A 254504-nucleotide genomic window follows, 5' to 3' on the forward strand; every position below is an offset into this window, starting at 1 on the left:
CACAAAGACACAAGAAAGGGGATTTGTTTTTCGTGATAACTCATTCTAAAAGAAGGAACACTTATTAAAAAGATCTGCCATCTCACCTCCCCCCTGAGGGTGGGTTCTTCTCCATCAGATGGCAGACTTCACTAATTAACTACTAGGCCAAACCCATCTCAAGTCTTAGTCTAATCTTATCAGTTTTTTTTAAGAAGCCAGGTTGAAGGCTTCTTGACCCCTACTGTCCTCTTATTGCTGCCCCTCTCCTTTCCTTCCCTTCTGACAGGTGGGCTAAGGTGAAATTCTTTTCTTCTTATCTAAACTAAGGGCGGGGAGGAGTAAGGAATTCAGACTGTCGTTTGGAACCTCCTTACTCAAAAAAAAACTTGAATAAGACATTGAATGGGCCCTTCTATAGATAAGCATCAATTCTAATAATTCTAATAAGGATTTTTTTTTTTATCCAGATGTTAAAAGGCATGCTCGCTAAACTTTCCTGAACACAATTATTTAGAAGGTTTTAAAATGATAGACATCTCCTTTTTCCTTAAAGCAAATTAACCCTTAAATGCTGGGATTCATTAACTAAGTTGGTGCCAAATGTCCTCATTCTCAAATATTGCACAGAATTCCTAGACATTGCAAAGTTCCTTAATCAAAAAGTGTTATAATGGGAGGACACTTAATATCTATAAATTACATACTCAATTAATTAGCCTTATCACAATAATAAGGTTTACCAGGACTTGAAAAAGCTTTTTTTTTTTCATAAGAATTCCTCTACACAGAAAACCACACAAGATTGATAAGAATTCATGACTAGATGGTTTCAAAAGTTCTTGTTCCAGTTAACAACCTCATCTTAACTAACTACGATTCTCAATCTAACAACATCCAGATTATAAGAGAATTATTCTCTAACAGCACAGGTAATGCGATGTTAACCAATTTGTATATAATAACAAACTTAGAAATAAGTACACCGCAAGCAATTATCATGTATCTAAAACTTGAAACAGATTCCAATTAATTACCAATCTAGTGATCATAACTGAGTTGGATAAGCAAATCAAATCTGATTCATAACCACTAGTGGTAACATTTTAATTTCTAAGGCCCAATACTCTCTGCATTGTAAAAGATTACCACATTTTTTAATATTGCTGATACATCTGTTTGTCACATTACACAATTTAGAAATGTACCAGAGCCCTAAACATAATTATGCATTTTAAAACTTGAAACAACCCTTTTATCAATTTAGGTGATCACATTTCTAAATCTCCTTGCACGGAGAATCTTTCATATCATTATTTGAAACTATAACTTTAAATCACCAGATATATTCTCATAATAGAAAACTTTTTCACGCAAAAAGTCTGTTCTCATGGTTAAATATCAGTATTATTAATTATTTACTTGTTATAACCACATATAACAGTTCCAAATTTTATCACATCCCTTTAAAAACCCAATTCACATATATCAAAATCAGATTAAAATTCCTATAATATCATTTCTTACCACACAATGGTCTTCTCAAATTTCACAATCTAAGAGAATTTTGGGAACACAATGCAAGTTTAGAAATACAGAAACAATAATTTTCAGATGACGTCTATTGCATTTCCAGATACACATATAAAAATTATTCAGCTTATTACTTTTGGTATTATATATTAATGTATTAATATATAATACATGTATCACATATACTAATACATTAACATCCCAAATTCACTTTATTTAGCTGTATATTCTTCAGCACCACTACCTCTGGTCCAGGTATAGGAACTTTTGCCTGGCCATGAATGAATTTATGAAAGAAAGAGAAACTTAATTTTGTTCCAAGCTTCATCTTATACAAAAATGCCTAAAAGGATTTTTTCGGACTCCCAAGGAAGATAAGAGCAGGAAAAAATCCCTTTTAGTTTTCTAAAGGGGCTCCTCCCTAGGTAGAGCCTGGCAGCCCCTTGAGGGCAAGGAGCCTACCCTTCCAAGCACTAACTAACCAGCCCTGTTTCTTTACAAGTTTCCTTTAGCTTCAGCTCTGATAACCTTTCAATGTGGAGGGTGGGGGAAGGGTGAGGCCAGGAGCAGCACATGGCAGCCAAGAGGAGCACATGGACTCCTGACTAGACAGGTAATCTCAAGCTGCTATTCTACAACCCTCCTAAATTCCTTATACAGGTTTTCTATCTCTCTCTTTCATAAATTTACCTTTTAAACTTTACCACAAGGACGGGCTACAAAGGTACTCAGGGGCACAGGACTGACTGTGAGTCTGTGACTTTCTATCCCTCTCCTCATTGCCCGGTGGGGAGGGCGATTTAAGTTTTTCCCTACAGTTCTCCTGCATTCTCTACTAATCTGATCCGGGAGAAGAGGAGTTTGATTTAACTGCTCTAACTTTTACTGCAGCCCTAGTGAAAAGATCTCAATGATTGTAATTCAGGTAAACTTCACCCCTTGCTCACTCCCAAAAACCTCTTTTGTACTTGAATCTAAGGGAATCCGGGACTAAGACAAATGCGAGAGTCCCGCTGAAGACTATAACTGAGGTTTTAGCCAGAAGGCATTCATTGGGAGGAGATGTTTCCAGCAAGAGTGAGCTCCTGGAATGGATTTACAATTTCAGGAGTTCTTTCTTCCCAAATTCAACTAACCAATTTCCAAACTTTTTAACAATTTAAAACCCAGAATTTGCCAAATTTTAGCCCATTCGCCGTGGTTCCACGCTGGCCAAACGGGAGCCACAAGGAAGGGAGTCTGTTTCCCTAGTGGCAGCCTGATATCTCTGGCTGCCTAAGTTTCAGATTTTTTTAACAAAACATAGACATTTCACAATTGACACAGACACGCTAACAGAGACGAACTCAAAACACAACAAAGTTCACGGTGTGGATCGAACTGAAGGCTAAGCAGGCCCCCTCAGAGGAAAGATTTCCTCCTCAAAGATACGACCCCCAATCTCTCTCACACCTCCAACACAAAACAGAGACAAACAGCATGGGCTAATTGGAGGCTAAACAGGTCCCCTCAGAGGAAAGAAGATAAACCAGGTTTCCTCTTCAAGGAAAACACCCCCAATCTTCCCATACCCAAACAGACCCGGTAGCATGGGTTAACTGAGGCTAAGCAGGTCCCCTCAGAGGGAAGAAAATAAACCAGGTTCCCTCTTCAAGGAAAACACCCCAATCTTCCCACACCCAACACAAAACATATAACCAATGGCATGAGTTAACTGGGGCTAAGCAGGTCCCCTCAGAGGGAAGAAAATAAACCAGGTTCCCTCTTCAAGGAAAACACCCCAATCTTCCCACACCCAACACAAAACATATAACCAATGGCATGAGTTAACTGGGGCTAAGCAGGTCCCCTCAGAGGAAAGAAAATAAACCAGGTTCCCTCTTCAAGGAAAACACCCCAATCTTCCCACACCCCAATAGGAAGGGTGGCGTCCCAGCTTCCTAGCTCTGTACCACAGCCTCGTCAGGGTTTAGCATGGTATCAGAGACCCAAATGGCTAGCCCCAAACCAGAAACCAAACCAGAAAAACCTTACCTCTAGAGGTCTACAAAACCAGAATTCTCCGTAGGCCGAAAAGGGACAGGTCAGCAAAGAGTCCATTCTCCGAGACCATCACTCCACATCAGAGTCCTAGGAAAAGAAATCCCCAGGAGCCGGCCCTCTGAAGTGAGAGAAGGTGGATCGGGGGCAGAGACTCCCTGTTGAGGTCCGGAATTCTGTGTGTGTCTCCAGGGCGGTAACACGAAATACCGCCACATCTCGCTGGGGCCTCCAAAATGTTGTACCAGAAGCGAGCGAGACACACCACAGAGTATAAGTTTTAAGTGGAGAATTTATTAGCCGGCGGCCATCGGGGTACGGCACCACAAATCAATGGCCAATGTGTTGGGGTGATGGCTTGGCTTATATAGGATATGGGGGTACAGAGTAGGGGGGAAGAGGAACAAAGGTCCTGGCTGATCAAAAGATTCAGTCAGGTTATCGTACTAGTGGGATAATCTCATTTACATTCCTTGGTGGAGTCACAGAGTCCCAGGGATATCTCCCAGGAAGGGTCTATCAAGTTATCTCTCAGTGGGATGGTCCTATCTATTGACATTCCAGGAAGGAACCAAGGAGTCTCAGGGATATCTGCTAGACAGGATCTGCCAGGTTATCTCTCAGTGGGATGGTCCTATCTATTGACATTTCAGGAAGGAGCCATGGAGTCCCAGGGGGGTTTGCTAAATACCAAAGATATCTGAATCCATTCTTTCTGGGGGGGCTTGTCAGTAGCTAGGGGTTACTCAGGGGTTCCTAATTTTCCTTGTATTACAGTAGGTGATTTCAAAGAGACATGGAAATTTTTCTTCCAATTCTTTTGTATGAACTGATGCAGAGTGAAGTGAGGAGAACCAGAAGAATAATTTATACTAAAACATCAACATCATAAAAATAATTTTTAAGACTTATAAACCAATGAAGAATGAAATGAGAAGAGCCAGAAGAATAATTCATACAATAAGAACAACATTGTAAAAACAATCAACTTTAAAAGCTAGAAAAACTCTGATCTATTCAATGACCATGCATGATTCCAGGGGACCAATAATGAGCTATGCTATCCACCTCCTGACAAAGAGGTGACAGATTCAGAGTACAGAATAACACATATCTTCTTTTGACATAGCCGGTTAGGGAATTTGCTTTGCTCAACTATGAATATGTGTTGTGAGGAATTTGTTTTTTCTTTTTCTCTCCCAATGCAGTTAAAACGAGAAGAAAATAAAAACAGATAAATAAATAAAATAAATAAAATAGATCTCTGTTCAATAAAGAAAATAAAACTTAGAAAGAAAACTTAGAAGAAAAAAAAAGAATTTAAAGCTATCTATAGTCATATGAAAAAATGCTCTAAACCACTACTGATTAGAGAGGTGCAAATCAAAATAACTCTCGTCTACCACATCACACCTGTCAGATTAACTAAACATGACAAAAAAAGAAAATTATAAATGTTGGATAAGATGTAGGAAAATTGGAACACTAATTCATTGTTGGTAGAGTTGTGAACTGATTCAACCATTCTGGAGAGCAATTTGGAACTATGTCCAAAGGGCTATAAAAATGTGTGTACCCTTTGACCCAGCAATACTACTTCTAGGGCTGTATCCCAAAGAGATCACACAAATGGGAAAAGCACCCATTATAATGCCAAGCAGGGTGGGACTTTTTGCCTTTGTCTTTTCTTTAGGAGTGTTTCTCAGCAGTAAGGCAGGTAAAGTGTGACCTTTTGTTGTCTTTTGTTTTGGAGTGCTTCTGAGCACTGAGTTAATCAAGTACCTTTGATGAGTCTCACCTTTGAAGTGTAATGGCAAGCAGAGTGGGGTCTTTTGTTTTAGAGTGCTTCTCGACACTGTTTGAATGAAGAGTCATCGATTGGAAACAATGTATATGATGTGGTAGTAGTGATTAAAGATCTTTCCCTACACCCTTTTGCTAAGTAAGCACTGAGCTCTCAGGGACCTGAACAGGGTATATAAGCACTGAGGTTGGTGGTTTGTTTTGGGGGCACACTTATTGGAAAAGTACTGGTGATTTGGCCAGACAAGACTCTGAGACTCTGAGAAACCCCTCCCCCAGCTTTGAAAACCCAGATGTTGTTGCTTCTCTCTCTGGTAACTATGTATGTAATGTCTATGGTCAGACAGACAGAAGCCTGTCTGTTGATCTGTGCTATTTTGCTGTGTTTTTAATTTTGTTTGTAATTTCAATTTGTATTTGCTCTGAAGTTCAGGGTGCTAACTTTTTCCCCCTGAACTAACTTAATGATATATGTATGCTTAATTAAAGTGAGATTGTCAACCCCTTGAAAGTTGCTTTCCTTAGAACAGTGGATCAAAGAACCTATACTAGCAACCCTTCTGCGTGCTGGTGTTATTGGTCTTATGCCCCCACAGCAGCAGCTACTCCAACTGTTGTTACACCCACATGTACAAAAATATTTGTAGCAGCTCTTTTTGTGGTGTCCAAGAACTGGAAATTGAGGGGATGCCCATCAATTGGGGAATGGCTGAACAAGTTGTGGTATATGAACGTAATGGAATACTATGGTGCTATAAGAAATGATGAGCAGGCGGACTTCAGAAAAACCTGGACTTACATGAACTGATGGTGAGTGCAGTGAGCAGAACCAGGAGCACAGTGTACATCAGGGCTGTCTGTGATTTTACGTGGCCCACCTGTGTTTACTAAGGGCTTGGAAATTGACATAAATGCTTTAACTAAAGCGTTTCTGTCAATTTCTGTGCTTGTGGTGGACACAGGCAGGCCGCATGGTGGCGCACGGCCCATGTTTTGGACAGCCCTGTTGTACATAGTTAACAGTCACATTGTGCAATAACTCACTTTGATAGACTTAGCTTTTCTTAGCAATGCAAGGACCTAAAAGAACTCCAAAAGACTCATGATGGAAGATGCTATCCACATCCAGAAAAAGAAATATGGAATCTGAACGCAGATCAAAGCATACTGTTTGCTCACTTTCTTGTTTTATTCTGTTTTTTTCTTTCTCATGGTTCCTCCCATTCATTCCAATTCTTATATACAATATGATTAATGTGAAAATGTTTAAGAATGAATATGTAGAGCCTATGTCAGATTGCATGCCGTCTTGGGGAAGGGTATAGGAGGGAGGCAGAGAAAATTGAAAACTTATGGAAGTGAATGTAGAAAACTAAAAGTTAATTAATTTAAAAATATTAATTTTCCTCAAGGTTTAAAACATCAACACAAATCAAGTAAAATCCAGAAAAATACTGGGCAAAATAAATTATCACCTGCAACCATTTTAAATAATTTTTAATGATGTATTTCCAAGAAAAAAAAGCTTCAGATATAGATTCAAATATAGACAAAATGCTAATCTAATAGACTAAAATTTCAAAGACCTAAGAATAGTATCAGCATAATTGTTTACATATCCCTATGTACAGCTCGTACAAAAAAAGAACAATCTGTCAATATGATTTACAAAACATTTGTTCAGGGTACTGATTTCTTTAATTTTGCTACAAACATCGGGCCCCAGGCTTTATCTTTGTCTGGAAGCACCAACAACCCATATTTCTGTCCACTAGGAGCAAATGTGAACTCATGAGACCATGCAATGGCCATTTCCTTCATGTCCACTGGGAATATGTTACTATGAGAATTTAAGATTTGATCGATTACATCAATGTTTTCTGCCTTGGAAAGGGTGCACGTAGAATAAACCAGTGATCCTCCAGGACGCAATGCCTTGATTGCAGACCTACAAGTAATTAGAAAAACATATACAGAATGTTGGTTTAAGTTAAAGGAAAACAAGAGGCTATCAAGTGAAAAAATTTAACATAATGAAAAACTTTTTCTTAGTAATACTGTTAGCTTTTTAAAAATAAGTTAGGTCTTTCTGCAAGTTTTAATTCTAGTTTAAGGTACACCTTAACATATTCTATAATTTATCTCTTACTTTCAATTTTTGAAATTAGATTAAAGTAAAAGTTCTTGTTTGGTTAATTCTACCATAATTAAATTTGTCTTTTATTGAAATTGCATATTCTATTTTGTTTTTTATTTGCAGCTCTGCCATTTTTCATCTTAGCAATTAGTATTTTACAAACTATACAAACTATCCCAAACATACAGGCCTACATTCAGGGATGTGCTCAATCCAGCCTTTGGGAGCTAACTGTTAAATTATCAGCGTGACCATTTATACCTCAGAAACAGGCAAAAGCTACAAATCAGGACTTGTTTTATTGTTTCACTGACTGTCTAGATTTAAGAAAGGGATGGAAAAATGTTAACGTGAATTAAGCTTAAGAGTATTTCGGCGCACTTTTCTTCCCTGGAGAGCTGATTGTTAAACATTTACAAACATATTGCTGCCTATAGTTAATGCTCTTTGAGGTACCCTAATGACAAAAAGACAATTAAAAAGACAATAGAAATCAAACCTGTACCTTTTTACATTACTAAGTTGTCTGATTTTTCACTCACACTTATGCCAGTAGAAATTTAATATACTGGTAACAAGTGGTCATCTATATGATTAAGAAGTGGAACACCTAAAGCAGATTGAAATTGAAGGCTGATTCATATAGCTAGAAGGATAAGTGGGTCCAAAGGTGTTTTCGCCCCACCCATTAACAAGGTTAGTTTAATCACTTGTAAACTCTGGCTGAATAGAACTAATTGACTTTTCAGAACTCAGCCTCCTCATTATGTGGTTATGAATCTCAAGTCACTTAATCTCTACCTCAGTTTCCTCAATCGTAAAATGTGGATAATAAGAGCACCTACCTCCCAGGTCTGTTATGACAAATGAAATATTTATAAAGCGCTTAGCATAGCACCTGACACATAATGGGTGTTTAACAAATGTATGTTTCTAGGTTTCCTTCCTTCCTTCTTTTCTCAGAGATGAAAGTATAGAAGACAGGTGGGGATGATATCAAAATAGATTCTGAGATGAAGTGGAGAAGAGGGAGCTTCATGAAAATGAATTTTACTTTCTCAATTAAAATAGCAAGTGAAAGTCTCAGCAAGGTAGGTGCCTGGAGGTGTGAAAGGCCTGAGGAACCTTGAGAAATCCTCTGTATGTAGTGAGATTTGATGATCAATTGTTAAGGAGTAAAAATTATGTGTTCTTGCAATTTATCAATGAATCTTCTGTGATCTCTAACACCACGTTGGAAGATTCTTTTAAAAAAATATATTTTTTTTTGGTTTACAACACTCAGTTCCACCAGTTTTTGAGTTTGAAATTTTCTTCCCCTAACTCTCCTCCCCCCTCCCCCCTCAAGATGGCATGTAGTCTGATATAGGTTCTACATATACCTTCACATTAAACTTATTTTTCCAATAATCAAGTTGTAAAGGATTATAATCAATGAAATGAAGCATGAGAAAGATGAAACAAAACCAAAATTAAAATAAAACAAAATGAAATGAAAAAAGAGAAAGCAAATAGTTTGCCTCAATCTGTATTCAGACTCTAATACTTTCTCTGGATGTGCATAGCTTTTTCCATCATGAGTCTTTTGGAGCTGTCTTAGAACCTTGCATTGTTGAGAAGAGCCAAGCCTATCAAAGTTAGCCATCACAGAAGCAATGTGTCTGTGGTTGTGTACAATGCTCTCTTGGTTCTGCTCCTCTCATTCAGCATCAGATCATGTAGGTCTTTCCAGGTTATTATGAACTCCATATATTCCCCATTTCTTATAGCACAATAGTATTCCATTACATTATCTACCACAGTTTGTTTAGCCATTCCCCAAATGATGGGCATCCCCTTGATTTCCAATTCTTTGCCACCACAAAAAGAGCTGCTATAAATATTTTTGAACATATGGTCCTTTTCCCTCTTGTATAATCTCTTTGGGATACATCCTAGAAGTAGTATTGCTAGGTGAAAGCCCATAGGTCCAAATTGCTCTCCAGAATGGTTGGATCAGTTCACAACTCCACCAACAATGCAATAGTGTTCCAATTTTCCCACATCTTCTCCAGCATTTATCTTTTTCCTGTTTTGACATATTAGCCAATCTGGCAGGTGAGATGTGGTACCTGAGAGTTGTTTTGATTTGCATTGCTCTAATCAAGAGTGATTTAGAGGATTTTTTCACATGACTATAGATATCTTCAATCTCTTCCTCTGAAAATTCCGTTCACATCCTTTGACTATGAATTGGGGAATGACTTGTGTTTGTATAAATTTGACTCAGTTCCCTGTATATTTTAGAGATGAGGCTTTTATCAAAGACACTAGTTGTAAAAATTCTTTCCCATTTTCTGCTTCCCTCCTAATCTTGGTTGCATTGGCTTTGTACAAAAACTTTGCAATGTAATGCAATCAAAATTATCCATTTTGCATTTCATAATGCTATCTCTTGTTTAGTCACAAATTCTTCCCTCTCCATAAATCTGACAGGTAAACTATTCCCTTCTCTCCCAAACTGCTTGTGGTATCAGCCTTTATGTCTAAATTGTGAATCCATTTTGACTTTACTTTGGTATATGGAGAAATATGGAGTGAAATATTGATCTATGCCCAATTTATGCCATACTATTTTCCAGTTTTCTCAGCAGTTTTTGTGAAATAGTGAGTTCTTATCCCAGAAGCTGGACTCTTTGGGTTTATCAAAGAGTAGATTACTATATTCATTGACTACTGTGTCTTGTGTACCTAACCTATTCCACTGAGCCACCACTCTATTTCTTAGCCAGTACCAAGTGGTTTTGATGATTGCTGATTTATAATTAAGTTTGATATCTGGTATGGCTAGGCCTCCTTCCCTAGAATTTCTTTTTGATAAGTCCCTTGATAGTCTGGATCTTTTGTTCTTCCAGATGAATTTTGTTATTATTTTATCTAACTCTATAAAATAACTTTTTTGGTAGTTTGATTGGTATGGCACTAAGTAAATTAATTTGGGTAAAATTTTCATTTTTATTATTGTTAGCTAGGCCTAACCACAAGCCACTGATGTTTTTCCATTTATTTAGATCCGACTTTATTTGTGTAAGAAGTATTTTGTAATCGTGTTCGTACAGTAGGACAAGTTTGATTTGTATACTTATCAGAGTATGTTATTCCCTCCTTGAACCAAATCTGATGAGAGCCTTAAAGGTCAAACACTGCTCTTCTCCCTCCCGTCTTTCCCTCTACTATACTATGTTTTTGTGCCTCTTCATGTGATATACTTTACCCTTTTCTACCTCCTCCTGACCTTTTCTCCCAGAGCCATCCCTTTGCACACCTTAATTATGTTTTTTATTTATACTCACACCCTCTATGTATATCCCTTTTAAAATATAATCTGATTATCAGGATGTGAAAAATTTGACCCTACTGAATAGCAACAAGTTTTTTTGGTTTGGTTTTTTTTTCCCCTGTTTACCTTTTCATGTCTCTCTTGAGTTTTGTATTTGAAGATCAAATTTTCCATTGAGCATTGGCCTTTTCCTCAGGAAGGTCTGGAATTCCCTTATTTCATTGAATGTCCATCTCTTTGCCTGAAAAATTATGCTCAATTTTGCTGGGCAGTTAATCTTTGGTTGTAGTTCAAGCCCCTTTGCTTTTCACAATATCATATTCCAATATCTCCAATCTTTTCAGGTAGAAGCTGCAAGGTCCTGTGTGATCCTGACTGTAGTTCAACAATCTTTGAATTGTTTCTTTCTGGCTGCTTGCAGTATTTTCTCCTTGATCTGATAATTCTAAAATTTAGCTACAATATTCCTTGGAGTTTTCAATTTGGGATCTCTTTCAGGGGGTGATGAGTGGATTCTTTTGATGACTATTTTACCCTCTGGTTCTAGGACCTCAGGGAAGTTTTCCTTGATGATTTATTTTTTTGTAGGGGGGGAAGGCAAGGCAATTGGGGTTAAGTGACTTGCGCAACGTCACACAGCTAGTAAGTGTGTCAAGTGTCTGAGGCCAGATCTGAACTCAGGTCCTCCTCACTTAAGGGCTATTGCTCCACTCACTGTTCCATCTAGCTGCCCCTCCTTGATGATTTCTTGGAAGATACTGTTCAGGCTCTTTCTTCATCGTGGCTTTCCAGAAGACCAATAATTCTTAGATTATCTCTCCTGGATCTATTTTCCGGGTCAGTTTTTCCAATCAGATATATCATGTTCTCTTCTATTTTTTTTCATTCTTTAGATTTTGTTTGACTGATTTTTGATTTTTAGCTTCTACTTGCTCAATTCGGATTTTTAACAAATTGTTTTCTTAATTTAGCTTCTGTACTTCCTTTTCCATTTGTCCAATTTTACTTTTCAGGGTGTCATTTTCTCCAGTTAGGTTCTATACCTCCTTAACCTTCTTGCCAATTTTACTTTTGAAAGATTTGTTCTTTTTTTCTCTTACCTAATTTGTTTTTTTAAATCCTCCTTGTGCTCTTCCAGGAATGCTTTTCGGGCCTGAGACCAGTTCATATTCCCTTTCCAGGTTTCAGATGTGGCTATAGTGTCAATGTTGTCCTCTTCTGAATTGGTATTTTGATACTCCTTGGCTCCATAGTAAGAGTCAATGAGCTTTGTTTTTCTGGATTACTTCTTCATGATGGTTGTCTTTTTCCGAGCTTTTAAAGTAGATCTCTGCTTCTGGGGTACAGGGGGCTCTGACCCAAGCTTCTTGTGCTGGGAACGGGGGGGGGGGCCTGGCTCCTGGCTTTGTGTGCTGTGGCCTCTGGTTTTGTCAGCTAGAAGCTATATGATGCTACCACTCATCTGGTGCTGCGCTGGAGCTGGCTGGTGTGTGCCAAGGTCAAGGCCAGGTCAAGTCTTTCTGAGTTTCCCTGGGTTCACAGGATGAGGTGTGCGGGAGAAATAGTCTGGCTGCTGGCGGTCTCCTCCTCCCCTAGGGATGCACTACAGCACCGGTGGTTTCAGCTGTTGTCTGCACTGGTTTCTATCACTTCCCTTGGCTGTGCGAAGGCATGCCTGGGGTGCTGGTGTTGGCACTTGCAGGCTCCACCCCCCTGGGGCTCAGGAACTCTTGCTGGTCTGCTGAGGTGGGGCCTGCTGGGATGCCTCCCTTCCTGCACTGGTCTCCTTCCCCCACCACAAGAGGGGCCTGTCTCTCCAGCCTTCTGAGCTAAAAGACTCCTGAATTCCCACTTCTGGCTCCTCTATTCCAGGGTTTTTTCTAGGGCAGTATTCTCTCGGTCATTCAAGGTGAGCAAGGGAGGGATGAGAGCACCTATTTTTTATTCAGTCATCATGGCTCCCAGAAGTTCAAGAAGGTGAGTTTCAAACCTTTACACTGTAGGCTGAAAGCCTCAGAAGTAGCTGCTGCCATGGTCTCAGGCTCTGCACTTCTATCTCACCTAGCTTAGACAGACTCCTGTCCTGGGCCGAGAGGCCTGCAGATTGCCACCACAGCCAGCAATTCAGCCCCCGGCCTGTTCCCGCTCTGGTATGGTTTCTTGGAAGAATCCTGAAGACTGCATTTTACTTTACTGAATCAAGTGGAGTTTTTTATTTTTTTAATTCAATAAACAATATCGACCGCACCCTCCTCCCCAAAAGAATCCAGCTTTCCATAAAATTGGGCTTCTAGAAGGGCTTGAGACCTCTAACTGCCTGCTATTATACTCTATCTTCCCCAGAAAAGAGCCAACGACAACAACAAAAGACACTGACGAGATCTGCCAATGGACTCTGTTGTTCAGCGTGTGTCACTGTTGCCACCACTTAATAACGCAGATCTTTGTGAAGACCTTGACTGGCAAGACCTTCACCCTTGAAGTGGAACCCAGTGACACAACTGAGAATGTCAAACCCAAAATTCAGGACAAGGAAGTACTGCAACAATCTGCTAGCAGTTGCTGTAGGAGTGTAAGACCCACCAATATCCAGCACGCAGAAAACTGCCAACACAGGTTTTTTGATCTGCTTTACTAAGGAAAGCAATATTAAGGGGTTAACAATCTCAGTTTATTCAAACATACAAATATCATTCACTTAGTTCTGGGGAAAAAGCCAGCACCCTGAACTTCAGAGCAAATACAAACAAATTACAAACATCAACAGACAGACCTTGTCTGATTCAAATCTCAATGCACAGTTACCAGGGTTTAACAAAATCCCAGCATCCAGGTTTACAAGCTGGAGGGCTCTTAACTACAGCTGTCCAGAATCTCCACATCAATGCACCTCCAAGAGTGAGGGCCCCAAGGGAGAATACCAACCTCTGGGTTTATATATCTTGTGCAGGGTCAAGGGTGAGTCACACATGCAACTCACCCACGTGACGTAAAGTTGTCACAAAAATGCGACAAATCCACGTGGTCTAAAAGCCTCTGATGTCATAAACGTGTCACTCAAACCCATGTAATCTAGGCTTTCCCTTGAGGCAAGGAGGTCATCAAGAACTCCTAATTTAATCAAGGCAACAAAGGCCAAACTCTTCAAGGGCACTTGACTGAATAAGTGCTAAGAAACCTCCTTAATTACCAATACAGGAAGGCATCCCCCCAGACTGGCAGAGACTGATCTTTTCTGGAAAGTGGCTGGAAGATTGTTGCCCCCTGACTACAACATCCAGAAAGAATCTACCCTATACTTGGTCCTTCATCTCAGAGGTGGGATACAGATCTTTGTGAAGACCTTGACTGGCAAGACTATCACCTTTGAAGTGGAGCCCAGTGACACCACTGAGGATGTCAAGGCAAAAATCCAGGACAAAGAAGGTATGCCCCCAGACCAGAAGAGGTTGATCTTTGCCAGAAAGCAGCTGGAAAATGGGTGTACCCTGTCTGACTACAACATCCAGAAGGAATTCACCCTGCACTTGGTCCTGTGCTTGAGGGGAGGGGTCTAAATTCCCTCAAGTTTCTTTCAAGCTGGAGTAATTTCACTGCACTTTTCTTTGCATCCCCGCCCCCCCTCCAAGACACTGAAACTCTGAAGTATAATCCTCTCATACTGGTTGGATCTCACAGATTGCCTATGGGACTAAACTGCACAACAGAGGAACCACATGCATTTGTAAAAGAAAGAAATTATGAAAATATGGATACCATTACCACACTAATCACTGCCTTAAAGAAGCCAGATTATACTGTAAATGTTTACAAAAGACACTAGTTAGATGATTTGGTGATTTCCCCCTTTCCTGGGGTAATCAAGGAGAACCAACAGCTGTAGGTCTACGTGAGAAAGGGACCTTGGAGCCTTTTTCATCTGAAGCCCCAATGAAGACGAAGGGCACGAGGCCCTGCTATTGCAGAGAGGTGGCAGCCTCCTTCTTCCAGTTGCCTATGGCCTTATCCTGGCTGTCAACACCCGGCCCAGGAGGCTATGGCCCTGAAGCTATTGCTTTTGTTCTGACTCTATTTTATCTGTTCTTTCCTGCTGCTCCAAAATGAAGAAATAATGGATTATATTGTAACCTTGTAATCTCTGAAAGGTTGAGAGAGTAAGCTGACAGAATCCTGGAACCCAGAATCTAAGCCAGCACTGCTCAAAGGAATGACTGGAAACAACCCCAGCAGTAAGTTAACCATGCAGCCAAGATGCTGGATCCTACAAGAAGAAAGGGCTCATCCACCAGGTGTACCACATTCATAAGCTAACTTGGCAGGTAAATGATTTGGAAGAAATTGCTTCAAGTTTGAGCCCACTTTCCCAGGATCCAAAGTGATAGTATAGGGGTCAGAACGGCAACTAGGTTTGGGAGGTGGGAAGTTGTTTGTACTTCTTTTCTTGCTACATCTTCTCAGGAAATATCCCTTTGTAAAAGCTAACTGATGTTAATGAGTTAAATGAAATTGGGGCACTATTTAATGGCAGTTACTGCCGGAGAGAACACACTCGAATGGGGGTTCAAGCTGACGGCATTAGAAAGAATTACTCCAACCCCTCAGAAGTACCTGTAGATCCTGGAGAAAAAAATGTAGCCTTAGTCATGGGCTGACTCATCAGTGAGAGGGGGATTTGGGAGAAAGATCCTCAGAGTTTATAGGCTTGAGATCAAGGATTGAGTAGTATTTCACCTTTGCATTCCAAATGCCTATATGAAAGGCCTTGTGCATAGCAAATGCTCAATAATGTTTGCTGAATTAAGCCAAAATAAAATAAAAAACAAAATCTCAGTTGGTGTATTTGCCACGCACTCATATTGGTCTCTTCAAACAAATACCATTTTTTCATCATTTTTCTAGACAACTGTGTCTAGAAAGTTTTTTTCTTAAGCATTTCCCATTCTTCCTGGGATGATATCCCTTGATGTACTTTAAACCATGGGTTCCTATCTATCTTTCCTCTGGACTCTTTGAAATCCTCTTTCCCAAAATTTAGAGTATGTATCGGGCTTTCCTTTCCTCTATCACAAGGGAATGGTCAGTTCCCCCAAGAATTACCATCATTTCAACCCTAACAACAGATTCCACTCTGTTAGTGAAAACCAGATTTCAAATAGAGTTTCTCTTTGCTGGTACCTCCACCTTTCTAAATATATAATTGTCCTAGTCCAGTGAATTCTTAAAGTACAATAACAATCTAAAAAGTCATAATCTAAATAATGAAAAAAACAAATTAGTGTCCCAGAGAAGATACAATGAAATATACTTCCTCCCTTACAGAAGAGACATGAGAGACTGCTAGGATTGAGGACTGTGTACACTGGCAGATAGTCTCTATATAGGACATTCTTAACTGTTTTTCTTTGTCAAAAGAAAGATTTCAGTATTAAGAGAGAGTAGGAAATGACTGATATAAAGATGAAAAGCATCAATCTATCAACAAGCATTTATTAAGCCATTAATATGTACCCTATATCATGAAAAAAACTGATTTTTTAAAATACAGCTTAAGTGCCCCCCTCCCATTTCTAGTCATGATCCTTCCTTAACATTTTAAAAGATAACTTTGGTACGTTATTTTAAAATTCATAAGGGAATAAAGAAGGCTCCATTTCTCTTAAAGAGCAGAAATGAAGATAATAAAATACTTTTAGAACATCAAGATCTGTATGCCTAGAACTCTTGACTATATTCTAATCAGCACCATAACACGGAAACAGATATCCAGCTATCTATCAGAAGGTAAGAAAAAGATTACTATAAAAAAAAAAAAGAAAGAAAACACTTAAGATTAGGGCAAAAAAGCAATGCTATTTTGCTTTTGCAAAATGGAAGATTTAGAGATTGGTAATGTGACAACTGAGGCTAAACAAAAGAAAAAAGGCAAATGCAATGTACAGAGCTGATGTCAACTATATTGTTAAGAGAAAATCTTTACAACTTTCTTGGAATGATACTGTCAGATTAGGGAAGGAAGCAAATACTTCCTATGTTTTGTTGTTTATACTCTGTAAGGATATTCATTTTTCACATAAGAAAAAGGAAAATTAATAGATATGGAAATGTCAGTAAATCATGTGGTTTAATTGAGTGAGAGAATTTGAGAGGGACAGGGAGAGGGGGAGGAAGAGAGAGGGAGGGAGGGAGGGAGAGTGGGGGGAGGAGAGAGGGAGGGAGGGAAAGAGAGGGAGGGAGGGAGGGGGAGGGAAAGAAGAGGGGGAGAGAGGGAGAGAGGGGGGAGGGAGGGGAGAGGGGGAGAGGAGGAGAGCGAGGGAGAGAGAGGAAGAGAGGGAGGGAGAGAGAGGAAGAGAGAGGGAGGGAGAGAGAGGGAAGGAGGGAGGGAGAGAGAGGGAAGGAGGGAGAGGAAGAGAGAGGGAGGGAGAGAGAGAGAGAGACAGAGAGAGAGAGAGAGAGAGAGACAGACAGAGAGAGAGAGAAGCAAGATGGTTCTTTCCCTAAAGAAGTCTGCATTCTCATAGGGCGAGGTAACACAAATAGAAGTGTTCAGCTTTAGGGCTAGAAAGGCCCAGTGATCCATAGGCTACAATAGCAAAGCAGATGCGAATGCATCTTTCTCATGTTATTTCCAAAACCATGGCTGTTTCTGACATTAAGCCATCTGACAATGCTAAGAACTCTGGTGATGAGAACTTTTTCTGAGTCAAGGAACCAGTTTTGCACAAGTTCAAAGGAGCTATAATCGGCTTTTTAGCATATATGAGCTCAATATGTAAAACCACAAAAAACAAGGAAAATTAGGAGTGTAACAATACTAATACTGATACTAATTTTAATTAATGGCAAAGTAGAAACTTACAAGGAAGGCATAAAATAACCCATCTAGCTTGCAAAAGCAGTGACAAAGGTTTTATAGTAGTTTTATATGGTGCTATGTTAACACCTATGTGTTTTTATTTTATTTCTCTGTTCTTTGCCACTGTTTTTCACTGGAGTTAGCCTGTGGAATTTCCCAATTACGAGGACTAATCTATTTTGCATTATGCTGAGTCTTGGGAAATGCTGACGTAGGAGTTTCTTTGAAATTTTGGTGCAAATATCCAAAATACCAGGAAGGCAACACACATTTGTTCCACACTGCAATGGAACATTTATGCCAGCTATGGCATAATGCCAGCTATGGCATTAACTTCCACTTCCATATAACAGTTTCCTTAAAATTCCTTCCCTTATCTAGACAGGCAACTAATAACTTTTGCCTCTTATCTATGATTCCTTGCAACGAGGCATTTCTTTAACATTTCTTCTATCTTAACCAAAACAAAGAATGCGAATGTCAAGATCAAAGCAGTTATTGCTAGCTCCTAGGGTCTGAGTGCCACTAACACAGATTCCGAATGGGAGAAACCCCTCAAATTTCACAAAATTTTTGCCACAGAATGGATGGAAAGCACGTAAGGACAGAGGCCTTAGCATTTCAAGAAATTAAATTCGCCAAGAAAATAAGAACTTATTGAGGAAAGTGCGGGAAAAAATTGCTTTCCAGTACAGGTAGCATTAACAACCTCCTAAAAAATTAACTGTTTAATGGAATGTATTATTTGTCAATACAATGTATTTCATGGATAAATTTGTAGTCATGCAGAAAGCCGAGGTGGCTCTTGGAATTAGGATTAGCAACTTTGATTCCATGGAAAATGTCTGGAGCCACTACTGCATTTCTAGTAATGTAGAGGAAGAGGTTATTTTACTGAGTTTGGTAGATAGGAGGATAAAGATAAAAATGTTTTACTAATGTTATTTAGAATACAATAGGAATATTTGTATTATTACTAGATGTTCATTAAAATAATATGAATATTTGAGCCAATTATTAATTAGGAGGCCCATAAAGTTGTTGCATCTCATGTATTCTTTTTTTACATGCCTCTTCTCCCGATTCTATAATGTTTGATTTTGTTTCTTCCTCCAGACATTTATTGGATTTTGTTTTATTTACATTTCTTTCCTAGTCTGTAATTTTTCCTCAAGCTCCTTGGCTTTTACAGCAATTTATTTCCAACACTTCTCTTTTTGTTCTCCAGCAATTCCTCTCTTTCATTTTTTTCCACTCTCTGTTTCTCATCAACTTGCTCTTCCCCCAGGGGAGGGGGGAGATTAAGTACTTATATAGCAATACTGAGTACCACACAAAAAGCACTGTGCTAAGTGCTTTAAAAATATTATCTCATTTTATCTTCACAGCAAGAGGGCAGCAGGGGGTGGTGATGTAATTTACCCTTGTGTGCCTCCTTATTTTCTCTTCCCTCATTAGGTTTTTCATCATCACACGGAAATCAACTCATACCAACATTGTCTGGCTATCTGTCTATCTATCTATACCCCTTTAAAATGTGGTAATAACAATACAGTTCTCAAGAGTTACAAGTGTCATCTTCCCTTGCAGGGATGCAAACAGTTTGCCCTTATTAATAAAATGTTTTGTTTTTTTCTTTCCTGTTTACCTTTTTATGCCTCTCTTGAGTTTTGTAGTTGAAGATCAAATTTTCTATTGAGCTCTTATCTTTTCATCAGGAAGGTTTGAAAGTCCCCTATTTTGTTGAATAGCCATTTCTTTCCCTGAAAGATTATGCTCAATTTCCCTGGGTAGTTGATCCTTGGTTGTAATCCAAGCTCCTTTGTCTTATGGAATATCATAGTCCACGCCCTCTGATCTTTTACTGTAGAAGCTGCAAGGTCGTGTGTGATCCTGTATGGTTCCATAATATTTAAATTGTTTCCTTCTGCTTGCAGTATTGTCTCTTTGACCTGGTCATTTTGGAATTTGGCTACAATATTCCTTGGCATTTTCAATGTGGGATCTCTTTCAGGAAGAGATTAGTGGATTCCTTAGATGACTATTTTACCTTCTTGTTCTAGGACCTCAGGGCAGTTTTCCTTAATGGTTTCCAGAAAGATGCTGTCCAGGCTCTTTTTCTCATTATGGTTTTCAGCTAGAGAATAATTTTCAAACTCTCTCTCCTGGATCTATTTTCCAGCTCAGTTGTTTTACCACTGAGATATTTTATGTTTTCTTCTATTTTTTCATTCTTTTGCTTTTGTTTGACTGATTCTTGAGATCTCATAGAATCATTAGCTTCCACTTGCCCAATTCTAATTTTTAGTGAATTGTTTTCTTCTATTAGATTTTGTACCTCCTTTCCTTTTTGGCCCATCTTACTTTTCAAGGAGTTGTTCTCTTCAGTGAGTTTTTGTGCCTCCTTTTTCATTTGGCCACTTGTACTTTTTAAGGAGTTGTTTTCTTCGGTAGACTTTTTTTTTCCATTTGGCCAATTATAATTTTTAAGGAATTGTTTTCTACAGTCAATTTTTGTCCTTCCATTTCCAAACTATTGACTCTCTCTTGCATACCTCTCATTTCTTTTCCCAGTTTTTTTCCATCTCTATTTGATTTTTAAAATTCTTTTTGAGCTCTTCCAAGAAGGCTTTTTGGGCTTGAGACCACTTCATATTCCCCTTTGAGATTTCAGATGTGGGTATATTGACAATGTTGTCCTCTTCTGAATTTGTGCCTTGATCTTCCCTGTCCTCATAATAAGAATTTATGGTTGTTGTCCGTTTCTGCTTTTTGCTCATGGTGTTTGCCTATTTCCTGGCTTTTAAAGTTGAGCTCTCCTGCTGGAGCACAAGGGGCACTGACCCAAGCTTCTTGTGCTGCAGCCTGGGACCTGGTCAATGGCTCTGTGTAGTGGGGCTTCAGGTGCTGGCAGCTAGAGGCTATAGGGTTCTGGCAGCTTACCTCGTATGGAGTTAGGGTCAGTAACACTGGAGCCCTCGGGGTGGGGTCAGGGAGTCTGGCCCCTGGGGGATGCCTGCTTACCTGGGCTTCTTTAAAGCACTCAAGTGTTTGGCTGCTGGAGGATGCCTGCCAGCCTGGAGCTGAGCCTCTCGGACTTGTGCTGAAGCACAGGGAGATCTGGCTTCTGGAGAATGCCAACGCACACGGTGGTTTTCCAAGCTGGTGTCTACTGGAACCCATGCCTGTGCTGAGGCACTGGGGACAGAACAGGGGAAGGGGGGTCCTGGTACTTGCTTACTCCACCACCAAGGGGCTCGGGATCTCCCCCAGTTTTGCTGAGGTGGGGCTTGCCACTGGATTGCTGGGATGCTTCCCATCCTGTGCTGCTCCCCCTCCTCCAGAGTGAAAGAGGCCTTTTCTGTTAATCCCCCAAGCTTCCTGGGGTACAAGACTGCTGCAACTCCATCTTTCTGCTGGCTTAGCTGCTCCAGGGTTTTTCCTGGGGTGATATTTTCTGGGCTTTCAGAGGTCAATAAAGGAGGGTGAGAGCAACCTACTTATTACTCCGCCATCTTGGCTCCTGGAAGCAGTCTAGTCTCTCTAAACACATTTTTCAAAGCCTGTTGGGATATTCCTGAATCAAATTCCTAGAAATAAACTATCTATTATAAAAGTAGTTTGTAAATGCAGATTAAAAATTCAGTGTCTTTCAATATTGATCAGAATCACCTTGTGAGATTATTAAATTCTTTTAGAGATTATTCTTTCTTATTGCTGAATTCAATTTTCTTTTTGCTGAAAGGCTGAAATTTTGCTTCTACAGGAGTAAATACAGACAACAAATAACTTCTGTGAAAGAGATGACAAATCATGATTATTTTCTATTTTATGGGCTTAACAGAGAATGTGCTTAGTGGTTTTATTTCACTTGTATTTTGAAAAACCTTTAAAGCCTCTGAATAACCCAAGATAGGGTTATCCTACAGTTTTGTTTTTTTTTTACAACATATATTTTTAAATTTTTAAACTTACTTTTAGGGATGGAGAGAAAGAGAGATATGTCTCCTTTGAGAAAAAGAAAATATGTTAAAGACATCTCCGTCACAGACCAAGTCACACAAAAGTTTACTAAAGAAATGTTAGTGACTAATCTCCAACAAATACATGGTAATTCCAGTTAACTATGGGGAAGAGCATAGTTAATTAGGGAACTTTCTAGGAAAACCTTTTGATTGTAAAAAAAAAAACAGATAGTCATAAGGTTTACTGATAAGCAATACTATTCTTGCTTCTTCTGAATTAAGCCAAGTTCTATGGGACAAAAAGAAATATGCAATTTTCCATAGTGCAAAACTGAAGGAGGGAGGCAAAGGGAAAGAATATACTGAAAGTGAATTGGGAATATTTAGAAGGCAAATAAACATCTTTTCACAGATAAATTCAAAGTAGAAAATGACTAAGGTAAAGCTTACTGGAGTTATCAAAACTGGAGTTGGGGCTAGATCTGAGTTGTAAGCCCTAGGCGGATTTTGATCCTAAGGACAGATTTAGAGTGAATTTTCTATTTAGAACTGGTAGAGAATCTCAGAATTTAATTAAGCAGTGATTAACAGTTGTCTTTACTCTAAAGTTTTATTCTAAGGCCACACTGGTGGGGAAATAACTGTGGATTCTCAAAGTCTATGCAAACAATGGGCCAACTTCAAAAGTCTTACCAAGTTGGAGAGACTTTAAACATCGACCTACTAACAAATTACATATCTATCACTTAGGTTAATAACCAAGTGGGCTAGTAGGTCATCAATTTTTCAGCCATGTTAGCTTAAGAATGGTGGAGGGGTTGAAAAATTTTTGTCGAATGAATGAAGGCATATTTACACTGATGAAATCACAGATCTTACAAAGTATCAAAGTACAGTATTAATAGCTGAAGGGGCTGTTTGTATTTCATTAAAGAATTCCACTTTTTTCCAATTCTACTTTCCTATAAAGATTAGTAAAAAGTCAATATTATTGTTTTTCTATATTTACTATTTTAATGACTTTTTAAAAGTATAGTAGATCTGTGGCAGAAGTGTGAGTGTGGGAAGCAATGATTGAAGAAGAAAATTAACTATTTCCTCTTGGATGGTCCAATTAATGAAGCTACCCATTCCCTAGTCTTAGCCTACCGTATGACTTTCCTTTAGACCAGTGCTTTTTAAATTGTGGGTTGTGATCCCATATGGGGTTGCATAACTGAACACGAGGGTCATGAAAAATCTGGCAACAGTAAAAATCAAATGTGTAATGAATCCGGGGTATTTCTTAGTTGCACCTTGCAACTTCACTGAAGCCCTGGATCTGAAAGCACAACTTATGCACCTTGCACTACACATGCTGTCATACCACACAAAGCCCACAAACGCTGCCAGAAACACCTCAGCTCAGATTCAAGACTACTGTATGTTATGAATTGCAGTGTTTTTACTTCATTGTTAAATTAATTTTGGCTTGGGACTAGAAGAGAATTTCCAACAATTTCTGAAATGGCCCCAAACATACTTCTGTCATTTTGTACTATGTGTTTACGCAAAGTGGTTCTCAGAATTGATTAGAAAGTCAAAATATCGATCAACTCTGAAAAACACTGAAGATGCTCTACATCCTGCAATATCAAATATTCCATGAAGATTTAATTCTTTATATAAAAATAAACAAGCACATTCTTCTCATTAGTATGCAAATTTGCTTTCATCTTTAATAAATGGCAAAATTATATTTATACCAAAGAATTCTTTTAAAATAAATTTATGATTTATTATTGGTAAATGTTTGATTTGTACACCTATTTTATATACTTATATACCCAGGGTCATGTAAAAATTTCTCAGGGGAAAAGGAGTCAGGAGTGGAAAAAGTTTAGGAAGCCCTACTTTAGACAACACCTTCACTTTACCTCTAATTCAGGAGCAGACCAACCCCTCAAAAAGCAATGAAGTAAAGGACCTGTGAGGGGTGGGGTAGGGTGATAGGTAATCCTTTTGGGGAATCTCCTGTTTCTTTATTCACCTACCCTCTTCTCTACTATTTAAATCTGATTACTCATGACTCTAACTTTCATCAAAGAGGAAATGGTTGGCTTCTTTTACTTTAAAAAGTTAATAAAATATAATAATGTAGAAGATTCCCTCTCATTTAGCCCAAGAGCCCCCCAGCCAGTACAGAATCCATCAACTTAAGAAGAAGGTCCAAATCTGTCCCAAACTTTACCTTTCATAATTCACCAACCACTGCAACTCTGCCTTCTCTCCCCAGCCCTTTTTCCTCTGCCTTGCCCTTCATAAATAACGAAACACTTAAACCAGGGTCAGTTATGAACAATCATTTTATAAAACCAGTAAATTCAAAACTAAAACGTAATTTTAAATGTAACTTTAAAGAACAAGAAAACCATAGTTTTTTTTATGTGCCCTCTCCCAGAAAAATAAAAAAAAAAAAAAAAGGCAGAATATGATCATCAGCATAAATTATCTGAAGGGGAGAATAGTTCTCCCCTGATGGTAATCATCAGATACACATCTCACCTCTGCCGCAGACATGTCTTATCTGATCACAGGGAGCAGAGGCAGTTTCAATTAAGGAAACCTCCAAACTCCATTAAAATAATCTTGAATCATCATATCCATTCTCCAAACTGGTTCACCAAACCAATAGCAACCTCAAACTCCAACTGATCAAGCTGCCGTACCGTCAGTTCAAAAAGCTCCTGTCATGGCGTTGTTCACCTCACTTCCTCATATCATCTGAGTACAAAGCAACCAAGAGTCTGGAGGTGCTCAGAGGCATGCCTACTGGATAGTGATGAAGTTTTGCTCAGTGCAATCAACTCAAGGGGTTCTCAATGCCTATATACTCACTGAATATCCTTCTCCTGTTATGGCTAAGTCAATCTTTTGTTAACTGATGACTGACATTTTGCTCCAACATAGAACATGAACTACCAGGCTTCTGTCCTGAGACAGGCACAGATGAGAACAGTTTCCGACACTGGAGAACAGATGAAAACAATGAACATAAAATATAGAAGCAAATGTTAGTAATCTATACACAATGACTGCAAAGCAAAATTTTATATACATTGATAGCAACTACGTATTTTTTAAAAGAAAGGAAAGAAGGAAGGAAAACAGGTTTCAAAGACAGAACTTCAGCAAGACCCAGAAGGGGATAAAAAATAAAAGTATTAAGGTTGAGAGATATGGGTAAGATTTTGGCCATATTTTACAAGTTGATTTTATTGTTTTTGTTATGGTTATCAAGTATACAATGAAAACAATTTTAAAAAGAAATTCTGATTTCTAAAAAATGTTTATGTTTAAACATGATTCTTGCTTGAAGAATATGCTACTTAAAGATTTTAATTTTGTATGATTTATGAATATTCATACTTCACCAACTGATCTGTATTTCCTCATTCCAAAAATTCACAAATTAAATTTTCCTTGTCAAATAAAGAAGAGAGAAATCCAGAAGGGGTTCACATTTTAAACATGATTGATTTCTTAAGGAAATGGTTGACATGATGCATTACTGCAATAAGACACTCACATTTCTGTTAAAAATCCTTAAGTTTTGGTTAGCTCCTTTTCACTTAAAGTCATGCAAAATTTCCTTGCGCTACCCCTGTAAAACATGTTGAAGAATACCAATTTTTACATCATTTTAATATTGTTTTCCCTCAATTATCCCTAATATTTAGAAAGTACTGAGGTGATATATTACGTCAGATATTCACAGAAAACTGATTTGTTCAGTACAGTATGTAACAAAAATCCCTCATCCAGGGTATTTTGGAAAATGATTTGTTTGTATTGTATCAGCAATAACATAAAAAGTTTTCTGCATTCCACGACATTGCACATATAAAATTATAATAGCACTCTATTATTCTTTTTTCAACCCTTGCACCTTTTAAAAAATAGTTTCTGGCACACACATGTAACAGTTTTATCTGTAGTACATCTCATAAATTCAACAGAAAAGACTAATCTTTTGATTGTTACTATTACTATGGTAAATGGTTAAAAGTTATTCATTTTACTCAATATTAAACTATCCTTTTTAGGATATATATGCTGTCTTCACAGTCCTTTGAACTCAACAAATGAGAAGTTTTTCAGGTGATGCAATGGATGGAGTTTTCAGCCCAGAGTCAGTAAAACCTGAGTTCCAATCCAGCCTTAGATGCTTACTAGCTGTGTGACCCTGGGCAAATCACTTAGCCTCTGTTTGCTTCAGTTTCAGTAAAATGGGTATGATACCACCTACCTCAAGTTTTGTTGTGAGAAGTAAATGATATATTTGTAAAAGGCACAGCAGAGTGCCTGGCATCTAGTAGGCACTATATAAATACTTATTCCCTTCCCCCATTCTTATTAAAAAAAAAACCCTACATACATTCTTAGGTCTGAACTTTATAGAGTTATTTCATTCAGGCTTATCCCTGGTGACTGAGGAAGATCATATACTTATAGATGACCTTAGAAGTTATGTAGTACAACCCCCTCATTTTATAGATGAAAAAATGGAGGCCTAGAGAATTTCAACAATTTTCCAAGGTCAGACACTTAATGAGTGATAAACTAGCGCTTTCGCCACCATAACCATGATGCTTCTCCACAATTTATAATTATAGAAAAAGAAAATTTAGAATTTGCAACTCTAAACTGAGTGTGTGAATTCAGGATCTATGTAAACATGATATGTGCAGTATACAAAACCACAATTTTTTCAACAGCTATCAACAATTCAGACAAGGAATTTTTAACTTTTCACGGACTCCTCTGGCAGTCTAGTGAAGACTATGGATCCCTTCTCAGAATAAAGCTTTTAAATGCATGATATAAAATATAAAGGATTAGAAAGGAAATGAAATACATTCAATAAAGATATAATTTTTTCTCTTCAAAGTTCAATAGACCCCCTAAAGACCATGGGTCCCTACATGAAAAAACTCTGACCTAGATGACTTCAGAGCCAGTTAACTATGATAATATTGATAATATTATATTTAATTTCTGAGCAACAAAACATGAAAAATATTACTTGTCAACAGGATGTATAAGGACGCATATCAGAACTCTTTGTACTTAAGTGCAAAGTGAAGTTCAGTTAGATTTTTGGGGAAAGATAACAGCCAAAAATTGAGCATCTAGACAGGTGAAGCCTTAAGAATGACAAAGGCTATGTGTTTGGAAGCCCTGGAAGGGACTGTTAAGTAGAGTTTACTTAAGTTTATATTTAAGTAAAGTTTTGAAAGAACATGGAGGGAGGAAAGAGCCAAGGTGTTAGAGAAAAGTCAGGATCTTACCTGAGCACTCTCAAATTCCTCTAAAACAATTTTAAATAATTTAACACCTCAAAATGAATTCTGGAGTACCAAAAACCACAAAAAGATGGGGTGAAACAATTTTCCAGTGTAAGACAAACTACGAAGAGTGCAAGAAAGGACTATGTCAGTCAGGCACAAAAGGGGAACGCAGCCCAGTGCAGGTGACATCTGGGCAAACCAGTTGGAGACCCCTAAGCCTGGCACAGGTCAGCAACTGAGGAGGTTCTGTGGCTTTGGCACAGAGGGCCAGTTGTGATGCTTCCAGCCACCAGGGCAGCAGGCAAACTTGCCTTCAGCAAAAGCTTGGGACAATGCCACCCCTGTATCCCACAAGCAGAGCTCAACTTTAAAAGTGAAGACACAGGCTGGAAAATAAGCCAAAACAAACAAACAAAAACTCTGACCAAAGAAAACTACTATGGTGACAAGGAAGATCAAAACACAAATCAGAAGACATCAGTGCCAAAAAGCCTAAATACCAAGCCTCAAAAAGAAATATGAATTGGTCTCAGCCACAAATGAATTTCTGGAAGAACTCAAAAAAATCAAATAAGAGAGGTAGAAGAACAGGTTGGTAACAAAAGCACAAAAAATATAAAAGGACATACACAAATTCACTGAAGAAAGCAACTCCTTAAAAAAGCAGAATTGGCTAAATGGAAAAGTGGTACAAAAGCTCACTGAAGAAAACAATTTCTTAAAAATCAGAACTGGGCATGTGGAAGCTAGTGACCTTATGTAAGCAGAATGGTCTTTGTTTTCTTTGAGTGACTCAGTTTATCTCATTGAGCCTCACTGGGTGCTTGGTGGGGTAGGGCTAACTCCAGGGAGGTCCCATGTTGGATTAAAGTAAGCTTGTCAACCCCTTCACCTTGCTTCCCTTGGTTAAGCAGATCGAAAGAACCTGTGCTTCCCCGGCGTGCCAGCAGAAGCTGTGGGTGGGTCTTACAACCCCACAGAAGCTGCTAGCCAGACTGTTAAAAACAGCTTCCGTTGGAGCCAGAGACAGCTACAGCTACAGCTACAGCCGAAGCTGAAGCAGGAGCTGCCGGTAGCAGAGCTGACCTACGTGTGGATTGAGGAGTGCTCAACGAGGACTTGAGGCCAGTGGGTAATCTTTTTACCATAGTGGGGAAGAATGTATATGATCTTGCTTTACACCATCATGCTTCTGTGGCCTCCTGGTTACTCTTGTGAGGCAGACTTATTGGGCCTGGAAGCTTTTGATCAAAATATCAAAATGGGGATGCTGGTTCATGGGTCTGTTACTTTGGAGTTTAAATACATGCTTTGATTCTTCTGCCTCCTATCTAGAGAATTCCTAATATCCTGCGGTTCCCAACCTTTCAGACATATATACGATTCTTTTTGAAATTACAAATTCTGCCCTCATATTACACCTTATGAGACATCTAGAATCAATCAAACAAGAAAATGTGAAATATCTCATGGGGAAAACAACTCACCTAGAAAGTAGATCCAGAAGAGATAATTTAGGAATTACTGGACTATTTGAAAGCCATGATTAAAAAAAAGAGCCTGATCATCAATTTTCAAGAAATTATCAAGAAAAACTTCCCTGATATCCTAGAACCTGATGGTAAAATAGTAATTGAATGAATTTACCAATCACCTCCTGAAAGAGATCCCAAAACAAAAATTCCCAGGAGTATTATAGACAGATTCCAGAACTCTCAGATCAAGGAGAAAATATTGCAAGCAGTTAGAAAGAAACAATTCAAAATATTGAGGAGCCACAATCAGGATTACACAGGATTTATTAGCTTCTACATTAAAGGATTAGAGGGCTTAGAATATGATATTCCAGAAGGCAAGGGAGCTTGGATTACAAACGAAAATTAAATTATCTACCCAGCAACACTGAGCAGAATCCTTCTGGAGAAAAATTGGTCATTCAATGAAATAGAGGACTATCAAGCATTCCTGATGAAAAGACCAGAGGTAAAAATAAAATTCAATTTTCAAATATAAGACTAAAGTGAAGCATAAAAAGGTAGAAAGAAAAAACATAAGGGATTCCACAAAATAAAGTTAAACTGTTTACAATCCTACATAGGAAGATGATGCTTATAACTCTTAACAACTGTATCACTATTAGGGCAGTTAGAAGGAGCATACTTAGACAGAGGGTGTGGGTATAAGTTGCCTTGATGTGACAATATAAAAAAAAACAAAAACAACTAAGGGGTAAGAAAGAGATTGCCCTGGGAGGACAGGAGAGGTAGAATGGGGTAAAATATCTCATATGAAGAGGCACAAAAAAACTATTACAGTAGGGGGAGAAAGGGAAAGGGGTGACTATCACTTAAAACTTACTCTCATCAGATTTGGCTCAGAGGGAATAACATATACACTCAGTTGGGTATATAAATCTATCTTACCCTAGAGGGAATTGGGCAGGGCGGAGGGGTAAGAAAAGGGGAAGGAGGTGATAGAATGGAGAGCAGACTGAGGGAGGTGATGGTTAGAAGAAAAACACTGGTGAGGAGGGATGGGGGTAGAGGAGAAAGAGAGAGAAGTATAAACAGGAAAAATGGATGGAGGGAAATACATAGTAATCATACCTGTGAATGTGAGTGAGATGAACTCACCCGTAAAACAGAAGCAAATCCAAGAGTAAATTAAAGACAAGAATCCTACAACAGGTTGTTTATGAGAAACACAGTCTAAACAGAGAAAGACACAAAAAAATAATAAGGGGCTAGAGCAGAAATTATGTCTCAGTAGAAATTTTTTTTAAAAAAGCAGGGATAGCAATCATGATCTCAGATAAAGCAAAAGCAAAAATAGATCTAATTAAACGAAATAAGGAAAGAAACTACATCTTGCTAAAAGGTACCACAGAAAATCAAGTAATAAACATATATGCAAAAAAAAACCCATATGTACCAAACACATTTAAATTTCTAAAGGAGAAGTTAAATGAGTTACACGAAGAAATAGACAGTAAAAGTATACTAGTGGGGGACTTCAACTTTCCCCTTTCAGAATTAGATAAATCTAACCACAAAATAAACAAGAACTTAAGAAGGTAAACAGAATTTTATAAAAGTTAGATATGACAGACCTCTGAAGAAAACTGGTGATAGAAAGGAATATACCTTTTTCTCAGGTAGTACATGGCACCTACACAAAAATTTACCATGTATTAGAGCATAAAAACCTCACAATCAAATGAAGAAAGGCAGACATATTAAATGTGAGAAAAATTATTTTCTTATTATATTAATGGCCAATTTTATATATAGGACCCAAGGATCTTTTTTTTTTGGACCCGCTTTCCCAGACTCTCAAGGACAGTCTGACCTTGCCCAAAAAATTCACCCTACCCAGACCATCTTATCTAGGTGGAATTCTTACCCACCACTGTTCATTGTTTGGAGGTGGACTGCTTAGGCTAGAGTGCTGGAGCCCTAAGGATATAAGAGTTCTGATAAGATCAAAGTCATGATCAAAAAATCATCAAGGCCAGAGGGATTCTAAGAGAACCTACCAACATTTAAAGAAATACTAATTCTAACACTATATAAATGATTTGGAAAAATAGGCAAAGATGTAGTCCTACCAAATTCCTTTTATGAAACATGCCAATAACTAAACCAGGAAGAGCTAGAAGGCCCCATTTCTCAAATATATACAAAACTGATTCCAATTTATAACAATACAAGTCATTCCTCAACTGATAAATGGTCAAGGGATATGAGCTAACAGTTTTCAGATGAATGAATCAGTTATCTACAGTCATGTGAAAAAATGCTTTAAATCACTATTAATCAGAGAAATGAAAATTAAAGCAACTCTTTGGTACCATGTCACACCTATCAGATAGGAGGTTTTGACAGAAAAGGCAAAAAGGCAAAAAAGAAAAATGATAAATGTTGGAGGGGATGTGGAAAAATTGAGACACTAAGGAACTTTTGGTAGAACTGTGAAATGACTCAACCACTCTCGACATCAATTTGGAACTATGCCTGAAGGGCTATAAAACTGTGAATGCTCTGCAATACTACCACTAGGTATTATGCCAAAGAGGTTAAAGAAAAGGTGAAGGGTGGGGGGGAGTGAGGGAGAAGGGCTTTTTTGTACAAAAAGATTTATAGCAACTCTTTTTGTAGTGGCAAAAAATTGGAAATTGGAGGATGCCCATCAATTTGGGAATGGCTGAACAAGCTGTGGAGAGCGTAATGGAATACTACTGTGCTATAAGAAATGATGATCAGGCTGATTTCAGAAAAACCTGGAAAGACTTATATGAATTGATGAAAAATGAGTGAGCAGAACCAGAACAGTGTATACAGTAACAGCAATATTATATGATGATCGGGGGGTTGAGCCGAGATGGCAGCTGGAAAGCAGGGACTAGTGTGAGCGCCCCACCAAGTCCCTCCAAAAACCTATAAAAAATGGCTCTGAACCAATTCTAGAACTGCAGAACCCACAAAATAACAGAGGGAAGCAGGGCTCCAGCCCAGGACAGCCTGGATGGTCACTGGATGAGGTCTATCCAGCATGGAGCTAGGAACAGAGCAGAGCAGAGCAGAGCCCAGCGTGGACCGCATGGACAAACCAGACCAGGAGCCTGGTGGAGCGGGCCCTAGTGCCCTGAATCAGTGAGCTGCAGCAGTTACCAGACTTCTCAACCCACAAACACCAAAGACAACAGAGAAGGTTAGTGGGAAAACCTGTGGGGGACAGAGTGAAAAAAAGGGTTCCCAGTTCGGCCACCGCCCCGGGACAGCGGAGGTGGAGCAGCTACAAAACTACAGCTGCAGTTGCTTCCGGCCCCAGGCCCAACTGGTGGGAGGAATTAAGTGGCGGATCAGAGCAGGAGTGCAGAGCCTGCTGAAGATCTGAGTCCAGTCCAGGTTGGGGGTTCTTGGAGGAGGAGGAGTGCTGGTGTGGCAGAGCTGGCGCATCACCCCCAGCTTGGCACATAGTTCCCTAAACCCTACAAGCAACCATACCCCACTGAAAAACTCATGGGTCAAGTTAGTTGGCTGGGAATATGGCCGGGCAGCCAAAACGCACCCAGATTCGGTCTCAGACTTTGGAATCTTTCTTTGGTGACAAACAAGACCAAAACATACATCCAGAAGAAGTCAACAAAGTCAAAGAGCCTACAACAAAAGCCTCCAAGAAAAACACGAACTGGTCTCAGGCCATGGAAGAGCTCAAAAAGGACTTGGAAAAGCAAGTTAGAGAAGTAGAGGAAAAATTGGGAAGAGAAATGAGAAGGATGAGAGAAAACCATGAAAAACAAGTCAATGACTTGCTAAAAGGAGACCCAAAAAAATACCGAAAAATATACTGAAGAAAACAACACCTTAAAAAATAGAGTAACTCAAATAGCAAAAGAGCTCCAAAAAGCCAATGAGGAGAAGAATGCCTTGAAAGGCAGAATTAGCCAAATGGAAAAGGAGGTCCAAAAGACCACTGAAGAAAATACTACCTTAAAAATTAGACTGGAGCAAGTGCAAGCTAGTGACTTCATGAGAAATTAAGATATTATCAAACAGAAGCAAAGGAATGAAAAAATGGAAGACAATGTGAAATATCTCATTAGAAAAACCACTGACCGATTGGCTAAAATAACAAAACAGGAAAATGATAAATGTTGGACAGGATGTGGGAAAATTGGAACATTGTTGCATTGCTGATGGAGTTGTGAGATGATCCAGCCATTTTGGAGAGTAATTTGGAACTACGCCCAAAGGGCCACAGGAATGTTCATACGCTTTGACCCAGCAATACCACTTCTAGGGTTGTATCCCAAAGAAATCACACAAGCGGGAAAATGACCCATATGTACAAGGATATTTATAGCGGCTCTTTTTGTGGTAGCAAAGAATTGGAAATCAAAGGGATGCCCATCAATTGGGGAATAGCTGAACAAGCTGTGGTATATGAAGGTAATGGAATACTATTGTGCCATAAGAAATGGGGATGATACGGACTTCATAACAACCTGGAAAAACCTACACGACATAATGCTGAGTGAGCGGAGCAGAGCCAGGAGAACATTGTACACAACCACAGATATATGGACTCTGTGAGGACCAACCCTGACAGACTTCGCTTTTCTCAGCAACACAGGGTGCAGGCAGAACTCCAAAGGACTCACGATGGAGAATGCTATCTACATCTAGAGAAAGAACTATGAAGTTTGAATGCAGATTGAGGCACACTTCAAGCTTGCCTTTTTCTCTTCTCTTTTGTTTGTGTTTTTGGGTTGTTTTTTTTTTTTGGCTCTGTTTCTTCTTTCTCATGACTCATTCCATTGGTCATAATTCTTCTCCGTAACTTGACTAGTGTATAAATTAATTCAATGCGAAGTTATTCGTGGTAGTTATATGAGATTCTGTGCCGTCTTGGGGAGGGAGGGGAGAAAATCTGGAACTCAAAATTATGTAGAACCGTCTGTTGTAAACTAAAAATAAAAATAAATATTTAAAAAAAAAATCTAACAGAAAAAAAAAAAGAAAAACCACTGACCTGGAAAATAGATCTAGGAGATAATTTAAAAATTATTGGACTACCTGAAAGCCATGATCAAAAAAAGAGCCTAGACAGCATCTTTCAAGAAATTATCAAGGAGAACTGCCCTGATACTCTAGAGCCACAGGCCTCCTCAAATAGATCCCCAAAAGAAATCTCCTAGGAATATTGTTGCCAAATTCCAGAGCTCCCAGATCAAGGAGAAAATATTGCAAGCAGCCAGAAAGAAACAATTTAAGTATTGTGGAAAAACAGTCAGAATAACCCAAGATCTGGCAGCTTCTACATTAAGAGATCGAAGGGCTTGGAATATGATATTCCAGAGGTCAGTGGAGCTAAGATTAAAACCAAGAATCACTTACCCAGCAAAACTGAGTATCATGCTCCAAGGCAAAATATGGATTTTCAATAAAATAGAGGACTTTCAAGCTTTCTCAGTGAAAAGACCAGAGCTGAATAGAAAATTTGACGTTCAAACACAAGAATCAAGAGAAGCATGAAAAGGTAATCAAGAAAAAGAACAAGAAAAAGAAATCGCAAGGACTTACGAAAGTTGAACTGTTTTGTTTACATTCCTACATGGAAAGATGATGTGTATGATTCATGAGACTTCAGTATTAGGGTAGATGAAGGGAATGTGCGCGCGCGCGCGCGTGTATGTGTGTGTATGTGTGTGTGTGTGTGTATGTATATATATGTATAAGTGAATGTGTATGTATGTATATATATGTGTATGTATATATATATATGTAGAGAGAGAGAGAGAGACAGAGAGAGAGAGAGAACGGGCACAGGGTGAGTTGAAGATGAAGGGAAGATATCTAAAAGAAATAAAATCAAATTAAGGCATGAGAGAGGAATATATTGAGAGAGGGAGATAGGGAGAGATAGAATGGGGTAAATTATCTCACATAAAAGTGGCAAGAAAAAGCAGTTCTGTAGGAAGAGAAAAGAAGGCTGGTGAGGGGGAATGAGTGAATCTTGCTCTAATCAGATTTGACCTGAGGAGGGAATACCATACATACTCAATTGGGTATCATACCCCACAGGAAAAAAGGAGGAAGAAGATAAAAAAAAAGGGGGGATGATAGAAGGGAGGGCAGATGGGGGTGGAGGTAATCAAAAACAAACACTTTTGAAAGGGGACAGGGTCAAGGGAGAAAATTCAATAAAGGGGGATGGGTTAGGAAGGAGCAAAATATAATTAGTCTTTCACAGCATGAGTATAGTGGAAGGGTTTTACATAATGATACGCATGTGGCCTATGTTGAATTGCTTGACTTCTCAGAGAGGGTGGGTGGGAAGGGAAGAGGGGAGAGAATTTGGAAATCAAAATTTTAAAAACAGATGTTCAAAAAAAAAAGTTTTTGCTTGCAACTAGAAAATAAGATATACATGCAATGGGGCATAGAAATTTATCTTGCCCTACAAGAAAGGAAGACAAAAGGGGGATGAGAGGGAAGTGGGGTGACAGAAGGGAGGGCTGACTGGGGAACAGGGCAAAGAGAATATATGCCATCTTGGAGTGGGGCGGGGGGGTACAAATGGGGAGAAAATTTGTATTTCAAACTCTTGCAAAAAAATCAACGCTGAAAACTAAATATATCATAAAAAATTTTTAAAAAAAATATGATGATCAATTGTTCAATGACTTAGCTATTCTCAGCAATTGTATTAGGAGGGCAGAGTTTATAATCTCAAAGAGGATCATAAACATGTCTGAAACGTTCGGAACCGCCGGATATAAGAAACTCTCAAAGTAGAAGGCAGAAGAATCAAAACATTTATTTAGGCTCCACAGTAACCAACCCATGAACCAGCAACCCCATTTTGATATATTGATCAAAAGCTTCCAGGCCCAATAAGTACGCCTTGAAAGAGTAACCAGGAGGCTACAGAGAAGCATGATTGCGTAAAGCAAAATCATGTTTCCCCCTCTATGGTAATAAGATTACCCACTGGACTGAAGTCTTTGTTCAGCTTCCTCCCGTAGGTCAGCTCTGCTACTGGCAGCTCCTGCTTCAGCTGTGGCTGTGGCTGTAACTGTAGCTGTAACTGTCGCTGTAACTGTCTCTGGCTCCAACCGGAAAAGGAAAAGAAGATCTTCAAGCTGTCCTCTCCCCTCTTATAGAGTTTTTGACATCATCAAGCACCGCCTGAACAACCAGGGCCGATTGGTTATTGACTTGGCCCCTCCCCCTAGGGTAGCCGTTAACACCTCCCCTCAGCCAGCCCCATGACTCATCACACAGGAAGTTGTCTGGTCCTGCCCCGGAAGAGCAAGCCACAGTGTCCAGAGGCTCAATGAGGTAAGCTGAGTCATTCAAAGAAAACAAAGGCCATTCTGGCTACAGCAATACACTGATCCAAGACAATTCCAAAGGACTCATGATGAAAAATGCTATTCACCTCCAGAGAAAGAACTGATGGAGTCTGAATGCAGATCAAAGCATACTATTTTTCACTTTCTGTATTTTTATTCATGTTGGTTTTTTTTCAAATTTCGGTCTGTGTCTTCTTCCACAACATGACTAATATAGTAATGTTTTACATGAATGAACATGTATAACATATTAAATTGCTTACCATGGTGGGGAGGGTGGGGGAGGGGTGAAGGAGGGAGGGAGAAAATCTGAAACCCAAAATTGTAAAGAAGAGAATGTTAAAAATTGTCTTTACACGTAATTAGGAAAAAATCATATATATGTACATATATCTCCATATATACGCATACACACACATATATATATACACAGACGTGTATGTATATATACACTTTTAAAAAAAATTTTTTAACAAAGCATTTCCCTATTTCTTTTATTTATTTATTTATTTTGTGCGGCAATTGGGGGTTAAGGGACTTGCCCATATCACACAGCTAGTAAGTGTCAAGCGCCTGAGGCTGCATTTGAACTCAGGTCCTCCTGACTCCAAGACTCCAGGGCTCTACCCACAGCACTACCAAGCTGTCCCCACATATACCTTTTTAAAAAAAAAAAAAGAACATGAAGGGTTGAAGTGAAACTACAAGAAGGGACAGAGATAAAAAAAGCTAAAAAAATTAGGGGCAGGTAAGGAGAAATGATTAGGACTCTGTGTGCCAAGAGAAAGTGAAGTCAGTTCAGGCAAATTCTGTGGACAAGCTCCGTGATATGACCAAGCTGGAGTCTGATGGAGAAGAAATAAGGTTCTACTTGAAACTAAGGGGGTGTCCAGGGCCTAGGGTAAAGATTTCCTACTGACAAAAGGAGAAGAGATGACTCTCTCATGCCTTAGGTGAAAACACAAGGAAACCAGCAATGAAGGTGAAAAGAATCTGAAGGACAGAACTCATGGAGGAGGAAAGCAAAGTGGGAGTGAAACAGGAAGAACCTAGAAGAAACTAAGCAAATAACTCAGATTTTATTTAACTTGAAATGAGTTACATGAGACAACATAACTAACCTACCTACTTTTGAATGACTGATATCCCAAAATTACCTAACAACACAATAATATAATTTCTCCACTAGGAACTTTTCTAATACTTCCCTCCACCCCCAACTGCTAGTGCAGACTCCTTCTCAAAACACCTTGTATTTAAGTACGCTGTATTTATTCTCTTTAGATTTATCATGTATGTGTGTGTGTACGGGTATATAAGTATACATATTTGTGTCTCCCTTGTCTGAATATAAACTCCCTGAAAGTAGAGATTGTTTCATTCTTTATATTTGTACACCCAGCTGCTAGCATGCCTCACACATAAGCAGGTGCTAAATAACCACTTGCTGATGGACTGTATTTTGCTTTTATTGTACTATAACAGACATGGTAGGGAAGGAGTAGCAAAGCAAAACAAAATCTCTGAATCCGAGGTGTGTGATATCCAAAAGATTAATCTTCATGATACCCCAAAATAGTATCAGCTTTAAACACACCCAAGTGGTGAATAAAAACAGTTCCTTCCTAAAGACTGTTTGGAGCAGTGGTTTCAAAGAGAAATGAGACCACTAAACTGGGTCAACCACATATTAACATTATCTATGTTCTAGTGTACTTTTGTTTATTTCGTGAAATATTTTCCAGTTACATTTTAATATGGCTTAGGCCACACTCAGGAGCATGGCAGGCGTGTTTGACACTTCTGGTCTACAAACCAGTGCCACTTTTTGACACATACTAGTCGAACTGATAACAAGCACATATTAAATATCTGTCTTCCTATTCCTCACCTTAGTAGTTCTATCTGCATAATAGGCAATTCCTTTCTTTGGCTTAACCTATAGGATGCCTTCAGGGTATCAGAAGAGAACAGCCAACTTCGATCATTTGAACATGGGGCATCAACTAACACCTAAAGAAAAAAAAAAGAAAAAAGACAATACAAAATTATATGGAAAACATATGACAGAAAACCTGAAATGATATATGCAAAGTAGTCTATAAACTTTAAAGTGCTACGTAAATGAAAACTATTATTATTACTATATGCTTTTTGGGGAATCACTTTCCACATACAATACAGGTTTGGAGATCCTTGAAAAGAATACCAGTAATATTTGCCGTGCCTTTTCCTAGAGTAAAACAATGCGTAAAAGTCATTCATTTGAAAAATATTGCTACTTTATTTCTGCTTTTTAAGCATTTAATATGCTGAATGTGTGTTTCTATTTGTCTCTAGAAATCCTTTTCATCTTTAATAATCATTATCTATTATTTTAAAATACCACTGGATTAAAGCAATATTATACTTTTTTCTTTTTTAAAGACTGGGTCTCTAGTCTTGGCCAGGCTGGAATTACAGGGACTACTCATAGGCCCAATCCCATTACAGATGGCAGGGGAACTTAGCCACCTCCATTTCTGACCTGAGCCAATTTTCCCTCTGGGCAAGCTGGTAGCCAGCTGCTCCTGGGGGAGGGAGGACACCTAATATACACTGATCACTGAAGCTACCTGCCTCAGCCTCCCCGTAGCTGGGATTACAGGTATGCACTACTATGCACTACACAGACACACACAAAGAGAAACAGGGACAGTTGTATATATATGTATAGTATATTTATATAAAATCTGGGCTTTCAAAGTTAAGTACATGGAAAACAGAAAAAAGGCTCTTTAATTTCCCAACCCAATGATATCAAATAATACTTGAGTCAAGCAGAACATTAAATAAAGGCTGCTATAAAAATGAAAATATGTCAAATGAAGATACTTCTATTTTCATTTTATTAAAATTTCTCAAGGTACTAAAAAAAGACAAGAGATTGTGTGTGCGCGGATGTGTGTGTGTGTGTGCGAGGGAGTTTAAGTAGGAGGGGAAAAGTGGTGGTGATATTTGGAATCAGTTTGTCTAATACTATTACCTTGTCAAACATTTCAGGTTGAGTATCTCCTATCTCTCTGCCATCCAATTCAGACACTTTTATTTTATTTTTCAAGGGTCGTGGGATGAAAGATTCTAGTGTCTGCTTCAACCACCTTGATCTCAGACGATCATACTCATTAAAGTGAAAATAACCTAAAAAAATTTAAGACAAAGTTTTTAAACCATGATATTATAACTGTTGAAACTTCTAATTTTGCTATGCAGGTTTTATCTAAATCATCATAATTATACTGTTTAATATATTAAAAGCTTTCATTGTCAACATTTATGACTTTTTTAATGCATAAAAATATAAGTCACAAACTAACTACATTATTGGTGGAGCTGTGAATTGATCTGCCATACTGAAAATAATTTGGAATTATGGGGAGTAGGGGGGAAGTGACTAAACTGTTAAAACTCTTTAACCATGATAGTCCATCCCACTGCTAGGCATATAGACCAAAGCAAGTAAAAAAACATAAATACTATAAATAGATAGATACACATATGCCAATATATTCACAGGAACACTTTTTGCTCTAGCAAAGAAATGGAAACAAAAGCAAAGTGGGTACCTATTAATTGGATAATAAACAAACTCTAGTATGTGAATATAATGAAATAACACCACACTGTAAGAAACTTAAATTAGTAACTGCAACCTGAATTATAATAAAAGAAGTAACTATGAGGTTTACCCTCTAACACATCAAATTTAAAAGGGATATATTTAATGTTGGAGGGTCTGTGGGAAGACAGGCATAACTAGTAAAACTATGAACTGATACAATAATTCTAGAAAATACTGGAATTATGTAAGAAAAGTCATTTAATTGTTCATACCCCCTAAGCATATGTAGCAAGGAAATCAACGATAGAAAATAAAGATCTTATATGTAAAAACAAAATAGTGATAAGCAGCCCTTTTTGGTAGAAAAAACCAGAAACAAAAAGGATACCTAACAATTTGGCAACGGTATACAAATAGTATATACGAATGCAAAAGAATATTATTGCACTGTAAGAAATACAAATATGAGGAATTCACTGAAACATGGAAAGAATTATGCAAAGGAAACAGAAGCAAAAAAACAAAATACACGATGACAACAAAACAAAGTATACACTTTTCTTCTTTTCAAATGAACCCTCCAAAGTCTCTCTCTTTTGCAGTACAAAAGATAATAAAAAGCAAACTTTGCTCAAGTATGATGCATAGTCATGGTCCTGGAGAACTGATGATAAAACTCTTCTTAGGGGTCTTAAGCATGTGCAACTCAGGTTATGCTATCAGATACGGCTGCTACATCATTTGGCTTTCCTAAATGTTTTTTTCTGGGTTAAAAGGAAGAGTTCACTATGTAAAGATGTTTAAGGAAAAATAACTGGGGGAGGGGGGGGGCCGGGATGGAGTGGGGGAGAAGGATTATCAAATTCCAAAAAAGATAATAAAAATGAAAAATAAACAAAAGTGTGGATAGGTTGTCTCAATCACTATCACTGAGAGCATGAATGTATAGATTAAGTATTGAAGGTATCCCACTTTAAGAAAAATTTCTTTTCTCATTGAAAGTGCACAACCTAGCTTTTCACATTTACATACAGTAAAACCATCTTTCTACATTAATGTTAAAATGTACGTGCTGTTACAGATGAAAGATTATCATAGTTATCAACTGGCATACTGAGAACTATAAAAAGGACTGCAAGTTTCTATTTCTGAGTATCATTATTATTGTTATTATTATGAAAGGAGAAAAAAAAACAAAAGAAACAAAGCTATGAACAATTTTTTTTTCCCCTTTTCAAACAAATCCTCACCAATCTTTCTCGTTATTCAATCTGGTTCTTTGGGAAATGGAAACCTATCAAGAGTTCTAAACTCTGAAATAATCATTACTAACACATCTCTGTGTCTACCACAGTGCCTGTCACATAATAAGTACTAAATTATTGTTGAATGACTTGATCTCTCTAAATATTCTCACCAAATGGTGTTCTCATTCCTATGTAAATTTTTCTCTCAGCAAAAGTTCTTCAACTTTACGTACAGCACTTATTTTTAAACAAGTTATTACTTGAGAAGCATAGTAATATACTTGATAAATAAACTTCTACCACTTAACATCAGTAGCATTTTCATTAAAATTATAGTTTTAGTTAAGATTTGTTAACGAGCAATTTTAAATGGCAGGCTGAAACACTAAACAGAAGTCATTCTACATTTTATTCTTAAATTTTCTAAGAGTTTAAGTTTTTCTCCTATTTGGGTTTATTAACTGACAAAATTAAGCATTTATTTTCTATTGTTCATAGTATGTATGGTCAAACTGAGTTTTTACAGAATTGGAACTGATAATGTACTCTGTATGATCCCAATGAAATGGATCTAGATTTGCCAATCTGATGCATTATGCCAATTTACTGCTAAAATTAACTACAATAAATCAAATTCTAAAATTTTATTTCTAAAGAGGAAAAGGAAAAAGAAGTCTCATGAGTTCAGACTTCCATTAGACAGCTTTTATTCCTTAAGAGAACTTTGTTTTGTTTTGTTTTTTTAATCAAAAGGAATCAGATTAATTCAACAGAGAAAGCAGTGAGCTAAAAGACAATTCTATCTTATTTTGGTTCTGTCAGTGACTCTAGGTGAGGCACTTTGTGCCTCCGGCCAGTACTATGACTGTTTCACATAGTTACTTATTTGTGGAAATAGGAATGATTATGCCATCCTACATCCCAGGAATAACATCCCAGGAATAATATGTTAATAAAATTAGATGCTTTGAACTACCTAGAACCAATATAACACTTCATAAGAACAAAACAATAACCATAAATTCTTTTTATTTCAATTTCTGATTTTTCTTCCCCAATTAGTGGTAAAAACAACTTTTTATATTGGTTTTTCAAAATTTTTATTTCTAAATTCCCTCCCTCCCTCCTGAAAAAAAACAACAAGCAATTTGACACAGGGTATACATGTACAATCATGCAAAACATAATTCCATGCTGTGAAAGAAAACAGAGAGGACGTAGCCAAGATGGCAGAGTAAAAGCAGGGCCTTGCTTAAGCTCTCCCCTAAACCCTTCCACATACCTGTAAAAAATGACTCTAAACAAATTCTAGAGCAGCAGAACCCACAAAATGAGAGAGGGAAACAAATTTACAGCCCCAGACAAACTGGAAGGTTGAAAGCAAAGGTGTGTTGCACCAGTCTAAGAGAAGAGCCCAGTCCAGCTTGGGCCTCAGGGAACTGAATCACTGGCAGCTGTGGTGGTTTCCAGATGTCTGAACCCACAAATGCCAAAGACAACTTAGAAAGTCAGTAGAAAAGGTATGTTGGATCTGGATGAGAGACGAGCAAGGTCTGGACCCAGCCCCAGGGCAGTGCTGGTAGCAATGGCTGCTTCCAGAGCTCTTGGATCACAGATGGGGGTGGGGGGGAAACTGAGAGGCTGATCTGATAGGGATCTATTGCAGCAGGCTTGGGGAGGATCGCAGTCTAGCACAAAGGCTGCACCAACGCAGACTAGCAAAGCCAGAGCAGACCCCCGTGGACTAAATCACTGGGGGAACTGGCAATTCCCAGACCTCTCAGTGCAGGGGTTGGGGGTGGGGTCCTGTCAGAATTGGGTGAGAGAGAATTGCAGTTCTGTGCAGAGCCTGCAGTAGCACCAACAGTAGCTACTCCTGGGGCTATCAACCCACAGACTGATTGTTTGAAAGTCACCTATGTAAACTTCGGGAGGTCAAGGAGTAAATAATAAGTCCCTCTCACCTTCCCTTGTTGACCTTGAAAAACTCAACACAACATTGCCCCACCAAAAGTCTTAGAGAATACTGACCCAAGAAAAATCCTAGAATACTGGAGCCAGCAGGAAAACAGGGCACTTTTGGCTAAGTAGATTAACTGGAAAGGTCCCTTCTGTGGCTAAAGGGAACCAGTACAAGACCAGAAGCATTCAAGCAAGTCCCACTGACCAGCAGGAGATCCTAAGCTCCAGGTTGGTGGATCAGGCGAGTGCCAACACCAGGACCCCAGGAGGGCCATCGCACAACTAGGTGAATCAGAAGACACCAGCACGGATGGGTGGCTAAGCCTACCCATGCTCTAGTGCAGCCCTAGGGGAAAAGAAGATCATCAGTGGCCAGACTATCCCCCCCTCCCCCCACCTCACCCTGTGAACTTCAGCGTGACCCCAGAGTAACACAGGAAGACCTCACCTGGCCTCAGCACACACCAGCCACCTCCAGCCCAAGAACAGATAAGCCACAGCATTATACAGCTTCCAGCTGCCAGAACCAGAGGCCACAGCACACAGAACCAGTAACCAGGGCCCTAGCCACAAACAAGAAGTATGGGAAAGAGCCCCCTGTGCCCCAGAAGCAGAGATCCACTTTAAAAACCAGAAAAAAGGCAATAACAATGACCAAAAAGCAAATTAGAAAAGAAAAGACCATAGATTATTACTACAGGGACAGAGAAGATCAAAATACGAATTCAGAAGAGGACAGCATTGACACTATACCCATTATCTGAAACCTCAAAAGGGAATATGACCTGGAATCAAGCCCAAAAAGCATTCTTGGAACAGCTCAAGAAGGATTTTAAAAGTCAAATTAGAGAGGCAGAAGAAAAATTGATCAATTCTTTTAAAAATACAATTGACAAAATGGAAAAAAAAAACCTCACTGTAGAAAAAATAAAACTGGCCAAATTGAAGAGGAGGTATAAAAGCTAACTGAAGAAAACAATGCATTAAAAATTAGAACTGGATTAATGACTCATGAGGCATCAAGAATCAGCCAAACAAAATCAAAAGTATGAAAAAATAGAAAATGTAAAGTGTATCACTGCAAAAACAACTGACCTGGAAAACAGATCCAGGAGACATAACAGAAGAATTATTGGTCTACCAGAAAGCCATGATGAAAAAAACAGCCTGGACAATATCTTCCAAAAAATCATAAAGGAAAACTGCCCTAAGGTTCTAGAAACAGAGGGTGAAATAGTCATCAAAAGAATCCACCGACCACCTCTGGAAAGAGAACCCAAATTCAAAATCCCAAGGAATACTGGAAATTCCAGAATTATCAGGTCAAGGAGAAAATACTACAAGCAGCCAGAAAGAAACAATTCAAATATTGTGGAACTACAGTCAGAATTACACAGGACCCTTCAGCTTCTTAAGTAAAAGATCAGAGGGATTGGACTATGTTAATCCGTAAGGCAAAGGAGCTTGGACTACAACCAAGGTTCAACTGCCAAGCAAAACCGAGCATAATCTTTCAGGAAAGGAGATGGCCATTGAATGAAATAAAGGACTTACTAGACCTTCCTGATGAAAAGGCCAGACCTAAATGGAAAATTTGACATTGAAATAAAAGACTCAAGAGAGGCATAAAAAGGTGAACAGAAAAACAAACAAAACAAAAAATAGTAACCAGTAAGGGCGAACTGTTTACATTCCTAGATGGGAAGATGATACTTGTAAATCTTGAGTACTGCATCTTTATTAACGACATTTAAAGTAGATATACATAGGGAGTGTGGGTATAAATTAACTGATGTGATGATAAAAAACCTAGTTAAGTGGTGCAAAAGGATCATAATGGGAAAATAGGAAAGGAGGAGGCAGAAGAGGGTAAATTACATCACATGAAGAGGCACAAAAACATATTATAGTAGAGGGAAAGGGAGGGAGATAAACATTGTTTCAGCTTTACTCTCATTAGATTTGGTTCAAGCAGGGAATACCATACTTAAGCATAGAAAGCTAACTTGCACTACAGGTAGTAGGAGGGAAAAGCACAAAGAAAAGAGAGGGGGTGGTTAGAAGGGAGAGAAGAAGTAGTAAGAGAAAGAAAAGAGAGGGGGGCTGATAGAAGGGAGGGAAAATTGAGGGAGGCGGTGGTCAAAAGCAAAACTCTTTTGAGGAGGATAAATGAGAAGGGAGAAATAAAAGCATAAATGGGGTGGGGGGAAATAGGATGGAGAGAAAGACACAGATAGTAATCATAACTGTGAATATGAATGGGATGAACTCTCCCATAAAATGGAAGCAGATAGCAGCAGAATGGATTAAAAACCATAATCCTATAATATGTTGTTTACAAGAAACACATTTGAAACAGAGGGATACATACAGGGTAAAGGTAAAAGGCTGGAGCAGACAATATTATTCTTCAGCTGAAGTAAAAAGGCAGGCGTAGCAATCCTAATCTCAGACAAAGCAAAAGGAAAAATAGATCTAATCAAAAGAGATAAGGAAGGAAACTATACCCTCCACCACAGACAATGAAGTAATATCATTACTAAACACATATTCACCAAGTGGTATAGCATCCTGATTCTTAGAGAAATTGAGGGAGTTACAGGAAGAAATAGACAGAAGAACTGTATTAGTGGACGACCTCAGTCTCTCCCTCTCTGAACTTCATAAATCTGACTTCAAAATAAACGAAAGAAGATAAATAGGTGAATAGAATTTTAGAAAAAGTATATATAGCAGACCTCTGGAGAAAACTGAATGGGGAGAAAAAGGAATATACCTTTTGCTCAGCAGTACATGGCACATACATAAAAAATGATCATTTACTAAATCACAAAAACCTCACAATCCAGTGCAGAAAGGCAGAAATATTAAATTCATTCTTTTCAGATCAGGATACAAAAAAATTATATGTAATAAAGGGCCATGGAAAGACAGACTAAAAATTAATTGGAAACTAAATAATCTAATCCTGAAGAATCGGTGGGTGTGCTGGCAATCAAAATGGACTCAGCACTTAGTTGAACCAAGTGCCCTTGAAGAGTAGGGCCTTTATTTCCTTGATTAAATTAGGAGTCCTTGATGAATTCCTTGCCTCAAGGGAAAGCCTAGTTTACATGGGTTTGAGTGACATGTTTGTGACATCAGAGGCTTTCAGACCATGTGGGTTTAAGTCGCATCTTTGTGATGATTTTAGGTCACGTGGGTGAGTTGCATGTGTGACTCACCCTTGACCCAGAAAAAGATATAAAACCAGGGGTTGGCTTTCTCTTTCCCGGAGCTCTGACCCACAGCCATGGTGGCTCGCATGACTCTAGGCCAGCACTTGTTATGAGCTCCAGGGCTGAACTGAAATGTTGTTAACTATGAATTGTATATGGCCTGTCTGTCGATGTTCGTAATTTGTTTGTATTTGCTCTGAAGTTGAGGGTGTTGGCTTTTTCCCCTGAACTAAGTGAATGGTACTTGTATGCTGAATTAAAGTAAGCTTCTCTTCCCCTTAATGTTGCTTTCCTTAGTAGAGCAGATCAAAAGAACCTGGGTTTTTGCAGCATTCTGTGTGCTGGTTGTTGGTGGTTTAATACCGCCCCGCCCCATCCCACCAGCAGCTGCTAGTCGGATTGTTGTAACAGTGGGTCAAGCAACAAATCATAGAAAAAATCAATAACTTCACTCAAGAGACTAACAATAATGAGACAACATATCAAAACTTATGGGATGCAGCGAAAGTGGTTCTTAGAGGAAGTTTTATATCTCTGAATGCTTACAAGAATAAAATAGAGAAAGTGAAGATAAATGAATTGGGCATGCAACTGAAAAAGCTAGAAAAAGAACAAATTCAAAATCCCCAATTAAATACCACATTAGAAATACTGAAATCTGGGGGCGGAGCCAAGATGGTGGCTGGAAAGCAGGGACTAGCGTGAGCTCCCTGCCAAGTACCTCCAAAAACCTATAAAAAATGGCTCTGAACCAATTCTAGAACTGTAGAACCCACAAAATAGCAGAGGGAAGCAGGGCTCCAGCCCAGGAAAGCCTGGATGGTTGCTGGGTGAGGTCTATCGTGCACGGAGCTGGGAGCGGAGGGGAGCACAGCCCAGTGTGGGTCATGCGGACCAACCAGACCAGGAGCCAGGCGGAGCGGGCCCTAGCGCCCTGAGTCACTGAGCTGTGGCAGTTGCCAGAATTCTAAACCCACAAACACCAAAGACAACAGAGAAGAACTGCAGAACCCGCAAAACAGCGGAGGGAAGCAGGGCCCTAGCCCAGGACAGCCTGGATGGTCGCTGGATGAGGTCTATCCCGCATGGAGCTGGGAGCGTAGCAGAACACAGCAGAGCCCAGAGCGGGCCGCACGGACAAACCAGACGAGGAGCCGGGCGGAGCGTGCCCTAGCACCCTGAATCAGTGAGCTACATCAGTTACTAGACTTCTCAACCCACAAACACCAAAGACAACAGAGAAGGCTAGTGGGAAAAGATACGGGGAACAGGGGGATAGAGTTCGAGGTTCAACCACCACCCCCGGGGCAGCGGAGGTGGGGCAGCTACAGAACTACAGCAGCAATTGCTTCTGGCCCAATGCCCACCTGGTGGGAGGAATTAAGCGGTGGATCAGAGCAGGACTGAAGAGCCTGCTGAAGATCTGAGTCCAGTCCGGGTGGGGGTTCCTGGGGAAGGAAGAGTGCTGGTGTGGCAGAGCTCGCTGTAATAGCTCTGGAATCAACAATGCATCCCCTCAAGCTTGGAACAAAGTACTCTTTACTCTACAAGCAGTCATACCCTGCTGAAAAACTCAAGGGTCAAGTAAGTTGCCTGGGAACATGGCCAGGCAGCAAAAACGCACCCCGATTCAGCCTCAGACTTTGGAATCTTTCTTTGGGGACAAAGAAGACCAAAACATACAGCCTAAAGAAGACAACAAAGTCAAAGAGCCTACAACAAAAGCCTCCAAGAAAAACGTGAACTGGTCTCAGGCCATGGAAGAGCTCAAAAAGGATTTGGAAAAGCAAGTTAGAGAAGTAGAGAAAAAATTGGGAAGAGAAATGAGAAGGATACGAGAAAACCATGCAAAACAAGTCAATGACTTGCTAAAGGAGACCCAAAAAAATACTGAAAAATATACTGAAGAAAACAACACCTCAAAAAATGGCAAAAGAGCTCCAAAAAGCCAATGAGGAGAAGAATGCCTTGAAAGGCAGAATTAGCCAAATGGAAAAGGAGGTCCAAAAGACCACTGAAGAAAATACTACTTTAAAAATTAGATTGGAGCAAGTGGAAGCTAGTGACTTGATGAGAAATCAAGATACTATCAAACAGAACCAAAGGAATGAAAAAATGGAAGACAATGTGAAATATCTCATTAGAAAAACCACTGACCTGGAAAACAGAGCCAGGGGAGATAATTTAAAAATTATTGGACTACCTGAAAGCCATGATCAAAAAAAGAGCCTAGATATCATCTTTCAAGAAATTATCAAGGAGAACTGCCCTGATATTCTAGAGCCACAGGGTAAAATAGAAATTGAAAGAATCCACCAACTGCCTCCTCAAATAGATCCCCAAAAGAAATCTCCTAGGAATATTGTTGCCAAATTCCAGAGCTCCCAGATCAAGGAGAAAATATTACAAGCAGCCAGAAAGAAACAATTTAAGTATTGTGGAAAAACAATCTGAATAACCCAAGATCTAGCAGCTTCTACATTAAAAGATCGAAGGGCTTGGAATATGATATTCCGGAGGTCAGTGGAGCTAAGATTAAAACCAAGAATCACTTACCCAGCAAAACTGAGTATCATGCTCCAAGGAAACATATGGACTTTCAATAAAATAGAGGACTTTCAATAAAACAGAGGACTTTCAAGCTTTCACAGTGAAAAGACCAGAGCTGAATAGAAAATGTGACTTTCAAACACAAGAATCAAAGAGAAGCATGAAAAGGTAATGAAGAAAAAGAACAAGAAAAAGAAATCGCAAGGACTTACTAAAGTTGAAGTGTTTTGTTTACATTCCTACATGGAAAGATGATGTGTGTGATTCATGAGACCTCAGTATTAGGGTAGCTGAAGGGAATATACATAAATATATGTGTGTGTGTGTGTGTGTGTATGTGTATGTATGTATATATGTATGTTTACATATATATGTAGAGAGAGAGAGGGCACAGGGTGAGTTGAAGATGAAGGGAAGATATCTAAAAGAAATAAAATCAAATTAGGGGATGAGAGAGGGAAAAAGGGAGAGATAGAATGGGGTAAATTATGTCGCATAAAAGTGGCAAGAAAAAGCAGTTCTGTACGAAGAGAAGAGAAGGCAGGTGACGGGGAATGAGTGAATCTTGTTTTCATCAGATTTGACCTGAGGAGGGAATACCATACATGCTTAACTGGGTATCTTACCCCACAGGAAAGAAGGAGGAAGAATTTAAAAAGGGGGGGATGATAGAAGGGAGGGCAGATGGGGGAGGAGGTAATCAAAAACAAACACTTTCGAAAGGGGACAGGGTCAAGGGAGAAAATTCAATAAAGGGGGATGGGTTGGGAAGGAGCAAAATACAGTGAGTCTTTCACAACATGAGTATTGTGGAAGTGTTATACACAATGATACACATGTGGCCTATGCTGAATTGCTTGACTTCTTAGGGAGGGTGGGTGGGAAGGGAAGAGGGGAGAGAATTTGGAACTCAAAGTTTTAAAAACAGATGTTCAAAAACAACAAAAAAAAAGTTTTTGCATGCAACTAGAAAATAAGATACACAGGCAATGGGGCACAGAAATTTATCTTACACTACAAGAATGGAAGGGAAAAGGGGATGGGAAGGGAGTGAGGAGACAGAAGGGAGGGCTGACTGGGGAACAGGGCAAGCAGAATATACGCCATCTTGGAGTGGGGGGACAGTAGAAATGGGGAGAAAATTTGTAATTCACACTCTTGTGAAAATCAATGTTGAAAACTAGGTATAATTTTGAGGAAGGTTCCACTTATTCCTATGCTTTCTAGTGCTTTTAATAGGAATGGATGTTGTACTTTGTCAAAGGCTTTTTCTGCGTCTATTGAGATGATCATATGGTTTCTGCTAGTTTTGTTGTTGATATGGTCAATTATGCTAATAGTTTTCCTAATATTGAACCAGCCTTGCATTCCTGGAATAAATCCTACCTGGTCATAGTGTATTATTCTCGTAATGAGTTGCTGCAATCTTTTTGCTAATATTTTATTTAAAATTTTTGCATCAATATTCATTAGAGAAATTGGTCTGTAATTTTCTTTCTCTGTTTTAACTCTACCTGGTTTGGGTATTAGTACCATATTTGTGTCATAAAAAGAATTTGGTAGGACTCCTTCTTCACCTATTTTCCCAAATAGTCTACAAAGTATTGGAATTAGTTGTTCTTTACATGTTTGATAGAATTCACATGTAAAACCATCTGGCCCTGGAGATTTTTTCCTAGGGAGTTCGTTGATGGCCTGCTCAATTTCTTTTTCTGATATGGGGTCATTAAGAAATTTCACTTCCTTCTCTGTTAGTCTGGGCAGTTTATGTTTTTGTAGATATTCATCCATATCTCTAAGGTTGTCAAATTTATGGGCATACAGTTGGGCAAAATAATTCCTAATTATTGTTTTGATTTCCTCTTCATTAGAGGTGACCTCACCCTTTTCATTTTTGATACTGGTAATTTGATTTTCTTCTTTCTTTTTTTTAATCGAATTGGCCAAAGGTTTGTCAATTTTATTGGTTTTTTCATAAAACCAGCTCTTTGTTTTATTTATTAATTCAATAGTTTTCTTGGTTTCAATTTTATTAATCTCTCCTTTGATTTTCAGTATTTCTAATTTGGTATTTAATTGGGGGTTTTCAATTTGCTCTTTTTCTAGCTTTTTCAGCTGTATGCCCAGATCTCCTCTTTCCCTATTTTATTCATGTAGGCATTTAGAGATATAAAACTTCCCCTAAGAACTGCTTTTGCTGCATCCCATAAGTTTTGATATGTTGTTTCATTATTGTCATTCTCTTGAATGAAATTATTAATTGTTTCTCTGATTTGTTCTTTGGCCCACTCACTCTTTAGAATTAAATTATTTAGTTTCCAATTAGTTTTTAGCTTATTTTTCCATGGTACTTTGTTAAAAACGATTCTTATTGCATCATGATCTGAAAATGATGCATTGACTACTTCTGCTTTTCTGCACTGGATTGTGAGGTTTTTATGCCCTAGTACATGGTCAATTTTTGAGTATGTGCCATGTACTTTTGAGAAGAAAGTATATTCCTTTTTATCCCCATTCAGTTTTCTCCAGAGGTCTATCATATGTGCCTTTTCTAAAATTCTGTTTACCTCCTTAATTTTTTTCTTATTTATTTTGAGGTTAGATTTATCAAGTTCAGAAAGGGGGAGGTTGAGGTCTCCCAATATTACAGTTTTGTTGTCTATTTCTTCCTGTAACTCCCTTAACCTCTCCTCTAAGAATTTGTATGCCTTACCACTTGGTGCATATATGTTAAGCAATGATATTGCTTCATTGTTTATGGTGCCTTTTAGCAGGATATAATGTTCTTCCTTATCTCTTTTAATTAGATCTATCTTTACTTTTGCTTTGTCTGAGATTAGGATTGCTACACCTGCTTTTTTTACTTTAGCTGAGGCACAATATATTTTACTCCAGCCTTTTACCTTAACCCTATGTGTATCCCCCTGTTTCAGATGCGTTTCTTGTAAACAGCATATTGTAGGATTATGGTTTTTAATCCATTCTGCTATCTGCTTCTGTTTTGTGAGAATGTTCATCCCCTGCACATTCAGGGTTATGATTTCTATCTGTGTCTTTTTCTCCATCCTAATTCCCCCTGTTTATGCTTTTATTTCTCCCTTTCCCCTTCTCCTCCTCAACAAAGTTTTGCTTTTGACCGCCACTTTCCTCAGTTAACCCTCCCTCTTTATTCCCCTCCCTTATCTTACCGTTACCCACTTGCTACTTCTCCTCTTCCTTCTGCCCACCCACCTCCCTTTTTCCCCCCTTAACCTCCTACTTCCTGTAGGATAAGTTAGATTTCTAAACTTATCAGAGTATGTTATTCCCTTCTTGAACTAGATCAGATGACAGTAAAGCTCAAATACTGCTCTTCTCCCTCCCTTCTTTCCCTCTACTATAATATGTTTTTGTGCCACTTCCTTTGGTGTAATTTACCCTTTTCTACTACCTCCTTACCACTTCCCTCATAGCCCTCCCTTTATATCTCTTATTTATATTTTACATCTTTACATCAGTTAATTTATACAGGCATTCACAACCTATGTATATCCCTTTCATTTGTCATAATACTTGTACCATTCACAAGAATGACTTATATATGTATATGTGTATATATATATATATATATGCATAAAAAACATACATAAGATGATATAATCCCACATAAAGATGTAAACCACCTGCCCTTACTGGTTAATAAGGTTTGTGGGGTTTTTCCCCCTGGTTACCTTTTTATGTCTCTCTTGAGTTTTGTATTTGGAGATCAAATTTTCCTTTGAGTTCTGGCCTTTTCATCAGGAAGGTCTGGAATTCCCTTATTTCACTGAATGTCCATCGCCTTGCCTGGAAAATTATGCTTAGTTTTGCTGGGTAGTTGATCCTTGGTTGTAGTCCCAGCTCCTTTGCCCTTCAGAATATCATATTCCAATTTCTCCTGTCTTTTAATGTGGAAGCTGAGAGATCCTGCGTGATCCTGACTGTAGTTCCACGATATTTGAATTGCTTCTTTTTGGCTGCTTGCAGTATTTTCTCCTTGAGTTTATAGCTCTGAAATTTGGCTATAATATTTCTTGGTGTTTTCAGTTTGGGATCTCTTTCAGGGGTGATCGGTGAATTCTTTCAATGACTATTTTGCCCTCTGGTTCTAGGACCTCTGGGCAGTTGTCTTTGATAATTTCTTCGAAGATACTGTCAAGGCTCCTTTTTTCATTGTGGATTTCCGGTAGCCCACTAACTCTCAAATTGTCTCTCCTGGATCTGTTTTCCAGGTCAGTTGTTTTGCCAATCAGATATTTCACATTTTTTTCTATTTTTTCATTCTTTACGTTTTGTTTTATTACTTCTTGGTGCCTCATAGATTCATTAGCTTCCACTTGCTCAAGTCTAATTTTTAATGAGTTAGTGTTTACATTTTGCTTTTGAGTCTCCTTTTCCAATTGGTTGATTTTGCCTCTTAGGGTGTGATTTTCTCTCTCTAGATTCTGAATCTCCGTAGCCATTTCGCCAATCTTATTTTCCATATTTTCTTTTAGCTCCCTAATTTGGTTTTTAAAATACTCCTTTAGCTCTTCCAGCAGTGCTTTTTGGGCTGGAGACCAGTTCATATTACCTTTTGAGGTATCTGATGTATCTACCGTGTCATTGCTATCCTCTTCTATGTTGATATTTTGATCCTGCCTGACTCCATAAAAAGAATCTCTTGTCCTCGGTTTTTTTGTGTTCTTCTTCATGTTGGTTTGCCTTTTGCTGGCTTTACAACGAATTTCTATCTGTGGGTCTCAGGGCTTTCTGTCCCAGCTTTCTTATTCTGGGGGTTGTGAGTCTAGAATTATAACCTTCAGTTTCCTGAGGTGTGGGGGAGGGGTCTGGCTCCCTGGCGTCTCACTCCCTATGGGTGCTCTCCAGAAAAGGCACATATGATAGACCTCTGGAAAAACTGAATGGGGATAAAAAGGAATATACTTTCTTCTCAAAAGTACATGGCACATACTCAAAAATTGACCATGTACTAGGGCATGAAAACCTCACAATCCAGTGCAGAAAAGCAGAAGTAGTCAATGCATCCTTTTCAGATCATGATGCAATAAGAATCATTTTTAATAAAGTACCATGGAAAAATAAGCTAAAAACTAATTGGAAACTAAATAATTTAATTCTAAAGAATGAGTGGGCCAAAGAACAAATCAGAGAAACAATTAATAATTTCATTCAAAAGAATGACAATAATGAAACAACATACCAAAACTTATGGGATGCAGCAAAAGCAGTTCTTAGGGGAAGTTTTATATCTCTAAATGCCTACATGAATAAAATAGGGAAAGAGGAGATCAATGATCTGGGCATACAGCTGAGGGCGGTTTGGAACTATGCCCAAAGGGCTATAGAAATGTTCATACCCTTTGACCCAGCAATACCACTTCTAGGGTTGTATCCCAAAGAAATCACGCGAGCGGGAAAGGGACCCATATGTACAAGAGTATTTATAGCAGCTCTCTTTGTGGTAGCCAAGAATTGGAAAGCAAAGGGATGCCCATCAATTGGGGAATGGCTGAACAAGAGGTGGTATATGAAGGTGATGGAATACTATTGTGCCATAAGAAATGGGGATGATGCAGACTTCATAACAACCTGGAAAAACCTACACGACATAATGCTGAGTGAGCGGAGCAGAGCCAGGAGAACACTGTGCACAGCCACAGATATATAGATTCCGTGAGGACCAACCCTGACATACTGCGCTTTTCTCAGCAACCTAAGGGGCCAGGACAACTCCAGGGGACAAACAATGGAGAATGCTATCTTCATCGAGACAAAGAACTGCGAAGTTTGAATACAGACTGAGGCACACTACATGCTCGCCTTTTCTGCTTCTCTTTGGTTTTTGTTTTTGGGGTTTTTTTTTTTGTTTTTTTTTTTTGGTTCTGTTTCTTCTTTCTCATGATTCATTCCATTGGTCAAAATTCTTCTCCACGACTTGACTAGTGCATAAATTAATTCAATGCGAAGTTATACATGACAGTTATATGAGACTTCATGCCGTCTTGAGGAGGGAGGGTGGAGGGAGGGGAGAAAAACTGGAACTCAAAACTATGTAGAACCGTGTGTGGTAAACTAAAAATAAATAAAGAAATTTATAAAAAAAAAAAAGAATAAAAAAAAAAAGAAAACTAAGTATATTAAATAAATTAAATTAAAAAAAAGAAATACTGAAAACCAAAGAAGAGATTAATAAAACTGAAATTAACTATTGAAGTAAAAAATAAAACTAAGAGCTGGTTTTATGAAATATACTAATAAAACTGAAAAGCCTTTACTTAATTTTATTAAAAGAAAAAGAAAACTAAATCACCAGTATCGAAAATGAAAAGGGTATATATACCACTAATGAAAAGGAAATTAAAACATTAAGTAGCAATTATTTTGCCCAGCTGTATGCTCATACATTTGACAATCTTAGTAAAATCGATGAATCTTTACAGAAATATAAATTGTACAGATTAACAGAAGAGGAAGTAAAATACTTGAATAACCCCAATTCAGAAAAAGAAATTGAACAAGCCATCAAGGAACTCCCTAGGAACAACTCTCCAGGACCAGATGGATTTATAAGTGAATTCTATCAAACATTTAAAGATCAATTAATTCCAATACTGTTACACCCAAACTGAAGCACACAATGAAGCCCACCATTTGAGCCCACCATTAATCCCCTTTGAGTCCATCATTAATCCCCTTCATATTCTTGTCTTTGTCTCTGCCCTACACCCTGAAATGGCTTGAAACTGCTTAAGGCATAATTCTGGGTACTGCCCAAGGCTAGTCCCCTGACCCCCACTTTCTCATGATTCAGCATTCCGTATATTCTCTCTACATCAGCATTACGTGCAAGGATCAGTTAGTTGCTAGGGTAAGGTATGGGTTTATTCTGGGGAGGAGCCCCCAGTTGCCAGGTGGCCCCACAGCCTGGGTTATGGTGCAGCTATTCTGCAGGCCAAGCTAGGTCCCTCTACCCAGACCATAGCTGATCAAGTAGAGGTTACTTTCTGGGAAATTCCACCCTGAACCCTCCACCCAGTTATAGGAAACTGATTATGACCCAAGAGGGTCACCCATTCCAGGAAAATGAGCACCCTGTGTCATAGGATGGTCGCACTCCTGAATCTTGCCGTATTTCCAAACTAGCTCTGAGCTGATGAATTCATCCAATGGCTGATCTTTGCTTCTGTACGTCACTGCTTCTGCTAGCGACCCTCCCTAATTGTGTAATTATGGTTTTTGCCTTTATGAGCTTTGTAGTCACTCAATTTGGGACTGCCTGATTTGAGTATACTTTGGGTATGCACTCCAGGTAGTCGCACGCTTGGCCAATAAATCCACACCTAAATTTACCATGGACCCAGGTCTCATCTCACTGTTATTTTCTACACAATACTATATACAATTTGGGAAAATAGGCAAAGAAGTCCGGCCAAATTCTTTTTATGATACAAATATGGTAGTAATACCTAAAATGGGAAGAGCAAAATCAGAGAAAGAAAATTACAGACAAATTTCCCTAATGAATACTGATGCAAAAATTTTAAATAAAGTACTAGCAAAAGGATTACAGCAATTTATAATGAGAATAATACACTTTGATCAGATAGGATTTATACCAGGAATGCAGGGCTGGTTTAATATTAGGAAAACTATTAGTATAATTGATCATATCAGCAATTCTAAGGGACTCAGGATAGAAAATGCCATCCACATCTAGAGAAAGAGTTACGGTGTCTAAATGTATAGCAAAGCAGACTATTTTTCTTTTTTGTTGTTTTGGTTTTTTTCCTTCTTTCTCATGGTTTTTCCCATTGGTTATTAAAAAATATACAACATGACTATACAATATGACTAATGTGAAAATACGTTTAATAGGAATGGATATGTAGAGCCTGTATCAGACTGCAGGCCAACTTGGGGAGGGAAGGGGGCGGAAAGGGGAGAAAATTTAAAACTTATGGAAGTGAATGTTGAGAAACTAAAAATAAATAAACTAATAAAAAAAAAGACTAACCCAAATGGCAAAAGAGGTCCAAAAAGCCAATGAGGGTAAGAATGCCTTAAAAAGCAGAATTGTCCAAATGCTTGTTCAAAGCTCACTGAAGAAAATAACTCCTTAAACATTAAAATGGAGCAAATGGACTTCTATTCCTATAAATTTAATTCCATTCTGTATATATTTGAGAAATGAGGTTGTAATCTTTTTTTTCCTCAATTTTCTGCTTTCCTTCCAATTTTGACTGCATTGGTTTTGTTTGTGCAAAACAAATTTTACTTTAGTGTAATTAAAATTATCCATTTTACATCTCATAATGCTCCCTATGTCTTGTTTGGTTATAAATTCTTTCTTTATCCATAGATCTGACAGGTAAAATATCCAATGCTCCCCTAATTTGCTTACAGTATCACCCTTTATGTCTAAATAATGTAGTCCACTCCACTCTCACCCCAGTGAGACAGACTTATCCTGCTGGCCTTCTAAGGTATGTAGGGCTGAAAAATTGTTTCATTTGTTAGTTCTGTCATTTCAGAATTTGTTTTGAGGCAGTAACACTGCCTGCAAGGGAATTTGGAAGAGCTCAAGCCAATCCCTGCCTTTACTCTGCCATCTTGGCTCTACCCTACAAATTCTTAAAAGAAAAAAAAAGTTAGCTAGCAACCCATTAGTAGTATAATGTATTAAAGTGGATAAATCATTGGGCAAGGAATCAGTTGACCTGGGTTAGTATTGTATTTAATATGTTTGACCAATTAATTGCTTTGGAACCCAGTTTCCTCATCTATAAAATTAAGTGTATTACATTAGCCAGTATCTGAAATCCCTTCTAGAACTAAAACATGCTTCTTTTAAAAATGCTGAGACAATAGTCACTTAAGATTCAGGAAATTCCAAACTATCCTTTTGTTAGACAAGGAATCTACTTCTTACCTTCTTTTCTATTTCATAATACCAAACAGACTGCAAAATATTCTCAAGAAGCGCAAAGGAAATTTTGTGCTTAAAGGTTTTGCATCAGTAAGCACAAAGCAAGAAACTAAATCAATGATACTAGAAAGTGTTATTTTATTTTATTTTCAAAGAAGGAAGGAAGCTAAGTGTGCAAATTTTTCTATGTCATTCTTGTTCTAGAAATATTGTAAGGGTTAATCATTAGATGCTTTGAACTACCTGTTCTTTGACAACCCACTTTCTCCATCTTCCAAAAGACACCTTTTACCCTTGTGAGATATACAAAAAAACACGTTTCCAAACAGGTGGAGGGAAGGGGGTTTTCTTCTCCAAGAACTAGTCTGTTTTTGCAAAAACAATTCTAAGAAAGGGGAAAACAAACCAGTCTTAAGGGAGTTTGTGGTTAAGATAGAGAAACTGGGTCAGCTAGGCTTCAAACACACAGGCTTCATTACTATTACTTTCTCCTCCCCTCGGAGGAGCTATGGCTCATTTTAATGCACATGTGATCTATGGGGAACACATTAAGAGGGAAACATGAAGTAGGCATACTGGGAAGTTGTAACCATCAGAGTACTCAGCCAATGAGGAAATGAGGGAGGGACTTCTCATTTTGGCTTGAGGATTTAAGCTGTCAGCCTTCACTCTTTGGTGCATGTTGTTGTTGTTGTTAAGGCAGCACACCCACTTCTTGCAAGAAATACAGGATAAATGAGCTTGCCTCATCTACCTTGGGAGTCTGTCATTCCTTTGAAAATTTTATTCCTAACACCCTTAAGCTGACAACTATATTTCAAATAAATTAGATTACACACCTATGGTTTACTAGGCAATAGTCAAGGTGATAAAACCTACATTAAAAACCAATTTTAATCATTCAAAGCTACTAAGCCTTTGGCTCAATTTAAGGGATCTCTGTGGCACTTGGGAGTTACTACATTAATGGGTTGCCAATGACAGCCCAACTGTTAACTTTTGCTTTGCTTATACAATTTTGACTTGCATTTATTTTGCATTCTAAATTCAAGCACTTCAGCTAAACTAAATTTGGGAGTAAAACTTTTAGTAGAAGTATGCATTCACTTATATTTCTAGGTATATGCATCAGCAAGGCAATAATAACAATGTAGCTGATAATTGCCAAAATGCCTATGTTGTTCTGTATCACAAAGTATATGAGACTCTCCACATAGAAGGTAGAAAAAGTAAACCATTTATTCAGACACCAGAGAACCATATTCCATAACCAAATGTTCAGCTCCCACAACCAGTTAGCCCACTTCATCATAACAGCAAGGAACTTAAAACACCATATCACCACATGGAGCCTCCCCATCCCAAAATCCCTCTGACCCCCTGCTGGGGTCTTCCTCAAAACAAACTCACACTACAGCTAAGTCAGTCTGTTCAGTTCTAACCATCATGATGGTAGCCATTAGCAGCCATAACTGCTCTCTCGTTCTGCATTTCCTGTGACATAACCTTCTTTTCCTGTCAGGAAGATCCTCCCACCACATGTGGCTCCCTGTGATGTAAGCAGGTCACATGGCCTATTAATGGGTGGGAAAGATCTTCAAATCTAAACTGCTACTACAGTATACCATTCAGGGAAAAAGTCACTTTACTTGAACCAGTCTCTACATATAGGTTATTTCTCTTAACATGGAAAAAAAAAAGTTAACAGTCTTCTTTACTTAAACCTTAAAAATTCCACAGTCAACAACAACAAAAATTCTATTTTTACATAAGATACCTAACGATATCCTAGAGATCTAGCCACATGAATTTTGGAGAGAATTTCCCTTTGAAATGATGGTGGATACACAGCCCAGATGTTAAGAATACATTAAAATTTTAATGTCATTAAAAATTAGAAGAGAAGGAGGTCATATAGCTTGCACAGCTATAAACTGGAATTGTCTTAACCAAACAAGGGATAAAGACAATTGCAAGGATAAAATCTGATTACACAATATTGGAAGGCTTTTGCAGAAAGAAATAATATAACTAGGATAAGAAGGGAAGCAGCTGAATATGGAAAAAAAATCTTTCTATCAAATTTCACAGATAGGGGTTTGGTATCCAAGTTGTATAAACAACAGAAATATATAAGACTGAAAGCCATGATCACCAGATAAGTGGTCAAAAGATATGAACAAACAGTTCTCAAAAGAATTGCTAACTATTAGTAACAATATGAAAGAATGCTAAAATAATGCAAAAGAAAACAACCCTGATGTTTCACCTCACACCCTGCAAATTGCCAAAGATGAAAAAAGATAGGAATAGTCAATGTTGAAGTAGTTGTAGAAAGATATATTGTTAATCGAACTGTGAATAAGTATAAACATTCTGTAAGGCAATTTGGAATTATGAAAACAAAATGAGTAAAATGTCTTGGCCCAAAGATTCCACTGCCAGAACCTAATGAAGACCACTGATTTAAAAAAAAAAAAGCATCATATAGAGAAAAATATTTAAAGCAGGACTTTTTGTGGAAGGAAAGAACTAAAAATATATGCTCATCAACTACGGAATGGTTACATAAATTGAGGTACATGCATATAATAGAATATTAATTACTGTGTTATAAGTGGATGAATATTCTAAATATGAGAGGTATGGAAAATGGTATGGAAAAACTTATATAAATGGATGCAGTGCAATGCCCGCAATACACAAGACCACAACAATATAAATGAAGATAACAATAATCACAAGCAAAATTACAAGGCATAGCATTGGCCCCACCAAAGAGATATGAGAAGCTACCTCCTTCCCACTTGTTTGCCATTTAGAGTCCACAGGTGTGGAACATAACATATACAGTCAGATTTTTTTCCAAGTATTAATTGGCTTTTGCCAATTTATTTCTCTTTGTGTTCTTTTTTCTTTAAAATAAATTTTGATTCTCTAGGAAGAGGAAAAAAGGTTTGGAAGAAGGAAAGATAGAGGGGAAATTGAGGCAACGAAAAAACAAAAGCTATCAATAACAATGTATTTAAAAAATTAAGATAGTCGTGAATTGACTATTTCTGACAGACTTTGTCTCTTCCATCTCTAATTGCTTTTTAATACTAAAATTTCCCTTTAATATTAAAAAGTAACATAGGACCTATAACATATGTAAAGGTTAGTATAGTGTAAAAAATACTAATAAATACAGGAGTGAATCAAACAAATACATTATTGATAAAGTACAATTATTTTCCCTCCAGCTATGCTTGTCACACAAATGTCTACCTTTCAAATAGATAATTTCTCTCACAGTACAGAAAGCCAACAATACTAAGGTTTTTATCAGAGGCTATTTGCACATTTTTTAAAAAAATTAAAAAAATTCTAAAATTCAGTTAATTAACATCTGCACCAATGTTTTAAGCTACTGTGCAAATAATTTATGCATGTTACATACAAATACACACCCTCTTTTCTGTTTGGTTTCCATAAACGGAAAAACAAGGGATTCACCTTGTTCTCCTTGGTTGAAGGACTTCAAGTCACACATAGTTCACTAGGTTTTACACAATTCAAATTTACTCTCACATTTCTACTTAATCTACCTTTAAGACACTGATTACTCTTTGTATATGGCACTACATACTAAAAAGAGAACAATTTACCTGGATAGGCACACTGTAGAAGAGCTATTGATTTACCCCCTGGAGCAGCACACATATCCAAAATTCTTTCCCCATTTTGCAATTCCAGAGCCAACACTGGGAGAAGGGAGGAAGCATTTAGAAGATAATATCCTTTGAGTTTACCAGACTGATGTCTCTCTGAAGGTATTCGTCCAGGAATTTTACTAATGTAGCATATCAGTGATTTAGGACAGTAGGGAAAATATCCTTGAAGAAGGGTGTGATATCTCTTCAGGTGTAAATCTTTCTCCAGTGCAAAAGGATAGCTGAATCTATTAAAAAGGACTGCATGTTGCCAGCATGCTGGGGATGTTAAGATATCCCTAGAAGTAGAAAAAATTAGGAAAAAGGTTAACATTATAGACATTCATTTTAAAAATAATTATTAATTACAAAGGCAAAATCCAAGTTTAATTTCCAGCTAGTGGCTCTCTGAGCAACTAAGTAACAAATTGACTTGTCTTTATATCACTTTCCATCTATTAAATGGGAATACTATAAGGTCTAACTCACATCAGAGTGTGTTGCATAATGAGATTTAGTGCAAAATCTTGTTGCTAATGCAGTATAGGAAATTATTATTAATATCTGAGTACACATGAATTAAATGTTTTCCTGAAGAGGTTAAATGGTAGAGGAATTCTGATGTTAATGTTAACAATTATCATTAGAGAAATGCAAATCAAAACAACTCTTAGGTATCACCTCATACCTATCGGATTGGCTAATTTGCCAGAAAAAGGAAAATAGATACTCGTCCAAAATGAAACCCTTTCTTTACCCAAAATTTAACCCCCTTCCTCATTTCCATATTACTATTGAGGGTACCATCATTCTTTCAGTCAGCTGTGTTTGCCAACTTGTTGTAATTTCTTTCCCTACCACATCTCTCCAATATGACTCATTCTCTCCACCAACACAGCTACCACCCTAGTTCAGGGCCTCATTACATCTTGCCTGGACTCTTGCAATAGACTTCTCATTTGTCTCCCTACTTAAAAGTATCCTCATACTCCAATCCATCGTAAACTCAACCGACGTAACTTCCTATAATATAGATCTAATAACGAAAAGTCCCCTATTCAATTAATTCCAATGTCTCCCTGATACATTCATGATCAGACATAAAAGTCCTTTTGCCATTTAAAGGTCCTTACAATCTGGCCCTCACTTTCTAATCTTTTTATATTCTATTGCCCTCTATTATCCATCCACACTGATCTACTTGCTGTCCTTCAGACATGACACTCTATCTCTTATCTCTGGGCTTTACACTGACTGTTCCCTGTACCTACAATGTTCTCTTTGTCAATCTCAGATTCCTAGATCCTTTAAGATTCAGTTCAGTATCACCTCCTCTAGTATAATCCCAACCAGGGAATGCCATCCCATGTAAAGTTAACTTCCATCTGCTCTGCATGAGACTCCTTATTTCTGATTTGTATCCACTGTCCACTTCTATCTGAATGTAAGCTCCTTGAAGGGAGGGACTGTTTTTGCTTATTTATCTACTTAGCACTTAGCGCGAAGCCTCTGTAAGCACTTAGTAAATGTTTGATGATTCTGGACATTTCTGCTTCAATTTTTCTTCTTAGACCTGTGATTTCATTAGTACAGGGAACTCTTCATGAGGAAACTTATCAATATACATCAGTAACTGTTCTATAGCTTACAGTCTTTGACAGCTGTCTGGAAATTTAAGGGTTACGTGCCTTGCCCAGAATCACACAGCCAATATGCAGCAGGTACTGAACTTGAAGTCAGGTCTTCCTGATTTGGAAGCCAGTTCTTTATCCACTACATCATACTGTTTCTCCATGCTTCTATTAATGAATCCTAAATTTGTATTAATTTTTTCAGTTTTCATGTCACATTGTTGATCTGTGTTGACCTTGCAGTTCATTAAAAACCCCAGGACATTGACTGCTACAAGTTACCTCTTCCTTATCCTGTGCTTGCATAGATGATTTTTTAAAAAATCAAGAAGAGAAGGGACAGCTAGGTGGCACAGTGAGTAGAGCACCAGCCCTGGAGTCAGGAGGACCCAAGTTCAAATCCAGCCTCAGACACTCGACACACTTACTAGCTGTGTGACCTTGGGCAAGTCACTTAACCCCAATTGCCCTGCTTCCCCCCTCCAAAAAAATTTAAAAATTATAAAAAATTCAAGTACAGGACTTCAAACTTATCCTTATTAAGTGCTCCCTTACCAGTTTTATCCTTTTGGTCTACTCTTGAGGTTTCAAACACACAGCCCTCCCTGAAGTGTGCTGCACCAGATTACAATGTAATCGTAATTTTTAAGAAAATGCATTTTTAAAAACAGAACGTAGATAATGTTAACGTGTAGTTTTCTAAGTCAATATGTGGTCCACAGTGATCCTTACATAAGATTTAATGGCCCCCATTTCTATTTGGGTTCGACATTACTAGTCTAGTCTACCAGAATCTTTTGGACATAAAGGGTCTATCAATCACCATAGTAACTATTGCTCCTAGTATCTTGTCAACCATAATTTTGATAAGGATATCATCTATGCCTTCATCCAAATCATTAATAAAAATATTTATAAAATTACGTACAGAGCCCTAGACGACTCTATCATAAATATCCTTTCACATTAACATTAATCTACTCATCATCATTCCTCTTTGGGGCTAGGCAAGTCACTCACTTTCAGATTTTATTTAGGGTAGCAGACGCACTTGACATCTCCTCACTTCATCTTGGCTTTTGTTTCCCTGTTAATAATTTCCTTCTTTTTCCTAATCTAAAGTTCATTCCTCTGGGTTGAGACAACAGAAACAAAACAGGACCTGCGTAGTCCTGTCTCCTTTCTTTTATATGATTATCACTGACTAATCTTTCCTTTCTTTGGATAGTTCTCTTGCCACAAACATAAAAAAAAAGCCTTTTCTGTTGTCTTTAATATTCACTGCAAACTTGGTTGGTTCTCTATTTCAATGTTCCTAACATTTTAATAAGGATTCATCCTCAATAACATATTCTTGCTTCTACCTTCTGAATATTTTCTTTAAAATTTGAGTCAATCAGTTACTTCCCTATCTCTGAAAGCAGATTTCCTTAAAAAGTTCTCCCTTATCTTCCTCATCATTTATGTATAAAAAATTCTTTCTTGAGATTATTTTATCCATCAAGCTGGATTCCTCTGTAGAATTTTAGGCCATGGACCCTACCTACCCCTCCTCAATCTGAAATCTTTGAAAATCTGCTCTCTCAAATATTCTCTTTTTCCCTATGTGGAAAACTAATTGGCACATACAAGATTCAAACCCTTGACCTTGGCCTCATCAGCAGCAATTAGGTTAATCTATTCAGAAATGAACTTTCTAACCAGCAGAAAAGTGAGTCATCATAACACTTACAAATGACAAAATTTCTTTCAGATACCTGTATTTGTTAAATGTTCACCCTCATTCTCTTCTGTCTTTTGAAAATGTTTTGAAGTTATCTTTTCCTAGATGAAATGAAGTTTGAAATAAACGCAGTGATAAAGGGGGGGGGGAATAAAGAGAAAGAAAGATGATGCCCTTTGAAGGGAAACTTAAAAAAGAAAAACCCACAAGGCAGTATTGTCTTTAAAAATAGTATTTTGTAATTTCAGAAATTAAATGTTAAGTACTTACTTTCTCACTTAAAAAATGAAAAATGTTTATTTATTAAGCTGTAGTTAATTCTGCCAAACACAGAAATCTTGCTGGTGTCAGCAGGAATTAAAGCAAGTAGCTAAGTCCAGTTAGAAATATATGACTCAAAATACACTTCGAATTAAGTAATTCTCATTACTCCACAAGATTTAGTGTTCTGGAAACTGTTTCTCCTTCCCACTCCCATTTAAGACAAAGACAACCTCAGTTCCACTCACCATAAAATCATATTGATACAATCTGCAAATTACCTACAATTCCAAACTATAACTCTCTGGCACTTTCTCTGGTAGAAATAATCTCTCATAGTATTAATAACATGTTTATACTAACCTAATTGTAATCCATGAATCTCCAAGCTCTTTGACATACTGCTTGTCAAAATGATCCAACACAACTTTGCAAATCTGTTTTGTAAGTTTCCTTTCAGACTGTGGTTTCAGCTGTGGCAGAGAAACAAGGAAAGATTACTGAGATATACGGGAGTTATTTCATATTTATTAACCCTAGACAACACACAAAAAAAACTATGGAGTTTTTCCAACTACTAATAAAATATTTTAACTGACTTGCTAGCAATTTTTTTGTTTTGTTTTCTTCGAGAGGCTAAGTGACTTGCCCAAGGCCAAATTTGAACTCAGGTCTTCCTGACTCCAGGGCCAGTGCTCTATCTACTGTGCCACCTAGCTGCCCCTTCTTGCTAGCAATTTTTGAAAATACAGGTGCAATATTAAGCTTCAAAAGCATAATTATTATGTTCTTTAGCACTAAGTGGTCGACAAAACCGAAATAACCTTTTGGAGTAGCAGAGGCACTGGACTTGAAATCAAATCTGGGTTCCATTAATTCTTCTTTGACACTGCTCTAAGACCGTACAACGTAATCTTTGAGACTGTTGCATCTGTAACATGGGGAGTCTAATAATCTGCCCTTCCAACCTCACTGGGCTCAGGGTTAATTAGCAATTTTAAAAGTTAAGGCTAGAAAGGTCCTTTAGAGATCACCTGGTCAACCCAAAGTCATTTCTGTAAACGAAGAAACTGAAGTCCAGAGAAGTCACTTACCCAAGCTGACACAAGTTAATAGTAGTTGTGAGAGGCACTAATATAACGGTGATTTTGTTTTATATTTCTCCCATAATTTACTCAATGCTGAAATAAGATCCTCCAGAGAAGCTAATAGAGAACAAAGGAAAATTGAATACTCTAAGGAAAGTTCCTCTAGAAACTCAGGTACAAGCCGGTGGGAAGCAGATGTGATTGATGAGATGGCATTACCCTTAAAACACTCTGTGTCGGCTATTACTTAATCCGCCAGCTTCGAAAGCAGACTGGGAACAAATAAAGTGCGGAGCATTAATACGGGGCATTACAGTTTAAGAAGCACTTTACCTACATTGCCATCTGAGCAACGCAATAACCTTGAGGGAGAATACAATTATTCCAGTTTTTAAAATGAAAAAAATGGAGGCAATGAGGTTAAGTGGTTTGCTGAGAGTCACGGGCAGAATACTCCCAACTCCAAACCCTGTGCTCTCTGCACTAAGACAGCCAGTTGCTTAGAAGCTGATCTCTGTGAAGCAAACGAGGGGCTAGCAACAGGTACAGGGGTCAGTGTGGGAATCGCCAACCAGACAGGGAAAAAATGCTTTTCCTGCTGGAATCCAAAGCAAGCTCCGCCAAGCGTCCAGCCCTACAGCGCGGAGGGATGCATTGGATCAGGTCCTCACCCGGCTCAGCACCATCCCGTCCAGAGGAGTCCCACAAGGACGACTCCGCGGTGATCAGCAGCGGGGTTCCAAACGGTCTCACTTAACCAGCAGACACGTTGCAACACTCTTGGCTAGAGAGAAGCTACTACCGTTCACGATGCCGCAGTCCAATCCCTTCCGCCCAGACCACGCTTCGCCTCTCCCCTTGCCCAACTCTCGCGCTCTTCGTCCGTCCCGATCCCGCAGAAAACGGGGAATACAGATGAGACATCAAATAGAGATCTTGTTACATTACCATTTTGGAGTGTTTCACCAAAAGGTTCATGTTTTGGAGGCTCAGTTATCTCCGGGGCTTTCCCCACCAACTAAAAGAAAACAGAAACATTCAAAAATATCACAGTGCTGTCAACGTGTAGGTCTGCTCAGAGTATCCTTGTTTCATTGGATAAACTTAAGGGCCAAATGAACAATAATGAACGACAATTCTAGATATCTTTATATCTGTTTGAAATGTATTCCAAGTTATATTTTTTTAATTAAAGGCAGTTAGGTTCATTCTTTATATATCAAGTTTTACTCACAGAGAATAAAAGGAAAAAATTTAGCACAACATTAATTAATATAGCTTTCAGATCTAATTGAGGATTACTAAGAAAAATGTCAAAAGAAATCTACACACTCTAATTTCAACCATTTTGGAGTCAATACTATAAAATTAAGAAATCAGATACTCTCAGTAGTTTCTTTAAAAATATTATGGATTGAATCAAAATTATACAAGCAAGTCTACGTAACTGAGCTCTAATGTATGGATGTGAAAAATAGTATTCTAAAGGGTATCAATTCATCAATTCACCATTTTGTGCAGAGATCTTTAAAAGGGAACTGGAGGGAAAAATATACTTCCTGTTTTCACTATGAGGATTGTAAGGTTACCATGCTAAGGTTAGCATGACTGACATTTTTGGGGGGGAAACGTGAAAACCTGCTAATTTACGACTTAGAAACTGTTCAAAAATGTTTTGAAAAAAAAATTTTTTTCTTTCTGATTACTCACCAGGTGGAGGATATTGGGATGATGTTAGAACCTTTGCATCACAGTCTCCTGTATTAAACTGGTACTATCCGGGAACTTTTGAATTGGAATTTCTTGGTTTTCTTTCTATTGAGATCTATATGGAATGTAAATATTAAGTGAAGAATAAGTGAATTGACACATGGTACGAATTGTAACATACGAAGATGAGTAACAATTTCTGTTTTAAACCACGACTACTGATACTCATCCTCTATGCTATTCTTCCATCGGGAGGTAGAAGTGACCTAAGATCCATGAAAACAAAATTAAAGTTCTACTAGGTCCTACACCAAGCTGGGAAAGTTTTTAGGACAGGCCAGGCAACAGGCTTTCTGGCTTTGAAGTTTACCTTGCTGTTAGAGAGATACTACACAGGAGGCACTGGAGGTTTGGACTCCAGTCTTTTAACAGGCTCACTCTTGATTTGTAAAGGGACAAGGTCAAAGGAGAAAATGGAATAAATGGGGGGGGGGAGGGATAGGATGGAGGGAACTATAGGAGAGAAATATCTTTCACAACATGACTATTATCGAAGTGTTTTGCATAATGGCAGATGTATAACCTAAACTGAATTGCTTGCCTTCTCAGTGAGGGTGGGTGAGAAGGGAAGAAGGGAGGGAATCTGGAACTCAAAGTTTTTAAAACAAATGCTAAAAACTGTTTTTACATGCAACTGGAAAATAAGATATACAGGCAATGGGGTATAGAAATCTATCTTGACTAACAAGAAAATAAGGGGCAAGGAGATAGGGTGGGGTGGTAGAAGGGAGGGCAGACTGGGGAAAGGGGTAATCAGAATGCATACCGTCTTGGGGTAGGAGGAGGGGAGAGATGGGGAGAAAATCTGTAACTCAAAATTTTGTGGAAATGAATGTTGAAAAAATAAATAAATCTTAAAAAAATAAAAATTAAAATCAGATCATTCAATGAGTCAATCAATAGTAAACAACTGTTAAATGCATTAAAATAAAAACAAAAAAATTTACATGAAATCATGAAGAGAAAAATGAGCAGAACCAAGGGAACATTTTATACAGTAACAGCAGTACTGTTTTCAAAACAAACTCAGTAAGTTATTTTGACTATTATAAATACCCAATTAACTATAAAGGTCATATGAAGAAAGACAGTACCTGTATCCAGAGAAAGAACTGATAAATAGAAATATATGTACAATGATTTATATATATATATGCATATATATTTACATATATATTATATACACATACAACTATTTGTGTTTAATGGAAGCTATCTCTAGGGTGGGGTCAGGGGGGAGGATTTAGACAAAAAGAAGAAATCTACAAGATAATTTTGTTGTATATTTAAAAGGAATAGCATGTTGTGCATAGTACATTGGCAATTTCATGTACGATTATCTTTTTTTGTACTACATTATGGAAATGCTTGCTTTATTTCATAAATATGTGTTAATTAAATAAAAAGAAAAAGAAAAAAAAGTTCTGTTAGCCACAGGTTTAATACCTCTACTCTATGCCACCTCTCTCTCATCATGCCCAAAACGGAACTCATCTTTCAAAAGCCATTTATCTATTCCTATCAAGTGTACCATCACCTCTCTTCTAGTTATGAAGGCTTGCAACCTCAGTGTCATCCTTGACTCCCTACTATCCCTACCCTACTACATACAACTAGTTATCAAATCTTAAAGTTCCACTTCTATAATATCTCTTTTATATGCCCCGCCCCATAACTCACACCCTGGCTGTGGCCCTATCTTCTGCTCGGACTATTGCAAAAGCAACAGGTATCTCCAACTTGTCTCCCTCTTTCCAATCCATCCTCCATACGGCTGCCAAAGTCACCCACTTAATAAACTCCAAAGGTTTCCTATTACTTCTACGATAAAAGTGACAACTTGCTCCCAATCTAAGTTTCTGAGCCTTATGATGTTACTTGCCTTCATACACTCTCAAGTCTACTTAGTTCTTGCTGTTTCCCACATGATAGTCCCTTTCCCATCTCTATGCCTTCGTACAGGCTGCCTCTAGGGCTAGAATGGCCTAGAGCTCAGCTAACCTTCCCTGTTCTCTCCAGCTGTTGGGGCTTTTCTCACTTGTCTGCTCCTTTCCAAATTACTTTGTATTTATTCTGTACATACTTGTATGTCTCCCATGATATGACGTAAACTCTATGAAGGCAGAGACAATTTCATTTCAGTTCTTTTATCCTCCAATGCCTACCACCGTGCCTTTCCTATAGCAGTTGCTTAATACACAGACACTACTTGATTAATGGTATGAGCTAATGAAGTATTAATAATTTCCTTAAGCACTATCAACTTCAAGAAAATCTTAAATACCATAGGGCCACATCATTAACCAAGAGAGGAACTGTTTCTCTATGACATCCGAACAACTGATTCATAATGTAGGACAAACCAAACAACCATTTAATTAAAAGAGAATTAAATTAAAAAAGAAAAAAGAAAACAAAATTAAATTAGAAATTAAATTTAAAAAGAAATCAAAAAATCCAGCTAGTCATTTTAGCATCACACAGGCAGAAAAAATGTCTGGTTCACTTTCAGCTGGGCATTGTTGAAGAACATGAGGTGAGCCTAATTATAAAAATGCTTTTGAAACACAACTTGTAATGTTACCAAGAGGGAAAAAAAGAATAAGCCAATAAGAAGATAAAAAACAAGTAAATGAGCAAATAAGTTATCACCTGAATCACTGCATCCAGAGGACTGTTGTTGGTTTGTCTCTTTTTCTTTCTGTACGAGCTGTGTTAATGCCACTGTCTTATGAAGGTCTACAAGTTCCTTATCAGTGCTTTTTTGTCTGCCGTTGCTGGTCTCGCTCTGGGTCTCAAATTGTTCCTGTTCTGTGCTAGGCTTCATAAAAATTTTGTTCACATCTTTATCCATCCTCTGCCTTCTTTTTTCACTCTGACAAAAACAAAGCATAGTACCTTTACTATCACAATGTGTTTAATGTAGTTTCAAAGTCTAAAGCACCGTCTTAAAATAACCATTGAGAAAAAAGGTAAAATTGGATTCTTTTAAAAAAAATGTTAACATATTCCAAGAAATAAGAAACAAAAGCTACAACATAACCCAAGGAAGTGAAAATGAAATCCTAAGTATGTATTTTTTCTTTCATTACAACAGTTTTGAAAGAACATTAGCTGTTTCATAGAAACAAGAAGAAAAAGTCACACATCATAAAAATAAAACACAGATGACTTCAATGTGTGTAGAGACCATCTAGAGGTTTTACAACCTAAAAAATAAGTTGCACTTATTTTCCCTTTTTAAAGTATGATTTACTACAGACCTGCACAATGTGTAGCCCATGGGCTACAGGTTGCGCAGGCCTCATCTACTAAGAAGTGTTATTATAAACATACAATGTGTAATTTCATCATATCAATACTCATTCTGGATTGTTTTTGTTTTTTTGGAGGGGGGAAAGCAGGGCAATTGGGGTTAAGTGACTTGCCTAAGGTCACACAGCTGGTACATGTATCAAGTGTCTGAGGCCAAATTTGAACTCAGGTCCTCCTGGGCTGGTGCTCTACTCACTGTGTCACTTTGCTGCTCCCTCATTCTGGATTTTTAACATAAAGCCTAGTTAACCATGTTCTACAGCAGGGCTGTCCAAAATGCAGCCCACCTAAAGCATAGAAATTTACATAAATGCTTACATAAATGATTAGAGCCTTTGCTAAAATGGCAAATCAAAATATACTGTCTATTGTTTCAATAAAAACCTAAATGTTGGACAGCCCTGTTTTACAATAATGTTTCTCTTCTTTATACTGTGAGATGTAGCATGCTTTATAGGATAGATCACAGTTCTCTATACTCTGTGTGGGCAATTTATTGGAATATTGCTTATAAAAACATCTACTGTAGTATACAAAGGCCATCACCTACAAGCTCCTCAAACAAAAGAAATGTCTATGTCAAAGTATAGAATAATGCTTCATTTTTTCTTTTTCTACAGTGTTCTCAAATAAACAAAAAATGAACATATTTAATAGAAATCAGACATGATAACTCATGTTATTAAGGCTATTTTATTGTACTCATCCTTGCAAATAGGAATAACATTAAAGGAAATGTAACTAAAGTAATAGAAAATAGAGCAAACTCTCTGGTATCTGAAGAACTGAGTATTCTGATAACTAAGAAAACATCTTAGTGTACAACATCTTCTTCTGTAAGCTGCCTTCCTAACTCAGCAACAGCAGCTACTGGGAGGAATCAATCATTACCTGTTGCCCAATGGGAAACTGTAATGAAGCAATGAGGATAGAAGACAATATGCATAAGCAGAAGCAACAACTTAATCATGTGAGCAGTCTACCAGGGAACAGAAAATAAGCCCAGGAGCTGCCAAGATTAACGAGCTGTTGAGATGTACAAAAGATCATGTAAGCTTTCAGTCCTAGGAGATGCTACACAGACATGGACACACATACACTGTATACTGGTAGCTTAAAATCGAAGATCTTTCCCACCCATTAACAGGCCATGTGACCTGCTTATGTCACAGGAAGCCTAAGTCACATGTGGTGAGAGGAGCTTGCTGAGAGGAAAAGGAAAAGTGTGTCACAGGACATGGAGAGAGCAGCTAGGAGCTGAGGGAGAGAGCAGATGTGCTAGCTGTGCTGTGACTGTGTTTGTTGGTGGCAAGGCCCCAGCACGGGGCAGGAAAGGTTCTCTGCTGTGATACTGTGTATTGAATTCTTTGCTGCTATGATGGATTGGGCTTACTGGTTTGGGGATCTGGTTCTCTGGTGTCTGAAATGGTTTACATCTACCTTCTATATGGAGAGTCTCTTATATTTTGTGATACAGAACCACATAGGCATACCAACAATTATCGTCTATATTGTGATTATCGCCTTGCTAATACACATACACACAGACACACTCGACTAAAAATTCAATCTATAAAGTAATTTTAGGCAACTGATATTCAGACACGTGGTAATTTAGAATACAAAGTACTTAGAAAATGTTCAGAAAACAATTCATAAACTCTAAAATGCATTTACATATTAACACAATGAGATAACAGCAGCAAGACAGAGAGAAAGAAGAGACATAACACTTAAGAATACATATTCTAACAAGGATAACACAATTCTGAAATGCAAGAAATAACGGCAGCAGTTTATATTCATTATGTTCATACTCTCATTTTGCTTCAGTTCATTCTCTTCTCTTTCTGACAACTATGCTTTCCACATTCACAGGGAGAGGCTAGGTTCAGAACTTGTAATTTATTTCATTGGTATAGAGATCTCCCACTGAGGAAAGCACTTCTGCCAATGCAGGGCTGGACCTTCTCTGCAACTCAGAATCATTCAGAGTTGCCTGAATACTCAGAAGTTAAGTGACTTACCCAGAGGCACACAGCCAGTAAATGTCAGACAAGACCAAGCATTCCTGGCTTTGAGCCCAGCTATCTATTCACTTACACCAGACTCATTAGGTGTCTCTTGGTAACTATTTCTCTGGCTTTCCTTCAATGTTCCTCTAAAAGCTTTCTCATGGACTCTAGCTAAAAAACAAAAATTGCATTTGTCATCATACATACCTCTGCAATTGCTACATTTACGGGCTGAAAAGGGCTGACAACAAATTCATCAGAATCGTCAGAATCATGATTTTTGTCAAATTCAGGATGCTCTGTAGCATGTTCTCTCTCTACCTGTTCTCTGTTAGATGAAGAAGTAAAAAAAACAAAACAACTTTTACTCATTTTTTAAAATGCAAACAATTTGAAGTAAAAATTCTTTGTAACTGATCTTTGGTCATCTCTCAGGACTTCAAACATTCTTCCAGCCTAAACCATGCATGTGATGCCCTTGTACGTGATTATATCTCTCCTGCTTCCCTACCCTTAAATAGGCTGGTCCCCGAACTTAAAATACATTCCTTCTCACCTCTGCCTCTTAGAATCCCAGGCTTCCTTTTTAGCTAAGCTCAAGTAACACCTTCTATATGAGGCATTTTCTGATGACCCTAATTGCTAGTACTCTGCTAAAATTACTTTGTGTATAACATGTTATACATATATATGTGTATTTACTTATATGTATACATGCTGTTTCCCTCAAAAGAATGTAAGTTCCTTGAGAATTTAAGGGATTGTTTTGGTTCTGTCTTTCTGTCCCAGCACCTACTACAGTACCTGGCAAATAGTAGGTTTTTAACAAATTCTTGTTGATGGATTGATTTTTTTTAACTTAAGTGCAACTTGACTGACTTCCAACCTCATTAAGGTCATGGGTTTTTAAAAATTACTATTAATTCAAACTGACAGTAATTCATGTTTACCAGTTTCTCCAAATAAAAAAATGTCTGCTTTAGCACTATAACTGGTGTATAAGAAACAAATAACTTTCCCCCTCAAATCTTTTATCTTCTCTATGACATAGTTGATGTTTGACACATGACATGTCATACGACAAGGCTGATGTCTGACATATAGAGTATGACATACTAGGTGATAATTAGTCCTTTGACCTCTATTTCCTGTCTTTTTCTTGAAAATATTTATGTAAAAATACCAAGTGTGCATACCTATAGATAGAAATTTGCTTACATATTTAAAAGACAGAAAACAAGCAGAAAAAGATAACATCATTGGAACTCACATGTTTAAATGACTGCATAATAGTTGTATTCCTAAACAACAGTATATAAGAACCTATTAAAAATTTGCTTTATATATTATATAAATAAAATAAGCAGCACTTCAGAAAACTAGCTAGCAATGGCATATTCACTGTGTCTGTGATATATATGCAAATAACATCATATATGAAAGTAATTAACATTTCCTCAAACAAAACACTCAGGGATCTAATAAAAAACCTTTAAAAGTTTATGGGGGGAGGAGGGGTGGCTAGGTGGAACAATGAATAGAGCATCAGTTCTGGAATCAGGAGCATGAGTTCCAATCCAGCCTCAAACACTTGACATTTACTAGCTGTGTGACCTTGGGCAAGTCACTTAATCAATTGCCTTGCCCTTCCCCCTCCAAAAAAAAAAAGTTTATTAGCTCCGGATCACAAAAGATAAGGAAACTAAGGGTCATAGCTGAAACGTCGAATGCTTAAATACATAATGATAAAAACATGACTAATGTAACCTTTCATGCTTCACCTTATTTGATCTCATTTTTAAAGTTATTCATTTAGTAGTCATTTAAAAAATATAATCAAGTGTATCTATGAACATAGTATTAAAAATAGTGCTTTGTTTTCCAAATATACTAGAAACAAGTAACTAAATCAATGAGACTAAATGCTAGGAAACGAAAAGTTTCTTTATCACTCACAAATTTATACCTATGTATTGCTAATTATGGAGGCTCTGCTCACCAGAAGAGGCCTTAGAACACAAGTATTGTTGGTCTGAATGGGGAAGCAGGAAAGGAAAAAAAGAGGAAGGTTACAGGGAAAATTGCCTACCAAGTGCCTGTACTTTCTTAGGAGGAAAGAATGAAAATACTTTGAAAAAAATGACTAATTCTTTCTTTCATAAAAATCGCTTATTGAAATGCTTGCTTTGTGCACAACAGGAAAAAGAAGAGACTAAAAGAATCTCAGTGATATGTACACTTTTTGATAGAATTTACCCAAGTTTAATCTATATGTATTACTGTTGTTTTGTACTTTTAAAAAAAAAATACAAGACTGGGGCAGCTAGGTGACACAGTGAGTAGAACACCAGCCCTGGAGTCAGGAGGAGGTGAGTTCAAATCCTGCCTCAGACACTTGACACACTAGCTGCGTGACCTTGGGCAAGTCACTTAACCCCAATTGCCCTGCCTTTCCCCCTCCAAAAAAAATATACAAGATTCAATGTTTAAAAAATGGAATGTACAAAACAGCTTGATTAAAGCCAAAAACATTCAAGATTTCTACGGAAACTAATATCCTCATGATTATTTTACTTATCAATTATCAATAAGGCTAGTAAAATGATGAAACCTAATTCTCCCTGAAGACAATGAAGGACATTACTTCATGCGTGACTTTCTTAGGAAAAGGAAAGTTAGTAAGTCTACACTTTTCAAATATTTCTCTCTAAGGATCAAATCTCTATGTGGCTTAAGGATAAATATTATCATCAGAGAACAGTATTAGCATAGATTGTAAAAAACATGAATCTGTTTCCCTATGGTCAAAACTGATCTTTTCCTGGTTTCTGGCCAATGCCTAAGAGAATCATAACCTAGTAGCCGACCATGTCACGATCTCTAACATGTCTCTTCAGGTCCGTGGAACCGATGTGCCACCTTCTCGTAAGAGGTTATTACTTCCCAAGTAAGCTCTTGACATCAAAAGACAGAAATGCATAGGTTAAGTTCAGGAATACTGTATGAATTTTTATTCATATTTTAAATTTCAAGTTATGTTTATGTGGCACATTATTTTAAAATAAAATTCCATAATTCATTTTTAATCCAGTATTTAACAACTTAAGCCTTAACTGTTTTTTTTTCAGTTAACAACCTCAATTTCTTTTTATTTTATTTGTTTAATACATTTAGTTTTCAGCATTAATATTCACAAGAGTTTGAATTACAAATTTTCTCCCCATTTCTACCCTCCACCCCCCCACTCCAAGACGGCGTATATTCTGATTGCCCCGTTGCCCACTCAGCCCTCCCTTCTGTCACCCCACTCCCCTCCCATGCCCTTTCCCTTCTTCTCTTATAGGGCAAGATAAATTTCTACACCCCATTGCCTGTGTACTGTGTATCTTATTCCCTAGTTGCATTCAAAAACTTTTTTTTTGTTTGTTTTTGAATGTCTGTTTCTAAAACTTTGAGTTCCAAATTCTCTCCACTCTTCCCTCCCCACCCACCCTCCCTAAGAAGGCAAGCAATTCAACATAGGCCACATGTGTATCATTAAGTAAAACCTTTCCACACTACTCATGTTGTGAAAGATTAACTATGTTTTGCTCCTTCCTAACCTATCCCCCTTTACTGAATGTTCTCCCTTGACCCTGTCCCTTTTTGAAAGTGTTTGTTTTTGATTACCTCCTCCCCCATCTGCCCTCCCTTCTATCGTCCCCCCTTTTTGATCTTCTTCCTCCTTCTTTCCTGTGGGTAAGATATCCAATTGACTGCGTACGGAATTCCCTCCTCAGGTCAAATCTGATGAGAGCAAGATTTACTCATTCTTCCTCATCTGCCCCCTCTTCCCTTCCTACAGAACTCCTTTTTCTTGCCACTTTTATGTGAGATAACTTACCCCATTCTATCTCTCCCTTTCTCTCTCTCTCAATATATTCCTCTCTTATCCATTAATTTCATTTTTTTTTTAGATATCATCCCTTCATATTCAACTCACCCTGTGCCCTCTGTCTATATACACATATATATGTGTATGTATATATATACATACACCTACACATATACATGACTAGACACACACATATGTATACATATACATACACATATATATGCATATTCCTTTCAGCTACTATGATACTGAGGTCTCATGAATCATACACATCATCTTTCCATATAGGAATGTAAACAAAACAGTTCAACTTTAGCAAGTCCCTTATGATTTCTCTTTCTTGTTTACCTTTTCATGCTTCTCTTGATTCTTGTGTTTGAAAGTCAAATTTTTTTTTAAATTTATTTTTATTTTTAGTTTACAAGAGATGGTTCTACATAATTTTCAGTTCCAGATTTTCTCCCCTCCCTCCCCCAAGACGGCATGGAATCTCATATAACTACCACGAATGACTTCGCATTGAATTAATTTATACACTAGTCAAGTTGTGGAGAAGAATTACAACCAATGGAATGAATAATGAGAAAGAAGAAACAGAACCAAAAAAAAAAAAAACCAAAAAGACAACCCAAAAACAAAAACAAAAGAGAAGAGAAAAAGGCGAGCATGAAGTGTGCCTCAATCTACATTCAAACTTCATAGTTCTTTCTCTAGATGTAGATAGCATTCTCCATCGTGAGTCCTTTGGGGTTGTGCCTGCACCTTGTGTTACTGAGAGGAGCGAAGTCTGTCAGGGTTGGTCCTCACGGAGTCCCTATATCTGTGGTTGTGTACAGTGTTCTCCTAGCTCTGCTCTGTTCACTCAGCATTATGTCATGTAGGTTTTTCCAGGTTGTTATGAAGTCCGTATCATCCCCATTTCTTATGGCACAATAGTATTCCAATACCTTCATATACCACAGCTTCTTCAGCCATTCCCCCATTGATGGGCATCCCTTTGATTTCCAATTCTTGGCTACCACAAAAAGAGCCGCTATAAATATCCTTGTACATATGGGTCCTTGTCCCGCTTGTGTGATTTCCTGGGGATACAATCCTAGAAGTGGTATTGCTGGGTCAAAGGGTATGAACATTTCTATAGCCCTTTGGGCATAGTTCCAAACTGCTCTGCAAAATGGCTGGATCAGCTCACAACTCCACCAGCAATGTAACAATGTTCCAATTTCCCCACATCCTTTCCAGCATTTATCATTTTCCTGTTTTGTTATTTTAGCCAATCTCACAGGAGAGATGTGGTATCTAAGAGTTGTTTTGATTTGCATTTCTCTAATCAGTAGTGATTTCCAGCATTTTTTCATATGCCTATAGACAGCTTTAATTTCTTCCTCTGAAAACTGCCTGTTCATATCCTTTGACCATTTCTCAATTGGGGAATGGCTTGTATTCCTATATATTTGGCTCAGTTCCCTGTATATTTTAGAAATGAGGCCTTTGTCAGAGATACTAGTTGTAAAGATTTTCTCCCAATTTTCTGCTTCCCTGCTAATTTTTGTTGCATTGGCTTTTTTTGTAGAAAAACATTTCAATTTAACATAATCAAAATTATCCATTTTGCATTTTGTAATGCTCTCTATCTCTCTTTGGGTCATGAATTCTTTTCTTTTCCATAAATCTGATAAGTAAACTATTCCTTGCTCTCCCAAATTACTTATAGTACCAGCCTTTATTCCTAAAATATGAACCCATTTTGACTTTATTTTGGTATATGGTGTAAGATATTGGTCTATGCCCAGTTTCTGTCCTACCATTTTCCAATTTTCCCAACAGTTTTTGTGAAATAGTGAATTATCAGCCCAGAAGCTGGCCTCTTTGGGTTTATCAAAGAGTAAAAAATATGCAACGCTTCGCGAATTTGTATATCATCCTTGCACAGGGGCCATGCTAATCTTCTCTGTATCGTTCCAATTTTAGTATATGTGCTGCCGAAGCAAGCACGAAAGTCAAATTTTCCATTCAGCTCTGGTCTTTTCACTGAGAAAGCTAGAAAGTCCTCTATTTTGTTGAAAATCCATATTTTGCCTTGGTGCATGTTACTCAGTTTTGCTGGGTAGGTGATTCTTGGTTTTAGTCCTAGTTCCATAGACCTCCGGAATAACATATTCCAAGCCCTTCGGTCCCTTAATGTGGAAGCTGCTAGAACCTGTGTTATCCTGTTTGTCCACAATACTCAAATTGTTTCTTTCTGGCTCCTTCCAGTATTTTCTCCTTGTCCTGGGAGCTCTGGAATTTGGTGACAATATCCCTAGGAGTTTTCTTTTGGGGATCTTTTTGAGGAGGCGATCAGTGGATTCTTTCAATTTCTATTTTGCCCTGAGGCTCTAGAATATCAGCGAAGTTCTTCTTGATAATTTCTTGAAAGATGGTATCTAGGCTCTTTTTTTGATCATGGCTTTCAGGTAGTCCAATAATTTTTAAATTCTCTCTCCTGGATCTACTTTCCAGGTCAGTGGTTATTCCTATGAGATATTTCACACTGTCTTCCACTTTTTCATTCCTTTGGTTCTGTTTTATAATATCTTGATTTCTCATAAAGTCACTAGCTTACACTTGCTCCAGTCTAATTTTGAAGGTAGTATTTTCTTCAGTGGTCTTTTGGACCTCCTTTTCCATTTGGCTAATTCTGCCTTTCAAGGCATTCTTCTCCTCATTGGCTTTTTGGAGCTCTTTTGTCATTTGAGTTAGTCTATTTTTTAAGGTGTTGTTTTCTTCAATATTTTTTTCAGATTTTTTTGGGGTCTCCTTTAGCAAGTCATTGACTTGTTTTTCATGGTTTTCTCACATCATTCTCATTTCTTGTCCCAATTTTTCCTCTACTTCTCTAACTTGCTTTTCTAAATCCTTTTTGAGCTCTTCCACGGCCTGAGATCAGTTCATGTTTTTCTTGGAGGATTCTGATGTAGGCTCTTGAACTTTGTTAACTTCTGGCTGTATGTTTTGGTCTTCTTTGTCAGCAAAGAAAGATTCCAAAGTCTGAGACTGAATGTGAGTGTGTTTTCGCTGCCTGGCCATGTTCCCAGACAATTACTTGACCCTTGAGTTTTTCAGCAGGGTATGACTGCTTTTAGAGTAAAGAGTGCTTTGTTCCAAGCTTGAGGGGATGCACTGCTGATTTCAGAGCTATTTCTATACAGCCAGCTCTGCCACAGCAGCACTCCTTCCCCAAGAACCGCCAACCCGGACCTGACGAAAATCTTAAGCAGGCTCTGCACTCCTGTTCTGGTCGGCCACTTAATTCCTCCCACCTGGTGGGCCTGGGGCCAGAAGCAACCGCAGCTGTAGTTCTTTAGCTGTACCACCCCCGCTGCTGCGCAACCTGCCCCCCCCGGGCAGTGGTCAAACCGTGAACTCTTTTCCCTCTATTTTCCCAGCAGCTTTTCCCCCTAACCTTCTCTGTTGTCTTTGGTGTTTGTGGGTTGAGAAGTCTGGTAACGGCCACAGCTCACTGATTCAGGGCGCTAGGGCCTGCTCTGCCCGGCTCCTGGTCCAGTTGATCCTGCTGCCGCCCACGCTGGGCTCTGCTCCCCTCCTGGCTCCGCTCCCAGATCCATGCATGATAGACCTCACCCAGTGACTATCCAGGCTCTCCTGGGCTGGAGCCCTGCTTCCCTCCGCTATTTCGTGGGTTCTGCAGTTCTTCTCTGTTGTCCTTGGTGTTTGTGGGTTGAGAAGTCTGGCAACTGCCACAGCTCCAACCTTAACTGTTTTCATTCAAGCAGTACATTTTTTTCAAGAATACAACTTTTCTTACCCTTCCCACAAAAGAAAAGCAGATAAATAGATTTTGATAAAGAGATTCCTCTGAAAATCCACTTTTTCGCTAAGCTGACAAGGAGGATAGATAAAATTATAAAACTGTGAGGGATGATGAAGGCTTATAAGTGAAAAAGATGTTCCATTGTGTAAATTTGCCTACAACATAATATTTGTATAATAATGATAATATATCATCCAAACTTGCAGGTGCAAATGACGCATAGTATTAACAAATTCTTATCCAGTGGCTTCCTTCACACAGAAAAGAGGAAATTGAATGGATAAAAATAACAAATATAAATTACTCCCACAATTTTGGTGTTTTTGACATGAGATGCATTTGGCCAGATACTTTAATTAGTCAGTACCTTTCTTTTCGTAGTTTCCTCACTCGCTCAGCTCGTTCTTGTTTCTCTCTTTCCTCGAAAATTTGTTGAGCAGCTGTGTCTTTCTGAACACGCTCATTTAAGGAATCAAAGTCACCTCCGATGATATCCAGCAACCAGTCAAGACCTTTTTTTATGGAAGTCTCCATTTTCTTCCGAGAGCCCAAGACTGCTGAACAACCTTTCTAAAAACATGGTAAACAACTATTTAATGACTATTACCTAAACTCAAAATAAAAGGTATTCACCCATAGTAAGACAGCTGTCTCAAAATAACTTCGCAAGATAACTATGCAAGTCTAAAATTTAAAAAAAGAATTTATCTTTTCATTTAACTTATGAAATATACTGTTTACAGGATCACAAATTTTGTCCAAACTGCTAGTTTTGCAGACAAGAAAACTGAGGGCCAGAAATGTTAAGTGATTTGTTCATAATCACACAGGTAGGATTCAAATCCAGGTTTTCCTGATTCTCAGTCCAGCACTTTATCTACTATACCAGGTTAATCAAATGTAGGTAATATACTTTAAAGCACAATGTATATATGCCAGCTATTATTGCTACTCTCATCATCACTAATCTATTTGTACATAAACTGAAACACAGGAAGTTCTAAAGTCTTAACGTAGAACCAAGATTGTTGGGACACCTTGTATTTTGACAACTTTCATACGCTCTTTATAACAAATATTATAGTGGATCAATGATCTAGCTCTTTGAAGTTGGGTGTGTCAATCTACTGGAATGTGGGAAAAATATTATAACCTCTATCTACGTTTATTTTTCATTTAAAAAAAAACTAAGCTTTACTAGCATGTGTGTACACTCACTCTCTCTCTCTGCTACCGGCACTCTCTTGAAGGCCCGGCCTATACATCGGTCAGGTGTCAAAGACAATATTTGGGATATCTCAGGGCAAGAGTGGAACTTAAACAATGACTGTGAAAATTGCCTTAAAGCCTCAATTCATTTTGTAATACTGACCTTAATTTATGGATCCAATTTACGTAATTTTTAACTATATAGAATGGTGACTGCTTTGCAACTATATTTACCTATTATTTAACTGAAAATAAAAGTTATAGCATTTATCAACACCAAGAAGTAGTCAGAGAAAACATGGTTTGTCAAATTAGAGTGCCTATATAATGACTTTTGTCTGAGAAGACTAGCATTTTTCATAAAAATAAAGTTATTCATAAAATAATTAGCGAGATAGAATGAGGGCCAGAGAAACTTACTAGCTGGCAGGCACATTTCTGTCTGTTGACCAGTTTCTCCAGGCATAACCGGTCTATTAGGACACCTTCTGCTAAAGCCCCTTCTTTCTCCTGTTTATTCGCCAAACTAGAAAACAAAAATAAGAGGTGGTTTATATAACAACCTTATAATGAAATTATTCAAAAATCAAGCCATTCAAAAATATATTAAGATATACTCAGTTTTCATCCACTAACCATAGATTTTAGAAAATTCTCTAAGATTTATTTTACTATGTGTAAAACAAATTCTTAATAGACTCTTACAACTGATCTAGTTTACTGCCCATATCGCTGGGTGTAAAAAAGAAGTAATCCTCATTTTCATCTTAGCAATGGCTACTGATGTAATCTTGTTCTACCTTCTCTATCCCCCATATTAAAGTGACTAAAAAGCTACGACAGTTTCTATGATTTTCTACTTTAAAAAGGAACAGAAATGAGGTAATATATGTAAAAGAATTGGCAAACTTTAAAACACTACACTTGTCCATTGTTATTATTTTTTATACCATCTAACAGAACCAAGCAAAATTAGGTGCATAATAAATTGATTTACCTGAGTTACACTTATCACTCCAGTAGAATATAAGCTCTTGAAATCAAGAACCATTTTTTGTGAAATATTTTGTGTGTAATATTACCAGTAAGCAACATATTTCTACTTACATAATTTCCTCATTAAAAGACAACCACTACTTTTGGGAGGACAAAAATGAAAGGTATCTAAAATGCTTTCTTATGACTCAAAACATTCAAGAAGTGTAGAAAATTATAAAATAGTATTTCAAGAAAATCAAAACATAGTTAATTCGCTAAACCTTTATTAAGTGACTACTCTGTATAGATAACCATGTTAAGTTTTAGTTAAGACAGAAATTTTAGGTAAGACACAGACTCTGCCTTCAATGAATTAATGTTCTGGTAGGAATATAGAACATTTATAGGTAATTATGAAGCATACGTATATGCACGTGTGGATAGATAGGAAGGAAAGAAGGAAGAAAGGAACTTCATGGATGACATGGCATTTCAGCTGGGTGCTAAAGAATTCAATAGGTCCTTAAGCATAAGGAACATGAGGACATGAAAAAAGTCAATGGGGCAAGTAAGTCAAAGGGTACTTATAGGATAAAAAGTAATCTTGGTGGGAGCACAAAGTATGTGGCAGGGAGTAACATTACGCTGGAAAGGTAAGGTAGTCACCAGACTGTAAAGGACCTTGAAAGCCAGGCAAAGAAAGTAGGGCAATCGGTTGGGAAGCTATTAAAAAAGTCCCTGTGGGTTCTTCCTCATTCTTTGCCTTGCCCTGACAGCCCAACTCTGGCACTGGCTTTGGCCTCACTTCTGTCTCTTCCTCCTTGCCCAATTAAGCAACAGAAGGGAGCTTTCTCTCCTTCCAAAACTCCAATTAAATGCCAGATGTTATGCTAGCTAGCTTCAAACACTTATGAGAGCCCGAGACACAGAAAATGCTTGGGTGCCTCCTTCCATTTCTCTTAGTCAATAAACATTTAAGTACCTGGGGCCATGTCCAGTTGTCCTGATCCGTATCTGGTCACTGGACCTAGATGGCTCTGGAGTAGAAAGTGAGGTTGGTGACTTTGCTCAGCCCTCCCTCACATAAATTCAATTCACTTGAAAGTCAAGGCATCATCTTCCTGATGTCACGGTATGCTTAGAAAGTGAAGGACAGGGCTGGAAAGCAGGACCTGCCTAAAGGTCTCCCCCAGGACCCTCCAACCACATAGAAAAATGGCTGTGTACAAATTCTATAACTGCAGAACCCGCAAAATAGCAGAGGGAAGCAGGGCTCCAGCCCAGAGCAGCCTGGATGGTCGCTGGGTAAGGTATCTCGCACGGAGCTGGGAGCGGAAAGGAACAGAGCCCAGCATGGGCCACGCCAGGAACAATCAGACTGGGAGCTGGGCGCAACAGGCCCTAGCGCCCTGAATTAGTGAACTGTGGCAGTTACCAGACTTCTCAACCCACAAACACCAAAGACAACAGAGAAGGTTAGTGGGAAAAACCGCAGGGACAGAGTGAAAAGAGTTTGCGGTTTGGCCACTGCCTGGGGGGCAGCGGAGGTGGTACACCTCTAAGGAACTACAGCTGCAGCTGCTTCCAGCCCCAGGCCCACCTGGTGGAGGAATTAAGTGGCAGATCACAATGGGAGTGCAGAGCCTGCTTAGATCTGAGTCACAGTCCCGCCTGGCGGTTCTTGGGTGTAGAGGATTGGTGGTATGGCAGAGCTTGCTATGTAGAAATAGCTCCGAAAACAACAGGGAAGCCCCTCAAACTTGGGAAAAAGCACTCTCTACTCTCTAAGCAGTCATACCCAGCAAAAAACTCAAAGGTCAAGTAGTTTGCTGGGAACATGGCCAGGCAATGAAAAGGGACTCAGATTCAGACTCAGACTTTCTTTGGTGACAAAGAAGACCAAAACATACAGCCAGAAGAAGTCAACAAAGTCAAAGAGCCTGCATCAAAAGCCTCCAAAAAAAATAAGAATTGGTTTCAGGCCATGGAAGAGCTCAAAAAGGATTTGGAAAAGCAAGTAAGAGAAGTAGAAGAAAAACTGGGAAGAGAAATGAGAGTGATGCGAGAAAACCATGAAAAACAAGTCAATGACTTGCTAAAGGAGACCCAAACAAATACTGAAGAAAACAACACCTTAAAAAATAGTCTAACTCAAATGGCAAAAGAGCTCCAAAAAGCCAATGAGGAGAAGAATGCCTGGAAAAGCAGAAACAGCCAAGTGGAAAAGGAGGTCCAAAAAAATCCACTGAAGAAAATACTACTTTCAAAATTAGATTGGAGCAAGTGGAAGGTAGGGACTTTATGAGAAATCAAGATATTAGAAAACAGAACCAAAGGAATGAAAAAGTGGAAGACAATGTGAAATATCTCATTGGAAAAACCACTGACCTGGAAAATAGATCCAGGAGAGATCATTTAAAAATTATTGGACTATCTGAAAGCCATGATCAAAAAACAAGAGCCTAGATATCATCTTTCAAGAAATTATCAAGGAGAACTGCCCTGATGGTCTAGAGCCAGAGGGTAAAACAGAAATTGAAAGAATCCACTGATCGCCTCCTCAGATAGATCCCCAAAAGAAATCTCCTAGGAATACTGTCGCCAAATTCCAGAGCTCCCAGATCAAGGAGAAAATACTGCAAGCAGCCAGAAAGAAACAATTTGACTATGGTGGAAACACAATCAGGATAACACAAGATCTAGCAGCTTCTAGATTAAGGGATCAAAGAGCTTGGAATATGATATTCTGGAGGTCAATGGAGCTAGGATTAAAACCAAGAGTCACCTACCCAGCAAAACTGAGTATCATGCTCCAAGGCAAAATATGGACTTCCAATAAAATAGAGGCCTTTCAAGCTTTCTCAGTGAAAAGACCAGAGCTGAATAGAAAATCTGACTTTCAAACACAAGAATCAAGAGAAGCATGAAAAGGTAAACAAGAACGAGAAATCATAAGGGACTTGCTAAAGTTGAACTGTTTTGTTTACATTCCTACATGGAAAGATGATGTGTATAATTCATGAGACCTTAGTATTAGGACTGCTGAAAGAAACATATATAGAGATAGAGATAGATATATACACACACACACGTATATATAGATATATATATGTATATATATGTGTGTGTGTGTGTGTGTATGTGTATATGTGTCTACACACACACATATAGAGAGAGAGAGCATTACAAAATGCAAAATGGATAATTTTGATTATGTTAAATTGAAATGTTTTTCTACAAAAAAAGCCAATGCAACAAAAATTAGCAGGGAAACAGAAAATTGGGAGAAAATCTTTACAACTAGTATCTCTGACAAAGGCCTCATTTCTAAAATATACAGGGAACTGAGCCAAATATATAGGAATACAAGCCATTCCCCAATTGAGAAATGGTCAAAGGATATGAACAGGCAGTTTTCAGAGGAAGAAATTAAAGCTATCTACAGGCATATGAAAAAATGCTCTGGATCACTACTGATTAGAGAAATGCAAATCAAAACAACTCCTAGATACCACATCTCTCGTCAGATTGGCTAAAATAACAAAACAGGAAAATGATAAATGCTGGAAAGGATGTGGGGAAATTGGAACATTGTTACATTGCTGGTGGAGTTGTGAGCTGATCCAGCCATTTTGCAGAGCAGTTTGGAACTATGCCCAAAGGGCTATAGAAATGTTCATACCCTTTGACCCAGCAATACCACTTCTAGGGTTGTATCCCAAAGAAATCACACAAGCGGGAAAAGGACCCATATGTACAAAAATATTTATAGCAGCTCTTTTTGTGGTAGCCAAGAATTGGAAATCAAAGGGATGCCCATCAATGGGGGAATGGCTGAAGAAGCTGTGGTATATGAAGGTGATGGAATACTATTGTGCCATAAGAAATGGGGATGATGCAGACTTCATAACAACCTGGAAAAACCTACACGACATAATGCTGAGTGAGCGGAGCAGAGCCAGGAGAACTTTACTGTATTCTAATTATTAATTAACTTGATTACTAATTTTTTGATCATTTAATCAAAATTCTAAATTAAATATAATACTTTGTCATTTACTATGTGAACTTAAGACATGTCAATTCTCAGCAGGCAATGAACTAGATTATTTCTAGAATCCCTCTGAGTTCTAAATTGATAATCTGATATTAAACCCACATAAACAGGAGGACTTTAAAGAATTCCTGAGAAAAAGACTAGAGCTGAACAGAAAATCTGACATTCAAAGACAAGACTCAAGAGAAGCACAAAAAGGAAATCTGAAGGACAAATCATAAGGGACTCAATACAGTTAAACTGTCTATATTCCTATATGGGAAGATGACACAGGTAACTCCTAAGAATCTCTTCATCTTTATTAGAGCAATTAAAAGTAGTTCACATAGAAAAGAGGGCATGGGTTGATTGTGTAGGACTCATCTCCAAAAAAAATGAAGGGGTGAGAAAGAGGAATACACTGGCAGAAAGGAGAAATTTTTCTCACATAAAAGCACAAGAAGAGCTTTTATAAAATGGAGGGGGAAATGGTGTCAGGAGGAGGTAGTGGTACAATGTTTGAACCTCACTCTTATTGGAACTGATTCAAAGAGGGAAGAATACACACACACATACTCGGTTGGGCATATAAATCTATCTTACCCAATAGGGAAACAAAAGGGGATGATGAAAAGAGACATGAGGGAGGAGGGTATAATAAAGGGGAGGGTGGATTAAGGGAGGCAGCGGTCAGAAGCAAAACTGACTTTTGAGGAAGGACAGGACAAAAAGGAAGAGAGAAGGATAAACAGAGGAAAACAGGATAGAGGGAAATACAGTTAGCAATCATAACTGTGAATGTGAATGGGATGAGTTCACCCACAAAATAGAAGTGGATAGCAGAAGATAAAAAACCAGAATCCAGTAATATGCTGTTTACAAGAGATACACCTGAAACAGGTAAACACACAGCAGAATCTAAACGCTTCATCTGAAGTAAAAAAAAGTAGGGTAGCAATCATATCAGACAAAACCAAAGCAAAAAACAGACCTAATTAAAAGAATAATCAGGAAGATTACATTTATTACTTATTTTTTATTATTTATTATTACTACAAAATTACATTTTGCTAAAAGGCACCACGAAAAATTTTCCAGCAAGTTTCTCTTGATAAAAGCCTCATTTCTAAAATATATACGGAACTAAGTCAAATTTATTAAAAAATAAGAGCCATTCCCCAAATGATAAATGGTTAAAGGAAGGCAGTTTTCGTAAGACATCAAAGCTACATATATTCATACGAAAAAAATACTCTAAATCATTACTGATTAGAAAGGCAGACTAAAGCACTCTGAGGTGCGGCAGCTAGGTGGCGCAGTGAGTAGAGCACCGGCCTTGCAGTCAGGAGGACTTGAGTTCAAATCCAACCTCAGACACTTGACACACGTACTAGTTGTGTGACCTTGGGCAAGTCATTTAACCCCAATTGCCCTGCCCCCCCCCCAAAAAAAGCAAAACACTCTGAGGTACCACCTCACCTAGTCATAAAAAAGAACATTCTTGTGCTTACCACTGTTTTTCTTCAGTGTTGCAATTTTGGTTACATATATAAAGGTCTTCTCATACTTATTTAATTTTTCAAAAGTGAGAATGATAATATGCACTGTAGCACAATACAGTGGCAAGGTACTCCAGAGATCCAGGTTGAATCCTGATGTTGATGCTTGCTAGCCGTGCAGACATGGGCAAGTCACAACTCCTTGGTTTATTCATCAGTACTATGGGAATAAAAACTACATGCTCTATTCTCCTTCACGAGTTTGTTCTGAGAAAGGCACTTCGTACACTTTAGAAAGCTACATACATTTTTTTGTTATTTGTAATATTATTATCACACTCGTATTTATGCTTAATAGTCACCACTGCCTTTTCTGTTGATGTTAATCATTTATCTAGCAAACATTTATTAAGCACCTACAAAGCACAAGGCACCAGAGACACAAAGATAAAATTTGAAAATCATTCTAGTCCTACAAGAATTTAAATTCTATTTATGCTTATATAAAAACTGTCTTATTTACAATTAATTATTCTTGGATCACTCTATCTTATGACTTTTAACGAAAACAAGTCTGTAAACAGTATCATGGATTACAACATAAATATGTATTCAACAAATAAGAACAAATACACACATTAAATGCGATAACACAAGGTATCTACTCAATCAGTTACAGAATTGAAGTCTTTTGACAAAATTAAAAATCCCATAAAGAAAATTTTCAGTCAAATGGAGGTTCAAAGGTAATGGAATAATGGAAAGATTTGTCAGGTAAATCTTTTTAGGGTTATGACTGGATATATATATACACACACACGTGTGTGTGTGTGTGTGTGTGTGTGTGTATATACGTTCTACAAATATTAGAGCACTTACTAACGATTAGAATATGACAGAATTTTAAAGTTGGAAGTGGCCTTAGAGGTCATTTTGTCTAAGCCACCGTTAAGTAAGAAAATTTTCTATTAACAACCCAAGTGGAATTCTGCCTCTGCCTGAAGACGTCCAAGAGACAGCAATTCACCACCTACAGAAGCAGTCTGTTCTTTTGTCATGCCCTAAATCAGTTCCGTCAACCTCAAATACAAACCAGATAGTATATAAGAATCCATGTGCTGAATATTGACTTAGAAAAATCATACATTAATATTTATCTATGTTCTACTCCATTTTGATTTCTCTGGTTTAATATTTCCCAATTACATTTTAATCTGGTTTGGGAGACTAGAGAGTGTTGCCATCAATGCAATGGTCATTTAAGACACCTCTGCTCCAAATGTTAGGGAAACATTCCTTACGTCTAACCTAATCCTCTGTCTCTGCACTTTCTACCTGTTATTTTAGTTATGCCAGCCGAAGCCAAGCAAAGCAAGTCTTCCACATGTCAGCCCCACTAGTACTTGAAATATCTTTAATATACTGTGTTCTTGTTTCCAAGTCATTTCTTCTGCAGGTCAAACATCTATAATTTCTTCAATAAAGCTACAGAGGATATTGGGCTTTCAAACCTTTCACCATCCTATTCATTCTCCTCTGGATGTATTCAAATTTATCAATATATTTCCTAAAATGTGGCTCCACGAACTGAATACAATACTCCAGTGGTTCGTGCAGAACAAAGTATAAGAGGACTACCTTATTCAGTTTCCTAAGAAAAAAGTTACAGAAGTTACAATAATTTAAAAATGCCTATTTGCAAAAATTACAATTCAAGCTTGAGTGACTGCCACCAAAAACCATACTTTCTGTTTCAAATTTTTCTTCCTTCACTGGTAATTTTATTCTAGTTAAGGTTAACTATTCAATTAACAGATAAACCAGGCATTTTATATTTATCCATTTGATAATATTACCACCATATGTGGGCCAGTGCCTATATAAATGACAAATCAAAATCTGGCAATTTTGATATTTATTACAATTCTGATCGACTACCTATTAGGGAAAAGAACTGAAAATCATGGACAAAATTAACATGCTAGAGTTTGGATTTCAATTATCTCTACTACCTCTATGATTGTGAATAACTGAACTTCTATACATGTGAAAGACCTTTTAGGAAGTGCCTTAGAGGAACAGAGTGAGACTGTGAGCCACTTAAACCAGACTAGGTATTCTTTACACTTTTAGTAAGTAATCATACATCAGAGTAGCAGCTAAATGAATGCCCAAAGATATGCCACACTTGTAAGGAAATCCAAGTGTTTTCAATAAGGTATGGATAAGAAAAAGAGCAACCACCTTTAAAATCATATATAATGCATTTTTGCAAGGTAAATGTTTTCTCTTAAAGCTGAATGTTACAATACTTAACTAATTACATACAACATAAGCCTTCAACTTGAATTATCAATGTTTGTTGATTGAGTTTATTAAAATGGTGAAATGCACCCACCATACTTCATATTTTCACATGTCGGTTTTCAAAAGATTTAAGACATCAAGGTTTTTTTATATCCTAAATAACACATGACATTTACATAGTACTTTACATGTATATTTTCACTTGAACCTAACAGTCAGTAAGAAAAATTACATGAAAGAACATATTAAGCAAAAACTAAATTTCACTGAAATGAAGTACTATAAAAATGCTGCCCATAAGATGGCTTTCTTATAGATTTTTATAAAATCATCATAAGATAGATTATTTCAGCATATGTTATTAATATACACTAATTAAAAAGTGGAAAAAGAAAGCCAATGATTCTTTTTACTACCATCAAAGCATTTCAGAAGATACTTTCAGAGATCAACCATTCCAACCTGGCCAACAAACTTTTCTGCAATACCCCTAACAGGTGATCATCTAGCTTCTATTTGAAGACTTCCAGTAAAGGGAAACAAGTCAACAAATTAGGCGGATTTAAATTATTTAATTTGGTGAAATATTATTCCTATACTTTAGGTTTTCAAAATAGAGTACATAAATAAAAACTACTGCTTCCCTATCTCTTGCCTTCACGAAAACTTCATCAGCTTCTATGGGTTTAACTACTATCTCTATGCAGACCATTTTCAGATCTCAACATCCCACTTCTGTCTTTCTCCCAAGCTTCAGTCCTAGATAACCAACTGCCTATTAGTAATTTCAAAATGGATGCCCCAGAGATATCTTAAACACACGTCTAAAATTGAACTCGCTGTCTTTCCCTCTAAACTCTCCCTTCTTCCCTATGTCCCTTAGATTCACAATCTTGACATTAATCATGAACTCATTTTTTCTTCCCCCACAATTCCAATCAGATATTTCTAAATCCTGCCATTTCTATCTTGACAACATCTCTCCTATGTTACTCCTCCTCTCTGCCCACCCAACTATCACTTTAGCTCAGGCCCTTAAGTTGCTCAGATTATTTTAACAGCCTCCTAACTGGTGTCCCTTCCTCAAGTCTCTCATCACACTGCAATGTATCCCATATATTACTGCTGAAATTATTTTCTGAAAGTAGAGATCTCATAGTATGACTTCTCCACTCAACCAATTCCAGTAGCTTCTTATTGCCTCTAATATCAAATAGACTCCTGTAGCTTTTAAAGCCATGTACAACATGGCTCCAATCTACCTTTCTAGCCTCTTTGGACATTACTACCTCTCCCACACTGTGTGACCCAGCCAAACTACCCTTCTCTCTGTTCCTAACCATGTCATCATCTCCCATCTTTTGTACTTTTATGCTAACATGGCTAGAAAGCACTCTTTTCATTACCCGTATCTCACAGAGTCCATCTATTCCAATGACGCAAATTCTGTATGAAGCCCTTCTTGAGCTCCCCAAATATTAGTACCTTCCCTCCCAAATTACTTTATGTTTAATTTTAAATATTTGTATCTGTTAATGTTATATTTATGCTTTTTATATTTTTATATGTATTAGCTGTTTCCCTCATTAGAATGTAAGTTCATGTAAAGACTTTCCATTTGTACTTGTCTCCCTACACAGTACCTGACACATAGGAGGTACTTAATACTTGCTGATTGATTCAGTGACATAGAAACATAAGTCCTACTCAGATTTCTCAAGGTGGCATGGCAGTAACTCAAGAGGCTGCATGCTCTCTGGAAGGTGTTATTTACCTGGCTAGAAAAAATTTGAAGTCTGGAACCATGGACTGATTGCATGGCGAAGTCAAAGAGTTCAAGAAATTTTTCGCCTTAGCAACTCTTACAGACTGTGTTATTAAGTTGTAGAGAAGCAGCAACCTATATATATATATAGATCTATATAAGTGTAACCTTAAAGTATTGAAGTATGAAGACAGTGACTAGGACTGAATGAAAGCATAAGAGGTAATGTATATTGGAAAGAACACTTCACTATAATATATCTTATACTTTCTCGAAGCAAAATCTGACTTTATCATTATGGAATCGAATAAATCATTTAGGAATATATGTATGTGTATATGTTACACGTATAACACAAAATTTATATATTAAATACACATATATTATGAAAGAGAAAAAAAGAGAAAGAGGGGAAAAGGAGGAGGAACAGAAAGAACACTAAGTATTACTCTAATAAATCGTGACATTACTATGAAGTAATCTGGAGTTCTCAAAAGCTGTATCATAAGAACAAAATCTATGGTAGGTGCTTTCCAATCTGGGCTTCAAGTACGAACTTGGTATCCTACCTAACTAAATTTGGAGAGAATCATCATCAGAACATTGACTATTAAAGTCAAAGAAACTGAATTCCAAGACTCGAGCATCAGTGAAAAAGGTAGTAGTCCAGAACAGCAATTTTTTCTGCCAGAAAACTGGCACCCTCTAAGTAGTTTAAAAACACATACAAACACGAACACACACACACACACACATTAATACTATTTATGGAAATATTATCTAAGACAAAGTGCACTGCACACTTCCCTTTCTTAAAAAGAAAATAGTGAAATAATATAATCTTTTATTGTCATGTCAGGAGTACCACCATAAACACCAATTATACAGGGCCACAGGACTCCGAAGTTCTAAGAAATCACTGCAGCGTATTGGGGTTAAATGTCCCCAAACTTATGAGCTTTGTCTAGTTGGCATATTTGCTGTCATCCTTTTGTTTGGGTGAGAAATTTTTTCCTTTCAATTTGTTTTTTTTTTTCTCATTTGCTATTGGTTGGGGGTCAGATGATAGATTTTAACTATCAGGCTTTGTGAGAATAGTGTACAAAATTCAAGTGACTATACTCTGAGTAAAGGGCTTGAGGGACTCTCCTAGGGACATGAGATGGTATTTGTGAACTTAGTAGCATTAACACTAGTTCCTCATCTGACCTTTTCAGTTTATCTTCTGATTTCTGTTATGTTCTAGATACATGAAGATGTCTGATGAATGATCTGCAGATATATATGATCTGCAAATTACAACTGAATTACTACTAATGGAAGGGGCATCAGAACATATAGAGACAAACAAATGTCCTGATTTTTAAAAATTAGAAAACGGCAGATTTTTAGAGAAACTCTAAACTAGCGGACTGAAGAAAAAGTACTAGCTACCCATGAAGAACAGAACTACTATCACTGGTTGTATATTTAAAGCTGAGTTTAGATGCCCCACCTTATCAGGCTGAACAAAAATTCCTCCAATTAGTAGGTCAGAATGGAAAATCTCAAAAGGCCTCTTCTAACCCTAACATTCTAAAACTCCTAGAAATTAATCTCTTATGAACTCCAAGAGTTGCAGCCTAGAGGAGATTATTGGAGAATAATGTGACACTGGAAAAGAATGGAAGGCACAGATCGGTCTTTTTTTCCTACAGCCATTATGTTAATCGGACAGATAAAAAAATATAGGATTTATAAACTTCAAAAAACAGCAACCGTGATAATTATATTTTAATATAATTTGTTTCATTTGTAAGCCTGTGTATTTTTAAAATGTTTTTTAAATCACTGTTCCGAAAAAGGTCCCATAGGATTCTCTAGACTGCCAAAGGGGTCAATGATATAAAAGGGGTATTTCTCTTGCGGGCCATTTAATGGCATTAATGATACTAGCTAGAACTGATAGTGGTAGTAGTTAGAATCATTAGTATCTATGATGATATTTGTTTAGTATCTTTCTAAAATTATTCATCACGTGAGCTGAGGTATCATTAAAGAAATCATTTACATAATTTACTTCCATGAATTTATCAGATATGGGGGAGAGAGGTGTTTTTTGGTCCAGATTTGTGGTTTCATTCTTTCAGCATAGAAACTCCTTCAAACCACAAAGGCAAGCAACTCCTCTGTAACATGTAGTCTTACAGTGCCTAGGGGCACTGGAATGTTAAGTGACTTACTCGGGGTCACACAGCTTGTATGTCATAGGCAGGACTTGAGCCCAGATCTTGCTGATTTCAAGGGTAGTCCTCTCTACTCACTAGGCATGATACCTTGCACTTTTTTGTATGGTACTTGAGAATCATGAGAGTTATACTTGAAAGCTCTCATTTATAAAGCTCTCTACATGTTTTCAATGATACATTATAAAATTAGTTAATGGCTCTTCCGGGAAGGAAACAAAAATACTACAAAACTTATGTGATTCTGGGGGAGCAATGATATGGACATTAAGTTGTTATTTTTTGGGAGGGGGGGCAGGACAATTGGGGTTAAGTGACTTGCCCAAGGTCACACAGCTGGTGTGTCAAATGTCTGAGGCCAGATTTGAACTCTGGTCCTCCTGATTCCAGGGCCAGTGCTCTACTCACTGCACCAGCTGGCTGCTCCTTTTAGTTGTTATTTTTAAAAACATGGCTTTTCTTTAAATGAAAGAATCCATTTAACGATGATGACGATAATTAACATTTATATAACACTTACTATATGCCAAGCCCTGTGCTAAGTGTTTTATAAACATTATCTTATTTGAGCTTCATAACAAACTGGGAGGTAGGTGCTATTATTATCCCTATTTAGGTGAGGAAAATGAGGCAAACTGAGGTTAAGTGAGCTGTCCAGGGACATACAGCTGGTAAATGCCTGAGGGTGGATCTCAACTAAGGTATTCCCAACTCCAGGCCCAGTGCTATACACTGGCACCAACTAGCTGCACCATTTATATCGAATATATTAATTACAAAGCATATCTAATCCATTTTTCAAAACCTCTATTTACTAACTCCTGATTAGCTTATTTCATATTACTGCATATACTTGGAAAAGATTCACAGAATCCTTTAACAAAATAAGAGATTTTATCTATCATCTAGTACAACTCCCCACTTTACTGATAGGAAAACTGGGACCCAGAGTGACTTGCCCAAGGTCACATTCTATATACTAAATAAAGTTGCCATAAAATTACATTTCCATTGGAAACATTTAAATACACATGCATATGTTTGTATACACACAGAGTATATTTTTAAATTAATTCAGATTTTGCTTCATAATTAGCCATTTTATGTTTCCTATTCATATTTCCCATTATTTACATTATAATTTTAAAGTTTTATTAATCAACAAGCATTTATTAAATACCAAGCCCTCTATAGTTACTGGGGACACAGTCAAAAATGAAACAATCTCCACCCGCAAGGAGCTTACTTCAATTAGGGAAAATAACATGAACTTGGAAGTAAAAACAAAAGTAAATACCAAGTAATTTCTTGGAGGAGACACTGCTGCTGTTGTCCTTCATTCTCAGAGGACCATGACATCAGGAAGGTGATGCCATGCAACTGAATTGGATTTAAGTGAGGGAGGGCTGTGGCAAAGTCACCAGCATTGCTTTCTCTTCTAGAGCCATCTGAGTCCAGTGACAAGATACAGACCAGGATGACTGGAGATGGCCCTGGATGCAGTAGGAGACCCTGGCCTTTTCAAGCTAAGGTCTTTCTGAATTTTCACTCTGACTGAGGCAATGCCCATTCCATGGCAGAAGCAGAGGCAGAAAACGGCCTCTTTTACTTAGCAAAAACAAAAACAAAAAAAAAAAAACAACCAAACCCACAGTCTGGGAGGGGAAGACACTCAGGGTTTCTGGCCAAAACAGAAACAACTGCTATTACATTCGCTCTGAGCCAATCAGGGCCCAAACTGACCAATTGGGGCTTGGCCTGGGACCTCTTGCTGGCCAATCAATGAAAGCCAGAATGAACTGGGTTTAAGGCATGGTCTTTAATAAAGAAATCTAGCCTGTAAACCGCAAGATATCTTGCTAGGTTTCAGCCATCAAAATTTACATTTCTTTGGGCAGAGCACCAGCAGGTAAGGGTATGATACCCTATGTGAACTGAGGGAAGGAAAGGGAGAGGAAGGGAAGAGAAGAAGGAAGGAGCTTCATTGCCTAACTGCAACTGGCCAGCTGGGTCCTCAATGGGCAGCTCAGGACTACTCACAGGTTTTTGTTTGTCCTTCATTCTCAAAAAGGATCATGACATCCAGAAAGTGATCCCATGACTTGAAAGTGAATTGGATTTAAGTGAGGGAGGGCTGTGCAAAGACACCAGTCTCACCTTCTCCTCTGGAACCATCTGGGTCCAGTGGCCAGATACATATCAGGATGACTGGAGATAGCCCTCTGGAGGAGGTACTAGCAACTGGGGAACAAAGGGAGAGAGTTTGGAAAAGGTCTCATGTAGGAAGTAGTCCTTGAAGAACTCTGAAAGAAGCTATTGAACAAAACTTTGAAGGAAGCCAGGGATTCTCTGTGGTAGAGGTGACAAGGGGAGTTCATTTTAGATGAAGGAAACATGTTCAAAGATGCTGAAAAGGGAAAGGGAGTGTTCTGTGTAAGCAGAGCTAATACGGAGCCAGTGAAGTTTTCTCAGAAAGAAGTGAGACGCTCAAATCTGTGCTTTGGGGGAAATCACTTGGGCAGTTATGTGGAAGATGGATTGTAGAGCAGAGAGATTTAAAAAAAAAAAAAAACTAAAAAGGAGGCTATTGTGAGAGGTGATGAAGACCTGAATTAAGCTGATGGCAATTTGAGTATAGAGAAGGGGCTGGATGTGAGAAGTGTAGTGAAGACAGAATCTACAAGATCTGGAATTTGGCAAAATATGTGGAGTAAGGGAGAGTGAAGAGATAAAGATGACTCTTAAGGGGTAAACCTGGGTGATTATAAGGGTGGTACCATTTATCTAAATAGAAGTTCAGAAGAAAGGTAGATGTAGAAGGTAATTCTCACCATCCATCTCCCATTCCCTAATAATGAGTGTCCTCCAAGGCTCTGCCTTGGGCCACTTACTTTTCCAGGATTATTATGCTCCTCTTCAGGCACTGAACATTCCAGCCAAACTGGCCTACTTCACATCCCCTAAACACAACATCCCACCTCCTAGCTCTGCCTTTGTACAGACTCTCCCTTACGCCCAGAATACTCTGCCTCTTCTCATTTGCCTCTTAGCTTATTTCATAGCTCAGTTCTAGTGACATTTCCTATAGCATGACTTTCCTAATTATCTCTTCCATATTTAATTTGGTATATGTTTAGATTTTACTTACATGTACACATTGTTTCGCATCCCTTCTAATGTAAACTCCTAGTGGGCAGGAATTATTTTCATTTTTTATATATCCCCAGTATCTGGTACATAAGCAGCTTTATTAAGCTTATCAAATGACCGAGAAAGGAAGAGATATGATAGATATTGTGGCATTACTTGGCAACTAAAGGATGGGCAATTCTGTTCTGCCTATGTCGAATCTGAGATGCCTAAGGGATATCTTAATGGAGATGTCTAGCAGGTAGTTGGCAAGGTGGAACTAAAGTTTGGCAGAAATATTAAGACTGGATCTGGGAGTCATCTGTATACTGATTTTTTTTTTCCATCTGTATACTGATAATGAAACCTATGATGGGAGCAGAATAAAACATGAAGAGAAATCAAGTGCAGAGAAAAGGGTAGATAATAGAACCTCAAAGGACATCCACTCTCAAGAGGGTGGGAGATGGATGATGATCCACCCAAGGATACAAACACAAAGGAAACCAAGAAACAGCAGTGACATGGAAGCCAAGGGAGAAAGTTTCTAGGAGTGCTCATCAACAGTGCCAAAAACTGGAAAAAGAGGAATGAGAACTGAAAAATGACCTGGATATAGCAGTTAAGAGATTGTTGGTACTTATTTACTTGGTTCTAGCAATCTTGCTACTAAATAACTCAAGTCAAACACAGAAAGATTCTGTATATACTAAAATATTCATAGCAGTACACTTGTGATAATAAAAACTGAAAACAAAGTGATATCCATCAAGTTGGGAATGGTTAAACAAACAGTGGTATGTGATATAACATTGTTCAGAGAATCAAAGAAGACTTATATGAACTAAGTCAAAGAAACCAGAACCAGAAAAACAATAAATACAACAGTGTAATGTAAATTAAACACCACAGAAAGACAGCTGGACTCAAATGCAATAACCAATACTGATTCCAGGATACAAGACCTCCATCTCTTCTCCATAAAAGAGCGAGGTAGCTACGTACGCCAAATGTGATAAACACAGATGTTGTACCTGTATTGTTAAGTTCTGCTTAAATATTTCTCTTTATTAAAAGAGTAAATTCTGTGAGGAGAGGAAGGAGATCAGAAAATGACTGTGATGTGAAAAAACATAATGGCATTGATAAAACTTAAAAAGAGATTGTTGAAAGTTTGGTGGTGAAAAGAGACAGAAACAGAAGAAAGGATGGCAGATGATATTGTTAGGAGTTGAGCTGTGTAAGATACAAGGGAGCTTACATCATTTTTCCATCAGATGCCCTTCTTGGTTTGACTATAGGAACATCATACTAGAATAACCTGAAATCTCATCACCATGGAGATTGACTCAACACCTCTTCAACACCCTCACTTAGCTCCCCCCTCTGATTGGAGGGATGGAAGGCAGTGCAATAAACTCCTCCCAAAGCCTCCCTTTAAGGAGGCTCAGAACGGTCTAACTAATTTCATTTTCCATCTGCTCTGCTAGGTTTCACTCTAGGAATCCATGTTATTGTGCCCCTCCCCACTTGTCAGCTTCCTTTTGTGTATTGTCTTTCTTCATTAGATTGTAAGCTCCTGGAGGGCAGAAACTGTCTCTTTTTCTTATCTGTATCCCTAGAATTTAGCACGGTGCAGCATACAGCACAGGAGTAAAGGAAAAGAAGGCAAGATGACCAGGGTTGAGGATTGGCAGTGACAGAACAGCAGCAGGACAACATAAAGGATTCAAGTGCGAAGGACAATGTACCACTGAACCACTCAAGTATAGGGGGAAGGCTGTGATTCATTTCAACTAGATTTAATATATTAAAAATTGTAGTTATACAGCTAAATTTTGAGTGTATAAAGAAGAAGTTATTCTCTTACACTCTATTCCAAATGTAGTGATTTGGGGGGAGGGAGAGAATGTTACTTTATTCCCCACTACAATTACCTTTACTTACAGACCTAAGAGATGCACCTGGAATCAGTGAGAGAGAACTTCTAATCTCTGCTACAAATCTCCTAAATAATCTTAAGCTAGTTACTCTTCCTAGGCCTCAATAGCTCTCTCCTACAAATGAGTTTAGGAGTAAATCCACTATCTCAAAAATTTAGAATATCCTACATATTAAGCTGTGCAAAAATTCACTACGTAGAATTGGACAAAAGCAATCCAGTATCTCACCCCCAAAAGAATGATAGGTGAATTAACAGACAATAAAAATACTTTAGAATGTATTCAAGGATCAACTTTAGAGATAAAAGTACTAAAAAATGAACTGGCATACAGGTATGTAATATAGAAAATAAACTGAATTTATCTGCACAGTAATTCATAAAAAAATCTAATGCAAAGTGCTCAGCATTGACTGTGGGCCAACTTTACTAACTCTCTAACTGATAAAATTTCAGTGGCTGTAAACTAATTTAAACGCAGTATTTAGTTGTATAACTTTATGACATTTGGAAACCCCTAAATAGAAAGCACAACTACCATTCAAGGAATTGTTTTGCAAGTGAAAGAGAGATGGGCAGAATAGGTATGAATAAAACATAGCAGTTAGGTTTACTTAGCTTTACACAAGAAAAGTTGTATTCTATCTAACCACATTTTCCCATTCTTTACACATTAATAATTCAAGTGGAGGATTCAATGGGTGTGAAATGTCTGTCACATGTGCTCTCAGATGTTGGTTAGTTTTCCTTGACTTTTACAGTATTTGTCACAGTAAGGATTGGCAAGGGAAGGTAGATATTCAGAAATAATTTTTATGTAAAAACAAAAGGCATGATTAAGTTTTAAAAGATTAATGTGATAGAGTTTAGTGTTAAAATGCACATTAGAATTCAAGGTATTATGAATTCCAATCATAACTATCCAATCCAATTAATATCATCCAATAATTATTAAAAAAAATTGGAATTCCCATTCGTTGTGTCTTGTCCTCCAGCTATTCATGGATTCCACATGGCTGCCCAACTTCCTGCTCCAATTACTAGGTGCAACAGCATGAAAGACAAAAAAATCTGAGCCAGAATAGGATACGGCACTGGTAAGTAATATGGGCTTTTAACACTTATTCAATTAAGTGCCCTTGAAGAGTGTGGCCTTTGTTTCCTTGATAAAATTAGGAGTCCTTCATGACCTCCTTGCCTCAAGTGAAAGCCTAGTCTACATGGGTTTCAGTGACATGTTTGTGACATCAGAGGCTTTTAGACCATGTGGGTTTAAGTTGCATTTTTGTGATGCTTTTAGGTCATATGGGTGAGTCGCATGTGTACCTCACCCTTGACCCTGAACAAGATATATAAACCCAGAGGTTGGCGTTCTCCCTTGGAGGCTCTGAGCCATAGGAGTAGTGGCATGTGACTCTGGGCCAGCCGTTGTTATGAGCTCCCCAGCTTCTTGTTAACTATGAATTGTATTTGGTCTGTTTATAATGTATCTTTGTAATTTGTTTCTATTTGCTTTGAAGTTCAGGGTGCTGGCTTTTTCCCCCTGAACTAAGTGAATGATACATGTATACGTTGGATTAAAGTAAGATTATTAAACCCCTAATGCTACTTTCCTTAGTAAAGCAGATCAAAGAACCTGTGCTGGCAGCACCTTTGTTGTTGGGCTTGTGTTGGTCTTTCTCCCCCACAAAAGCTGCTAGCAGATTGGTTAGGCATATCTGTAGCAACAATGTGAGAATGCTAGATAGTAGAAAAATTACATTACAAAAAGAGGGGCAGCTAGGTGGCGCAATGAGTAGAGCACCAGCCCTGGAATCAGGAGGACTTGAGTTCAAATCCAGCCTCAGACACTTGATACATTGACTAGCTGTGTGACCTTGGGCAAGTCACTCAACCCCAATTGCCCTGATTTCCCCCTTGCCAAAAAAAAAAAAAAAAAAAAAACTACAAAAAAAGGGAGAAGGAAAAAGAATCACTAAACTCTTAGCATAAAAAAGTTAAATAAACTGCATACAACTTCCATGACGCTAGTAGAATTAATATGGTCATCTGTCCAATATTTCAAAACACAAATCAATCTCTTTAATATATCTTTTATCTTGAATTTATATATTCAGTATTGTTACTTACACCAATACGGGCTTTCCTGATATCCTGGGATGACTTAGAACATCAGCCACTGCCTCTCTAGCCTCTTCCATTCTCTTTTCATCACTGGAATCCACCACAAATATTACTCCATGTGACTCAGCATAGTAATTTTTCCATATTGCTCGAATTTTCTGTCCACCTCCTAAGTCAAAAATTGTAATTTCAAACCTTCCCTGTCTAACGTCAATTCTAGAAAATCCAACAGTTGGTACTACATCTTCGGGGGCCTCTGTTTTAAAGGAAAGAAAAACAAAACAACATATTCTTTAGGTTTGCATTTGCTAATATTTTAACTTTATGTTAAATTATTAAATAACTACTAGAATCTTATATCATTCTATTAAAGCAAAGCTACGCTAATCTGAAATATTCATTTAAAGAAATATTCACTGACTGACTTATTTAGAAAGGCTTTTGTTAGACAAGCACCAAAGAAAACACAGAAAATATATGACACAAAGACCCTACCCTTAAAGAGCTTACAGTCTAATTGAGAAAAGATTAGACACACAAGTTAGACGATATAAGCAATGACTTACAAACAATTCAAATATAAAAATGCTATACTTCCTCCCTAATAAGAATATCTCACACTTATTCAGTGTTTTTATTCGTGTGTAAAAGACCGGAAAGAAGCAGCTAGGTGGCACAGTAAGAAAGAGTACCAGGTCTAGTGAGGAAGACTTGAATTCAAATTCAATCTCAGTCACTTAATAGCTAGACAACCCTGAGCAAGTCACTTAACCCTGCTGGCCTCAGTTTCCTCATCTGCAAAATAAGCTGAAGAAAGAAACAGCAAACCATTCCAGCTTCTTTGCCAAGAAAATCCCAAATAGGGTCATGAAAAGTCAGACATGACTGAAATGACTAAAAACTACTATGGACTGCAAAGTGCTTCTATGTTTATTCGCTCACATGACCCTTACAACGAATGGTATTACCATCACCCCATGTACAGATGATCAAATTGAAGCTCAGAGAGGTTATATGACTTTGTCACAAAGATAGCAAACATTTGGGGGTGGGATTTAAACCCAAGTCTTCATACTGTTTATCTACTATGCCAGACTACCTCTCCTTGACCATAGGGAAAAATCTCCATAGGGGAAAAAAACAGAACTTTCAAAGAATAGATGGATTCAGAAATAAAACCAGGGTTCAAAATGTGAAAAGCACGATCAGTCTTAGAAAACTGATTCGCATGCCTGGAATGATCTCCTTCCTCATCTCCACCTCCTGGCTTCTTTCAAGTCAGAGCTCAAGACCTGCCTTCTATGAGTGACTTTCCTGATCCTCTTAATGTTTGCCTTGCCTCTGTTTCCAATCAGTCTTGAATATATCTTGTTTGCATACTTATTTTCATGCTGACTCCCTAATTAAACTGGAGAAAAGGAATTGGGTTTTTTGCCTTTCTTTGTATCTCTTGCACTTAGCACAATACTTGGCACATAGCAGGTGCTTAATAAATGCTTACTGGTTGACTCACTGAAGGGAAACTCCCAGGTGGTACTGCTTTTTTTTTTTTTTAACTAGTAATGTCCTGAAGAAATATCTCCATTGAAAGTACCTGAATTTTTCTACCTCCTTCTGATACAGAAATTTTACCAATTATGTAATTTATTCAGCATTAATAAGGACAAACTTTTAAAAATACAATTACCCCTGGTAGGATTGAAAGGCTTCTTTTGCGCTTAAATTTATGTACTGCTTCCAAGTTTACAAAGTGTCTTCCTAACTAAGGCTGGGAGGTAAAGTAAATTACCTCATCACACAAGTAACAGTTTAAATCTGAATTAAAACTAGGCGTCCAAACCCAACACTTTTTTACTACAAATTCTCCCTCACCATCACATACAAATTTATTAGATTGCTTACTTTTCAATCCTTTACTACATAAAGGAATGGGAAGTATGCTTAATAAAGGTGGTGACCTAGAGGCCAGATGCCTGGTTGGGAGGCCTGGGGCTGGGGCAGCAGAAGAACAAGAAGAAAGAAAGGTACAAAGTAGTGGGATACCAAAGAAAAATTTAAAAAAAAAAAAAAAAAAAGGCTGCCTGGGGTCAGGGAAGGGGAGGAACAAAGTTTTATTCACAGAATGACAGAATTTTAGAGCTAGAAGTGTTCTTAGAGATCATTTAGTCCAATCCCCTCATTTCACAAATGAGAATGAAGGCCACGTGAGTCAGTGGTAAAACCATGATTAAAAATCAGATTTCCAAGTTCAGTGTTCTTTCCTTCATGCCAGCGTTTTCCAAAACAAGTTATACTACAGACAAGTAAAATATTAAAATTTTTATAATGGCAATTCAACAAATGTTTTTAAGCACCTCTGTATAGGACACTACGCTAAAACACTGATCACTCTTATCTTCCACAGTCCTATCAGAAGGGTTCATCTGTTGGGGGAAGGATATAACTTTGGATAAGAACAACGTCATACAGGGAAAGGAAGAGGGGAAGGGGTCAACAACTCATTCACCAGTCCCTCTCCCTCCCCCAAAATACTAAGAAGCAGGATAAGTCCGTGGTAACTATCTTAAACAGCTTCCTACTCTTCACCTCTTCTTGGACTGCACGGCCCTGTGCTCTGAGAATAGAAGATGTGACTCTAAGCATTCATACTCTAATTAAGCCATACTGTAAGTCAAATAGGTTCTCTGTATCAGCCTGGGAATCTAACCATCACTGGCAACACTGTTTTCGTGACAAAAAAAAAAGTGTTCCAAATTCCATCCAACTAACTTTTCAAACACAAAGATTCTACGAGTCCCTTCAATACCATTCATGGAAATCTCATTTAAGTACATAACTTGGACATTATAATACGCTAAAATGAAAAATGACATTGTTCCTAAAAGAGCTTACAAAATCTACTCAAGAGGGCTAAGATGTACATAAATAACCATAAAGCAAGCCATACAGCAATCAGTACGGTTAAATAGATAGGAATAAAAAATTAGGAGCGGGGCAGTGAATGAACTCAAGAAAGTCCTCATGCAAGAGAGAGAATCTGGTGAGGTGGAGGGAGAGTAGAATAACTGTAAAAATTCATAGAGGTAAAAGAAAGCACAACAAGAAATAGTACAGTGGAAATAGCATTGGATTTGGAGCTATAAAATTTGGATTTGAACTCTGTCATTTGTGAGTTATGTGACCTTATATGAGTCACCTAATATTCTCAGAAGCTCAGTTTCCTCATCTGTTTTGGTTTAATGATCTCTAAGGTCCATTTTTTGGGTACTAATTTTCTGTGATTTTGAAACCAGGCATATAACATGAAATAGAATGCATAAAGCTAGGGAAAAAAAGTTGGAAAGAAGACAGTAGATTGTCTTGAATGCCAAGATAAATAAGGAATATATATTTCACCCTGGGGAACCAGTGAAAGTCTCCTGGTGATGTGATTAGATCTGCATTTAGATAGATACCTTCTTTCAGAAAGACTCAAGGGATAAAATAAAGAAGGGAGTGAGGGAGACAGGTGGAGTCTCTTTTAATAGCCCAGGTTATATCAGGATAGTGGCAATGGAGTGAATGGGAAGAAATAAATAGTATCATCAACAGGATTTAGCAAATAATTAAATGAAGGAAGAGAATGAGGAAAGAAGACCCAAAGATGACCCCTGGGTGTAGAGGCTGAGGAACTGGGGGAAGATAGTGATGTTCTCAAAAGAAACTGAAGTTAGGGAGAATATAAGGATTTAGCAAGAATACAAGGAGTTCAGTCCTGGACATTTGGAACTTGAGAGACTGGCAATATGTCCAGAAATAGGTGATGAAGTATCAAATGAGTGAGTTCAAAGGAGAAAAAGATAACTGAGTCAGAGCCAGAGAAGGCTTTCTTCCAGCTCTAAAAATTTGTCTTCTGAACATAGCCACTCTTCTTTCCTGCATAATAAGAGGGTTTTTAATAAACTTCTAATAAAGAGGAAAGAACAAAGAAAAGGTGTGCTCTTAAGGAAATAGTGTTGATTTTAAGTCAGAGAAAATAGGTTCAAATCCTGCTTATGATATAACCTTGTTTTCTCATCTAGAGAATGAAGGGGTCAGACAAAATGATCTCTGAGGTTCTGGTTTCAACTCTAAAGCTTTGACCTTATGAACTGTTCTAGTATGAAGGACTGGGGAAGATTTCAGGAAAATAAATTCAGTGAATGAATTATAAAGCATGTAGACAGGAAACAGAAATATATTTCCATTCTTTTTCAAACTCAAGTGTATATACTGATCATTTTGTTGTCTCTCTCTCAGTTTTCAACTACGCCTGGTTCTCCTAAATTTCCCTGTCAACAGCTTACACCCCCCTGAAGGGAATCAATCTCTCACTCTCTGGGCCCACCCAAGTGTAACACCCGAAAACATTCCCAAATATAGGGCCACAAAGCAAGGCAGAAAGTGGGAGCCCTCACATAACCAATCAACTAGCAGGAATTAAGTACCTACTGTATAATGGAAAAATCAAGTTACTAATTTGAGCTATCACACCATTTGGTGGCCTTAAGAGTATACAGAAACAAAAAAAAGAACCAGCTAATCAGAATTAAGGATAATTTAACAATTATATAAATATTCATAGCTTACCTCCTTGAATGCCTTTTGCCGCTGTGCTTTTACCAGCCTGGTCAAGGCCCACCATCAACAGTGTCACCTTTCTAAAATAATAACATTTTAAAAAATCACTTTAGTATATGACAAATTTACATTTTCAAAATATTTATTTCTGTGACACAATTAAGCAAAATCACTTTTAAGGTAGTCACTTTCTGATAATCTATGAAAAAAGAAGGAAGTGATGTAATAAATTCAAAATGGCAGATAAAAAGCTGCAACAAAACTATACAATAATCACATATGATTGTATTAAATAAAATCACAAACCTAACAGAAGTTGAAAAAAGGGTTAAGTGAGAAGATAGTTATGCCTATTTTGTACATGTTGCGTTTCAGATGTCTATGGGACCTCCAGTCTGAAATATCCAACATGAGGCTGACGACATGGAACTAAAGCTCAGTAGCTCTTGATATCTATATTTGAAAATAGCCTGTTTAAAAATAACTGAACTCGTGGAACCTAATGAGGTTGCTAAGAGAGAGTACAAAGGGGGTACAGGACAAAACTATTAAGTTTTGAAGGCACAATTCAAACCCAATTCTCTAGACTCCAAGTTTAGTGTTCTTTCTATAATACTATACTCTCCCACAATGTTGAATATTTAGTAATAAATAAATGTACTTTCCATTCCTGAATTATCTATCTGTATATAGTAACCAGAACACTAACTTGGAAGAGCAAAATTCCAACATGACCTGTTTAAACAAGCTACTAACACCCTGAAAATAGGATGTGGTTAAAAGGAACAGCTATTTCTCAGTCATCTTCATGTCACGCTCATAAAATATAGGTTTCTAATGGTCAGCATTCCCTATAGCCCAGCCAGACCCATTACCTCCCCATTACTGTTTCTCCTATCATCGGCCCTATCTTGCTTAAAGTAAATCTCACCTCCCCTTCCTTCTCTTCACTGCCCTTCCAGTCCCTCTTTTCCTCTTTACAATTCTGCCCAAAAGAACGTAAATTGTCATGGCTGAAACCTAGCAAGGTATCTTGGTGTTCACTGGACTAATTTTTTTTTCCTAAGGACCAGGCCTTAAACCCTAATCATTCTGGCTTTCACTGACCGGCTAATGACAGGTCCCAGGCCAATCCCAACTTGGTCATGGTTTGGGCCCAATTGGCTCAGAGTGAACGTTAATGTCAATTCTTCTGTTTTGGCCAGCAACCCTGAAGGTCTTCCCCTCCTAGATTGTTTTTTTTTTTCCTTTGGACTAGGCAAAAGAGGTCATTCTTTGCCTCATTTCTTACCTAACCTTAATCACTGAAGAAAATTTGGAAATTAAGGGCAATGTGAACATTTGTTTTACTTGATTATATGTGTCTGTAACCGTTAAGTAGCTCATTCTGTTTCCTGATGCTTACACCAGCCGAGTAAGTTTTAATCTAGGTCCCTAAAAAGTAAATTACTTGGTGGGAGAGGGTGTAAATAAAGGTAAGAATGGATAAGAGATTGAGTAGAGATTTTGATTACAAAAGAGTACATGAGTATGTAAGTAAAGATTCAAGGACAAGTAAATCAAGGACAGTAATTTCCATTTCCATGCAAATGAAGTTTCCAAAGAAATTCTCAAATATTTTCATGAAATATGAATTTTAGGTGATCCTAATTAGGATTGTAGATGCAAAATGTTAAATAATTAAACTATTAATACATTATCACATATAAAAGTCATATTAATGAGGATATTCCAAATCAGTTTTCATTAGGGAGAGAAAAACATTAACAATTGTTTTAAAAGCTATTTACAAAGTTCTGGATGAAATTAGCTAGTCTTAATTTTGGTACAGGTGTGAAGAAGGACTTAAAACTTACCAGAACTTACCTCCCTATCTTCTCCTCTCCTTTTTAGGGATAGAGGGCAATGGGTGTGGAATGGAGTTTTTAATTTTTTTTTTTTTTTTGCTTTAGACTGTACACGGGGTATGGAAATGGGGGAGGGATATATTAGAAAATAAAAGTGATGTAAAGATATTAAAAACCAATGTAAACGTCTGCCTAAATCATGTATTTTTCTTACATGAAGTACAGTTCAACTTGAAGGAAAGTACTGTAGTTTGAAGTCATGAAGTTTTTTAAAGGCTATTTCCACATTTCACCATCTTCCTGGTTCCAAAACGGGTATGGAAAGAAAATCAACATTAGTCAAATGTAACTGCAGACTCCTCCGAGGTCTCTATTAGTTTTCTGTTTACGGAGTATTTTCTCTAAGCGACTCTAAGATGAGCGGATTCCCAAGATCCTTTACAATTCACAAGAGCTTAACAAACACCAAAAACAGCAGGGATGCCCGGAGAATTCAGGAAAGGCAATGCAGCTCTTAAGTAGGAGGATGCGAACAAAAACAATAAAACAGGAGTAAGCAGAACAGCTGTAAAGAGATGAAACGGTCACTGTAAGAAATTCTATTGGGGTGCAATCTGAGATATAGAAAGCTGCTGTAAGATACCTTCGTAGTGAAGATAAATCGCGGTGTCCACTTCGATTTCTGTGATAGTTACACGAACAAATCAAAGCCAAACAGGTTAAGCAGAAATACTTATTTAAAAAGCTGTTTCATGTCCTTGGTTCTTTATCAATTCGTTTCTTGTTTTGTTTTGGTTTTTGCCCGGGAGGGGGAGGAATCCCCAAATTCCAAAAGGGTTCCAATTGCGAAAAAGAAAAAAGTTTTCTTCACAAACTCTGTGATAGGCGAAAATTCAAGTACTCATTTAAGGACTAGGCTTTCCCCCTTCACGGCTCCAGAAAAGAGCGCCTCCCCCGCCTCCCCACCAAGAGACAAAGTGGGAAAACAAACGGTCTCGATTTATACAAGATTTCAGAAAACCCGCGTCAGGGGCCCCCGCCCCAAGAAGCGCCTAGAAGCAGACCCCACGGGGGCGGGGCTGGGCCCCTCGCCCTCCTCCTTCCTACCTGATGGGCTCTCTCCGTCTTCTGAGCCAAGAGAAACAGCTGGTCACCAAACTAAGCAATCTACCGCCACCGATTCCGCCCATCTGGGCTAAGGCAGGGAACGGGCACTACCTGCCTCTGGGCCCAGGATCGCCGCCCGCCGGCGAAGAAAAGGCAGAGCCCACAAATCAAAACGGGGGGCGGGGGGGATGGGAGGACGGGAAGGGGGAGGCGCGGAGGGAAGAAGGAGGAGGAGGACCAACGGGGAGGCACTCAGAGCCGACCACGACCGACTCGGGGAAACACCAATCACCAGCGAGAGTAGACAGCCACACAACCGACACCGCGGGAAGAAGTGAAGCCTCCCACCCGGCAAGCGCCAAATCTATCGCTGACGCACTGACGTCACAGTTCCAATTCTGAGCAGGCTTTCCTAAGCCCCGCCCACACCTTTGCCCCAATGGCTGCCTGAGGGTCCTGGGCTGGGGCTCTCTGAGTGGCTGGCTATCGTAGCTCCGCCCTCCCACCCGAAGAAAGGAAAGAACGCGGCTTAGGGGGAGGGGGAGAGAGTGAGAAGCAACTGGGCAACCGGAGCGTCCCTGTTGCCAGGGTTTCCGTTGTGAAGACAAACCCCTACTAGACTGGGCTTAGATTTTATTCCTCCAATCCTTCTGCTGTCTTGGTCTGTTATTTCCCAGATTCCCTTTCCTTTGGCCTCAGATCCGAAAAACTAAGACCTTAGAGTGCACCGTTTGTTTCTTCAGTTGTAAAAATAAAGGATCCTTCTCTCCCACCCACGGCTCTTCTTTGTCCCGTGATGTCAGCAACTCAATCACTGGGCAATTAGGCTGTGTCTGAACATGCTAAAATAACTGGGAATGAGGCAACCTTCTTTAGAAGTCAAAGGAACAACAACAACCAAGCCAAAAAAAAAAAATCTTGCAATTATTTAGATAGTTCAGGTGCCGTTTGGGCCTAATTTTCACTTCTACCCCTTCTAACTATTAAGTAGCAACTCTACTGTTGTCTGTATACCCTGGAAAATCAACGAGATGTGCAATATTATAGTATTAAACAGCACACAGATATTTACATCAAATAGAACTTCTTAATGTTATAATAAGGGGAGGAAGTAGATAGATATAAATATCCCCGAGGTTCAAGACCAGCTTTGGGAAATGAAAGGTTAAGTAAATGAATTTTCTATCATCTCTCTCTTCCCTTATGGTACTTCTTTCCTTCCTCACCAACTCTTTGTCTAACCCAGACATCAGGGTCCTGCTTTTCCTGGGCTGGTAAACTCAAGCTAGCACCCATTATTCTCCTGTACTCACCTCTCCACTGCATCTAAATTGGACTACTTGATGTTTCTGAAGACTGCCTCACCTTTATACTACCTCAACTCATGGTATTTCCTCCATCTAGAACAGCCTCACTCCCCTATTTCTGCCTTTCAAAATCAGGGTCCAGAGTAAGTGGTCATGATTCATCCAGAAATATTTTCCCCTTCCTGTGGATTTCTAGAGTATCTTGTTTATACCATTCATGTGACCTTTATCATCTGCTACCTTTTATTGTAACTATTTGCTCATACAACCTTCCTTGTTTCTTTATTTGGTGGTAAGCTCCTTGAGAGCAGAGATAGAGTATTATGATTCATTCCTATATCTTCATCAGTGCCTACCCCTGGACTTATCAATGTATATTTGTTAAATGAATGGAAATAGATAATAGAACCTCAGTCAGAATTAGAAGGGACCTCTTCATCTAATTCTGTCTTGAGCAAGAATCTCCTTTACAGTGTCCTGGACAAAGTTTTTAATCGTTAGAGATGGTCAGAAGTTAAATGAGCAGCCTTCAGAAGTGGTGACCTTTTCACCTCCTTGGAGGTATTTAAGAAGAGGCTGGGTGGCCACTTGTCAGATATGTGGGAGTAGGAATTTCTTTTCAGAATCTAAAGGGGTTAAGATGCCTTTTAACTCTCATATTCTCTCATTCTGTGAATCAACCAGGTGTGTTGGTAAGCAAAAGGGCTCTTAGCACTTAGTTCAACCAAGTGCCCTTGAAGAGTTGGGCCTTTGTTTCCTTGATTAGATTTGGGTGTCCTCGGTGCCTCCTTGCCTCAGGGGAAGGCCTCGTTTACTCATGAGTTTGAGTGACATGTCTGGGACAGCAGAGGCTTTTAGACCATGTGGATTTAAGTCACATCTTTGTGACGATTCTAGGTCACGTGGGTGAGTCGCATACGTGACTCACCCCTGACCCTGAAAAAGACATAAAACCAGGGGTTGGCTTTCTCTTCTTGGGAGCTCTTACCCACAGCAGTGGTGGCGCGTGTGACTCTGGACCACCCCCATGTTATGAGCTCCTGGGCTGAACCTAGATGTTGGTAACTATGAATCTGTATTTGGTCTGTCTGTCGATGTTTGTAATTTGTTTAGGGCTCTCACTTGTGCTGATGCGGAGACTCCGAGCAGCTGTAGCTAAGGGCCCTCCAGCTTGTAACCCGGATGCTGAGACAAACTCTGGTAACTATGTATTGGGATTTGAATCAGACAAAGTCTGTCTGTCAGTGTTTGTACTTTGTATTTTGCTCTGAAGTTCAGGGTGCTGTTTTTTCCCCCTGAACTAAGTCAATGATGTTTGTATGTTTGTATGATATTTGTAAGCTTGTCAACCCCTTAACATTGCTTTCCTTAGTTAAGCAGATCAAAAGAACCGGTGCTTCTGCAGCGTGTTGGCAGCTTTCTGGGTGCTAGTTGTTGGTGGATCTTACACCCCCACAGAAGCTGCTAGCCGGATTGTTGAAACACCAGGCTCTGCTTGAAGATTTCACTCCCTCCAAGGGTAAACATTCCAATATACTCTAGATGTAGTCTAACCAGGGCAAGGTATGGTAGAGCCATTACCTCGTTCATTAAGAACAGTACATTTTTGTGAATGCAGCCTAATATATCATTAGTTTTCTGTAGCTGCTACACACACTGTTGAGTTTTTAATTGACTAAAATTTCCAACTTTTTTAGAAAGTATGAAGTACCTACAATTTTGATTGATCCCAACTGTTGTGTTAAAGTCAGTGCTCTGTTCCTTCCTAATTCTATTACTTTCATTGACTAGGAAGTTGGAAGGAAAATACCTTTCCCCACAGTTCCATGTCAAAGGATATTTGCTTGTCACAGGTTTCATGCACCATAATCAGGTTGAAAGGGCAACAGGATTAACATCAAGAAAAATATTTATAGCTCCTCTTTTTGTGGTACTAAAGAACTAGAAAATGAAGGTGTGGCCATCATTTGGAGAATGGGTGAAGAAGCAATGATATTTGAATGGAATAGAATCTGATTGTGTTATAATAAATTACGAAATGGATGGTTTCAGAGAAACCTGGAAAGACTTATATGAATATAGAGTGAAATTAGCAGAACCAGCAAAACAATTTATACTATAACACTGTAAAATGAACAATTTTGAAAGACTTCAGAATTTTGATCAGCAAAATAATCAGTATTCTAGAGAATTGATGATGAAGACTATTGTGTTTGAATAAGTATATTTATCATGAGAATTTTCTTTAATGTGTGGGTGATGGAGAAAGTAGGAAGAGAAAATAAATATTTTTAAATTGAACTCTTAATTTTATAAAAGAAAAATAGTATAGGCAGTCTTGAGCCACAGAATTTAAAAGCCAACAAGATCTTACTGAGATTGATTACAATAGCATCACCAATTATCTTTGTGATTATCAGCATCCTGTTTTATCGATCCTGCAAAATAAGTAAGTATATTAACTTTTATATATTTGTATATATACATATATATATATATATAAATGCTATTATACACAAGATTAATTAGAGTAATGGGGACTTCAGACAGTAGGTATATAGACTCCTGGTAAACTGATAGGAATAATATTTTGAGGGAGTTGGGATTTTTGCAGTGTAGGTCTTTTGCCTATGCTTTCATGTGTTTTTAACAATTCATCAAAACTGACGTCTTTATTTTGTCTCCTCCTTATCTATATACTGATAATGTTGATGATTTTTCTATTTGTTCTTTTCCTTATTTTTTCTTCCCTAAATGTTCTATTGCATTGTAGGTAGGAACTGAAGCAGTAATTCAATAGCTTAAAACCACTTTTGGATGGAAGTCCTTTGATATAACCTAAAATGTCAATTAATCAGAAATTTCAGTTTCTTTGCTAATAATAAAGTCAACAAGCCAGCATGCCTAAAGGGACCGTTTTGTGCAAAATACCCACCTCTTCTTAAATTCAATTTCAAAGTCCATAGAAAGGACTAAATAAATAGACTAATACAATATTGCATATCAGGACTACCTATTTTGTTTCCATGACCACCTTTACCTATTACAGGCTCCTGAGAGTATTCACTAAAACCCACTGCTGTGAATTACTGCACTTTCCTGCCCTTCACCTCCTTATAAACCTTTCTTTCTTAGCTCTGACAAGAACTGAGTCTGATTTCCCAGCAGTAGCCTTAGCAAAATTTTCCTGCTGACATGTTTTCAGTGTTCTGTTTACTTAAAAACAAAACTTCCTTTGCAGCTATCCCTTCACATAACCAAACGTAAGATATGTATGAAGGGAAAAACTAAGTGAACAGAATCTTTGACCTGGTTGCAAGAGAAAGATACCAGGACTCTGTTTACTAGACTCCTTTCCCCACCCCCACAAACCGAAAAGCTTCCTGGAAAATGTTCTGTTTCTGGGATGGATCCGGTCCCACTGTTATCACTTTCCCCAGCAGGGGCTAGGGGACTGGGAGCTGGCAACTTTTTCCCTCCCCCTCGCATACCGCTGTTTTGCTGCCTCCCTCTGAGGCTCTGGGACAAAGTAAATAGAGAAGAAGCTGGAGCAGAAGCAGAAGCAGAAACGCACAGGCAACAGCACAGACAGTACTATCACGCAAACTTTTGTGTTGGGCCTTCTCACAATGAGGATCCTAGGAGGGCGCTACGTTGCCTTCACTCTGAGTCTCATTTTCATGATCCTGACCTCAGAAGCAGTAAACTGTGAGTAATCAATTGCCTCGAGACACATCACTCTGCCCCCCACACCCCAGCCCCCGACAATTTTGCCAAGTTTCATTGCTGTTTCTTGATGGTTTGGATTTTTTTTTCCCTGGGTCTTTTCACTTAGCCCCATCCCCTTCACCTCTGTCCTCCTAGTAGGAGTCTATACAACCCAAACTAAGTGGATAGGGGGCAACTGTGCGTGCATCTAAAAGGATGTGTAATAGTGGGGGTCGGGTAGAATAAATACTTGCAAGCTTGTGACAGCAATTTACTGCCCACTTGCCTTCTTTTGGAACAAATCCAAGGGATGTTGGAGCTAATTAATAATAATGCAATGAGTGCACACTTTTTGGCTTGTCACATCCCCCTCTTCTTCACCCATCTCGCCATTTAGAAACTGAGGCCCCCAATTAGGGCAAGAGTGTGTGTTCTGACTCCGGAATCCGGGAAAGCCTCACTCTCCACTTCTCCCCATTGCTTACCCTGCCCCCACCACTATCCATCCCAAAACATCCCCCCCACCCCTTTCCCCTGCCTTTCTACCAAGCCTTGTACTTTGAACTTCTATTGATTCTCATTTCCACACTAACTAAAGTAGGATGACAGCTAGCTCTTTGGTAGATCAAAAGAAGGTTTGTTTAAAAAAAAATGTTACCTAGATTGCTTGATACCACACATTTTAACACTGGGTATATTAAAATAGTTAATTTGCTTTATTGACATGTTCATGGTAGTTTGCCATACATTTCATACCTTGAATTGAGTCTCCTGTTGTCCTTTATGGGATACATAATACACGTCTTGGTAGAGTAAAGCATTTCCACACTTGCGGTATTAATTTGGTTTCTAGAATCATGCTATCACTATCTAAAGGTTGCTTAAGGTGAATTATCTGAAAGCTGATGACCTATGTGATGTTTTCTGATTAGGTAGGATCATGACTAGCAATATCGTCCCTCAAAGTTCTTCTCTAGGTAGGGCAGGAGACATAAACCTCGGACTCTAAAATAGCTTTTGAGGCTTTTGGTAACTAAAAAGAAAAAAATCCAAATTTAGTAATCCCAAATAGGAATTAAGGAGATGAACTATAAATTGGAACAAAACAACACTCATTTTGGTTGTTATAAATATTTTTAAAATCTAAATGCTGAAAGTTGATGCAGTTTCTAAGAACTGAAATGGGAAAACTTCAACACAAAATGACTAGTTTATAAGATTTCTTGACTTTGGTTTTTAAAAATCTAGATGGGGTTTACATAAGTCAACAAGAATTTGGGGGATTTTCCTGAGAAAATGTTTTGCTTTACGGAGGAAAAAAGAGCAAAAACCCCTTGCCTTTCCCAGATACTACGTAGTTTCATGTTATTATGGAAATTTGCCTAGTCTCTTTTTCAGGAGAGAAATTGACCCTGAATATTAGCTAGACATAAGTGTTTATAGCTACAGAATGATCATCCTTCTCTTTAACGATTGGTTCGTTTCCCTACTAATTCTTAGGCTAGGTTCTAAATCAGTCAGAAGGGTATGCCCTTTCTGCTCTTTCCTCATAATTTACTTGAAATGCATAGCTTCATTAGTTAGTTAGCTCTAAGTCTACTCTGGTTTATTAAGTAAACTGAAAAAGCTCTTTTTTTAAAGCAGTTCTGTAGGATATTGGATGGAACCCTAGGCCTAGAATCAGGCAGACCTGAGTTCAAATGCAGCCTCAAATACTTAGTAGCTATGTGACCATGGGCAAGTCAGTTAATCTCTCTCATTTTTCTCAACTGTAAAATGGGGATAAATATAACACTCACCTCACATTGTTGTTGTGATGATCAAATGAAATAATTTTTGTAAAGTGCTTGGCATAGCTCCTGGCACATAGTAGGCGCTTCCCTTCTCTCCCCTATAAACTTTCTTTCGCCTGTCACTTTCTAAAACCCTGATCTCTTAGGTTTAGACAAATGTCAATGTTATCAGTCATGCAGTTTACTAACGCATAATAAACAATAGAAAGACATTTAATGTTTCAGTAATGTAGCACCCGTAAAATCATAGCCAGATTCACCTCTAACCATTAACTGCAACTGAGGACTTTTCCTGAACTCTGAAAATACAGTCTAACCCTTTAGCTCTTTCCAGACCAAGTAAAGCCAGTCAAGAATTCTCTTCAGGAAACCTTCACCAAAGCTTAAAGGCTAAATTCAGTTCTCTCAGCAAATCTCTCTTGAATCTTTCTCACTTATGACAGTTGACTGCTATAGTCTCCGAGAAGTTCTGTGATTTCTGTTTCCCTCTTTAACACTCTCTCCAGTCATGACAGCAACAGTATCCAAAATTACAATTTAAGTTCTTCTCTCCCATGAGTTTATACTTTCTTTTAAAAACACACACACATACACACATTTTTGAATTGTACCATTCTAGAATGCCCTACCTGTTTCACCTCTCCTCTTGCCTTCTTCCACATTAAACTTTTCATGTTAACTTCACCTCAACCTTATTTTCTCTTTCTCTTCAAAGTCAGTGTTAATGGGTAGGGAAGTGTTAGGGCTGAGTTTGGGTTAAGGTTACTGGTTGAAGTTCCTGCTATTCATCTGAAGACCAATCCTACTCTCATTTATTGTGGTAGTATCTGTGGTTTCGAACAGAGTTATTGTTGAAACACAAATGACTTTCCCTGCCAATTACATCTAATATCCTCTAGGTGTAATTAAGGTTAAATGGTCTGTTTACTTCAATACTTTTTGGTGGATTTTTGTATTTTAATGTACTTTTATTTATTGTATTAAATATTTTATCACATTTTAAAAAGAGTTTAGCATTCAGTTTTTAAAATTTGAGTTCCAAATTATCTCTCTCCTTCCTGCCCCTCTCTCACCCCTTGAGAAGGCAAGCAATATAATATTGATTATACATGTAAAGTCATGCAAACATATTTCCAAATTAGCCATGTTGCAAAAGAAAATACACAAAACCCAAGAAAAATAAAGTGAAAAAAGTATGTTTCAATCTATACTCAGAGCTTATCAATTTTTTCTCTGGATGTGGGTAGCATTTTTCATGGGCCCTTTGGGATTTTCTTTGATCATTGTCTTATTCAGAGTAGCTAAGTATTTCATATTTGATCATCCTGAAAATGTTGCTGTTACTGTGTACAATGTTCTCTTGGTTCTATTCACTTCATTTTGCATTAGTTCATATAAGACTTCTCAGGTTTTTTCTAAACCATTCTTCTCATCACTTCTTGTAGCACAACAGTATTAACTACAATCATATATCACAACTTGTTCAGCCATTTCCCAGTTGATGGGCATCCCCTCAATTTCAAATTCTTTGTCACCACAAAAAAGCTGCTATAAATATTTTTGTACGAATGGGTTCTTTTCCCTTTAAAAAAAAATCTCTCTGGGATACAGACCTACTAGTGGTATCATTGGATCAAAGGGTTTGCAGTTTTATATTCCTTTGGGCAGAGTTCCAAATTGTTCTCCAGGTTGGTTGGACCAGCTCATAATTGCACCAACAGTGTATTGGTGTACCAGTTTTTCCACATCTCCTCCAGCATTTATCAGTACTTTTAAAGATTCCTGCATGAATTCTTCTTCCACTGAAGTAAAACACATTTCTACCCCCCATACATTAATAAAGAGTTTTTGTGGGTGGTTCTGCCCCTCAAAATTCATCAATGGCAGACAACCTTCTTATAGACAAGCTCGTTCAAACTTAGCTAAGCCTGTCCTCTGATCACAGGCATGCAAGTATTTCATAAATTCTATGCTCAAAGCCTATCCAGCTTGGTAAGACCCACCAGAGCTACTAGCATAACCTCAAAAAACCATAGTGATATCCATGCCATAATAAGGCATAGAAGTGAGACTTTTGTAGAAGTATATATAAACATTTAAAACCTCACAATTTACCTTCCTATTGTAATGATATATGATTGGGGCAGGAGGGAAAAAATCCATAAATGTTTTATGAAAATTGGCTTTGAAACATGAAGACTGAAAATTGTTTTAAATTTGTTGAAGCAAATAAACTATCAGATTCTATTACTAGTCCTCACATCATATATACGTGTGTTTTTATTTATATGAAAAATATTTCAATGGTAAATTTAGGCATAAAGTGTGCCAAACATGTACTATTCATAGAAACAAAAAAAATTGGAATTTTTTTCATGCAAGGACTTGTTGATTTTTTTCAGTTTGAGTCTACAGTAGGTAATCATTGTTGTAGAGAATAGCATGATGTTGGAGAAAGCCTGCTTGCACTTTGAGTCAGCACAGACCTGATTTCATATCTTGGCTTTGCAATGTGACTGGGTAAGTCACCTCATCCACGTGAATGTCAGTTTCCTCATCTCTGCATAGCAAGGGTCATCCAGTGGAGCCTGCTCAGAGTTGACCTTCCTGGCTCTTGTCAACTATGCCAAAACTTGCTTCTTGCAAGGTGTGACATACTTGTGGGGTTTGCACATGATGACTGTCTCTTTATTGGCTTTGGAGAATTAGGAAGAGCTGATGGTTGATCTAGTAGAGTTAGAGCTCATTGGAACTCTAGGGAGGAGTCTACAGCAACCACTCTACCACACTTGAAGAAGACATCCAAAAGAAGTCTGGCCCAAGCCTGGCCGCTTTACTAATAAATATTTACCAGAGGTTGTATGGACAGTGATAAGCCAGTATGGATAGTGACAAGCCAAGGGAGAAAGCAAAGTCTACTATCAGTTTCCAAGCGTTACCAGACTATGGGCCTGGAACCATTTGGAGACAATAGAATCATTTCAGCGAGTCTGTAGATCCATGCCTTGCACCATGCAGTGTCATCCTAATCATGATTTAGCTCCAACATAATATACAGTCTGACTCAGCATGATAAGCAGGCTTATTTAGGATTGGGATTGGAATGAAATGAGATGGCCGTAGAACATCCAGCACTCCATAGAAGGTTTACTTAAACATAGCTCGGAAAGGATATTTAGAAAAAATACAGAATTGTTTCTTTTGGGCACAGCTTCTTCTGACTGCATTTGCCATGGTAGTGTAACCAGTCAGAGATATGTGCCAAGGCTGAGCAACCCTGATTCTGCATAAGCTGTCTTTTTCACATAGATGATTAGGAAGCTCTATCAATAGTTTGGACAGTAGGCCTTGGGCTAGCTAAATCTCTGAGATGGTATCACTACTTCTTTTTTTAACAAGTTTCTTAAAAATTAATTTATCGCTCCCACTTCCCTCCCCCACCATCTTTCATCTTTTTTTTTTTAAATTCATGTTTACTTTTTACCCTGTCTTTTTATTTGTTTCCTTTTTTTATTTTTTTTGGAGGGGGGAAGGCAGGGCGTTTGGGGTTAAGCGATTTGCCCAAGGTCACACAGCTAGTAAGCGTGTCAAGTGTCTGAGCCTGGATTTGAACTCAGGTTCTCCTGACTCCAGGGCCGAAGCTCTACTCACTGCCCCGTCTAGCTGCCCCATTTTTTTTTTTTCTAGAAAGTAGCTGCTTTATTATCAATAAGAACACTTGGCGTTTACATTCGTTTCTTGAGATGTTATTCAGTCATTGGTAACTATTGGTTATTCAATCATTGGTGACTATTTTTTTAAATCCCTCAACACAGATCTACATACTCTTGCAAAACAAATATCCACATTAGTCATATCCCAGAATTTGTCTCTTTCTTCATTTTAAATTCATTAGCTCTCTCTCAGGAGGTTAAGTATTCATCTTCATTCATTTGGACCCATTATTTAGCTTTGTGTTTCTCAGAGTTCTAAAGTCTTTTGAAGTAGTTTTTATCTATTATGTTATCATTGTATAAATTATTCTTTTAGTTTTGCTCATTTTGTTCAAAATCAGTTCATAAAAGCCTTCCCAGTTTCCTCTGAAATTGTACATTTCGTATTTCTTATGGCATAATAATAGTACATTACATTCACATACCACATTTCGCTTCACTATTCCCCAATAGGAGGTTACTCCACTAGCTTCTAATTTGGGGCTACCATGGAAAAAGCTGCAGTAAATACTTCTGAGTATCTAGATCCTTTTCCTTGTTCTTTGATTTTAGCCCTAGAAGGAATAGCTGAAATGAAGGGTATGCCCAGTTTGATAAATTTCTGGGAATAGTTCCAAACTGCTTTCCAAAATATCTGGACAAATTCATAGTTCCAGCAACAGTATACATCTTTTCCCACAGCTCCTCCAAAATTTCTTATTTTCTCTTTTGTTATCTTTGCCAGTACGATATGTATGAGTTAGAACCTCAAAACTGCATTTTTATAATTGTAATTGTTAATGATTTAAATAAAGTATTTTCATATGATTGCTAATAACTTGGATTCCTTCCTTTGAAAATTGCCTGTTCATATCCTCAAAGGATTTATCTATTTATTTATTTATTAAGGAATTGTTCTTTGTCTTATACATTTGAATAAACTCCTTATGTATCTTGGAAATAAGACTTTCACCAGAGATTCTTGTAAAAAAAATTTCCTGGTTACCTGTTTTCTTTTCAACTTTTACTACTTTGGATTTATTTTGGCAAATATTGTTTAATATTACGTAATCAAAATTGTCCATTCCATATTTATCACTTATTTGATTATAAATGCTATCCTTAATCCAAAGATATGAAAGATAGTATCTCCTTTGCCCCCCCAATTTATTCATGATGTGACCTTCCATATCTAAGTAGATTTATCAATTTGGAATTTATCTTGATATATGATGTGTGGTGTTCGTCTAAATCTAGTGTCTACAAAGACTGTTATCCTCTTTTCCTAGCAGTTTTTGTTAAATAGTAGTCCTTCACACAGTAACTGGAGTCTTTGGGTTTATCAAACAATATTCAACTGTGTTTGCTGCCATGTATTGTGTACCTCATTTGTTCCACTCCTAAACCTGTTTTTTAACCAGTAAGAAATATTCCTTTTTACTATTGAGACTCTTGATCTTTTGTCCCTCCACATGAATTTCATTATTTTTCTAGGTCTATAAAATATTCTTTTGGGAGTTAGATTACTGTGATTTTTTAAAATACTGTCTTAACATGCTCAGAAGGAACTAATATTTTTCAAATTATTTATGTCTCTATTTCGAAAATGAATCGTAGGGCAAAGTATTTTACTTGGAAAAGGAAAGGGATTAAAATAATCAAAGAAATAAAACAAATAAAAGAAACAATTAGAGAAAAACTCCAACCTAACTCTCATAAACTTTAAAAGTAAAGGGGCATAAAAATCCAATAAAAACAAGACTGCTAGAATGAATTTAAAAATTGAGCTTCACCAGTTGTTGCTTTCACGAAACATAACCAAAGGCAAAGACACACATACTATAAAAATGAGAGGCTCTAATTTTTTTTACTTTGCACCAAGTGAATCCAAAATCACTACAGACAAAGAAAAAAATAACAATTTGCAATATTGCTGGAGAAAAACGCAGTTATGCTTAAAGGAACCACAAGGAACAGATATCAGTACTAAACATTTATTCACCAAATGGCATAGCATTTAAATTAATAAAGGAAAAATTGACCGAATTAGAAAAAGCAATAATAGCCAGAGATTTTATTCTTCCTCTCTCAGAGCTCTCAGAAAGATTGCAACCTCATAATCCTCTCTGTCTCTACTATTTCCTTCTCTACTGCCTTCAGACATGCTCAGGTCTCCCTCATCATTATAAAACCTTTAATAGATCCTACAATCCCTTCAAACTATTGTCCTGTATTTCTCCTCCCTATCTCAGCCAAACTCTAGACAAAACTAGCTGTCTACACATGCTGCCTCCACGTCTTTTCTTATCACTCATTCATCAACTCAGCAGTCTAGCTTCTGACCTTATCATTCAACTGAAACTGTTCTCTCCAAAGTTACTGATGATGTCCTAATTGCCAAAACTGAGGGTCATTTTTAGTTTTCATTCTCTCCAACCTCTCTCATGACTTCCCAGTCTTTCGTCTTCAGCTTTCCCTTAGACATTTCAAAATTGTTGTCCCGTAGACATCTTAAACTTACTCACCATGTTCAAAAATGAATTCATTCTCTTTTTCTTCCCAGTCCCTCCCCTCTTCCTAACATCTCTGTTAGTGTGGTGAGTAATACCATCTACCCAGTCACTCAGGTTTGCAAGCTAAGTTGTTTTTCTCCTACTTTTCACTCTCTTTTACTTCTCATATCCAATTTATTGCCAAGGTCCATTGATTTTACTTTCATAATGTCTCTTCTGTACTTTCTCTTTTTCTCCTGTGATACTGCTACCACCCTCGTACCTGCTTTATTATCATAGATTTATGGTTACTCTCCCTGCCTCATTCTATCTTCCACATAGCTGTGAAATTGATCTTCCTAAATCATAGGTCTGATCACATCATCCCCTATACAGTAAACTACAGTGGCTCTCTATTACCTCCAGGATCAAATATAAAATCCCGTAAAGCACTTCATAACCTGGCGCCTTACTCCTTTTCCAGTGGCATTTCCCCTGGTTTGTTCTTCATCTATACCTTCTGACTTCCGTGGCCTCCTTCAAGTCTCAGCTAAATTCCCACCTTCTGTAAGAAACCTTTCCCAGTACTCTTCAATCTTAACATCCTTGAGACTTTCTCCAATTTATTCTTAATATATCCTCTTTGCAGAGTGTTGTTTTCCCTATTAGACTGGGAGTTCCTTGAGAGTAAGTGTTGTTTTTGCCTCTCTTTTTATTTCCCAGCCCTTAGCACAATATCTGGCACATAATAGGAGCTTAATAAGGGCTTGTTGACTCACTAGCTGACCATTCTTCAATTTCCTAGGTTCATAATAATGGTATTGCCTTCAACTTTTCACTCTGTCGCATGCCACATATCCAATAAGTTTCTTAATGTTGCAGTTACTGCTTCTATAGCATCTCCAGCATTTGCCCCCTTCTGTCTATTCTCATAGCTTACCCTTTAGCATAGAACCTTATCATCTCTTATTTATATGATTGTAATAGTCTCTTAATCAGTCTCTTTCTCAGGTCTTTCCCTAATTCTGTCTATCCTTCACATTGATTCCAAAATTTTTTTCTTTAAGTATAAATATAAGCATATTACTGCTGTACTTTTAATTGAATCTAGTGGCTCTCCATCGCTTTTAGGATAAAATAAAAACTCCTCTGTTTAGCTTTTAAAGCCCTTCACTACCTGACCTGCAGCTGTCTTTGCAGTCTCGTTGTCCATAATGCCCCTTTCTGTGTTATGTGATCCAGCCAAATTGGACTTCTCTTGATTCCTTACACACAACACTCAGTCTCCCATCTCTGTTCTTTTGTACTAGCTGTCTCCTATGCATGGAATACACTCCTTCCTTACCTCTACCTTACACAATCCCTCTCTTTCTTCAAGACTCAGCTCAGTCACCATCTTCTACACGAAGCCTTGTCTGATCTCAACTGCTAGTGTCCTCTCTCTTTGTGTCTTGTATTTTATTAGTTTTATTTATTTGAATTTAGTATATGTATATTTATTCTGTATGGTTTTATTTATACTTGTCTTCCCCAGGATATTTGCAAGTAGAGATATTTCATTCATTATAACTGTATACCTTAATACTTGGCAACAAGAAGAAGAAACATTTGTTAAGCACTTAGTATGTGCCAAGTACTGTGCAAAGCACTGGAGATACAAAAAAAGGCAAAAACAGTCTCTGTCCTCACAGAATACACATTCTAATCAAGGAGACAACAAGCAAACAACCATGTGTACATATTTCATATATAATAAAGGCTCTGGCATTGAAGGGAAGAGGAAAAATCCTCTTGTAGAAGGTAGTATATGGGCTGAGACTTGAAGGAAGCCAGGGAAACCAGGAGACAAATACAAAAAGGAAAGCATTCTAGAAGTAGGGGACAGTCAGTACAACAGCATGGAGTTGGAGATGGAGTATCATGATCAAGGAAGAGCAAAGCAAGAAGGCCAGAGTCACTGGAGAGTAGGTGGAGGGGTGTAAAGTATTAAGAAGACTGGAGAGATACGAAGGTGCCAGGTTGCAAATAGCTTTAAAAGTCAAAGAGCGAATTTTATATTTGATCCTGGAGGTAATAGAGAGCCACTGGAATTTAGGTTGGTGACATGGTCATACCTGCTCTTTTGGCAGCTAAGTGTTAGATGGACTGGAGTGGGAAGACACTTGAGACAGGGAGACCAACCAGAAAGTGATTTCAGTAGTCCAGGCATGAGGTAATGAGGGTCTGCACTAAGGTGTCATCTATGTCAGAGGAAAGAAAGGGATGAGAATTATTTAAAGGTAGAAGTGACAAAGCTTGCCAACAGATTGGATATGTTGGGTGAGTGAGAGTAAAGTGTTAGATGACTCCTAAATCTTGAACCTGGGCGATTGAGAGGATGGTGGTATCCTCAACAATATTGGGAAAGCTGGGAATAAGGGAGGGATTTTGGAGAAAGATAATGAGTTTCAGTTTTGGACATGTTGACTTCAAGATATTTGCAAAACATTTAGTTTGAGACGTTCAATAGGAGGTTGGAAATGTGAGACTGAGAGGGTAGGGCAGATCAGAGACTTACCTGCATAGAGATGTTAATTGAACCTATGGAAAGAGATAAGATCACAAAGTGAGATTATATAGAGGGAGAAGAAGAGGGTCCAGGACAGAGCCTTGGAGTACACCTGTGGTTAGATTGCATGACTTCATTGGAGATCCATCAAAAGAAGCAATCAGGTAAGAGATAGACCGTGAAAGAAACATCATGAAAACCTAGGGAAGAGAGAGTATCAAGGAAGAGCTTGATTCACAGCTGCAGAGAGGTCAAGAAGAAAAACAATTAAAAAAAGACCTTTAAATTTTACAACTAAGAGATCATCATTAACATTGGAGAGAATAGTTCCTGCTGAATGATGAGGCTGGAAGCCAGACTGCAGACTTAAGAAGTCAGTGGAAGGAGAGGAAGTAGAGGCAATGCCAAAAGCTTTCTATAGGAGGGTAGGCACAGAAGGGAAGCTAGATATAGAATGATAGCCAATAGGGATACTTATATCAAGTGAGGGTTGGCACATAGTAGGAGCTTAATAATTGCTCACTGAATCACAGATTGATTGTTTGGTATATGCCTGAAATTAATACAGGAATCACCAAACAAATATAAGCTTTATATTTGTAATAAATATGTAGATGTTGTAAATGGGAGTCCCTCATTCTCTAAATCCTCACCCCACTTGTAAGTTAGAAGGTATATTAGAAAAGGGAAAATTTTTATGTAACCTTCTGCATAGAATTCAAATGAGGGTTCATGAAGTATATACACAGTAATGAATCTTCCCTTCCTGTATTCTGGTGGTTTACATCTATGTCACAAAGAGCTTCTCTGAAATAAGGGGCTTATCTGTTTAGGGGTTTTTGATTTGCTCTAGGTTGTCAATCTCTGTGTGTGCTGACCACCTGTCTTGCTTATCTACATGACTGGCTAAGGAAAACTATCATAAATTCCCTCCAAAGTATTTGTGAATTCCCAGTGAAAATCAGCATGTTGCCTCATGCTCAAGTAAAATGTGTCTCTTTTTTACCCAGAGTTGCACTCTTACCCTGCTCTTTATCCATGCTGCTGACATTTAACCACATAACAAGTATCATTGGCTTCAAATTTTGTTTATATAAAAGGGAAACAAATGATAGTGATGAAAGAACAGAGAGCAAAGAGTGGAGGAGTACCTTTGGGGGATATATGGCAGACAGTGTACCCCTACTATGTGCAGCCCAAATCAGCTTTTTCCAGTTTAGGTTCCATTCCTTTCTAGGGTGAAGGGACAATTAAAAACCTCTGGAGGAGTAGGACAATTAATGGAAGTGGCTTCTGTCCCCACCCCAGGGGAAGTGAATGAGGGCTCTCTAATAACCTCTTTCATTGTCTCAGTAGTTTTTCTTTGGGGGTCCCAATTTTTTTTCACTCAGCACTCCAGACACTTTATCATATCAGTCTATTAGCACAACAGCTGTTTTGGTAGCCACAGAAGCAGGAGAGGCTTGTCAGAGCCTTTGTAGGAAATATCAGGTGAACACAAGCCCAGAGTTCTATATCAATGTTCCACCTTGAATTGTACACAAGACCAAAATGGAAAATTAACTCTAAACTCCAACTCTTGACTCAGCTCGGCTCCTTTAAACTGGATGTCCAGGAGACATCATGATTCAACCTGTCCAAAAGAGAATTATCACTGCTCTCCCTTCCCCCAAAAAACTTCCATGAAAAAATCACAGGTCCACTTCTAAAACATCACCTACTTAGTAGACTCTAGAGTAGCATCTGTATGGCAATGTGGGTTACAGATGGAGGCAGGATTTGGGGGAGGGAGGGCTGGAATCATAGGATCATAAGATCCTAGATTTAGAACTGGAAGGGGCCTTGGAGGTCATCTAATCCCGCTCTCTCATTTTGAGGATGATGAAAATCAAAGAGAATAAGTGATTTGTCCAGTATGTGTCAGAAGGAAGACCGAAACCTAGTTCTCCCTGATGTCAATGTTAAGTGTCTAAATCAAAAATTTTATAAAACATTGCTCAAACGAACAAGTTTGTTGCAGGTGGGTGGGTTGAGGGAAGGGAAGAAGGGATAGACAACACTGATTTGCCCAGAGAGAGTGGGAGAGTTGTTGCAGATTGTGGTCAGAATTCTTTGAATAAAATGCTATAATAAAAGACAAGCATACACAGCCAATTCATGGAGTTTGCTATTTGTGTTCATATGGGAATTTAGCTGATGAGAAGAATCACTGGACACTGATCGTTTAAAGGGCCAGAAGCTGGCTTCCTGTTAGCCTAGAACAGTAATTATAGAATTAAGAGAATTAGGGACTCACAGATATGAGAGTTGGAAAGGACCTCATTGACCATTTAGTTTGAGCCATACTCAGAAGGATTCCCATAATTATATACCTGAACATTCGTCATCCAGCCTCTGTTTAAAAGATTTCCAAGGAGGGAGAACTGACCAATAATCAGAATGTCTCATTCCCTTTTAGATAGTTGTGATTCGTTTCTGTAGAATTTTTTCCTGACATAAAACACAAATTTACTTTTCTTTTCAAAGAGCATAATTTATTTATTTATTTTCCTTAATAGTATTCTTTTCCAATTACATGTAAAGATAGTTTTCAGCATTCATTTTTGTAAAATTTTGAGTTCCAAGTTTTTCTTCCTCCCTCCCTTCCCTCTACCCTCCCCAAAACAGCAAGCAATCTGATATAGGTTATACACATCCAATTGTGTTGAAAGTATTTCCACATTAGTCATGTTGTGAAAGTAGAATCAGAACAAAAGGGAAAAAACAGGAGAAAGAAAAAACAAAAAAATTAAAAACTGAAAATAGTATGCTTCGATATGCATTCAGACTCTATAGTTCTTTCTGTCTTTTATTTTTAATAATTAATTTATTTTTAGTTTTCAACATTCACTTCCATGAGATTGAGTTGTAAATTTTCACCCACTCCCTCTCCTCCTCCCTCCCCAAGATGGCATGCGATCTGGTATAGGCTGTACATATACATTCTTACTAAACATATTTTCACATTAGTCATGATGTAAAGAAGAATTCAAACTAATGGGAAGAACCAGGAGAAAGAAGAAACAAAACAACAAAAGAAAAGGAAAGCAAATAGTATGCTTCCATCTGCGTTCAGACTCCAAAGTTCTTTCTCTGGATGTGAATAGCGTTGTCCTTTGTGAGTCTTTTGGAGTTGTCTTAGATCCTTGCATTGCTGAGAAGAGCTAGGTCTATCAAAGTCAGTTATCACATAATGTGGCCATTACTGTGTATAATGTTCTCCTGGCTATGCTCTTTTCACTCAGCATCAGTTCATGTAAGTCTTTCCAAGTTTTTCTGAAGTCTACCTACTCATCATTTCTTATAGCACAATAGTATTCCATTACATTCACATACCACAACTTGTTTAGCCATTCCCCAATTGATGAGCATCCCCTCAATTTCCAATTCTTGGCCACCACAAAAAGAGCTGCTATAAATGTTTTTTTTGTACATGTGGGTCCTTTTCCCATTTATATGATCTCTTTGGGATACAGGTAGTTCCAAATTGCTCTCCAGAATGGTTGGATCAGTTCACTACTCCACCAACAATGCATTAGCATTCCAATTTTCCCACATCTTCTCCAGCATTTATCATTTTCCTGTTTTGTCATGTTAACCAATCTGATAGGTATGATATAGTACCTAAGAGTTGTTTTGATTTGCATTTCTCTAATCAATAGTGATTTAGAGCATTTTTATATGATTATAGATAGCTTTAATTTCTTCCTCTGAAAACTGCCTGTTCATATCCTTTGACCATTTATGAATTGGGGAATGACTTGTATTGTTATAAATTTGACTCAGTTCTCTATATATTTTAGAAATGAGGCCTTTATGACAGATACTGACTGTAAAAATTTTCCCAGCTTTCTGCTTCCTTTCTAATCTTGGTTGTATCAGCTTTGTTTGTGCAAAACTTTTCAATTTGATATAATCAAAATCATCCATTTTGCATTTCATAATGTTGTCTATCTCTTGTTTGGTCATAAATTCTTCTCCATAGATCTGACAGGTAAGTTATTCCTTGATCGCCTGGTTTGCTTATAGTATCAGTCTAATCATGTACCCATTTTAACTTTATCTTGGTATAGGATGTAAGACGTTGGTCTATGCCTAGTTTCTGCCATACTATGTTCCGTTTTCCCCAGCAATTTTTGTTAAATAGTGAGTTCTTATCCCAGAAGCTGGAGCCTTTGGATTTAGCAAATAGTAGATTACTACAGTCATTGACTATTGTGTCTTACATACCTAATGTATTCCACTGATCTACCCCTATATTTCTTAGCCAGTACCAAGTAGTGTTGATGTGTGCTGCTTTATAATACAATTTCAGATCTGGTACAGCTAGGCTACCTTCCCTTGCATTTCTTTTCATTAATTCCCTTGATATTCTGGACCTTTTCCTCTTCCAGATTAATTTTGTTATTTTTTTCTAGCTCTATAAAATAATTTCTTTGGTAGTTTTATTGGTATGGCCCTGAATAAGTAATTTAATTTACGTAGAATTGTCATTTTTATTATATTAGCTTGGCCTACCCACAAGCAACTGATGTTTTTCTAGTTATTTAGATCTGACTTTATTTGTGCGAAAAGTGTTTTGTAACTGTGTTCATATAGTGCCTGGGTTTGTTTTGGCAAACTCCCAAATATTTTGTAATGTCTACAGTAACTTTAAATGGAATTTCTCTTTCTGTCTCTTACTGTTGGGCTTTGTTGGTAATATATAGAAATGCTGATGATTTATACGGGTTTATTTTATATCCTGCAAATTTTATTATTTAATGTAGTTTTTTATATCCTGCAAATATTGTTTATTATTTAAAGTAGTTTTTTAGTTGATTCTGTAGGATTCTCTAAGTATACCATCATATCATCTGCAAAGAGTGATAGCTTAGTTTCTTCTTTGCCTATTCTAATTCCTTCAATTTCTTTTTTCTTCTCTTATTGATAAAGCCAGCATTTCTAGTACCATATTGAATAACAGTGGTGGTAATGGACATCCTTGTTTCCCCTTCCCACACATCTTATTGCTTCTAGTTTATCCCCATTACATATAACGCTTGTTGATGGTTTTAGATAGATACTACCTATCATTTTAAGGAAGACTCCATTTAATCCTATGCTCTCTAGTGTTTTAAACAGGAGTGGGAATTGTATTCTATCAAATGCTTTTTTTGCATCTATTCAGATAATCATATGATTTCTGTTAGGTTTTTTTTATGGTTACTGTTGTTTTTCTTTAAAAAAATTATAAACTTGACAAATATCCAGAAACATGAATATTTCCATATGCAGATATGTAGCAGGGCATTGGACAGAAACTCTTGAAGGCAGAGAAAAATTTCCAGTGCCTAATTTCTTTTTTTTTTTTTCCAATCCAACAAACATTTATTAAACTCATACTATGTTCCAGGCACTGGGCTAGGCATGGAGATACAAAGACAAAATGTAAAAACAGTCTCTATTGGTGGGAAAAAATCCAAATACAATGCTATTTTCTCTACATCATCCTGTTTCTCCATTGTTACGCCTTATTTCATTAATTTCATTCAATCAATATTGAACAAATAGTGCTATGCCCTAAAAACCTCGAGTAAATGGTTTTTGTCATGCTCAAAAATAAATCAGTTGGTGATGCTGTCATGGCAATTTTCCGAGAAGATAAGGCACTAGGGATTAAGGTAAGGGACATGTTCTGTGGGGGTCGCAAACTCACTTGGCAACAATGAGGACAGGGAGCTTGCTGGGTTATCACAGATATCAACACTGGATAGGGTACAACATGCAAGTGTTTACTTTCTCAGAATCACAGAATTAAAACTTTGGAAGCAACCTCAGAAACCAACTTGTACCTGAAGAGCAGTCACCTTTGTAAGATCATAAGAAGTGCCTGTTCAGCCTCTGCTTGTAGACTTCCATTTAGGGGAAATCCACTACCCCTGAGGCCCTTTTAAATGCCTCTATTTGTTTTTTTACTTAATATTTATTTAATACTTTTAGTTTTCAGCATTAATTTTCACAACAGTTTGAATTACAAATTTTCTCCCCATTTCTACCCTCCCCCCACTCCAAGATGGCATATATTCTGATTGCCCCATTCCCCAGTCAGCCCTCCCTTCTGTCACCCCTCTCCCCCATCCACTTTTCCCTTACTTTCTTGTACGGCAAGATAGATGTTTATGCCCCATTGCCTGTATATCTTATTTCCTAGTTGCATACAAAAACTTTTTTTTGAACATCTGCTTTTGAAACTTTGAGTTCCAAATTTTCTCCCTTTTTCCCTTCCCGCCCCCCCCCCCCCATGAAGGCAAGCAATTCAACATAGGCCACACATGTATCATTATGCAAAACCCTTCCACAATACTCATGTTGTGAAAGACTAACTATATTTTGCTCCTTCCTATCCTATCCCCCTTTATCCAATTTTCTCACTTGACCCTGTCCCTTTTCAAAAGTGTTTGCTTTTGATTACCTCCTCCCCCTATCTGCCCTCCCTTCTATCATACCCACTTTTTATCTCCTTCCTCCTCTTTCCTGTGGGGCAAGATACCCAATTGAATGTATATGTTATTCCCTCCTCAGGTCAAATCTGATGAGAGCAGGATTCACTCATTCCCCCTCACCTGCCCCCTCTTCCCTCCCAACAGAACTGCTATTTCTTGCTGATTTGTTAGTTTTGTTGTTGACATTGTCAGTTATGTGATAGCTTTCCTAATATTGAACCAGCCCTGCATTCCTGGTATAAATCCTACCTAGTCATTCTGTATTATCCTCAGGATAACTTGCTGTAATCTCTTTGCTAATATTTTATTTAAAATTTTTGCATCTATATTCACTAGGGAATTTTGTCTATAATTTTCTTTCTCTGTTGTGGGTCTTCCCAGTTTAGGTATCAGCACCATATTTGTATCATAAAAAGAATTTGGTAGCACTGTTTCACCTATTTTGCCAAATAGCTTCTATAGTATTGGGATTAATTGTTCTTTAAATGTTTGATAGAATTCACTTGTAAATCCATCCGGCCTTGGAGATTTTTCCTTAGGGAGTTCATTGATGGCTTGTTCAATTTCTTTTTCTGAAGTGGGATTATCTAAGTATTTTATTTCCTTTTCCATTAATCTGGGCAATTTATCCATTTCACTAAGATTGCCAAATTTGTTGGTGTACTGTTGCACAAAATAGCTCCTAATTGTTGTTTTGATTTTCTCTTTGTGAGAAATCATGGAAACAGTTTTGTTTCCACAGAGTTGAAAGTATCTCCTCCCTTGGCATGGTGGGGGAGGGGAAGGGGGGGGTGATAGAAGGGAGGGCTGACTGGGGAATGGGACAATCAGAATATATGCCATCTTGGAGTGGGGGGGAGGGTGGAAATGGGGAGAAAATTTGTAACTCAAAATCTTGTGGAAATCAATGCTGAAAACTAAAAAATATCAAAGAAAAAAAAAGAAAAAAGTATCTCCCCCCTCGCAGCTTTAGCAGAATGTAAGTCAGGTGACTGATTAGAACCAGTTCTAATCAAAGCTGTGATCTAGCAAAGACCAGGCTTCTGGTGGGTGAAAAGTTTGAGGCTTGTACACATGCTTAAACGAGCCATTTGAGGAGGGCATGATGTAGGCAATCAGTTGCATCTGACCAATGAAGAGCCTGGTGGGGGATTTGAATTGGGAGTCAATAAAGGAACTGGTGTCAGTCTGAGTCCTTGTACCTCCGACATACCCATTTATTTAGGAGGAATAAATGTAAGATATAATTAAAACCTTCCCGACTTTCCGATGAATATTGTTCATTCCTAGACTAAGCATGTTTCTAACTGTGATACTTGGAATTAAGATTGCAGTTTAGATCTATAATAAAGAACCCTGTTTTAGGACAGTTGTTGACCCCTCCCTGCATTACAGCACACATTCATGTACCAAGAAGAAAATGCCTTGCCACACATTCCTGTAATCCCCCAAGGGACCCCTACCCTCTTGCTTCAACCTGAATGAGCACAAGACCCCGTCTTCAAGACCATGGCTTTAGAAACAAGAAACTGACCCACACCCAAAGTGAACAAACCAGTCCTTTTATGGATATATCCCTCAAGGTCCCTGCCCCAAAACAGTAAAATAATAAGGCAACATGAATGCAGTTAGGCCTCGAGGGGCCCCTCAAGGCCTGTTCCTTTCAGCTAAAAAGGATAAGGTTATGCAAAGACGGACATTTGCTAACATCCCTGTTCCTTGTGCCCAACCCTTGAGCAATGACCCATACAGTTAAGAAAACTATCTAACCGCTGAACCTCTGCTTCTGTATCCTTTTGCTTGCTCAACCATTAATAGTATAAAAGTCTCCCCCTGAGCTCTGTTCAGGGCCTCTCTGATTTGGGTTGCTTGTGTTCCGGACGGCTGCCAGCTAATAAATTCTCCAATTAAAACTTATACTCTGTGACGTGTCTTGCTCGCTGTGTGGCTTGGCATAACATAACGATTGGGGGCTCTCCGGGGTTTGAAAACGTCTAGAGCAAAAAGTGCTGGAGGACAAGAAAGACGCATCCCATTAATTTTAAATGGTTCTCCTGCTTCCACACTTTTGCTCGCAGACTGTTAGGAAGCTCAGGACCAGATTAATTAAAATGGCCAAGAAGGAAAAGGAGTGGATTCTCTTGACACAGGTATTCTCCCAGGATAGCCCTTTAGGAGGGTAGAATGGGGAATAAAGTAAGGTGCCATAAGGAGTGGATTCTCCTGGGAAGGGTTGGATTCCCCTCGGAAGAGGATTTGAAATATTCCAGCATGTTATAGGTGCTGGGGCAGAGGAAGAAATCTTGAAGGGGTCTTTGGAAAGGATATCCTTTTGAAATTGGCTAAGAAAGAGTAAATTACAACTCTGAGTTTTCTTTTGACCTGTCTGAATTTGAATTCTAAATTGTTTTCCAAATTGCTTTTTTATGTGCACTGTCTTGTAAATGTCTTCTCTAATGTCTTATCTGTATGTGTGAGAAAAGTTTCATGGTTTGGGTGAGAAATTTCTAAGGTCTGTAATTAGGGAAAGAACTCCCGTTTTTAGGCTTTCAGTGGGAGATTAAGATTCTTTTTGGTTCCAACACTGGCCAAGGTGGAATACCAGACTAAAAATTAAATTAGAAAAACCCAGTAGCTTTTAGAACTGATAAGGGATCCGAGCCAAAGCAGCCCAGGGGAAGTGAGGGCTGACAGGGAGAGGAAAGCTGAGGATTTCTGAATTAAAGTTTAATTAAATCCTAAAGGTTAAAAATCTGTATTTTTGCATTAGCTCAATTTATCTGACCTCAAGCAAAGTGCTTTAGAATTGCAAAAGTAAAGGGGATATTCTGTATGATAATGGGATGACCACTTTAGGCGTTCAGTGGTCTGTTTAGAATGTGATTAAATTGTTACACATTTAACTTTAAGTTTTAAGGTAAAAGAAGCTGGAGAAGAATCTTGGTGAGTATGATATTTTTTCTGTCATTTATTTGAATGTTTGAGGTAGTTTGGGTCAAGATTAGAAAAAAAAGAGATTGAAATTTGAGTGAGAATACAGAGGATAAAATAGAAGGAAAAGGGATTTGGTAGGGGTGGAACAGCAGCTAGTCCATGTGGCTCTGGGTCCATGTGCTCTTGGCCACCCCCTCCCCCACACTAGGTTGGAAGACTAGGTGTGTTAATCAGGGGCAGAAACTAAAAGAATTTGTAGCCTGATTGAAAAATAAGGCTGATTAGTTAGTAATGAAAGGTCTTATTGAATCTGGGTATTGACTATAGTAAAGACTTTGATTTGTATAATCATTAAACTTTGCCTGTGTAAAGTATGACTGAATTTTGTTTCCAAAGAGATTATATAAAATTATAATTTGAAGCCATATACTAGTGGTTAGGGGTAGGGAATAAAACTGCCTTCCTAAGCCATTGAGGAAGCTGGACTCCTGAAAATTAGCATATCTAAAGGCAGGCTCCTTTGTTCTCAAAAGGGCTGCCAGGCCCAAATGTAATTTACCTAGGGATGAGATCTTTACTATTGATAGTCTCGTGCTCCTCTTCAACTCACGTTTGTCAATTCTCTTTAGTAACTGAAAGGGATCCCCCTCTCATGCTATTGTTGTGCTAAAAAAAAAACCAGGAGACCCTGATATAAATTTTGATGTGGATTTATTCAAGCATGTGACTGTTCGGAGTAATAACTCAAATTGAACAGCCCCAAGCAGGGGAAGAGTTAGAGTACTTAAAGGGAAAGAACACAATTTGATTTCCATGGAGATGGGAACACAAACAGTGGGACAAGCTGAGGCAGGATTTTTTCTGTGGAGAAGGGAACACAAACAATGGGGTCCGTGGAGATGGGAGTAAAAACAGTGGGGTGAGCTGGGGCAAGATGGAGAAACTGGAGGGGGGCAGGGCATAACACTATCAGAGACAGACAAATGGAGGGGAAACTAAAAATATTTTATTTTATTTTTTTATTTATTTTTATTTTTTATTTAATATTTTAGTTTTCAACATTGATTTTCACAAGATTTTGAGTTACAAATTTTCTCCCCATTTCTACCCTCCCCCCCATTCCAAGATGGCATATATTCTGATTGCCTCAGTCCCCAGTTAGCCTTCCCCTCTTTCACCCCACTCCCCCCCCCCCAATCCCTTTTCCCCTTACTTTCTTGTAGGGAAGGATAGACTTCTATGTCCCATTCCCTATATATCTTGAAACTAAAAATATTTTAGCCTGGTATGAAAAATTAGTGTATATGAAGATGAGAGGGGTGGGGGATCAGCAAATCCCTGTGCTCTCAAGAGCCACTCTCTCCTCATCTTTCTTTAGAAGACTAGAGGACTTTTTAAAGAGTCCAGAGCTTTTTGCTTTAGCTAATGTAATTCAAATATTTTTGCAAAAATCCCTGAAGAATTGGAGTCAGGAATGCCTAAGGTGAGGTTTGGTAAAAGCTGAACAGTGAGGGCCAGGGTGGGAACTTCAAATCTGGATGGATAAAAACAAGTAATGATAGGAAATAAAAATCTTTTTTTTTTTTCTAAATTCACTCATGGCCAGGCAGATATTTCTAATACCTGGGCCAGAGGCTGTGGTTGGCTCAGAAGAGCTGTTCAGTGCTGGGAATATACAGCTAAATAAAATGTATTTAAAGGAATATATAAATATCAAAAGTAATAGGATCAGTAATTTCTATATGTGATAAAATCTGGAAATGTAATTGATGTCATCTTATTTCTAAATTGTATTTTTAGAGTTCTCTTAGTTTGTAAAATTTGAGAGACCTTTGTGAGGTATAAATGGTATCAGAATTTTGTTATATATGAATTTATCTTTTAAAGAGGGTATGACAAAAAAAGTGATGTTTTGAAACTGTTATATTTGGTTACAAACAAGTAGTATTACAGAAGATTTTCCTTTTGAAATCTGGGTTATTTATGAAAATGTATGCAGTGGTTATGAGATGAATGACTCCTTGTGTAAGGAGACTTAGAAATGCATTCACCTAAATTAAAGATGAGTTGTTTCAAGTTTTAAATATATTCGGATATATTGTTAAAAAGCAATTTCTTTTACCTAAATGTTAAGAATTGTACTGTCAGAGAAAAATGATGAGTCAGTGTTATTGAATTATTGCTGAAAGTATAAACTTCCAAGTTTTCATCTTTATTTAAAAGGAAATTTCAGTTAAAATTGTTTTGCTATCACTTATAGCATTTGTGAGATTGTTAACTAAGACTTGTGAGATCTCCTCTTGTAATTTATGTCAGTTATGTACAGAAAGGTTTTGTGACAATTTGGCACTTTGTAATATCTAGGAATTTGTTGTAATACTTTGGGCATTTATGAAAAACAATTCCTCTTATAATGTAGATGCTGTTAGATTAAGAATTTTACTTAATCAAGAATAGAGGTTGCTAACTAAAACAAGGACATTTTGGAATCATCTAGGCATAAATTCTTATCAACCCTGTGTGAGGACTTGAATTTTATGAGTCTCTGGGTGGGACCAACATTCCCTTTTACCATTATGGAGGTGTGCCCAAATCTTGCAAGGTTTGTAAAATAAATTCACTTTGCTTCTCCTAAAGATGTCTCTCCTATTATTTGATAATTCTGTCCCATACACCCCTATCCTGAGTCATGAAATTTCCCTGTCTTAGGTTATTATAGGACTGGGACTAGTATATATGTGTGTGTTCCTGTATAACTTAGGGTCCTTTAATTCTTTGTAATAGTATGGAGACAAGTCAAGGGTTTGTGAGAATGTTATTTTGTTATTTGGTTAATATAATACTTGTCTAAAGTTTTGTTACAATTAGTAATGTTAAAAAAGAATGGCTTATGGTTTATTTTGTAAATGCCATAAAAGAATGGCATGACTAGGAGTAGGAATTGTTTTATGATTTTATTTGTACTGTGTTAAAAATTCATTGTTTGACGTATTTATGTATGTGTTGGAGCTTCTTGTTAATTCCTTAGTGAAATCTCATCCTCCTGGTGAGGAAATTAATGATGTAAAGTATAAGAAAATGGGTTCTGATGTGAATTTCTTAAATATGACAATTGGTCAAGGTTCCAATTTTGAATTTTTAAAAATGATCAAGGTATAAGGATTAGAAATGGTAACTTAAAATTGTGCTAAGGTCACTTTCTTAGGAGAATGGACAGAAAGCTGGTCCCTACAAGAAGACGCAAAGGAGAAGATTCTGGGATGCTGTGCTGCAGATGGCTGGAACAAATACCAAGGATCATTGGACTTTGTTGATGACGTTCCCTTCCAGACAACTGTATGAGAAGAGACTTTTTTTGTCTTTATTTCTTTATTTAATATTTTTTAGTTTTCAGCATTGATTTCCATAAGATTTTGAGTTACAAATTTTCTCTCCATTTCTACCCTCCCCCCACCCCAGGATGGCATATATTTGGATTGCCCCTTTCCCCAGTCTGCCCTCCCTTCTGTCACCCCACTTGCCCTCCCCCCTTATCCCCTTTCCCCTTACTTTCTTGCAGGGCAATATAGATTTCTATACCCCATTGCTTGCATATCTTATTTCCAAGTTGCATTTTAAAAAACAACTTTTTTTTGAGCACTTGTTTTTAGAACTTTGAGTTCCAAACTTTCTTCTTTCTTCCCTCCCCACCCACCCTCCTTGAGAAGGCAAGCAATTCACCGTAGGCCACACATGTGTCATTATGCAAAACACTTCCATAACAGTCATGTTGTGAAAGACCAACTATATTTCCCTCCATGCTATCCTGTCCCCCTTTATTCAATTTTTTCCCTTGACTCTGTCCCTTTTCAAAAGTGTTTGCTTTTGATTACCTCTTTCCCTGCTCTGCCCTCCCTTCTATCATCCCCCTCCCCTCTTATCCCTTTTCCCCCTACCTTCCTGTAGGGTAAGATACCGAATTCAGTGTGTATGCTATTCCCTCCTTAAGTCAAATCGGATGAGAGCAAGATTCACTCATTCTCTTTCACCTGCCCCCTCTTCCCTTCCTTTTTCTTGCCACTTTTATGTGAGATAATTTACCCCATTCTATCTCTGCCTTTCTCCTTCTCCCAATATATTTCTCTCTCACACCTTAATTGTATTTATTTATTTATTTTTAGATATCATACCTTCATATTCAACTCATTCTGTGCCCTTTGCTATATATATTCCCTTCAACTACCCTTATACTTAGAAAGGTTTCATGAGGTACAAATATCATCTTTCCATGTAGGAATGTAAACAAAACAGTTCAACTTGAGTAAGTCCCTTATTATTTCTCTTTCCTGCTTACCTTTTCATGCTTTTCTTGATTCTTGTATTTGAAAGTCAAAATTTCTATTTAGCTCTGGTCTTTTCTTTGAGAATGCTTGAAAGTCCTCTATTTTATTGAAAATCCATGTTTTGTCCTGGAGTATTATACTCAGTTTTGCTTGGTAGGTGATTCTTGGTTTTAATCCTAGCTCCTTTGACCTCTGGAATATCATATCCTAAGCCCTTCCATCCCTTAATGTAGAAGCTGCTAGATCTTGTGTTATTCTGATTGTGTTTCCATAGTACTCAAATTGTTTCTTTCTGGCTGCTTTCAGTATTTTCTCCTTCACCTGGGAGCTCTGGAATTTGGCCATAATATTCCTAGGAGTTTTCTTTTAGGGATCTTTTTCAAGAGGCAATGGGTATATTCTTTCCATTTCTATTTTACCCTCTGGTTCTAGAATATCAGGGAAGTTTTCCTTGATAATATCTTGAAAGATGATATCTAGGCTCTTTTTTTGGTCATGGCTTTCAGGTAGTCCAATAATTTTAAAGTTATCTCTGCTGGATCTATTCTTCAGGTCAGTGGTTTTTCCAATGAGATATTTCACATTGTCTTCCATTTTTCATTCTTTTGGTTCTGTTTTATATTTTCTTGATTTCTCATAAAGTCACTAGCTTCCACTTGCTCCATTCTAATTTTGAAGGTAGTATTTTCTTCAGTGGTCTTTTGGACCTCCTTTTCCATTTGGCTAATTCTGCCTTTTAAGGCATTCTTCTCCTCTTTGGCTTTTTGGAGCTCTTTTGCCATTTGAGTTAGTCTATTTTTTTAAGGTGTTATTTTCTTCAGTATTTTTTGGGTCTTTAGCAAGTCATTGACTTGTTTTTCATGATTTTCTTTTATCATTCTCATTTCTCTTCCCAATTTTTCCTTTCCTTCTCTTACTTGCCTTTCCAAATCCTTTTTGAGCTCTTCCATGGCCTGAGACCAATTCATATTTTTCTTGGAGGCTTTTGATGTGGGCTCTTTGATTTTGTTGATTTCTTCTGGCTGTATGTTTTGATCTTCCCCTTCCCAGCTTTAGCATAATGTAAGTCAGGTGACTGATTAGAACCAGTTCTAATCAGAGCTGTAATCTAGCAAAACCAGGCTTCTGGTGGGTGAAAGGTTAGAGGTTTGTACACATGCTTAAAGGAGGCATTTGAGGAGAGCATGATGTAGGCAGTCAGGGGGTTGCATCTGACCAATGAAGAGCCTGGCGAGAGATTCTGGTGTCCATCTGCACTCTGTTCAGTGGATGTACCCATTTATTCAGAAGGAATAAATGTGAGCTATAATTAAAACCTTCCTGGCCTCTGTTCATTCCTAGACTAAGCATGTTTCTAACACTCTTCATTTGTGGCAAATTCATCCTTTTCATTTTTGATCCTGGTAATTTGGTTTTCTTTTTTTTTAAATCAAATTAACCAAAGGCTTATGTATTTTACTGTGTGTTTTTTCACAAAACCAGCTCTTAGATTTATGTATTAGTTCATTAGTTTTCTTTATCTCTCCTTTGGCTTTCAGAATTTCTAATTTGTGAATTTCAAATTGCCTTCCTTTCAACGTCTGCCAATTGCTCCTAGTTCTACCTTCAGAGGCCAACCAAAACAGGCATAATCCCTTTTACACAGGAGAACCCTGCAAATATTTGAACAAAACTTTTTTGTTCCTTTTTTTTTATCTTCCACCAGGTTTTCTCTTGTTCAGGCTAAACATTCCCTATTCTTCAGCCAATCTTTATATGGCGTGGATTCATGGTCCTTCTTCTTCCTGTTTGAAGTCTGGATATTCTTCAGTTTATCTTCTTAAACTGTCCCTCCTTGAATTGAACACAAATAATCCAGTTGAGGCCAGAATATAAAGAGACTAACATGTCCTTATTCTTGGAAGTTCTACCCCTTTTAAAGCAGCCAAAAATTTGCATTAGCTTTTTTGTTGCCATATGACATTACTAACCATACTAAGTTTTCAGTCCACTAAAAATCCTAGGTTGTTTTTTTTTGTTTTCTATTTCCTGAGAACAGTTGCTCTCTGGACATATTTTTCACATCTTGTACGTATAAAGTTGAGTTTTTGCACCCAAATATGAGACTTTACATTTATCTTCATTGAATTTCATCTCATTATATTGAACCCAGTGACCTACCTAGACTGTCAAGAGTTTTTTGGGTCCTGATTCTAATCTAGGACGTTAGAAATCCATACCAGCTTTATATCATGTGTAAATTTGATGAGTATGCCATCTATAGAGCAGCTAGATGGCACAGTGGATACGGTGCAGGCCCTGAAGTCGGATGGACCTGAGTTTAAATATGGCCTATGACACATACCCAGATTTTAACCCCAGTCACTTAGCCCTGTTTACCTTGGTCTCTTCTTCTGTAAATGAGCTGGAGAGGGAAATGGCAAACCACTCTAGTATCTTTGCCGAGAAAACCCAAAATGAGGTCACAGAGAGTTGGATATGATTGAAATGACTCTATTGAAATGACAAAAATGCAATGTATGCCTCTATGCAAGTCGTTGATAAAAATATTAAGCAGCACACAGCCTACCACAGATTACTGGGTTACTTTACTGAAATCTTATATCCTGCTGACATTGAACCATTAACAACTCTTTGAGTCTAGCCACTCAGACAGTTCTGAATCCATCTAATTGTATTATTGGCTAGTCCACATATTTTTGTCTTTTCTACAAGAATAATATGAAGATTCTTTGGCAAAAACTTTGCTTAAATCTTGTTAAATTGGGTCCATAGTATTTTTCTTATCTGCCAGTTTAGTAACCCTTTCAGAAAAAGGAATAAGATTAGCCTGACATACTTGTCTTTGATAAACACATGCTGGTGCTCTTTGTAATCATGGCTTCCCTTTCTAAATATTCACCAACCATATATTTTATGATCTGTAATAGAATCTGGTTTCTTTTTTAATTTTAGAAACTGAAGTCAGGCTCACTGAAAAGATAATTTTCCTTGGAAGAGAAAACAAAAAGCAAAATAAATCTTTGTCTTCTCTGTTGTCAGGTTCCATTTTTCCATCTACCCCAAGTATGTCCTATCATTTATTGGATTCTTCTTTTCTCATGATGTAACTTTAAAAAAAAAAGTTTTGGTGTTATTTCTAGCTTTGTTCACCAGCCTCAGATCATACTTAGTTTTAGCACTGACAACACTATTTTTAGAGGATTATGGCATGTTCTCATATTCTTCCTCTGTTCTGCCTTGCTTTCATTATCTTTACTTTTTTTGCTTGTTTTTAAGGTGAGTTCCCTGTGCATCCACATTGGTCTCTTCAAATAAATCCTATTTTCCTTCCTCATTGGAACTGTTTCATTCTGTGTCTTCAAAATTTTATTCTTGAGCATCTCCCACTGCTCATGTGCTGACTTCCCTTGAAGAATTCTAGTTCATAGGATCCTATCTATTTTTCCACTGAAACTTTTGGAATCTGTCCAAAAATCTAAGGTGCATATAAAACTATGCCCAAATTTCCTCTCCTCTATTATAGACTCAAGGACTCCCTCTTAGACTGTTAGACTGACACAACTAAACAACAACAAGAGGTAATGAGGGCTGGAACTCATGATGGCATAAAGTTCTGAGCTTGAAATTCGGAAAGCATGAGTTCAAATCCTGCTTTCATTTACTGGCTATGTGAGGCTGAGCAAATCACTTACCTCTAGGTACCTCAAGCAGTTCTCTAGGACTTAAAAAAGCTTTTCTTTTTAACTTTTTATTACTAAGTTGGAAGAGAGAAAAACCAAAATCACATGGCTAATATTTCCAAACCATTTTATGTACATCAAATTATTTGATCCTCCCACCAGTCCTGTGAAGTATTATTTTTGGGTCTTGACCTATGATGCAGCAATTGGGCTAGGATCTGTTGTGGGGGTGAAAGACCAACACAAGCCCAACAGGAACGTTGCCAGCACAGGTTCTTTTGATCTGCTTTACTAAGGAAAGTAACATTAAGGGGTTAACAATCTTTAATCTAACATATACATATAAACTCACTTATTTCAGGAGGAAAACCAGCAACCTGAACTTCAGAGCAAATACAAACAAGTTGCAAATATACACAATATAAACAGACCGGATCACAATTCATAGTTACCAAGAAATCGTCAACATCTGAATTCACAAGCTGGGGAGCTCTTTAACAACAGCTGGCCCAGAGTCATGTGCCACTACTCCTGTGGCTCAGAGCTCCAAGGGAGAACACCAAGGTCTGGGTTTATATATCTTGTTCAGGGTCAAAGATGAGTCACACATGCGACTCACCCACGTGACCTAAAACGTCACAAAAATGTGACTTAAACCCACATTGTCTAAAAGCCTCTGATGTCACAAACATGTCACTCAAACCCATGTAAACTAGGCTTTCCCTTGAGGCAAGGAGGTCATCAGGGACTCCTAATTTAATCAAGGAAACAAAGGCCAAACTCTTCAGGGGCACTTGATTGAATAAGTGCTAAAAGCCCTCCTTAATTACCAATACAACCTGTGATGTCATCTACATGAGGAATTTCTATTGACGAAGCTCCCCCTCCGAAACAGATAAACAACTATTCTCCAGCTTTTCAGTTTAGTCTTATTGTAAAGAAGAACCTGACTTGTCTAGCCCACTATGAATCAGAGAAATAACTTGATCCCAGGCCTTTCTGACTGAGAGGTCAATTCTCTATGCATTATATCATTGCTTCTCATAAGGCAAGTACAAATATTATCTCTATCCAACAATAGTTGAAAAAACTGATGCACAGAAATTTCATCATGTAATAATACAATTAACTTTATAATACTATTGAATTCTGACTAAAAGTGGTCAGAAAATATAAGATTTTTTTCAAATCCATTATTATTTAATACTATATAGAAAAGACATAGAAAAGCAACACAATATAGCAGATAAAGACCTGGTCTTGAAGCCAGGAAGACTTGGTTCTAAGTCCAAATTCTGATACATACTGCCTGTGCGACCCCCAGGAGGTCACCTTGATAGTTTTCTCAGGGCTCTCGGCAATTCTGCATTGGCCGTGAAGAAATTTCCTCAACCAGTAGTTCCCTGTAACAGCAAAATCACAGGTAAAGTGGCTGTTCTTAAGACAAGATATAAGTAACTATTTCGGAGTATTTCATAGTACAAGGTCACTTGAAGTTTTGTTTAAAACAAAAGTTTCAGTTATTGCAAAGTCTTGTGAGAACCACTAGTTAATACTTTTCTTGTTTGGGAAAGCTAGAAGAGGATGTTACAAAATAAAACTAATTGTTTTATACTTTTTTTTTTAATAGGCAGGGACAGTTTGCTTGCTCCTTTTCAAAACATAAACACAGTCCCAGGGAACTAGTTATGTAAATGAGAAGACATGCCAAAAACCCAAGTCAAATAACCCCAAACAAAACATCCCAAACTGCATCTCCTGCTACATGACGTCAGAACCAGGGATGTTTTGGTGTCCCACAGTGTGAAAGGGTCAAATGGACAAGAGGTCTGACTACGTCACAGTCTTATTGGAGTCCTCTAATGGGACTTCGCCTCAAAACCCTAGGAAACAGGGCCAATTTGTCACGTGATTTTTTTCAGAGAAGAAAGAAGGGGATTAAAAGAAATTACTCCCTACAATTATATAGCTCAGAATCATAGGCAGCTATCTCCCAAAGCAAACACCCATGTGCATGAAAACACAGACACATGCCCCCTCCTTTCCTCCAAACATCTCCATTCCACCAACTGTATGTTTAGAACAACAATCCCTTATGTAAGAGGCTTTCTCTAGGGTAATGAGTGGCCCTCTCATTCCTCTTGATAACAGTATTCATTAGTAACAGTTTGGGAACATTCAGATAGCCCTGCTGCCTCTGTAGACTGAACAATAGTACTATATCTAGTGTGAGAAGAGGAATCCTGTCCATTGTTTTCCACCCCAAGACTATGATTAATTCTTGGAGAGAGCAATGGTTCCCTTTACATTTGCAGTTATTTACTACTGGCAATTCATTACCCTTTTCTTTGTCATATCTATACTAAAATTTGAGCAGGCTGCTAATTTTTATCACCAGATCACTTTCTCTGGAAATAAATAAATGCCAGCTATCACTATCTGTACTTCAAAACCAAATGATCCAAAGCTCAGTCTAGGATGTCATCATCCTAAGCGTTATGCATTTGTCCTTCTTTAGCTTCCTGGTTTCATATCTCATGGTCCTTGAGTTTCTTAAAGCATTTTATAACATCCTAAAGTGTTCAGTCGTCTTGAAGCATCAGAGTATAATTCCTATCTCGAAAGCTTTTCCTGGCTTCCCCGGTAGTTAAGTATTTTCTCTTTTCACTTAACTGGTATTTATCTATATACATACTCCCAGTAGAATGTAAGCTTCATGAAGGCATGGACTGTGTGTGTGTGTGTGTGTGCATGCTTGTGCTCAGAGTAGAAATAGTGGGTGCTTAATTAGTGTTAAATTGCAATGACGTTTTCTGTTATAACACCAAGGAAGGACTAGTTCTACCAGACTTTTTTTTAGAATAACCAAGAGTTTGATTTATAAAGTCATCTAGTCTAGCAACAATCTTCTTGAAAGCTAATGTTGTTATTGTTGTTCAGTTATGTTTGACTCTTAGGGATCCCATGGACCATATCATGCCAGTACTGCCCTTGACTTTTCTTTGGCAAAGATGCTAGAGGGCTTCTTCTCCAGGGGCTTAAGACAGAGTTTAAGTGACTTGCCCAGTGTCATACAGCTTGAAAGCTAGTCAAAATCATATAAGAGTTTTGGGATAAAAGATGCTTGTACAGCACTTTAAATACCTTATCTCATTTAAGCTTTTCACCAAACCTCTGAGACAGGTACTAATATCATCATCCCATTTTACAGGTGAGGGAACAAGTTTTGTTGTTCAGTCATTCAGTTGTGTCCAAGTCTTTGTGAGCCCATATGGGCTTTTCTTGGCAAAGATTCTAGGTGGTTTGCCATTTCTTTCTCCAGTGGATTAAAGCAAAGGTTAAGTGACTTTCCCAGGGTCACACAGCTAATGAGGTCAAATTTGAACTCAGGTTTTCCTGATTCCAGCCCCAGTGCTCTATCCATTGAACCTATATACCTCCAGCCACCTACTACAAGTTTAGAGAAGTTAAATGACTTGCTTATTTTCAGGCTAAATATCAAAGGCAAGATTTAAATCCAGTTCTTCCTAATTCCGAGTTTAGTATTCCAGGCATTAAGTGAAACTGCTTCTCAAATAGGAATCTGTTTGTTCATTTGAGAAGCTACTTTTAGTTTCCCTGTTCTCTATTTCTTCTTTATTTATTTATACTTTTCTCAGTGATGTTAAGGTCCTATGTCAGATTGCTTGCCATTTTGTGGTGGGAGGAGGGAAGGAAGGGAGAGAGAAAAAAGTTTGGAACTCAAAATCTTATAAAAATGAATGTTGAAAACTTTCTTTACTTGTAATTAGAAAAAAAAATACTATTAGAAAAAAAGAATAAATTGAAAGAAATCCTCTTTAAAATGATGTTGGGGTCCTCCCTATAAAGAATGAGGTATTGTAGCTTTAGTCAGTATAAAAAGTTTATTAACAAGGCTCCCAAGTTTTACATCACCTGCCCACTTGAAATATAGTAATTGTAACCTCTGAGCCTCCATTTCCACACCTCAAAATGAGAAGGTTGGACTAGATGGCCTTTAAGGTCTAAAGTCTATCTCTAAATCAGTGATCCTATGATTAGTTTCTTACAGGCCTTAGTGTAAGAAAAGTTGACAAAATTTGCTTTTGTGAAGTGCCAAGGACAATAAGGTGCTGTTTTGCTACAATTGACTTGATATAGACTGATGAAGTAATTTTAGAAAAGGTGATCTGATAGATCTGATTGCCAGATTCAGCCATGGATATCAACTAACATTTCTCCTTCTTCCATGGTTGAGATGAATGGATTTATATCAGTGGCATCTGAGAGATAATAGGGCACAAGGGGTAATAGGAAGAGACTCTCCAAGACCACACAGAGTATAGCTCAGGTAGTCAACAAGCATTTATTGTTTACTTAGCCAGGCACTGTGCTAAGTGCTAGGGAATCAAAATTTAAAGAAAAAAGAAAAAGGAAGGAGGGTAAATTCCCTCAAGGAGTTCACATTCTAATTAGGGAGATGAGGACGACAAAGAATGATGATGATAGAAGATGATGATGATGAAAACATTTACATAGTCCTTTAATGTTTTTAAAAGCCTTTACAAATATATCCTTTTATCCTCAGGACAACCTCAGGTGCTAACCACTAGGGTTCTATCATAATTTTCATTTTATAGATGAGGAAACTGAGGCAGACAGATTTAATGACTTATCTAGGGTCATATAGTAAGTGTCTGAGGCTAGATTTGAACTCATATTTTCCTGATTCCCATACTCTAAGGTTTTCCTAATTCCAGGCATAATACTCTATCCATTGCAGTTACTTAGTGTAGTAAACGTCTGAAGCTTGGATTTGAACTTGTCTTTGTGACTCCAGGTCTAGCACTCTATCTACTGTGCAACCTGGCTGCCTCTAATTTGATCCCAACCATAATGCCTTCCTGCTTTCTTCTTGTGCAGTCCTGAACTAGATGGAGGCATTTCTCCTTTTCTATTGAATCTTTTTTTCTGGTGCCCTTGCTAGGTTGTTTCTCAAGGGAGTTGTGGTTGTCTGGAAACATTTATTTTGTCATCTTTGCTCAAAATCCTTGTCACATGGATGAACTGAAAGTTCATTAATTCTTTATCCTGCAAATCAGAATTTGTTGTCTTTATTCCTGACCATCACTTCTCTTCTCCCAGTCAAACTCAGCAACCACCAAGCATAACTAAATCTCCTAGAGTGTCTACATCATTAGAAAAACCAAATGACCTATATCCCAGACTCTCAGACTTCCCTTAAAACTGGAATGAACCCTACTCCCCAAGGAAAATCAGTACTTAATAGACCTATTCCAATAAGTCTATTTTAGACTATTACCTAATACATCTACTCCTAGATCTTTGATGCTTTTAGGATTGAATTGGAGGGACATATTCTGCCTATGTTGCGGCAACAGATAAATCACAGAATACTAGTTAAAACTCAGGACATTGTCACTTGGTGCATCTCATGGATCCTGGTCCAACAGTATGTCAGCCACTATGTGGGATCCTTTAAAGTGTGCACTCATGTCAAGAACCTAGTGGCAAAATAGCAGGGATGCTTACCTTTTACCCCTATCTTAATGGATGATGAGACAATCAGTCCATTTTTTCAGGTAGAGAAAGTAATGGGCTCCGTGGAGAAACAGCTGAAATTACCAGTTTCCCTGTGTACTTATTTTCCGTAGCTCTCTTCCCTAATAACATATCTGGATCCCAACCTAGATCCACTTTACTGATGCCATTCTTCCATGATGGAGAGAAAGAATCTATCAGTAAGGCAATTTTAGCCTTGTGTCGTTTTACACATTTGAAAGTATTTCTCAGTTTTATTAGTATGTAACTGTGCATAATATGTTCTGATTATTTTTTAATTTCTTCTTTTTGTTGTGATTTTAACTACCAAATTTGTTATTTTATTGATTTGATTTTCTGCTCTCTTTTTTTTAAAAATCAGATTACCTAAGAGTTGGTTAATCAGTTGTATTAGAACTAGCTTTTAGTTTTATTTATCATTACTATGATTAGCCTTATGTTATAATGCCCATTGTTGGGTATCCCTTCCTTAATGTGGTGGCATAATCTAATTCATGAGGGATCAGCTATATGGCTCTAACTTAAAACTGCAAGATATATCATTGTTGGTCCCCCATTTGACAAATTCTGTGTCTGGTTACAGGGCCTTCATGGGAACCAACAAAAGATCCACACATAGAAACCCTTGGAGTATACATACCTTAGGCTCTTAAATGTCTCTCTCAGAGGGTCAGCATCTGAGACCACACAAAATAAACAGAAAAGAACACTAGACTTCCACAGCAGAAATATTTCAAGCACTCTTCAACCTTATCTGACCTTTTAATTGTGAGCCTCACAAAAGATGGGTTTACTTGACAATCCAACATTTTTGCTGATCTCAGTGTAGACCTCGATTAAATACTATTTCTTCTCCAACTCAGGTCTTCCCTCAGTTATGCCTTCAGATGTTTTCCTTTGCCCCACACACTCATTGTTAACATCTGACATTATGGAAGTATCAGGGCATACAAGACATTTTGTAAACTGGGTGAAAGGAAAGACTCTGGGAGCCTTTCCATAACTCACTTTGGAATTAGGTGAAGCATTTTTAGCATTTTGGGGAGGTCAGTATTTTAAGGTCTGTGGAAACACCCTTAGAAGAGGTTTGATAGTGCCAGAACTGGCTCAAAGTATTGCTGTACATGGCCAATTTCCTGAAGCATATACCATTGGTCTTTGATGCTGGAATCTTTACAGCAGCAATGTTTGGTAACCCACAACATAGGAGCTTCTTGGGGGAGTTTCCCATACTTGGTTATCAACCCATCTATACAGTCTCTGCTGCTTCCTTGTCCTACTGTACTTTTCTTTCCCCACAATTGTAGTAAAGTGAAAGAATCATTGGATTTGGGGGTCAGAGGTCTTGGGTTGAAATCTTGGCTCCATCACATAATACCTTTGTTACCTTGGGAAAGTCACTTGGCCCAAGGGACTGTTTCCATTGTAAAATAAGGGAATTGGATAGGTGTCCTCAGAGGTCACTTCCAGCTCTAGAACTATGATCCTATGATCTGTCTTAAAAGATGCAGCTATCTTTCAGTTACAGGATCAGCAATCTAATGGGGTAGTGAATAGCAGGCCAGACTTGAAATCAAGATGTCAGTCAACAAGCATTAATCAGGTACTTATTCTGTGTACCAGGTACTGTGCTAAATGTTGACCAGGTACAGGCATGCCTTGTTTTGCTGTGCTTTACTTTACTGTACTTTGCAGATACTGCTTTTTTTTTTTTGCTTTTTACAAATTGAAAGTTTGTGGCAATCCTGCATCAAGCAAACTTATCAATGCCATTTTTTCCAATAGTCTGTGCTCACATCATGTTGCCATGTCACATTTTGGTAATTCTTGCAATATTTCAAATTTTTTCATTATTATTTTATATATTATGGTGATATCTGATCAGTGATCATTGATGTTATTATTGTTATTGTTTTAGGGTGCCATGAATTGTACCCATATAAGATGGTCAACTCAAGTGATAAATATTGTGTATGTTCTGACAGCTCCACTGCTCAGCCATTCCCTATTTTTCTCCCTCTCATTGGGCCTCCCTATTCTCTGAGACACAACAATATTGAAAGCAGATCAATTAATAACCCTACAATGGTCTCTAAGTGTTAAAGTGAAAGGAAGAATCAATCAATGTGGCAAACTTCATTTTTATCTTATTTTAAGAAACTGACACAGCCACCCCTAACCTTCAGCAACCACCATCCTGATCAGTCAGCAGCCATCAACATCAAGCAAGACCAGCAAAACCACTCACTGAAGGCTCAGATGGTGGTTAGCATTTTTTAGTAATAAAGCATTTTTAAATTAAGGTACGGACACTATTTTTTAGACATAATACTATTGCACATCTAATAGACTACAGTATAGTATAAATATGACTTTTATATACATTAGGAATCCAAAACATTCATGTGACTCACTTTATCACACTATTTGCTTTATTGTTTGTTCTGGAACCAAACCTACAATATGTCCCAGGTGGTAAGAACTGATGGTATTTTCTCTCATAGTCTAATGAAGAAGATAACATGCAAACAATTACGTACAACTAAGCTATATAGAAGATAAATTGAAAAAATTAACAGAGAGAAGGCACTAGAATTAAGAAGAATCAGGGAAAGAAAAGTCTTATTAAAAGTGATTCAGGGAGACCAGGAGATGGATAGAAGGAAGGAGTACGTTCCATACATGAAGGACAAGCCAATGAAAATTCCCCAGAGTTGAGAGATGGAATATCTTGGTAAAGGACCAGTAAGGAGGCCAGTAACTGTAACCCAGAGAACATGTCTGGGGGTGAATGGGAAATATAATGTATAAGAAGACTAGAAGGTATGCAGGTGGGGGGGGGGGCGCGGCAAAACATTATGAAGGACTTTGAATGCCAAAAGAAGATTTTATATTTGATCCTGAAGGTGATAGGGAGCCACTGCTGTTTATTGAGTAGGAGGGTGACATGGTCAGATCTGTGCTTTGGGAAAAATCACTTTGGTGGCTGAGTGGAGCGGCATTTGTGGCAGGCAGATCAGCCAGCAGGTTATTTCAGTAGTCAAGGTGTGATGAGGGCTTGCACCAGGGTGGTATCAGTATCAGAGGAGAGAAGGGGGGGATATTCAAGAGATGTTTTAAAGGTGAAATTGACAGGCCTTCACAACAGATTGGATGTGGGGGGGATGAAAGATAGTGGGGAGATGAGAATGACACCTACGTTGTGAGTCTGAGGGACTGAGAAGATGGTAGCGTAGAGTCAATAAATGAATCAATTTTTATTAAGCTACTACTGTATGCAAGGCAATGTGCTAAAAAGAGGGTACAAAAAGAGGGAAAAAAAGTGCCCAACCTCCAGGCTCTTACAGTCTAATATACACGGTGTCCCTAAAGTCTGGACACATAGGAAATCTCATTAACATCTCATTAACCGTTTTACCTAAGACTGTGTTCAGTGACTTCTTTTTCTGGGGTACGCTAAAGGAGAAGGTATACTCAATGAAAAGCACTGATGCAACATACTTGATTGAATGCATAAAGAGTGAATGTGCTAAAATTGACGGCAATGTGGTATTATTGCATCGAGTTTGTGTGAATCTTGCAAAGTGCATCAACCTTTGCATCACAAACGATGGAAGTCATATTGAAGATGTTATTTGTTAATATTCCAATTAAATAAAATGTTGTTGAAAATTTCATTCATTTCATTTCCTGAAAATATGCATTTTGTCTATGTGTCCAGACTTTAGGAACACCCTGTATATGTATGTATGAATGTATGTATGTATGAATGTGTGTATATATATATGTATATATATATATATATATATACATATATGTGTATGTGTGTGTGTGTGTGTGTGAAGGTCCAACCACGTCATACACAAACACACACACACACACACACACACACACCACACACACAATAAATAGGGGATAATTAACAGAGAAGGCACTGGAATTAAGAGGGGTTGGAAAAGATAAGTTTTTAGTTAGGACTTAAAGGAATCCAGGAAAGTTAGCAGGATGAGTTACTGGAATTAAGAGGGGTTGGAAAAGATAAGTTTTTAGTTAGGACTTAAAGGAATCCAGGAAAGTTAGCAGGATGAGTTGAGGAAGGGAAATATTCCAGCCTTGGCCAGCCAGAGAAAATGCCTGGAGCCACAAGATGGAGTGTCTTGTTTGTAGAACAGCCAGGAGGTTAAGTGTCATTGGATCTAAGAATGTAAGGATCTAATAAGGATCTAAGAATGTATGTTGGAGAATAAGGTGTAAGAAAACTGGAAAGGTAAGAGGGAACTTGGTTATGAAGGGCTTTGAATGCCAAACAGAGCATTTTGATTTTGATCCTAGAGGCCATTGGAATTTATTGAGTGAGGGGTGTGTGTGTGTGTGTGTGTGTGTGTGTGTGTATGTGTGTGTGTATGTATGTGTATGTGTAAAATCACTTTAGGAGCTAAATGGAGGATGGATTGGAGTAGAGAGAGAGACTTGAGACAGGCAGACCCACCAGCAAACTATTGCAAACTATTGCATGAGGTGATGAGGGCCTTTACTGGAGTATTGGAAGTTCAGAGGAAAGAAGTACTAAAAGTGAAATCAACAGGCCTTGTCAACAGATTGGATATGGGGGACTGGGAGAATGGTGGTGCCCAGTCAATCAGTCACTCAGTCAATAATCATTTATTAAGCTTCTACCATGTGCCAGACAACATGCTAAAAAGACAGTACAAAAAGAAGATAGAGTACCCAACCTCAAGGAGCTTACAGTCTAAGGGGGGAGGCAACATGCAAACAAATACACACATATATACACACACATACATATATATCATGTGTGTCTGTGTATATGTGTATATATGTGTGTATGTATATATATATATATGTATATACACATACACATATATATTATAAGATAAACGGAATAATTAACAAAGAAGGCACTGGAATAAAGAGGGAGCAGGAAAGGCTTCCTGGAAAAGACAAGTGTCTGAGGGAGGATTTGAATTCAAGTCTTCTAGGTGGTACAGCAGATAGACTACTGGGCCTGGAGTCAGGAAGACTCATTTTCTTGAATTCAAATCTGATCCCAGAAACTTAATAGCTGTGTGACTGGGCAAGTCACTTAACCCTGTTTGTCTCAGTTTCCTCATCTGTAAAATGAGCTGGAGACAGAAATGGCATACCACTCTAGTATCTTTTCTAAGGAAACCCCAAATGGGGTCACAAAGAGCCAGACAAGATTGAAAAATGACTGAACAAGAAGATAGAGTTGATAATTAAATCCCCAGAAGCTGATGAGATTACCAAGTGAAATAGTATAGAGGCAGAAGAGAAAAGGGCCTAGGGTAGAGCCGTGTAGGACATCCAGAGTTAATGGGCATCCTATTTAGGTTCCATAAACATGAATAGAGAGGAAGTTGCTAAACATTTTCACTTCAGAGTTTTGTCTATCCTAAGGAAAAGATTTCCTACTAATTACAAGTGCTTGTTTCCCATAAAATCATAGGAGTGTACTGTAACAGTAAAAAACCTCCTTTGCTCAGGGTTAGTTGTAGCTCTTGGACTCTCTCTCTACTAAAATACTCTTTTAATTCTAGAAGCACATATGTACAGACTGGGCTTAGTTCTGGGGGATCCTGGACCCTAAAAAAAGTGGTCAGAGCACTCCCCCATTTTCTTTGTTTTTTAACATTCCTTCCTTGGAATTCCAGGAAAAAATCACTTACAGCTTGGGCTTAGCCCATGTACTGGGTATGCGTAAGTCAGGCATAGGACAGTTTTTATTTCCTGCACACAAAAGAAATGATTACCCAACACAATCACTCATTGACAAAAACTTAAGAGACTTAAAACAATTAAGACAAAGGTAGTTTTTGGACTTGCTGAATTGACATTTCACAACACCTTGCTTCTGTACTGTCCAAATAGTTCCTTCCAAGTTCATGCTTTTTGGCAAACCAGACCAGGGAATATAGCCCCCAAAATACCAACACACCAGGTCCTGCTCAAATGAATTCAACTCAAGCCTTCTCAGCCAAAAAAAACCCCAAAGTTTTATTAAAGATCTGCCATATTGGGCAGAGTCTTTAAGAAATTTCCCCATTTGTGACCCTTGTTTTGACACAAGAGCTAGATTGAATCTGAGAACCTTCATGGAGGCAGGATGAGACTTATATACAGATAGGCTGTGGGAGGGATCTAGGGTGGTCCTGGGGTGATGGGAGGAGGGGTTTAGGGAGGGTCTTGAGGAGGAGTCTAAGGAGGAGCTTGATGGGACTGGGGTGCGGTCAGACTCCAGGAACCAAGAGAATAGGATTAAGGGTGAGAAGTAGCTGAAGGCTACCTGGAGAATAACAGACAATGTAGGACTAGGCTAGTTTAAAGGTAACAGATTTGGGCATAGACATTTTGATAGGGTCAAGGGTGGAAACTAGGCAGACAATGGAGGGCTAGACTAGGTTAAGAGTAACAAAGATTTGGGCCTGGTGATAATGAAAGGCTTATGGCCTCAGGCAAAAGTCTCATCAAGGGAAGATTGAAGGAGAATTCAAGGGGGCTCCCAGATCCTGTACCCAGTCAGGATCTGAGGTGAATCCTGAGTCAATCCTTGAAGGAAGCTAAAGATTAGCATAGGATCTTTGGAGGAAACTTGTTCAAAAGTATGAAAGTAAGATATGAGAATGCTACCTTCAAAAACGTCAGGTAAAGCAATTTGACTGGCTGACAGTGGGAAAAGGAGTAATATGACAGAATTCTGGAAAGCTAGATTGGAGCCAGAATGTAAAGAGCTTTATATAATAAGCTGCAGAATTTGTATTTTAGTTAGGAAACACCAAAAATTCTTGATCATAGGAGTGGCATGATTAGATCTATGCCTTAAGAAGATTATTATAGTAGTCATGAGGAAGCTGATTCAAAGAGGAGAGAGACTAGAAGCAGGGAGAGCAATTATGAGGCTATTCAGATAAGAGGTAGAGAGCCTAGGTAGTAAAAATGTTGAGGAGATAGAATTTATTAACAAGATTTGACACTTGATGGTAAAGAGGGTGGGGGATGAAGGATTGTCAAGTGATTGATGATTCTGAGGTTGAGAACCTGAATGATTGAAAGGATGGTGATAACTTTAAGAGAAATAGGGAAGTTTGGAGGAAGGGCAGGTTTATAAAGGGAAGATGATGAGTTTTGTTTTGGAAAGGTTGAATTTGGGATGGAGATGTATAGGAGGCAGTTGGTAATGTGAGGCTGGAGCACAAGAAGGAGATTAGGGCTCATGCATTTTGACTCTGAAAAGTTATCTTAATAGAAGTAGAAAATGGGAGGAATACCACAAGATTGAAAAGAGGCAAATATCTCAATTTTTGGAGAAAAGGGAAGAGAAGGCCAATGTGAACTTGACTTCTTTTTCTGGGAAAATTCTAGAACAGATCAGAAATAGTTCTTTTTTATTTTTAAATGATAAAATATTTTATAAATGAGTTTGAAATTGCATGTCCAGCATGAAAAAATCTTTGGAAAGGGTACCAAAAAAAGATAAGAAAAAGTTGTAATAAGAGAGGATTTGATGGAAGCAGCTGTTGTTAATTTGGGCCTTAAATTAAGAGTAAGCTTTGGAGAGATGGCAGAGAACAGAGAAGACATTAGAGGAACAGGGCAAATAACCAAAGGTGAAAAGACAAGAATGAATAAACACTTGTTTGTGAACCCATCATATCCACTAATCAACCAGATTAAGAGAACATTTGTTCTTATCCTATTGCTGAATCTCACCACTGTTAGCACTGGTTATCAACTGTTAGAACTGTCTCACACACAGGGTTGTGATCAGCTCTAAGTAAGCCTTTTAAATACAAGTCATTCCCCAATTGAGAAATGGTCAAAGGATAAGAACAGGCAGTTTTCAGAGGAAGAAATCAAAGACATCTATAGTCATATGAAAAAATGCCCTAAATCACTATTGATTAGAGAAATGTAAATCAAAACCACTCTTAGGTACCACATCTCTCCTGACAGATTGGCCAACATGACAAAACAGGAAAATGATAAATGCTGGAGAGGATGTGGGACAATTGGAACATTGTTACATTGTTGGTGGAGTTGTGAACTGATCCAGCCATTCTGGAGTGCAATTTGGAACTATGCTCAAACGGCTATAAAAATGTGCATACCCTTTGACCTAGCAATACCACTTCTAGGGCTGTATCCCAAAGAGATTACACAAGTGGGAAATGGACCCATATGTACAAAAATATTTATAGCAGCTCTTTTTGTGGTGGCAAAGAATTGGAAATTGAGGGGATGCCCATCAATTGGGGAATGACTAAACAAATTGTGGCATATGAATGTAATGGAATACTGTTGTGCCATAAGAAATGAGGAGCAGATGTATTTCATTACAACGTGGAATGACTTATATGAACTGATGCTGAGTGAGGGGAGCAGAACCAGGAGATCATTATACAGTATTACAGAAACACGGTATCTGTAAGGACTAACTTTGATAGACTTGTAAGAGATGGGGGAGCAGTTTTGTTTCCACAGGGTTAAAAGCATTCCTCTTCCTCCCCCTTCCTTCCCAGCTTTAGCAGAATGTAAGTCAGGTGATTGACTGGAACTACTTCCAATCAGAGTTTTGATCTAGCAGAAACCAGGCCTCAGGTTGGTAGGGTGAAAGGTCAGAGGCGTGTACTCATGCTTAAACAAGCCATTTAAGGAGGGCATGATGTAGGCAGTCAAGGGGTTGTATCAGGCCAATGAAGAGCCTGGCTAGAGATTCAAAGGGGGCGGTCTAGAAAAGGATTGGCATCCATCTGAGTCCTTTGTGATCCCCTTGCTCTGTTCAGGGGAGGTACCCATTTATTCAGACCTAATAAATGTAAAATATAATTAAAGTGCCCCCAACCTCTACTGTTTTGGTGGTGTCCTTTCTCATGAGAATGAATAATAAATGCTTTTTCTGATTTTGGCCTTGGACTCTGAACTCTTTATTGTGCCGTTGCACACAGACTTCTATCAATGCAAGGTTCAAAGATAGCTCCAAAAGACTCATCATGGAAAAAGCTATGCATGTCCTGAGAAAAAATTATGGAGTCTGAATGGAGATTGAGGCAAACTTTTTGCTCTCTCTTTTTTTTTTTTCCTTTTTTGGTTTTGTTTCTCTTTTCTCATGATTCATTCCGTTGGTTATAATTCTTCCTTACAACTGGACTATTATGTAAATAAGCTCAGTGTGAAGGTATGTGTAGAACCTGCACGGTATTACATGCTGTCTTGGGCAGGGGAGGAGAGGGAGGGAGAGAAAATTTGAAACCCAAAAATTTGTGGAACTGTTTATAAACTAAAAATAAAAAAATAAATTTATTATTTAAAAAAAAGAAAGCCTTTTAATGGCTGGAGCCTGACATAAAGGAGTACCCATAAAATCATCTAACTTTTGCAGAATTGTAAATCAGTAACAAATGACCAAATACATCAGACTGAAAACCAATTTACAACTGACTGACCGATTTATGTGATTATAGAAGTACATATGTTTTGCCTCATGTTCTTGAACAATAAAATATGTGAGCAAGAAATAGTGGTGCATTACATTACTCACAAAGCTAACTTCAATTTAGCTATCATGCCTTTGTCTAGATTTAATTAATTTTTATGTAATTTTATTTTCTAATATCCATGAGCTAAATCATTTTCCCAAGAATCTGAAAAGATAGAATTTGAGTAATTTTGTTTAGTTCAATATTGTGAAAAATTTGATTCCAATCACATGGCTATTCATTTTCATGATAAGAATTACAACTGTTTGATGTCTTTGTTTTTATTAGCTGTTGTGACCAAGAGGAAAAAAAGAATCAGCACATTATAAGACTCTCTGGCAGGTCTTCTAAATCTGTTTTCCGAGGACCAAACAGGCATAATTCAGCTTATGATATACTAGCATAGCTTTCAAGCAATCTGTGACACTGCCATAAGAAATGAAGCATCTAGTAAAGCAATGTTTAATTATATGTGCATTATTCAAAGCTATACTGTAGTACACATGTTATATAAATATGCTATGATGTGAATATGTGTCATGTATATACAAAGAGGCAGCATAGTGTAGTAGGAAAAAAAAAACACCTGGATTTGAAGTCAGGATATTTGGGTTCAAATCATGAATATTGCTTATTATGTTATCTTTGTCAAATTTTAAGCCTATATGAGCCTCATATGTAGAATGAGAGGGAGGGTTGGAGTAGATGATCTCTAAAGTCCTTTCCAGATTTAAATTCTATGATAAATATGCATGTATGCATGGCCATTTCCATAGGATTAAAACTTTTCCCTTGAAGAAATGGAAAACTGACTTGGTATTTATCACTTTAATTCATTAGCATATCTTTATGACCTATTTGTAACTGAAAAGCCATTTTATCTTCCATCTTTACTGTCCTAGAAATGTTTTAATTCCCTGCTCTCTGCTGGCTGTCTTTCCTTTATGTTGGTTTTACTAACAGCACAAATCTCCTTTGAAATGTAAAAGCTCTATCTTGCTTCCCAATAAAGGTGAAAGGAGCCAGTTTCAAGAATGAATGTGGGATTCAATCATAATTGAGCTTGATAGTCACACAGCAATGATGGGGCTGTGTGCTTTCTAAGGAAGCAAAGAAATATGTGTTCCCTATGAGATGGGCTATATATGATACCCAGAGGTTCTTCCATGGATGCAGACTGATTATGTTTAGCACTTAGTGAAACTGCTTTCTGTCATCTGGATAAGTGAGTGCAAGGGAGAAGCAAGAGGGCAGCTAGGTGGCACAGTGAGTAGAGCACTGGCCCTGGAGTCAGGAGGACCTGAGTTTAAATCCAGCCTCAGACACTTGACACACTTGCTAGCTGTGTGACCTTGGGCAAGTCACTTAACCCCAAGTGCCCTGCCTTCCCCTATGCAAAAAAAAAGGGAGAAGCAAGAGGTTAAAGTGAAAAACTTACAGAGAAAACATTCTTCTGTGTCTATTTGTGAAAGCAGAGAAGACCCAGAGAAAGAAAGGTCAGTCTGCAAATTAAAGAAGGGGCACTTCACATTGAAAATTATTGGGAATCTGATATACTCATCAGATTGATCATACCTTTTCATGCTTCTCTTGAGTCTTATATTTGAAAGTCAAATTTTTTATTCAGCTCTGGTCTTTACATCAAGAATGCTTGAAAGTCCTCTATTTCATTGAATGTCCTTTTGACTCAGTTTTACCAGGAAGGTGATTCTCGGTTTTAATCCTAGCTCCTTTGACCTCCAGAATATCATATTCCAAGTTCTCTGATCCCTTAACGTAGAAGCTGCTAGATCTTGTATTATCCTGATTATGTTTCCACAATAGCCAAATTGTTTCTTTCCGGCTGCTTGCAATATTTTCTCTTTGACCTGGGAACTCCTAGGAGTTTTCCTTTTGGGATCTCTTTCAGGAGGTGATTGGTGGATCCTTTCAATTTCTGTTTACCCTCTGGTTCTACAATATCAGGGCAGTTTTCCTTGATAATTTCTTGAAAAATGATATCTAGGCTCTTTTTTTGATTATGGCTTTCAGGTAGTCCAATCATTTTTAAATGATCTCTCCTGGATCTATTTTCCAAGTTTGTTGCTTTTCCAATGAAATATTTCACATTTGTTTTCTATTTTTTCATTCTTTTGGTTTTGTTTTATGATTTCTTGATTTCTCGTACAGTCATTAGCTTCCATTTGCTCCAGTCTAATTTTTAAGGAACTATTTTCTTCAGTGAGTATTGGGACCTCCTTTTCCATTTGGCCAATTCTGCTTTTTAAGGCATTCTTCTCATTGGCTTTTTGGACCTCTTTTGTCATTTGGGTTGTCTATTTTTTAAGATGTTATTTTCTTCAGTATTTTGGGGGCTCTCCTTTAGCAAGCTGTTGACTTGTTTTTCATTATTTTCTTCTATCACTTTCATTTCTCTTCTCAATTTTTCCTCTACCTCCCTTCCTTGATTTTCAAATTTTTTTTTTTGAGCTCTTCCATGACCTGCGGGCAATTCATATTTTTCTTGGAGGCTTTGGATGTCAAAGATCTTTGGATCTCTGACTTTGTTGTCTTCTTCAAGTTTCTACTTGAACAAAGGAAGATTCTATAGTCTGAGTTTTTTCCCACTGTCTGCTCATTTTCCTAGCCAATTACTTGACTTTTTAACTCTTTGTTAAGGTAGGACTTTGCTTCCATTGTGGAGGGTGTGCTGTCCCAAGCTTCAGGGATTTTGTGCAGCTATTTTCAGAGATACTTCCAGGGACTTGTAAATTTTCGGTTCTTCCAAGGTGATATGATTAAAGGAGAGGTGCTCACTCCTCTCCTGGCCTGTGCTCTGATCTGTGAGTGACCACAAGCCCTCTTTTCTGCTTTGTAACTGGAGGAGGATTCCCTTTCCACCACCTCCACAAGCTCTGTCACACCAGCGCTCCTCCTTGTTCCAGGACCACCATCCAGGACTACAACCCAGATCCAAGCAAGGGGAAAGTAAGAGAATCCTGCCTCCATACCAGCAAAGAGATCCTGGCAATCCCCCTCTGATCAGATCCCCCCACTGTCTGTAGGCTAAGTACTCTGGAAGCAGCCATTGCCGTTGCCACCATGGGGCTGGGGCCAGACTGAGTTCCTTTCTCATCCAGGTCTGACAGAACTTTCCTACTGACCTTCTAAGTTGTCTTTGGTGTTTGTGGGTTGAGAAGTCTGGAAACTGCCACAGCTGCCAGTGATTCAGTCCCCTGAGGCCTTCTCAGGGTTTGCTGGGGCCTGGTCTTTGCTGGTGAGGTTTGCGCTGGACTGTGCTCCTCTCAGACTGGTGCAACAGACCTTTCCTGTCAACCTTTCAGGTTGTCTTGGGCAGGAAATTTGTTTCACTGTCTTTTTGTGGGTTCTGCTGCTCTAGAATTTGTTTAGAGTCTTTTTTTTTTGCTTTTATTTGGAGGGGCTTGAAGAAGAGCTCAAGGAAGTCACTGCTTTTACTCTGCCATCTTGGCTCCACCTCCGATAGCTCTTAAATATCTAGAAAAAGAACCAGGGATTGTTAATTGCAAACGTGTCTTCGTTAAGAACATGTTGTTCATGGCAGTCTCATTTTATGTTTTTTGACACAATATCAGTAGATGAGGGGAATGCTGTGGATATAATTTACCTAGATGTCAGCAAAGGTTTTTATAAAGTATCTCATACAATTCTTGTGGGAGAATTGTAGAGATTTGGACTAGATAACAAATAAATTTGAGAAATTCAGAACTGGTTGGGTAACTCCTCTCAGAGATGCCCTTAATGGCCTAGTGCCAACATGGAAGTACTCTGCAGTACAGTATTCCAGGGACTGAATTTGGTCCTTTGCTGTTTAATATTTTTATTAGTGTATTCACAAAGGCATAGATGGAATGCTCAAAAAATTTGCATATAACACAACTCTGCTACACCTTACTTTCTGCCACAAATTCTTTGATACAATGACACTGGCCTCCTTGCTGTTCCACAAATAAGACACTTTATCTCTTGACTGAAGGCATTTTCTCTGGCTGCCCCCTATACCTGAAATTCTCTCCCTCCTCAGCTCTGTCTGCTGACTTCCCTGACTTCCTTTCAGTTCCAACTAAAATCCCATCCTTTATAAGAAACCTTTCCAAACCCTTAAGTCTAGTGCTTTCCCTTTGTTACTGATTTTCTGTTTGTCCTGTATATAGCTTATTTGTATATATTTGTTTGCATGTTGTCCTCCCCTTTTAGAGTAAGCTCCTTGAGGGCAGGGACTATCTTTTGTCTCTTTTTAAAAAATACATTATTTTTATTTTATTTTATTATTTATTTATTTTTAACATTCTTTTTTTTTTTAAATTTGAATTCCAAATTTTCTCCCTCACTCCCACCCCTTCCTCTATCCATGAGAAGGTAAGCAATATGATATCAAGCATACGTGTAAACTCTTCTTTTGCCTCTTTTTGTATCCCCAGAGTAGAAGCTTAATAAATGTTTATTGATGGACTAATTGGAAGGGATAGCTAATATAGTACACTAGACTACACTATAACTAGAGTTATAGGATCCAAAAAGATCTTGCTAATCTAGAGTATCGACTCTAAGACAAAATTCATAAGGCTTCATTTACATTTGAGTTTTTGAGAATTTTTATTTCCCCGCCAATTACATATAAAAACAATTTTTAACATTTAAAAAAAATTTTGAGTTCCAAATTCTCTCTCTCCCTCTCTTTCTTTCTATTCCCTCCCCCCCCCCCACTGAGAAGGCATGCAATTTGATATAGGTTATACATATGTAGTCACGCAAAGCATATTTCCATGTTAGTCATATTATGAAAGAAAATAGAGGCAAAAAGCCCCAAGAAAAATAAAGAAAAAGTATGCTTCAATTTGCATTTAGACTCCATCAGTTCTTTCTTTGGAGATGGATAGCATTTTTCATCATAAGTCCTTCATAATGATCTTGGATCATTGTATTGCTGAAAATAGCTAAATCATTCACAGTTGATCATCATACAGTATTGCTATTATTATATACAATGTTCTCCAGGTTCTGCTCATTTCAATTTGCATCAGTTCCTATAAGTATTTTCAAGTTTTTCTGAGAGCATCTTGCTCATCATTTCTTATAGTACAATAGTGTTCCATCGCAGTCATATGCAACTACTTGTTTAGCCATTCCATAATTGATGGACGTCCCCTCAATTTCTAATTTGCCAACACAAAAAGAGCTGCTGTAAATATTTTTGTACATGTAGGTCCTTTTCCTTTTTGTTTTTTATCCCTTTGGGATACAGATTGGTATGACTTGGTTAATGTGTATGCATGGTTCTATAGCCCTTTGAGCAGAATGGTTGAATTCAATATACAATTTCACCACCAGTTCATTAGAGTATCAATTTTCCCACATCCCCTCCAACATTTGTCATTTTCCTTTTCTGTCATATTAGCTAATCTGATAGATGTGGGGTAGTAGCTCACAGTTGTTTTAATTTACATGTATTTAATCAATAGTTATTTAGAACGTTTTTTCATATGACTATAGATAACTTTAATTTCTTCATCTGAAAATTTAACAATTGAGGCATGGCCCTTATTTCTATAAATTTAACTCACTTCTCTGTATATTCGGGAAACAAGGGCTTTATCAGAGAAACTTCCTGTAAAATTTGTCCAACAGTTATGATTACTGTGTATTTCCCTTTATCTGATTTCCCCCTGTTTATCCTACTCTTTCTCTCCTTTCACCCTGTGCATTCTCAAAGAAGTTTTGCTTCTGACTTTTACTTCCCTCAATCTATCACCCATCCACCCTTTTCTCATTCCCTTCCTCTTCTCCTTTCCTGTATGGTAAGATAGATTTTTATACCCAGTTGAATGTGTATGTTATTCCCTCTTTGAGCCAACTCCCATTACACTAAGCTTCACATGCTTCCCCCACTCTTCCCCCCATCTTCCCCTCCACTATAAAAACTCTTTGGGGCCTCTTTTTTTATACTATTCTACTTCTCCCTTTCCATTTCTCACAGTGAATTCCTCTTTCTCACCCCTTAATTTTATTTTTTTAAGATATCATCCCATCATATTCAACTCCCTCTGTCTATGTATACTCCTTCTAACTGCCCTAATAATGAGAAGGATTTGAGGAGTTACAAGTATCATTTTCCTGTGTAGGAATATAAACAGTTTCACCTTATTGTATCCCTTATGATTTCTCTTTCCTTTTTACCTTTTCTGGTTCTCTTGAGTCTTGTATTTGAAAATCAAATTTTCTATTCATCTCTGGTCTTTTTATTAGGAATATTTGAGAGTCCTCTATTTCATTTAATATCCATCCCCTCCCCCAATACTCAGTTTTTCTAGGTAGGCAATTCTTGGTTATAAACCTAGCTCTTCTGCCTTCTGGAACATCATATTCCTAGACCTCAGATCCTTTAATATCAAAACTGCTGAATCTCGTGGCTCCACAATATTTGAATTGTTTCTTTTAGGGTGCTTACAATATTTTTTCCTTGACCTGGGCTCTCTGGAATTTGACTATAATATTCCTGGGAGTTTTCATGTTAGGATCTCTTTCAGGAGGTGATCAGTGGATTCTTTCAATTTTTATTTTACCCTCTGGTTCTAGAATATCAGGGCAGTTTTCCTTAATAACTTCTTGTCTAGGCTATTTTTTTTATCCTGGCTTTCAGGTTACACTTGAGTTTTTGAAAATCAACATTACTATTACAAATGGGAGAGGCATGGTTAGATGGTTGTTCTTAAAAAATATATATATCTAGGGGGTTTTAGTTGCCTCAATATGTCAGCAGTGTGAATTGGCAGCCAAAAATACTAATATGATATTTGGATACATTCAGAGAGGCATAGTTTCCAGGAATAAGAAGGTGATAATCTCACTGTACTTATATTTCATCTGAGTTTTGTATTCGGGTTTATGTGCCATGGTTTAAGAATGACATTGAGAAGCTGGAGAGTGTTCAGAGGAGGTCGTCCAGGTTAGTGAAGGGCTTTGAGTCCAAGACAGATGAGGCTCAGTTGAAGGGACTGGGCATGTCTTAGAGAAGAGAGACTCTGGAGGGGGATATAATATCTGTGTATAAGTATTTGAAGGGATTCTGTTTGACTCCAGAGGGTAGAACCAGTAGCAATGGGAGGAAGTTGAAAAGATGTAAATCTTGGAAAAATGGAAGAAAAACTTTTCTAATCATTAGGGCTATTTAGAAGTGAAATGGACTGCCATAAGAATTAGTGAGTTTTCCATCTTTGTAGGTCTTCAGAGACTGAATGACTATTTCATAAGTTGTATTGGAGATCTAATTTTTGTATGGATAGTAATAGGTGCTAATGGTTCCTGAGATTCTTTCCAGCTCTCAAATTCTAAGTTGACAATTAAATCTAGAGGCCCTGAGGATATCACCAAGAAAGAGGGTATAGATAGAGGTCTAGAAGGGGTGTCTTGGGGGAATATCCTTGGTTAGGAGGTAATACATAGTTGGAAGAGGAGACTAAGAAGAAGTCATTAAGATAGGAAGAGAACCAGGAAAGAGCAGTGTCATTAAAAAAAAAAGGTATAAAAGAATATCCAGGAGGAAGGGCTGATCAACAGTTTCAAAAGCTGAAGAAATGTCAAGAAGGATGATGACTGAGCCTACAGTCATCAGATTTAACAACTGACTGGTAACTTTATCAAGAGCTATTTCCATTAAGTGGTGGGGTTTGAAGCCAGGTTGCAAGGGGTTAGGAAGTTAAGTGGGAATTAAAAAAGTAAAGGCAATGAGAATTTTTTTGGTAAGAATTTGACTCATACTTGTTTGATATTGATACACAAGACATGAGGATAGTTACCTTACTGTATGTGCTGACAAGTGTGTTGCCCTGTGGAAATATGCATGCTTATTAACAAAAAATAATACATTTTCAGTTTTAAGACTATATTATGTACTTAGTACAAATATTCATGGACACTGATATTAGAAGAAAACTAGTTATAGAAGAAAAATACATGAATGAATTAACACAAGCATTTTCTTTTTCTTTCCCCAAAGTTTTGTCGAAGCAGCATGCCTCACAGATCCTTATGAGAAAACGCCGAGCAAACACTTTTATGGAAGAAACTAAAAAAGGAAATCTAGAACGAGAATGCATTGAAGAACTATGTAACAGAGAAGAAGCTAGAGAAGTCTTTGAAAATGAGCCAGAGACGGTAAGAGTCTATAACATGTAAAAGGCCAGGATTTGAATTGTGAGAGCACAGGACAGTAAGAACCACTACATGGTAGCGAAAAGAACTTTTATCAAAGCGGATAAGCTCACTTTTCCAGCAGCAGAGAGAAGCCCCAGTAAAGACCTTATGAAATGAGCTCCTGTAGGGGAATTTGTGGCTTCACTGGATTCATCCAGGTGGAGGCTTTATTAAGGCTAATTAGAATGGTCCTTTTTATGGGAACTGGACTTGAGTTTGTAACCCCACAAGTCATGTAGCTCTCTAGGCAGTTACAGATAGGGCAGTTCACTTGGCCAGGTTCAGTCCATCACCTGGTGTTGTATATAATTCCATTGGCCAGTGTCAGACAGGAGACATCACTAGAGGATTCTCCTCTTCATCCCTATTATCTTGCAGGGTCATCTCAGGTATTAGTTAAAAACTGACAACAGGAGGACACAAGGGAAGCAAATGGGTTATGTGCACTAACATTACAATTTCTGTGACTGCCCAACTAACAAAGTCAGTATCGTGATCAAGCTGGCTAAGTGATGGGGAACAAGAACAGAGCTTCCTATAGCTCAAAAGATTTCCACCAAACAGCGACAGCAACAATAATAATTGCAATTCCTTGAATGCCCTTGGGCTGCTGTTCTCTGAATCTTCCCTCTCTGTTCTTTCCATAGTCACTGTGGGTTGTTCCTAGGTGACTCTTAACTGATTCTTATGATATAATGGCAAGAGCCTTGAATCAAGAGTCAAAGGAGCTGGCTTCAGATCACTGCTTAGCACTTGTGTGACCAAGAGTCTGTTTTCCTGCCACCTACAACACTTCAGCTAAGTGTAACAACAATTCGGCTCGCAGCTGTTGTGGGGTGTAAGACCCAAGAAGACCAGCAACAAGAGCTGCCAGAACAGGTTCTTCGATCTGCTTTACTAAGGAAAGCATCTTTAAGGGGTTAACAACCTTACTTCTATCCAACATACAAATATGATTCACTTAGTTCAGGAGGAAAAGCCAGCACCCTGAACTTCAGAGCAAATACAAATTACAAACATACACAATATAAACAGACCAGATCACAATTCATAGTTACCAGGAAAGCATCAACATCTGGGTTCACGAGCTGGGAGACTTATGGTGGCTGCCCGGAGTCCCACATCACTCTTCCAGTGGGTGAGAGCCCCAAACAAACAACTCTGTTCTCTCCTTTTATATAGTCCTTAGCATCATCCAATCCAACTAGAACGTCATCTGATTGACCAGAATTTAGGCATGTACCATTGGCTCTGGTCTTAGCAACTCCCCTGAGGACCCTGAGGGCTTCACACCCACATTACCTTAGCACCTAGTAATTAGGGGTTTGGGCCTGGGGCTTTGCACCTAGTAAGGCTCAATCAAAGACATTTAATTAACTTAGCATTCTAAAACAGTAAAAAAAAAGTCCCACCTTAATTAATATTACACCAAGATGCTATATATTTCATCAGTTCCTTAAGGATCTGCTCTAGATGTAAATGAAGAGTTCCTTCTAGCCAGGGGTGTCCTGAAGCCAGCTCAGGAAAGCTGATTGTTCCATTTTCAGTGTTAGCATTTATACCTTATATCTCGTGGGGGCATGTAGGTGTCACAGTGAATAGAGTACTAGGCCTGAAGTCAGGAAGACTTGTCTTCCTGAGTTCAATTCTGGCCTCAGATACTTACTAGCTGTGGGACTCTGGGCAAATATCTTACCCCATTTACCTCAGTTCCTTATCTATAAAATGAGCTGGAGAAAGAATTGGAAAACCATTCCAGTATTTTTGCCAAGAAAACCCTAAATGGAGTCATGAAGAGTTGGACGTGGTTGAACAACATCAACATTTTTACCTTGGAAATCAGCAAATGCTACAACTCAAGGCTTGATTTATCATTTTATTGATTGTCTAGACTTAAGGAAGTGATGAAGAAAATGTTTATAATCAAGACTCAGCTTAGAGCTTTAGAGAGCTGATTGTCAAACACTTAACAGCATACTACTGCTGCCAACTCTGAATTTACAGAATCATAGCTCTAGAGGGGACCTCATTAGAACTGAAAAAGATCTGAGGCCCTCTAGTCCTAATCTCTTACTTTACAAATGAGGAAACTGAGGCCCAGGGAGGCTAAGTGACTTGTCTCAAGGTCCTATAGATATTAAGTATTAGGGTGGAATACGAACCTAGGTCTTAATCGCTAGAGTCTGTATGATACAATGTGGCCTTTAAAAAATCCTGGTTTGACTCAGGATTGGATTTTATGCTTCGAGGCAAAATGATTCTTTCCTTGTTTTGTTGCTTACTGTACTGGTAGGCAAATGGGAGAAGGAAAATAAATATTGAACTCTCCAAGTATGGGAAAGTATCATTGAAAATATGCATTATTTACATATGTTTCTAGAGCTTATTGGGTAAACGGCCTCCTGTTGGCATTCAAGCTTTTATAGACAGTCCCCAACTTACAAATGCCCAACTCATATATACCTTATCTATGAAAGGTGGCCAGCCAGTCTGCCATAGGAATACCTCTTTCCATTCCATTACAAATCTCTTTCCCTTCCATTTTTTCCCTTTCTGCTTTTCTTTACTTTCCTTCCTCTCAAGACTCCTCATCCCCTTCACCCTTACTACCCATGAGGGCCACAGGCTCCCCTATAATAACTCTACCCTCAAACCTGGTCTTTGGTTTCTCACCTTTTCAGTGTTAGGAGGAAAGGGAAGGAGAAGAAGAAGAAAACACTGCAGTTCCTGGAGGGTCTCTTTTTCCTTAGGTCCTTTCCCAGAGTCTTTGGCAATGGAAAAATAGAAGGGAATAGGTATGGGGGAAGAAGGGCAGGAGGAGGAAGGAGGAGTACCCTTAATGTTAATCCCTTTTCTCTAGCCAAGCAACAGAGTCATTGATAGCTTTGAAGAGAAAGGAATGAGGGAGATAAGGAGGGAAGAAAGAGGGGCAGATTTAGAGGAAGACCATCAATTTCTGATGGTTTTATAACCTATCAACCTGAAATTATAAGTCCACAAATCTGGATGGGACCTCGTAGGCCATCTAATCTAATCTCTTCATTTTACAGATAATAAAACTAAGGCCTAGGGAAGTTAAATAGTTACCCAAGGTCTCAAGGACAGTAAACTTCATAGGTGGGATCTGAACTCAGGCCCTCTGACTTTAGAGTTAGTGTACTCTCCATTGTACCATGTTTATATTTTTCCTAATTTGAAATTTAATGTCTGGAAACCGCCACAGCTGCCAGTCCCCTGAGGCCTGCTCCAGCCCTTTCTGTGCTGTTGTGGCCATGGTTGGACTGTGCTCCTCTCCCAGCCTGGTGTAATAGACCTTTCTTGTCAACCTTCCAGTTTGTCTTGGGCTGGAAATTTGTTTCACTCTGTCATTTTGTGGGTTCTGCAACTCAAGAATTTGTTTAGAGTCATTTTAACAGGTATTTGTAGGGGCTTGGGGGAGAGCTTAAGCAAGTCCCTGCTTTTACTCTGCCATTTTGGCTCCTCCCCATGAGATTTAATGTCAAGAGGAAATGGGAAAATGAAATGGGTTGTTCTCAACCCACTCCTTACATGAAGAGTTGCCAGCAACATCCTTACATTACTACCTAGCCTAGAGGCAGCTGGTGGCACAGTTGCTGAAGTAGTAGCCCTGGAGTCAAGTTCAAATCTGGCCTCATCAGCCTCAGACCCATACTAGCTATATGACCTTGGGCAAGTCACTTAACCTCTGTTTGCCTCAGTTTCCTCAACTAGAGAATAAGGATAATAATAGCACTATCTCATAAAGGTTGTTGTGAGGATCAAATGAGGTATTTGTAAAAAGCACTTAGCATAGTTCCAGCATGCAGTATTTACTATATAATGCTTATTTTCTTCACTCTCCCTTATCTTCCTACATCCTCCTTATATCACAACCTTTTCTTCCATTTCTCATGGTTTCAGCCCCCGTATTATCCCTTCCCTATATTAAAAATGCCAAACCAGGGATCCTTATCCTGGGGTCTATAGACCACCAAGGGATGGATGGATAGATTTCAGGGATTCATGAACTTGGATGGGAAAATGGCTTCTTTACTTCTATATAGTTGCTTTCCTTTGTAATTTTATTTATTTCATGTATTTTAGAACATTATTCTGAGAAGGAATCTATAGGCTTAATCATATTGCTAAAGGGATCCATGACCCCCCAAAATGTTAAGAACCCCCCTACCCTAGGCCCATGGCACCAACACACCCACTCACCACTTCTTACCACTCCCTTAGTCTCTTTTGCCTTAAACTTTACCCTAGAGACCCTGCCCCAGATTCTCTAGTTTCAGAAGCCCAATACCTGCTCTCATCTCTGTCCCTTCTGGTTTTTCTTCCCCAAACTGCCAGAGTTACCAAAAGTGGTCAGGACGTGGTAGAGTCTCAGTTTGCATTGCTTGGCTATGGAAGGGAGAGAAGTATTCCTGGCATCCCAAGTTGTAACTCAAAATATAGTGTCCCACATGGTGTTAAGGTTTAATGGCATATGCAAGTGCATTGTGGGCCAAATAGGCATTTGTGGACTGCCATGGGAACCTTACCACTACATATAACATTGTTTCTAAGGGAAAATGCCTTTATAGTTCAGAACTGATTTACAAATAAAAAACATAGATTATTTAAAAATTGGGGACTTTCTGAAGATAAAATGATTATTATATACTTTAATGTGGACTCTCATTATTATTCATATTTAATGAGCTCAGTTAGTTTGAAAGATATAGCATATATGATGCACCAAATAGGCTCGATGATGATGAATGCATTAGATTTTAATAAAAGGGCAGGATCAAGTGAGATAATATTCAAAAATCACTTTGCAAACCTTAAAGTGTTATAGAAATGCTAACTATTATTATTCATGTATTAGAATTTCTTTTAGGTTAAGAGGGCATAGATTTTAAATTAATTGATTAATAATACATTTCAAGTCTATTTGCCATCACTTTGTATTACGAGCCATGTACTGTTCAGGCTACTTATTATGATGAAATTTGCAGCAATATTTTAATGTAAAAATATCAATATATGTGACATATTTTGTTTTATAATTTAATTATCACTGTATTATAATTTAAATGTGCTAAGATACATTTTCTCCTTTTTTTCTAGAACTATTTCTATCCATTATACTTAGGTAAGTTCAAAAAATGATAATCAAAAATGTTTAGAATTAAATGGGACCTTAGTGGTCATTGAATGCAAGCTACCTCCCATTCTTTCTAATTCGTTCTAATAATCTTGTCACCTGAAATATCTGTTACATTTTTTTTGTCCTTTATCTGTGTTAGATAGTTACTCACATTTGGACTTTAATTTCACTGTGGCATTTTGGCTTTCTCTATCATGTCTCTTCACAGTGCATATAACTCCTTGTAACAATTTAGGAATGTATATTCACTATATAATATATGATAGACCACTAGTGATAGACCATTCTTAACTAATATGAGATATGGGCCTCTATGATTGGGCAAGGGGATGATAGAGAGGGAAGAGTCATAAGTGACTCTGAGGTTTTCAATTTGAGAGACTGGAAGGATGATGGTGACTTCAACAGAAGTAGAGAAGTTTAGAAGAAGAACATAGGGGAGATGATGAGTATGGTTTGAGACATATTTGAGGTACTAGAAGGACATATAGGTAGAGGTGTCCGGCAGGCAATTGGGAATATGGGACTGGGGTTAAGGAGAGAGATTAGGGCTAGATATTTGATTTGGAAGGCATCTGTATGGAGACTAGTTGCTGATGATAACACCAAATGACAGAGTATTTAAAAAGAAGAGTAGATGGCTCAAAAGAGAGAGAAGAGAAGAACTTTGGGAGACATAAAAACTATGAAATGGAAGGTAGAATGATGAACCAGCAAAGGACTGAGAAGGAGTGATCAGAGAAGTAGAAGAAGATCCAGGAATAAGTGCTGTCATGGAAGACAAGGAAGCAGAGGGTAATCAGGAAGAAGGGAGTGGTTGAGTGTCAAAAGATTCAGCAAATTCAAGAAATGAATGAAACGTGTTTATTATGTGTTTACAATGTTCCAAAGCACTGTGCCTTAGCACTTTGGTTACAAATACACAAGGAAGAAAATTTCTGCCCTCAAAAGAGGTAACTTATGTTCTAGAAGGGGAAGACAATATATATTAAGGAATGGTGGTTTGGAAAAATCACAGGGATTGTGAGTGAAACCATAGGGGAGTCAACTGATATGCCCTTTCCAGAGGCAATGGCAGTATTGATTTGTTAACAATTTAGAGAACAAGTGATAGAAAATAGAGCAGAGGGTATGAGTGCAGAAAATGGTAAGGCTATGGATAGAAGGGATGGTAATTGGATGGGGTGTGAAGCAATATCTGGCTTTTGGGGCTGTCTAGATATAATGGGTCATGTGTGATTACACTTGCTGAGGAACCCATCAAAACAGCATGTTCCCACGGTATGCTGAGTGGATTAAGTCACTCAGGGAATGATTTCAGGAGGTCTTCTGGTCTAGAGGGAACAATGGCAGTGCAGATGGCAAGATAATGGCTTGGCTTGGATGGTGGGATGAGATGAGAACCATGGTCTGGGGTCTTTCACTGGCTAGATAATGTGGGCCATGTATGTTTGCACTAGGTGCCTTGCTAATCGGGACAGCAGAGATTTAGGGTGAGGCCTGAGAAAGGATCATCAGATTTTTCAACTAAGAGATCATGCACAATGTTTTGGATACAAGATTTAGGACAATGGTAAGTTAAATTAAAAGGTGTAGTGAAATGAATGATTGTGAGGAAAGAGAAGTAGTGAGTGTAGACTTTTCTGCCTAAGAACTAGTGGCAGAAGGGAGGAAAGCTTTCAAGTAATAGTTACTGGGGATATCAGGGTCAAGGAAATGATTTTTTTTTAAGTATGGGGAAACCTGGGCATTTCTGGTAGGTAAGGATAAGCAATACATGTACACCTAATACTCCCCTTTTCATTAAGTAGTTTCCTTAACTGGTTCCCTGCCTTTCAGGAGGAATCTGGCTTTCTACTCATAGTAGACCAAATCCACACGAGTCCTTTCATTGACCAAGTCATATTCCCATATTCTACAATAGAGAGAGCTTTCTGACTCATAAGTAAGTTTTTCGGAATCTCAGATAAGTTTCTCTGAAACCCTAATGATTTTTTTGAGGTCTCAGGTTTGGCCTTCAAGATAGAATAACATTATCTTAATATACTTAAACTCTTAACATAAAATACCCTTGTGGCTACCATTTGTACTGAGGAGTACATGATGATTATTTATGATAGATAAGGTCAATTCAAGATAAAAGGTCCAACTTTGCATATACCAGAGATAATAAAGTGTTTTGTTTTTCTCAGCCTTTACTCTTGCGGGAATTATTTGATACTATTTTATCTTAAGCTTCTTATTCTTTTTAAATTTAAATTGTTAACCCTGGAAAGTAGAAAGTACTATCAGGCATAGGAATAAGTGTCTATTGGTTACTGGCCCCAGGTGGGAGATCCATTAGAGTGCCTGAATTTTAAACAGAAAAAAAGCTCAGGTTAATGGGAGATCTTATGTTGGGAAGCTTAGAGCTCAGAAGGAATCAGATTTATAGTTGGAAGGGATCTTAGATATCATCTAGTCATAGATCTTGAGTTGGAAGGGGCCTCAGAATCTATCTAGTTTAATATTATTATTTTACAGAAAAGTCAGTTGGTCTATGTAGGACAAGGAAAGTGCCAGATAGCTGTAACAACAATGCTGCTTGCTGCTACTGTGGCTGTGTAAGACTAACAACACCAGCATCTGCTTTTCTAAGGAAAGCAACTTTAAGGGGTTACAATCTCACTTTAATTAAACATACATATATCATTACTTAGTTCAGGGTGAAAAGTCAGCACGCTGAACTTTCAGAGAAAATACAAACAGAGATTACAAACAGGAATTATGAGCAGAGAGAATAACAGAAACCAACAGACAGGCTTTTATCTGTCTGACCAAGACATCACATACATAGTTAGAGAAAAGCATTAACATCTGGGTTTTTCAAAGCTGGGGGGTTCTTTGACGGCTACCCAGAATCTCCACACCAACACTTTTCCAATGGTGTGCCCCCAAAAGCAAAATGTCAACCTCAGAGCTCATATACCCTGTTCAGTGCCCTGAGGGCTCAGTGCCTGTTTAGCAAAAAGGGGTGTGGGAAAGATTTTTAATCACTAGTACCACATCTTATGCGTTGTTTCTAATCAATGACTCTTGATTCAAAGACAAGACTCAAAGACACCTGATTGCCTCAGTGCTGAGAAGCACTCCAAAAATAAAAGACCCCACTTTGCTTTCCATTACATTTGAAAGGCAAGATTCATCAAAGGTACTTGATTTCCTCAGTGCTGAGAAGCACTTCAAAACAAAAAACAAAAGTTCCCACTTTACCTGCCCCATTCAAACAAAGGCAAGACTCATTAAAGGTACTTGATTGCCTTAGCATTCCAAAAGAGAAAACTGTAAAGAAGTCCCGCCCTTCTTAACATTACAAGTGGTGCAGTGGATAGAGCACTGGCCATGGAGTTCAAATCCAGCCTCAGACACTTGACACTCACTAACTGTGTGACCCTGAGCAAGTCATTTAACTCTACCTGCCTTGGCAAAAACAAACAAACAAAAAAACCTGCCTGAGAATAAATGGCACCTAAAAGAGGAATGGTATGCTGTTTCTAGAGGGTAGAAAAAGATAAAAATGATAAAGAGGAGGGAAAAAGCTTTTGTTTTGTACCACAGGTGAAGCTGGGGTAGCAAGAAATTCAGTTTGAAGAAGAGAGGTGGTGGTACATAAGTGAAGTCAGTCCTGGGACTTGTTCACAAAAGGAAAAAGGGTGCCACATTTTCTTTCTTATAGAGAAAACTGAGTGAAAACTTTGTTCAAGGATACCAACATTTAGGGTACTAAACTGGAGGAAAAGGATTTTGTTCCATGATAACAAAATTTAGAAGTTATTAAAAATATAGATGATCAGAAACATCCTGAATTTAGCTCTAGTCAGCAAGAACAATTAGCTAAATGGGAGGCTACCAAATGAAAAGCACTGTCATTTTCCACCCCCTTTCCCCCCATTGGTAGCTCGCCTAACTATAGTCCATTGGTGTGTACTCACAGGGATCTACTCACAGGGAGAATCTCTAGCTCCCATAATTGGATTTATCTTAAAATTTTGATTTGGAGGCATGAGCTAGAAGTATTTAGTTGATCAATTAGAGACTAATTATTAAGTGCCTACTATACATCTAGCCCTATTCTTTCCCCTAGAATTTAGTATCACCTTTCTAACTCTTTCTGACTTTTCAAAGTAGAGATCCCATAGGCATCTCAGAGTCATCATGTCCAAAATAGCATTCACATGATATCTATATTTATATGCATTATATGATATATAATCATACTATATATGTGCTTACATACATATATATGTGTGTATATATATATTAATATTAATCTTTTCAGTCGAAGTTTCAAATTGTACAGGAAAAGAGGCTTCAAAGGCATACAAGTTATAATAATACTCATTTATCTGACATCTTTAGGGAATGAGGTATCCCTCCCTCCAAAAAAAGAGATAGTTTTAAATTAATGTCCAGACTTTTTAAAAGACTTTAACCATTTTGATAAAAATTTTTCTTACATATATCACTCACTTTTTTGTGTTTTTAAACAGATATTGAAACATGGCTTAAACTTTTCTTGATGGTTTAGTGTTATTGTTATGAATATCAGTAACAGTAATAAGTGGTAGCATAGACATTACCTCTGAGGCTATTAAGGTTTAGCGCTTACATTGATCAACCCCAGATTATATTATAGTCATCCTACTTTTGATTAACCCTCAATTGCTTTGTAGTCATCCTGTTTTTTTTCTATTGTCCTTCCCTCATCCCCATTAATAGTCACTGTTCAGTTTGTCAACTTTTAACAGTTTTCTCCCCAACACTGCTTCTTATTAACTATGTAATATAGGAAGAATATAAGATTTTAAAGAATAACTAGGCAGTCAGGCTTATTGAAGTGAGCTTAACATTACACAAAATTCTAAGTCATTCGGTTCTAAACTGAGGGCAACTCCATTCTCTTATCTCCTAAGAGGTCTTTTTCACTTTTGAGTTCAAAGTTATGTTTCAGATAGTTAAGACTACAAGTAGTCTGCTGCAGTAAGTGTGGTGTCATGCCTAATTAATTCTCCCATCTTTGGATTTCTCCCCCAGATACTTTTTTTGGAAGGTAGGTGGAAATCCATGGTAATATTGTCTAATTACTGAATGCTGACAATTACTAGAAGCATACTTTTCTGTTTTAGGCATAATCTCCATCATGGGTTTGTGTCAAGTAAGTGTTTGGATTGTAAACAAATAGTTGTTTTTATAGGTTGCCTTGGTTCTTTCCGAGTTGGGTCCTTTGTAGCTGCCCGTCAATCAACCAATGCCTACACAGACCTGAGGAGTTGTGTCAATGGTGAGTGTCTGCAGTATTTATTTTATATCAAACATTAAAATAATAATTCTGTATTAGGTGTTAAAGATAAAATATAAGTATAAAAATATAATTTGTTTAAATAATAGCAAATCAGTCTTTAAATATTTAAAAAAATTCCACATTAGCTAAAAAAGCAAGGAAAACAAAGAAAGTAAAAAAAATGCTTCAATCTGCACTCAATTCATCAGTTCTTTCTGGAGGTGAAGAGCATCTTTCATTGTGAATTATTTGGAAATCTCATGGATCTTTGTATTGGTGACAGTAGCTAAGTCTTTCACAGTTGATTATTGTTGCAATACTGCCATACGTACATGATCAATGCATAGCAAGGAAGACATTCTAAGGTATAGTTTCAGCTTTTCCCTTATCTCTATGAATCGCGAAACTTTGCTTTTTTAATGATATTTTTTCATATTAAGTTGAATAGTTATTTACTAACTAAGGTTTTCAATCAATCAGTCAATTCAAGGATTTGAATCTGTGTAGCTTTGTTTTGACTGATGCCATATAATGGGGTAAGAATTACTTAAATACATATATAGAGATAGCATGCACAGTCAGTAGCGTATTAGACTTGGCATTGTGAGAATTTAGGGTCAAACTCTGAGTTTGATAGCTGTATAACCATCTATAAGTTATTTAACCTCTTTTAGTCTGACTTAACTCATCTGAAAAATCCAGATAATACACCTGTAGCGATGACTTAGCAAGGATGTTGTAAGGCTCAAATGAGATCATGTATATAGAATGTTATATAAATCCACGTGTACATGTGGTGTGAGGGACCTCAGGCATTATCAAATTCAACTCATATGATATTCCCAAACTGAACATGTCTAAAACAGAACTCATAATATTTCCTTTAAATCCTACCCTTCTTCCTAACTTTCCCATTTTTGTTGAGGTCGCAACCATCCTTCCAGTCACCCAGGGGCTCAACCTTAGATTTAGCCTCAACTCTTGCCTCTCCTTCATTCCTCATATTGAATCAGTTGCAAAGTCTGTCTGCATTGACGTCTGTCACATCTTTTACTTTCTTGCCCCTTTTTGATTGACTTTCAAATGGCACAGTTTCCAGTTTTCTCACCATTCTGGTCACTGTCCTGTTTAGATATGATCCACCTTACTAATGCGCTTCCTAAAATGTGGCATGCAGAACTCACCAGATGTGAACACACCAGGATGACACAGTGGATAGAGCGTCAGGCCCAGAGTGAGGAACGCTCATCTTCTCGAGTTCAAATATGGCCTCAGGCACTTACAAACTTGAAGCTCACTATAAATTAACAATGTGATATGGCAGTCAACAATACTAAAAAATGATCTTAAGTCTTCATTAGGAAAAACATAATGATCCAGACTAAGGAGGTAATGATTCTTCTTTACTTCACCCCGATGTAAGAAAAAAATAATGAAACCTCATCACAGGTAACACATCACAAGTAACATTGCAAAAAGTATGATGCCAGGTATGGAGCAGCAGCAGAATGCAGAGACAGAGTGGGATGCTAGCTCGCTACTCCGTACTTTCTTTTGTTAACATTATCTGTTCTGCTAATTTCAATTGTCATTTCTATACAGATGGCTCTCAAGTCTGTATCTCTACTCTCAAACTCTTCCCAGAGCTCCAGTACTATGTTTCCAACTATATGCTGGCTATTTCCATTTAATTATTCTTGGAGCACTTTAAACTCAGTACTAAAAGAACAAATTCATATTTCTTTTAAAACTTGTTCTTTCTTTTCCTTTTTTCCTATTTCTGTTGATAGGATCAGTATCTTTCCAATCACCCAGGTGTGTGATCTCAGAGTATTGACTGATTTTTTTTCCCTTTCTTTCGTCTCCTATATACAATCAGTTGTCAAGCCCTATGGATTCTGACCCCTCAATAAATTATCATCTCCTTTACATTCTCTCTATAAGAATCCTACTTGAGAAACAATGTGGTTGAGGTTAAGACATACCTGGGTTCAAATTGTGCTCTTAACTCTTAACTAGTGGTGGCTATAGGCAAGTCACTTGGTTTCTTTTTGCTTTATTTGCCCATCTTTAAAATGTATGTATTACCTGCCTCACAAGGTTCTGATAAGGCTCAAAGGAAAAAATCTTTGTAAACTGCTTTGCAAACCTTAAAGTGCTATGTGCCAGTTATTATTATAATACTTCACCCCTTGAGTTGGGCAGTTCCCTGAAGGTCAGTTTCATGATGCTGCTCAGAGACCTCTCAGCCAAGATACTGAGTAAGATGGATATACTTTTGAAGAGTAGTTCAAGAAAGATGGGTTGAGATACAGAAAGGTGAGGTTTTGAATGATAAAGAGGAAATCTCCCTGGAGCTGCAAATATGTGGGAAACATGTCTCTTGACTTCCAGTGCTTGCAACTACAGAGACTATTAAGAGCAGAATCCTTTAGTGAGATTATTCTCTCTCCTTTGGTTCTTAGATAAGAACTCCCAAACAACTCATTTATACTTTTGCATTCATTCATCTGTTTTAATCTGTATAACTTCTCTGATTTCTCTTTATTGCTTTCTTTGATAAAGATATTTACTTGCTAACTGGTGAGAATAAGTTAAGTGTTAAGCTTCCCCTTAAGAGTGACCAAGGAAGCTTTTATTCTGAACCTTTCATATCCCTAAACTGCTGTGGTTAATAGATATAATTCCAGTCAATATGCCTCTTCGGGATAGTTGAGTGAAGGAATGAGCAACCAGCCATAGCCCTTTCCTTGCTCTCCACAAAGGTGGAAATTGTAGTCTTCCTTGAAAATAGTGTGTAGCAACTATCAGATCAGATATGTCCCCGTGCCACCCATGGGCCAGTGTATCAGCAGGGCAGTAATAACAAGATAGATGATAATTGTCAAAATGCCTATGTGGTTCTGTATTGCAAAGCATACAAGAGTCTCCACATAGAAGGTAGAAGTAAACCATTTATTCAGACACCAGAGAACCACATCCCATAAGCCATGGATCCAATCTATCAGAGCAGCAAAGCATTCGATACATAATATCATAGCATGACGCCTGGCCATCCCCAAACCTCTCAGATCCCCTTTGGGGTCTTCCCAAAAACAAACTCAGAGTACAGCTATCCCAGTCTGTTCAGCTATCAGAGGTATCCGACTTGCTTTACCTCAGCTCTGTCACGACGGCCATTAGCAGCCAGTAACTTTTCCTGTGACTTAACGTCCTTTTCCTCTCAGGAAGCTCCTCCTACCACATGTGACTTAGGCTTCTTGTGATGTAAGCAGGTCACATGGCCTATTCATGGGTGGGAAAGATCTTCAAATCTAAATTGCTATTACATCTAGTTATCTTTGTGTTTGAGATCTACCCATCATATATAGTTTGTTATTTTCATAGTTCAGCTTATCATGTCTTCTCACCTAGACTACTGAAATATCACCGTTGTTGTTGTTGGTCGTGTCCGACTGTGACTCATGGTTCGTGGCGTTTTCTTGGCTAAATGCTGGAGCGGTTTGCCATTTCCTTCTATAATGTGTCCCCATTTTACTGATAAGGAACTGAGGGTTAAGTGACTTGTCCAGCGTCAACACAGCTAGTAATTGTCTCAGGCTGGATTTTAATTCAGAGCTTTCTGAGTCCCAGGTCCAGTGCTCTTTCCACTGTACCACCTAACCACCCAGACTATTCTTTTTGACTCCAGCCTCTCTTCCTCGTTTACTGCTGGGGTAATCTTCCTAACGTACCCTGCTGATCACCTCACTCTTCAGTTAAAAACTGCTAGTAACTCTCCACTAATGACTCAGTAAGGGAACAAACCCTCATCCTGGCATTCAAAGCTCTCCGTGGTCTGATTCCAGTTTATCAAGCCATATCTCATACTACTTCCCTTTCACCTGTTTCAGCTAAACTGAGCACTCTCCATCAACTCTTCTCACCTTGCTCTATTTTGTCTCTGTGAAATCCCGCATCTGAAATAAAAGAAGGGAGGAAGAAGGAGGGGGGAGGGAGAAAGTATTTCTAGGCCCAACACCCATGAAACCTCCCTCATGATTCTTTTCCTGACTTACCTGAAATTTCTCATAGCATTTTACCTGGAACTCTCCTTTACACTTAATCACATTCTAGCTTATCTTATGTCATTAATTGTATATATTCTCTTCCTTTTCCTCCTCCTTCACCAACCCTCCAAATTAGACTTTTAGTTTTATGAAAGCAGAATCTATATCTCTTTTTGTATTCCAATACCTAGAAAAGTATCTTGCTCAAAGTAGGCACCTATTAATATTTTGTGAATTATATTAATAAGCTAAGGCAGGGGCTATGGGATACTGAATAAAGGAAAGGTAGTAGTCATAAGGCATGCAGTTAAAAAATCAACCAATAAAGATTTATTAAGCATCCATTATGTACCAGGCGGTGTTTTAAACTCTGGGGATACAAAAAGAGGCAAAAGACAATTTCTGCCCTCAAGGAACTTAGAATTTAGTGGGAGAGACAACATGCAAACAAATGTATGCAAAGGAAGTTATATAAAGGATACATAGGAAATAATTAACAGAGGAAAGGCACTAGAATTAAGGAGGGTTGGGGAAGGCTTCCTATAGAAGGTGAGATTTAGTTGGAACCTAAAGAAAGCCAAGGAGGTCAATTGCTGGAGTAAATGAGAGAGAGCATTCTAGGCATGGGGGCTAGCCTGGAAAATGCCTGGAGCTAAGAAATGGAGTGTCTTGTTTGTGGAACAGCAAGGAGACTGGTATCAAAGAATACATGGCAGCAAGCAAGGTTAAGAGGATTGGAAAGGTAGAAGTGGACTAGGTTATGAAGGTCTTTGAATACCAGAGCATTTTGTATTTGATCCTGGAGGCAACAGGGAGTTGTTGGGAGTTTATGGAGTTGGGGTGTGGTGTGGTGTGGTAACATAGTAGGATTGAATCTTTAGAAAAATCATACTAGTGGTTTAAAGGAGGATGGATTGGAGTAGAGTAAGACTTAAGGCAGAAAGCTTCATAAACAGGCTCTTACCAATAGTTTAGGCATGAGGTGAGGAGGGCCTGCACTGGAGTGGTGGCAACATCAGAGAAGAGAAAGGGGAGGTATGAGAAATATTGAAAAGGTGAAGTCAGCAGACCTTGGTAACAGATTGGGTGGGGTGGGGTGAGAAATAGTGAGGAGTCCAAGATGACTCCTAGGTTGTGAACATGTGGGACTGGGAGGATGATGTTGCCCTCTACAGAAATAGGGAAGGTAGGCAGGGGACGTTTTAGGGGGAAAGATAATGAGTTTGATTTTGGACATGTTGAGTTTAAGATATCTATAAAAGGTAAATTCAAGCAAGGGTTTGTGTCAAGGAAAGTCTTAATTTATCAAAACCAAAGGATAGAATAAGATAAAAGTTCATAGGATGGACAAGTTGTCAGAATTTCACGTTTGCAAATGTGACTAAAATATTCAATTATTAGGATTCTGGATACAACAGTGGGCTAGAAATCTAATGGAGTTCAGTCTGTCTGAGATATATGCGTTGGGCAAGGATCATAAGCTCATAGATTTAGAGCTAGAAGGGACCTTGGAGGTCATTGAGTCTGCCCTCTTCTTTTATGAGGTAAGAAGACACAGAAATATTAAGTGACTTGCCAGGTTCTTGTGACTTGAACCCAGTTCTGCCTTACTCCAGTTCTAGTGCCATATCTGCTATAGCACACTGCCCGTCTTAGGCTGTACTAGATGACCTCTGAAATGCTTCTCAATTCTAGGTCCATCCAGACCTTAGTACAGTGGGCAGCACATAGAAAGCACTTAATAAACGCCCACTAGCTCACTTGAGCGTACTTTCTCTCACACACACTTTCAGACACACACTGCCTTTCTCTCTCAATTTCTGCCAGGGGGCACAGCAGGTAGAGTTCTGGACCTGGAGTCAGGAACACCTTAGTTCAAATCTGGCCTCAGAAGACACTCTCTGTGTGATCCTGGCAAGTCTTAAGTCTCAATCTTAGTGAATATAAAATGAGATATTTATAAAGCACTTTACAAGCCTTAAAGCTCTGAATAAATACTATGTATTATTAATCTCCCCTCCTTCTTTCTTTTACTTCTTCCCCTTCTTCTTCTTCCTCTACTCTCTTCTTCTTCTTCTTCCTCTACTCTCTTCTTCTTCTTCTTCCTCTACTCTCTTCTTCTTCTTCTTCCTCTACTCTCTTCTTCTTCTTCTTCCTCTACTCTCTTCTTCTTCTTCTTCCTCTACTCTCTTCTTCTTCTTCTTTTCTCTCTCTCTCTCTCTCATTCTGTGATCCTGGATTTTTGGGATAAAAGGACACTCTTGAATCTTGAAAGAGTTAAACTATAGGGGAGTCCTACTTAAAAATTTTACTTCAGTACTCCTTAGTGCATATTCCCTCCACCAGCATGGATCACAAACCCTCTATGACTTAGAGTTGCCATGGTTGAAAAATCCATCACTATATGGCTAGCCTTGTGATGAGCCTTCCTAGCATAGCTTGACAAGTTCTCAAACATCAAATGTACAGTCTTTCATCAAGCCTGTGCTTGAAGTCTTTTCAACTTGTTACGACAACTCCATATAAATTACTAAGAAACAACCATTTGGGGGAATATGTTGAAGAAGACAACCATGTCCTTCTATAAGACTTTCCTTGGACACGTTGTCCCATGCAACATGGGTCTGGCACAATGTGACAATTCTTTTAATTCATCCTTCCCCCAGCCCCACCCTAGTCATAACTTATGTTGCTGAGAAGGACCTTAAGAGATCAAAAGATATGATAGAAGGAAATGATAGAGCTAGAAGAGTTTAGAAATCATTTAGTCCTTCACATTTTACGGATGGGAAAGTTTTGTATCTGAATGAAGTGACTTGCTCAGTCACAGAATTAACTAGTAAAAATAAGATTTGATTTCAGTGTATATGATTCCAAATTCAACATTCTTTATATATTGCCTCCCCAATTACCTGGTTCGTTTTTAGAAATGTTCTCATCATTATTTAAATGGAATAGATTTTATTTTTTAAACAAAATTTTTAGGGCAAGAAGCCAATTTCCATTTTTGGGGAAAATCTAGTTTTATGAAATAATTCTATTCCCATATCACTTATTCAAAATGAGATTTCATGCTGAGCATTGTGGTACATAACCATAATCCCAGCTGCCAGGCAGGCTGAGGCTAATAGATTTCTTGAGCTTGGGAGTTCTGAGCTACAGTTGGCTAGTTGATCAGTTGTTCCAACGAAGTCCAGTATGGCAGTCCCCTGGCAAGAAGGTGAGGGGAATAAATAAGCAAGTTAAACTTCTAGTATTGATCAATAGGGAGATCAATCCCATGAGTTGTCCCTACCTTCCAGCCTGGGCTAGATGTAGATGGGGAGACCCAGCATTTTAAAAAATAGGGAAGATTGGACTTCTGAGGTCAAGATGGTAGAGTGAGGAACGAACTCTTTAAAGCTCAAATTCCCCTCCAAACCACATTGAAAACTGCCTCAGAACAAATTTAGAAGTGGGGAAGCAACTTACCAGCATAGCAGGAAAAGTATATCTCATTGGGGTGGAAGGGGAGCCCAGTTAACAAGCAGCAGAAGCAGGCTGTGCACCAGTGTGTCTATAGCAGTTTCCAAGCCCCAAGGCAATTCACCAGCAAATCCCTACCCCTGTGCAAGCCAGTATTCCCTGAGGCAAACCAACAGTCCCACAGTAGCAGCACAACAAGGCCCACCTGCACCACCAGCCACAAGCAATCCTCTGCCCCAAGCCCGCCAGAAGTGAGACCCTTACCCCCAGGGCCAGCCAGCATCAGTGTCCTGCCCCTAGGGCCACCGAACAGAGAGACTTTGGTCCCCATAAAAGCTAGCATGGAGGCTCTTAGCTCATTGAAAGTCAGCGAGAAGTCCCTGAGCCTCAACACAAAAGCTGGGGACAGTGCAGTAACAGATCCCAACTCTCACATAAAAATGCAAAGTCACAAAACAGGTAGAAAAATGAGTGAAAAAAAGAACTTGACTATAGAAAATTGCTATGGTGACAGGAAGCATCAAGTGAAAACTCAGAAGGGGACAGCAATGTCAAAATGATAACATGTGAAGTCTCAAAGAAAAATATAAATTGGTTTTATGCCCCAGAATAAATCCTGTCAGAGCTTAAAAAAGATTTAAAAAAGTAAATTAGAGAAGCAGAAGAAAAATTGGGAAAGGAAATGAGAGTAATGCAAGAGAATCATGAAAAAAAGAGTCAACAGCTTGGTAAAGGGAACACAAAAATTGGAAAAAGATATACAAAAATTCACCAAAGAAAGTAATTCCTTTAAAAATAGAATTGGCCAAATGGAAAAAAGGCAAAATAGCTCACTAAAGAAAATAATTACTGGGGCGGAGCCAAGATGGCGGCTAGAAAGCAGGGACTTGCCTAGGGCTCTCCCACAGGACCCTTCAAACACCAATAAAAAATGGCTCTGAACAAATTCTAGACCTGCAGAACCCACAAAACAGCAGAGGGAAACAGGGCTCCAGCCCAGGACATCCTGGATGGTCACTGGGTAAGATCTATCTGAGCAGAGCAGAGCTCAGTGGGCTGCACCCAGACCAACTAGACCGGGAGCAGTTGGAACAGGCCCTAGTGCCCTGAAGCAGTGAGCTGTGGGCGTTACAGACTTCTCAATCCACAAACACCAAAGACAACAGAGAAGGTTAGTGGGAAAAACTGTGGGGGACAGAGTGAAAGGAGTTCTCAGTTCGGCCACCACCGTGGGGGCAGAGGAGGTGGTGCAGCTACAGAACTACAGCTATAGTTGCTGACGGCCCCAGGCCCACCTGGAGGGAGAAATTAAGTGGCAGATCAGAGTGGGAGTGCAAAGCCTGCTTAAGATCTGAGTCTAGTCTGGGTTGGCAGTTCTTGGGGAAGGAGGAGTGCTGGTGTGGCAGAGCTTGCTGTGTAGAAATAGCTCTGAAAACAACAGCTCATCCCCTCAAACTTGGAACAAAGTACTCTCTACTCTACAAGCAGTCATACCCCAATGAAAAACTCAAGGGTCAAGTAGTTGTCTGGGAGCATGGCCAGGCAGCGAAAAGGGACTCAGATTCAGTCTCAGACTTTGGAATCTTTCTTTGGTGACAAAGAAGACCAAAACATACAGGCAGAAGAAGTCAACAAAGTCAAAGAGCCTACAACAAAAGCCTCCAAGAAAAACATGAACTGGTCTCAGGCCATGGAAGAGCTCAAAAAGGATTTGGAAAAGCAAGTTAGAGAAGTAAAGGAAAAATTGGGAAAAGAAATGAGATTGATGCGAGAAAACCATGGAAAACAAGTCAATGACTTGCTAAAGGAGACCCAAAAGATAATGAAGAAAAAAAATATCTGAAAAAATAGATTAACTCAAATGACAAAAGAGCTCCAAAAAGCCAGTGAGGAGAAGAATGCCTTGAAAAGCAGAATTAGCCAAATGGAAAAGGAGGTCCAAAAGACCACTGAAGAAAATACTACCTTCAAAATTAGATTGGAGCAAGTGGAAGCTAGTAACGTTATGAGAAATCAAGATATTATAAAACAGAACCGAAGGAATGAAAAAATGGAAGACAATGTGAAATATCTCATTGGAAAAACCAATAGATCCAGGAGAGATAATTTAAAAATTATTGGACTACCTGAAAGCCATGATCAAAAAAAGAGCCTAGATATCATCTTTCAAGAAATTATCAAGGAGAACTGCCCTGATAGTCTAGAGCCACAGGGCAAAATAGAAATTGAAAGAATCCACCAATTGCCTCCTGAAAAAGATGCCAAAAAGAAAACTCCTAAGAATATTGTCACCAAATTCCAGAGCTCCCAGATCAAGAAGAAAGTAATTACTTAAAAATTAGAATCGGTTGGAGCAAGTGAAAGCTAGTGAATTTATGAGAAATCAGGATATTATAAAACAGAACCAAAGGAATGAAAAAATGGAAGACAATGTGAAATATCTCCTTGGAAAAACCACTGACCTGGAAAATAGATCCAGGAGAGATAATTTAAAAATTATTGGACTACCTGAAAGCCATGATCAAAAAAAGAGCCTAGATACCATCTTTCAAGAAATTATCCAGGAGAACTGCCCTGATGTTCTAGAGCCACAGGGCAAAATAGAAATGGAAAGAATCCATCGATCACCTCCTCAAATAGATCCCAAAAAGAAATCTCCTAGGAATATTGTCGCCAAATTCCAGAGCTCCCAGATCAAGGAGACAATACTGCAAGTAGCCAGAAAGAAACAATTTGAGTATTGTGGAAACCCAATCAGAATAACCCAAGATCTGGCAGCTTCTACATTAAGAGATCGAAGGGCTTGGAATACGATATTCCGGAGGTCAATGGAGCTAGGATTAAAACCTAGAATCACCTACCCAGCAAAACTGAGTATCATGTGTTGTACCAGAAGCGAGCGAGACACACCACAGAGCATAAGTTTTAAGTGGAGAATTTATTAGCCGGCGGCCATCGGGGTACGGCACCACAAATCAATGGCCAATGTGTTGGGGTGATGGCTTGGTTTATATAGGATATGGGGGTACAGAGTAGGGGGGAAGAGGAACAAAGGTCCTGGCTGATCAAAAGATTCAGTCAGGTTATCGTACTAGTGGGATAATCTCATTTACATTCCTTGGTGGAGTCACAGAGTCCCAGGGATATCTCCCAGGAAGGGTCTATCAAGTTATCTCTCAGTGGGATGGTCCTATCTATTGACATTCCAGGAACGAGTCACCGGATCCTAGGGGGCTCGTCAGTAGCTAGGGGTTACTCAGGGGTTCCTAATTTTCCTTGTATTACAATGTTCCAAGGCAAAATATGGATTTTCAATAAAATAGAGGACTTTCAAGCTTTCTCAGTGAAAAGACCAGAACTGAATAGAAAATTTAACTTTCAAACACAAGAATCAAGAGAAGCATGAAAAGGTGATCAAGAAACGGAAATTGCAAGGGACTTACTAAAGTTGAACTGTTTTGTTTACATTCCTACATGGAAAGATGACATGTATGATTCATGAGACCTCAGTATTAGGGTAGTTGAAGGGAATATGCATATATATATATGTTTATGTATATATATATAAGTGAATGTGTATGTATCTATGGGTATATGTTTGCATGTGTATGTATGTATATATATGTGTGTGTTTTTATATATATATGTATATATACATATATATGTAAAAGAGAGAGAGCAGACACAGGGTGAGTTGAAGATGAAGGGAAGATATCTAAAAGAAATAAAATGAAATTAAGGGACTAGAGAGCAACATACTGAGAGAGGGAGATAGGGAGAGATAGAACGGGGTGGATTATCTCGCATAAAAGTGGCAAGAGGAAGCAGTTCTGTGGGAGGAGGGGAGAGGGCAGGTGAGGGGGGAATGAGTGAACCTTGCTCTCATCAGATTTGGCCTGAGGAGGGAATACCGTACATACTCAGTTGGGTATCTTACCCCACAGGAAAGAAGAGGGAGGAAGATAAAAAAAAATAAATAAAAGGGGGGGACGATGGAGGGGAGGGCAGATGGGGGTGGAGGTAATCAAAACAAACACTTTGGAAAGGGGACAGGGTCAAGGGAGAAAATTCAATAAAGCGGGATGGGTTGGGAAGGAGCAAAATAGAGTTAGTCTTTCACAACATGAGTATTGCGGAAGGGTTATACATAATGATACACATGTGGCCTATGTTGAATTGCTTGACTTCTTGGGGAGGGTGGGTGGGAAGGGAGGAGGGGGGAGAATTTGGAACTCAAAGTTTTAAAAACAGATGTTCAAAAACAAAAAAAAAAGTTTTTGCAGGCAACTAAAAAATAAGATACACAGGCAATGGGGCATAGAAATTTATCTTGCCCTACAAAAAAGGAAGGGAAAAGGGGAAGAGAGGGGAGGGGGGTGATAGAGGGGAGGGCTGACTGGGGAACAGGGTAACCAGAATATATGCCATCTTGGAGTGGGGGGGGAGGGTAGAAATGGGGAGAAAATTTGTAATTCAAAGTGTTGTGAAAATCAATGCTGAAAACCAAATATGTTAAATAAATAAATTTAAATTAAAAAAAAATTAGAATTGGGAAAGTGGAAACTAATAACTCCATGGGACATCAAGAAACAATAAAGCAAAATCAAAAGAAAAAACAGAAGAACATGTGAAATTTCTCATTGGAAAAAAAATGACCTGCAAAATAGATTTAGGAGAGATAATTTGAGAATTATTGGATTACCTGAAAGCTATGGTAAAAAAAAAAAAGAGCCTGGACAACATCTTTCAAGAAATTATTAAGGAAAACTCCCCTGATATCCTAGAACCAGAGGTCAAAATAGAAATTAAAAGAATCCACTGATCACCACCTGAAAGAAATCCCAAAATGAAAACTTCCAGGAATATCATCGCCAAAGTCTAGAGCTTCCAGGTCAAGGAGAAAATACTACAAGCACCCAGAAAGAAACAATTCAAATATCATGAAGTCACGATCAGAATTACACATGATGTAGCAGTTTCTACATTATAGAACTGGAGGGCTTAGAATATGATATTCTGGAAGGCAAAGGAGTTAGGATTGCAACCAAGAGTTACCTACCCAGCAAAACTGAATATAATCCTTCAGGGGAAAGAAATAGATAATGAAATAGAGGAATTAAAAGCATTCCTAATTAAAAGACCAAAACTAAATAAAAAATTTGATCTTCAAATATGAGACTGAAGAAAAACATAAAAAGGTAAAAAAAGAAACAAGAAAGAGAAAACATAAGATTAAATAAAGTTAAACTTTACATTCTTACATGGCAAGGTGATATTTGTAACTCTTAAGAACTTTATCAGTATAAGGGCAATTAGAAGGAGTATATGCATAGACAGAAGTGCAGGTGTGAGATGATTATGATGTGATAGTATCCAAAAGAGCAAAATTAAGAGGTGAGAGAGATTTTACTGGGAGAAAAGGAAAGAGGGAGCTAGAGTGGGGTAAATCATCTCACACAAAAGAGGCATGAAAGAGCAGTTACAGTGAAGGAGAAGATCAGGTAGGGGTGGCAGCAAAGCTTGAACGTTACTCTCATCACAATTGGCACAAAGAGGGAATAACATACACATTCATTTGTATATAGAAATCTATCTTACCTTATAGGGAAGTTAAAAAAAAGGACAGGGATAAAAGAAGGAGGTTAGGGGGATTGATAGAAGGGAGGGTGGATTGGGGGCAGTGGTGATCAGAAGTAAAACACTTGTGAGAAGAGACAGTGTGAAGGGTAAAAGAGAGGAAAGGATAACCACAGGAAAAATAGGATGGAGGGAACTACACAGTTAGTTATCATAACTATAAATGTGAATGGGATGAACTTACCCATAAGAAGGAGGGAGATATCAGAATGGATTAAAAACCCAAATCCTACAATATGTTGTTAACAAGGAACATATTTGAAGCACAGAGACACACACAGAGTAAAGGTAAGGTGCTGGAACAGCTGAAGTAAAAATATAGGAGAGGGGTAGCAATCATGATCTCAGACAAAGCAAAAATAGATTCAATTAAAAGAGATAAGGAAGGAAACTATCTTGCTAAAAGGTACCATAGATAATAAAGTAATATCAATACCAAACATATATGTATCAAATGGTATAGCATCTAAATTTTTTAAAAGTTAAGTTAGTAACAGTAAAAAATAGACAATAAAATTATATTAGTGGGGGACCTCAACTTTTTTCTCTCAGGACTAGATAAATCTAACCAAAAAATAAAGAAGTTAAGGAGGTGAATAGAATTCTAGAAAATGTATATATGATAAATCTTTGAAGAAAACTGAATGGAAAGAGAAAGGAATATACCTCTTTCTCAGTAGTGGCAATTACACAAAACTAGCCATGTATTAGGACATAAAAACCTCAAAACCAAATGCAAAAAATCATAGGATTATCTCAATAGATACAGAAAAGACTTTTGACACAATACAGCACCCATTGCTATTAAAAACACTTGAGAACATAGAAATAAATGGAGCTTTCCTTAAAATGGTAATATCTATCTAAAACCATTAGCAAACATTATCTTTAATGGAAATGAGTGGATTTCAAGGGATTCTACTTTGTAGAATGACTTTTTAATCATAAGATCAGTCACTCATTGAATCAGAAAATAAAACCCCAAGCTATTTATATGTTAATAAAGGCTATTTGTGCTATTCTTCAAGGGACCATACATTTTAATTCTACTTAGTGTTACACACACACACACACACACACACACACACAGTAGGGCAGTGATAGTCCCATTGTTATTAGACTGTTATCTGGAGTATTGTTAAGTTCAGAGTGCCCTAATTAAGAACTAAAATTGGCAGGAGAGTGAGTGTCTAGAGAAGTGCAAGCAGGATGTTCAGGGCCTTGAGTCCACAACAGATTCATTTCAATTCAATAAACATTTATTAAATGCCTACTATGTGCTGGGGGTACAAATGAGAAAAAGACAGTCTCTGTCCTCAAAGGAGCTTACAATCTAATGGGGGAAGACACTGCACAAGGAAACTGCAAAGGCAGGGTGTGGGGAGGGGACATAAGGACACTCCCATGGAGAAAGAGGATGGTGTTCCAAGGAGTCCAAACCAAGCAGAACTACTGATGAAAAATGAAGAGTCAGCTGAAGTTAGCTGAGAGTTAAATGGATATCACTTGAAAGAATTGGACATATTTAACCTGGAGGGAAAAAAGAAGACTCAAGGAGAACGTGATCACCATTTTCAGGTATTTGAAGGATTGGGGGAAGGGATCAGGCTTTTTTTGTTTGACTGCAGAGAGCAGAACTGCAAACAGTGGGTGGAGGTTGAAAAGAGACCAATTTGTATTTGATGTCGGGAAAAACTTTCTAACAATTAGAGCTGTCTAAAAGTAAGATGGCTTACCTCAAGAGTTAGTGCTTCACCTTCCTTGAAGGTCATCATGAAATCCTGAACCACCACTTATTGATGTTGTGTATGGGTGCTGGTTCTCTTAATCTGGGTCCTGGTGTTACTTAAGTGAGGAGAATCAATTATTCTCCATTGCTTAGTGGTTTAGAAATAGGTGTACTTTAGGAGGAACAGCTTTCCTTAGCAAGACCCAGGAGACAAAAGGAAATTGAAAGGCAGACTCAGCTTTTTGGTTCTTTGGAACACAAGTATGATCAATCACAGATATATGAAAACTACCCTTTTTGTGCCTGGAATCCCTATGTATTTGGCTTAAAATACTAATTCCAGGAAGAAAGAGCAACTAACAAATTTATTATTCTCAGCTTATATTTCTAATAAATAAAAATTAATAATTACAATGTCAAACTACCATACAATTTCAAATATTCTCTTTCTCCTTCAAATATGGTTTGTATAAAACATTGTAATGGCAACCACACTGGCATACCCAGGATTGCTGCTAGTGCAGGTTCTTTTATCTGCTTTACTAAGGAAGGATAGCTGTTTCAGGGATCAACAATCTTTTTAATCACATAAAACACAGACAGGATATGCAAAGAAGAGAAATAAAGACCAACACACAGGGCTGAATCAAAGCTTTACATCCACCACTGAATCTAGAGAACCTTTACCTCTGAGCAGTCGGGAGGTTCTGCACATACGGCCACTCGGAGTCTCGACCAGGGAATCACAACATCCTTCTCATAAGTGAACTGCCAAAGCAAAAGCTTGCCTCTCAGGATATTACTCTTTAGGCTCAGTGTCTAATTAGAAATTAACAAAAGGTGTGTAAGTCTTCCTACAAGCAAGCAAGCTTCCCTTAATGGGTTCCACATGAGGCCTATTGATGGGTAGGTAAGATCTTATTCCCCATCAACCTTACAAACATGAATGCATGCTATAATCACACTTTTAGTCCTCTTTGGTTTTTATTGTTTAATCCCTCTCATCAGGAAGAAAGAAGCTTTTGGTGGATCTGCTAACTAACTGGACTTTAATTGTGTTGGAAAGGTTATCTCCTGAATTAAATATCCAAGGCTTCATAAAATACTAACCTCCAAATGCAGTGGATCATAGCAAAGATAGTATGTTATATTAAGATTGGAAGAAGAGAAAGACAACAAAAGACAAAGTGAGTGGTGGTAATGAAAATGAAGAGAACCATCTTTAAAAGGAAATAAATGTTTAAAATAACCTCCCTCCTAGAACAAGTATTTTTACATAATAATTGTCTGTAATAATTTTTAAAGTGTGTGGACATATTTATACACATATGCATGCATCGATATAAAATGAATACAATTATATGTTATGTCTATTCTAAAAGAGGAGGGTGAGGTTTGGACTAAGGTCTCTTCCAGCTCTATCAATCTACAAAGAATTTGTCTAATGCACATGAAGAAAAAAGATCTTCTGTGAAAATGTCCCCAAAAAGATGGAAAGACTTTCTTACATTTTTATAGGCTTTCATAATTTTTATTGGAGATTGTGGTACTGTTTTTGCTAATTTGCAAAGTTGTCTGTTTCCCTTAGCAATCCCAAACCAGTGTAATCCTCTGCCCTGTAATGAAGTTGGCTACGAACACTGCTTAGACGGCCAAGCCCAATTCACTTGTGTTTGTAAACCTGGATGGCAAGGAGCAAAGTGTGAAGAAGGTATGTTTACTTTATACCCCAAAATGACAGGAATTAACCATTTGAAAAAGCTTTAAAAGATTCAGGGAAAAGGATTCCCAAAATCAAGGATTTTTTAAATACTTTCTCCCCTCTCTTTTAGATATCAATGAATGTGAAGATCCCTCTTATATAAAGGGAGGTTGTAGTCAAATCTGTACAAATTTACCTGGAACCTACCGCTGTTCCTGTGAGAGTGGCTTCTATTTGCTTTCTGATAAAAAGGATTGTAGAGGTAAGGCTCACCGGGAATAAAGAGGTGTTTTCTGTATGAAATTAAAATTAGGGTTGACATTGTCCTTGCATGACCTACCTGAAAAAGGCTATTGTTAGAGTATAAATCTGAGAGCATTATCGCGTCATTGAATTATATAAGATCTATACCTATACAGAATATTTATAATCATCCTTAATAGTTTAATCCATTTTATAACCATCTTTTAGAATTTTTTTCTTCCTGATGCCTGAACTAAATCCTTTGAGATATAGCCCAAGTTAATTTCCCATTGTTCTGCTTTCACAAGAGAGTTGATCATGACTGTTCTTTGAGGGCAGGGACTATTTAATTTTTGGTTTTGTATCCCTAGCACCTAGCATAGTGTCTGACAGATAGAATAGCTGCTTAGTAAATACTTGTTGATTGTCTGATTAGAAGTCAGGAGCTTGCATTCTATTCTTGACTTTGCCACAGTGTAACTTGGGCCAGTTACATGACTTCTCTAAGCTTCTTGTTTCTTCATCTGTAAAATTAAGGTGGTAGACTAGGTGACCTCTAAGACCACTTTTATTTGAAAATTTGGTGATTCTATGATCATTTGGAAATGTTCTCATGTAAGTACTTGAAGACCTGATCCCCAAGCCAAATAAATAATGTCAGTTCCTTTAACTATTTATGTACCATATTTGTTTATTCTTCTTCCTTTTTTCTTTTAAATTCTAAGGTAGACTTTATTTCTTTTCTTGTCTTCTATAGTGTTTCTCCTCCCCTCAACCCTATGATTTCTTCCCAGCAGACTGCTTAGATTATCTGGTTTGGGAAAGATTAAAAATTACCTAACCACTTTTTATCCATGCTTATTGAGCCTTACTGAGCTCATTTGGGAGGGGGAGGAGATTGATTGTCTCGTGTTCATTTTTGCCTATAACAACTAGTTCATTTAGTTTACCTTTATTTTATTGATAAAACGATTAAAAATGGTTTAATGAATAGTAAGTTTTACTTTCAAATTTTAAAATCATATTCATGGATTAATCATAAAAAAGGTTAACTGAATTTTTTCAGTTTATCTCAGATTATAAAACCCCAGAATGTTCTCAGTGAAGGAGAGGCAGGGGATGGAACTCTTTGTTCCATCTCAATGAACTGAATGGAGCCTCAAGCCTCTTCTATGAGAAGGAAAATGGAAATTTCCTTAATCGGTGGTTGTATATTGGTGAATAACAATATCTCAGAAGAACCTGGCTGCATGTCTCAAATGTGCTTAATATGTTCTTGATATGTCCTTGTTGACTCACTCATTGACTGTCTGATAATGGTTATAGGGTCAGTTTTGGATTAGCTATAAGTGAGTTATCCATTGTAGTAGATAATTTGTATCCTCTTCTCCTTCATGGTCCCAGATTAGTAGAGCTAAACCAGAATGAGGTTGAAGCTGGAAACAGGGAGATAAGCATATATGAGTATAAACATATGCAAGTGTTTTAGGTCATTTTTCTGACTACTTTCCAAAGTCAAATAGAATTTATTTTTGAATAATTTTCTGTTTTGGATCATCCACATCACTGTTCTGAATTATTGTGGTTAATGACAAAGATCATGCATGGATACAGACATATGTATGTATGTATATGTATATGTCTATAACTATATAAAAATATAAAGGTGGATAAAATGAAAGTACATCAAACACCAGAATTTTACTTTTTTTAAAAAAATTCCTTTTAATTTTCATTAAACATCATTTGGTCCCACCATTAGAAAGAGATTACCATGATAGATGTATTACTGGCCTAACCTAGTCAGGTTCATTTTATATTTTTATAATTTTTAGAATTAATCCAGAAAAGTTATAAATTTGATTAATTTTTTTTACTTGTGGAATACTAATTCTAGCATTTGTTCATAAACTTTAGAAAGAGGAGTGGCCTGCGGTTTTAACTATATCCTTTATTCTCTGTGCTCTGGACAAAATTAAACACTATACCTTTTTCAGAAGAGAAAGTATAATCTTTTTTTCCGTGATGGTTTACATTTTTTCCTCATATAGTACAGATGAGAAAAATTCACTCACTCCTTTCTCTCTCCCTTCTTATTTCGGAGGTTTTGTCTGGTTTTCCTCATATCTCATTAAATAGCAACTAGCTGTCATTGATGGTCATTTCCTACCTTACCTATTACATCATACAATGAATAATCCTAAAACTTCTAGAACAAAAGTTTAATGATAATTGGTATTGAATAAATTACAAGTTGCTACAACATAAAGCACTATCCTGAATATCAATGGTAATTGGTTTTGTCCATGCATATCCTAACTCCACATGGCAATGAACATAGGCTAACTGGAACTGAGGAACAAAATAATCATAATAATCATGCATGTAAAACAGATGGATCATCTGATTCATTTTCCTTACTGTGTTGTATTTTTGACAAATTTTTCATTTGAAAATCTATGTTTGGAGAACAAACACTATCTGGAATCTGGTTGGTTCTCTCCCTTCAGATCAATTCACATTTTGTCTCCTATTAGAAAAGGGAGCAGTGAAAAACACATTTTCTTTTCCTTAATTATGTAAAAAGGCAGTAAGAATGCAATTTAAAACCTTTCTCTATGTCTGTGCTAAATCTAGGAAGAAGAGAAAGATGGTCATCATAACTAGGTAATTTTTAATGGCATAAAATAATACCTTTAGTCCAGAACTTTTTTTTTCCATTCCTTAAGTTCATGGTAGAGTCAGGAAAGGTAGATCATCAATGCAGATTGATTTATTTAGTTCACTGACATCTTCTAGCATGAGTTTTGTTTGTAATATGTAGCTTTTGGTGCCATTTACAGATGTGAATGAATGTGCTTTGTCAACAAAAGTTTGTGGGACAGCCTCGTGCAAGAACACCCCAGGGGACTTTGAATGTGAATGCCCCAAAGGCTACAGATATAACCCCATGTCAATGGAATGTGAAGGTAAAGTTGGAGGGGTGGGTTATATTAATAGTTTTTCTCGTGATTTCATGTATACTACTAAGCAAATCATCTTTTCTTAATGAATGAGGATGCAGGCTGAATCCTGTTATGAGTATCATTAGAACAAAATCTTTTTTATAATAAAAGAACATGCCCCATTTCAAGTAATAGATGTAGAACATTGTAGCACAGCACAGCAAAATGATTGGGATAGTCTTATGTAACATTCGACCTATCATAGTGTACTATCCCAGGTCTCCCTCATATATGTATATTTATATAAATAAGTATATAAGGATATATAAGTATCTAGAAAGCTATTCCAGGCATTTTGTGGATCAGTATCTACTCAGACTCATGGTAAATGAGTCCCTATCAGTATCTTTAATTTTACCAGGTCAAAAAAAGGACACACTGGTTCAAACCAAATAAACATTTAATGAAGCATCATGTAAAAATAAATGATAAGGAATACCCATAGATGCAACAGTACACTCTTCCACAGTCTACCACACCACTGGTTAGGGAGAGGACTTTTTATTATATTAACTCTGCCTCACCATGAGCAACTGATGTTTTTTTATTTATTTAGATCTGACTTTATTTGTGTGAAAAGTGTTTAAATTTATCTTAATGAATGATCCCATAAAAATTCTCATATTATGATTTCAACAGAGCCCATTAACATTTAGTTTTAATAAGTGTTATTTTTCCTGTCCTCCTAGCACGAAATTAGGCGACATGTTCGTAAGTTTAGTAGTCCTAATATCCCTACACATCTGTTTTGTTTTCCTTCCCTCAGTTTTTCTATGGCAAAGTGAAATAAGTGTAAGAATTATGGAGCACTCATGACATGTACTTACTTAGGTCCTAAATATTTATTTGAAATTAATAAAGAGGGAAATATATTGTTATGAATCATTCTAATTTCCAGAGCTGAACATTAAAAAAATTATCTTCTACTCTCGTAACCAGGATCTGATAGAAGCATTTGTTTCATTGGAGTAATATTGTCATTTATTTCCAGTAATAAAACCTTGAATGGAACATTGAGGTCTCAAGTATGTGTTCTCTTTTCCCCCAGATGTGGATGAATGTGCAGAAAACATATGTGCTCAACTTTGTGTCAATCACCCTGGGGGATATTCATGCTATTGTGATGGGAAGAAAGGATTCAGGCTTACTCAAGATCAGAAGAGTTGTGAGGTAAAAGTCACCAAATGCTAAATCCATCCATCTCTGTGGTACTTTTTCTGAAGTGTCCAAACTTCTTCCTAGAAGTTCTTCCTGTACTAGATGGTATAGTAGATAGAGTGCTGGCACCTGGAGTCAGCAGGATATGAGTTCAAATCTGGCCTCAGGCACTTACTAATTGTGTGATGCTGGGCAAGTTACTTAACCTTTGTCTGTCTTGGCAGCATGGGATAGTGCCTAGAGGGTCAGCCTTGAAAAATGATGATGATGATGATAATGATGAGGAGGAGGATGATAGTTGACATTTATGTAGCACTTACTATGTGCCAGCCACTAGACTAAACAGTTTACAATTACTACCTTACTTTATCTTCACAAACAACTCTGGGAGGTGTGTGCTATTTTTTTTTTGGAGGGGGAAGGCAGGGCAGTTGGGGTTAAGTGACTTGCCCAGTGACTCACACAGCTAGTAAGTGTGCCAAGGATCTGAGGCTGGATTTGAACTCAGGTCCTCCTGACTCCAGGGCCGGTGCTCTACTCACCACGCCACCTAGCTGCCCCTGAAGGTATATGCTCTTACCCCATTTTATAGATGAAAAAACTGAGGAGCACAGAGATTAGGTGGCCTGGCTGATGTAGCTCTTAATTGTCTGAGTTGGGACTTGAACTCATGTCCTCTACTTCTTAAAATACTTTGGCATTGTTTTCTACTTTGCTGAATTGGCATGAGACGATTGTCTTTTAAGAGTCTTTGAGATATACAGATGAAAAGTGTGCTTTAAATGAACAATGGTAATAAAGTAATAGATATTTCCTGGAGTTCAGGCAATGGCAAGAGTGAGGGAATAAATACTTGAGGTAGGTTTTATCGGGAATTGAGAAATGGAAAGAAAATATATCTGACCAAATCAGAAGTTACGACTATTGAGAAATACTTTAATTACAAAAATGTGGTATTTGGGAAGCAATGGATGATGAGACATTCATGGTTATGAATGCTATTACTTTATGACTCCCAAGGAGAATTTCAGCTCATTTAAGAATATCATATACTTGCCAAAAACCAAAACAAAACAAACAAAAGACCCCAATGTGGACTAGAACAAAGTTGTGCAACATTACATATCCATGGGGATTCTAACATGTGCTTTTTTTTCTTTGTGTCTTTCCAGACTGTTCCATTGTGTCTTCCTCTGAAACTTGAAAAAAATTATGAATTACTCTATCTGGCAGAACAGTTTGTAGGGATCCCTGTTTTGTACTTAAGGTTTCGTTTGCCAGAAATCACCAGGTGAGCAGCTGATTCAGCTATTCATTTCTAGAGGTTAGAGAACAAGGAAGGAAGAAGGGAAGTGCTGAATGGAGGAATATTGGTTTGCATGAATTGCCAAATCAATTAGAAAAAAGTCTTGTAGAAGGGAGAATTAAATCAATTCTGTGATGTATCCATATAATTTAAAATCCAAAAACTAGTTATGACTTTTAAGATAACTTTGACCCAGTCTTCCCCATATGTACTTTAGTTTCGTACACCGTTTGCTTCCCCTTCTCTCCTAGTAGTTTCCCACTGCACGAATACATATTTACCTGGGAAATTTTTTTAAAGTAGTCTGCATTGCTTCTCTGAAGTGTCATTCTTTATCCTACTCTGTTAGTAAGGAGATGTGAATTATCTTTAAGGTAGTCAAACTGGGAGAGTAATGTTCAGAAATAGCAGCTATGTGGCATAGAGGATTGAGGGTTGGGCTTGGAGTCAGCAAGATTTGAGTTAAACTCTAGTCTCAGACACTTAGTAGCTGTGTAACTCTGAAAAAGTTACTTAACCTCTGTTTGCCTCATTTTCTTCAAATGTAAAATGGGGCTAATAAAAGCACCCAACTCCCAGGATTGTTATAGGTATCAGTGCACTTAGCACAGTGTCTTACATATAGTAATAGTCCAGTTGCTTAATAAATGCTTGTTTCTTTCCTTCCTATTATTTCCCGAGTATATGAACCTAAAACAATGATATTTTGAAGAGAAACACAAAATTATTTACATCAGCTGTTTCAATACTCTGTCAATTCTCTCAGTGTTTATTGGTATTTTCAGGAAATGGTTGCTCTTGTTTCTAAGTCATAATTCTAGATAGTGTTTTCAAAGTTATAAAAATCTCATTGCCTGAAGCAATATGTGGTGGCCAAAGCTAGGCAGCAGAGCTGCCATTACTCTCCTGGATGGGGTTTAGAGACTTCTTGGTCCTGCACTCCATTGCCCCAGAACTGTCTGCTATGATGTAACCTATACCTACAATATCATCTTCTCATCTAATAAAGGACCGCCACATCAGCTCTCTAGTACCACTGAATACCCAGGGAACTGGGGGCTGATGCCCCCTAAAGCCTCTATCTCAACATCTTCTCCTCCCTTCATCGCCAGAAGAAGTGGAACTTGAGCCTCAGTCCCTCTTTGGAACTGATTTTGTAAGCTTCCTTGCCTCAGAACTTAACAGCCACTTACAGGAATGGTTCTGACTTTGTATGCGTTACTGAATCTCCCTAGGGAAACAACAGTGCTTCAGCACTTCGTGTTACATCAAGTCAGCGAGTGTACTTACTATGTGCTCACTATGTGCTAGACAAGGTGTTACATGTTACGGAGACATGAAAGGCAAAATAAAAACAATTAAAAACTCCTAAGGAGTATACGTTCAAATGGGAGGGACAATACGTAATTCTCTAGATAGGAGAGCACTTACCTGGAGTCAAGAAGCTCCGAGCTGATATTTGACCTCAGATCTTTACTAGTAATATGTGTGACCCTGGATAAGTCAATTAACCTCAGTCTACCTCAGTTTCCTTACCTATATAAAATGAGAATAATAATAGCACCTACCTTTCAGGATTTTGTGAGAATTAAATGAGGTAACATTTGTAAAATGCTTAGCACAATGCCTAGCACATAATAGGTGCTTAATGCATGCTTGTTTTTGTAAGCAGCTAGGTGGTGTAAGTCCCACTTCAGACATTTATCAGCTGTGTGACCCTGGGCGAGTAATTTAACCTCTCTTTGTTTCAGTTACCCCAACTGTAAAATGGAGATAATAGCACCCACCTCCCAGCGTTGTTTTAAGGATCAAACAAGATGTATAAACCACTTAGGGCAGTGCCTGACAAAGAGGAGGTGCTATGTAAATGCTAGTCATTATCATCATCTAGTTTAATACATACATATGGAATATATGAAAGTAATCTGAGAAGGGGAGGCCTCTTACAGAAGGGTATATTGGAGCTAAGCTGTGAAGGAAGCCAGGGAAGCTAGGGGGCAATAGATCATTGCAGACATGGGGGATAGTCAGTGCACGGGTACAGAGGTGGGAGTAAGTAATATGCAAGTAAACCAGTGTCACTGGATCTTGGAGAGGAAGAAGAATAGAAAGGTTAGGAAGGTCTCAGTGATGAAGAGCCTTAAACGTAAAAATAAGGAAATTTCACTTTGATCCTGAAGGTAACAGGGAGTTCTTTGAGCAGGGGAATGACATGGTTATACCTATACTTTAGGAAAATCACCTTGGCTGCTAAGCAGAGCATGAATTGGAGTGATGAGAGACTTAAGGCAAGGAGAGCATTTGAAAGGCTATTGTAATAGTCTAGGTGAGAGAGGATGAAGGACTTAACTTGGGTTATAGCTATATGATTTGAGAAAAGGGGACATGTACATGAGATGTGAAGGTAGAAATGAAAATATTGGCTATGAAGGGTGACTGAGAATAAGGAGTAGAGGATGACACATAATTTATGAGCTTGGGTGACTATGAGAATGGTGGTACCCTTCATAGTAATTAAGAAATTCAGAAGTAGAGAGGGCTTGCTGGAAAAATTAATGAATTCTGTTTTAGACATGTTGAGTTTAAGATTTCCAGCAATCTGGTGGTGGTATGTTTGTATGTACATATACATATATGTGTGTACATATACATATATACATATACATATATGCATATATATATTATATATAAAAACCTATAAAATCTGGGCATTTTTATCAGACTGTGAAACATCTAACCAAAAATCTGTCTCTGCTTCTTTCTCTTCTTATCTCCTATCTCTCTCCATTTCTCTCTGTGCTTTTCTGTCTCTGGCTCCCTCTGTCTGTCTTTGCCTCTTTCTGTGTCTCTCTATCTCTGTTTCTTTCTGTTATCTCTGACTTTGTCTGTCTGTCTTTCTGCCTCTCCGTCCCTCTCTCTCTCTCTCTCTCTCTTTCTCTCTCTCTCCCTCTCTGTTTCTCTTCACCCCTCCTAACCCAACTCATTCCAACCAGACTGGACTATTAGCTGTTTCCAAAACCATACATTCCATCTCCTGTCTCTTTGTATTTGCACAAGCTCTCTCCCAAGTTCGAAACACATTTCTTCCTCATCCATGATTTTCGGAATCCCTAACCTCTTTCAAGGATCGGCTCAAATGTCTCTTCCATGAAGCTTTCCCTGATCCTCTTGCTGCATTTCCACACCCAGTTAGCACTCTGTACTTCCTTGAATTACTTTGAATTCACTATTCACTCCTGTGCAGCGGTGGGATTCAAATAAACTAACAACTGGTTCTCCGCCCTAATGACTGTTTTAAGTATACAAAAAACTATACCAAAAGGTAGTTTAATATTTCATGCATTTAATACTCAAATAAGAACAATAAAAGAGATACACAAAGCTAGACAAAAATGTATCCTTATGGAGTGAAAGCAGCCATGTGACCACGGCAGCCAATGTTGGAATATATGCAGAACCAAAACTCATTCTACCTATTCTAACTCTTTTTTTCTTTTACTTCGACGGCTTCCTAAATGAGCAATAAGATAACCCTTGAAATCTGTATTTCTATTGGTTCATTGTGTCCCAGCTTCCTATTGGTTTCACCATTCAGGGAACACCAGCACACTCATGATATCTCGGGGGAATTTTGGGTGCAACACAAAGTGGAAACAAATGACAACTTGTCACCCCCTGGTTGTTTGGCACTTTTTCTCTTTACGTTATATGTTTGTTTACTGAAGTACCAAAAACGAGGGAATTAAAATGTAGTATTTCATCAAAGGTATAATAAGTTTTAAGAAATGAGAACAAAACAAAAACAAAACAAAAACTGAAAATGAAACAAAACAAAACAAAAAAACAAAAGAAATGAATACATAAATATTACAAGCATAGTTCCTACAGACAGAATGAACATTACTACAGGCACTTAGAAAACACTGTTGAGCAGATGGATGTTAAAAAAGAGTAAGTAATGTAAATTTATGATTTCCACATTGGGCGGCTGCCCAGGTGCCCACCTTAGAGAGAACTCTGATTACAATTGCCATTTTAACAAGCAGTTCGCTGAACTCAACATAAAATTAGGTATAGGTTTTGCCAAACCAGAGAGAACCAGCTGAATCCCACCACTGCTTCTGTGTACATATGTTACCCCAGGTAGAATTTAAACTCCTTGAGAGCACAAACTATGTTGTTTAGATTTTTTGTAGGATCATATATCATATCTTTAGAGCTAGAAGGAACCTTAGAGATCATCTAGTTCAACTGAGGTCCAAAAAGTTCAAATGATCTGGCTAAGTCTACACAGCTAATAAGTGACAGAACTAGTATTAAAATCCAGTTCAGCATTTCCCATAGTAGGTGCTTAATTACTGAATGAAATTGAATTTTGTTTTCCTCTTCCAAATAGTGTGATTTGCCTTTTCTTACATGTCAGAGCACAATGGTACCCTGCAGTGTCATTTTGGGGGAGAATATATTTCTCCTGCTTTCAGGAGAGTAGAAAAATTCACTGCTGAAATATTCTTTTGGGGGAATTCCTTTTGGTAATTCATGATCATCTGTTTGTGGGTCTGAGTTCACTGAGGAACCGTTTTCCTCCTGTTTCTTTTTCTTGTCTAATGGCTCACTTCCATTTTTAAGGAAAAAGTCTTCCTTTCCTTTCCCTTTCATGTTGTACACAGTTGTTCTCCAGCTATCAGTACACAATGCCTGAGAAGCAACTAACTGCCCTCCTTTATGATAGATCAGGATGTTGATGATTTCCAGAGAGATATTATATGGAATGGGACCCTTTGAACTGTCAATTTAGTATCTTTTTGCAAAGAAAATTCTCTTTACAGGAGAAAGAACCTCTGGAAGAATTTGAGTGTACACAGATTTGGTTTTTGACCAGAAAAATGTTTAAAGGGTTATGAAACAATCACATTTTTGCCCCTTTCCCAAGCAAAATGATTTTTTAAAAAGCGAAATGATTTTTAAAAATTCTGTGGTCACATTTAGCAGTCCACCTTGCCTATCTCTGGATACTTTTTAACTTTTGAAAACTATTTTTTGTGCAGTTTTAATGTTCAAAAGGATACCAAGTAGAACTATCTTATGGTATTGCAGAACAATAGCTGTTTCTTCTCACTTGAACTTTTGGAAATGTGTTAGGAAACCTATTTAGCCTTTCCAAGTTCTTCCTACTTCCAGGATATCATTGGAATATATCTTTAGGGTGGTCCTTCAATTACTGCTGAGGAAGGGTAATTTTTGTTGGAGCTATGGCTGCCCTCCTCAAGAATGTCATTTTATGGTAGGAATGTAGTAGGGCAGTAACAGAAGAATCACCTTCATAAGGCTATAGCATATTTCTCTGGGGTGACAAGAGCACCCAAGGGAAGACCCTCATCTTACATTGTAGGGCAGGGAGTCTGAACCAGAGACTGCCTCCAGAGAAGCTATTAGGCCTGGATTCTATAGTGCCTTTCAGTTTTGATAGATGCCCAAGGGTCCCTTACAGTATTTAAGTTACAAAGACAAAGACTTCTCTCTTAGTCTTTTGGTAATATTTCAAAGCAAATCTCAAAGCAAAAGTGCACCAGAAAGATTACATGACTCTTAAGTTCCTTACTGATTTAAGCTCTTATTATCTTCAAGTCCCAAGAAACCCTTTGCAATCTATGATTAGCATAACCTTTACACAGTTATAAGCATGTTGCCAAAGAACTATGGGAAAAAGGTCTTCATTCTATCTCTAGCTTTAGAACTATTGTATTATTTTATGTGTAACACACAACTACAAACATCTTCCTGATCAATGGCCTCAATAAAATACCAACAATATTCTACCAATATTGTTTTATGTCTTTAAATTATGGATCACTATGGTTTACCAAGAATTAAAAATGATTGTCATTCAGAGGACAATGGAGAAATGCAATATGGTGGGTGTTTGTAGATTCCAACACATAACAAATAGGGAACTACGAAGAAAACGTAAAGGATCTCATTACAGAAATGTGATGTGATGTGGCTTCTGACCTTATCACTCAACTGAAACCATTTTCTGCCAAATTACCTATGATCTCTTAATTGCTTAATCCGGTGATGTCTTTTTTTAGTCCAAGAACTCAGCCTGTCTGTTATATTTCACACTGTTGATCACCCTAACCTCCTGGATATGCTTTCCTCTCTGTTTTCATGATACTACTCTCTTCTGGTTTGCCTCCTACTTGTCTGACCACTCCTTTGAGGTCTCTCCTACTGATTCATCATCCAGAAATATGTGGTTTTTCCCTACGGTTTTTTTCTAGACCCCTTGCCCTTTGAAAAAACAAGTAGTTTTGGTTTTTTTTTTTGGTGACCTCATAAGCTCTAATGGGTTTTATAATTATCTCTATGCAGATGACTCCCAGATATAGATTTAGGCCTACTATCTTCCTTCTGAATCCCACATCACCAATTTTCTGTTGTACATTTCAAATTGTGTGTTCAGGGGACATCTTAAACTCAACATGTCTAAAACTGAACTGATTATCTTTCCCCCAAACTCTCCCTTTTTCTACACTCCCCCAAATGTCCTACATCTCCAATTAGTTGTAAAATTTTGGTGTTTCTGCCTTCACAACATCTTTCCTGTGACTTCTTCTCTCTACTTACATAGCTACCATCTTGGTTTGGGCCCTCATCATTTCTTGTTTAGATTATTCCAATAGCCAGATTTTTGTCTTTTTAAACTGGATGAGGGCAAGAGACACAAGTTAGATAACTTATGTTTGAAAATCCTCACAATTCAAACCAGATTTGTAAGAGTCTAAAGTTGGAGGGAAGAATGGGGTAGAACCATAAATAATGGAGATAAAGGCAAGATAGAAACTTTGTTAGACATTTGTTGACTTGGAAATGTATCTGTAGTCAAGAAACAAAGCAGAATAATTTGTATGTGAAGTAATAGATCAAAAGAGAATCTACCCCAAGACCTAACTCTATTTTATTAATTCCAAAGAACCAGATTAGTTGCTCTTTTGAAACAGTAAATGTTTGCCAATATAATTAAAAGAGTTACGTACTAAGCCTTCCAAAATTTCACATGTTGAATAACATTTCTCATTCCACTGTTAGATTTTCAGCTGAATTTGATTTTCGGACCTATGACTCAGAAGGTGTTATACTCTATGCAGAATCCCTTGATCATTCAGCATGGTTCCTGCTTGCCCTTCGTGATGGGAGGATTGAAATTCAGTTCAAAAATGAACATGGGACTAAAGTCACAAGTGGTGGCAAAATTATTAACAATGGCCTATGGAACATAGTAAGTTTTAAGATTCTCAGTCTCATATTTTGCTTGTGACCTTTTGTTATATCTCTGTAAAATTCAGTAATGATTGTTCTTATTAGCAACTAAATGACAACTTCTGGAGAAGGCATTGGCAAACTACTTCAGTATCTTAGCTGAGAAAACCCCACGAACAGTATGGTCCACAGGATCACAAAAAGTTATACAACAACAAATGCCACTTTATTAAATGTCAACCTTGATGTTAAATTCAGGTTTATCTGACATTATGTAAAATAGATGCAAAATACACTACATATTGTTATAATAGAATGATGACTGATTCCTGAACAATATATCTGTGGTATTCCTATTGCTTTATAAAGTTTGAGGTGTATCTTAGAGGGCATACTTGTTCTGCCTCTGGACTATACTTTTACCTTTAGTTGCCTCCATTAGGTGAATATTTGGGGCAAAGTAAGAAGAGCACTGTCCCAGAAACTGAGAGACTCTGGTTCTATCCCTGTATCTATAAAGCTATGAGAGATTTCCTCATCTGTGAAATAAAAACGGATTATCATCATCTATAAGGTCCTGTCTAGGCCTAAATTCAGTGTCTTGTTGTCATTTACGCATTTCCCACGCCTAATTATCACCCTACACTCAACGGTTGTTTGTATCAAAAAAGATACATATTTTTGATAACAAAACAGAAATTACTTTTTAAACATTACATAAAGATAAATTGATAAATGGTTTTTACATATGCAGTAAAAGCTGAGTGATGTGTCCTCTTTCCAGTGGGAATGCTTTGAATTCAAACATTTTAGTTAATCGTCCAAAATAAGCGTTCACTCTGGTTACCATGAGCAATGCTTTCTGTAATAGAGCACATAGAATTCTTTTTCAAGAAGAGGTAAGAAGAGATTATTGCCTGTCTCTGGACTGAGAATTAGTCACTACCATATTATAATAAGAGGAGACTAGAAGTTATTGCTTCTCTGTTTAGCAGAATAGATAGTCATTTGTTCATGGCAACCAGCAATTAATCATCATTGCTCAGTGTCAAAATAGAATACTGAGAAATAGCATGTACATTGGAAAAAAGTGGGGTTAGGAGTCAGGAGGCCTGGGTTCAAGTCCTAGTTTTGACATGAATTTGTTTTACAACACAGGGCAAATTGCTTCACCTGTCTTGGCTCCAGTTGCCTCACCTGTAAAATAAGGGGGTTGGACTTGCATGTTCTTAAAGCCCTTTTCAGCCCAAATGGCCTCTGATTTAAGAGGTCATGGCTGGCACGCACTGAGGAGCTATGTAAAATCAGAAGATCAGGTTCCTCTATACTAGGATTATATCTCCTACTTTGGTAGCGATGAGTGCCAGTACCTTCCCAGTAAAAGATAATTCAGGAAAGTGACTGCATAAGAAGTGGTGCTTTTCATCCTGTGGGACTTTCCCAGTGGTGTAGTAAATATGCTACTGAATGTCAACCAATAAGCTCTTGCAAGTCAATATAAATTGGTTCCAACCTGGCCCTGGACTTTCCTTTTGATGCTTTAGCTACTGTCACCATAGCATCCCCTACATTCTGCCAGAAGGTTGTCTCTGATAAGGGTCATGTGATGAGAGATCATGGTAGCTGTCCTTCATGGTTTTGATTTCATAGGTTGAGGAATACCATAATGGACCTCCCATACATAAATGTATTAATTATTTAATCAGAATTTTGTGTTGACTCATATTATCTGATCTTCCACTGTTCCAGTTAATCCAGCCTTTTTGGATACCTCAATTATTTGTATTACATAATCCTGCCTGATTTTAGGGAAAGGTGCCATAGTACCTAGTACAGTGCTTTGCACATAGGAGGCGCATAATAAATGCTTGTTGAATTGAATTAGTAGGAAGAGTCAAGAATCAGAAGATACTTGCCTTTGTATAGCACTTAAAGGGCTGCAAAGTGCTATAAAACATTGACAAATGCAGTACATATGTTATTAATCCCATTTTACAGGTGAGTAAACTGAGACTCTGAGAGGGCAAGTGATGGTAAAGAATGTTAGAGGTGTTCAGAGTGTCTCCCTAAACCTGTGGCATCAAAGATCATGGAGGACACTTATTACAATCTCTGATGACTTGGCCCTTATCAGAGACAGAATATTGAACTGTATGGAACAACACACAATACTGAATTTTTCTTATACTACCTGAAACTAAGTGATTCTTGTGAAAGCAAAATTATTGTATATTATATCATGATATGGCCTTGCTTTTAGAGGAACCTATTTTTAGGATTAAATGCAATTTTCCAACTGATTAAGGTTTAAGAACCATATATCAATAAGTAATTCAGAGACTTTTAAATATGATAGGTTCTGAATGTATATATCCATTTTGTTTACATTAAAAGATTTTTAGTAATTTATATATAATTTCCAATCGAGTGTTTATCAAAAATTTTGAATAGTATTGTATTGTACTATATTACTGATTATAAGTTTGGCAGCTTAGTAAGTTATGCTATAAAATGTTTAATGGAAACTTATTTGGGATAGAAAGCTATATAAATTAAATGTTCATTTTATATAGGCACTTCCAAAGGGCTTCAGGGGTGCAGCCTCAGGGCCACATGTGACCTGATAGGTCCTCGGTGCAGCCTTTTGATTGGGTACAAGTGTTACAGAACAAATCCTTTTATTAAGGGGATTTGTTTTGTGAAGTTTGGATTCAGTCAAAGGGCTGCACTTAAGGACTTAGAGGGCCACAGGTAGCCTCAAGGCCTCAGGTTCTCCACCCCTGATTTGATATTAGTTTATGCATTAACTTAAAAACATTGACATTAATCATGTTATAGAGTATGCTTTAATCAAGCTCACAGAAACAATTTCAAATGAAGGAAATTCAGCTGAAAATCAATTATCTGGAATAATTTTGTGATGAAACATAAAACCCAGCTGTTGTGATCATAAAATAATATACACTAAAGTCAGTCATGCTACTTTATAACAGTGGGATAGTGTAAGAAAGGTTTTGATATTTAGTTATATAGTTTTACATGAAAAAAGCATATTTCTTGCAGTTAATTGGCATAGACAATTTTCTTGATATACAAACAACTTTTGAACAAAAGTTTAAAAATAATTGAAAGACCTAATTAAAAATGAAATCCTGTTAAAGAGAATTAGCTTTCAGATCTTTCGATATGCTGTAACTTGGATTTCTTTAAATATCCTAGAAATGAAATATACATATTTTATGTAATAGGACTTTTGAAGTGCCAATTTTCCTTTACTTTAAAATTTTATTCTTAAGTCACTAATTAGACAAGTGTTTAATATCATACAGTTTTCCTATACCTTCAAAAGTCCCAAATACACACGTAAACAGTAAATTAAAAAGTCGTCTCCTCATCTACAATATAATCTATTTTATTTTGTTTAATCTCCACTTTGCAGGATACTGGGATTTAAAAAAAAATATTTTATGGCAGACTGGTGTTTTTATATGTCTTTTTCCTCATTGCTTTGGATTTGTGATCAAACACTATTACTTTAATTCAAGTTTTGTTGTCTGCTCTAAGAGTAATTTATAAAACCCAACACTGCAGCTAACTACAATATATTCCTTTTGATTCTAGGTGTCTGTTGAAGAATTAGAAAACAGCATAAGTGTTAAAATAGCCAAAGAAGCGGTGATGAATATAAATAGCCCTACTCGCCTTTTCAAACCTACCAATGGTTTTCTGGAAACTAAAGTGTACTTTGCAGGATTACCTCGTATGATGGAAAATGGTCTTATGAAATCGGTAATGATTAAACCTCATAACATTTAGTACCCGTGGTATGCTTTTAGTCCTTTAATTGTTTCAGAGATATTGAAATATCAGCAATATGTAACACTTGCAAAAAATCACTACTATAATATATCTTAAAAACATGATTTAGGAAGGAAGGATATATGTATTTGTTAAATGCTTACTATGTAGCAGGCACAGTGCTAAGTACTGGATATACAAATACAAGCAAAAAGACAGGTCCTACCCTCAAAGAGCTTACATTCTAATGGGGAAGACAACATACAAAAGGGAGCTAAAACCTGGGGAAACGGGGAAGTCTGGAAGTTAGCAGCAGTGCCTGGAATGGCTGGCCTAGGCTCCTCCACAAAATTGATGTTCTAGGAAAAATTCACCTCTAGGCATGGAAGATGGATATTTCAAGGTGAGAAAGCCACAAGGGTACTTGGATATTTCAGGGCAAGAAGGCTCCAGGCTCTGATGAAAGCTTATAAATGAAACCTAGTAACTGAGAATGGTTTTGAAGTCTAAAAAGTCAAGATCGACGTTAGGAGTGGAAAATGAGAATTTTTTCATTCATACAAATTTTAATTTGACTTTTCTCTAATATAAACTGCAGATTCCTATCCATTATTCCATATCTAGTTGATATGATTTTGTGAAAAGGTGCTGGATTTATAATCAATAAGCCTGAGTTCTAATCTAGGTTCTGCTACTTGCAGGTTGTGTGGTCCATTCCAACTCTGAATCTTGTCTGATCTCTGTTGTCTGATGCTTCCACTGTCTCTGAATCCTTTGACAGACAACCAAGTTAGGTCCTTTCTTACTGTTGTCTTAGATTTGGAGCTCTTTTGAGTGACTGATTCTATGTATTTGTATGTCAGAAATACATGTATGTCTTTATTTTCTCAATATGCTTCAAACTTTCTTTTTTTAATCAAACTTTAAGATTTTTTATTTTTAGTTTACAACACTCAGTTCCACATGATTTTGAGTTCCAGATTTTCTTCCCCCACACCTTCCCAAGATGGCATGGAATCCGATATATCTTCTATATATAACTTCGCATTGAACTTATTACACAGTAGTCAAGTTGTAAAGAATTATGACCAGTGGAATGAATCATGAGAAAGAAGAAACAAAACCAAAAAACAAAAACAAAAGAGAAAAAAAAAGGAAAAAAAGGAGAGCAAACAGTGTGCATCAATCTGCATTCAAACTCCATAGTTCTTTCTCTGGATGTAGATAGCTCTCTCCATCATGAGTCCTTTGGAGTTGTCTTTGCACCTTGTATTGCTGAGAAGAGCAAAGTCTATCAGGGTTAGTCATCACAGAATCCATATATCTGTGGTTGTGTATAATTTTCTCGTGCTTCTGCTCCGCTCACTCAGCATTATATCATGTAGGTTTTTCCAGGTTATTATGAAGTCCGTATCTTCCCCATTTCTTATAGCATAATAGTATTCCATTACCTTCATATACCACAACTTGTTCAGCCATTCCCCAATTGATGGACATCCTCTTGATTTCCAGTTCTTTGCTACTACAAAAAGAGCCATTATAAATGTTTTGTACATATGGGTCCTTTTCCCACTTGTGTGATCTCTTTGGGATACAACCCTAGAAGTGGTATTGTTGGGTCAAAGGGTATGAACATTTTTATAGCCATTTGGGCATAGTTCCAAATTACAGCATAAGTTTTTAAAGCTCCATGAGTTGTGACAAGTTTTCAGTTCAGCCAATGCATTACCCTTTCTGAATCCATCAGAAGAAGAGGAACATGCTTCATAAAGACATTGCTAACTGTTAACACTTTAAAACCTCATCATCAGGGGGCAGAGCCAAGATGGCATCTGGAAAGCAGGGACTTGTGTGAGCTTCCCAATAAGTCCCTCCAAAAACCTATGAAAAATGGCTCTGAACAAATTCTAGAACTGCAGAACCCACAAAACGGCAGAGAGAAGCAGGGCTACAGCCCAGGACAGCTTGGATGGGCACTGGATGAGGTCTATCGCGCACAGAGCTGGGAGCGGAGGGGAGCAGAGCCCAGCGTGTGTGGTGGCAGGACCAACCAGACCAGGAGCTGGGCAGAACAGGACCTAGCGCCCTGAATCAGTAAGCTGTGGCAATTACCAGACTTCTTAACCCACAAACACCAAAGACAACAGAGAAGTTTAGTGGGAAAAGCTGTGGGGAGTGAAAGGAGTTTGCGGTTCGACCACTGCCCCAGAGGTGGCAGAGGTGGTGCAGCTACAGAACTGCAACTGCAGTTGCTTCCGGCCCCAGGCCCACCCGGTGGAAGGAATTAAGTGGCGGATCAGAGCAGGAGTGCAGAGCCTGCTTAAGATCTGAGTCAGGTCCAAGTTGGAGGTTCTGGGGGAAGGAGGAGTGCTGGTGTGGCAGAGCTGGCTGTATAGAAATAGCTCTAAAAACAACAGCGCATCCCCTCAAGCCTGGAACAAAGTACTCTTTACTCTACAAGCAGTCATACCCCGATGAAAAACTCAAGGGTGAAGTAAGTTGGCTGGGAACATGGCCAGGCAGTGAAAATAGACACAGATTCAATCTCAGACTTTGGAAACTTTCTTTGGTGACAAAGAAGACCAAAACATACAACCAGAAGAAGTCAACAAAGTCAAGGAGCCTGCATCAAAAGCCTCCAAGGAAAACATGAACTGATCTCAGGCCATGGAAGAGCTCAAAAAGGATTTGGAAAACCAAGTTAGGGAAGGAGAGGAAAAATTGTGAAGAGAAATGAGAATGATGTGAGAAAACCATGAAAAACAAGTCAATGACTTGCTAAAGGAGACCCCAAAAAATAATGAAAAAAATACTGAAGGAAACAACACCTTAAAAATAGACTAACTCAAATGGTAAAAGAGCTCCAAAAAGCTAATGAGGAGAAGAATGCCTTGAAAGGTAGAATTAGCCAAATGGAAAAGGAGATCCAAAAGACCGGTGAAGAAAATACTACCTTAAAAATTAGATTGGAGCAAGTGGAAGCAAGGGACTTTATGAGAAATCAGGATATTATAAAACAGAACCAAAGGAATAAAAAAATGGAAGACAATGTGAAATATCTCATTGGAAAAACCACTGACCTGGAAAATAGAGACAGGAGAGATAATTTAAAAATTATTGGACTACCTGAAAGCCATGATCAAAAAAAGAGCCTAGATATCATCTTCCAAGAAGTTATCAAGGAGAACTGCCCTGATATTCTAGAGCCAGAGGGTAAAATAGAAATTGAAAGAATCCACCAGTCGCCTCCTCAGATAGATCCCCAAAAGAAATCTCCTAGGAATACTGTCGCCAAATTCCAGAGCTCCCAGATCAAGGAGAAAATACTGCAAGCAGCCAGAAAGAAACAATTTGACTATGGTGGAAACACAATCAGGATAACACAAGATCTAGCAGCTTCTACATTAAGGGATTGAAGGGTTTGGAATATGATATTCTGGAGGTCAATGGAGCTAGGATTAAAACCAAGAATCACCTACCCAGCAAAACAGAGTATAATGCTCCAAGGCAAAATATGGATTTTCAATAAAATAGAGGACTTTCAAGCTTTCTCAGTGAGAAGACCAGAGCTGAACAGAAAATTTGACTTCAAACACAAGAATCAAGAGAAGCATGTAAAGGTAAACAAGAAAAAGAAATTGCAAGGGACTTACTAAAGTTGAACTGTTTTGTTTACATTCTTACGTGGAAAGATGATGTGTATGATTCATGAGACCTCAGTATTAGGGTAGCTGAAGGGAATATGTGTATATATATATATATATGCATATATGTATGTGTGTGTGTGTGTATACAGAGGGCACAGGGTGAGTAGAATATGAAGGGATGATATCTAAAAAAATCAAATTAGGGGATGAGAGAGGAATATATTGAGAGATGGAGAAAGGAAGAGATAGAATGGGGTAAATTATCTCGCATAAAAGTGGCAAGAAAAAGCAATTCTGTAGGAAGGGGAGAAGGGGCAGGTGAGGGGGAATGAGTGAATCTTGCTCTCATCGGATTTGCCCTGAGGAGGGAATATCAGTTGTGTATCTTACCCCACAGGAAAGAAGGAGGAAGAAGAAAAAAAAAAGGGGGATGATAGAAGGGAGGACAGATGGGGGGAGGAGGTAATCAAAAACAAACACTTTCAAAAAGGGACAAGGTCAAGGGAGAAAATTCAGTAAAGGGGTATAGGTTAGGAAGGAGCAAAATATAGTTAGTCTTTCACTACATGAGTATTTTGGAAGGGTTTTACATAATGATATGCATGTGGCCTATGTTGAATTGCTTGTTTTCTTAGGGGGGGTGGGTGGGGAGGGAAGAGGGGAGAGAATTTGGAACTCAAAGTTTTAAAAACAGATGTTCAAAAACAACAAAAAAGTTTTTGCATGCAACTGGGAAATAAGATACACAGGCAATGGGGGTGTAGAAATTTGTCTTGCCCTACAAGAAAGGAAGGGAAAAGGGGATGGGAGGGGAGTGGGGTGACAGAAGGGAGGGTTGACTGGGGAACGGGGCAACCAGAATATACACCATCTTGGAGTGGGGGGGAGGGTAGAAATGGGGAGAAAATTCGTAATTCAAACTCTTGTGAAAATCAGTGCTGAAAACTAAATATATTAAATAAATTAAAAAAATAAAGTAAAAAAAAATAAAACTCATCATCTCTGATTAAACTCAGTGACTGTGTAAACTGATCTTGGTTGGGGGAGGACCTTACAGTGACATTATATACAGTATATCTGTGTAACCAAGTGCTAAATAGTTTAATAAGGACTCAAGTTTCTGTAGGAAAAAAGGAAAAATTACTTTTGATTGAAGTGTTTTTTTAGCTACATGAAAATATCTTTTCATACTAAAAGGTTGTGATGTTTTAGGAAAGAAGCAAATTTCCCTTGAAAGTGAAAACCTAGTTTGTTGATTAGTCAAACAAACACATTGTCATTATTTTGCTTACTTGTTCCACCTTTAGTATGTTGAAAAATTGACTCATTGACCTCTGTTTTAAATCTTATGTAGATTAATCCTCGCCTAGATGGATGTATTCGTGGATGGAACTTAATGAATCAAGGCGCTTCAGGAGTAAGAGAAATTATTCAAGAAAAACAAAACAAACATTGTCTGGTCTCTGTGGAGAAAGGCTCCTACTATCCTGGTTCTGGAGTTGCCCAATTTGACATTGACTATAGTAAGTTATTCCCTTTCTTCTGAGGCAAAGAGAAAATTCATGCATTTAAAGTTCTGAAATGTTATTATTTATTATGTCTCTGTAACTTACCTTCTTTTAATAACTGATACTAAATCACATAAAACTATAGCCATATATTCTTATATTCATATTCAAATATTCCAACTTAATAACCCGGCTTTGTAGTAGAATTCTAGTGTATGTCTACTTTGAGACTAGAAAACTACTTATAAAGTAATACTTTGAAGCTCAAAAATACTTAGTCCTAATTCAACGACTTATCATGGTAGAGAGGCAAACTTGGGTTCTCTAAGGTTATGCCAATGGTATACAAGATGGAGAGGCATCATCAAAAGCCTAGCCACCAAAAAATGAATGTTTTTTGCCCAGCAACTCATGAAATCATCTACTAACATGGAGAATGCTTAGGATCCACCCTAATGAATCAGATCTTTTGAAGTAGTAACATATAGTGATGGAAATTTTATTCATATATCAAGTGACAGGACCATAAGATATAGAAATGAAAACTGCCTTAGTGATTGTTTAGTCCTGTGGCTCTTAATATGGAGCCACCTGTTTTATTAACTTTATTTAACATGATTGTTTATTCTGCTTCAAGAGAACAGAGATTTTAATTTCTCTCTATAATTTCAGTATCTAGCTCAATACCCTGCATAGAATTAGTGCTTAATAAATGCTTATTGAATCGAATTGATTTTACATTATGATTGTCTTGGCTTCTGATGTACAATGATTGTTGTTCTAATTACAAAGTATAATAGTATGTTTAGAACATTTCTCTATTAAGTTACTATCACTCCTCCTCTATACCCTTATGGCAACTCCTGTTACCATTACTACCATCACACCTCCCTTTCTTCTTTCCCCTGAGAGGCTCAGAAACTAGAACTTCATTGTATTCTTATTCAACCAGAAAAAAGAAATATGGCACCTTAAATAACTTTTTCCTGATAGCAAACTATAAAATGGGGCAACGTCCAAAATCTCTTGAGCCATAATCACTGTGAAAGGTATCTTGCTATTAAAAACTAGTGAAGAAAAGCTAATGCCATTGTTGGAAGTGAAAAACAACCGCTACTATAAAAAGAAACAAAGATACACTAAAGTATCAGAACCTAATTTGTTTTTCCACTTTGGAGTTTTCAAATTTCTTTCCTTTGGAGAAACTCAGGGATCTATTGTTTGCTAAGATTGGACAAAAGCAAGATCTTTCACTTGTTGTACAAAGATGGAAGTAAAATAAGCTTAGGGTAGCCAACAGATACTCTATTCACCTTCCAAGTCACTTGGTTCTTCTGGGGAATGTCTCAATAATATCTTCATGTCTTCTTCTTTCTTTCTGCATTTGGTACAGATAACATACTCAGTGCTAACGGGTGGCAGATAAATGTAACCTTGGATATCCGGCCATCTACAGGCACTGGTGTCATGTTTGCCTTGGTTTCTGGTGACACCGTTCCTCTTGCACTGTCCTTGGCAGACTCCAACAATTCAGAATTACAGGTAATTTTGCTCTAAATAAACTTTTCATCAAAACACTGGGAAGGCAAAGAACATTTATTCCAAGCAGTTATTGTTATCATTTTAGCCATATTTTCAGTGGACTCAAATATGCAAATGGATCTGTGATCTCAATGATAGGCGTATACCCTTGACTGATGTAGATTACAATATATCTAATTAGTCAGTTCACTAATGACTTGGTCCTCAAATGAAGAGCGTTAGGTTATATGGATCTTAAAATTTCTTTCAGCTTCATGATTCTTTGTTTCAATGTGATTAACCAAAATGATATCAGTACTATTACTTTCCAGTCAGATGTCTAGGATGCTGAAGGGTGGTGGTATGGAATGAGGATTGATGGTCCTTTTGCATATGTGTAGATTATATGCCACTATTTCACATCTCTCTCCTTTAACCTGGGCACTAGTTGTCATTTGACAAGCTGAGAATAAATGCTGCCAATAGAGTTTCAGACTTTTCTTATGTACCACTCATCAACACTTAATTCTGTGTGACTGTGAAAAAGAAATGGAGAAGGTTTGGGAACAGGGAAGGTTGGATAGTCAGGACATCTCTAAACCCATTTGATTCTCATTTCTGACCACTGGAGGGCAACTGATTTTGCTTCTACCCAGTCACTAATAGCATAATTATAATAATTAATTAGCACTTAACTGTGTTCATTATTTCTTTTTTTTTTTACAACCAAAAGCCATTCTTTGATAATTGCTGAAAGGATATGAACAGTTGTTTTTTTTCCCTGTCTTTTTATTTAATATTTAATATTTTAATTTTCAACATTGATTTCCACAAGATTTTGAGTTACAAATTTTCTCCCCGTTTCTACCCTCCCCCCATTCCAAGATGGCATATATTCTGATTGCCTCGTTCCTCAGTCAGCCCTCCCCTATTTCACCTGACTCCCCCCACGGATCTCCTTTCCCCTTAGTTTCTTGTTGGACAGGATAAGATTTCTATGCTCCATTCCCTATATATCTTGTTTCCCAGATGCATGCAAAAAAACAGCTTTTAAAATTTTTTTAAGCATCTTCTTTTAAAACTTTGAGTTCCAAATTCTCTCCCTTCTTCCCTTTCCACCCACTCTCCCTTGGAAGGCAAGCAATTCAACATAGATCACACATGTATCATTATGTAAAACACTTCCACAATGCTCATGTTGTAAAAGGCTAACTATATTTCCTTCCATCCTATCCTTTCCCCCTTTATTCAATTTTCTCCCTTGACCCTGTCCCTTTTCAAAGGTGTTTGCTTTTGATTACCTCCTCCCCCTATCTGCCCTCCCTTCTATCATCTGCCCCTTTTTTATCTCCTTCCTCATACTTTCCTGTGGAGTAAGATACCCATTTGAGTGTGTATGTTATTCCCTCCTCAAGTCAAATCCGATGAGAGTAAGATTCACTCGTTCCCCCTCATCTGCCCCCTCTTACCTTACAATAGAATTGCTTTTTCTTGCCACTTTTATGTGAGATAATTTACCCCATTCTATCTCTCCCTTTCTCTCTCTCTCAATATAGTGCTCTCTCACCCCTTAAATTTATTTCATTTTTTTAGATATCATCCCTTCATATTCAACTCATCCTGTGCCCTCTGTCTATATTCCCTTCAACTCCCCTAAAACCGAGAAAGGTCTCATGAATTACACACATCATCTTTCCATGTAGGAGTGTAAACAAAACAGTTCAACTTTAGTAAGTCCCTTATGAATTCTCTTTCTTCTTTACCTTTTCATGCTTCTCTTGATTCTTGTGTTTGAAAGTCAAATTTTCTATTCAGCTCTGGTCTTTTCATTGAGAAAGCTTGAAAGTCCTCTATTTTATTCAAAATCCATATTTTGCCTTGGAGCATTATACTCAGTTTTGCTGGGTAGGTGATTCTTGGTTTTAATCCTAGCTCCTTTGACCTCTGGAATATCATATTCCAAGCCCTTCAGTCCCTTAATGTAGAAGCTGCTAGATCTTGGGTTATCCTGATTGTGTTTCCACAACATTCAAATTGTTTCTTTCTAGCTGCTTGAAGTATTTTCTCCTTAACCTGGAAACTCTGGAATTTGGCGACAATATTCCTAGGAGTTTTCTTTTTGGTATCTATTTGAGGAGGTGACTGGTGGATTCCTTCAATTTCTTTTTTACCCTCTGGCTCCAGAATATCAAGGCAATTTTCCTTGATAATTTCTTGAAAGATGATATCTAGGCTCTTTTTTTGATCATGGCTTTCAGGAAGTCCAGTAATTTTTAAATTATCTCTCCTGGATCTATTCTCCAGGTCAGTAGTTTTTCCAATGAGATATTTCACATTGTCTTCCATTTTTTTTCATTCCTTTGGTTCTGTTTTATAATATCTTAATTTCTCATAAAATCACTAGATTCCACCTTCTCCAATCTAATTTTTTTCCCCATGTTTTTTTTCTTTAATTTATTTCTTTATTTTTAGTTTACCACACACGGTTCTACATAGTTTTTAGTTCCAGATTTTCTCCCCTCCCTCCCCCCTCCCTCCCCAAGACGGCATGGAATCTCATATAACTGTCATGTATAACTTGGCATTGAATTAATTTATGCACTAGTCAAGTTGTGGAGAAGAATTTTGACCAATGGAATGAATCATGAGAAAGAAGAAACAGAACCAAAAAAAAAAAACAACCCAAAAACAAAAACAAAAGAGAAGCAAAAAAGGCGAGCATGTAGTACTCCTCGATCTGTATTCAAACTTCACAGTTCTTTCTCTGGATGAAGATAGCATTCTCCATCGTGAGTCCCGTGGAGTTGTCCTTGCCCCTTAGGTTGCTGAGAAGAGCGCAGTATGTCAGGGTTGGTCCTCACGGAATCCATATATCTGTGGCTGTGCACAACGTTCTCCTGGCTCTGCTCCGCTCACTCAGCATTATGTCGTGTAGGTTTTTCCAGGTTGTTACGAAGTCTGCATCATCCCCATTTCTTACGGCACAATAGTATTCCATCACCTTCATATACCACAGCTTGTTCAGCCATTCCCCAATTGATGGGCATCCTCTTGATTTCCAATTCTTTGCTACTACAAAAAGAGCCACTATAAATACTTTTGTACATATGGGTCCCTTTCCCGCTTGTGTGATCTCTTTGGGATACAACCCTAGAAGTGGTATTGCTGGGTCAAAAGGTATGTACCTTTTTATAGTCCTTTGGACACAGTTCCAAACTGCTCTCCAAAATGACTGGATCAGCTCACAACTCCACCAGCAATGCAACAATGTTCCAATTTCCCCACATCCTTTCCAGCATTTATCATTTTCCTGTTTTGTTATTTTAGCCAATCTGACAGGAGAGATGTGGTATCTAAGAGTTGTTTTGATTTGCATTTCTCTAATCAGTAGTGATCCAGAGCATTTTTTCATATGCCTATAGATAGCTTTAATTTCTTCCTCTGAAAACTGCCTGTTCATATCCTTTGACCATTTCTCAATTGGGGAATGGCTTGTATTCCTATATATTTGGCTCAGTTCCCTGTATATTTTAGAAATGAGGCCTTTATCAGAGATACTAGTTGCAAAGATTTTCTCCCAATTTTCTGCTTCCCTCCTAATTCTTGTTGCATTGGATTTTTTTGTTCAAAAACATTTCAATTTAACATAATCAAAATTATCCATTTTGCATTTTGTAATGCTCTCTATCTCTTGTTGGGTCATGAATTCTTTACTTTTCCACAAATCTGATAAGTAAACTATTCCTTGCTTTCCCAAATTACTTAGAGTATCAACTTTTACTCCTAAATCATGAACCCATTTTGACTTTATTTTGGTATATGGTGTAAGATATTGGTCTATGCCCAGTTTTTGCCCTACCATTTTCCAATTTTCCCAACAGTTTTTGTGAAATAGTGAATTCTTAACCCAGAAAGCTGGCCTCTTTGGGTTTATCAAAGAGTAGACTGGTATAATCGTTGACTTCTCCATCTTGTGTACCTATCCTATTCCACTGATCCACACCCCTGTTTCTTAACCAGTACCAGGCAGTTTTGATGACTGCTGCTGTGTAGTACAGTTTAATATCTGGTGTGGCTAAGCTACCTTCTCTAGCATGTCTTTTCATTAATATCCTAGATACTCTAGACCTCTTGTTTTTCCAAATGAATTTTGTTATTATTTTGTCCAGCTCAGTAAAATAATTTTTTGGTAGTTCGATTGGTATGGCATTGAATAGATAGATTAATTTAGGTAAAATTGTCATTTTTATTATATTCGCTCGGCATAACCATGAGCAACTAATATTTTTCCATTTATTTAGATCTGATTTTATTCACGTGAAAGGTGTTTCATAGTTATGTTCATATAGGCCCTGGGTTTGTCTTGGCAAATAGACTCCCAAATATTTTATAGTGCCTTCTGTAACTTTGAATGGAATTTCTCTTTCTATCTCTTGCTGTTGGGCTTTGTCAGTAATGTATAGGAGTGCTGAGGATTTATGTGGGTTTATTTTATATCCTGCAACTTTGCTAAAGTTATTTATTATTTCAAGTAGTTTTTCACTTGATTTTCTAGGATTCTCTAGATAAATCATCATATCATCTGCAAAAAGTGATAATTTAGTTTCTTCTTTTCCTATTCTAATTCCTTCAATTTCTTTTTCTTCTCTTATTGCTACAGCTAATGTTTCTAGTACCAAATTGAATAATAGGGGTGATAATGGACATCCTTGTTTCACCCCTGATCTTATTGGGAATGCATCTAGTTTATCCCCATTACAAATAGTGCTTGTCGATGGTTTTAGGTAGATGCTATTTATAATTTTGAGGAAGGTTCCACTTATTCCTGTGCTTTCTAGTGTTTTTAATAGGAATGGGTGTTGTACTTTGTCAAAGGCTTTTTCTGCATCTATTGAGATGATCATATGGTTTCTGCTAGTTTTGTTGTTGATATGGTCAATTATGCTAATAGTTTTCCTAATATTGAACCAGCCTTGCATTCCTGGAATAAATCCTACCTGGTCATAGTGTATTATTCTCGTAATGAGTTGCTGCAATCTTTTTGCTAATATTTTATTTAAAATTTTTGCATCAATATTCATTAGAGAAATTGGTCTATAATTTTCTTTCTCTGCTTTAGCTCTACCTGGTTTGGGTATTAGTACCATGTTTGTGTCATAAAAAGAATTTGGTAGGACTCATTCTTCACCTATTTTCCCAAATAGTCTACAAAGTATTGGAATTAGTTGTTCTTTAAATGTTTGATAGAATTCACATGTAAAACCATCTGGCCCTGGAGATTTTTTCCTAGGGAGTTCATTGATGGCATGCTCAATTTCTTTTTCTGATATGGGGTTATTAAGAAATTTCACTTCCTTCTCTGTTAGCCTAGGCAGTTTATGTTTTTGTAGATATTCATCCATATCTCTAAGGTTGTCAAATTTATGGGCATACAGTTGGGCAAAATAATTCCTAATTATTGTTTTGATTAACTCTTCATTAGAGGTGACCTCACCCTTTTCATTTTTGATACTGGTAATTTGATTTTCTTCTTTTTTTTTTTAATCAAATTGGCCAAAGGTTTATCAATTTTTTTGGTTTTCTCATAAAACCAGCTCTTTGTTTTATTTATTAATTCAATAGTTTTCTTGGTTTCAATTTTATTAATCTCTCCTTTGATTTTCAGTATTTCTAATTTGGAATTTAATTGGGGGTTTCCAATATGCTCTTTTTCTAGCTTTTTCAGCTGTATGCCCAGATCATTGATCTCCTCTTTCCCTATTTTATTCATGTAGGCATTTAGAGATATAAAACTTCCCCTAAGAACTGCTTTTGCTGCATCCCATAAGTTTTGGTATGTTGTTTCATCATTGTCATTCTCTTGAATGAAATTATTAATTGTTTCTCTGATTTGTTCTTTGGCCCACTCATCCTTTAGAATTAAATTATTTAGTTTCCAATTAGTTTTTAGCTTATTTTTCCATGGTACTTTATTAAAAATGATTCTTATTGCATCATGATCTGAAAAGGATGCATTGACTACTTCTGCTTTTCTGCACTGGATTGTGAGGTTTTTATGCCCTAGTACATGGTCAATTTTTGAGTATGTGCCATGTACTTTTGAGAAGAAAGTATGTTCCTTTTTATCCCCATCCAGTTTTCTGCAGAGGTCTATCATATGTGCCTTTTCTAAAATTCTGTTTACCTCCTTAACCTTTTTCTTATTTATTTTGAGGTTAGAGTTATCAAGTTCAGAAAGGGGGAGGTTGAGGTCTCCCAATATTATAGTTTTGCTGTCTATTTCTTCCTGTAACTCCCTTAACCTCTCCTCTAAGAATTTGTATGCCTTACCACTTGGTGCATATATGTTAAAAAATGATATTGCTTCATTGTTTATGGTCCCTTTTAGCAGGATATAATGTCCTTCCTTATGTCTTTTAATTAAATCTATCTTTACTTTTGCTTTGTCTGAGATTAGGATTGCTACACCTGCTTTTTTTACTTTAGCTGAGGCACAATATATTTTACTCCAGCCTTTTACCTTTACCCTATGTGTATCCCCCTGTTTCAAATGCGTTTCTTGTAAACAGCATATTGTAGGATTATGGTTTTTAATCCATTCTGCTATCTGCTTCTGTTTTGTGAGAATGTTCATCCCCTGCACGTTCAGGGTTATGATTTCTATCTGTGTCTTTTTCTCCATCCTAATTCCCCCTGTTTTTGCTTTTATTTCTCCCTTTCCCCTTCTCCTCCTCAACAAAGTTTTGCTTTTGACCACCGCTTTCCTCAGTTAACCCTCCCTCTTTATTCCCCTCCCTTATCTTACCGTTACCCACTTGCTACTTCTCCTCTCCCTTCTGCCCACCCCCCTCCCTTTTTCCCCCCTTACCCTCCCACTTCCTGTAGGACAAGTTAGATTTCTAAACTTATCAGAGTATGTTATTCCCTTCTTGAACTAGATCAGATGACAGTAAAGTTCAAATACTGCTCTTCTCCCTCCCTTCTTTCCCTCTACTATAATATGTTTTTGTGCAACTTCATTTGGTGTAATTTACCCTTTTCTACTACCTCCTTACCGCTTCCCTCATAGCCCTTCCTTTATATCTCTTACTTATATTTTATATCTTTACATCAGTTAATTTATACTGGCATTCACAACCTATGTGTATCCCTTTCATTTGTCATAATAGCTGTACCATTCACAAGAATGACACACACACACACACACACACACACACACACATATATATATATATATATATATATATATATAAACATACATAAGATGATATAATCCCACATAAAGATATAAACAACCTGCCCTTATTGGTTAATAAGGTTTGTGGGGTTTTTCCCCCTGGTTACCTTTTTATGTCTCTCTTGAGTTTTGTATTTGGAGATCAAATTTTCCTTTGAGTTCTGGCCTTTTCATCAGGAAGGTTTGGAATTCCCTTATTTCATTGAATGTCCATCGCCTTGCCTGGAAAATTATGCTTAGTTTTGCTGGGTAGTTGATCCTTGGTTGTAGTCCCAGCTCCTTTGCCCTTCGGAATATCATATTCCAATTTCTCCTGTCTTTTAATGTGGAAGCTGAGAGATCCTGCGTGATCCTGACTGTAGTTCCACGATATTTGAATTGCTTCTTTTTGGCTGCTTGCAGTATTTTCTCCTTGAGTTTATAGCTCTGAAATTTGGCTATAATATTTCTTGGTGTTTTCAGTTTGGGATCTCTTTCAGGGGGTGATTGGTGAATTCTTTCAATGACTATTTTGCCCTCTGGTTCTAGGACCTCTGGGCAGTTGTCTTTGATAATTTCTTCGAAGATACTGTCAAGGCTCTTTTTTTCATGGTGGATTTCCGGTAGACTAATAACTCTCAAATTGTCTCTCCTGGATATATTTTCCAGGTCAGTTGTTTTGCCAATCAGATATTTCACATTTTTTTTCTATTTTTTCATTCTTTACGTTTTATTTTATTACTTCTTGGTGCCTCATAGATTCATTAGCTTCCACTTGCTCAAGTCTAATTTTTAATGAGTTAGTGTTTACATTTTGCTTTTGAGTCTCCTTTTCCAGTTGGTTGATTTTGCTTCTCAGGGTGTCCTTTTCTCTCTCTAGATTCTGAATCTCCGTAGCCATTTCGCCAATCTTATTCTTTAGGGACTTGATTTCATCAGTGGATTTTTTCTCCTTTTTTTCCATTTTTTCCATATTTTCTTTTAGCTCCCTAATTTGGTTTTTAAAATCCTCCTTTAGCTCTTCCAGCAGTGCTTTTTGGGCTGGAGACCAGTTCATATTACCTCTTGAGGTATCTGATGTATTTACAGTATCGTTACTTCCCTCTTGCATATTTGTATTTTGATCCTGCCTGTCTCCATAAAAAGAATCTATTGTCCTCGGTTTTTTTGTGTTCTTCTTCATGTTGGTTTGCCTTTTGCTGGCTTTACAACGAATTTCTATCTGTGGGCCTCAGGGCTTTCTGTCCCAGCTTTCTTATTCTGGGGGTTGTGAGTCTAGAATTATAACCTTCAGTTTCCTGAGGTGTGGGGGAGGGGTCTGGCTCCCTGGCATCTCACTCCCTATGGGTGCTCTCCAGCACTTGCTTTTCAGCAGTGGTCTCAGCTGTTTGTTGTTTGAGCTGATGTCTGGCACTTCCCCTGGGGGAGCAAGGTTACGTCTGGGCTCCTGGCGTTGACCCCTGCCGACTCTGCCCCTCTGGGACTAATGAACTTCTGCTATTTGACCACTGAAGCCCCACTACTTTCTGCTCAGTTCCAGCGTTCTTTTTTTTTCCCCCCAGGGATTCTCTGGGTGGGGAGGGGAGGGATTAGAGCTGTTTACCTGGATATTAAGAACTCCCGGAAGTTCAAGAAGCCGCGTTTAATACGTTTGGGCTGCAAACTTCTGGAGACGGTGTTTCATGGGTGTCGTTGCGCTGCCTCTCGTCGCTTCCCCAAACTGCCGTCCAGTGTTGGGAGGCCTGGGAATCTCCACCGGTTTGGGGCGCCCAGCTTTCTCCCAGGCTGTCTCCCACGTGGATTTCCCGGCCGGCCGCTTCCGCCTTGGTCTGGAGCAGCTCCGCACCGAGCCCTCTCCGAGCCTACAGGTTCATGCCTCCAGCCTTTCAGACTCTCCCGGCTCGGAAATTTGCCCCACGCAGACTGCTCGCGGTTTCTGACTCTCTCAAATCTGCTCAAATTCACTTTTTTATAGGAATCTGACAGACCTTGTGAGACAGCTCCGGTAAGACGCTGCCTTCATGCGGCCATCTTGGCTCCGCCCCCCCTCCAATCTAATTTTTAAGGCGGTATTTTCTTCAGTGGTCTTTTGGACCTCCTTCTCCATTTGGATAATTCTGCCTTTCAAGGCATTCTTTTCCTCACTCGCTTTTTGGAGCTCTTTTGACATTTGTGTTAGTCTATTCTTTAAGGTGTTTTTTTTTTTAGTATTTTTTTTTTGGGTCTCCTTTAGCAAGTCATTGACTTGTTTTTCATGGTTTTCTTGCATCACTCTCATTTCTCTTCCTAATTTTTCCTCTACTTCTCTAAGTTGTTTTTCCAAATCCTTTTTGAGGTCTTCCATGGCCTGAGACCCATTCATATTTTTCTTGGAAGCTTTTGAGGTAGGCTCTTTGACTTTGCTGACTTCTTCTGGCTGTATGATTTGATCTTCTTTGTCACCAAAAAAGGAATCTAGAGTTTGAATTTGAGTCTGAGTTCATTTTCGCTGCCTGTTTGTGTTCCCAGCCAATTACTTGACCATTGAACTTTTTTGTCAGGATATGACTGCTTGTAGAGTAGAGAATACTTTGTCCCAAGCTTTAGGGTCCAAGCACTGCTGTTTTCAGAGCTACTTCTATTCCACCATCACCCCAGGCTCTGTCACCGCAGCGCTCCTCCTCCCCCAAGAACCACCAGCCAGGACCACAATACAGATCCAAGCAGGGCATAGCAAGAGAATCTGCCTTTGTGCCCACAAAGCGCTCCTTGTACTCCCACTCTGATCTGCTGCCAGATTCCTCCCACCATGTGAGCCAGACTCAGGAAGCCGCTGACACTGGCGCTCTGGAGGCAGCCTCAGGAGCTTCCTGATGCTGCTATGGCCATTGCTACACCACTTCCTCCACCCCCAGATTTGGCAGCCGGGCAGCTGAACTCGATCCCACAGTTTCCCCCTAACCTACTCGCTGGCTTTTGTGGATCAAGAAGTCTGGTAACTGCCACAGCTCACTGTTTCATGGCCCTAAGACCTGTTCTGGCTGGCTGACTCTGGGTCTGGTCTGTCCCAATGCAGCCCATGCGGCGGTGGCCCTCCGCTCTCAGCACCACAGGACAGACCCTTCCTAGTGATCATCCAGGCTCTCCTGAGCTGGATATCTGTTTCCCTCTGCTATTCCATGGGTTCCGCAGCTCTAGATATTGTTCAGAGCCATTTTTTACAGGTGTTTGGAGGGATTTGGGGGGCAGCTTAAGCAAGTCTCTGCTTTCTAGCTGCCATCTTGGCTCTACCCCTGCCATGAACCTGTGTTCCTTATTTCTAAGAGAGTATAATGAATGTTTAAGATTCAGAAAGTATTCACAAAGGAGACATTCTAAATGAGAGTCTGGCTCCACTCTTTTAAAGCAGGCCACAAGCTAGAAATTTGGTCTTATGCAGGTAGATTCCCCACATCTACCATACTTCTGGCCATCTATACCTTGAAAATCAAGAGTCTCTGTGATCAAGGAGGAGACTAACTAGAGATAGAGTGAGCGGGGTTATATTTTTGTCACCTCCTCTTAAAAACTGTTCTGGAGTAGAAAGCTGGTAGGGATAGTAAATACATCATCTCAGCTTCTGACCATAAGATACCCAGTTACTGTCATCTATCCTATGGCAAACCAGAATCCAGGATACTTTTATTCCCAGATAAGAATAGGGACAACAAACACTGGAACCCACCCAGCAATTTTTTGGGGTGACCAAAGCTGGGATTTCATTGGTACAGGAAACTGCCTTGACCAATGCAGATCAGTAATTTCTTGTCTCACAGAGTTGGGGAGCTCTGAGAATTTAAGGGATTTGTGTATATAGTCGATCACTCAGCTATCACGTGTCAGAGGCAGGACGTGAACTTAGTTTTTCATGATTCTGAGAGCAGTACTTTATCCACTACATCACGCTGCCCAACAAAATTACCATGTAATTTGTTTTATTTATATTTTGTGTATTCTTATGCACATGCTGCATCTCCCAATAGAATGTAAACTGCTTGAAAGCAGGGACAATTTTATTTTTGTCTTCATATCTCTAAGACCCAGCACAGTCACAGGCACATAGATGGAACTTAATAAAAGCTTATGATTAGTTTTTTGATTAATTTTACTTAGACTTGCCATCAGCATAAACTACTTCTATCTGTGAGAGGCACTCTGACCTCAGTGTTATGGCTTTTTTGCTTTAAGTTTTTGTGCTTTAAGAGGGAATTTGGGGAAAGGAAAAGGAAGAAGTAAAGCAACTGTGGTCTTTTGGACCTATAAACTCATACTGTCTTATTGCTTGTAGAGCTGGCTCCTTTTGAAAAGGGATAAATTAATTAAAGAAATATGTCTCCATTTTTATGTTGTTTGTCTTACTTGGAAAAAATATAAATTGATAAATTTATATCTAAATAGATAAATTGGTCTCTATTTTGTCTGAATAGGGTGCCACAATCTGGAGTAGGAATGAAACTGAAATTTTTTGTTTAAATAGGCAAGATTAAATACAGTTACTTGACAGATCTTTGGAACCAGTGTTCGGCATGGTGTTACCATGTTCCCAGTCCTTTAAAACACTAGACTGAGGGAATAAAATGATTGGTTTCCTCTTAAAGATTCTAAGCCTGCCTACTTAGTTTTATGGAACCTTCATCCTCTTTGTCTTTTCCTTCTTTTTTCTTCTTCCTTTTTGAATTTTGATACTTTTACATCTCATCAGGTTGGGGGAGGGATGAGCAAGAGAGAGAATTAAAACAATTCTTCTGGCTTCTTGCTAGCAGCTCCAGTCCAAAGATGTTTGGGTTTTATCTAGAGATAGAAATCATTCAGGCTTCCTCTATTAGAGTTTAACATTTCACTCTGGGTTTTGTGCATAGTAGATACCAACTGACAACAGAAGGCATGTTAAAGTAGATGTTCATGGTGAGACTGACTCAGGAGATGCTCAGAATGCTATCTAACAGCTTTTAGAAAGCACTGGAAATCAGAGAGCTTTGGAAATAAAAATGTATATTGTTAAAAATGAAAAGATTGTGTTGAGAAATTCCAATAGCAAATGTGTTAATCTACCAAAGATCCTTTTCTTCTTTTAACAAAACATAGATAATATAATCAGACTAAGTTTTTCTCTCACAAATTGTTTATATATACTCAACAAATTTAAAGTAATTTTATATTTGGAAAGGGATGGCACATGCATATCTTTCCCATTCTATTTCTAATATTCATTACAACCTTTTCATATATCTTTATCTTATTTTTCTGTGTATATATCTGTGTGTATATATATATATGTGTGTGTGTATATATATATATATATATGGGACCACGTTTGATCTATACACATAGAAGATAAACCAATGCCTCCTCCTGCCAAAAAAAGTATTTTACATTTTACATTTACATTTTACAACTTATACTATATTTCCTCAAAGGACCAATGACATAGACTACTTAGATTTGGTCATGGAAATGGACTTTGCATTCAAAGAATTACAAATTATTCTAGTAGTAAACCAGCATTTTGTAAGAACCATGTTTTAAAATATATGTATATTTTAGGGATATAGCTAAGATATATTGGTCCTATAAGCAAGTATTCCACATTTCCAGGTTTTTGGCAATGATGATACCACCTAGGAGATAGTGTACTTGTGGAGACTAAAGAAACTAGCAGGTTATCTTTCCTTTGTTCTGACTTTAATTTCACTTTTTTCCACTGTTAGCTAAGCCTCAAATATTACTATCTTCATATGTAACCATATCTCTGCTTATTGAAATTATTATTTTTTCTTTCAAAGTCTAACTTAGTCGCTACCTCTAGTCTGAAGATTTCCCTGATTTTAACAGCTGAAAACTGATGCCTCCCTCTTAGTATTTTCTTAGAGGTTTTTGTGTGGATCTCTTTGTATTTATTTGTGCATACATTGCTTCACCCTCAATGAATTTTCAATTCCTTGTGGGTCAGGACTGTGATATTTTCATTTTGGTATCTGTAATTACCTAAGTACCTTGAACATTTTGTTGAATTGAAACAAATTAGTAGATACAAAGTATTAACTTGCTGAGTCTTTGGAAACCATTGTGAATTGATTTCTAAGGCTAATAGGCATTTTATTGTTGACACATTTTATCACTAGCATGAGAATTTAAACTTAAATAGTGTCCTTTTAACTTGAAGTGTCTGTTATATGTACCTTCCCTATAGAAATACAATAAAATTTTTAAATATTCAATCTAAATAAAATTATTATTATTTGCTTACAATAAGTGGTTTGTTTTGCCTCTCAGGATGTTCTAGTAACTGTTGAAAATACCATTGTATCTCGGATGGAAGCTAAGAAATTGTGTACCCATGAAAATTCTAAAGTAGAACTCAGAGTCAGCAGAGGGCTGCTGGAATTGACAGATGGCTTTAAAGGAGAAACTATTTACCATGAAGATCTGAAAACAAAACTTACTGTCTTGGACAAAGCAATGATGGGAAAAATTGCTACCTATCTGGGTGGCATTCCAGGTATCTCTTTAAAATCCTAGAGTCCTAGGGACCCCAGAGGTGTGAGACTGAGAGATATGAACTAATTGATAGTATAACTAGGTGGCTTTGTAACTGGTCGGGCTCTGTCCTTAAGTACAGAGGTAAGCTGTGCATAAACAAAAATCGTCTCCTCCACAAGTAATTATACATCCTTTACTTGAAGACCCCTGATGGTACAAAAAAATAATCTAAGGTCATGTTAGCTTTTTTGCTGCAGCGTCATTCGTATTGAGCATGTAGCCTACTAAAATTTTCAAAAATTTTTTTTCTCATAGACCCAACCTGTATCTGTATAGTTGACAGTCCAAATGTAGGACTTTATACTTATTCATATTCAATTTCATTTTTGCCTTTTTTTCCCCACTATTCTAACACGCTAAGAATTTTTTGGATTCTGATTCTTTCATCTATTATGGTAGGTTTCCCTCTCTTTGTGTCAGCTGCAAATTCAGTAGACATGCTAATTATACCTTCGTCTAAGCCACTGAAACAACTGTTACACAGAATAGGCACATGGACAAAACCCTGTGGTCTTCCACTAGAAGCCTTTTTCTAGTTTGACATCCATCTGTTTATCACTACTTTTTTTTCTTTTTTGGAAATTCAGTGAATTCCAAATCTATCTAATCATATGATTGCCCAGCTTTCATCTTTTCATCATGGCGACGAGGATAACATTAGACTTTGTCAAATACCTTGCTGAACTCCAAGTGAGTTAACCTGTCAAAAGGATATGTATGATGTTAATCTGGCATGGCTTTTTCTTGATAATCCTCTGTTGTCTTGTAACAATCATTATTTCCCTTTCTAAATGCTAACTAACCATTCATTTAGTAATATTTCCTAGAATTTTACAGAGAATAAATGTCAGGCCCACTCAACTGCCACTGAAGGATGACCTACCTTCTTCCCCCTATTGAAAATTGTGAAAACACTTGCTAATTTCTAGTCATGAAGAACTTCTCCAATTCTTAGTGATTTCTCAGAGTTCACAGATAATGACTCAGAAATCACAACCACCAGTTCTTTAGTGTCCTACAATTTATAGTTCTTCTGGGCCTGGTGACTCTAACCTAATCCTTCTTGGATCATGGAATCTTGGATCATGGAATCCTACCTATCATTTCTCTGAATTATTTGAAACCTGCTCTCCTAAATCTAGCATATTCATACCTTTTCTTTAATTTTGAAATATGTTGTTGGTCAAATTAGATATTATTTTCAATATATTTTTGGTAAAGAGCTGTAGAGAAGAACAGAAGGGAAGGCAAAATTATAAATTCTATTACTCCTTTTTCTTTCTTTTATATTAATATGCTATTGGTAGATTTTTCAGTGTATTTCAGTTGTTTTTTCATGATCCCATGGAAACTAATCACATTTTAAAAGTTTTGATTAAACCGTGTAAAAAGAACTTATTTTTCTTTTTTTTTATAAATATAATTCAGTTGGTTAAATGTAAACTAATAGTTGGTAACTCTCTTTTTGGGTTGAACTGATAGTCATTGAATGGTATTGTTGAATGGTATTTTAACAGTTACAGTTAAGGTAGAATAACGTACAAAGTCCCAAGTATAATCAATTTATTAGTAAAGCACAAATTTACCAGTAAATAAAATCTCAACATCCCCACCAAAGCTAAAACCCCAAATTAGGAGGATAACTCTTTTATGGTTTTGGGGAGTACAGAAAATAGAGGCTAGCATCATAAATGGAAGAAAATATGTATGGATAGAAATTGGGAATGGAGGCCAGCAACAACCCTTTCCTTCCTTGGTATGACTAAGAAATGGTCATTGAGTCCAGCTGTATCTGCAGTGACTGAGATAGCAAATCAGACTTCTTTGGACAACAAACCAGACAGCCTTGAAGGAGAGCTTGGTGGTGTGAAGATATTAGGCCAGACTCCCTCGTATCCACTTGTCTGCTTCAAAGATAACTGATTTGTTTGACTTTGAAGAATAGAGCAGTGATTAACAGGAGAACTGGATTTCTAATCTTAACTCATTATAGGCCAGCTAAATTTTTTAATTAAATTCAGAGACAAAGAATCATAACATAGATGACAAGACAAAATCAATTAACTGTAAATAGCATCAATTAAAAAACAGGGAATAAATCTAGGTATTTCAGTATCCTTCATGATCCCATGAAAACTAGTCATGTTTCATAGTATTTGGCTAAATGAAATAAAAAGGATCTATTTTTCATTTTCACAGATATGACATAATTTGTTTAGATGTAATCTAATATTAATATTTGGTAAGTTTGTTAATTGATTAGCCTGATATAATAAACATTTTTTTCTTTTTGGGAAAAAGGCATAAATTTTAGATCACACATTTTGTAGCAGAAAGTATATTTCTATTATGTATAGATAAATAAGTAAATGAAACCATTTCATTTGATATGATGAGGACTTTTGGAGAGGTAGAACATGTGTAATTGGTTATAATTTTTAACCCAATAGAGACTTAACAACAAAATACTAAATAACAAGTGGACCATAGGATTCCATTGAATCATAGAAACAATTAAAATTTTGTTGATCAAAATTATAATGGTGAAACAATATACCCAAATTTCTGAAATGTAGCTAAAGCAGTCTTCAGGGGAAAAATCATAAACCTATGAGTGTATATTAAAAAATAGAAAAAGAAATTATTAATTATGTATGCATTTTTTAAAAATTAGAAAGCCAACAAATAAACATATCTAAAAGAAGCACAAAAGAAGAGATTAAAATTTAGAGGAGAAAAAGATAACCTGTCATATTATACAATTTAATTTTTAGGATAGTGGTATAATGAAAAGCTCCAGTTATTATAGCATGGTGCTATGAAAAAAAGAATTGAACTGAGAATCAGGAGAGTGAGCTCAAGTCATTTAACTTTCTCTATGCCTCAGCTTGCTCCTCCATAAAATGGAAGTAATACGTGTATTACTTATTTCAAAGGGTTATTTGAGGAAATCCACTTTTTAAATTATAAAGCGCCATGTAAATGTGAAGTAATAATAGTAGTAAGAATACATAAATTTTAATAAATATAATAAAAATAACAAATAGTAATAATTATAAATAAAAGTAATAATACCATTATTAGCATTTAGACTTAAGATGTATTCATTTTAGAGCTGATTTGAATTTTAAACATTATCTTTGGCCTTCCATTGCAGAAAACACTAAATTGCCCACCCCCTTAAATCAACATTAGAACTACCAAGATACATGCCAGCCTTCTCATTACTACAAGATCTTTATGAGAACAGTCTGTGCATTCAAGGGGCAGGTAGGTGGCATAGTGCATAGAGTTCTGGGCCTGGAGTCAGGAAGACTCATCTTCCTGAGTTCAAATCTAGCCTCAGACACTTACTAGCTGTGTGACTCTGGGCAAATCACTTAACCCTATTTGCCTCAGCTTCTTCATCATTAAAATGAACTGGAGATGGAAATAGCAAACCACTCCAGTATCTTTGCCAAGAAAACCCCAAATGGGGTCACAGAGAGTAAGACATGACTGAACAACAACTATTTGTTCATTGATGACAACACTAATGAGAAAGGAAGCAGGCAAGCATTCCAGGCAATTTTCTCCAGTGAGCCACATTCTTATGTGATGAATAATCAGTCACAGCTAATTGAGAAGTGAAGAAATCTGAGATTCTGCAGTGTTTGTTGTTTATTGACATGAATTAAAAATGACTCATTCATATGAAAAGCAGCCTTGAAGGCCCTCCTCAGAAAAGACAATTCCCTCTGATTACATTAAAAACCCATAGTATTCCCAACCTGCTCTTCTTTCTTCCTAAACTTTCTGCTCTTCACTATTCTTATATGTAGAACCTGGTCTCCTGTGTTAGTAAACGTTGTCTTTGACTTTTCCCTCTCTTTCATTTGTCTCAGTCATTTACCTGATTCTGTTGATTCCATTTTTAGTACATCTTTTATATCTCCTCTCTAGTCTTCCAGTGGTGCCACACTAGTATTGGTCTTCATTACCACAACCACTCCTCAGATTAGCAACCAATGACTTCTTACAGGTCTTCCCATCTCTACTTTCTCTCCCCTCCAAACCATACTTAGTACTTCTCCCCAGAATAATCTTTTTCATGAATAGATTTAGTCATATCATGGTGGGGACTGGGTGGGGGACAGCTTAGTGGCACAGTGGTTAGAATTTCACCCCTGGAGGCAGGAGGACCTGAGTTCAAATCCAGACTCATAAACTAGTTGTGTGACCCCAGGCTTGCCCTGTTTGCCTCAGTTTCCTCATCAATAAAATGAGCTGGAGAAGGAAATGGCAAACTGCTCCAGTATCTTTGCCAAGAAAACCCCAAATGGAGTCATAAAGAGTTGGACACGACTGAACAACAACAGCAAGTCATGTTACTCCTTTAAAAAGTTCTTTTGCGGTTCCCTACTGCTTATAAAGAAACCTTGAAATTCTTTATTCAAAGCCCTTCACATTCCATTCCACCTTTACAAGCTCATCTCATGATATATGCCATATATACTCACCCTGCAATCAGATTGCCTACTTTTACCCACTTTCATTTGTGTTGAGAAATAATCCATAAAATGATCCATGATCCAAAATTAATAATGGCCAGCATTTATATCATGCTTACTATGCGCCAGGCACTGTACTAACCACTTGACAAATATTATCTGATTTGAGGCAGGTGCTATCATTATCATCCCCATTTTATAGATGAGGATACTGAGGCAAATGGAGACTATGTGAATTAAGGAGGGTCACACAGCTAGCGAGTGTCTGAGGCTGGATTTGAATTTAGATCTGCATAATTCCAAGCTTGATACTCTATCTATCGAATCACCAAGTTGAACAAATTGTATTGCCTCTAACATCCTTTGTGTGCATTTGGCCTGGTTGAGCTGTTGTTCATGTTTTTGTTTTCTCTAGATCCACCTCTGCAGAAGAGGCTAATGTTGGAGACCACATGTGGTAGCTTCACTGTCATTGATAGAGGAAGCAGTCTGTTAGAAACCTTAGCAAATTTATTTTTTATCAGTTTGTTGTCTTGATTTTATCCTTAGCAGATCTTGGGATCGTCTAGTTGAATTAGGTCTCATGACAACCTTTCAAGACATTTATTTTACCTTCATCACTTCTTGACATTTTATAAAACAATATTGATCATAATCTTTCACCATTCTCTACTTGAAGATTTTGGAAATTATTTTTATTTTATTTTGGCAGGGGGGAAGGCAGGGCAATTGGGGTTAAGTGACTTGCCCAAGGTCACACAGCTAGTGTGTCCAGTGTCTGAGGCCGGATTTGAACTCACTGTGCCACCTAGCTGCCCCTGAAAATTATTATTATTATAAAGTGGTGCTGCTTTTGGCTGCTGTATCTCTCTGCTTAACAAGGAGATCAAGTGTTTTCTGGATGAGGTAGTTTCTGGACTCTTGGTTCCCTCATTGAAGCAGTTGTTTTACTTTAATACTCAACCAATTAAGTGTTAAGACTTAAAGTTTTATAATATCAATTGAGTTGGGTCTTTCTTACTGTTTTAAAATGATTAATTAAGTGTCTTTGAGTCTTACTAGGTGCTAAGCCCCAGGCCCAAACCCCAATTAGGTGCTAAATCTATGCGGGTGTGAATTGATAACCAAGGTGGGGCCCCAGGTGGGGCTAACTAAGGGAGGGCCTAGTTTACACATGAGTTTGAGCGATAGGTTTGGGACATCAGAGACTCTTAGACCACATGGGTTTAAGTCGCCTCTTTGTGACGATTCTAGGTCACGTGGGTGAGTTGCATGTGTGACTCACCCCTGACCCTGAAAAAGATATAAAACCAGTGCTTGGCTCTCTATTATTGGGAGCTCTTTCCCACAGCCATGGTGGCACGTGTGACTCTGGACCAGCCCTTGTTATGAGCTCCCAGGCTGAACCTAGATTTTGGTAACTATGAATCTGTATTTGGTCTGTCTGTCGATGTTTGTAATTTGTTTGAGGCTCTCACTCGTGCTGGTGCAGAGACTCCGGGCAGCTGTAGCTAAGGGCCCTCTAGCTTGTAACCCAGATGCTGGGACTTTGTTAAACTCTGGTAACTGTATTGAGATTTGAATCAGACAAAGTCTGTCTGTCAATGTTTGTATCTTGTTTATATTTTGCTCTGAAGTTCAGGTTGTTGGTCTTTTCCCCTGAACTAAGTGAATGATATTTGTATGCGGAATTAAAGTAAACTTGTCAACCCCTTAATGTTGCTTTCCTTAGTTAAGCAGATCAAAAGAACCTGTGCGTTCTTGTTGTTGGGGTTGTGTTGGTCTTTCACCCCCATAGCAGCTGCTGGCCGGATTGTTGAAACAAGTTTATGATAGTCAATTTCAGAAGTCATTCCTTTATCCATTTTGGCATCAATAGATTGTTTAAATTCATTAGCATGGATTATTTTGATTAAATACTATACTTTTTCATTTATATTATATATAAAATTTATGTAATTTTGTGTTGCTTTTGATCTTTGTTGTAATATTTATGATATAAAAAGTTGATTCAGAATTGACTTCCATATTAGAAATCATTTGCTTCCTACGTATATTCAGTTTTGCTTTTTTGTGATTATTTAGTGATTGCCATGTCAAGTACCTTTCAAAGCTGGGAGGGAGAGCTAAGTTACTGCACAACAATGTCAAGATGCAAAAGGTTCTTCATAGGCAAAACATTGGACTGAATATAAACTTCACAAATATAAGAAGATGAAGACATGGATAGACAAAAGTTGTTCTGAAAATGATCTAGTGGTTTTAGTGGACTTCAAGCTCAATATGTGTCAGTAGTGCATTGTGGTAGCCAATTTATGACTGATTTTTTCATAATTCATGTAAAAAGTTCTCAGTGTATATTGTCTTTCCAAGAATAAAGATCATCAACTCATCAATAATTTAGTCTTATAAAGTTGCCGGGGACACTGAGAGGTTAAGTGATTTACCATTCTTCGCAAAGATAGTATGAATCAGAGTCAAGACTTGAACCCAGGTCGTTCTGACTTCATGTCTGGCCTCCTAACCATATGATTCAACTACCTTGATTCATAATTACTTAAAAATATTGAGATCTACCAGTATGAGCTAAAGATTTTCTGTGCAACATCTAGGGATAACTACTTCAAGCAGTGTTGGGTGAAAGAAACAAAGCGAAGAGACACTAGGGAGATGGGAAATACTTACCACTTGGGCTAAAAGACAGTATACTCCATCCCTCTGCTCTGGGCATTCTGTCTGGCTGTCCCCCATGCCTGGAATACTCTCCCACTTCCACTCCAACTAATGACCATCTTAACTTCTTTTAAGTCCTAACTAAAATCCTACCTTCTACAGGAAGCCTTCCTCAACCTTTCTTACTTCTAGTGTTTTCCCTGTTAATTTTTTTCCTATTTGTCCTGTATACAGCTTGCTTTTTGTATATTTGTCTATTGTCTCCCCCATTAGATTATAAGCACCTTGAGGGCAGGGAATGTCTTTTGCCTATTTTTGTATCTCTAGCACTTAGATGCTTAATAAATGTTTATTGATTGATTTGTTTGGTATGGGTCAGTTATAAATAAGTGTGTGTGTGTGTGTGTGCGCGCGTGCGCGTATTATATAAATGATATGGGAAGAACTAGCTACAAGTGGTTTTAGAGACTTAAAGATTGGAAGAGGTGAAGATGACGCTGAAGTCCTTTGAAATGCCAACAGTGGTATGACAATGGGAGGGTTTGGGAAGAAATAAACATGAGCTATGTCTTTTCTTAGTTAAGTCTAAGAAGTCCTTTAGGTCAAGAAATTTGCTAGAAAAATGTGGAGCTTCTCCACACTGTTGCAGAAGTCATATATGGAATGTCAGAACTGAATGTTAGCTACATTATACTTGGCAGAACAAATTGTAGCTGCAGATAAGTTCATCTCAGAAACAGGGTATAAGAATATGAAAAGATACAGAAGATGTTCATTATGAGAATGATGTAGTCAGGGTGCCAAAAGAGAAAGTAGTAAAAAGTGAACCCCGAGGGAACCATGAATATTTATTGATGACACAGAAAAAAGTGGAGAAGATAAAAGATTGAGAAAAACTCTTCAAATTATCCCTAAGAGTCATTGCAGAAGAACAGAACTATTTGTCCTCAAGAGGATGATACTTTTTTTTTTGTAACCAAATGCTTAATATGTGCTTGGGCAGCAAGAAAATGTATCTTCAGGGAATTTGGCAAATCTATTTTTCTCCAACCCCAACCAATCATGAAAGGAGCAGTGATTTTCAAGTATTTTTAAAGGCTTCCACATTTTGGTTTTCAAATTAAAGAAAGTATTCCATTGATGACTGCTTTCCTACTTTTAAAGAATTTAATTGGTTCTCATAGAAACACATGCTGCTTTTCTACTCTAATCAAATTTGTCAGATTATTCTGATGTGTGGATGAAGAAGATAATGTTGATGTAATTAATGAATACATTTTATGCTGAATTGTTGATTCTTCCTTGAGGATAAGCAGTTGATTTGGAAATGGGAAGTTTGAATGTTTTTACTTAGCTGGAAAATAAATAGGATTCTACAAGTTATGATGATCACATATTTTGTTTGTGCAGATATTCCTGTGAATGCTACACTGGTGAATGTCTTTTACAATGGATGCATGGATGTGAAAATTAACGGCAAAGAGCTGGATCTGGATGAAGCTGTCTTCAAACAGAATGATATCAGATCTCACTCATGTCCAACAGTTTTAAAAAAACCAAGCACTTTCTAAAATCACTTTCCTCCACAAGATATGATTTTTTCCCCTCTGTATGACTCAAGTTGTAAGGAAAGCTGAACTGTATTACTTGCAATGAGCTGGGGAGAGGGATTATTTTCAAAACACTTTGACCCTCCCTAGGTAGAAAAAGCACACTCTTTACGGAAAAAAAACACAACTACTTTTGAGACAAAAATAACTTTTAAAAAAATTCTTACCTCTGTTGCCATTAATAACTTAAAATAATGAAGTGCAAAGAATTTTTTTAAGTTTGATTTTTGCTATATTTGGTGTTGTCTGTATCACTTTTCTACTTGAAAAAAGTCAAATTTACTTTTTGTTTCCTTTAAATAGTTTTGTGTTTAGGTATTTGGATTTTCCATATGACAGAAGAAATATTTGTTTCCTTTTTCATGCTATATAAAAAAATAAAGTGAACAGTGGATGTTATTGGTCATACATACTTATTTCCCTACTGTTTGCAAAACAGAGTCTAGCTTATAAGATATGACAAGTCAGTGAGGCAAGTAGTTATTGTTCAGTCATTTCAATCATGTCCAACTTTTCATGACCCCATTTAGGTTTTTCTTGGCAGAGATAATGTAGTGGTTTGCAGTTTCCTTCTCCAGCTCATTTTATAGATGAGCAACTGAGGGAAATGGTGAAGTGACTTGCCCAGGGTCACAAAGCTAGGAAGTGTCTAAGGCCAGATTTGAACTCAGGAAGATGAATCTTCCTGACTTTAGGGGAAGCCATATCTACTGCACTGCCTAGCTCCAAAACCTGTCACCAAAATCCCCCACCCTATGATGCACCAAACTTCTACCTTTCTTGACTGACTGACCTAGAAACTGCTGGGTCGTTGCCAGTTGTCTTGACTCTTGCCTTGCCACTGGACTCCAATGACTCTGTAGGAGATAGTGAGGCTAATGACAGCACAGCTCTGCCTCACTTAAATTGAATTCACTGGAAAGTCAAGACATCCCCCTCATGATGTCATTGGTCCTCTTGAGGAACAACAATCTGTGAATAGTAGCAGCCCTCTGGGGATCCAAACTGCCAGTTCCAGTTCAAGAATGCTGCTGTTTTTTCTCCTCCTTTTTCCCAACCCCCCTTGCCACATGTGTTCCCTCTCTACACTTGAGGTGTTACATACCCTTACATGTTGGTGCTCTGACCAAAAGACCATAACTTTTGGTCACTTATATTTTGTAGGATATCTTGGGTTTTGGGGGCTAGATTTTTAAAAAATTTTGTATTTATTTGTGCATTTATTCATCTATCTATCTATCTTATATATTTTCCCTAAAAATCTGGTAATTTACTCTTTTTCCTGTGCAGCTTTCATTCATTTACAATTTCTTGAAGTATAGCTCTGAAGAAAAACAGGCTTTAAAAAAGCACACTGAGACTGTTTACATACCTATGTGGGAGGATGATAATTGTAAATCTTTATTTCCACATTTAAAAGGGATATACGTAGACAGAGAGTGTGGTTATAAATTAACTGATGTGATGATAAAAAACCTAATTGAGGGATGCAACCCTAGAGGGGTGCAGGGGGAATTCTTATAAAGGGTTAAAAGGCAAAACATGTCAGTTTGGTGTTTGGGGGTGGGATTAGGGAGTGGTTTGGGGTGAGTTCAAGGAGTGGTTAATTCTTAAAGGAACATGCACATTTAACATCTACTGCACAGGTGTATTACCCGGAGTTGTCTAGGAAATAGCCCACAGGGGAGTTACTGGGGGTGTGGTTTTTACTGTGAAACGTCACTAAGTTCACTCTCGGTTGGGGGCTAAAGGGGAATCTCTATATGGTATCTTATCTAGGGTCTTGTTAGACAAAATATTACGTCTAGGATACATGTTAGAAAAGGCAGTGATTACAACTCAGTGTTCAGTCAATTATCAGTATCTGGAAATCAATCTATAATTGGGCATAGTTGCTGACTGAGGAAGAAGCACAGATAAGTTGGGTCATGCTGCCCTTTAGCTAGAGAGAGAGAGAGAGAGAGAGAGAGAGCCTGGGACAGAATATGTTTTGAGAACTGGATGTGTTTTGGAATTGGGGTTCAGGCACAGGCACCCAAGCAGCGGCTGTAAGAATTTAGGGTCCAAGCACAAGCATCTCATCATTCCCCCCTTAAATAGATGGGACCCAAAATCATTTGGGGTCAGGGAAGAAGGTCTCAGTTTCTGGAACTGCTTCATGCTGAGGGTGGATGTAGAGCTGTCTCTACCTCACAGGGTCCCCCTATTCAAGGGGTTGGGCCTTGGCCAGTGTCTGGAACTTGGCTGATGCCAGGTCCAGGGGGTGATGGGTTATGGTCTTGGACAAAGGTTGATATCCAGCTTGAGCTGTCATCTGCAGGTGCAGTGTACTGAGCCTAGAAGAGACAAATCTGGCAAGAAGGTTAAGTAGACAAGGGCCAATAAGAAATAAAATAATTATGATCAGGAGGGGGACAAGAAAAGGAGTTAATACAGACAGAATCCAGGATCCCTAAGTGGAGGTGGTTCCTGGTACGCTAAGGTCTTCATGGATTTCTTGCATCCAAGTAGCTTTTTCCAGTAGTCTTTCAGTACGAAGTTCTACCTTTTGAGAGTTATTAATGTACATGCAACAGGAGGTGTGTTGGCCAGGGCACAGACACCTCCACTGGAGGCAAACAGGTAGTCTAAGGCTATGCGATTGTCTAGGACTACATTTGCTAGGGAATCCAGGGATTCCTGGATTTCCTGGATACTATAAGCTGTCTCAGTTGCCAAGTGGTGAATGGTTTCTGTCAGGTTTGAGAGAATCTGTTAATGTTGTAAATGTCCATACCAAGGCATGAGGTACTCTGTACCCTTCCGAAGGTACCACAGAATATTGGTCCAGAGTCCATGCTTTACTCATGTCAGGGAAGGAGTACTGGATTTAGAAATATTGAAAATAGTCATAGGGGGTACTAAAAATCCAAAGGAGCACACACCAAAATTCTTATAAGGTGTTGGGCATCGGGTAGTCAGGACAGCTGGCCTTGAGTCCTGCCAGGTAGAGGCATTTCACTTTACCTCTTTCCCAACATTCTCAGCACCTGGCTCACCCATCCCACAAAGGAAAGAATATCCCTGGGGGACAGAGATGTGGCCTGTTTGCAAAAGGTTCTGAGCATGAATGCTCCATGGATCAGTAAGGTTACAGGTCAGTGCTCCAGGCAAGAGAGATACTTGCAGAAGATCAATAAAACTTTACAGCTAGAGAAGGCCGTGGTCTTTTGTATTAGCTGAGAAGTGAAAGCTAGATAAGGAGAACTTAGGAGGAGAGTGGCAGGAGGAAAACGGTCATAGGTGCAAGTGGGGTATGTTCCCTCAGTACAAGGGGTACAGCTGGCAGAGGTGAAGGTACGAGAACACTCATTACTGTGAGCATCCTCACAGTCATGGACAAAGCCATCTGAGTGGGCAGTGTCTGGGAGACGAGTTGCAGAATTGAGGGTATGGCACACCTTAAGAGTTAAGTCACCAGTATCTAGGAGCAGGGCAAGGTATTTAGTAAGCCAACTGCTTGCCAGCCACTGGTGGCCTTTTATTTCCAGAATGCTTTGGACTTTGTGTGGGGTTAAAACTTCTAACGGCTGACCAAGTATGAGCTTAGAGGCTTCCTCAGTTAGGATAGCTGTTGCTGCTACAGCTGGGAGGCATGAGGGCCATCCAGCAGCCACAGAATCAAGTTGCTTAGAAAAATAAGCAAGGGGCCTAGGGTCAGGTCCAAGGGACTGCGTTAAAACTCCCAGAGCCTGACCCCTTCTCTCATCAACATACAAAGTAAAAGGCTTATCTAAGTTAGGCAGAGCTAGTGCTGGGGAGGAGGTCAGTTTAGATTTTAAAGTTGTAAAAGCCTTAGCCTGCTTGGGTCCCCATTCTAAAGGAAGTGTATCTGAGTAGAATCATAAAGAGGCTTAATAAGTCCAAAGTTGGGAATCCAGAGCCTACAAAACCCAGCCATACCCCAAAATGTACATAATTGTTTCTTAGTAGCTGGGACAGGGATAGACAATATTGCCTGTTTCCTCTCTGGTGTTAAGGAGCGAGAGGTAGGGGTTAATTTATGGCCTAGGTATTTAACACTATGACAAGCTATTTGAACCTTGGCCAGAGAAATCTGATATCCTTGAGAGCCTAGGAAATTAAGAACTTTTGTAGCAGCACTGAGAGATTCTTCCAGTGTAGGGCTACAAATAAGGATATCATCAACATATTGAATTACACTGCTGTTAAATAGTTCCAGATCCCTTAAATCTTTTCCCAAGGCCTGGCCAAATAAGTGGGGACTGTCCTGGAAGCCTGGCAGCAACACTGTCCATGTTAACTGGCATGGATTTGATTTCCCAGCGTGTGTCCATTCAAAGGCAAATATAAATTGATAATCCTCATGGAGAGGTATGCAAAAGAAGGCATCTTTTAAATCCAGAGTGGAAGACCATTGGGTGACCCATGGGATTTGAGTAAATATTGTGTATGGATTTTGAACAAGGGGATGGATTGGAATTATGGCCTCATTTACTGCTCTTAGATCCTGGACCATACGAAACTCCCCATTAGGCTTTCTTACAGGAAAGATAAGGGGTGTTACAAGGGGACTGGCAAGGAACAAGAAGTCCGTAATTTAGAAACTTTTCAATCAGAGGCTGCAATCCCTCTCAGGCTTCAGGTTTAATTGGATATTGGCACCAATGAGGGTATACACTAGGGTCCTTTAAGTGGACAACAACTGGAGTGGCCTGAGTAGCTCACCCTGGAATTCCCTGATCCCAAACAACAGGCTCAACCTCCTCCCACACTTCAGAAGGAATGTGATGGGGTCTGGTGAGCAAAGTTAAAAGGCAGGAGATAGGCTTGACCAAGAAGAATTGGCTCCCCAATTTTACCATCAGATCTCTCCCCAATAAAGCAGCAGAACAGGAGAGGATGATAAGAAAGGAGTGGTTAAATAACAGATCCCCAAATTGGCAGGGCAAGGGATAGGTCTCCTGGTAACTCCTTGCCTTTCCTTCAGTGCCCATCACCTGGTGACTAGAAATATGTGTGGGGCCTGATTAGTTCAATATTACAGAGTATGTAGCCCCTGTGTCCAGGAGTAGGTTAATAGACTCTCCCACCACATCACGCTTAACCCGGGGGTCAGCCAATGAGATGGAGAATGTGGGAGCTGAGCCATGCCCTGGGCCCCAGTCACTCCGAGTGGCAGCAACTAAGAGCTAAGCTTGGAGCTGGGCCTGTTCTCTGTTTCTAGCTCTAGCCTTGTGGTCTTTTTCCTTTGCCAAAGTCAGGTCTCTGTTATCAGACACCAAAAGCTACCTCCAACAATTGGGTCTGAAGCGTTTGGGGTCCAAGAGCCAAATTCCTGATCTTCTGTGGACTGTCTGGGGAGGAATGACCAATAAAATGTATGCCAAGGATGGCTGCTCCCTCAGGGGAATTGGGATCCATGTTAGTGAATCGCTTTAAAGCCTCAACTAAGCAGCCAGTGAAAAGGACTGGGTTTTCATCAGCTCCCTGAGTGATTTCCCTGAGGCTATCATAATTCACAGCCTTTTTAAGCCCTATCTTCATTCCCTCTATTAGGCATAATAACATATGATCCCTTCTTTCCCTGTCTGGAGTCCTTTGGTAATTCCACCCAGGATCTGCATTCGGGGCAGCAATAGCTCCCATGGGGTGCCTCTTGGGTGAGGATGAAGCCAAATCATCCCCAAACTTTTGGGCTAAATCCCAAATCCTCTTTTTTTCCCTCAACAGTGGAGCAGGAGGAGAGGATGATATTAATGTCTCCGATGATAGTTCAAATTGGAGGATCACTTTAAAACCCTCTACAAACTTGGTGGGATTTTCTGAATATCAGCCAAATTTTTGTTTAACTTGGGCAAGATCAGTGATTGAAAAAGGGACATGCACATGAATGGAATTGTTCCTCTGTTGAAATCTGCTACCGGAGGGGGCGGGGGGCGTCGCGGAGCCAAGATGGCCTCATGAAAACAGCATCTTACCGGCGCTCTCTCACAAGGTCTGTCAGATTCCCATAAAAAAGTGAATTTGAGCAGATTTCAGAGAGTCAGAAACCACGAGCAGTCTGCATGGGGCAAATTTCCAAGGTGGGAGAGTCTGAAAGGCCGAAGGCACGAATCTGTAGAGTTGGAGAGTGCTCTGTGTGCGGAGCCGCTCCAGACCAAAGGGGAAGCGGCTGGCGGGGAAATCCACATGGGAGATAGGCTGGGAGAAAGTTGGGCACCCAAAACCAGCAGAGATCCCCAGGCCTCCCAACACAGGATGGCAGTCTGTGGAGGCCACGAGAGGCAGCCCAACGACACCGGCCGACTCCTGAGGCTTGTAGCCCGAAGGAATGAAACACAGCATCTTGAACTTCCGGTAGATATAATGGCCAGGTAAATGGCTCTAATCCCTACCCCCTCACCCAGAGAATTCCTCAGGGGAAAAAAAAAGAACGCTGGAACAGAGGAGAAAAAAGTGGGGCTTCAGTGGTCAAATAGTAGAAGTTCTTTAGTCCCAGAAGGGCAGAGCTGGCAGGGGTCAACACCAGGAGCCCAGATGTAATCTTGCTCCCCGGGGTAGTGCCAGACAGCAGCTCAAACAACAAACAGCTGAGACCATTGCTGAAGAGCAACAGTGCTGGAGAGTGCTCATAGGGAGTGAGATGCCAGGGAGCCAGACTCCTCCCCACACCTCAGGAAACTGAAGGCTATAATTCTAGACTCACAATCCCCAGAATAAGAAAGCTGGGACAGAGAGCCCTGAGCCCCAAAGGCAGATATTTGTTGTAAAACCAGGAAAAGGCAAACCAACATGAAGAAAACACAAAAAAACTGAGGACAAAAATTCTTTTTATGGAGACAGGCAGGATCAAACACCCAGTATGGAAGAGGACAGCAATGACACTGTAGATACATCTGATATCTCAAAAGGTAATGTGAACTGGTCTCCAGCCCAAAAAAGCACTGCTGTAAGAACTAAAGGAAGATTTTAAAAAACCAAATTAGGGAGCTAAAGAAAAGCATGGAAAAAAAGATTGGCGAAAATGGCTATGGGAGATTCAGAATCTAGAGAGAGAAAATGACACCCTGAGAGGCAAAATTAACCAATTGGAAAAGGAGACTCAAAGCAAAATGAAAACACTAACTCATTTAAAATTAGAGTTGAGCAAGTGGAAGCCATGAATTTATGAGGCACCAAGAAGTAGTAAAACAAAATGTAAAGAATGAAAAATAAAAAACATGTGAAATATCCGACTGGGAAACAACGGACCTGGAAAATAGATCCAGGAGAGACAATTTAAGAGTATTGGTGTACCAGAAATCCACGATGAAAAAAGGAGCCTTGACAGTATCTTCGAAGAAATTATCAAAGACAACTGCCCAGAGGTCCTAGAACCAGAGGGCAAAATAATCATGAAAGAATTCACCGATCACCCCTGAAAGAGATCCCAAACTGAAACATCAAGAAATATTATAGCCAAATTTCAGAGCTATAAACTCAAGGAGAAAATACTACAAGCAGCCCAAAAGAAGCAATTCAAATATCGTGGAACTACAGTCAAGATCACGCAGGGTCTCTCAGCTTCCACATTAAAAGACAGGAGAAATTGGAATATGATATTCCGAAGGGCAAAGGAGCTGGGACTACAACCAAGGATCAACTACCCAGCAAAACTAAGCATAATTTTTCAGGCAAGGAGATGGACATTCAATGAAATAAGGGAATTCCAGACCTTCCTGATGAAAAGGCCAGAAATCAATGGAAAATTTGATTTCCAAATACAAAACTCAAGAGAGACATAAAAAGGTAACCAGGGGGAAAAACCCCACAAATCTTATTAACCAATAAGGGCAGGTGGTTGCATCTTTATGTGGAATTATATAATCTTATGTATGTCTTATATATATACATATATATGTCAGTCTTGAGAAGGGCACAGCTATTATGACAATTGAAAGGGATACACATAGATTGTGAATGCCTGTATAAATTAACTGATGCAAAGATAAAAAACATAAGTAAGAGATGTAAAGGGAGGGCTATGAGAGAAGAGATAAGGAGGTAGTAGAAAAGGGTAAATTACACCAAATGAAGATGCATGAAAACATATTATATTAGAGGGAAAGAAGGGAGAGAGAAGAGCAGTATTTGAGCTTCACTGTCATCTGATCTGGTTCAAGAAGGGCAATAACACTACCTCTGATAAGTTTAGAAATCTAACTTGTCCTACGGGAAGTAGGAGGGGAAGGGGGAAAAAGGGAGGGGGGTGGTCAGAAGGGAGAGGAGAAGTAGCAAGTGGGAAACGGTAAGATAAGGGAGGGGAATAAAGAGGGAGGGTAAACTGAGGAAGGCGGTGGTCAAAAGAAAAACTTTGTTGAGGAGGAGAAGGGGAAAGGGAGAAATAAAAGCATAAACAGGAGGAAATAGGATGGAGAAAAAGACACAGATAGAAATCATAACTCTGAACGTGAATGGGATGAACTCTCTCATAAAACAGAAGCAGATAGCAAAATGGATTAAAAACCATAATCCTACAATATGCTGTTTACAAGAAACACATTTGAAACAGGGGGATACACACAGGGTAAGGTAAAGGCTGGAGTAAATATATTGTGCCTCAGCTAAAGTAAAAAAAAGCAGATGTAGCAATCCTAATCTCAGACAAAGCAAAAGTAAAGATAGATTTAATTAAAGAGATAAGGAAGGACATTATATCCTGCTAAAGGCACCATAAAACAATGAAGCAATATCATTTTTAACATATATGCACCAAGTGGTAAGGCATACAAATTCTTAGAGGAGAGGTTAAGGGAGTTACAGGAAGAAATAGACAGCAAAACTATAATATTGGGAGACCTCAACCTCCCCCTTTCTGAACTTGATAACTTCGAACCTCAAAAATAAATAAGAAAAAGGTTAAGGAGGTAAACAGAATTTTAGAAAAGGCACATATGATAGACCTCTGCAGAAAACTGGATGGGGATAAAAAGGAACATACTTCTTCTCAAAAGTACATGCACATACTCAAAAATGGACCATGTACTAGGGCATAAAAACCTCACAATCCAGTGCAGAAAGGCAGAAGTAGTCAATGCATCCTTTTCAGATCATGATGCAATAAGAATCCTTTTTAATAAGTACCATGGAAAAATAAGCTAAAACTAATTGGAAACTAAATAATTTAATTCTAAAGGATGAGTGGGCCAAAGAACAAATCAGAGAACCAATAATAATTTCATTCAAGAGAATGACAATAATGAAACAACATACCAAAACTTATGGGATGCAGCAAAAGCAGTTTCTTAGGGGAAGTTTATATCCATAAATGCTTACATGAATAAATAGGGAAAAAGGAGATCAATGATCTGGGCATACAGCTGGAAAAAGCTAGAAACAGAGCAAATTGAAAATCCCCAATTAAATACCAAATTAGAAATACTGAGAATCAAAGGAGAGATAATAAAATTGAACCCAAGAAAACTAATGGAATTAATAAATAAAACAAAGAGCTGGTTTATGAGAAAACCCAAAAAAATTGATAAACCTTTGGTCAATTGATTAAAAAAAGAAAGAAGAAATGAAACTACCAGTATCAAAAATGAAAAGGGTGAGTTCACCTCTAATGAATAGGAAACCAAAACAATAATTAGGAATTATTTTGCCCAATTGTATGCCCATAAATTTGACAACCTTAGAGATATGGATGAATATCTACAAAACATAAACTGCCCAGGTTAACAGAAAAGGAAGTAAAATTTCTAAATAACCCCATCTCAGAATTGAAATTGAGCATGCCATCAATGAACTCCCTAGGAAAAAATCTCCAAGGCCAAGATGGTTTTACATGTGAATTCTATCAAACATTTAAAGAACAAACTAATTCCAATACTTTGCAGACTATTTGGGAAATAGGTGAAGAAGGAGTCCTACCAATTCTTTTTTATGACACAAATATGGTACTAATACCCAAACCAGGTAGAATCAAAACAGAGAAGGAAAATTATAGACCAATTTCTCTGATGAATATTGATGCAAAAATTTTAAATAAAACATTAGCAAAAAGATTGCAGCAACTCATCACAAGAAGAATACACTATGACCAGTTAGGATTTATTCCAGGAATGCAAGGCTGGTTCAATATTAGGAAAACTATTAGCATAATTGACCATATCAACAACAAAACTAGCAGAAACCATATGATCATCTCAATAGATGCAGAAAAAGCCTTTGACAAACTACAACACCCATTCCTATTAAACACACTAGCAAGCATAGGAATAAATGGAACTTCCTTAAAAGTATAAATAGCACCTACCTAAAACCATCAACAAGCATTATTTGTAATGGAGCTAAGCTAGATGCATTTCCCAATAAGATGAGGGGTGAAACAGGATGTCCATTATCACCCCTACTATTCAAGTTGGTATTAGAAACGTTAGCTGTAGCAATAAGAGAAGAAAAGAAATTGAAGGAATTAGAATAGGAAAAAGAAGAAACTAAATTATCACTTTTTGCAGATGATATGATGATTTATTTAGAGAATCCCAGAGAATCAAGTAAAAACTCCTTGAAATAATAACAACTTTAGCAAGTTGCAGGATGTAAAATAAACCTACATAAATCCTCAGCATTCCTATACATTACCTGACCAAAACCAACGGCAAGATATAGAAAGAGAAATTCCATGCAAAGTTACTGTAGACACTATAAAATATTTGGGAGTCTACTTGCCAAGACAAACCCAGGGCCCATATGAACATAACTATGAACACTTTTATGCGAATAAAGTCAGATCTAATAATGGAAAAATATCAGTTGCTCATGGTTAGGTCGAGCTAATATAATAAAAATGACAATTTTATCTGAATTCAATCTATCTATTCAGTGCCATACCAATTGAACTACCAAAAATTATTTTACTGAGCTGGACAAATAATAACAAAATTCATCTGGAAAAACTAGAGGTCTAGAATATGTGGGTATTAATGAAATAATGCTAGAGAATGGTGGCCTATCCATACCAGATATTAAACTGTACTACAGAGCAGCAGTCATCAAAACTACCTGATACTGGCTAAGAAACAGCAGTCGTGGATCAGTGGAATAGGATAGGAATACAAGATGGAGAAGTCAACAACTATAGCAATGTACTCTTTGATAAACCGAAAGAGGCTAGCTTCTGGGCTAATAATTCAGTATTTCACAAAAACTGTTGGGAAAATTGGAAAATAGTAGGGCAGAAACTGGGCATAGACCAATATCTTACACCATATACCAAAATAAAGTCAAAATGGGTTCATGATTTAGGAGTAAAGGCTGATACTATTAGTAATTTGGGAGAGCAAGGAATAGTTTACTTATCTGATTTATGGAAAAGAAAAGAATTCATGACCCAAAAGAGATAGAGAGCATTACAAAATGCAAAATGAATAATTTTGATTATGTTAAATTGAAATGTTTTTGTACAAAAAAAAGCCAATGCAACAAAAATTAGGGGGAAGCAGAAAATGGGAGAAAATCTTTACAACTAGTATCTCTGATAAAAGCCTCATTTCCAAAATATACAGGGAAATGAGCCAAATATATAGGAATACAAGCCATTCCCCAATTGAGAAATGGTCAAAGGATATGAACAGGTAGTTTTCAGAGGAAGAAATTAAAGCTATCTATAGGCATATGAAAAAATGCTCTAAATCACTACTGATTAGAGAAATGTAAATCAAAACAACTCTTAGATACCACATCTCTCCTGTGAGATTGGCTAAAATAACAAAACAGGAGGATGATAAATGCTGGAGAGGTTGTAGGAAAATTGGAACATTGTTACATTGCTGGTGGAGTTGTGAGCTGATCCAGCCATTTTGGAGAGTAATTTGGAACTATGCCCAAAGAGCCATAGGAATATTCATACCCTTTGACCCAGCAATACCACTTCTAGGGTTGTATCTCAAAGAAATCACACAAGCGGGAAAGGGAGCCATATGTACAAAAATATTTATTGTGGCCCTTTTTGTGGTAGCCAAGAATTGGAAATCAAGAGGATGCCCATCAATTGGGGAATGGCTGAACAAGCTGTGGTATATGAAGGTGATGGAATACTATTGTGCCGTAAGAAATGGGGATGATGCAGACTTCGTAACAACCTGGAAAAACCTACACGACATAATGCTGAGTGAGCGCAGCAGAGCCAGGAGAACATTGTACACAACCACATATATATGGATTCCATGAGGACCAACCCTGACAGACTTTGCTCTTCTCAGCAACACAAGGTGCCGAGACAACCCGAAAGGACTCATGATGGAGAATGCTATCTACATCCAGACAAAGAACTATGAAGTATGAATGCAGATTGAGGTACACTTCATGATAGGCTTCTTTTCTTCTCTTTTGTTTTGTTTTTGGGTTTTTTTTTTTTGGTTCTGTTTCTTCTTTCTCATGATTCATTCCATTGGTCATAATTCTCCACAACCTGACTAGTGTATAAATTAATTAATGTGAAGTTATAAGTGGTTATATGAGATTCCATGCCGTCTTGGGGGGAGGGGAGAAAATCTGGATCTCAAAATTATGTAGAACCGTGTGTTGTAAACTAAAAATAAAAAAAATTAAAATTAAAATTAAAAAAAAAATCTGCTACCTCCCCCAAGGGGAGTAGCGTGGAGGGATTGGATGAGTGGGTTGGGGCGGGGAAGGGAGATAGGGAGTTCCACCCCTTTCTTTAGAACGGGGAATTCTGGGAAGCAGAGTACACCTGCACAGTTCTAGGAGACCAATGAGTAGGAAGGGGAGGTAGGTCCAAGGGATGCTGGGAAGTGGAGTCCGGGAGTGCCGCCTGTGGTACACTCCAGGAACTGGAGGTCTAGGGGACCAACGGGCCCGCAGTGCTGGTGGATAAGGAGGAGGAACATTCTGTAGAAGCTGGCAGCTTCCTGGTAAGGTGTGGGCATAGCCGCTTTTGAGATGGAGCTGATGGTGCCACAGAGGGAACCCCTGACTGTGTTGGTACGTCTGGAGCCGAAGCTCGTGAGCCTGAAAGAAGGGGATCATCAATTATATCAGGTTCGTTCTGTTTCCCCGTTGTTGGAGCAAAGTTAACAGGGAGCAACGCTGCTCCCGCAGTTCTGGGTCTTGGGAAAGGGATATGAAAGCCTGTCTGTAGAGAACTGGTGTAAACTTCCCTTCCCAGCAGCAAAATAGATCTAGCTGTAAAATGGTGTTATAATTTGAAGTATCGCCAGCAGGCCGTTTCTCTTGGTCCTCCAGCGTGTACTGGGGCCAGGCAGTGTTACAGGAAAACATTACACGTTTCTTTTTGAGGTCCTGAAGACCGAAACTTTTCCAGTCGTTTAAGAGGCATCCTAGGGGTGAATCTCGGGGGATGGAAGGAGATTGGCCCATACTTACTGCCTGTAAGCCTTAAAAATTAAAAATAAAGGGGTACTTGAAGCACCTGTAGCTAGCTCAACCCACTAGCGTCCTAGAGGGCGAGCAGAACCGCAAGTGTACCCCAGAACAAGGCTTCCCTTGTGAAAACAGGGGAAGTATGCTGAAGCCTATTAGAGGCCGAACGAGCCTCCCAGAGGCTCTACCAGAACGTCCCTGGAAGCAGTGCCTAGGTAGGGAGGAAAAACCTGTCTACAGGGCGAGGGAAGGGAGGCTTCCTTTGACTTGGAGAAAAACTTGGGGCCTCAGGCTGTTCTAGCCACCTTGGGCACCAAACTGTTGGGGGGTGGGGGGAAACCCAGGGGGGATTTCAGGGGATTCAGGAATCCCAAACCAAAGTTCCCAGGGCAAGGCTACCTGGAATGAATTCTTGAATCCAAGCAATCTTTAAGTCAAGTCTGCAAAAGTTTATTTTCACGCTTAACAGTGGGCAAAGGTTCTTAAGGAAGCTGCAACGCTAGAGGGGTGCAGGGGGAATTTTTATAAAGGGTTAAAAGGCAAAACATGTCAGTTTGGTGTTTGGGGGTGGGATTAGGGAGTGGTTTGGGGTGAGTTCAAGGAGTGGTTAATTCTTAAAGGAACATGCACATTTAATGTCTACTGCACACGTGTATTACCCAGAGTTCTCTAGGAAATAGGCCATGGTGGGTTAATGGGGGTGTGGTTTTTACTGTGAAACATCACCAAGTTCGCTCTAGGTTGGGGGCTAAAGGGGAATCTCTATATAGTGTCTTATCTAGGGTCTTGTTAGACAAAATATTACATCTAGAATATATGTTAGAAAAGGCAGTGATTATGACCCAGTTATCAGCATCTGGAAATCAATCTATAATTGGGCATAGTTGCTTACTGAGGAAGAAGCACGGATAAGTTGGGTCATGCTGCCCTTTAGCTAGAGAGAGAGCCTGGGACAGAATATGTTTTGAGAACTGGATGTGTTTTGGAATTGGGGTTCAGGCACAGGCACCCAAGCAGAGGCTGTATGAATTTAGGGTCCAAGCAAAGCACCTCATCAAAAAGATATAAGGAAAGAAACTAGATCCTGCTAAAAGGCCCCATAGACAATGAAGTAATATCATTACTAAAAATATATGCACCAAGTGTTACAGCATCCAGATTCTTAGAGGAGAAGTTAAGAGAGTTATAAGAAGAATTAGATGGCAGAATTATACTAGTGGGGGACCTCAACCTCCTATGAATAAGGCAAGATTCATGACCTCGAGGATGACCATGAACATGCCTGTATGGTTCAGAATCTCAAGCATGAAAAACTCTCTAAGTAGAAGGAAGAGGAAGTATAACATTTATTTAGACTCCGGAAGATGAACTCTCAAGATAATTCCAGTTTGATAAAGCAGTAATTATATTCCAAAACCAGTAAGCCCACTTCAATGTAGCAACAAGACCTTTCTGTAAACAATCACTGACGAATCCTAACTGTCTCCTTGCCTGCGTTCTCTCTGCGGTTCTGAAAGCCCATGCAGTTCTCCGAGTCCTTGTAATTTCCTGGATTCTCAGTTCTCTAATCTCATGATGCTGTAGATTCTCAGCTCTTTGATCTCCACAACTCTTTTATTTTGCTCTCTCTGCTTTGCAGTCTATCTCAATTCTGGCTCTTTCTCAATGTCTGCTGCCTCAATGTTTTTTGATGTCCACTCTCAATCTCCTTTTCAATCCTGCTACTCTCAGTTCTGGGCTTTCTTTTTATATACAGTCCTAGCTGGCATCTGATTGGCTAGAAGTTAGGTGTGTGATTGGCTGAATTCGTGATTGACTAGAACTGTGCACATACCATTGGCTGTGGTCTCAGCATCTCCCCTTAGGTCCCTGGGGGCTTCACACCCAAATCACTTAGAACCTAGTAAGTAGAGGCTTTAGACCTACTTACAAACAAAGATATAATCATACTTTCCCACCTAGCCCCACCTGAGGCGTACTGAATGGATAGGGAAGATCTTTGATCACATTAATACTATACCTCCCCCTCTCTGAACTGATGAATCTAACCTCAAAATAAACAAGAAGTTTAGAAGGTGAATAGAATTTTAGAAAAAGTAGATATGGTAGATCTCCGGAGAAAAGCGAATGGAGATAGAAATATTTTTTTCTCAGTGGTACATGGCACATATACAAAAATTGACCATGTATTAGGGCATAAAACCTCACAATCCAGTGCAGAAAAGCAGAAATATTAAATGCATCCTTTTTATATCATGATGCAATAAAAATTATATGTAATAATGGCCCATAGAAAGATAGGTGAAAAATTAATTGGAAACAATAATCTAATCCTAAGGAATGAGTGGGTCAAACAACAAATCATAGAAACAATCAATAATTTCATTCAAGAGAATGATCATAATGGGACAACATACCAAAACTTAGGGAATGCAGTGAAAGCAGTTCTTAAG

General features: G+C 38.1%; 3 protein-coding genes and 1 non-coding gene across 6 annotated transcripts; 1 reads left to right on the plus strand and 3 right to left on the minus strand.

Annotated features, from left to right (window-relative positions):
- Positions 1 to 6835: 6835 nt before the first annotated feature.
- NSUN3 (NOP2/Sun RNA methyltransferase 3) lies at positions 6836 to 81019 on the minus strand. Of its 3 annotated transcripts, XM_036754316.1 has the most exons (10): positions 80895 to 81019; positions 73047 to 73167; positions 70162 to 70384; positions 67450 to 67564; positions 66411 to 66757; positions 65015 to 65124; positions 60992 to 61335; positions 38845 to 38999; positions 37711 to 37832; positions 6836 to 7303 (listed from the first exon to the last, which is right to left on the minus strand). In XM_036754316.1, exons 5-10 carry the CDS (start codon positions 66423 to 66425, stop codon positions 7036 to 7038), a joined length of 1014 nt encoding a protein of 337 aa, XP_036610211.1. In that variant the 5' UTR covers positions 66426 to 66757; positions 67450 to 67564; positions 70162 to 70384; positions 73047 to 73167; positions 80895 to 81019; the 3' UTR covers positions 6836 to 7035. The 3 variants fall into 3 exon arrangements, 2 of the variants coding, with proteins under 2 accessions (XP_036610211.1, XP_036610212.1); XR_005010161.1 differs by lacking the exons at positions 67450 to 67564; positions 70162 to 70384; positions 73047 to 73167; positions 80895 to 81019 and adding exons at positions 24174 to 24392; positions 24507 to 24636 and having other exon boundaries at positions 7216 to 7303; positions 66411 to 66752; XM_036754317.1 differs by lacking the exons at positions 6836 to 7303; positions 67450 to 67564; positions 70162 to 70384; positions 73047 to 73167; positions 80895 to 81019 and adding an exon at positions 36371 to 36478 and having other exon boundaries at positions 66411 to 66752.
- On the minus strand, positions 66545 to 109673 carry ARL13B (ADP ribosylation factor like GTPase 13B). Its single transcript, XM_036755799.1, is given in 11 exon segments — positions 66545 to 66757; positions 66974 to 67026; positions 67450 to 67504; positions 67506 to 67564; positions 70162 to 70384; positions 73047 to 73167; positions 80895 to 81097; positions 82157 to 82262; positions 101748 to 101997; positions 106350 to 106420; positions 109295 to 109673. Coding segments are annotated over 11 exon segments (1437 nt in total). The 5' UTR covers positions 109378 to 109673.
- LOC118849243 lies at positions 78602 to 78708 on the minus strand. Its single transcript, XR_005010296.1, has one exon. It is a non-coding gene; the product is annotated as a U6 spliceosomal RNA (small nuclear RNA).
- A 4352-nt stretch (positions 109674 to 114025) lies between the features above and the next one.
- Positions 114026 to 238893, plus strand: PROS1 (protein S). Its single transcript, XM_036754676.1, has 15 exons — positions 114026 to 114309; positions 165410 to 165567; positions 170725 to 170749; positions 175998 to 176084; positions 192553 to 192675; positions 192797 to 192928; positions 195753 to 195878; positions 196963 to 197084; positions 198245 to 198363; positions 205471 to 205660; positions 209263 to 209430; positions 214441 to 214609; positions 215988 to 216136; positions 229623 to 229848; positions 238463 to 238893. Exons 1-15 carry the CDS (start codon positions 114231 to 114233, stop codon positions 238621 to 238623), a joined length of 2034 nt encoding a protein of 677 aa, XP_036610571.1. The 5' UTR covers positions 114026 to 114230; the 3' UTR covers positions 238624 to 238893.
- Positions 238894 to 254504: the final 15611 nt, after the last annotated feature.

Source organism: Trichosurus vulpecula, chromosome 4, assembly GCF_011100635.1.
Source record: "Trichosurus vulpecula isolate mTriVul1 chromosome 4, mTriVul1.pri, whole genome shotgun sequence".
Taxonomy (NCBI): Eukaryota; Metazoa; Chordata; class Mammalia; order Diprotodontia; family Phalangeridae; genus Trichosurus; species Trichosurus vulpecula.

Coding starts and splice junctions, on each gene's coding strand:
- PROS1 (XM_036754676.1), top strand. CDS start 114,231: ATGAGGATCCTAGGAGGGCGCTACGTTGCCTTCACTCTGAGTCTCATT. Junction 165,568..170,724: donor TTGAAAATGAGCCAGAGACG/GTAAGAGTCTAT, acceptor CTTTTTTTCTAG/AACTATTTCTATCCATTATA. Junction 198,364..205,470: donor CGTTTGCCAGAAATCACCAG/GTGAGCAGCTGA, acceptor TTCCACTGTTAG/ATTTTCAGCTGAATTTGATT.
- NSUN3 (XM_036754316.1), bottom strand. Junction 61,336..65,014: donor GATTCATGGATTACAATTAG/GTTAGTATAAAC, acceptor TTCTACTTCTAG/GGATATCTTAACATCCCCAG. Junction 39,000..60,991: donor TCTACAGTGTGCCTATCCAG/GTAAATTGTTCT, acceptor AAATTTTTTTAG/GTTATTTTCACTTTAATGAG.